This window comes from Scyliorhinus canicula, chromosome 28, assembly GCF_902713615.1.
Source record: "Scyliorhinus canicula chromosome 28, sScyCan1.1, whole genome shotgun sequence".
NCBI lineage: Eukaryota > Metazoa > Chordata > Chondrichthyes > Carcharhiniformes > Scyliorhinidae > Scyliorhinus > Scyliorhinus canicula.
Window position 1 is genome coordinate 19,185,339 of NC_052173.1, and position 285,206 is coordinate 19,470,544.

Here is a 285,206-nt window from a genome sequence, read left to right on the forward strand (position 1 = left end):
TCCTGATTCCCTTTAAACTACCTGCTTAAACCCTGCTCCATCCCCTCCTCTTGTTCCACTGGCATTTAGCGAGAAAGATAGAACTTGAGGTTTTTTTTAATGTGGTTAGGATATCCCAAAATATTTCTCAGCCAGTTAAGCAATTTGTGCTCCGCAAAGTCCCACAAACACCAGGGATAAATAATGTCATTTTAATTCCGAAATGGCAAAATAAATATATTTACAAAAAACATTTTTGTTTGATGGGAATCCAATACCAAATTATGCAATCACAGTGATGATTTTACGCTCAAACTCTGACAAATGTGGGCCTGAAAATTTATAATGGTAAAAAAGTTGACACAAAATGCTCACTACGGGCGGCACGGTGGAGCAGTGGTTAGCACTGCTACCTCACGGCGCCGAGGTTCCGGGTTCGATCCCGGCTCTGGGTCACTGTTCGTGTGACACACATTCTCCCCGTGTCTGCGTGGGTCTCAGCCCCACAGCCCAAAGATGTTGGGTGATTGGCCACACTAAATTGCCCCTTAATTGGAAAAATGATTGAGTACTCTAAATTTATTTAGAAAAAAATGCACACTACAAATATGACAACAGGAAGCTAGGCAGATGAGAGATGTGTTCAGATATTTAATATATTATGGATATTATAAACTGTATTCCAGTGTTAATTTCTTGACTACGAAATGTTTACCGGGTTGGTTAAAAGAATTTTGACACATGCTGATGGTTTGCCCGCTCTTTTGATAGCTTTTGTTGCTAGCTCTGTGTTGTAGTAAAATCCTGATGAGTCGAATCCAAGGGGATCTGCCCACATATTTGTGCTAGGCAGAACTTTGTGATGGCTGAGGAGGCCCCATTCCCACATTAGCGCGTCTCTATGTAACCTGATGTGCTTAGAAACATGGCCTATGTCAAAAAAAAAATTCAAATGCCAATGGAAAACACAGTAAAGCAGTAAATGTGTGAAGCAGCCTTTATTCAATTTATTCATACTTTACAATGACCTGACCTAGTAAAAGGCTGGATTTCTGCATTGAAAATGTTAGGAGCTAGCTTTGAAAAAAATCTCTGTAATCCTTTTCTGCTTAGCATGATCTCTTCAGACGTGTGTGTGATATAGTTCACCATGTCGTCCATGCAGTCAAACAAACATGTTTCCGGTGATTTTGTGCTGTAGTGTAAAATCCCAGAGTATCTACGGTCTTTTTGGCATTGGCTGGGGAAACAGCTGGGTAAGCAGACGGGCATCCATTGGACTCTTCAGGAAAATATCATTGGCCTCCTGGGTTGTAGATGTACTGCACCTACAATAGCATCATCTATCAGTTCTGTTGTGCAGCACACGGCATTGTCCACCTCAGTGCAAGTTTCCATGGTTGTCGCTGATGGAATTTCCTTGCCAGCCTCCTGCAGGAGCCTCGTTATTGGGCTGGTTGGCCTCACTACTCCTAGATTTCAACGTTTTGTGCAGTCATAACCTGCTGGAACCCAGCTTGGTGGAAGCAATTTACAATTATGGTTTCTGTCACCATGTTCCATGCCTCCTCCATCATGAATATGGCATCTTGAACAATTGGATTGTACTCCTTCTTGCTGATGACTTGATTACCTGAGCGATAAGATATTTCTCCCCAGCGGGCAGCACGGTAGCACAAGTGATTAGCACTGTGGCTCCCAGCGCCAGGGTCCCAGGTTTGATTGCCCGCTGGGTCACTGTCTGTGCGGAGTCTGCACGTTCTTCCCGTGTCTGCGTGGGTTTCCTCCGGGTTCTCCGGTTTCCTCCCACAGTCCAAAGATGTGCAGGTTAGGTGGATTGGCCATGCTAAATTGCCCTTCGTGACCAAAAAAGGTTAGGAGGGGTTATTGGGTTACGGGGCTAGGGTGGAAGTGTGGGCTTAAGTGGGTCGGTGTACATTCGATGGGCCGAATGGCCTCCTTCTGCACTGTATGTTCTAAGTTAGATCACTGCCATCAGTTGTGGGTTTTCAGATTCCTGTCCACCATTGGCTGGAGCTTGGCCGTGAAGTTGCAAGGTAAGAACATCTTAAGACCAGCGATTATTGGAGTATGTGGGGCAGTAATCTGTAATTTCCTGCCTACTTTCCTGATCCACACCTCAAAAATGCTGCAGGTTCGCTGCTCAGGCTGCCTTGAACCATGTTAGCAGGGCTTCTTCAATGTTGGAATAGACAGCTGTTCTCATGCTCTTCCTTGCTGGAGAGAATGCCTGCTTGTCGAATGGTTACAAGAAGTTTTCCATGTATTTTATAATGGTGGACAAACCTGATGGTGGAATCTCCCACTTCTTTGCAAGTTCACTTTTTCCACTTCACGCCACGGGTTTCCACTTGCTGCATCAGCTTCACCGTCTCTCCAATTGAGAACACTTAACTTTTTTGCAGGTTTACCCATACTCTCAAGGCTTTGCACATCCTTTCACAGGGAGATCTCAATGTCAAATGATGGCTTCCCCAACGCTGCATGATTTTGAGCTCTTGTGTGGTCTAACACTGCTCGATTTGGTCAGCACGGTCATGTGACGAGCTTAGATAAAATTGGCTATGCAGAATTTTGGCTCATCAGTGACATTGTTCTATGGGATCTGTTCTGCCAGTGCAATTGGTCAACGGCATTCATCCGATTTTGACTCATTGCAATTTCATTGTAATTTCAAGGTCTTTTTTCATTGGATGTATGCACAGCTGCTTTCAATTGATGCATTACTTCCATGTTCTGTTGTGATTTCCTGTTGTATGAATATGAAATATGGGCTGAGCAAGTGTAGCAGAAATTTGCATGTTGTGATGTTCCAAATCTGCATAAACTCTAAATATATTTAGGGTATCTGAGGGGTAGTCTGAGGTCTGTAGCAGTCTTACATTTTAGCTGCTAAAGTGGCTGTTTTAAGGCTGCTGTTTAGGCTATATCAGAAAAAATATGCCTAAAACCCTGGCATCATTTGGAAATTAATTTTCTGTTCTGTTTCCATCGCTGCTTCAGCTTTTCAGCTGCTGAAATCCTCAACCATGTTTTCATTAGCTCTGGACTAACCTTCACAGAACTCTCACTGTACCATTCACTTATTAGCCCATGGCTCGTCAGCCCCGCTACTTTTAAAACGCTCAACCTTGTTTCATAATCCCTCCCATGGCCTCTCTTTCATTCTCTCTGCAACACCCTCCAGCCGTACAACCCTCAGATCTCTGCAGTCCTCTGGTTCTGACCTCCTGCATCCCTAAATTAAACCACTCCGTCAAAAGAGAGTGGGTAAGGCAAGTTGAGATTGAAATCACGGCCGTGAGGAGTTATTCAGTACAGAAGGCAAGGAAGTAGGATACTCTATCGAGATGGAACTTTGGGGAGGTGGTAGAAAATAAGGATTTTACAGGTAAGGCAGCAGTGTGGAACTCCCCATTGTCTCTCCCTCATTCTCTCTGCCCAGCCCCTTCCATTTCTTCCTCTCCCACTTTTGTTGCGAGAATGTGGCAGTTTCAAACTGCAGTTTGGCTTCAAAAATATATATCTTGAGAAAATTTTAAAATTGCTTTTCTTGGTAGCTGTGCAGTAATTGGGAATGCTGATATCATAGACCATTAAAGATGGTTGTGCTAACCTTTTTCCTATCAGGAGAAATGCAGTGACTAGAAATGTAAAACGTTATTCACTATTTTCTATCCCTCTGCTCCCGATTGTGCAACAGTTCCCTCCCATCAGCTTGCCCAGGTAGCCATTCTGTAACGCGAGAATCTGAATAGTGAGTTGATTGGATATCCAACTGTCATGCATTGTAACTGAGCCCTGTCCTACCATTTCTAAACAATCGTGTACACCTTTTGGCTACGATCAAGCGTAAGATTGGGTGTAATGCCTGTTCTTGTCTGATTGGATCTAGTATGTCTCTTATTGTGGGGACCATGAATTGGATTTGGTTTGAATTGTTTTTTGGAGCAAGCAAGGAGATTAATTAATCTTTCCCTGCCCACTCTGTGCATTGGCTTTGTAACTCTTGAGAAAGGAATAACAAACATTTTAAATCATACACACTGTACCAGGAATCACTGGTTATCAGGTCTGGGCTCCCTTACTGATGCATGTAGTGTCCCATATCTGGCTGTAAACTGGTTCAAAGGGCATTTTTGTAGTAAACCATGCCGTTAGAGTGACCTGGTCAAACTTTGGGTTGATGCGCCCAGGAAGCCTAAAAAGTTCATTATTTGACAGCTGAGGAAAGTGGTTATGCTGCGGCAAAATTTACTTTGTGGTTGGTGTCTTAGAAGGATATATTATACATATTTTGTTCCAAGGTATGTTCTTAGGTGTTGCATCACTGCTTTTGCTCTTAATTATGATATCTAGATGAACTATAAATAAAATAATAAAGTCACCATAGTCCCAGATGACCATAGGCTGCTTTTCCCTGTGAGGAGGAGAGCTGACTGGTGGTGGTTTAACCTGAGGGTCACCACACCTCAGGTGAGGGGCAAGGTTGAGAAGGCAGGGCCTTCATGAATTACCTCAGCCAGTATGGGAATTGAACCCACGCTGCTGGCCTCGCTCTGCATCACAAACCAGCTGCCCAGTCAACTGAGCTAAACTGGCCCTCGTACGCAAAAGTACTATACTAAGGTCATTGTCTTTTTAAATATAAATTTAGAGTACCCAATTATTGTTTTTCCAATTAAGGGGCAATTTAGCATGGCCAATCCACCTACCCTGCACATCTTTGGGTTGTGGGGGCGAAACCCATGCAGACACGGGGAGAATGTGCAAACTCCACACGGACAGTGACCCAGGGCTGGGATTCGAACCTGCGTCCTCAGTGCCATAGTCCCAATGCTAACCACTGCGCCACCGTGCTTGCCCTCTGGGTCATTGTTTTTTAAAATAAATTCAGAGTACCTAATTCATTTTTCCAATTAAGGGGCAATTTAGCATGGCCAATCCACCTACCTGCACATCTTTGGGTTGTGGGGGCGAAACCCACGCAAACACGGGGAGAATGTGCAAACTCCACATGGACAGGGGGTTGGGATCGAACCTGGGACCTCGGCGCCGTGAGGCAGCAGTGCTAATCACTACACCACCGTGCTGCCTACTAAGGTAATTGTTAAAGATGAAATCAAATGAAGCTGCCGTAGTTCTCTCTCCCCATGTGTTGCGTTGAAAATCAATGTTTACTTGTACAAAACTGTCCTTTTATTCCTCCCTTTCAGTCTGTGTTCTGACCACTTGGGATCTAATACTGAAATGCTGCCATGAATATCATATTGCAGTTTCCCCCAGCATCTTCTCAAAATATCTTTGTTCATTTCCAGCCTATGGTTGGAAACAAATGCCAGTTGTTCTTTTTTGCCCCATTACTAATTTCTACCCATATCACATTGGCTGTTACTGCCATTCTTTTCATGGCTGTTATTTCTTATCAATATTGCAGATACATTGTTTATGTTGATTGTATTCCATTGGAAAGTTTAATTTTAAGCTGGGATTCTTTGTGGGATACCCTGAATGAGTGTAAGTGTTTCCAATTCAAATAAAATAATTGCAGATGTTACAGTGTTCAGCAGATCTAAACTAGGAAAGATCTGACCACAGTGAGGATTTTTATGCTGGCAGTTGAAGGAATTTCCCAACGAAAACCCACAGTACTGAGGAAAAGGAAGCAGCTGGGCAGTAAACTGTGAACAGCATTAAGACTGCAGTAAAAAAAGGTTCCAGGTTAGCAGTATTTTGAAACCCCATTCGTATTCATGAGATTTTATAATAAAAATGTGATAAAATGCAAATTTATGTGACAGTTTAGGGGATCCTTTCTCTTTATTTCATTACCCCCTCCCCATGAAGCTTTCACTCCACAATGTTCATTCTAGTTAGCAAAGGAATGGTGATGAGCTATGTTACATTTCCTGCAGTACAATAGTGACTTCAGTTCAAAATACTTCATTGGTTAGAAGGCACTTTGACACATCTGATGGCTGAGGAAAGCGCTGTATAACTGCAAGTCGTTATTTTGTTTTTGCTGCATTATTATTGTGTCCCTGATCATAGAGCTGTCCCAGATTAATTTTATACGTCGACATTGGGAAAGTACAAATAAGGGCAGCACGGGGGAGCAGTGGTTAGCATTGCAGTCTCACGTCGCCGAGGTCCCAGCTTTGGGTCACTGTCCGTGTGGAGCTTGCACATTCTCCCCGTGTTTGCGTGGGTTTTGCCCCCACAACACAAAGATGTGCAGGGGACGTGGATTGGACACACTAAATTGCCCCTTAATTGGAAAAAATTAATTGGGTACTCCTAATTTATAAAAAATAGAAGAAGGGAAAGTACGAATAAATCATGTGACTGGAAACTCAATGTATAACAAACTATACAGAGCCTTTAACTTTGCTTCATGGGAATTTAAAACTACAAAATTTGAACTGGGACCGAAAAAGGAAATGTTAGTACAGGCGACCAACAGTAGGTTTTAAGGAGGATCTTGAGCAAGGCAGCAAGAGAGCGAGAGGGTGTGGTGGAGAGGCTGAAGTTTACGGAGGTAAGTTCAGAACTTGGGGCTTAGTTGGCCAAAAGCACAGCCCCCAATAGTGGGATGGAGGCAGGCAGTGGGTGCACAGACTTCTCAGAACATTGCAAGGCTGAATGTGGTTACAGAAATGAGACCATGGAGATCTCTGAACGTGAGGTTGAGAATTTTAAAATCATGACCTTCATATACCGGGCCAAGCCCAGAGTGATGTGTGAATAGTACTTGGCGCAACGTAGGATATGAGTAGCACGGTTTTGTGTAATCTTCAGTTTGGTGGGCGGGGGGGTGGAATGATGAGGGGTCAGCCAAGAGAGCATTGGAATAATTGAGTCGGAAGTTAACAAAAGCAGAGGTGCTGAGTCAGAAGCAGCGTTGAATGATCAGGTTGGGTGCGAAAATCGGCTTAGTCAGGATGCAGAGGTTGCAAATTACTTGTCAAAATGTATTGGAATTTCACCAGAAATTATTTGAAGTTATTTGTGATGAGATATGATACGAACGCGACTTACATTTAATTGATATGGACACTGCTTGTATGAGACTATAGTACCTAAAAGCAGGAAGTAGAGTGGCTGAGCAGCATTGAAAACCAGCAAGAGAAAGTGGGAGTTCAGAGAAACTGCATGGGATTAAAAACTGGCGAGAGAGAGTTCAGAGGGGCTGAGCGGGACTATATTTATTACATGGTCTGTGGGCTCAGAATTCAAGTTGGAATCTAAAGTTGAGGTGTAATATCACAGGAAAGGCTGGTGAACTTTGCTGTTTAGGGGCTGAGTGAATAACTGTCAGTTTAAAAATTAATAAGTAGCGAATAGCTGGTGAGTCATCTTTTACATTTGCGTAAGGTTTATTAGAACTAGTAAGGTGTGTTAAGCATCAGTAGAATTTGTAAGTATTAGTAAGCTTTATTACTGGTTGTAAGGTTCATTACTACTGGTAAGGTTCATTATTAGTAACCAGGTAGTAACCAACTAATAAGAGAAATAGCAGGCCTGCTCCAAGCTCCATAATGCGTATCCTGTGCTATGTGGGAACTCCAGAACATTTTTCAGTGCCTGGATCACCATTTGTGCAGCAAGTGTCATCAGCTGCTGCAGCTCATGTTAGTAGCAGTTGGTGTCACTGCGGTTCATCTGTGAGGTTACGAACTTTGTGGATCCACGTTTGTAGATGTGGTCACCCCACAGCTTAAGAGTATTCAAGGGGAGAGGGAATGGGTGAGAAACAGGTAATCAAAAAGGAACAGACAAGTACTGCAGGAGTCCCATGAGCACATCCCATTCTCCAACCAGTATTCGGTTCTGAATACTGATGAGAGCAATTGTTCGTCTGGGAAGTGTAGCCAGAATCAAGTCCATGATATCACGGGTGAGTCTCAGCTGTCTGTGGGATACAGTGAGACAGGAAAGGAAATAATAGTTGATTTGATGGGAATAATTAAGTGTTTCTGTAGCTGCAGACCTGAATCCAGGATGGTGTGTCACCTCTCTGGTGCCAGAGTCAAGATGCCACTAAATGGCTGCAAAGCATCCTGAGGGGAAAGATGAACAGCCCGCAGTCATGGTCTACATTGGTACCATGACATAGGTAGAAAGGGACATGTCTTGCAGTCAGAATTTAGGGAGCTAGGTAGGAAATAAGGAAGCAGGACATCAAAAGCAGTAACTGCTGAAATACACCCAGTACCATGTGCAAGTGAAATGGGAGGATAAAGTAGATGAATGCGTGGCGGAAGGGAGGGATTTAGATTCTTGGGGCATTGGGACTGGCTTCGGGGTGATGGTACCTGTACAGGCCAGACAGGTTGCACCTATATAGAACTGGGACTGAGTTCATTGTGGGGTGTTTTGCTTATACTTTTGGGGAATGGTGTAAACTAGCTTGGCAGGAGTGTGAACCAGGAGATAATATCTAGAGAGGAATAATAAGGTACACAGAATACTGGGTGAGATAGAAAGCCACAGATAGCACGAGAGTAAGGAATAATAAGATGGGCGGAGTCAAAGTAAGGGAGAAATTACAGGATTACTGTGCATGCATGTGATTGCATGGGGTGTTGTGAATAAGATTGGTAAGTTGTAGGCAGAGATGGTCACGTGGAAATATGTTGTGGCTATAACAGACCTGGCTCAAAGAGGACAGGACTGGGTGTTACATATTCCAAGATACAAGGTGTTCAGGAGAGGAATAAAAGGGGGTACGCGGACTGCCATATTCATTAACAAGAATATTGCAGTTCTGGAGAGAGAGGATGTCCCAGAGAGGTCAAAAACAGAATCTATTTAGCTGGAGCTAAGGAACAAAAAATTGCTAGTTGTAGTCTACACACCACCAACTAGTGGGAAGGATGTAGAGGAATAAATTTGCAACAAAATTATAGAGAAGTGCATGAATTGTACAGTAGTTATAATTATCCGAACATAGACTGGGATAGGAGTAGTGTATAGGGCAGAGAGGGATGAGTTCATAGAATTTACTGTGCAGAACGAAGCCATTTGGCCCATCAAGTCTGCACCGGCCCTTGGAAAGAGCACCCTAAATTTTGAGTACCCAATTATTTTTTCCAATTAAGGGGCAATTTAGCATGGCCAATACACCTACCGTGCACATCTTTGGGTTGTGGGGGTGAAACCTGGGCAAACACGAGGAGAATGTGCAAACTCCACATAGACAGCGACCCGGAGCTGGGATCGAACCCGGGTCCTCAGCCATGAGACAGCAGTGCTAATCACTGCATCACCGTGCCGCCCTAAGAACACCCTCCGTAAGTCCACACCTCCTCCCTAGCCCCGTAACCCAGTAGCCTAGCCAGCAAAGCCCACATCCCATGAATGGAGGTAGAAATTAAGATAAAGAATATGTGTGTTTATGACATGTCAGATAGAAAATACAATTGAGAACCAGGCTGAATATACAAGGTTCAGAGGGCAAATTAAAAAAAAAAAAACGAGAATGAAATGAGACTGGCAGCCAACATAAAATGGAATCCTGAAGACTTTTATAGGCATAGAAATAGTTACGGGCGGTAAAAGGAGGAATGGTGCCAATGAGGGATGAATGGGGCCAATTAGGGATGAAAAAGATGATTTATTCATGAAGGCGAGGGCATTAAATTAATACTTTGCATCTGCCTTTACCAAGGAAGAAGATGCCATGCTGAAAGAGGAGGCAATTCAGCAGAGAAGGGTTTAAAATTGATGAGCGGAGGTATTGGATAGGTTGTCTGTATTTAAAATTGTTAAGGCTTGGGATGGGAGGCATCCAAGGATACTGAGGGAAGTGAGAGTGGGAATTGCATAGGGACTGGCCATAATTTTCCATTCTTCCTTAAACTCAAAGGTGGTGCCAGAGGACTGCAATACAATTGAGACCCAGGCTGAATATATAAGGTTCAGAGGGGAATTTAAAAATTAAATAAGAGAAGCAAAAAAGGAAGATGAGAATTGCAAATGTTACACCCTGTTCAAAAAAGGGTATAAAGATAGCCCTGCAATTACTGGCTAATCAATTCAACTTTGGTGGTGGGGAAACATCTAGAAACAATAATTTGGGACCGAATTATTATTCACATGGACAAATATGGGTTAATTTAAGGACAGCCAGCATGGATTTCTTAAGGGAAAATCTTGTTTAACTAACTTGCTGGAGCTTTTTGAAGAGGTGACAGAGGGTTGATGAGGATAATACTGCTGATGTTGTGTACATGGACTTCAAAAAGGCATATGATACAGTGTTGCATAACAGACTTTGGGAAAACTTAGAGCCCATGAAATAAACAGGAAACAGAAAGTAGTCATTAATGTTTTTTTGGGCTGGAGAAAGGTTTTTAGTGGCGTTCCCCTATGGGTTAGAGTTGGGACCCTTGCTTTTGCGAATATATATATTAATGATTTAGACCTTGGTGTACAGATCACAATTTCAAAATTGTGGATGATACGAAACTTAGAAGCTTCGGAATTGTGAGGACAATAGTGTAAAACTTCAGAAAGACACAGATGGGCAGATGAATTTCAACGTGGAGAAATATGAAGTTATTTATTTTGGTAGGAAGAACATGGAGAGACAATATAAAATAAAAGGGAACAATTCTTTGATTTGATTTATTATTGTCACATGTATTGATATACAGTGAAAAGTATTGTTTCTTGCATGCTATACAGACAACGCATACCGTACATAGGGAAGGAAGAGAGACTGTAGAATATAATGTTACAGTCATAGCTAGGGTGTACAGAAAAGATCAACTTAATACGAGGTAGGTCCATTCAAATGTCTGATGGCAGTCGGAAAGAAGCTGCTCTTGAGTCGGTTGGTATGTGACCTCAAACTTTTGTATCTTTTTCCTGACGGAAGAAGGTGGAAGAGAGTGTGTCCGGGGTGCGTGGGGTTGTTAATTATGCTAGCTGCCATTCCGAGGCAGCGGGAATTGTAGACTGAGTCAATGGATGGGAGGCTGCTTTGCGTGATGGATTGGGCTACATTCACGTCCGTTTGTAGTTTCCTGCGGTCTTAGGCAGAGCAGGATCCATACCAAGCTGAATTCTAAAGAGGGTGCAGGAGCAGAGGAACCTGGGTGTATGCATGCGTAAGTTATTGAAGGTGGCAGGGAAGGTTGAGAGAGCAGTTAGCAAAGCCAACCGTGTCTGTGTGGAGTTTGCACATTCTCCCCGTGTTTGCCCACAACCCAAAGATGTGCAGGTTAGGTGGATTGACCACACTAAATTGCCCCTAAAATTGGAGAAAAAAATTGGGTGTACACAAATTTTAAAAAAAAAAGGAAAGCAAACAGTATCCTAGGTTTTATTAATAGGAGCATGGAGTAAAAGAGCAAGGAGGTTATGTTGAACTTGTATAAGATACTAGTTTGGCCTCAGCTGGAGTATCGTGTCCAGTTCTGCATGCCATGCTATAGGAGAGATATGAAGCAGGCATTGGAAAGAGTGCAGAAGATTCATGACAATGGTTCCAAGGATTAGGAACCTCAGTTCAGAAGATAGATTGGTGAAGTTGGGATTTATTACCTTGGCGAAAAATAGGCTGAGAGGAGATTTGATAGAGGTATTCAAAATCATGAGGGGGCTGGACAGAGTAGATGGGGAGAGACTGTTCCCACTCATGATAGGATCGACAATGAGAGGGCACAGATTTAAAATAGTTAGCAAAAGCAGTGTGAGAAAAAACTTAGTCATGCAGCCTGCTTGGGAGTATGATGCAGCCAGGTTCAACTAAAGCATTCAAAAGGACAAATGTGCTGGGTTATGGGGAGAAGACAGGAGAAATCACTGAGTGAATTGCTGGAGCTGGTGCAGACATGATGGCTGAATAGCCTCATGCGCTCTGACAATTCTGTGATTTGCAGCGCAGGTAGGAGATGGATACGAAAATGTTGTTTATTAAAAATAAATTAAATGGAAGGGAGTTTGTTGACATTAATAACAAGATGATAATTTGGAATGAGCATTTATTGTTGCTTCCATCTGGTGATTTCCATTCGATTTTGGAAATGAATATAAAATTGCTTTTGGAAATGGGAACCGCAGTTGAGTTACAGATTTACCCTTTCCAATCAGTCCTTTTGTTTCGTTGGTACGAGAAGCTTTTGTGTCCCGGGCATTTCAGCCCATCGACATGTGTTCTTTTTTTACTTTCACTTTTCAGTGCATGTATATGTAGGTTTCTGTGTCACTTTTTCTTTTTACATGTTTGGTTAAGCAGCCAGTAGAATAGATCTTCCTCGAAAGTGGAGCTTGATGTGTTTAAATAATTTCAGGATGCGCCTGAGAACCTTCGCAATTCCAGTTCGAAACGGTTGTGCTTTCTTGTAGGAACTCGACGTTTGATTCTATTAATATTTTGGCTGTGTGTATCTGCATGTTTTATTGTAAAACGAAGCGATTAAGCCGGTCAGCGGTTTTTTGTGTGCTTGGAAATAAATATTGAATGTTTTGTTGGAATCGTTGCCTGAGCTGGAAGTGGAACTGGATTTGGGGGTCACTGTTTCTCCCCGGAACGGAAGTGAAGACGTTTCCGTCGCTCCGGTGGATGTTTTTGGTTCTTCTTCACTTTTCGTTTTTTTCGGTTTCTTTTTTTGGGGGGGAAGGGGTCGGTGTTGGCCGGATTGGCCGAGTCTTTTAATTTCCACCTTTGCCGTTGGGGTTTTGTCGGATGTTTGTGAGTACTTTGTAACAGGAAGTAGTGAGGCCGAACCCGGAGATAGTGAGGAGTGGCCGGGGCCCGAGCAAGGAGCCTGCTGCCCGAGGCCAATGTCGGTCATAAAGCTTTCTGGACGAGGAATAGGATCAGCCATGCAGCAGGGAATTTCCGCCGGGATCACTGGAGTGTGGGAGGTGCAGGGCAAGCAATAAGGTATTTCTTTAATCAGCATAAATTGCAACCCACCAAATGGGCAATTAAATGTAAGACAATATAGATCATTTTTCTAAAAAAAAACCTCTATGTTTAGAGAATCTGGCCCGGACCGCGGCCGTCCAGTTAATGCAATCAAATTTTCATGTTGCAAATTGTGAGCATAAAAACTATATGCTTATAAAACTCTTAATTTGAATCAGAAGGTAGGAGAATCATGAGCAGCTCGAGAGTTGTAATTATTTCATGTCGGCCTTCACAAACCCAAATAAGGTCGGGTCAGTTACTTGTGTGACCTTTTGTTTCAGTTACTGCAATTTGGAATGGATTGCGTTTTAGAAATGACCGTGTTTTGCTTCTATTCAAAGATAGTTTCGCATGACGTTTTTTTTGCACGGAAGTGCAGGAGTGTATTGTGAGTGGTCTGCATAGTGGGCATCTTTTTTTTTGTGGCGGCAAACGCCGTGTGGTCTGCGTGAGCGAGGGGTTTTTGTGTGGGGACGGTACAATGTTGCACGCTGTGCAGTGTTCGGTGACGTGAACTGCTGTTTTTTTTTGGGTAAAATTAATTTTGGAAGAAATGGCTTGACTTCAGCTTGCGGTGAGAAATTGGGCAAACAGGGTTTATAGATAGGATTAGAGATGCATAAGTGTGATTTTTAAAAATCTTGCTTGAACAATGCCCAAAGAAGGTTGTGGTGTATATGAAAATAGTTTGGCATTTAAAAGATAATTCTTGGCCTCCTGTTTCTTGAAATAGTAATATAACGTGGCCGTTGCATCTGATTCAAATAGTTATCCTACCCGTGTGCTCAAGATGGTGTTTGGATTTAATTTGAAAAACGTGAGCAGATGTTGTATGACGTTTTCACTTGCATGTAAACAGATTTCAATTGCTTTCTGAAGTTAAATTGCAGTTATAGTTGTATGCATAGCCACAAGGTATTCATGTTTTTGCAATTAAGTAGATTGTTTAACAAATGTAGACTTTTAATATCGACAGAAATAATTTTGAGTGAGCCTGGTGATATTTTGACTGCATTTACTATTGATGTCAGCATCATAGCTTGTGTTAAGATTAGAATGTAAAATTTCATGAAATCCCATTATTTGCAATGAACTGTTATATTTACGTCAAAGGCACTGATTATGTAAAGCAAAATTGTATAGGCACTTTATGTTTGCCTTTTCAGAAAATGGAGCACAGTGTATATATACAGCAATATGCTGTAATTAATGTTTATTACCCAATTCAAATGCCGTACAAGACTACATATTGAGCACACCTGTATGTTAGGTCATGACAAGCAAAACTTTGAGTACTATCAGTGCTCTAAATAGTAGACTAAAGTATTGCAACCTTCTGTCACCTTGCTCTTTTGTGTATGTCTGTACCATTTACCATAACTGGTACTTGCAAAAGATATGAACAGGATTTAAAAAAAAAAAAATTCTAATTAAGGGGCAATTTAGGGGTGTATGTCGGCCGTCACAAACTCAAATAATCCACCTACGCTGAACGTCTATGGGCTTTGAGGGTGAGACCCATACAGGCACTGAGACTGTGCAAAATCCCGTGGATGGTGACAGGGACAGGATCGAACCTGTAAGGCAGCAGTGCTAACCACTGTGCCACCATGCGGCCCTGTGAACAGGAAAAAATTGTTTATTTTGCCTCCTAAAATAAATGTTCTGAAATGGCAGGATTCAGCAGTTGAAATCACCGCATGTTTAGTAATGTCGCCCACGTAATGCGAATCATTTTTTGGTGAACTAATGTAAAATAGGAGATAACCTGGTTGTTTAAAAGTTCTGTAATACAGACTCTGAATGAAGAATTTGGAGGTTTATTTTAAACGATACAGACTCATACAACGTGTAGTCCGAGATATTTTGTACCCTGTTTTAGCCATTGCTTTTCTTTCCATGTATTAGTTTTCTTATTAAAGTTAAGCGGAAATATCAAGCGTTCAATGTCACAGTGATGATACATGGAAGGTTGAAGTTTTTGAAATATAAGTATCCAGCTCCATTAATTGAACTGGGTTCTCAGAAGGGTAGTTGCTGACTAAACATCTGTTTTCTCCCTGCCTTGTTCAGATGAGCAGAATATCTGACTACAAGGATGAAGATATGTGCATTTCCAACAAAGATAGGGTTCAGGGGCAAGAAACCTGCTTAGCCCCTGGATAAAAGCAACTTACTGCAGATGCTGGAATCTGAAACCAAAGGGAAAGCACTGGAAAATCTCAGCAGGTCTGGCAGCATCTGTAGAGAGGGAAAAGAGTTAACGTTTCGAGTCCAGATGACCCTTTGTCATAGCTATAAGACACAGTAAGTGGGGAAACCTGCTTAGTCTCTTTGCTCCTGTAGCTGCTCTTGAAACTCCTCGGCTAGTTTGTTTTCACTTTTTAAGAACGCAACTGAATCCCTCTTGACAGGGTTAGCTTTGAATTGAATCAAATTGGTGTTAGAACAGTCCCCCCTTCCACCTGCGGAGAGAATAGTATGTGGTTACAATTATGATACTAAGAGGTTTTGGGTACTTATGGAGAACTGGGATGCATATTTTAAAAATGGTTAGGAACAAAATAGAATTTACAGAATTCAGCTGGATTTTGTCCGTTTTATGCTCCACATAAGCCTGTTTCCATCTAACCTCTATTACGGGCCAGGGTTTAGAGAACCCCAAAGTGTATCATGGAGTTCACCTGACCCACAACTTTTAATAGATTTTGGTTACGGAGAGCACAAGGGCCCACTCTACGGTGTGACGCAACAGAGATCTAAAGTAATTTAAAAACAAAACAATGTTTATTCTATGAATCCAGTTAACATTTTATAAACATCTCCGCAACTATCATCTCAAATACTCCCCCCAAAGAATACAGTACTCTATAAGTAACCCGTAATCTTTCCTAGCAACATCCATAAGACAAATACCCTCTTTAACAAAGAGCAGATTTAAATTCTCTACTGAGAGCAGTTATAACTTTTAAATTAGCAAGTGATCTGAAGACATTCTTTTCATTCAGAGAGGAATCAAAATTACACCGTGTTTGGCTGGATGCAGCTGCAACTCTGAAAACGAATCTAAACACACACTGTAGCTGCCAGCTCAAAAACAAAAGTAAAAACAGACAGCCCATCTCCACCCACACTGACATCACTGCAGCTATTTGATAAACACCCATTTCTTAAAGGTACTCTCACATGACACCCCAGAGTTATTCCCATAACCTTTTTTTGGTCACATGTACTTGCCTTGATTCATCTTAAGTGTATCTGCTATTTGTCTTGCTACTTGTGGATAGCAAGTTCACATTAGAACAACTTTCTGGGTTAAACAGAAATGTTTCTTGAATTGTTATTGGACTTATCTGAACCCTTTCCAAAGCTTCCACATCCTTCCTATAATGTGGTGACCAGAACTGCACGCAGTACTCCAGGTGCGGCCGCACCAGAGTTTTGTACAGCTGCAGCATGACCTCGTGGCTCCGAAACTCAATCCCCGACTGATAAAGGCTAGCACACCATATGCCTTCTTAACAGCCCTATTAACCTGGCTGGCAACATTCAGGGATTTATGTACCTGGATGATCTCTCTGTTCATCTACACTACCAAGAATCTTGCCATTAGCCCAGTACTCTGCATTCCTGTTACTCCTTCCAAAGTGAACCACCTCACACTTTTCCGCATTAATCTCCATCTGCCACCTCCAGCCCAGCTTTGCAGCTTATCTATGTCCCTCTGTATCCTGTAACATCCTTCAGCATTATCCACAACTCCACCGAGTTAGCAAATTTACTAACCCATCCTTCTACACCCTCTTCCAGGTCATTTATAAAAATGACAAATAGCAGTGGCCCCTAAACAGATCCTTGCGGTACACCACTAGTAACTGAACTCCAGGATGAACATTTGCCATCAACCACCACCCTCTGTCTTCTTTCAGCTAGCCAATTACTGATCCAAACCGCTAAATCACCTTCAATCCCATACTTCCTTATTTTCCGCAATAGCCTACCGTGGGGAACCTTATCAAACCCCTTATCCATATACACCACATCAGCCGCTTTACCCTCATCCACCTGTTTGGTCACCTTCTCAAAAAACTCAATAAGGTTTGTGAGGCATGACCTACCCTTCACCAAACCGTGTTGACTATCGCTAATCAACTTGTTCTTTTCAAGATGATTATAAACCCTATCTCTTATAACCTTTTCCAACATTTTACCCACAACCGAAGTAAGACTCTCGGGTCTATAATTACCAGGGTTGTCTCTACTCCCCTTCTTGAACAAGGGGGACAACATTTGCTATCCTCCAGTCTTCCGGCACTATTCCTGTCGACAAAGACGACATAAAGATCAAGGTCAAAGGCTCTGCAATCTCCTCCCTGGCTTCCCAGAGAATCCTAGGATAAATCCCATCTGGCCCAGGGGACTTATCTATTTTTACAATTTCCAAAATTGCTAACACCTTCTCTTTGTGAACCTCAATCCCATCTAGCCTGGTCGACTGTACCTGAGTATTCTCCTCGACAACATTGTCTTTCTCCAGTGTAAACCCTGACGGAAAATATCCATTTAACGCTCCCACTATCTCCTCTGATTCCACACACAACTTTCCACTACTATCCTTGATTGGCCCATATCTTACTCTAGTCATTCTTTTGTTCCTGATGTACCTATAGAAAGCCTTAGGGTTTTCCTTGATCCTATCCGCCAATGACTTTTCGTGTCCTCGCCTCGCTCTTCTTAAACTCTCCCTTTAGGTCCTTCCTGGCTAACTTGTAACTCTCAAGTGCCCTAACTGAGCCTTCATGTCTCATCCTAACATAAGCCTTCCTCTTGATAAGTGCTTCAACTTCCTTAGTAAACCACGGTTCCCTTGCTCGACAACTTCCTCCCTGCCTGACAGGTACATACTTATCAAGGACACGCAGTAGCTGTTCCTTGAACATGCTCCACATTTCGATTGTACCCATCCCCTGCAGTTTCCTTCCCCATCCTATACATCCTACATTTTGCTGAATAGCATCATAATTGCCTTTCCCCCAGCTATAATTCTTGCTTTGCGGTATATACCTATCTCTGCCCATCGCTAAAGTAAACATAACCGAATTGTGATCACTATCACCAAAGTGCTCACCTACATCTAAATCTAACACCTGGGCGGGTTCATTACCCAGTACCAAATCCAATGTGGCATCGCCCCTTGTTGGCCTGTCTACATACTGTGTCAGAAAACCCTCCTGCACACACTGCACAAAAACTGACCCATCTATAGTACTCGAACTATAGTATTTCCAGTCAATATTTGGAAAGTTAAAGTCCCCCATAACAACTACCCTGTTACACTGTTACACTTGCTCCTGTCGAGAATCATCTTTGCAATCCTTTCCTCTACATCTCTGGAACTATTCGGAGGTCTATAGACAACTCCCAACAGGGTGACCTCTCCTCTCCTGTTCCTAACCTCGGCCCATACTACCTCCAGTAGACGAGTCCTCAAACGTCCTTTCTACCGCCGTAATACTTTCCTTGATTAACAATCCCCCCCCCCCCCCCCCCTTCTTTCTTACAGAAACATCTAAATCCTGGAACCTGCAACAACCATTCCTGTCCCTGCTCTACCCATGTCTCCGAAATCGCCACAACATCGAGATCCCAGGTACCAACCTATGCTGCAAGCTCACCCACCTTATTCCGTATGCTCCTGGCGTTGAAGTAGACACACTTCAAACCAGCGTCTTGCTTGCCGGTGCCCTCTTTCGAACTTTTAACCCTATCCCTGACCTCACTACTCTCAACATCCTGTACACTGGGACTACAATTTAGGTTCCCATCCCCCTGCTGAATTAGTTTAAACCCCCCCCCGAAGAGCACTAGCAAAACCCCCCCCCCCCCCCCCCCCCCCCAGGATATTGGTACCCCTCTGGTTCAGGTGAAGACCATCCTGTTTGTAGAGGTCCCACCTACCCCAGAATGAGCCCCAATTATCCAGGAAAACCAAAACCCTCCCTCCTGCACCATCCCTGTAGCCACGTGTTCAACTCCTCTCTCTCCTTATTTCTCACTTTGCTAGCACGTGGCATGGGTAACCACCCAGAGATGACAACTGTTTGTTCTAGCTCTCAGCTTCCACCCTAGCTCCCTGAATTTCTGTCTCAAATCCCCATCTCTCTTCCTACCTATGTGGACCACGACTTGGGGCTGCTCCCCCTCCCCCTTAAGGATCCCAAAAACACGATCAGAGACATCACGAACCCTGGCACCTGGGAGGCAACATACCAGCCGTGAGTCTCTTTCGTTCCGACAGAACCTCCTGTCTGTTCCTCTAACTATGGAGTCCCCAATGACAAGTGCTCTGTTCCTCTTCTCCCTTCCCTTCTGAGCAACAGGGACAGCCTCTGTGCCAGAGACCTGTGCCCCATTGCTTACCCCTGGTAAGTCGTCCCCCGTAACAGTATCCAAAACGGTATACTTGTTATTGAGGGGAACGACCACAGGGGATCCCTGCTGGTTCCCTCTCGTTCCACTGACGGTAACCCATCTACCTTCTTTTACCTGAGGTGTGACTACCTCCCTATAACTCCTCTCAATAACCCCCTCCGCCTCCCGAATGATCCGAAGTTGCTCCAGCTCCCTAACGCGGTTCTCGAGGAGCTGGAGTTGGGTGCACTTCCCGCAGATGTAGTCCGCAGGGACACTCGAGGTGACCCTTTCCTCCCACATTCTGCAGGAGGAACATTCAACTGCCCTAGCCTCCATTCCCACTGAACTAACTTCCCAACTACTGAAAACTAAAAAAAAACTTGTTACTTTAGCAATCCGACGGACAAAACTTTTTTTTTTGGTTAGAGGAGGAGGATGGGTGGGAGACACTACGTAAGTAGTGTTTCGGGTAAAGCTGTCACTTGAGAACAGCCCCTTCACAAACCACCTTCAACTAACGCTGACCGCACTGCACGTATGCAAATCTCCCCGGAAAAGCCAATCAGAAGCTCTGCTCTGCTGCCCTCCTCTGGATGTTTTTGACAAAGATTAACTTGATTTCTATTTTCCTCACCAATATGTGCCCATCAACATTTTGATCATCAAAAGTCATCTTTTCAGGGTATTTATCACACTTTGCCCTCCTGCCCCAGAGAAAGTAAGTTACGTTGCAACACACTTGGTAGAAGCTGTTTGCTGAGCATTGTGTATCACTTGGCCATTTTCCTACTTGTAAATCTTGACACACGAAGCAGCACACCACATGCACAAGAAGGGCCAACTTATATTGTGCAGAACTGTTTTGAGGTTATGTGTCCAGAAGTTGTAATGATGTCTTGCTGAAATGACTCTGAAGCTGGGGATGGGGGCAAATGTGGAAATCACAGCCCGCGGGAACTGTTTAGAGCAGTTTTTTAGTTTGTGAGAAGTAACAGCAAAATGATGGACCAGCCAATAGGACTGAATGCATTAATAATTTGAGAAGAGTCCTAAGATCGAACCTACTAGATCTTTAATCCCTGCTCTTCAGAATCAAGCAATGTTACGTGAACTGTGAGCCTTTCCTGGTAATGGTTGTGATCTACAAAAGGACAGTTTTAAAATAGACAGTGATTTGACCAGCTGATTGGCTAACTACACCAGCTCCTCACTATGATGCTCTGCATGACAGTATTTTGGTATGCATATGTGAAGTTCAGAAAGATCACAAGTGTAGATGAATGAAGCAGCTTGACACATTTAGCTCACCCTACCGTAAAGATCTCCATCCGTCATAGCATCTAACTAACTTCTGGTTATTGCTTCACTGTCCTACTTGGAAGACTATTCCAGTTATTGATCATTGCTCAATTGTCTTTTATTTGTTTGTATTTATTTCCCCTTTCCCTGCATTTTTAGTTTACTACAACAACAGTCCATTTAGAATTTTATTTACAGCTCATGCTCTGATGTTTGGGATCAACCTCGTGGCTGTCCTCCACCACCACTTGGACTTTAATATTTCCCTTTTGTCTTTGCGATATTAACTAACTGAGGTAATTGATAGATGGCATGGCCAGAGTACTGTGGAGTTTCAACATGGCAGCCGTAGACTTCTGCTGATGTGTCAGCATAGATCAATGTTTTTTTGCTTTATTAGTCGGGTGCTCTGCAGTGACCAAGTGATAAGTCTTATCAACACAAAAACATTTGCGGCCACTCCATTAACTACATCAATATTGTACTTCCTCCCATCTGACATGTTTTTGTCATTTCCTTGCTGCCCCATTAAAATTCTGCTCTCTCTGTCTCTCTTCCCACCCAGCAGTTTGGTGTCATTAATTTGGCCAAATTGATTGTTGATTTCTATAAGCAAATTGTACCTAGTAACTTAATGAGGTGTCCACTTAGATTCAAATTTTGTAGTCGAGCCTTATGTGCCTACAGTTCAGTTTTGTAAAGTTATCCCGCAATGATGACCTAGGTAGCTAGCTTTAGTTTTGAAAGGTGCTTTGATTTGGCTCTCGTTCTCATGACTTTAGTTTCTATCTTCTTTTCCTGTCACAAAGGTGCATTTTGTTTTCAGACTGATTATGGAGTGAACTGGATACCAATCCACTACCCTAAAAAGAAGTTAATAAGGAGAATATATCTCACTTGTTGGCATGAGGTTCGAGTGTAAAGGTGGGGCGAGGAGTCGGTGGGAAAACAGAAAATGCTGGAAAAATCCAGCAGGTCTGGCAGCATCTGTGGAGAGAGAAAATAGAGTTGGCATTTTGCGTCCGTATGACTCTTCAGAGTTGAGAGGGAGAAATATGTTGGGTCATATACTGTATGCGAAAGAGGTGATGTAGCAGCTGGAACAAAGTAGAACATCCGTGATTGGTGGGAGCTCGGAGAGATAGCAAGAAAGATGTTTAAGTCATAAGGCAGAGGAGGTGTGGCAGGAAGGAGGTGAAGGGGAGGAGTTGGTGTCTAGATTAATAAATACACCTTTACAAATCATGATTTCTGAGCTCTTGTAGATTATATTGGTGAATAAAGAGATATCGACTGAACAAATCCTCTAGATTGTGTAATGTTGCTGTCACATAACGTAAAATATTGGTAGAAAGCTAATAAGACACCAATTATTTTCCATTTTCTTTGCTTATGCACCATTTTTGGATATTTACACAAATAGGAAGGTTGGATTACCTCCTTTGTGGCTCATAATGGTCCATTTTCTGTTGAGTACTTTTCCCGTAACAGCCTCTCCGAACAGGCGCCGGAATGTGGCAGCTAGGGGCTTTTCACAGTAACTTCATTTGAAGCCGACTTGTGACAAGCGATTTTCTTTTCATTTCATTTCATTGACAACCTATGGAGTATTGTCAGCCAACTGAATAGTGATCTGCTTGGAAAATGGGCAGATAAGGGAGTGCGCTATTTATATGGACTAGCAGAAGGTATTTGATAAGGTTCCACACAAGAACCTCAAAAATAAAGCGCAAGCATGTGGAATTAGTGGTAACCTACTGCTGAGTAGGCAGCATGGAGGCACAGTGATTAGCACTGCTGCATCAGAGCACAAGGGACTCTGGTTCCGATTCGGCCTTGGGTGGCTGTGTGGAGTTTGCAAGTTCTCCCTGTGCCTGCGTGGGCTTCCTCCGGGTGCTCTGTTTTCCTCCAACACCCCAAAGATGTGCAGGTTAGGTTATGGGGATAGAGCGGGGTAGTCGGCCTAGGTAGGGTGTTCTTTCAGAGGGTCGGTGCAGACTCTATGGGCGAATGACCACTTTCTTCACTAGCGATTCTATGGATGGAATTGGTTACATAGGCCTGGTTATGTATTCACTTGTGTATAGTAGATTAAGGGTGAAATAAAAGCAAAGTGTTGGAAAAGCTCAGCAGGTCGGACAGCATCTGTGGAGAGAGAAATAGAGTTAATATTCCGGGTTTGTGTGACTCTTGAGGTTAAGGGTGATCTAATTTGAGGTGTTAAAGATGACCAAAGGGTATGACTGGATAGAGAGAATTGGGGTGGGGGGGGGGGGGGGAAGAGTGGCTGAGGTTTGGTCAATTGAATATTTAAAAACTGAAGTTGATCTAAGGGTATCAAGTGATCTGGAATGGAGGTGGATGAATGGAGTTAAGATGCAGATTAGCCATGATGTTGTTAAATAGTAGAACAGGTATGGGGGTTGATTTTCCTCCTGTTTAATGTGTGTAATTTGCAAACATTTACCACCTAGTCAGGGGCAAGTTAGTTTCCTGCACAGGCAAGGTGAGAAACAAAACATCTTGCCTACTTCTGTGTAAAATTAATGGGCTTCTGTCTTCATCTCAAGTCTGTTACTGCTCATTTACTTTTAATTTTAGTAGCTGATTTGTTAAATTTGTAACTCCTCTCAATGCCACCGATCAACTCTATAGTAATACAGCCATGTGCTTTGAATTGGAAGTAACTTCCTGAGGCAGGGTTATGGAGCTAAGACATAGATCAACCATGATCTAATTGAATGATGGGCTTGAGGGGCCTAATTGTCGAGTTCCGGTGTACTGCACTGAAGCTAATGTTTTTTCAAGCAATAACTCGATTACTTTTTTAAAAAGTTATTGGATCACGATAGTTGGCTAGTTCCAGATTTGTTTGTTTTTTAAATACTGCTTGATGTTGAGTACATTTGGTTGGTAAAGGTTGTTCTGGAAATTATTTATCAAGGATATGAAGCCGTATTTTGAAAGATGGAATCAACTTCTTCATTTCCCCCAGCCTTCAAAAAAGAAAAATGCTATCTGGTATCTTTATGCTCTCAAAAAATGCCATATGCCCACTCAACAAGATACACAATGAGCCCAGTGATAGCGGCCACGCTGAGAACGTGGAGCCAGCTGAGACAACACTTCCGGATAACTAAAATGTCCTCCATGGCCCCCATCTTTGGCAATCACAGATTCCTCCCAGCCATGCTAGATACCACCTTCAAAAGATGGAGGGGGGACGGGGGCACACTGACGGTTGGGGACTTCTACATAGGGCACAGACTGGCGACACTGGACATACTGATGAGGAAGTGGAAACTAGCAAAAGGACAGGAAATGAGACACCTCCAAATAAAACACTTCCTCCGCAAAGAGACAGTAGGGTACCCGGGGACCCCAGAAACCACACTACTAGAGGACCTGATGGGCATAAGCAACGAGAAGGGGGGGGGCTATGTGGGAAAATATACGGACAGCTACTGTACAGAGCCTGGACTCCACTGGATGAGACCAGACAAAATTGGGAGGACGAACTGGGGACAGAGGTAGAGTGGGCACTCTGGAGTGAAGCACCGAGCAGGGCGAACTCCACCTCCTGCGCAAGGCTAAGCCTAATGCAGCTCAAAGTGGTGCACAGAGCGCACCTGACCAGAACCCGAATGAGCAGGTTCTTCCTGGAGGTGGAGGATAAATGTGAACGGTGCCAGAGGGGCCCGACCCAACCACACCCACACGTTCTGGGCTTGTCCCAAACTTGCTGGGTTCTGGACGGCCTTCTCCGACTCCGAGGCAATGTCCAAGGTTGTGAGGGTGAAGCCATGCCCGATTGTGGCAATCTTCCGGGTATCGGAGCAGCCAGAGCTACACATGGGGAAGGGGGCCAAGGCCCTTGCTTTCGCTTCCCTAATCAGACGCCGGACAATCCTGCTCAGCTGGTGATCAGTCGCACCACCCAGAGCTGCAGACTGGCTCGCGAACCTTTTCGGAATGTCTCCAGCTGGAGAAGGTTAAGTACGCCATCCGAAGGTCGGAGGAAGGCTTCCTGGATACTTGGGGGCAGTTTGTCGGCCAGTTCCTAAACCTGTTTGAGGCCAGCAACGAGGAGTAAGTTAAGGGGGAGTGGAACTATAGACCGATCCAGAGGGTGGTGGAATGTATATAGGATCAATTAAATGAAAGACAAAATAAACCTCTTGTGTACAATAAAGTAAATTAACACGGGCAAGAAAAATGTGATGTGTACATATGCAATTGTTTATAAATATGAGAAATGCCAATAAAATGATTTTTTTTAAAAATGCCATATGTTTTGATGCAAAACTGTCCAATTTATTTTTCAGGTATTTCCGTAAGGGGTGTGGGTTCTAGAAAAAGAGTGCAGTATGGATGGAATGGAATCGAATAATGAGGATAATTGCTCAAGTGCCACAGGTATGGCTCATTGTTGATGTAATGTGTTTGCATGTGCGCATTCTGTACTAAATCTGTGTGTACTTCAGGCTTGTCAATGAAAACCTGACCACTTGGGAGCAGCATCAGTATTAAAATACCGTATTGCAATTTATCTCATCAGCTTTCATATCTACGCTGTCAACATTCTACCTATTCATCATTATCTCTAACTCACAGCCACCTCTGTCATCAGATCGTCTGACCGTCTAATGTTCAGTTGCGTGTTGCATCTTTGGGTATTTACATGGATCTTTTCTTATTCGGAGATACAGAACCCCATCCCAACACCAGGAAATCTTGTTAACTCTGTGATTTTATTTGTCCAACTTACAGTAATTGTAGACTCTTTCAACCCCTTCTGAATAACCAAAGGCAGTCCTATTGTACTAATGTGCAGCAAGAAACTTGACCTATGAAATGCGGTTCACTACATCTTGCATTGCAGTTCAGTGGTAAATAGCGTCTCCAGCCTGCCTAATTGCGGTTGGCATCAGAATGACTCTTGACTGCGAGAAAGTCTGGGTCTCACAGACCCATGCAATTCAGTATCCTTTTAAAGATGCACTGAAACAATAGCCATGAAAAATTATCTTTGTGGTCAATCATTTCTATGATTCATAATGGTGTTCGTTGACCCGCATACAGCTGCCACTTCCAGTCAGCTTCAAAGACACTTCTCAGCCAGTCCATACTCAATTGAAGGGTCAAACTCAATAAATAAATAGATCTAGATACAGGAAATGCTTCTTGGCAATATTTTGAAATGATCTTTTGCATGGAGGGTGATAATGTTTGTCCTCTGCAGCTTGCAAATGTCAGATTTGTCTTCAGTTGGACATTGGGAAGACTGGGGCCCTTGTTTTGAGCTCCTGCAGCTCACTCTCCTGTCTTGCAATTAACTTTGTCCTTACCCCATACCAGTTTGGTCAGCTTGATTCCGTCCTTGCAAAACGTGGCAGCCTGTTCAAACCCCATATCTTGCCTCTTTCCAGGACCATTTAATTTCACCTCTGCAACACACTACTCCTTCAACCACAACTAAACCCTTATTCACACTCCTGTCTCCCCTGTTCCCTAGAAACATTGAACATTACAAGCATATATCCATTTTCCTTTTGACACTCTGGCTCATGTCCCCTCTACACACTGCATACAATATCTCAATGCTCATCTTCCAATTTGTCCACTGCCTTGTCTTGCCTACTTCCACATCTGTTCCAATCTTTCATCTGCTTTTATAGCCTATGATCCTCATTTTCTGGCCTTCTGTGCATTCTCTACTTCATTCTCCACTGTCCTCGCCCCTTTCCATTTTGGTCACTACTGGTGGCAGGGGCCTCCGACACCTTGTACCGACTCCGTGATCCCCTCCACTTTCATTTCTCTATATTTACAGATGATCTTCAAAAACAGTTGTTTCAACCAAATCTTTGATCACCTCTCGCTGTGCAGCAACCATTACTTTTTTTTAAAGTGCCTTCTCTTCCTCACCCCATGTTTTCTACATGGAATTGTACAATGTTGTTGAACAAGACAATGCTTAGCCCTCATTTTGTGTCCATCTGCCAAGCTTTGAGCAAGGAGGACCAACTCACCTGTAATCTACTCGCTGCAGGGCCGTTCTACATTTAAAAAAAAATATTTAGAGTACCCAAATCATTTTTTCCAATTAAGGGGCAATTTAGCGTAGCCAATCCACCTATCCTGCACATCTTTTGGGTTGTGGGGGCGAAACCTACGCAGCCACTGGGAGAATGTGCAAACTCCACACAGACAGTGACCCAGAGCCAGGATCGAACCTGGGACATCGGCGCCGTGAGGCAGCAATGCTAACCACTGCGCCACCATGCTGCCCTGGGACCTTTCTACATGAGCATGGAAAATGATGTGCTGCCAACATGGTTCGTGTGGTGTTACTAATGGACCAGGTAGTCAAATTTGAGTTTAACAACTAAATGTGCAAGCTGGGTATCATTAACAAAGTCATAAGAAATAGGACTAAGTGTAGGTCGTTCAACCCTCGAGCCTGCTGGGACCATGGCTGATCCGACATTCCTCACATTCACTTTCCTGCCCTTCCACGTACCCCTTGATTCCCTTTCTGATCACCTATCTATCTCAGCCTTAAATACACACACTAGGACTCTGCCCCCACAGCTCTCTGTGGCAAGGAGTTCCAAAGACATTCAACCCTCTGAGAGAAGAAATTCCTCTGCACCTCAAGTCTTGAATTGCCACCCATTTATTCTGAGACTATGCTCTCCGGTCCTAGACTTTCCCAACCCATTTAACCTTTGCTCATAAGACAATCCCTCCGTGCCAGGGATCATCCTCGTGAACATTCTCTGAACCGCCTCCAAGCAAATAATACCTTTCCTGAAATAAGGGGACCATACTGCTCACAGTGCTCCAGATATGGTCTCACCAGTACCGTGTACAGTTGCAGCAAGACTTCCCGACTCTTATACTCCAACCCCCTGAAAATAAAGGCCAACATTCCATGAGCCTTCCTGATTGCCTGCTAGACATGTGTGCCAGTTTTCTGGGTTTCGTGCACAGATACCCTCCCAAGTCCCTTTTTTGTGTTTGCAGCTTTCTGCAGTTTTTTTTTAGGGCAGCACGGTAGCATAGTGGTTAGCACAATTGCTTCACAGCTCCAGGGTCCCAGGTTTGATTCCGGCTTGGGTCACTATCTGTGCGGAGTCTGCACATCCTTCCCGTGTGTGCGTGGGTTTCCTCCGGGCGCTCTGGTTTCCTCCCACAGTCCAAAGATGTGCAAGTTAGGTGGATTGGCCATGCTAAATTGCCCTTAGTGCCCAAAATTGCCCTTAGTGTTGGGTGGGGTTACTGGGTTATGGGGGTAGGGTGGAGGTGTTGACCTTGGGTAGGGTGCTCTTTCAAAGAGCCAGTGCAGACTTGATGGGCCGAATGGCCTCCTGCACTGTAAATTCTATGATTTGAATTTTCTCTCCGCTTAAGTAATACTCTGTTCTTTTGTTCTCCCTTCTAAAATGAACAACTTCACATTTTCCCACATTATGCTCCATTTGTTAATTTTCTGCCCACTTAACCTATCAATATCTCTTTGCAAGCTGTTTGTACCCTTCTTGTAACTTGCCTTTGCATCTACTTTCCATTGCAAATTTGGCTACAGTACATTAACTTCCTTCCTCAAAGTCATTAATATAAATTGTAAAAGTGCCGGTTCCAACACTGAACCCTGTGGAACCCCACTGGTCACAAGTTACCAACCTGAAAAAGAACCCCTTATCCCCACTCACTGTTTCCTGCCCATTAGCCAAATCTCTATCCATGCCAAAATTCTACCTCCAACACCGTGGGCTCTTATCTTATGACTTAACCTTTTGTGAGGTACCTTGTTGAACGCCTTCTGGAAGTCCCAATGCAACACATCTACCGTTTTCTCTCTGTCCATTCTGGTTGGAGACTTCCTGAAAAAACTCCAATAAATTAGTCAGACACGATTTCCCTTTCATGGAACCATACTGACTCTGGAAAATCATAATCTAATCAAGCAAATGTGTTGCTATTACTCCTTAATAATTGATTCCAACATTTTTGAACAATAGATGTTACGCTAATCACCCTATAGTAATCTGCTTTTTCCCTCCCTCCCATTTTGAATAGGGGTGTCATTTTGGCAGTTTCCCAATCCTCCGGTACTTCTCCAGAATTCAAGGAGTTTTGGAAAATTATAATCAATATATCCACTATCTCTGGAGCTACTTTTAGGATGGCCTGATATTATCAAAATAATTTGTCCCTGAAAAACATACTGATATAATTAACATTTTTGTGTAAGTTATAATGCAACACAATCTATGGTGGAAAATGCAGACCAAGTTATAATTCACAGTAAATAGAATCTGTTTTCTTTTGAATCCCTGAAGTCTTTTGTAAGCTTTTCTTTGATGTAAATCTGTATGTGCAAAGTGGTTGCTTACATGATAACCTTAACTTATTTGTGTAATTTTATAATTGGCAATGTATATGAACTCTATCCTGTATGTATTGTCAACTTTAGTCAGTGGAGAGAAACCTGAAGGACTTGTGTTTCTTTGGGTTTTTAATTCACACTAAGTATTTTTTGACTTCCACGGTTCTTGCTGCATTTGTAGGCGACCCCCTTTAACCCAGAGGATGTTTTCACTTGCCAGGATATCTGGGGAAATTCATATCGGAGACAAAATCTTTTTCAATTTACTTCTGTTACTAGTTGTATAATGCTTGCACGTGATCTTTCTCTTCTGGAAAGTGTGAAAATAGATAAGTACTCTGGGTTGGATGGGATTTATCCTAGGATTCTCTGGAAAGCTAGGGAGGAGATTTCTGAGCCTTTGGCTTTGATCTTTATGTCGTCATTGTCTACAGGAATAGTGCCAGAAGACTGGAGGATAGCAAATGTTGTCCCCTTGTTCAAGAAGGGGAGTAGAGACAACGCTGGTAACTATAGACCAGTGAGCCTTACTTCTGTTGTGGGCAAAGTCTTGGAAAGGTTTATAAGAGATAGGATTTATAATCATCGAGAAAGGAATAATTTGATTTGGGATAGGCAACACTGTTTTGTGAAGGGTAGGTCGTGCCTCACAAACCTTATTGAGTTCTTTGAGAAGGTGACCAAACAGGTGTACGAGGATAAAGCAGTTGATGTGGTGTATATGGATTTCAGTAAAGCGTTTGATAAGGTTCCTCACGGTAGGCTGTTGCAGAAAATACGGAGGCATGGGATTCAGGATGATTTAGCAGTTTGGATCAGAAATTGGCTCGCTGGAAGAAGACAAAAGGGTGGTGGTTGATGGGAAATGTTCAGACTGGTATCCAGTTACTAGTGGTGTACCACAAGGATCTGTTTTGGGGCCACTGCTGTTTGTCATTTTTATAAATGACCTGGAGGAGGGCGTAGAAGGATGGGTGAGTAAATTTGCAGATGACACTAAAGTCGGTGGAGTTGTGGACAGTGCGGAAGGATGTTGCAGGTTACGGAGAGATAGGGTTGTTAAGAAGCTGTATGGTGTGTTAGCTTTTATTGGTAGAGGGATTGAGTTTCGGAGCCATGAGGTCATGTTGCAGCTGTACAAAACTCTGGTGCGGCCGCATTTGGAGTATTGCGTGCATTTCTGGTCGCCACATTATAGGAAGGATGTAGAAGCATTGGAAAGGGTACAGAGGAGATTTACAAGAATGTTGCCTGGTATGGAGGGAAGATCATATGAGGAAAGGCTGAAGGACTTGAGGCTGTTTTCGTTAGAGAGAAGGTTAAGAGGGGACTTAATTGAGGCATGCAAGATGATCAGAGGATTAGATAGGGTGGACATCGAGAGCCTTTTTCCTCGGATGGTGATGTCCAGCACGAGGGGACATAGCTTTAAATTGAGCGGAGATAGATATAGGACAGATGTCAGAGGTAGGTTCTTTACTCGGAGAGTAGTAAGGGCGTGGAATGCCCTGCCTGCAACAGTAGTGGACTCGCCAACACTAAACGCATTCAAATGGTCATTGGATAGGCATATGGACGATAAGGGAATAGTGTAGATGGGCTTTAGGATGGTTTCACAGGTCGCCGTAACATCGAGGGCCGAAGGGCCTGTACTGCAATAATGACGAGACAGAGTACAGGAATGAGATAGAGAATCTGGTGAACTGGTGCGACGACAATAATCTCTCCCTCAATGTCAACAAAACAAAGGAGATTGTCATCGACTTCAGGAAGCGTAGTGGAGAACATGCCCCTGTCTACATCAATGGGAACGAAGTAGAAAGGGTAGAGAGCTTCAAGTTTTTAGGTGTACAGATCACCAACACCCCATGCCGACACTATAGTTAAGAAAGCCCACCAACGACTCTACTTTCTCAGAAGACTAAGGAAATTTGGCATGTCAGCTACGACCCTCCCCAACTTCCACAGATGCACCATAGAAAGCATCCTTTCTGGTTGTATCACAGCTTGGTATGGAGCCTGCTCTGCCCAAGACCACAGGAAACTACAAAAGGTTGTGAATGTAGCCCAGTCCATCACGCAAACCAGCCTCCCATCCATCGACTAATTATTCCCGCTGCCTCAGAAAGGCAGCCAGCATAATTAAGGACCCAACGCACCCCTGACATACACTCTTCCACCTTCTTCCGTCAGGAAAAAGATACCAAAGTTTTAGGACACGTACCAACCGATTCAAGAACAGCTTCTTCCCTGCTGCCATCAGACTTTTGAATGGATCTACCTCGTATTAAGTTGACCTTTTCTCTACACCTTGCTATAACTAACATATTCTGCAGTCTGTCCTCCCCTATGTACGGTATGCATTGTTTGTACAGCATGCAAGAAACAATACTTTTCACTGTATACTAATACATGTGACAATAATAAATCAAATCAGCAATTTCATTTTCTGTTACAGCTATGAACGTTGACTCTGCTGAAACTAGTTGTTTAGCAGAAGATGAAGAAGCTGATCCGTCTGCATCTCGTATCTCGTATTGCTCAAAGGAAGAAGAACCATCAAAGCCTGTTTTGAAAGAGCATTACAAGGAGCAGTGCAGGTAAGAGGAGGGAAAAGTACACGAGGTGTCTGGGGATCTGAGGGCATTCCTCCAGTTTCTGAGCGAGGAAAATCCACCATTCTCATTCATTTAATCCAGCAGAGTCATAGAATTCCTGCAGTGCAGGGGGAGGCCGTTTGGCCCATAGAGTCTGCATCGACCCTCTGAAACAGCACCCGACATAGGCCCATTCCCCTGCCCTATCCCCGTAACCCCATAACCCACGTAACATACACATGCTTTGACAAAGGGTCATCTGGACTCGAAACGTTAGCTCTTTTCTCTCCCTACAGATGCTGCCAGACCTGCTGAGATTTTCCAGCATTTTCTCTTGGGTAACATACACGTCCATGGACACTTGGGGGCAATTTAGCATGGCCAATCCACCTATCCTGCACATCTTTGGATTTTGCAAGGAAACCGGAGCACCCGGAGGAAACTCTCGCAGAAGTGGGAGAATGTGCAAGCGCAAACTCTTTATTAAAAACAAATTTGAAATAGTTTCAATTAAGGGACAATTTAGCATGGCCAATGCACCTAACCTGCACATCTTTGGGTTGTGGGGGTGAGACCCACACAGACACGGGGAGAATGTGCCAGCCCTCCCACCTCATTCCTAACCTGCGCTATCTCTCGTGTAGCTGCATGTCGTCTCAACTGATGAGCTAATAGACAGCTAACCTCCTCCTCGTATTCATAGAATACACCCGTGAGCGATGCAGTTGGCTCACCGCCTTCCCAATCGATACCAGTTCAAACTCCACCTGCAACGTCTTTCTCTCTGTTTTGTCGGGGCTGCTGAATACCACCGATCCACTTCCAGGATAGCAACTGTTGCTGTTCTACCCTCACAACCTTATCCGTGTGGTACAAATGAATATTGCCTTCCCTCTGACCACCGCCTTCAGCGCTTCCCAGAACACGGAGGGCGGAATCTCCCTATTCTGATTCAACTCCACATAGTTCTCCATGGTCAATGCTACCTTCTCGCAAAACTCCTTGTCTGCCGGGAGTGTCGAATCTAACCTCCACGGTTGTCGCTGGGCTCGAGCTGTCTAACCTCGCATCCACATAATATGGACTATATCACTATTGCTGTATATTACTCCCCCACAATCCCTGGGAGCTTGATGCGAATCAAGGTCCGGGATGGCTGCCAGCACCTGCTTACTCATCTCCGTGTGTTCCCAATTGGGTGCATAAATGCTAACGAAGACTACCGAGGCCCCCACCAGCGCTATTCTCACCATCGCAAACTGCCCCCCCCCGCGTGCAGGACTATGCTGACCACCGTGAAAACCACCCTCTTATTGAACAGGAATCGCAACCCCTCTTGACTTTGAATCAAAACCTGAGTAGAACGCCTGCTCCACCCATCCCTCAGCCTCGTCTGATCCTTCACCCTTAAATTTTTCTCCTGCAGGAAGATAACGTCTGCCTTCAAGCTCTTCAGATGAGCAAACACCTGGGATTGTTTTAACTGCTGGGCCATTCAACCCCCTCGCATTCCATGTCACCATCCTCACCGGGGAGTCTCTGAACCCGCTCATCTGCCAAGGTCCGCCATGCCAACCTAATACAGCGATCTCGCTAGGTCTAAGCTCCCCTCGAGTTCAGGCCCACGCAAGATGGCCGCCTCTTCCGTCCCCACTTATACGTAACCACAAAGTCACCTGTGTCACCAGTTTGGCCCCCCCCCCTCCTCCCTTTGAACGCTCCACCCAACCAGCCACCTCTCACCACTTGACGTTTGACCAGGTCGGCCCCAATGTCCTGATATATACATATTGGGTGACCCTCCCTGCTACCATCTCGTGTGAATTTCGCCCACGTCAAAATCCGCTCCTTCGACTGGTACTTAAGCAACTGATGATCACTGCCCACAGTGGTTCTGCAGCTCTGTGCCTCTGACACAGCAACCGATGGGCCCGATTCCCCTTTGGGGTTTTCTCGAATGCTCCCTCTCAACCAGCTTCACGAACATCTTTGCCATGTATTTGTGGCACTCGTGCCCTCGACCCCCGCTAGCAGCCTAACTATTCTTCAGATTTGACGCCTGGAATAATTTTCCTGGTTATCCACTCTGACCTTCAACGCTTTGTGGGCCTCTGCCAGCCTTGTCATCTCTGCATCCAGAGACACGATCGCTGTGGCCCGAGATCCCCTTTCCACTTCCTGATTCATCGCGTCCTGCAACTCCATTCGCTTCTCCACCCTCTCCAAAGCCCCGCGAAGAGGAGCTCTGCTGCTTCGAACACCCTGGACAGGTCCTCCTCCTGCATCTCCTGCCGGTGCTTCTTAAATTCTCCCAAGATAATCTCCATTAACTGCTCCATGGGCAGTAGGGAGGGCGATGACGACACAGCCAGTGCCGCCATACTTCCCTTCGCTGCCCTGTGAGGGTTATCCAACCCCTGAACGGGGGCTTTATTCGATTTCTGCCTGGTATTGTAACCCGCTGACATTCGACATCGGAGGCGAAACCTACAAATTTCAATTTCTTTGTCCTGTCTCTCACCAAAACACGTTAACCAGGTGGAAAGGGCCAAAAGCTAACCCTCCAAGCGGGAGCCACTTTGTGTGCAACCGATCAGCCCATGGCTGCCACCGGAAGTCGTTTTTAATTCATTTATGATCACAGTTCTTCAGGCAGCTTTTCTTCTCTGCTTTTTCTGTGTTCTTTATCTCATCCTTTGCTACATTTCTGGTGTTCCTGTACTTGTGTGTCTCTGTGCTGCTTTTGAACCAACTGTTAAGCTCTTGGCTCTGCTCGTGCTTCTCCCTTGCTAGCACAGATGAAACCTGGAACTTAGCATGAATTTGAGTTCCACTTGTGTGTCACAATAAGTTGAAACTCCAATGTCTGTCTGAACTGCGACCCACGTGGAAAAGTACTTTTCTGCGGTTTGCCTTCATAAAAGGAAAAAGATTGAGTTTCATGATGGTGAATAGGCGAACTGGAAAAAGAAGGAACCAGCATCTAAGTACGGTAGAGATGAAAAGGAAATTGATAGTAGCAACAAACACGTGACAACAATAATATGAGGAATGTGTTATGGTTTAATAATTTCAATGTGTTAAGTCCTGCATAATGGGAGGACGGGGCTGATCTGAATTCCATTAGGGTAGTGCTTTATGATGAGTTTTTAACACTGCACCAAAAGTTCACCTGAATCAAGCTGTTTCTAAGTAAATACTTCTGGTTCAGAATTATAGCCATCATTACTTTTCATGATGTGGAGATGCCGGCGTTGGACTGGGGTGAGCACAGTAAGAAGTCTTACAACACCAGGTTAAAGTCCAACAGGTTTGATTCAAACACGAGCTTTCGGAGCACTGCTCCTTCCTCAGGTTCCTCAGAACATACCTCGCCATTCACTTGAGGAAGGAGCCGTGCTCCGAAAGCTCGTGTTTGAATCAAACCTGTTGGACTTTAACCTGGTGTTGTAAGACTTCTTACTATTACTTTTCATGATGCAGATTTTGCTGCATGCTGGTGGTTTAGTTTGTGTGAACAATAACTTATGCTGTTTTCAATTTACATAATTATAGGGAAACAGTTTTCTTTAAAATAAATTTAGAGTGCCCAATTAATTTTTTCCAATTAAGGAGCAATTTAGTGTGGCCAATCCATGGGTTGTGGGGGCCAACCCCATACAAACACGGTGAGAATGTGAAAACCACATGGACAGTGACCTGGGGCCAGGATCGAACCTGGGACCTAGGCGCTGTGAGGCAGCAATGCTAACCACTGTTCCGCCGTGCTGCCCTTGAGAAACAGTTGAAAAGGAATCAAAATATTTTTCTGAACCTGTGGTTAGTAATGAGGCATCAGTCTCTGGACAGCTGTATTTTCAAGATTAGTATAAATGGACTCATTAAGCAGAAGAAAGATAGTGGCTATGTGATTTAACAGATCAATTATGAAGAGAGCTAATGTTTGAATCATCTTTTTTTGTCCAGCTTGGAGCAGAAGTTGTGTGTGTTTTGTAACTGTGGAGAGCAGAGTTTACATGGACAAAGAGAGCTGAAGCAATTTGATCCATCGGCTGTATTGGATGAATTTGGAAATGAAGGGACGACCAGAACGGCGAGGGAAGCCAGTCCGGCGTCGAGGCACACAAGTGCCTCAGGGGTGGAGGGGCTCTCAGATGAGCTCGCGCGAGTTGGCTTTGAGCAAAGCGCAACAACAATGGCTCTCTTTGAGTCAACAGGTGAAAAAACTGTTTACTTTATTGTTTCGAGTCCAACATTCCCCCAAACTGTTCTCAGGTGGATTTCAGGAGTATCATTTCTGTATTAAATTTGTTGTATAAGATTTTTATAAATGTTTTTAACACGCCTTCCCCACAATAAATTTATGTTGAAAAGATTACAGTTTGTATTCATTAAGATTTTAGTTTTATTAATCCTGTTAAACTTGAATGATGAAATCTTGTGAGTGGTCCAGCATGTTTCCGCAGCAGCGGCAATACTTGTCTGTCCTTTTACTGTGGACTTGGAAGCTCCAGTCTGGAGAATTGTATATGCAGATGGAGACCAGCTCCAGTCTGGAGAATTGTATATGCAGATGGAGACCAGCTCCAGTCTGGAGAAATGAACCCAGCTCCAGTCTGGAGAAATGAACCCATCTCCAGTCTGGAGAATTGTATATGCAGATGGAGCCCATCTCCAGTTAGGAGAATTGTATATGCAGATGGAGCCCAGCTCCAGCCTGGAGAATTGTATATGCAGATGGAACCCATCTCCAGTCTGGAGAATTGTATATGCAGATGGAGCCCATCTCCAGTCTGGAGAATTGTATATGCAGATGGAGCCCATCTCCAGTCTGGAGAATTGAACCCATCTCCAGTCTGGAGAATTGTATATGTAGATGGAGACCTGCTCCAGTCTGGAGAATTGTATATGCAGATGGAGCCCATCTCCAGTCTGGAGAATTGTATATGCAGATGGAGACCAGCTCCAGTCTGGAGAATTGTATATGCAGATGGAGACCAGCTCCAGTCTGGAGAATTGTATATGCAGATGGAGCCCAGCTCCAGTCTGGAGAATTGTATATGCAGATGGAGCCCAGCTCCAGTCTGGAGAATTGTATATGCAGATGGAGACCAGCTCCAGAGTGGAGAACTGTATATGCAGATGGAACCCAGCTCCAGTCTGGAGAATTGTATATGCAGATGGAGCCCAGCTCCAGTCTGGAGAATTGTATATGCAGATGGAATCCATCTCCAGTCTGGAGAATTGTATATGCAGATGGAACCCATCTCCAGTCTGCAGAATTGTATATGCAGATGGAGACCAGCTCCAGAGTGGAGAACTGTATATGCAGATGGAGCCCAGCTCCAGTCTGGAGAACTGTATATGCAGATGGAGCCCAGCTCCAGTCTGGAGAATTGTATATGCAGATGGAGCCCAGCTCCAGTCTGGAGAATTGTGTATGCAGATGGAGCCCAGCTCCAGTCTGGAGAATTGTGTATGCAGATGGAGCCCAGCTCCAGTCTGGAGAATTGTATATGCAGATGGAGCCCAGCTCCAGTCTGGAGAATTGTGTATGCAGATGGAGCCCAGCTCCAGTCTGGAGAATTGTGTATGCAGATGGAGCCCAGCTCCAGTCTGGAGAATTGTATATGCAGATGGAGCCCAGCTCCAGTCTGGAGAATTGTATATGCAGATGGAGCCCAGCTCCAGCCTGGAGAATTGAACCCATCTCCAGTCTGGAGAATTGTATATGCAGATGGAGACCTGCTCCAGTCTGGAGAATTGTATATGCAGATGGAGACCAGCTCCAGAGTGGAGAATTGTATATGCAGATGGAGACCAGCTCCAGAGTGGAGAACTGTTTATGCAGATGGAGACCAGCTCCAGTCTGGAGAAGTGCACTTGCAGATGGAGACCAGCTCCAGTCTGGAGAATTGTATATGCAGATGGAGCTCATTACAGATGTTTGTCAGTATGTGCTTATGCAGATTTAGCTATTTTTAAAAATAAAAAAACCTTCATGCTGGCATAATACCAACCAAATATGATCTTGGGTTAACTGGGCAAAGAGCAAAAGAATAATGACTGGAAAATAGGGGATTGTTTGTCGAGCCTCAAACAAATTGCTTTATAGTTCCCACATTATTGTCCTTCTGTCTCTGATTGTCTTGAGTCACACTAAACTGCACAGTTGAAGTAACACTTCCGAGTTAAATTTTTGTGAAGTATTTTGCGACGCGCTCTGAATTGTCTTGGCAGCTGAACCTGGCCCTGTCATCACCTTGCACCCACAGGTGCACTTTCCATATGGGTTATTTGATGATCACAAGCGGAATTCCTGGGTGATTCTATTTTCCTCTCTCCTACCCTCTTTCTCTCTCCCTCCTCCAACAAAAATTCAAGTCAAATATCTAGTTTCTCCTCCCTCTTACCTTTCCATTGCTCCTGACTGATTACACTGGTTGCATTTGGATAACTTCTTATAGACTAGATGTCAGATGTGAGATTTCTTCATCTCTGGCTCTGTACCATACCATTATGGTGCATTTATCCACTTGGGCATCATAACTTCTGGTGTGATTCAACAGCACACCTCTTTACAGTATGTGACAATTTGTCAGTTTGGCTCGGTTGGTAATTCATTCTTTCCTGAGTCAAAAGATTTTTTGGTTTAGAGCTCATCTCCGAATTTGAGCTCATAATCTGGAATGATGCTATAGCACACTTGGAGTGCTGCATTGTCTTTTAAATGGGACACAGATCAAGGCCTTGTCTGCCTGTTCCAATGGTTCAGGTTACTTTAAAGATCATCTCCCACTCTTTGAAGAGCAATTGATTCTTCCTGATGTTTGGCCAACATTCTTCCCTCAAACAGCACCACCAAAAAATTATTAACTGGCCAGTCATCTCCTTGCTATTTCCAGGATCTTGCTGTGCGCAAACTGGCTGTCGCATTTGCCTACATAATTTGCTGCACTTTACAGTCATTGAAACGCTTTGCGATGAGATCAGGCGCTAAATGCAAGTTTTTCTTCCCCCTTTTATGTGGAGGGAAACTGCTGTGCAGCTGCCAAAAATAGTAATGAGATTGCAAACATTTCAACCTTGTTTATTATTGTATACAAATGTCCTACTCGGTACCCTTGTTTAATGCTGGGAATTCTGTTGGTTCAGGTTGACTTTTTGAAGTGTGCTAATGTAATCATGTCGAATGTGTTGGGACAAAACCATGGTAAAAGCACAATCTGTGAATTGTGATCACTCATAAATGTATCCCTAGAGACAGTGTAATGGTTTTGTATGCGTCTTTTACCCCCATAACTTGGGTTTCAAGGTAGCCCAAAGAAGAAAGAAGTCTTCTCCTACTCTCGGGCCCTCGTTGAATGAGTTTTAACTGGCTCAAACCCTAGTACACATGGAGTTCTCAGGCTAAAAATATCCATAATTCTGAACCAAAATGGCAAAAATGAAATGTCATGCTTGTGGATGAAGAATGCTTTGTGAGATTTGGCTTAAGGTACATATTTGTGCCAGGACAGTTGTCCTACATCCAACTTATTAATGATCTAATCAAACATGTGGTCTGATGCTGACATACAAAAATTGGAAAAGCGTTAATTTGCATTGATGCCCGTGGTTCCAGCATATTTTTCTCTCATTCCATATTATTTTTTTTAAAAAAATCATTGCTTCCAAAATGAGTAGCTCTTAGGTTTTTAATGAAACTTCTGTTTTAGTTTTTTGAGATTAATTTGCTGCACTGAACAGAACTAATATTTTATCTAGTACTTGTCCAGTTGCAACCATCTAGCATAATACATTGGAGATCCGGGTTACCTTACATTTCATTATTTCTCTAAGCAGTATACGATATAGTCAGACCTTCCATTGGAGTTTTTATAGAACATTACAGCGCAGTACAGGCCCTTCGGCCCACGATGTTGCACCGTCCTGTGAAACCCTTTAAAGTCCCTCTACACTATTCCCTTATCGTCCATATGCCTATCCAATGACCATTTGAATGCGTTTAGTGTTGGCGAGTCCACTACTGTTGCAGGCAGGGCATTCCACGCCCTTACTACTCTCCGAGTAAAGAACCTACCTCTGACATCTGTCCTATATCTATCTCCCCTCAATTTAAAGCTATGTCCCCTCGTGCTGGACATCACCATCCGGGGAAAAAGGCTCTCGATGTCCACCCTATCTAATCCTCTGATCATCTTGCATGCCTCAATTAAGTCCCCTCTTAACCTTCTCTCTAACGGAAACAGCCTCAAGTCCTTCAGCCTTTCCTCATATGATCTTCCCTCCATACCAGGCAACATTCTTGTAAATCTCCTCTGTACCCTTTCCAATGCTTCTACATCCTTCCTATAATGTGGCGACCAGAACTGCACACAATACTCCAAATGCGGCCGCACCAGAGTTTTGTACAACTGCAACATGACCTCATGGCTTCGAAACTCAATTCCTCTACCAATAAAAGCTAACACACCGTACGCCTTCTTAACAACCCTCTCGACCTGGGTGGCAACTTTCAGGGATCTATGGACATGGACACCGAGATCTCTCTGCTCGTCCACACTACCAAGAATCTTACCATTAGCCCAGTACTCAGCCTTTCTGTTATTCCTTCCAAAATGAATCACCTCACACTTTTCTGCATTAAACACCATTTGCCACCTGTCAGCCCAGCTCTGCAGCTTATCTATGTCCCTCTGTAACTTGTAACATCCTTCTGCACTGTCCACAACTCCACCGACTTTAGTGTCATCTGCAAATTTACTCACCCATCCTTCTACGCCCTCCTCCAGGTCATTTATAAAAATGACAAACAGCAACGGCCCCAAAACAGATCCTTGTGGCACACCACTAGTAACTGGACACCAGTCAGAGCATTTCCCATCAACCACCACTCTTTGTCTTCTATAAGCTAGCCAATTTCTGATCCAAACTGCTAAATCTCCCTGAATCCCATGCCTCTGTATTTTCTGCAATAGCCTACCGTGGGGAACCTTATCAAACGCTTTACTGAAATCCATATACATCACATCCACTGTTTTACTCTCATCCACCTGTTTGGGCACCTTCTCAAAGAACTCAATGAGGTTTGTGAGGCACGACCTACCCTATCTAATCAAATTATTCCTTTCCAGATGATTATACATCCTATCTCTTATAAACCTTTCCAAGACTTTACCACAACAGAAGTAAGGCTCGCTGGTCTATAGTTACCGGGGTTTTCTCTGCTCCCCTTCTTGTACAAGGGGACAACATTTGCTATCCTCCAGTCCTCTGGCACTATTCCTGTAGACAAAGATGACTTAAAGATCAAAGCCAAAGGCTCAGCAATCTCCTCCCTAGCTTCCCAGAGAATCCTAGGATAAATCCCATCCGGCCCAGGGGACTTATCTATTTTCACACTTTCCAGAATTGCTAACACCTCCTCCTTATGAACCTCAAGCCCTTCTAGTCTGGTAGCCTGTATCTCAGTATTCTCCTCGACAACTTTGTCTTTTTCCTGTGTGAATACTGACGAAAAATACTCATTTAGCACCTCTCCTATCTCCTCGGACTCTGTGCACAACTTCCCACTACTGTCCTTGACTGGCCCTACTCTTACCTTAGTCATTCTTTTATTCCTGACGTACCTATAGAAAGCTTTAGGGTTATCCTTGATCCTACCTGCCAAAGACTTCTCATGTCCTCGCTTGGCTCTTCTTAGCTCTCTCTTTAGAGCCTTCCTAGCTAACTTGTAACTCTCAAGCGACCCAACTGAACCATCACATCTCATCTTCACATAAGCCTCCTTCTTCCTCTTGACAAGTGATTCAACTGTTTTAGTAACCCATGGTTCCCTCACTCGACCGCTTCCTCCCTGCCTAACAGGTACATACTTATCAAGGACACGCAGTAGCTCTTCCTTGAACATGCTCCACATTTCCATTGTGTCCATCCCCTGCAGTTTTCCTCTCCAGGCGATGCATCCTAAGTCTTGCCTCATCGCATCATAATTGCCTTTCCCCCAGCAATAACTCTTGCCCTGCGGTTTATACCTATCCCTTTCCATCGCTAAAGTAAACGTAATCGAATTGTGGTCACTATCACCAAAATGCTCACCTACCTCCAAATCTAGCACCTGACCTGGTTCATTACCCAGTACCAAATCCAGTGTGGCCTCGCCTCTTGTTGGCCTATCTACATACTGTCAGGAAACCCTCCTGCATACATTGGACAAAAACAGACCCATCTAAAGTACTCTATCTATAGCGTTTCCAGTCAATGTTTGGAAAGTTAAAGTCCCCCATAACAACTACCCTGTTGCTTTCGCTCCTATCCAGAATCATCTTTGCAATCCTTTCCTCTACATCTCTCGAACTTTTCGGAGGCCTATGGAAAAGCCCTAACAGGGTGACCTCTCCTTTCCTGTTTCTTAACTCAGCCCATACTACCTCAGTATTCGAGTCCTCATCAAATGGCCTCTCAGCCACCGTAATACTGTCCTTGACTAACAATGCCACCCCTCCCCCTCTCTTACCACCTTCCCTGAACTTACTCAAATATCTAATTTATTCTCCCAAAATATTACTAAAATGTTCATTTAACAAGTCAAAAAGCTGTCCACAAAGATTGAGTGATCTCGAAGGTGAATTTCACCTTTCCCGTCATTAATTTGATTCTGGCACTAACTATAGGGAATCTGCAAAGTCCAGCAGCAGTGATGTCGTCAAGCAGGCCAAGTAGCCAAATAAAGTGAAGAATCCTCACAACAAACCAGGATTTAAATGCACTGTTTATCCTTCACTTTTTAATAATTTTGTAGAGAATGGAGTAGACTGTGAAATACACATGGTAATAAGGTAGAAACTCAAAGGTTGTAAATAAAAAATTGCACCGCCTTTAAAAAAAGGTATAAATGAGAGAGTTTTAAAAAATAAATTTAGAGTATCCAATTATTTTTTTTTCCAATTAAGGGGCAATTTAATGTGGCCAATCCACCTACCCTGTACATCTTTGGGTTGTGGGGGCGCGACCCACGCAAACACGGGGAGAATGTGCAAACTCCACACAGACAGTGACCCAGGATCGAACCTGGGACCCCGGCACGGTGAGGCAGCAGTGCTAACCACTGCACCACCATGCTGCCTCATAAAAGAGAAAGTTGACGTTTCCCAAATATAAAATTAGTTTTTCAGGCCCAGGGATTTTTATCAGCAATAATTATGAACTTGGTACGCTGTTTGAAAACCCAGTTACATCTCATTCAATAATGGCGTTATTCTTTTCAAAGGTTTTATGAGACTGTGTGCATTACTGAAAGTTCACATCAATTCCTTTGATTGTCATCTGTGGAACCTCAACAACGCACTGTGTAGAGGAGCGGGGAATCGCTGGCAGTAACGTTTAAATACTCGCGTTTAACTGCACATGTGCAGACACCAGAAGTTGTTGGGGGTTTCACAGCTGTAATGTTAGCGACTGCTGACTGTTTCACTGTCTTCACAATTGCAAAATAGAGAAGCAAACCTAAAAGAAAGCATCAGATTTATACTGCTCCACGAACACATTTTGTTTCTGATCTTTAATATTTTTATCCACAGGACATTTCTGGGCTCATCATTGGTGTGCAGCCTGGTCAAATGGTGTTGAACAGGGTGAGGAGCAAAAACTGGTCAATGTGGACAAAGCTGTAATCTCAGGTATTTCACAGGTAAGAGATAACATTTTGTAACTTTGAGTAGTACATAGTTTATCCTGTTAAACTCTTGGAGAGGGCGGGTTAACAAAACATTAATTTCCCTACAAGATTATTGCTGAATTTTTAAGACTGCAATCCAACCTGATAACTTGCTCAAGATAGGCCTCAAGAATGCGACATGTTGCAACATAGAGTATTGGGACACAAATCTGCCTCTGCTATTTACCAGTTTTAAATGTGTTACTATTTACCATTGGAGCCATGGTAATTTTTGAGAGGCGAAACTGTAGTGCTAGCTGCCTATTTTTAATATTTTAACTTGCTTTGTGGAAACTGGGATGACCCTAATTGTAAAAGTGTAGGGTTGCCTCTTTTTCCTGGAGCATGACACCGAGGGCAGCACGGTGGCCTAGTGGTTAGCACAACCGCCTCACGGCGCTGAGGTCCCAGGTTCGATCCCGGCTCTGGGTCACTGTCCGTGTGGCGTTTGCATGTTCTCCCCGTGTCTGCGTGGGTTTCGCCCCCACAACACAAAAAAAAATGTGCAGAGTAGGTGGATTGGCCACACTAAAATTGCCCCTTAATTGGAAAAAATTATTGGCTAATCTAAATTTATAAAAAAAAAAGAAAGAAAGAAAGAGACACCGACATTAAATTCCAGTTTGGTAAACAGCACCCGACTTCCCAGATCGCCAAAGGAGGCCCAACGGTAATTGGAATAGATTTGATTATTTCTTGTTCCATAAGGTGCAATACTCGGGCTGCAAAATGTTTTGCTTTTCTTCATACTTTTCATCGTGAGAGCAGTTTTGTGAATTGGTGAACAGTTGAAGCTGGCACTTTTTCACTGTAATTGCTGCCAAAGGTGGGAGGCAGACTCAATATTTAACATCTTGTTCCCAAAATGTGAGTTGTATAGCAGTCAGACAACGTTGATATCTGAAATGAAATAGTTATTGCTCAAGGGTAACAGGAGGAATTGCAGTGGACAATTGACATGTAACAGTGTCCATTGCTTGACTGTGCACTACAGCAAACCTTTTTTAAAGAAATATTTTTATTGTCCTTTTTCACATTTTCTTCATATTTACAACAAATACAATGACAATCCCCTAGCCAACAATCCCCTCACCCCACCCACCCTCAAACAGCTCCCAACATTTTGAATGCAAAACACCAATGAAAAAGAATCATCATTAATTTATACACTCCAAACCACCTCCCAAATGTTCGATGTCATCCAATTCATGAAAATGCATGATGAACAAAGCCCATGAGTTGCAGAACCCTTCCATCCTTCCCCTCAACTTGAACTTTACTTTCTCGAGTGTTAGGAACTCCAGCAGGTCCTCCCGCCACGCCGAGGCACAGGGCGGAGAAGCTTACCGCCACTCCAACAGAATCCGCCTTCGGGCATTCAGCGAGATGAAGGCCGCACCCTTTCCAACCCCGGCCGATCCAACAGCCCGAAATGGCTTCCAGGGGGAACCTGATTCGAGTCTCACGTGCTCCACCGTTGAGATCACCCTGAAGACTTCCCTCCAATACCCCTCCAGTTTTGGGTAGGACCAAATCATATGAACGTGATTTGTGGGGTCCCCCGCGTTACAGCAAACTTGAATGATGACACATTAAAAGTGTAGTAATTTGACTTGCCTGTCAAACTGCTACGGCAGCATTTTTCTCTTGAAATCTGCAGTTGTGTAAATGTGCCCATCTTAATACTCAAATCTGAATATTCATTGTTCTGCATATCTGCCTGATGTTTTTCCTAAGCGCTAAGTTGAAGATAATTTATAGAAATGTATAACATTTTAAGAGTAATATTTATATTTTATTTCACAGAAATGTGAGTATTGTAAACGGTTGGGCGCTACAATCCAGTGCCAGATGGAGGGATGTTTAAGATCGTACCACTTTCCCTGCGCAGCAGCAACTGGATCCTTTCAGTCAATGAAATCCTTGACCCTTCTGTGTCCAGAACATATTGATAAAGCAGTGGAGATAGGTACTAACACATGCTTTAAACAATCTTCAGTGTTAAAGGTGTCATTCTTGCTGGACGTCTTGATAGGCAGTGCAAAATACATGTATCAGCTTTTTCTTGCACCAGATTTATGTCAATGTGCCTTTTTTTTTGCATCTAAAGTGGGAGTCTGGCTCATAAATATTTGTAAATGTCATATCTCTTGCTGAACTAAACTGTACAAAAGGTCCTGGGTTTGATCTCTGGCGCTAATTAGCCTGATCTTGGAGGAAACGGTGACAGGGACCCGTGACTGGTCTCAGCAATTCTGGGTGAAGGAAGGTGAAAGTCAACCAAGATTCACTGGTTGCTAATCATTTGACCACTATTAGCAAGTGCATGCATGCAGATGTTGGATGACAGGGCTGAGTTATCTTCCTTCCCACTGAAGCTTTCCAGATGTGATTGCTTAAGCAAATCTGGAAGGTGGACAGTAGATATAGAACGTTATCTCAGCTGCATTTTTTAAGATGGAAGGGTAGGGGAGGCGATTTGTTTAAAGAACAAAGCAACTTGACGGTATCATTTATTCTGTTACCAGTTTGAGATATGAGCATCCAAATGTATTTAATACTCATCTGTCACATGGCTTTTGTGTCCTGGTAGTCGAGTTCAATTTGAATTTTTCACGTCAAGCAGGTTTGGAGGGTGTGTGTGGGGGGGTTAAGGGGGGGTGGAAACGACGACAGGATGCAAGGTTGGTGACAGGAAGGCGTTGATCAGAAGGTCAAGAGTGAGGTTGAAAGCAAGGGAAATGGGGAGATGAGGTGGGAGAAAATAATGGGAAAGGAAATGCGTAGGTCAACTAAGATATGCGAGATGGGGTCGACGGGTAAAACAAGTCGGCGAAGATTAGATGGCAGCCACAAGCCTTTTGAGGTGGGGTATGTGAATGGGTGCTTATTGGGGTAGGATTGGGAGGTGCGTTGGCAGACTGAGTGATGCAGGGTGAGTTTAAATTTGATATCAGTGGACACAGTTGTTATACTGTTGCCCAACTGAAATTTCACTGAACTGTGTGTAATGTACACAACAGTTGCAGCCCATTCGGCCCAACCAGTCATTTGTGCTCTACTTGAACCTCCTCCCATCTAGCTGTTAACATACCTCTCATGTTTATTTAGCTTCCCCTGAGTGAATGTATGTGATGTGCTTACATGGGTATGAGAGTGCTTCATAAGCTTGCTAAAAGAAAGCATTGAGGTTTATGAAAAATTGTGGTCTGTCCTTGCATCTTGATTCAAACTTAGGCGGGGGGGGCGATAGTGGAGTGAGCCCGACTGCAACTTTGTGAGTATGGATGTTTTCACCATCTGGACTCCGAAACGTAAAACGCTTTGGTGAAATATTTCTTTTATCCTATTGGTGAACTTCAGCTTTATCGAAAAGAATATGTAGATAGCAATGGAGAATACAATTCGGCTCAAATTTTAAGGTTGAGAAATAGCTCTAATCCAGCATGGGATAATTTCAACTTCAATACATTTAGATATAAATCCATTCTGTTTACTTGGTTATTGTAACAGACATTAATTACATTTTTCATTTATGTGGTGAGGTGAGCCGATGATAAAAGCCAACAGTGAGCCAATCCAAATTGAACACGTTTACAATAGAATCAAAATGCCCTCTGGTGAAATAAGTACATAAAATCAATGAGAGTTTTTGGTGTTTAGATATAACAGTTTTCTGACTAGACGACTTTTGTCAATGGTCCTAACTTCCAAATAGGTAATATTGTTTTCAGCTGATGAAACTAATTTTAAAATCAAGCTGATGATTGTGATTGCTGCATACAAATATATATAAAACTTAAATGTCTAACAACTGGAGTAGAATGGGCAGCATGGTGGCGCAGTGGTTAGCACTGCTGCCTCACTGCACTGAGGACCCAGGTTCGATCCTGGCCCTGGTTCACTGTCCGTGTGGAGTTTGCACATTCTCCCCATGTCTGCGTGGGTCTCACCCCCACAACCCAAAGATGTGCAGGATAGGTGGATTGGTCACACTAAATCGCCACTTAATTGGGGGGAAAAAAAAGTAATTGGATACTCAAATTTTAAAAAAAATAACTGGAGTAGTGACTCCAGCTCTGTACTGTTTAGGGCCTGTGATTGACTTGTTTAGGATATTTTCATCCATAGCAACCAGCAAGTCCTCCCTGCAGAGTAACACAACCTGTTAAAAAAAATAACTAAATGAAATTTGTTAAAAAGTGATCCAACTGTGCAGGTTTCCAATCTCTCTGATTTGAAATTGGTCAGTAAATTGTTATAACAGAAGTCTTAACATATTACCCTTTTTTAAAATTCCATTTTAGCAAAGGATGAGGCAAATTGTGGTGTGTGTGACGCTCCAGGGGATCTCTTGGACCTTCTTTTCTGCACCAGCTGTGGACTGCATTATCATGGTGCATGCCTGGAAATTGTCGTGACGCCAGTTAAACGTGCTGGTTGGCAGTGCCCCGAGTGCAAAGTATGCCAGACGTGCAGGTTTGTAACTGTTTCAGATAGACACAATCTGCAATTATTGTCAAAGAGAGAGTGACCGAATATGAAATCTATGTAAGATGTTTTGGTCTTAGAATATTAATAATTGCAGAGAAAATTGCAAATACGATGGTAAGTCGTCCATGTACAAAAGGTTTTATTGTGCTACCTTGTGCTCTAACTTGTATAGTTTTACTGTATCCATTGAAGGTTGGTGTGCTCTTTTATTTGTGTAAATCTCTATTAACATACATTCATAAAATGTCGAGCACAGCAATGACAGCTTCGATTTAAGGTAATTGGCAAAAGTACCAGAGGCGATATGAAGGAAAACTTTTTATGCAAAGAGTTATTTGGATTTTACATGTACTGCCTGACAGGGTGGTGGATGCGGATTAGTAGCAGCCTTCAAAGGGAAATTGGATAAATATTTGAAGGAGGTAAGAATTGCAGGGATATTGGGAAAGAACAGGGGAGTGGGATTAACTGGATTGTTCTTGATGTGGAGATGCCGGCGTTGGACTGGGGTGAGCACAGTAAGAAGTCTTACAACACCAGGTTAAAGTCCAACAGGTTTGTTTCAAACACTAGCTTTCGGAGCACTGCTCCTTCCTCAAGTGAATGGACCATTCACCTGAGGAAGGAGCAGCGCTCCGAAAGCTCGTGTTTGAAACAAACCTGTTGGACTTTAACCTGGTGTTGTAAGACTTCTTACTGGAGTGTTCTTAGATAGAGAGCCGACGCAGACTCTGACTGAGCGGCCTCATTCTGTATTGTATTATTCAATGATTGATGTACACTAGGTTGTAATGTCTCCTATTGAATCCCATGCAGGCAGCCTGGTGCAGACACAATGATGCTTGTGTGTGATGCATGTGACAAGGGCTATCACACATTTTGTTTGAAACCAGCAATGGAATCACTGCCTACTGATAGCTGGAAATGCAAGGTGGGTGCTTGTATGTGTGTTCAATTAATGTCACTCAGCATCAGATATAGATCACATTACAGTGGTTTACATGATGTCATCAGTCTGTTATGTTTGGCACACGAGTGAATGAATAATACTCAAAGCCAAGCGTGTAAATGTTTTCTGTGTGCAACAAATTCCACCAGGGTGGACGAGAGTTTGCAAATTTTTCGATAGTAGGCTTGCTTGCTTTGACTATCGTGAAGTTTGGGATGTGCTTCATTACTTTCTCTCTGGTTAAAATTATGCTGGTTGCACCAATTCTTTTCACATGCTTATTTTCAAGAAGTTATTGCTGTTCCCCCAAAGAGATTTATTGTCCATCATTTGCTGGGGTGGGGAGAAGGAGTAAGGCCAACAATTTGATATCATAATGAGGCCATGTGTCAATCTCTTTCTCTTCCCCCACCCCACCCCCTCAATCTTGCTTTTGTAAACCATTTGCTGTCATGACCGCTCACGGTAACAATTGCTTTGATGCTTATGATCCCCAAGACGACCAGTTTTGTAAAATAATTTTTATTCAAATTTTCACAAAATATCAATAACAGAAAATACTAAGAACAGAAAGAACAACCCCCCCCCCCCCCCCCCCCCCCCCCATGTACACAAAAAAAGAAGAAATAAATTAATGCCCGTCCTTAGCAAAGAACAAATATACACGTCCCTTCAGCCCAAAACAAAGAGACGTTCTGCCAGGAAATCTAGGAATGGTTGCCACCTCCTGAAAAGCCCCTGCACTGACCCCCTTAGGGCAGATTTCACCCTCTCCAATTTAATAAACCCTGCCGTATCGTTGACCCAGGCCTCCACGCTTGGGGGCCTCACATCCTTCCACTGAAGAAGAATCCTCCGCCGGGCTACTAGGGACGCAAAGGCCAGAACACCGGCCTCTCTCGCCTCCTGCACTCCCGGCTCCTCTGCAACCCCAAATATTGCGAGCCCCCAGCCCGGATTGACCCTGGATCCTACCACCCTCGACACCGTCCTTGCTACATCCTTCCAAAATTCCCCCAGCGCTGGGCATGCCCAGGACATATGGACATGGTTTGCTGGGCTCCCTGAGCACCTAATACACCTGTCCTCGCTCCCAAAGAACCGGCTCATCCTTGTCCGGTCATGTGAGCCCTATGCAGTACCTTAAACTGTATTAGGCTAAGCCTCACACAAGAAGAGGAGGAGTTCACCCTTCCTAGGGCATCTGCCCACGTACCCTCCTCAATCTCCTCACCCAGCTCCCCCTCCCATTTATCCTTCAGCTCCTTCTCCGAGGCCTCGTCTACCTCCTGCATCACTTGGTACGTTGCCGAGATCCTCCCCTCTCCAACCCATACCCCTGAGAGCACCCTGTCCTGGACCCCACGCGGCGGCATGAGAAGGAACTCCAGCGCCTGACAAACGCCCTTACCTGCATGTACCTAAAGGTGTTCCCGGGGGGAGCCTGAACTTCCCTTCCAGCTCACCCAGGCTCGCAAACTTCCCGTCTACAAACAAGTCCCTCAACCTCCTGACACCTGCCCTGTACCAACTCAGGAACCCACCATCAATTCTCCGCCCATCGAGCCCCCGTTATCCCGTGCGCCCACACAAACCCCGTAATGCTCCTGTTAACCCGCCTGAAAAAGGCCTTCGGGATAAGGATGGGGAGGCACTGGAACAGGAACAGAAATCTCGGGAGCACTGTCATCTTGACTGACTGCACCCTACCCGCCAGAGACAGCGGCAACATGTCCCATCTCTTGAACTCCTCCTCCATTTGCTCCACCAGCCTTGTGAGGTTAAGCTTATGCAAGGCCCCCCAGCTCCTGGCCACCTGGACCCCCAAGTACCTGAAGCTCCTCTCCACCCTTTTTAGTGGGAGCCTACCATTCCCCCTCTCCTGGTACCCCAGGTGTACAACGAACAGCTCGCTCTTCCCCAAGTTGAGCTTGTACCCTGAGAAATCCCCAAATAAGTCATCCGCATAGAGCGACACTCGGTGTTCCTCCCCACACCGCACCAGCCCCCTCCAGTTCCTCGACTCCCTCAGCGCCATGGCCAGGGGTTCAATTGCCAACGCAAAAAGCAGGGGGGACAAGGGACACCCCTGGCTTGTCCCTCGGTATAACCGAAAATACTCCGACCTCCTCCTATTCGTGGCCCACGCTCGCCATCGGGGCCTCATATAACAGCCTCACCCACCTGACAAACCCCTCCCCAAACCCGAACCTTTCCAGCACCTCCCACAAGTACCCCCACTCAACCCTATCAAAGGCCTTCTCCGTGTCCAACGCCACCACTATCTCTGCCTCCCCTTCTACCGCCGGCATCATTATAACATTCAAGAGCCTCTGTATGTTAGTGTTCAGCTGCCTCCCCTTCACGAACCCCATTTGATCCTCGTGGATAACCTGCGGCACACAGCCCTCTATCCTCATGGCTAAAATCTTCGCCATCAGCTTGGCATCTACATTTAAGAGTGAGATCGCCCTGTATGACCCACACTGCAGGGGATCCATGTCCCGCTTAAGGATCAAGGAAATCAGCGCCCGAGACATCGTCGGAGGCAGAGCGCCCCCTTCCCTTGCCTCGTTGAAGGTCCAAACCAACAGGAGACCCAACAGGTCTGCATACATCTTATAGAATTCGACCGGGAACCGATCCGGCCCCGGCGCCTTCCCCGACTGCATGCTCCCTATCCCTTTGACCAGCTCCTCCAGCTCAACCGGCGCCCCCAATCTCCCTGAGCTGGTGCGCCAACATCCTGCTCGCCTTCTCCCCATATTCATACACCGCTCCCTGTGCCTTCCTCCACTGAGCTTCCGCCTTTCTGGTGGTCAACAAGTCGAACTCAGCCTGGAGACTACGCCGCTCCCTCAGCAATCCCTCCTCCGGAGCCTCCGAGTATCTCCTGTCCACCCTCACCATCTCCCCCACCAGTCTCTCCCTCTCTCTGCTCCCTCCTCTCCCTGTGGGCTCGAACGGAGATCATCTCCCCCCCCCCTAACCACCGCCTTCAGCGCCTCCCAGACCGTCCCCACTCGGACCTCCCCATTGTCATTGGCCTCCAGGTATCTCACGATACATCCTCGAACCCGCCCGCCCACCTCCTCATCTGCCAGCTGCCCCACCTCCAAGCGCCAAAGCGGGCGCTGGTCTCTCTCCTCCCCCAGCTCGAGGTCAGAAATGGCTATCGCCGAATACTCAACATCCTCCACCCTCGCAATCAGCGCCCTACTCATAATGAAAAAAATCAATCCGGGAATAGGCCTTATGCACATGGGAGAAGTATGAAAATTCCCTGGCCCTCGGCCTCGTGAGCCTCCATGGATCCACCCCACCCATCTGCTCCCACCCCAATGACCCTCCACAGTGCAACACAACCCCCCCCCCCCCCCCCCCCCCTTTGCTCCTCCAGCGCGCGGGAGAGTAGCCCGCGCTTCCATCCCGAGCCCCGACCCAACACGCGGGAATATACGGACATATGACCCAACAGGACCGCGGACCATTCCCAAACTCTCAACCAGTGGAAAAAAAACAGACATGGCAAAACGCCCAAGTAAACAGATACAGTCCCAAAAAGCGAAAAAGCAGAACAGCAAAAAGACATCATCAAATAGAACCGATAAAAGTGAAAGGATACCACGGAGGACAAAGCCTCAGGGCTGTCTACAACGTTCCCCGGTCCTCAGTTCAAGTCCAGCTTCTCTGCCTGGACGAAAGCCCAGGCCTCCACCGGAGAGTCAAAGTAGAGCTGGCGGTCTTTATAAGTGACCCACAGGCGTGCCGGTTGTAACAGGCCAAACTTGACCCCCTTCTTGTGGAGCACTGCCATCGTCCAATTAAAACCAGCCCTTCCCTTTGCCACCTCCGCACTCCAGTCCTGGTAGATCCTGATCTCCACGTTCTCCCACTTACTACTCCTCTCCTTCGCCCATCTCAGCACACACTCACGGTCGACGAAGCGGTGAAAACGGACCAGTAACGCCTGAGGCGGCTCGTTTGGCTTGGGTTTCCTCAGCAGCACCCGATGGGCACCCTCCAGCTCCAAGGGTCCCTGGAACGACCCCGCGCCCATTAGCGAGTTCAGCATCACAGACACATAGGCCACCAAATCCAAACCTTCCAGCCCCTCTGGGAGGCCTAGAATCCGCAGGTTCGTCCGACGGGCACGGTTCTCCATCTCCTCCATCCTCACTGACCACTTCTTGTGGAGCGCCTCGTGCGACTCCACCTTCACTGCCAGGCCCAGGAGGTTGTCCTCGCTCTCCGAGGCCTTTTGCCGAAGCTCTCGGATCTCCGCACCCTGAGCCGTCTGGGTCGCCATGAGCTTGTCCAGGGAGGCCTTAAGCGGTTCCAGGATCTCTGCCTTCAGCTCCCTGAAGGAGCGCTGAAGCAGCTCCTGCTGCTCCCGTGCCCACTGCTGCCACGCTGCTGATTCCCCGCCAGCCGCCATCTTGCCTTTCCTGCCTCGCACCTTTCTCTGCTCCAAAGCTGATTTTTCTGACCGCTCCGCTCCTGGTCCAGGCCATCCACCAGCGGAGAATCTTAGAGGATGTGTTCCCACACGGGGAAAACTCCAACCAGCACCGCTACGGGCCCTTAAAAGAGCCCAAAAGACCGAAAAAAGCGGGAGCTACCGAACGTGCGGCTTAGCTCCGCATCACCGCAACCGGAAGTCCAATTTGTCAGTGTTGTCGTAGAATATTTACATTGATTTATGTATTACTGTTGGACAATTCATTTACATGCAAGGATTGAATAGAATCCCTACAGTGCAGAAGGAGGCCATTTGGCCGATCGAGTCTACACCGACCCTTCGAATGTGCACTCTGCCAATTTACAGGTGTCCACCCCGCCCTATCCCCGTAATCCTCTAACCTAACCTGCACATCCCTGGACACTAAGGGACAATTTTTCAACATGGCCAACCCACCTAACCTGCACATCTTTGTGCAAATAAAGTTAGATTACCGGTTGTGGGTTTTGTTTTCCTTCTCTTTTTGGCTGCAGCTCAACATTGTTATAAAAATCGCCTTCCTTCTTACCTGCCCTGCTAGTCCTTTCGTTCTTTGATCTGACCGTGTGCAGACTAATTTATTTCTATGTGCATCATCTCTGTCTTTTTATTAAACCCGAGAAAGTCGACCAACGGCTGCCACCTCCGGGTGAACCCAACATTGACCCTCTTAAGGCGAACTTTATCTTCTCGAGACTGAGAAACCCAGCCATGTCACTAACCCAGGTCTCTACACTGGGGGGCTTCGAGTCCCTCCACAATAACGAGATCCGTCTCTGGGCTACCAGGGGGGCAAAGGCCAAGACGTCAGCCTCTTTCGCCCCCTGAACTCCCGGATCTTCCGACACTCCAAAGATCGCTACCTCCGCACTCGGCACCACCCGTGTTTTTAGCACCGTGGACATTGCCTTAGCAAAATCCCGCCAAAACCCTCTAAGCTTCGGGAATGCCCAAAACATGTGGACATGATTTGCTGGGCTTCCTGCGCACCTCGCGCACCTATCCTCAATCCCGAAGAACTTGCCCATCCTAGCCACTGTCATGTGTGCCCGGTGGACTACCTTAAATTGTATCAGGCTAAGCCTGGCACATAATGAGGCGGTATTAACCCTATTTAGGGCATCTGCCCATAGACCTGCCTCTGTCTCTCTTCCTAGCTCATCCTCCCACTTGCCCTTGAGCTCCTCCACTGGAGTTTCCTCCGCCTCCGAAAGCTCCTGGTAAATATCCGACACCCTCCCCTCTCCCACCCAAGTACTGGAAACTACTCTATCCTGTATCCCCTGTGGCGGCAGCAGCGGAAAGGGCGGAATCTGCTTTCTCAGGAAGTCTCGCACCTGCAAATACCTGAACCCATTCTCTGTTGGCAATTCAAATTTATCCTCCAAGGCTTTCAAGCTGGGGAAGCTCCTGTCTAAATAGATCCCCCATCCTTCTAATTCCTGCCCTTTGCCATCTCCGGAACCCACCATCCAGCCTACCCGGTACAAACCTATGGTTATTATAAATCGGGGTCCAAACCAATGCTCCCTCTACTCTCTTATCTCCTCCATTGCCCCCAGATTCTCAGTTGCGCCACCACCACTGGACTTGTGGAATATCAGGCCAGCGAGAACGGAAGAGGTGCCATTATCAGTGCTCCCAAACTGGTGTCTTTGTATGACGCCGCCTCCATCCGCTCCCACACCGACCCCTCCCCCACTACCCACTTGTGCAGTGCCTCCCATTCCCAGGCCACCTGGATTCCCAGATACCGAAAGGTCTTTCCTACCATACCCAGTCTCTTCTCCTGTCCTCTTGCCTGGATCGCGAACATCTTGCTTTTCCCGATGTTCAATTAATACCCCGAAAAATTGCCAAATTCCCCCATCCTCTCCAATGGAAATACACAAGAGCAGCCCCCCCCCACACACACACACACACACACACACACACACACACACAACCCTTTCCAGTTCCTAGAGGCCAATGGTTCTATGGCCAGAGCAAACAGTAATGGGTCGAGGGGGCACACTTGCCTCGTCCCTCGGTGTAGTTTAAAATACCCCGACCTCAGCTGGTTCGTACGCACACTCGCTACTGGTGCCTGGTAGAGCAACTGCACCCAGTCAATAAAGCCCTCGCCAAACCCAAACCTTCCCAGTGCCTCCCACAGGTAATTTCACTCCACCTGATCAAAAGCCATCTCCGCATCCATCGCTACCACTACCTCCACCTCCTCTCCTTCTGAGGGCATCATAATAACATTGAGAAGCCTTCGAACATTGGCCTTGAGTTGCCTGCCCTTTATAAATCCCCTCTGGTCTTCCCCTATCACCTCCGGGACACAGTCTTCTATCCTGTGGCCAGTATCTTAGCCATCAGTTTGGTGTCCACACTCAGTAAATGTCCTCACCAGCAGTGGGCTCAGTGTCTCTGAAAACTTCTTATAGAATTCCACCTGATAGCTGTCAGGCCCCAGGGCCTTGCCTGACACCAGCCCTTCCACCAGATCCTCATCTACCGTCGGAAACCTCAACTGATCCAAAAACTGCCTCATCCCTTCCACCCCAGCCGGGGGTTCCGACTCATATAATTTACTATAAAAGTCCTTAAACACTTCATTCACCCCCACTGAGTCCAGGACAGTATTCCAGCCTCTACTCTTTACTTTCCCCATCTCCCTGGCCGCCTCCCTTTTCCTGAGCTGGTGCGCTAACATTCTGTTTGCCTTTTCCCCGTACTCATAAATCGCCCATCTTGCCTTTCTCAACTGTTCCACCACTTTCCCTGTGGTCAACAGCCCAAACTCCGCCTGTAACCTCTGCCACTCCCTCAGTAGCCCCGTGTCCGGGGCCTCCGAGTATCTCCTGTCCACCTGGAGTATCTCCTCCACTAACCTATCCCTCTCAGCCCGTTCCACCTTTTCGCTGTGGGCCCGTATGGAGATTAATTCCCCTCTGACCGTTGCCTTCAAAGCTTCCCAGACTGTCGCTGCAGAGACCTCCCCTGTATCATTTGTTTCCAGGTAGTTCTGGATGGACTTGTTAAATCGCCCACAGATCGCTTTGTCTGCTAGCAACCCCACATCCAGTCTCCACGCTAACCCGTAGATCCACCCTGACACTGCGATTGCCGAGCACTCAGTATCCACCACCCCCGGTATTAGCGCCCTGCTCACAACAAAAAAGTCGATGCGAGAGTATACCTTGTGGACATGTGAGAAATTTTTTTTAAACTCCTTCGCCCTTGACCGTGCAAACCTGCATCATCGAAGTCTTGTTGCCACCTCCTGTCAAAATAACTGACTAATCATGAGGATTATGACATTTTCCTTGTTTGTTAATAACTTGGTGAAATGTTCCAGGTGAGCAGAGGAAAAAAGCCCTGGGTAATAGCCCATTTAGTTGTGGGGTTTTTGGTTAAGGAATGGTGCATAGTGTGGGGACACTTAAGAGGGAAAGGGCAGAAAGGGAAAATAATTATTTTAAAACTTTTTAAAAATCCACTCCCTTGCTTTCTAAGATAATAATGTATGCACAGTAACTTGCTGCCATATTGTACATGGTAGGGGTTAAGGAAGAGGGGATAGACTCTCATTGATAGGATTTGTGGTTTCCGGTTCAGTCTGAAGCTTGAGGCACAGCCATGCAACATCTGAGAGTCCTATGCTGGGTTAGTTTTCAGTGCAACTTTGTGAAAATGTTCCATTGTTGATTTTCTAATATTTATGAAACTGCACTGATAGCTGTTAAGTGGATAGAGGACTTAATTTGATGCCTCCAAGGTGCTTTGCAAGGCAGTTTACTTTTACTTTCCTTCTGCAGAACTGTCGCGTGTGCAGTGATTGTGGTTCAAGGTCTGCAGGGAAGCATTCAAATGCACAGTGGCATCAGAACTATTCAGTGTGTGAGAAATGTTACTGGCAAAGGAACAGGGACAGTGCCTCGTGCACGATATGTGGTAAAACAAATGGACAAACAGATGACACATTAAACTGCCATATCTGCCAAAGGTAAGTAACTAATGCCATCAGTGATTATTTATCAGGTGTGGAAAAGGTATTCTGTTTAGCTCAGTTGGCTCGACAGCTGGTTTCATGATGCAGAGCAATGCCAGCAGCGTGGGTTCAATTCCCGTACCGGCTGAGGTTACTCATGAAGATCCCGCCTTCTCCACCTTGCCTGAGGTGTGATGATCCTCAGGTTAAATCACCACCAGCCAGCTCTCTTCCCTCAAAGGGGAAAGGAGCCTAAGGTCATCTTGGAACGTTTGCTATGCTAACTACAGTTATGTTGTCTGTGCCGCCCCCCCCTCGGGGGCCCCCTTTCTCTCTCTGTCTCTCTCCACAAGTAGGCAGTCAGTTCCTCCAGCGAGCTCCAGATGGAGTGTGCAAATCAGTCTTGGGTGACACTTTGTCTGTTTCTCTCTCCACTCCCTTTAGGGCAGAACCTGATGTTTTCCTTCTTGTTATGCTACCAGTGTTTGGAGTGAGTTTTAATATTTTCAGTATTTCTTGTACTCCATCTCATCAATTTTAAGTTTGATATTGGAAAGTCACTTTTAAAATGTTTTTTTCCCAAGTAAGGGGCAATCCACCTAGCCTGCACATCTTTGGGTTGTGAGGGTGAGACCCACACAGACACTGAATGTGCAAACTCCACACACGCCGGGACCGAACCCAGGTCCTTGGTGGCGTGAGGTCCACTGCGCCATCGCGCTGCCCTGTAGTCACTTTTCATTGACTTGTATTCTTTATTCTCAGGTGGATCCATGCAGACTGTGGTCCTTCACCTCTCCATTTATCAGGGCAACCATACACATGTACAACGTGTAAAAACTCATTGCAAAATGCAGGCCTTTCAGCTCCTGAGCACGTTGATGAAATGCGATTGAAACTTCGGTCAGTGGAATCAGGTATGGATTAATAGATATATTTGGTTGTTTCTGAAAAGTGTTTGGCACTGACACGGCAGCGGTAAAAATGTTCTTGCAAGTTAAATCATAAAGTATTCTATGCACGCTTAATTTGGGCATTCAAATCTTGTTACACTGCAGGCTTCTGAGCTCGTTGTAATAAAATGATTTTTAGCTTTGGCTAATGGTGCCCTAATCTGGATGAGCTTGGGCGTTGGAACATTTTAATGCAGTACCATGTTCTCCTGAATGTGCATTCAACTTTTCAAAATATATATTTGTATTAGATTTTTCAGTTTTTTTTTTTTACAAATCACACAACAGAAGAAAAGGTAAACCAAGAAGCAGTAAAAAATGCGAAACTGTTGCAGTATAGAACAGGAATTATTGCAAATATAGGAACTAGTGCCTCCAGGTTAAATAATGGATTACAAATTGAGGGGAAATGAGTATACGGTCATATTGATCTGAAAGTATAACAGCTCATGGTGCACACTTTCATGTATTGTGAGGTCAAGACATACAATGTCATATGCCATACAATATGGCTCATGAAAAGCCCAACAGGAGCAAGTCAGATAAGCTGGAACATATAAATCTAAGATAGGGGTCCCACACTTTACGTAATGCATCAGACTTTGAACGGAGCACAGACGTCAGGAATTCCATAGAATTACACTCCATGACTATTTTATGCCAGTTTTGAATTGAAGGATATTTGTCACTACTCTGGGAACATAGGATATTTTTACGAGCTGCAAAAGTCAGAATGTTGTACAACTTTTTTTCATTAATATTAATAATTGTCTCGTCTGGAACACTCAGAATTAGAAACAAAGGATTAAATTCCAAGGCTCTGTCAAAATCTTCAGCTCTCTGACTACACCAGACCAATAGGATTGAAGATTAACACAGGCCCATACACAATGTATATAATTGCTCTCGACTGCCAGGCACTTGCAGTGCATCGGGGATATATCAGGATCAAACCTGTGTCTAATATGCAAATGGTGCAGTATCTTGAATTGAGCCTCTCTCATTTTATTGCAAACATAGATTTTGTTGACTTATTCCCATAGACTACCCCATGTCTCATCAATGCTAATGTTCAAGTCTTTTTTTCAAGTCTTTTTCCCAAGAATTCGGGGTACTCCATGTACTAACACAGGGTGTTGTAGAACTTAACTGTTTAGGCGCCACAGAATTTGGGATTTTTTCCTCTGGCGAATTGGATAAGTCAATACTTAAAAGTCGTCTTATTAAGGATAAAGCTGTAAATAATAAAAAAAAAGGAATGTCTTGGGATGTCGGGTGGCACGGTAGTACAGTGGTTAACACTCTTGCTTCACAGCGCCAGGGTCCCAGGTTCGATTCCTGGCTTGGGTCACTGTCTGTGCGGACTCTGCACGTTCTCCCCGTGTCTGAGTGGGTTTCCTCCAGGTGCTCCAGTTTCCTCCCACAGTCCAAAGATGTGCAGGTTATGTGGATTGGCCGTGCTAAGTTGCCCTTAGTGTACAAATCGGTTAGGTTGGGTTACTGGGTTGCAGTGTGCAGGTGTGGGCTTGGGTGGGGTGCTCTTTCCGGGGGCTGGTGCAGACTCTATGTGCCACGTGGCCGCCTCCTGCACTGTAAATTGTATGTCATATTGGCATTGCTGATCAAAGGATGACCAGAAAGCATCTCTGAACATGTTTCCCAGCTTACAAATGTCTGTATCCCTCCATGTGTCAAATCCATGGTCCATAAGACCCGGTGAGATGTCTGGGCTACCCTGGATGGGAGAGAGCAAGAAAGGCAGTTGAGGTCTCCCTTCTAATTAGCGGACCAATTTCCATGCAAAGAGTATTAACAATAATAGAATTATCACATTTTGAGTTGCCAGTCTTAATGTCTCATAAAATAACATGACCTTCAGATGGTAAGCTGACTGGTCAGCCTCAATGTCGAGCCACATGGAGCAGGGCCCTTCCTAACCCAGCCCTTTATGAACTTGAGGTGAGAAGCCAGTTGATAACAGCCTAAAGTTCGGGGCACCCAGTCCCTCTCTTAGCCCCTGGGAGCTGGAGCTTAGTAAACTTAAGGCGTGGCTTCTCCTTATTCCAGATAAACAAACTAATCATTCCATTAATCTCCTTAAATCTGTAGCTGACAGCATTAGCAGCATGTGCAGAGGATATTGGCTGTGTAAGAAATAACCATTCCCCCAGCATAGACCTTGTCTCCCATAATGTGGAGGGAATGACATCAGAAATGGAACACACTGCATAGACAAACTCAAACTCTACTAAGTAGGGAAGCATCAAGCCGCCATGACCTAGACCACCGGAACTTCCAGGAAGACAAGGGCATGGTTAAAAATTACAGTGCTATGGTGGCGGAGTGGTTAGCACTGCTGCCTCATGGCCCCGAGGACCCGGGTTCAATCCCAGCCCTAGGTCACTGTCCATGTGCATTTTGCACATTCTCCGCGTGTCTGCGTGGGTCTCACCCCCGCAACTGAAGATAATAGTAATAATCGCTTATTGTCACAAGTAGGCTTCAGTGAAGTTACTGTGAAAAGTCGCCACATTCCAGCGCCTGGTCAGGGAGGCCGGTACGGGAATTGAACCCGCGCTGCTGGCCTTGTTCTGCATTACAAGCCAGCTGTTTAGCCCACTATGCTAAACCAGCCCCTAATGTGCAGGGTAGGTTAATTGGCCACGCTAAATTGCCCCTTAATCGGAAAAGAAGAATTGGGTACTCTAAATTTATTTTTAAAAAGGAAATTATAGTGCTACCTATGGAACAGGCGGAGACGATAATTAATTCTTGTGTGACACTGATGGGGGACTAAGGGAAAAGTAAAACCTTTATCTCTAGGATGTGAAGTCTTCCGCACATCCAAACAACCCACCTTTTCACACACCGATGCCAGTGCTCTGACCTATTAGGATTCCACCACCCCTACTACTCATTGAAAAAGAAACGAAGATCAGCCCCGCCCACTCTCACCTCAATTTGAAGTGCTCCCTCGGGCAGCACGGTGGCGCAGTGGTTAGCACTGCTTCCTCACGGCACTGAGGTCCCAGGTTCGATCCCGGCTCTGGGTCACTGTCCGTGTGGAGTTTGCACGTTCTCCCCTTGTCTGTCTGGGTTTTGCCCCCACAACCCAAAAATGTGCAGAGTAGGTGGATTGGCCATGCTAAATTGTCCCTTAATTGGAAAAAATAATTGGATAATCTAAATTTATTTTTTAAAAAGGGTAGCACGGTGGGACAGTGGTTAGCATTGCTGCTTACGGCGCTGAGGACCAGGATTCGAATCCCGGCCCTGGGTCACTGTCCTTGTGGAGTTTGCACATTCTCCCCGTGTCATCCCCACAACCCAAAGATGTGCAGACTAGGTGGATTGGCCACACTAAATGACCCCTTAATTGGAAAAAATAATTGGGTACTCTAAATTTTTTTTAAATTTAAAAGTGCTCCGTATCGTCTGAGTGAGTCTTCTGTAATAGGGCTATGCCCACTTTCTCCTCACGAAAAGAAAGGATCTTTTTCCTTTTGATAGGATGATGAAATTCCCCTTGCATTCCATGAGCAAAGTTGTTTGAAATTAGTCACAGCTATTGCATAGACCTCCAGAAAACGGGGAAGGTTGGATTTGTGCGCCACATTCAGGCCTGCGCCATGACACCCCTCCCCCATTTAGTTTGCACCAAAATTTCTCCAACATGTTCCTTTCATGGATATAACACCTGTCTGAACCTAAGCAGGATTTAGCCAACATCATAAAAGACCCCATTATAAGAGTAATACAAAAACATTGCAACCCCAAAAGCTCTGAAGTGACGTTCCTCCGTCCTGCAAAAAGAAAATCCTCGCTCCTTTGTGGAGCCAGGTCCCACTGTGCCTCGCCATCTTTAGGTCCTTCTGGCAATCTTTAAAATTGTGGAAGCGAATAGTTATAGACCTGGAACGTTGATTGTCCCTTGGCTTCAAGGATAGGATGCGGTACACCCTTTCCAGTTGGAAACACCCAGCCTTCATATGCAGTTTAGGAAAACATGGCAGCCAATTGCGATGAATCTAAGAAATTGTCATATTTTATATTTTTGGCAGTAATGTTATTAAAATCTGGGTTAAAATGTATACAGACAGTATGACTGCTGAATCTGTGATAAAGGTGTCATAAAAGGGAGGTAATCATTCATTTGCAGCTGAAGTGTTCTGCTAATAGATCTTGAGAGCCATTTACTTGTTTACAGATAGCTAACTAATGGAATATTGTGTACGTGTGAAGTACCCCTGGGGTGTCAGTAATTTATATGGTGTGTTGTGTTTGGTCCTGGCTAAACAAGTCAAGGGATATCTTGTAAGAAGAGGCAAAATAGCGCCTTATGCTTTGGATACAGATAATATAGTTAATGGGAGGAGCCAGGTCTGCCTCAAAAGGCAGTTGGTCCAAGAACACTCATCTGAACAGAGGTGTTTCAGTTTGATCTAGAAAAGTCCTCTCTCCAAAGGTTCTGCACAGAGAAATGCCAGTAGTAACCTGGTTGTTAACTTTATTAATGAGTGATATTTGCAATATATTGGTTTGGTTTATTGAAATATAGTGACTGATTTAGGGAGTAAGTTATGGTTTTCTCTTTTGGTTGAGAACTGTTGTAACTGTAAAGTTATTTCTTTGTTGCTAATGTGGTTAATTCTGTGTTAAACGTTTGTCTTAACATAACACTGACCCATTGGTACCCTTTATCACTCCTGTGGTGCAGAACATTTCCTCTCAGTTTTACAAATTGCAAGTGGGTGGGTTCTTGTCTGGGATCCTAACAGTTCCCTGAACTAAATTTCCTTGCCCTCCATTCCCTCAGGCAGGCTGATGACTTGGATATTCTTTCTCCGACTCTTCTCCAAATCTTCCAGGATTTGGGGGCAGCACGGTAGCATTGTGGATAGCACAATTGCTTCACAGCTCCAGGGTCCCAGGTTCGATTCCGGCTTGGGTCACTCTGTGCGGAGTCTGCACGTTCTCCCCGTGTGTACGTGGGTTTCCTCCGGGTGCTCCGGTTTCCTCCCACAGTCCAAAGATGTGCAGGTTAGGTGGATTGGCCATGATAAATTGCCCTTAGTGTCCAAAATTGCCTTTAGTGTTGGGTGGGGTTACTGGGTTATGGGGATAGGGTGGAGGTGTTGACCGTGGGTAGGATGCTCTTTCCAAGAGCCGGCGCAGACTCGATGGGCCGAATGGCCTCCTGCACTGTAAATTCTATTTGAAAGAGTGGCACAGTGGTTAGCATTGCTGCCTCACAGTACCTGGATTCGATTCTGGCCTTGGGTAACTGTGGAGTTTGTACATTCTCCCCGTGTCTGCGTGGGTTTCCTCCCACAGTCTAAAGATGTGCAGGTTAGGTGGATTGGCTGTGCTAAATTTCCCCTTGGTGTCCAGGGATGTGCAGGTTAGGTTATGGGGTTACGGGTGTAGGGAAGGGTGGTTGGGTGAGTGGATAGGGTTTGGTGCAGACTCGATGGGCTGAATGGTCATCTTCTGCACTGTAGGGATTCTATGAATCTACTATTTCTGACATGCCAGTCAGCTGGTTTTCCAAAGAATGAATACGAGTTTCAGCTGGAGAAGCAACATTTTTGACGTTCAAGATTCTTTCCTCTGTTACCGAGCCTTTATTGGTATTCTGCAACTTGGTCTCTAACGTTCCACGTGACTAATCTGATCGGGCTCCCACTCTCCCTTCACTAACTCTCGCTCCCTCTCTCCCTCCACCAGTAAAATATTTGACATTAAAAGTCTAATGATGACCATGAAACCATTGTCAATTGTCATCATAGCCCATCTGCTTCAATAAAGGAAATCTGCCATGCTTACCTGCATGTGACTCCCAGACCCACAACAATGTGGGTGACTCCATTGTATTCAACCGCTACGAAAACGCAAAAAAGGAATGAAACCGGACGGGCCACTCGGCATCGACCCAGGCACCAGAAACAATGGCAAATCCAGCCCTGTTGACTCTGCAAAGTCCTCCTTACTAACATCTGGTGGCATGTGCCAAAGTTGGTAGAGTTGTCTCACAGGCTCGCCAAGCAACAGCCTGACAGTCATACTCACAGAATCACGCTTTACAGATAACATCCCAGACACCACTATGGACTTCCATGTCCATCACCAAGAGTGGCTCGGTACTACCACCACAGACCGAGCTGGCCAGGTCCTAAATGACATAGTTGCTAGACTGAGACTGCAGCAGGTGGTGAGGGAGCCAACAAGAGGGAAAAACATACTTGACCTCATCGTCACCAACCTGCCTGCTGCAGATGCATCTGTACATGACAGTATTGGTAGAAGTGATCAACATACAGTTCTGTCCACATTGAGGATACCCTCCGTAGTGTTGTGTGGCACTGCCACAGTGCTAAATGGGATAGATCTCGAACAGATCTAGCAATTCCAGACTGGCATCCTTGAGGCGCTGTAGAGCAGCAGCAGAATTATACTCCACCACAATCTGCAACCTCATGGCCCGGCTATTCCCGTAGTCTACCATTACCACCAAGCCGGGGGATCAACCCTTGTTTGGTGAAGAGTGTAGGAGAGCATGCCAGGAGCAACATCAGGCATACTGAAAAATGAGGTGTTAACCTGGTGAAGCTACAACGCTGGACTAATTTGTGTTCCAAACAGCATAAGCAGCAAGTAAAAGACAGAGCTACGTGATTCCACAACAAATGCATCAGATCTAAGCTCTGCAGTCCTGCCACATCCAGCCGTGATTGGTGGTGGACAATTAAATAACCCAGTTAGAGTCATACCTGGAACAAAGGATGGTGGTTATGGTGGTTGGCATCACATCAGGAGTTCCTCAGGGTAGTGCCCTAGGCCCACCATCTTCAGCTGTTTCATCATGACTGTCCTTCCATCATAAGGTCAGAAATGGGGATGTTCGCAGATGACTGCACAATGTTCAGCACCATTCGCAACTCCCCAGATAATGAAGCAGTCCATGTCCTGATGTAGCAAGACCTGGACAATGCCCAGTCTTGGGCTGACAAGTGGCAAGTTACATTCGCACCAGGCAATGACAAAGAGCAGCAGATACCTGGGAGCCTCACCACCTGGAGGTTCCTCTCCAAGCCACTTGCCATCCTCACTTGGAAATATATCACCATTCCTTTACTGTCACTGGGTTAAAATCATGGAACTCTGTCCCTAACTGCACTGTGGGTGTACCTCCGCGTCTGGGACTGCAGCAGTTCAAGAAGGCAGCTCACCTCAACCTTCTGAACGGCAGCTAGGGATGGGCAATAAATGCTGGCCGAACCAGCGACGCCCACATCCCGAAAATGAATTTTTAAAAAGTCTGCTTTGAGATTGCAAAGAGAAGGCATACTGCAGAGGCCATAAGGTGAATTCAGATGGCTTCTCCAGTGGTGTTGCTGAGATCGGGAAATTAGTAATGTGAGGATCGAACTTGTGTCTGAATATTTATGGCAGTGCAAATTCATGCTTCAAATCTAAGGACGGTTTTTAAAAAGTAAATTTAGAGTACCGAATTCATTTTTTCCAATTAAGGGGCAATTTAGCGTGGCCAATCCACCTACCCTGCACATCTTTGGGTTGTGGGGGTGAGACCCACGCAGACATGGGGAGAATGTGCAAACTCCACACGGTCAGTGACCCAGAGCTGGGTTCAAACCTGGGAACCCGGAGCTGTGAGGCAGCAATGCTAACCACTGCACCACCATACTGCCAAATCTAAGTACAGTTGACAGCTGCTGAATTTTCTGAGGAAATTTTAAAATTAAATAATTTAAATAAAAAATGTTACTTCCTGTTGTGCAGAGCAAGTAAAAGAAACTGAATGGCAGAGAAAGGACATGGAACCAGAAGAACAATTGATGAGTGAACGTGTTTCTGGAGACTCCTTTCACAAACAGGAGGGTGAGAAGTGCTTTTAAATTGGGGCTTTTATCAGTTTTAAGATGTGCCTTGGATTTGCAACAATCTATTAATTTTTGGTATCCTTTAATTTTCTAATGGCTCCAAAATCATCTGTATAAGTGAATTCTTTCAATTAGAAAATATAAATAGTTATAACGTTTTGCTGGTCAAAATATCAGTTTTACCGTTTCTTTTGTAAACTGTTGCAATCCTTGTTGTGATTGCACTTTCATAGCATTGGGTAAGAAATTCTAGAATACTGATCCAATGGCAATGGAATTAGCAAAATATAAAAGTGTAGATAGTTCATGAAATGTATCTGAAAGTAGTGGCTGAATATGATTTTTCTGCCCAAAGAAGAGGGGAATGCTTCCGAAAGCAATGCTTCCCCGATGACTGACTAAAATTGCAATGAAAACAAAACCGATAAAGAACAAAGAAAGGTACAGCACAGGAACAGGCCCTTCGGCCCTCCAAGCCTGCAACGACCTTGCTGCCCGTCTGACCTCAAACCTTCTATAATTCCGGGGCCCGTATCCCTCTATTCCCATCCAATCATGTATTTGTCAAGACACCCCTTAAAAGGGCGGCACGAATGGGCAGTGGTTAGCATTGCTGCCTCACGGCTCCAAGGTTCCAGGTTCGATCCCCGGCTCTGGGTCACTGTCCGTGTGGGGTTTGTACATTCTCCCCGTGTCTGCGTGGGTCTCCCCCACAGCCTAAAGATGTGCAGGGTAGGTGGTTTGACCATGCTAAATTGCCCATTAATTGGGGGGGGGGGGGGGGGGGGGGGGGAATGCCACTTAAATGTCGCTATTGTGCCTGCTTCCACCACCACCTCTGGCAGGAATTTCCATGCTCCCATTACCCTCACACATCTCTAAACTTTACCCCTCGCACCGTAAACCTATGTCCCCTAGTAATTGACTCTTCCACCCTGGGGAAAAAGCTTCTGACTTTCCACTCTGTCCATGCCCCTCATAATTTTGTAGACTTCTATCAGGTCGCCCCTCAACCTCTGTCATTCCAGTGAGAACAAACAAAGTTTATTCAACCTCACCTCTTAGCTAATGGCCTCTATATCAGGCACCATCCTGGTAAATCTCTTCTGTACCCTCTCCAAAGCCTCTACATCCTTCTGGGAGTGTGACGACCAGCATTGAACACTATACTCCAAGTGTGGCCTATCTAAGGTTCTATACAGCTGCAGCATGTCTTGCCAATTTTTATACTCAATGCCCAGGCCAATGAAGGCAAGCATGCCGTATGCCTTCTTGACTACCCTTTTCCACCTGGGTTGCCGCTTTCAGTGACCTGTGGACCTGTACACCTAGATCTCTCTGACTGTCAATACTCTTGAGGGTTCTACCGTTCACTGTATATTCTCTATCTGTATTAGACCTTCCAAAATGCATTACCTCACATTTGTCCGGATTAAACTCCATGTGCCATCGCTCCGCCCAAATCGTCAACTGATCTATATCCTGCTGTAACCAAAAGAGAAAATGTTGGAAAATCTCAGCAGGTCTGGCAGCATCTGTGAGGAGAGCAAAGAGCTAACGTTTCGAGTCCAGATGACCCTATGTCAATGACAAAGGGTCATCTGGACTCGACGTTGGCTCTTTTCTCTCCTTACAGATGCTGCCTGACCTGCTGAGATTTTCCAGCATTTTCTGGACAACCTGCAACAGAGTACAGCGGAAGAACCAAATGCATACTTTGGCAGCATCTTCTTTTGTCCAGATAGATGCAATGTCACAGCAAAGGAGGAAGAAATAGATAAAAGTAGGAGGTACTTGGAGGTAGCCATCAGTTAAAACACTCCGTTACCAGGTGGTGCTCTGATTTAGGCCACAGTTCCATCTCTGCCATTGTAAATATATTTTACAGTTTTAACCTCAACAGCCTGGTGATCTGGGCTACCACTGCTTCCTCTCTTGAGAATCTGGTGTTTTAGCATGGCCCCGCTGGCCACTCTAACCAATACTTTCCACTAGTTTCCTCTCGGAGGAGTCAAAAACCAATCATCTGTCACAGACTCTGACCCGATGGACTCTGCCAGTCGGCCATGCAGTTGGTAATCCTCTATTTGTAGAATAGGGCAGCAATGCTGCACTTTCAATGCTTTGCAGAGGAACAAGAGGAATGGCCCATGTTTCTTAATGGCCCATGTTTATTGGTGGCATTGATTTGAGGGGGAAAATGTTGACCAGGACAGCAAGAAAATGCCCTGCTGCTCTCTTATTAGTGTCATGAGATTTTTAACATTCACTTGACGGACTGAAACAGCTTCAATTTAATCCAGTATCTGACAGCGTAGCATTCCTGTTACACTGCATTGGAGTGTCATCTTAGACGATGAAGTCAAAGCAAGTTTGATTCCACAATTCGCTGCTGTGGGTGACATGGGCAGAATTTGTTTTTATTAAACCATGAGCGCAAACCAAGAATTATTTAAAATTTGCAGCTGTGCTTCACTGAAGTGGCTGGAGGAAGCATTGCAAGTGAAGCCTTCAAATATTGTGAAATGTGCTTTACGCGTGGCCACCTTGCACACTTGCAACGTGACCGTTGAAGACTGTTATGTAACTATGTTGCAATATGTTCTGACACTCCAATAATTTGAGTAACTTTTGTCTCCTTCATTCCCCAATCTTAAATTGTGTTTTTGTCTTTGAGACATTTGCCATTGCTAATTTTTCCAATTTACTTTGAATCCAATAGAGGATTAGAAAAAATTGGTTGTGCAGGTAGGCAATAGAAGGTCAATGGCGGAGCGGTAATTTTTATTTTGTTTTGATAGATTCCATTAATAGTAGCAGTAGCATGGAAACAGAAATTCAAAAACAACCAACATCAGAAGTTGGCACCAAGGAGCAGGTAGAATCTCGATCTCATGATTCTTCTGAGGAAGATGGAGTTGAAGACTTGTCTGCAGTGAAAGAATTTGAACATGAGAAACCCGATGAGGGATTCCATTCTCCTCAAAATGCAGAGATTCATCCGACCTCAGAAACCGAAGAGGGTGCTTCTCATTCTGACAGCATTAAAGGTTCAGTGGCGTCTTTCTCTGCAGAAAAAGAATTACCAGAACATTTTAGTTCGGATACAACAGACCAACTGGAGGATATACAGGAGAAGGATGTGAAAATGGAGAGCTCAGTTTCTGTGTTAGACCAGGTAGAGACTAGTGTTCCTGCAGAGATGGGTGCTAGTCCCACTAGTTCCATCTCGGGAGAGTCAAAAACCCGTCATCCTGTCACAGACTCTGACCTGATGGACTCTGCCAGTAATTCTGCTGAAGCACAGTTAGACTGTGCCTCCTCGGTTTTGATCAAGCAGGAGACTGACAAAATCCAAACAGACAAAACTGAACTCTCTGACATTCCTGCTGACTCTACTTGTGGCTTCACAGAGAAAGGTGGAATTTCTGATATTGTTTCAGATGGGATGGAGACCAGGGATAATCCTGTTGAGATGGAAATTAATGATAATGTGACCCCTATGGAGGTTGTACCTGCAGTAAATAAGCTAAAGACTGAGCATGATGCTCAAATGGAGGTGCAGGATATTGTGAGCACAGACTCTGTCTGTAGCATGTTCATTAAATCTGAGATTGTGGAGGAAATGTCAAATCAAAGTCAGACTGACTCGAACAGCACCTGCTTGGAACCCGATTATTCAGTTACTTTGGATCGTGATGCAGGCCTGGCTTCCATGGATGTTGTATGACAGCAGCAGACGATACTTCTCCAAGGGTGGAAGAAGAGGCTGAGAAGTCCAGCTCGGACCTGCGGTTAACAGAAACTGAGGATTCCCTGCCAGCTGACCCTGGTATGATGAAGGGTGAATCTGGCAAGCCTGCTATAATGAAGCGTCGATTCTCACCAGGTCGGCCTCGTGTTAAACAGGTAAGGGAGGAAGAAAAGTTGTTTTTGTTTTTAGCTGGTAGTTGAAATGGAAGGATGGGATTCCACTTTGTAAAAGAATTGTGAATTAATGTGATTAATGTTGTGCGAGCAACATGTCAGCCAACTTCCCTTTCTGGTGTCTCTTTCCCCTCCCCACCACCAATGCTGTGAATAGTATTGCAGGAGGTGGCCATTAACTGGTTTCACTAATTGAAACTGGTGGGGGTGAGTTAGGAGGTGTAATGTTTCTCTCTGAATAAACATAACACTGAATGAAGATTGACTCCAGTGCCATCTTTCACCAACTGGCTTTCTGGGATATAATACATGCTAGTTAATTATAAATGTTTCTTTTACTGTGGGCACTTTATGGCTCCATTTCAAAGTAACTATGAGTACCCCTCATCAAAAAACCCACCCTCAGCCCTTAAAAACTACTACTGCATCTCTAACTTCCCTTTCCCCTACTTCAACGTATTGTATCCAAAAATCTGTGCCACAGATTTGTGTTTGAATCTCCATTCAGCTTTCCATATCTACCACATCTAAATGGTCCAAATCAAAGTCGGAAATGACATCCACCGTGACTGGTGCTTTATAGAAGGAAAGACTTGAATTGATATAGTCCCCTTTATGACCTTGGGAATTCTCAAAGCAAGTGTTGCAACCAATTTAAGAACTATTTGAAGTCTCTGTTGTAATGTAAGAACTGCAGCAGCCAATTAGTGCACAGCAAGATTCCACAAACAGTAATTTTGTGTCATGGATGAGGGATAAATATTAGCCAGTGCACTGGATAAAAAACTTGCCTCTTCAAAAAGTGCTGTGTAACCGTTCACCTAAACCGTTCATCCAAAAGGCACCGCGAGACAGTGTACTGTAGTACCCAAGTACAGTACTGATGTGCCAGTCTAGAATTTGTACTCCAGTCCCTGGAGTGGGTCTTGCACCCATAATATTGTTACTCCAATGAGATGGCTATTCACTCAACCATGGCAGACATCTATCAGACCTATTACTTTTTTATTGACCCGTTAGTAATGTGCACCACTGATCACATACTCTTCCATGGCAACATCTCCATTGTTCAGTTCAATGGGACTGTCTAGATTGGAAATGTTTTGCTTACAATCAAATATGTTTAATGGAACCACTTATGGTTCCTTTTCATGCCATTGCACCATTACCTCTGGAACCCCCTGCTCTTGTCTGGATGTGAAGGTCAGAACAGCAGCGCAGGGGAAAGATCATGTGATTTAAAGCTATTTTGAGAAAGAAGGGACTGCTTGTAATTCCCTTTTATTCCTCCCCTCCGAGTTTAATGACACTATCCAATATATTTGGAATACTGCAGCCAAAGATATGTAACCTGACTTTAAAAATAGCTAGTTTCCCAGTGAAATTTCAACCTTTCTGGAAATTGTGAAATACTTTGCTTCAACAGGGCCGTTGCAACAGTTTTCCAGGTAAAAAGCGACCTCGTGGTGGTGGACATGTTGGGCGAGGACGAGGGAGATCACGTTTGAAGTCTGTATCTGGAATCTTGGAGTCTTTAGGGGTAAGAATTAAATGGTTTGGGTAAGAGAGTAGATGGGTTATTTTGAGTAACAGTTGCAGCCTAATTAATCACTTATAATTTTTTTTGTAATTGTTCCGAATCAGGAAGGGTTAGTATGTATACTTGTGCCACAAAAGTGAATGATGTAAATTTGTGTCCACGTTTTCCCTGTGTTGTGATTTATTTACTAATCTTACTTGAGCCATGAGAAGAATATGCTTATTGAAATTGAGGTCCTTCTCCATAGGCATACTGGGAAAAGCTGAGACCCAGGCAATCTTCACTTTTATGCATTTAATGCGCAGCAGTTATGGCAGATGGGCATGGGTGGAATTGAGAAACCCACCGTTCAGATTAGTAGATGTTAGATGACGTGAAAGGGAGTGTAAATGCTACAAGTTGGATAATAACTTGGCCAAATGTGCTCACTGGATATCAATAATCTCTTTATGTTCATACTTGAGGAACATTAAAGCCAATTTGTGTTGTCTATTTCAAAAATGTTGTTTTTTTTTCTCCAGTTTTATCTTGTATATTAACTGTAGACTGTGTGTTCATGTGTATGTTGTGATGACGTGTACATGGGAAGTGACATGTTGGTTACATGGGAGTGCCCCCCCCCCCCCCAGCATGGCCAAACGCTCTGCATGTTAGAGCTGCCAAAGAATGCTAGGTACACCATTTTAAGTTGTTAGTCCTTGGTGATTTCCACACAACCCAGCAACTTTACATGGTGGAAAGGAGCTGGCTGAGGTGGATCAAGGATGTCGCCGCATCGACCCATTCAGCTTTGACGAAAACATCGCCGACAACTAGAAGTTTGAAAAAGGATGGCGCGTCTACTGTTACGCCGGTGTCTGATAAATCGAAGAAGGTACACACTGAAGATCATACACACTGCAAATCAGCGGGCTCGAAGGCGGTCAGAATATCTGAATCCTTTGTCTTCCAAGGGAAGGAAGACCAAGAGGAAAAAATTCAAACAGATACACACACACACCCACCAAGGTATTATATGCCTTGAATTTGAAAATTCTGGCGCAAACATGTATTCGGTACGCTCACTGATGAACTCATAAGAGACTGCACTGTGTGCGGAATGCGCAAGAAGTTGCTCCGAGGAAAAAAAAGCCTCATGTTAGAATCCGCCGTTAGTATTTGCGTGCTAAATGAGCAGTCAGAGAAAAGTACCAAGGAATTAAGGAGAGAAACCAAGGTTTTCTTGATACAGAACACCCTGCCCAAACTGCAACAGCCAGAATCCACAAAAAAGAAGCGCGTGTTTGGATTTAATAAACGTTGCAACAACTGAGGCGAATGGAATTACTTTGCCGAGTGTTGCAGGTCCAAACCACAGCAACTTGTCACTACCACTAGCCATGTTGCAGCTGGCTACCTCTCCAAAGTTTGGAACACAAACAGAGTGAACGAGCTGGCAGTAAAATCAAAACAACCAGAGCACTGAGCCTCTCAAAACATTCTACTGCAACAGTGTTGACTTTATCACTGGGGAAGGTGAAATATTTACAACGTTAAATATTGCTAACTGCAATGTAAAATTTAATGTCAAAATCAACATCGGAGCAAAATGCCATGTTCAGTTGAAGCTGCTGCTTTGGGAAATTGATCCTGGTGCTGCCCTAGATTCCACCACCAAGGTAAATCTCATTGCATATGACGGATATATACATGTATTCCATGCATAAACATGGAAGGCGTAGCCATCCTGCACCCCATGCAGGCAAATTTCAATTTCACCTAGTCGACCAAGATTTTAAACTGTTGTTGGGTCTCCAGGACAACATTCTACTGGGGCTAATCCACCTTTGGGCCGGATATGTGTACACTGCAGCACCCAAGCCCCAGAAATGTAGAATACAAGGATCTGTCTGACTGATATTATTGGGAAGCTGCCCATCGTATATCACGAGAGATTGGATGACTCGGTGACACCTGCTGTCTGTGCTTCACGAAGAGTACCCCTTGCTGGGAAGCCGAAGGTAGTCGACAAATTGGACCAAATGACTAGATTGGGTGTTAAGCCCCCACAGATTGGGTTCTTGCAATGGTAGCTGCAGGAAAGAAAGATGGCACAGCCAGGATCTGCATCAACCCAGTTCACCTGAATAAAGCACTTCTGAGCCCCCATTACTGTATGAAAACAGTTGAAGAGGTCAGAGGTGACATGCCCAGCGCTAATGTTTTCAGCATCCATCCTGGATGCAAAGTGCAGATTTTGGCAAATCTTGCTGGATGAAGTATGTTCAAAGCTCACTACATTCATTTTGCCTCCGGTAGGCAGATACTGGCTGGTTCCCCCACCTGCCCAATGGGTTCTCCACTGGTAGTGAGGTAGAACAGTACAGCACAGAACAGGCCCTTCGGCCCTCAATGTTGTGCCGAGCCATGATCACCCTACTCAAACCCACATATCCACCCTATACCCGTAACCCAACAACCCCACCCCCCCCCTTAACCTTACTTTTATTAGGACACTACGGGCAATTTAGCATGGCCAATCCACCTAACCCGCACATCTTTGGACTGTGGGAGGAAACCGGAGCACCCGGAGGAAACCCACGCACACAGGGGGAGGACGTGCAGACTCCACACAGACAGTGACCCAGCCGGGAATCGAACCTGGGACCCTGGAGCTGTGAAGCATTTATGCTAACCACCATGCTACCCTGCTGCCCCAAGGTCTTCCAAAGGTTTATGGAACAGCTGTTTTGCAGGGCAACCTTGTGAAATAATCGTTGATGACATCCTGTCGTGGGTCATACAACACAAGAATATGATGCACATTTGCGTTTGATCCTAGACAGAATCAGGACCCTACAGTTGAAGCTCAACCCTGCTAAATGCAGATTCCGGGTCAACCAGGTGCATTATGTGGGCCATCTGCTTACCGGCAATGATGTGAAGCCAGATCCGGACAAGACAATGGCCAGACGGCAAATGTCCACTCCTGAAGACTAGCATGCTCTGCAGCATTTCCTTGGTATGACACATTATTTATCCAAGTTCATTCCTTGTTACAGTGAAGTGATTGGATGCCTCCGGTAGCTTCTCCACCAGGATGTAGAATGGTGCTGGTAGGACCACACAGCATTCAACAAACTCAAACATCTACTTTCAGTCCTTCTGGTGTTACAGTACTTTACAGCTCAAGCACCTGTGTCCAGAATGGCAGACACTGAAACTGGCTATGCCCAGATCGAGAAGGAGCCTTAGTCTTCACATGTCAGACATTTCATGGCTTTGTCTATGGCTGCCTTGCCAACGTTGAAATTGATCACCAGCCGCTCATCACACTGCATCACCATGCTTGTGGATAATGCCCAGGCTACAATCTGTGTCATTTAGAACATAGAACAGTACAGCACAGAACAGGCCCTTCAGCCCTCGATGTTGTGCCGAGCAATGATCACCCTACTCAAACCCACGTATCCACCCTATACCCATAACCCAACAACCCTGGCCTGCTTGGTCTGCTTTCAAAGCCAGCGATTTAGCTGAGTGAGCTAAACCAGCCCCTTCAAGTGCAGGAGGGAACTATACCTCACTGGTACCCTCTTCCGGGCTTACCTACCCACCACTGCGCAAGCAGACCTTGAGGAGGGAATTGATATCATGTTGAATCCAAGTATTGTTGTTCCGCAAAATTGAGGAACTTAAAGCTGCCCTATAGGCAGCTCCATGATGTTATGTCAGGATGGCCCGTGAGGTCAAAACGTTTCCCCATGTGCTGTGCACTTTCTACACCTTGAGAGAGGAGTTCACACTCCGGAAGGTTCGTCATTCCCACTTTTCTGCAAAGATACTACACCCAGCAACTCCTCCAAGGACACTTGGCTGGAAACACCAACGTGGAGGGGTAATGAAACCATGTACTGTCCCTCAATGTACGCGAACATAAGGGGAAGTGTCTAGATGTGCACCATGCAACGCACTCCAGCCTCATCAAACCAAAGAATCACTGCATCTGCATGAGGTCCCAGGCCTTCCATGGTCGCTCGAGGCAGCAGATATATTCGAATGGAATGAGAAACCGCATCTGATCCTTATTGACTCAGGATGGTATGAAGTCGACTATCTGCCCTATACTACAGTGATTGGAAAGCTGAAGAGACATTTCGCTACACATGGCATTCCCCAGAGGATGATGACCGACAACACTGGGAGTTTGTCTCCAGGGAGCTCAAGGACTTTGCGCACATATGGGACTTTGAACACATTACCAGTAGCCCCCTGTACTCACAATCGAATGGTTGGCAGAGCAGGCAGTATGTTCAGCAAAGCACCTCTTCAAAAAATGCTTCCGTGACAACTATTTCTATGCCACACGACTCAATCTGTAAAATTTGCTAAGACGGGGCTTTCCCTCTTTAGCACAGCGAATGTTCTCCAGACATACTAGAAACATGATCATGGTTGCCAAGGCCCTTCTGCAGCCCAGAGTGGAAACAAATATGGGTGAAGCCCTCCTGAAACTGGCAGAGGGAAACTATATAATAACACTAACGCCCGCAGGCTCTGTATTTTAGAACCAGGCCAGACCATCAGAATGCAGACCACACGCGGCCATGACAAACTGGCAGCGTCCACCGCCATGTCCCACCCCAACCAAACAGCTGTGCGGTTGACTCTGATGGTGCTTTCTAAATCAGAACCAGCGTCATTTGTTGCAGGTACCTTCACCAGCAACTGTCACAGAGCTCGGCACATCGAGTCCACAACCTGCGCCCCTGCACCGGTGGAGATGGACACCAACGCAGCAAGCCCTGCAGCTACCGTGCACATCCCAGGCAGGCCCAATGCCATCCACCCTGTGGGCAACAACCTGGATGTATCCTCAGCGCAGCCAACTGGTAAAATTACATGCTTGGGTGCCTGAGCAGACCAAACCCCAAGCTCAAGGACAATGTCCTGACTTAGCGTTTGTATAGGTGGCTCAAGTTTGTGCTCTGTACATTGTAAACAGTTAATGTCTGTTACCGCCATCCAACATTGTCATATGCATGTCGGTACATGGTGTCCAGCTAAACTTTGGAAGATGTAGACTGTGTGTTCATGTGTATATTGTCATGACCTGTACACAGAAAGTGTCAACAGCGCAGTACTCCCCAATATTGGCACATGCACAGCATATATAAGGGCTGCTAAAGAACCCAAAATAAACAGTTCAGTTGTTAGTCCTTGGTCATTGTTTCCACATAACCCGGCAACTTTTACATTTAAGAAGCAAGAGAAAAGCAATGTAGATAAAAACTGTGTAAAGCTTTTTTTTTAACATTGCTAAAACTTAAAACGAGCAAAGGATTTTTTTTTTTTAAAAAAGGTTCAGTAAAGCTGAATGATCCACAATTACTAATATAGTTCACAGGCACCAGTTTTGAGACCCACCAGTAAACTCTCACTTAGACCTGATCGGGCATATTTTTATTGTAGCTTCAGCCACTGACCTGCCACAGTGATGGTAGAGCAATAAACATTGTTGGCGATATAAGAAAATGGTGTTGATTGATGATAGGGGCCTCACGGTAGCATGGTGGTTAGCATCAATGCTTCACAGCTCCAGGGTCCCAGTTCGATTCCCGGCTGGGTCACTGTCTGTGTGGAGTCTGCACGTCCTCCCCGTGTGTGCGTGGGTTTCCTCCGGGTGCTCCGGTTTCCTCCCACAGTCCAAAGATGTGCGGGTTAGGTGGATTGGCCATGCTAAATTGTCCGTAGTGTAAGGTTAATGGGGGGGATTGTTGGGTTACGGGTATTCAGATTACGTAGGTTTAAGTAGGGTGATCATTGCTCGGCACAACATCGAGGGCCGAAGGGCCTGTTCTGTGCTGTACTGTTCTATGTTCTATGAAGTCAGCCTTCAGTTTGTTAATTTGCTTTTATCTGCTTTGCCTTCTCCATATCAAATTAGGAATGGAAAACTGAGCTTTGCTGTGATATAATGAGTTATGCCCTCACCGCATTAGCTAAAGCTGATCCAGGTTCTTTTTTTTAATAATCCAGATTCCACTTAATTTCTTTTGCTACTTGGCACTCTCTGAAAATTACCAACAGCATTATTAGTTACTGTCGGTAAGATAAGGGTGCCCACATTAAAAGGTACACTAAAAGCTTATTGCCCACTTTTGTATTGCATGTGGCCAATAAAACCCGTGTGCCAATAATTTTTTGTTTTGCAATATCCTCTAAGAAAGCATCATTACTTGGTGTTGCATGAAAGCAGCAGCAATAGTTTCTGTATTGTGATTTCATGGTTGGTTACAGGTAGTGAATGGTCAAGAATTGAAAGTATGGCATCTAAGTAGGGGAATGAACCTTCAGAGATCTAATCTTTGAAGTCTGGGCATTGTCTTAGTGGAATTACAGTGAGATACAACTGCGGGGGCAGGGAACACTTCACATTGCAGTGTTAGGCTGAGCCAAACCATTCCCATGTTTTGAAGCTATCTCCTGTCCAGTTTTCTTTCCAACTGCTCTCTTAATCAAAAAACAATCTTCATTTCCTAAATGCCTCAAAGGATATGCTTAAAATTAAAATTTGAAATAAAGCACAATGGTGTGGATACTGGAAATCTGAAATAAAAAGTTAGCTACATTGGAGAAAAAAAAAAAAATTTCTTTTGCTACTGAAAACTGAGCCACAATGCACATGCATGACATTAGCGTGGCACTTGCAGCATGCATCGTACATGCTGGCGTCACAGATGTGGTGGCACACACCGCTGGACTTGGATCTTTTGTGATTAAACAATGGGACATTTTTGTCGTCTCATATTCAAAGAGAAATCGTATTTTTTCTTGAACCATTTCATCGGCTGAGGAAAATTCAGGCACTTAACAGGAAATCATTAAAAGTGAACTGATTTGAATGTCTATTCACACTGATTTTCTAGTGCTAAACTGTCTGTTTTCTGTCTCAGTCTACAGGAGTGGATACATCTCCAAGTAAAGATGATGACGACGACGATGATACAATGCACAACACAGTGGTTCTCTTCTCCACTGAAGACAAATTTATTCTCCTGCAGGTAGGATTTTTCATTCTCAGAATGATTATGAAATGGTTATAAGTTGATCTAGTGTGTATAATTGCCTTGCTATGTTCAAGGGTATAAGATATTGATTCAAAGAAGCAAGTGCCTGGAACTCGCTGCTGGAGGAGGTGGTGGAAGCAGGGACGATAGTGACGTTTAAGGGGCATCTTGACAAATACATGAATAGGATGGGAATAGAGGGATACGGACCCAGGAAGTGTAGAAGATTTTAGTTCAGACGGGCAGCATGGTCAGAGCAGCCGTGGAGGGCCGAAAGGCCTGTTCCTGTGCTGTACTTTTCTTTGTTCCTTGACCTGTCCTAATTGTTGATTCAGATACTTGAGCAGTTTGGTGTATACCAGTAGTAACTTGCACATAGTTCTTGGGGACTGTGCTGAGAAGGGGCAAGGAATGAAGTATTTTCCCATCCTTTTCCAGTGACAGCATAAATCCAATACAGGTTAAGCATGTGGTAATTGTTCCTTCATAGTTTAGAACTGTTGGACATGCAGGGACCCAGGTGCAAGGACCAAGGATTCTCTCCAAGGTTTGGTTAAATAATTGGTGCCATGGGCACCTGGTAAATGGCATTTGACCTGACCATTTAGAAAACTGAAGTGGTCGGCACATACCAAATTGTCCACAGTAACTTTGTCTCTTCTAAAAAGAAAGCAAGCAATCCTGATTTATTAAGTTAACCTGGTGCATTAGTATTGTCATTTTCGAATGCAAATTGTTCCACTTTTCCAAATAACCGCAGAAGCCAGTGTCCTAGCGCTGGACAGCAGGCTCCTTGGCTGATGATTTTCCATGTATGTCAGTTTTTTGCGGGGGAAAAGCGAAGTCGCTGTAGGGAACATACAGGCTATGTTCTTATTCATATGACGTAGTTCGTTGTAATGTGTTTTGGAATCTTGGGCTGGCTGCAAGATTTTCATTACTTTTGATTCCAAATTTGCATTCTTCATTGAATCTCAACATGCCACAAGATGTGATACACTGTGAATACATATTATGTTAACATACAGTTCTGCTATCGCTGTTCATAACTTTAATCCAACTTAAATACTGTTGGAGCATTACACTTTATTTGATGTGAAATATTTGCGTTAAATAGCAGAGAGGGCATCTGAGCTCTTGAAATGTATTTACAGAATTAAAACTAGTCTACATGTTAACAAGAAATATTCATGAATGACTTGTAAAGCTGTGTTTTTGTCTTTGTCTTTCAGGATATGTGTGTGGTGTGTGGGAGCTTTGGACGTGGGGTAGAGGGACAGCTGTTGGCTTGTTCACAGTGTGGACAGTGCTATCACCCCTATTGTGTCAATAGCAAGGTATGGAGGAGATTGACTCTTAGGTTAGGGAAGGGAGGTAAAAGTCCAATATGGAAAGATTCAATTATTAAATGCTTATGATGGATGAATCCGATAAACTGCCCAATAGAACAATGGTTGACCACTGATGTCAGATACTTCCCCAAAGGAACGAAAGAAGAATCAACAGGCAAGTCATAGGTTGCAGCTACACACTTCCTATTGACTTGTGACAACCAATAGAAAAACAATGGCAAAGGTCTGTGAGAGCCCCAGCCCTGTCTTCTTGGTCAGAGAATTTTGTATAGTTGATGAAATCCTAAAACAAATGGACAAACATGCAAACAGCAGCTAAGGAGTATATTGAGAATCATTGATAATGAGCTAAACAAATGACTGGAACAGAGAACTGCCCTTGTTGCTCGTGAAATCAGGCACTTCAAACATGATGCCCTGCAAGAGATCCAAAGAGCAGGCGAAGGGCAGCTGAGGAAAGATGGCAGTGGTTATATCTTCTGGAGTGGAATGCGTGAGGGTCAGCCCAGGATGCATGGTATTGGTTTCGCCATCAAGAACAAACTAATCAACCAACTCTCTGAGCTCCCTGTCTGCATCAGTGAGCGCCTCGTGACCTTCCGTCGACAACTTGCCAAGAACCAGCAGGCAACGGTCGTGAGTGCCTATTCCCCAACCCTTGATGCCAATGATGAGTCCAAAGAAGGCTTCTACTCCACCCTGGACACCATAGTCTCCAAAATTCAACATCAGAGTTGGAAAGGACTCCCAAATCTGGAGAGGAACCATTGGAAAGGAAGGAGTTGGGAATTGCAACTCCAACGGAGTTCTTCTCGCCAAATGCGCAGAACACCAGCATGTCTTCGCTAACATACTATTCTTCCAAAAATAAAAGTGCAAGACTTCCCAGAGCTATCCATGATCAAAGCACGGTAGCATTGTGGATAGCACAATCGCTTAACAGCTCCAGGGTCCCAGGTTCGATTCCGGCTTGGGTCACTGTCTGTGCGGAGTCTGCACATCCTCCCCGTGTGTGCGTGGGTTTCCTCCGGGTGCTCCGGTTTCCTCCCACAGTCCAAAGATGTGCAGGTTAGGTGGATTGCCCATGATAAATTGCCCTTAGTGTTTGACTGGGCTATGGGGATAGGGTGGAGGTGTTAACCTTGGGTAGGGTGCTCTTTCCAGGAGCCGGTGCAGACTCGATGGGCCGAATGGCCTCCTTCTGCACTGTAAATACTATGAAATAAAAAAAAGCACTGGTTCATGATTGATTTTGTCATCGTCCGATCCCGAGACCAAAAGGATACCTTCATCACCAAAGCGATGACCAGTGCAAATTACTGCTGGACAGGTCACCGGCTCATCTGCTCCTCTGTCTCCATCAAACTCCACCTGAAGCAGTGGAAGATGGAAGAAACCGCTCAGAAAAAAGATCAACACTGAGCGGTTTCAAGAGCCAAGCATGCTAGTGAACTTCCAACAATGTCTTCTCCAAAATGTCTATTTTAATGGGGTGGAAGAAAACTGGAAAGAACTGTGAAGAAGCCATCGGCTACAAGACCAGGAAACACCAAGACTGGTTCGAGAAGTACCACACAATCCAAGAGCTCATGAACAAGAAGAGGCAAGCTCTTTGCGCCTGGCAAAATGACATAACAAGCGAAGAGGAGAGTTCATCAGTTAGCCACGGCGGAGATATAAAGAACCAGGGAAATGGAGAACCAATAGTGGACTGAGAAAGCTAAGGAGCTGCAACTCCTCACTGATGAGCATTACACCCGGGGTTTCACTGGCAACAAGGCCAGGACCCAATAGTCTAGGCCTCAAACCGGTGCGGAGTAAGGTCGAAACCCTCTTGAGAGACTAAGAAAACATTGGCCTTCGATGGAGAGAACACTCTTAAACCGTGAGACAACTATAGATGAGGCTGCGTTTGAGGAAGTCCCCCAACTCCCCATCAAAGTTGATCCACCAAATGTAGATGAAGTTGAAGCTGCCATTAAACACATGAAGAACGGAAAAGCCGCAGGAGTGGAGGGGATCTCACGGAGATTTTCAAACATTGAGGAAAATCTGGGGCCGAGATGAAATTCCTGTTGACCTCCGGGATGCCGTCATCATCACCATCTTAAAGAAAGGAGATGAAACGGACTGTAGGAACTCACGAGGAATTCCCCACTACTCTCCATCGCCGGGAATATCATCGCCTGAATCCTTGCTAGCTGCCTTCTCCCAATCTCTGAAGAATCCTTCCGGAAAGCCAGTGTGGCTTCCGACAAATCGTGGGCATTATTTTAATGAGGCCCCTCTCCTCTAAGGCTGACATTGAGGCCAAGATCCCGGCAGCACTGTGGCACAGTGGTTAGCACTGGTGCCTCACGGCGCTGAGTACCCAGGTTCGATCCTGGCCCTGGGTCACTGTCCGTGTGGAGTTTGCACATTCTCTTTGTGTCTGTGTGGGTCTCACCCCCACAACCCAAAAAGATGTGCAGGGTAAGAGAATTGGCCATGCTATATTGCCCCTTAATTGGAAAAATAGAATTGGGTGCTCTAAATTTATTGGGTGGGGGGGTGGAAACTGATGCGGAGATTCAACAGCATAGCCAATCTGCGAGTGTCTCTGTCGGACGCCTAAGAGCAAAGGTCTCTGACGATAACGACATCCGTGTTGACACCAAGATCCTCGTCTACAAGGTGGTCATCCTCCCAACTCTTCCATACATCTCAGAAACGTGGGCTACGTACAGACAGCACCTCAAGGCCCTGGAGAGGTACCATCACCACTGTCTGAGACTGATTCTCTGCATCAGCTGGGAGGACAGGCTTACTAACATCAATGTCCTTGAAGGAACAAAGAGTACCTGCATCGAGGCCAAGATCATCCCAAACTAAGTCTGCTTGGTCGGCCATGTGCTTCGGATGACAGCCCCGACTTCCAAAGCAAATCTTTTTTGCCCAGCTCAAGGAAGGCTTCCTAACGAGGAGGACAAAGGAAGTGCTTCAAAGACACCCTCAAAGGCTTATCTCAAGAAATGCAACATAGACATCAGTGCTTGGGAGGCCCTTGCTCAGAACAGATCTATTTGGAGGAACCTTTTGATTGAAGGGACACCATTCTTAGAGGACATCCAGCGGCGTGAGGAGGCCCAGTAAAGGAGCATGAGAAAGGATTACCAGCGATCTACAGTCCAAGGACAGATCCCACCTCCCGGAAACACCTTTTCAGTGTGCAGTAGGGCAGCACGGTGGCCTAGTGGTTAGCACAACCGCCTCACGGCGCTGAGGTCCCAGGTTCGATCCCGGCTCTGGGTCACTGTCCGTGTGGAGTTTGCACATTCTCCCCGTGTCTGCGTGGGTTTCGCCCCCACAACCCAAAAATGTGCAGAGTAGGTGGATTGGCCACGCTAAATTGCCCCTTAATTGGAAAAAATAATTGGGTAATCTAAATTTATAAAAAAAAAAAAAAAAAAAAATTCAGTGTGCAGTCGAAGATGCGTGTCTCTGATGGGGCTCATCAACTATGAAAGAACTCACAGAACCCATGACCAGTAACACGTAGTTTCTTAGGTGGACAACCATACTCATTAGCAAGTGATTGCCGAAGAGGATTGAGAAACAAGCGATATAATTCTTTATTATTGAAGCACAAGTACAATAGAGAATTTCTTTGTAATTTTTGAAAACTGCATGAATTTGTGCATCTGATGTGAGGGAATGAAGGGCCAACATCCAACACTTTTTAATATAGTTTAACGCAAACACTGAATTCACTGTGTATGTTTGCTAACAAAGAAAGAGTAATTCCTTATCAAGTGCTTATATAGGTTTTTTTTTAACCTGCGTCTATGAATTTCAAGTCATCATTCTGGTCTCTTTGAGTCTGCCAGTTTTAATCTAAATCTGAGGTTTTATTGGAATATTGTCTTAATTTAAAGGTTTTTTGATTATGCTCTCTAACTTGCAGATCACAAAAGTTATGTTGAGCAAAGGTTGGCGTTGCTTGGAATGCATTGTATGTGAAGCATGTGGCAAAGCTTCCGATCCTGCTCGTTTATTATTATGTGATGATTGTGATATAAGTTACCACACATATTGCCTGGATCCACCATTGCAGACTGTGCCAAAGGGTGGGTGGAAATGCAAGTGGTGAGTGCAAAATTTAATTGTATGACCTGACATCAGGAAAGGGAAATTATTTTATTTGAAAATACTTTTTTTTAATACAAATTTTCTCTTTGCACATCTCCCAGATCCGTAGGTTCCTTTGTATGGTAAGGTTTTAATGATGCCAAGTTAACTTCCAGTTATTCACCCAAGTGGTCATTGTTTGCATATGAAGCCTCAATATTGAGCCGTGGTGAGCTGTTTAACTGTGTACTGTCAATCCAGTTCCCCTTCTAATTTGACGTTTGAACATGAACCCTTCCAATAAGTGGTTAGCTGTGCAGTATTTGGGGACGGCATGGTGGTGCAGTGATTAGCACAGCTGCCTCACGGTGCCGAGGCCCTGGGCCCGCGTGGAGTTTGCACATTCTCCCCGTGTCTGCTGCGTGGGTCTCACTCCCAGAACCCCCCAGAAAATGTGCATGGTAGGTGGATTGGCCACGCTAAGTTGCCCCTTGATTGGAATTTTGTTTTACAAAGCTGTGCAGTATTTATGACCAGAAACCCTGGTTGTCCCCCAACACCAAAGTTCAGGGGCATTACCAACCTTGCTGCTGTGTTGGCTAACTCAGAACATTGACTGTGGATGCAACCTGGAATCTTCCTGGTCTGTGAAATTGGTTTGTTTCCTTGGTAAATATTTTGAATCATTGGAGAAGCACAAAATTTTAAGCATTCCCTTTTCACTTTTCTACTGTTCTGTATTTCATACTTTTACAAATTTGAATTGTACTCTTTCTAATTAATTATTCTCTTATTTTAAAGCTTTATCTTTTCAATTCTTCCACCTGGCTTCTATCGAACATTGTCAAGGTGTAGTAACTTTTGCCCAATTGTTAAAATGGTTAGCCTGGCGTCAAAAAAAGGCTCTAAAGGTCATTTTTAAAAAAAAACTTGATGAACATGCACATTGTTGCAAGCTTTTAGAAACTGAAACCAAAAGACTGTGTTTGAGGTTGGTTTTTTAAAAATGCAGTTTTTCTGGTTGCTTCCCACTTTGCCAAGAAGAATGAGGAAAGCAAATACATACTAAATGGTACAACTTAAAGATGTGCAAGAAGAGGGTGACATAGAGATGCTTGTGCATTAATCTTTCTTGGTTGGAGGACAGGTTAACAAAGCAGTTATTAGAGCATAAGGGATTCTGGGCTTTATAATTAGAAGCAAGTATAATAGCTAAGAAGTTATGCTGAATGTGTATGAAACACTAATGTGCTCCAGTTAGAGTATTTTGTCCAGCTTTTTGACACCATGCTTTAGGAAGGATGTTAAGGTTTCACAGAAACATAGAATTTACAGTGCAGTAGGCGGCCATTCGGCCCATCGAGTCTGCACCGGTCCTTGAAAAGAGAACTGTACTCAAGCCCACCTCACAGTAACCCCACCCAGCCTTTTGGGCACTAAGGGCAATTTAGCATGGCCAATCCGCCTAACCTGCACATCTTTGGATTGTGGGAGGAAACCGGAGCACCCGGAGGAATCCCACGCAGACCCGAGGAGAATTTGCAGACTCCGCACAGACAGTGACCCAAGTTGGGAATCGAACCTGGGACCCTGGAGCTGTGAAGCAACTGTGCTAACCACTGTGCTACCATGCCACCCCCAAAACAGTGGGTATAATTGGATTGTTCTTACCTGGCACAGAATTGATTTAATTAATGTCTTCCCGTGCTGTATCTTTCTATGATTCTATGACTTTGGAAGCAGATTAGTGGTTATCTTGTTTGTTTTAAATGAATTCTGAGATGTCTAGAAACAGCTAGGTTTCTGACATGTATGGCAAAATGTCAGCCCTATTGACCCAAGCTTGACCAGTCTTAAAATGCTCATGGCTTCAGAGGATTTGCAGAGAAGCACTTGAGGGAGAGGGATAAAACCAAGCAGTTTTGATTGAAAGAACCGTACTAGAGTCATCCAGACTTCAAAAGTTCACTCCCTTCCCTCACCACAAATGCTGTCAGACCTGCTGAAATTGTCCAGCATTTTCTGTTTTTGTTTGAGGTTTTTTTCGTTTCTTTTCTCTGATACATCAAATATAACTTTCTTTATGCTGAGTTAATATGCAGCTGACTTTCATACTTGTCTTGCAGGTGTGTTTGCTGTACACAGTGTGGTGCCACAACACCTGGTTTTCACTGTGAGTGGCAGAATAACTACACTCACTGTGCACCTTGTGGCAGCCTTGTCACTTGTCCAAGCTGCAATGAAGACTATGAAGAAGAGGACCTTCTTATACAGTGTCACCATTGTGATCGGTAGGCCAGAAGAACGTCTTATCAATGGTTTTACAGACTATTTTTTATGTTGTTCTGAAGTAAAACGCCAAGATTTCATCATGTAGAATGCATAACTTGTTTTATATTGTATCGTACAAGATGCATGAGTCGTAACATTTTTATCCATGTTTTCTTTTCCATGAAATCTAATATTTGTAATTTCCCTTAGGTTGCACCTACATTACTAATATAGTTGCAAACTCTACTCAGCGAGCTGAAGTTTTCTGCAATGTATTATTCCTGTAATAACTGCATTGTTTTCAAGATGAAGGCAATTAAGCTTGTAATGAAGATTCCTATGCAGTGCAATGTCAGAAATGAAATTATTTTTACAGGCCCTAATCTTAAATCAGAACAAATAATCTGTTTTAAGTAATTAATTTGTACATCTGTAGCCTTTGGCGTTTTCATGAGCAAACTTGCACTTGTTGCTGCTTGCAGGTGGGTCCATGCCATTTGTGAAAATCTCTTCACAGAAGATGAAGTGGAACAAGCAGCAGATGAGGGCTTTGATTGTACTGCGTGTGAGCCCTTTGTTGTTCGTCCGATTGGTGAGTGATGGAGTTAGTCCACGATTGATATTTTGAGGCATGCAGTAACAATCTTCTATTTCATTTAGACATAAAAGATTGCGGTTTGAAAATAATGCATCTTCATTTTATTTATGCTTGCAACCGTTACTCTCTTGAACCTTATGGTAAAGTGGACAGGCTTCTTATTTTGTAGATGCCAAAATCTTGCATCAGGGTGTGATATGTACACTGGATATTACAATGTATGAAGCATTTGCTGTGGCAGCATGGTGGCGCAGTGGTTAGCACTGCTGCCTCAAAGCGCCGAGGTCCCAGGTTCGGCACCAGGTCACTGTCCGTGTGGACAGTTTGCACTTTCCTCCTGTGTTTTCGTGGGTTTTGCCCCCACAACCCAAAGATGTGCTGGCTAGGTGGATTGGCTACAGTAAAATTGCCCCTTAATTGGAAAAAAATGAATTGGGTACTCTAAATTTATAAAAGAAAAAATAATAAAGCATTTGCTGAATTTATTGTGTGTGCAGATGAGTTTAGTTTTAATGGAAAGGCCATTATCGTGTTCTCAAGTGCGGTTTCTTACCTCAGAAGCCATTTCAGCATAGTGACAAAGTACCTCATTAATGGCCAAATCTCCAAATTAATCAAATATTTTGTGTGTGTTGAGACTACTTATGTAAACATATTTTAACCTTTAGTAGTTTCTGGCATTTGACATAAAAGTTCTGAATTTTATTTGTAGTTCGAAGTGAATCGCCGGTGATTGCACCTATCATCAAAGTGAAAGATCCAGGTGAGTTATTTAATAGAAAACTGGTTTGAAGGGATTATATTTGCCCCCTTTTTGTTCATGCAGTGTGCTAAATTTATTTTAGATTTGATTTATTCACATGTAGAGCCACGGTTTTATAACCAGGACGGCGTATGGCTGACCGAGTCGGGAATGTCACAGTTCCGAAGTCTTATACTTTCTCCGCCACACAAAAAAGGACCAAAGCCCAAACTAAAGAACAAACCTCCAACTCCATGCAGTGAGCCAATGATGGTTAATATAGATGGTTCATCTATAGAAATAAAGAAAGAAGAAGGTGAAGGGGAGGAGGAAAAAGGTGAGGAACAGAGGTTGTAAAACCAGAGCGAAAAGCAGACTGCTTTAAAAAAAAATGTATTTTATTACAAACGTGTATCAAAACAGGTTACAGCAAATAATGGCCTCCTTCGGCACTGTAAATTATATGATGAAACACTGTCACAAACATCCCCACCTTTTCTCAAACCCCTTGCAGAGCCCCATAACTCATATTTTATCTTCTCCAGGTCACCCAACCATGCTGCTACCCCCGGTGGCTATGCCGACCGCCACTCCAGCAAAATTTGTCGCCGTGCAATCAGAGAGGCAAAGGCCACGACATCGGCCTTCCTTCTCTCCATGAGCTCCGGCTTCTCTGAAACTCCACTCCCTCCTCCACTATCCTGGCTAAGACCGCGGACACTCCCGCCCAGAATCTTCCCAATTTTTCACAACCCCAAAACATGTGCGCATGATTCGCTGGCCCCCGCCCACACCTCTCACACTCACATGCTACCCCCTGAAAGAACCCACTCATTCTCGCCTGAAAAGCATACTGGTTTAACATCTTATTTAAACCTAATTTTGTTCTCATTTTACGTTCATATAACAGTTGTACTATTGCATAATTTCATTCTCCAAAAAGAAACTAGGTGATTAAATTGTAGTGCACACTAGCACTGTGCAGTTCATCTTTCCAAGAAGCTCCTTTTAAAAAAATTTAAATAACATTACAAGAAAGAAGACTCTTTCTTTTACGGAACACATTGCAAAGGCTACTGCTGATGTGCAGTTAAGGCATTTTTCTCTCTGACACACTTTACTGTAAAATCTCAATTTTTGAAATTTGCCCTCTTCAAATAGTTTTGAAATTTATTGAGCAGCAATTGTTTGTAGCTAATTGAAATTTGCTGCATGGTATAGCTGAACAATACTAATGGGCCCAGAAAAATTAGATACATTGCGCATCGTCAGGCTGCAAAAGTTAAATTCAACTCTCGGCATCATGTTTCTGGGTAAGAATATCAACTCCGAGTCCAGGCTTTTAGGAGGGACTGAGACCTTCAAGTAATAAGTGTTGCCATGAAGAGAACACTATAAACACAGTGAACAAATGTAATCACGTTATTGTGAAATATGTAATTTAAAAAATTTGTTTTGGTTAGCCAGTTATTTTTGAACATCAGAAAACTGAATTATTGAGTTGAAAATGGCAAACTCAGTGGCCAATTTTGCAATGGTGTACAAATGTGTTTGCCATAACAAATTGAGCATCGGATTTTATAATGGGAAGGTTGAAAAACTCAATGTGACGACATAAAGTGCACACACATATGCAATTTTGAATGTCATAACCATTGATTGGAACTTTGCCTTGATGTGAAATCTGAAAATTGAATGTGTTTTTGGTGGAAATGTGGGGCATGGATGAAAATTAAAAGCTGAGACATATCACCGTGCTACTTTTTGTTGTAACTTCTGATAGTTTTTGGATTGGACTGAATCTAATTTTCTGGAATTGGGTTGTACTTCTTTTAAAGTTGCCATGGAACCTGGGGAATGTGACGTAAAGTTTGATGCGCCTGTCAGTCAGGAGCGTGAAGTTTGCCCAACGAACGATCCTGTAAAAACGAGCGAGGAATCTGAGGAAGGGAAAAAAAGGAAGAGGAAGCCATACAGACCTGGTAGGAAATTTAATAGGTTGCAGAAAGTTTTTTGTTGAAGGCAGCAAAGTTTTTGTACTAGATTTAAAAGCTGATCGAAATGTGTTTTTGTCAAATTAATGGCAGTAAGTTTGCACTTGGGTATTGTAAGCCTGCAGCACAGTGCATTGGTATAGCTGCTTGACTAGAGTATGAGACATCTCTTTTTACCCAAGATTCTTATGTGTTTTAACTTTTGGCTAGATGGCACTTCAATACTGGTTGGTGCTGTATATCTTTCACCAGCTGAAATATGTTGAACCTAGGAATTTCTATTGAGTTAGCACTAACATAGAAAATAGGAACAGGAGACGGCCCCTCGAGCCTGCTCCGCCATTCAATTCAATCATGGCCGACCCTCTATCTTGACACCGTATTCCTGCACTCCCCATACCCCTGACACCTTGGAGTCTAAAACTTTTATCTATTTCCTTCATAAATATATATTCAGTGACTTGGCCTCCACAGCCTTCTGGGGTAGAGAATTCCACAGGTTCACCATCCTCTGAGTGAAGTTTTCCCTCATCTCAAATGGCCTAATCCATTTCCTGAGAATGTTGACCCATTGTTTTATAATCCCCCCCCCCCCCCCTCCCCCCCAAAAACCGCATACCTGAAACTAGTCTGTCCACCCCTATCAGAATTTTATTGTTTCAATTCGATCCCCTCTCATTCTTCTACATTACACTGCATGCAGGCCCAGTCAACCCGTAGATCGATCCTGCCATCCCTGGAATCAGCCCGGTAGCCCTTTGTTACGCTCCCTCTATGGCAAATGTAGAATTTCTTCGAAAAAGAGACTGAAACTGAATGCAACACTCCAGGTGTGGTCTCACCAAGGTCCTGTACAGCTGCATTAAGACATACTTGCTCCTGTACTTAAATCCTCGTGCACTGAAGGTCAACATCCCTAACTGTTTTACCCGCCTGCTTGCCTTCAGTGACTGGTGTACTGGGACACCCAGGTCCCTTTGTACGTCAAGATTTCCCAAGCAATCACCATTTAAATAATACTCTGCCACTCTGTTTCTCCGTTTGAAGCGGATAACCACATTTATTTACATTATACTGCATCTAAATATATTTGCCCACTCGCTCAACTTGTCTGAATCACCTTGAAGCCTCTTAACATCCTCCTCACCAGTCACATTCCCACCAAGGTTTGTGTCGTCAGCAAACTTGGAAATATTACATTTGGCTCCCTGCATCCAAATCATTGATGTAAATTGTGAATAGCTGGGGCCCAAGCACTGATCCTTACGGTACACCATTAGTCACCGCCTGTCACTTTGAAAAGGGCCCATTCACTCTGTTTCTTATCTGGTAACCAATTCTCAATCCATGCCAATATATTGCCCCCAATCCCAAACACTTTAGTTTTGCACACTAACCTCTTACGTGGGACTTTATCAAAGGCTTTCTGAAAATCCAAATACACCACATCCCCTGGTCACCCATATCTATTCTACTAATTACATCCTCAAACTCAAGTAGGTTCCTCCAGCATGATTTCCCTTTCATAAACCCACATTGACTTTTGTCTAATCCCATTGATATGTTCTAAGTGTCCTGTTATCGCATCCTCTATGATAGCCTATAGCAGATTTCCCTACTACTGACATGAAAAATGAAAATCGCTTATTGTCACGAGTAGGCTTCAATGAAGTTACTGTGAAAAGTCCCTAGTCGCCACATTCCGGCGCCTGTCCGGGGAGGCTGGTACGGGAATGCCTATATTCTCTCTCCTTTTTTAAATAGCAGGGTTACATTTGCCACCCTCCAATCTACACTAACAGTGCCTTTCCCTTGCTCAACCAGGTTATTGAGAAAACAATGAAGCATATATATTTGTGGAAGTGATATACATGTGCACAAAACTGTAGTTTGTGTAACTGAAAAATAGTTAATTTTGCAAAGTTAACATGGAGGCATGTTGCCTCATGGTATCAGATCTGAGGATCGTTGATAGGTTCCAGTCCCAGATTTAACCGGTTGATTTGAGAATTCTGTAACCTCTCTTGAATCAGACTCTACACTATGGATGTTTACTAGCTGGAGGATTACATGATGTCCGATCAAAGGGAAACTGATGTAAACTCATGCCACAAATGCACCGTAAAGTAATTGTGCACAGTCTTTGGTGGCTGCCTGTTTGAAAGTCTTTAGCCTGTACCATTCTCCCGTTTTGATTAACAGAGATTCAATAGTTAGGGGAACAGAGAGATGCTTTTTTCCAGGGTGGTACTTTGACTCCTTGATGCCAGGGTCAAGGATGTGGATCGCTACAGAGCACCCTGAGGTTGGGGGGGGGGGGGGGGGGGGGGGAAATGATGAACAGTCAGTAGTCATGGTAGAAAGAGGGATATTGTCTTGCAAACAGAATTTGGGGAGCTGGGTAGGAAATTAGCAAGCAGGATCTCAAAGGCAGTAATCTCCAGATTACTCCCAATACCAAGTGCAAGTGAGTGTAGAAATCGGAGAATAAAGCAGATGAATACGTCGCTGAAAATCTAGTACAGGAGGAAGAGCTTTAGATTCATGGGGCATTAGGACCAGCTCTGAAGAGATGGGTCCTGTACAGGCCAAACAGGTTGTCTCTAAACTGAGCTGGGACAAATTTCTTTGTTCGCAATTTGCTAATGTTACTGGGGACGGTTGAAACTAACTTGGCAGAGGTGTTGGAACCACGTGGTCATGTTTTAGCGGAATACCAAGATGTGCAGAATACTGGAAGAGCCATAGCACGAAAGCAGCTATTAGGTGGGTTCATAGTGAGTGGGGGGAAGTAATAAGTCTAAATTAGGGTTGCTGTACATGTCTGTGAATGTGCGGTGTGTTAAGTAAGATTGGTGAGTTGCAGGTGTAGATAGCCATGTGGAAATAATGATGATGTAGCTATAAAGTGACTTGGTTCAAAGAAGGCCAGTACTGGACATTAGATATTCCTGGATATTCTTGGATCAGGAAAAATGGGAAATGAAAGAACGGAAGGGGAAGTGGCAGGATTGATTAATGAGAACATTATAATGGTGAAGAAAGATTTGCCGAATCTATTTGGCTTGTGCTGAGGAGACAAAAGGTGAGTTTACGTTGCTCGTTGTAGTCAATGGGCCACCAATGAGTGGGAAGGAACTTGCCATGAAATTGCAGAGAGGTGCATGCATTATAGAGTAGTTATAATGGAAGATGTCATTCGAATATAGAGTGAGATAGCAGTGTAAAAGGCAGAGTGTGGCAAGAGTTCCTGCAGTGTGTTTAGGAGAATTTTCTATAGTATGATTCCAGTTCGATGAAAAGGGAGGCACTGCTAGACCTGATTCTTGGCAATGAGGTGGGTCAAGGGGATCAAGTGTCAGAAGGAAAACATTTGGGCGACAGTGATCATTGTATCATAAGGTTTAGGCTGACTATGGAAAATGACAAAGAACAATCCAGTGTGTGAATAATTAAGTGGGGGAAAGCAAACTTTAATGGAGTAAAAATGGATCTGACCCAGATAAATTAGAGTCATGGATTGGCAGGAACACTATAGCTGAATAATGGGCTGCTTTCAAGAGAGAGCACTGACGCAGTCAAGGAGAATGCCTTGAAGGGCAAGGTAAGGCAAACACATCCAGAGCTCCCTGGATGATAAAAGATATAGAAATTAAGATAAAGGAGAAAAAGTATGCTTTTGACAGATGTCAGATAGAAAATACAATAGAGAACCAGGCTGAATATGCAAGGTTCAAAGTAGGAGACGCAAAGAGAGAGTATGAAAAGAGACTGGCAGCCAACATAAAATGGAATCCCAAAGGCTTCTATCAGCATAGAAATAGTTAAAAGGTGGTAAGAGAAGGAAGGACCAATTAGGGACCAAAAAGATGATTTGTGTGTGGAGGCAGAGAACATAGTTGAGGTATTACCTGAATACTTTGCATCTGCCTTTACCAATGAAGAAGATGCTAGCTATGCAATGGTGAAAGAGGGGAAAATTTAGCATAGAAGGGTTTAAAATTGATGAGCAGGTGGTATTGGATAGGTTGCCTGTATTTAAAGTTGATAAGGACCAGGACCGGATGTGAAGCATCCAAGGATACTGAGAGAATTGAGAGTGGAAATTGCGGAGGCACTGGCCATAATTTTCCATTCTTCCTTAAACTCAGGGGGTTCCAGAGGTGTGGAGAATTGCAAACTCCCCCCCCCCCCCCCCCCCTTGTTCAAAAAAGTGTGTAAAGATAAGCCCAGTAACTAGGCCAGTCAGTTTAATCTCTGGTGGGGAAATCTCTGTGGTGGGGAAACCTCTAGAGACAATAATTTTGGACCAAATTAATAGTCGCTTGGGAAAATGTGGGTTAATTAAGGAAAGCCAGCATGGATTCGTTGAGAACAAATTGTCTTTAACTTGCTGGAGTTTTTTGAAGAGGTAACGGGGTTAATGAGGTTAATGCTGATGATGCTAATTGGCAAAAGAAGCAATGGTGACATGAGGGAAAACTTGTTCACACAGTGACTGGTTAGGATCCAGAATGCAATGCCTGAGAAGAGCAGGTTTAATTGAGGCATTCAAGAGGGCATTGGATTATAATCTGAAATGGAAGAATGGGCAGGGCTATGGGAAAAGGCAAGAGATCGACACTCGGTGAACTGTTCCTCCAGAGGCCAACAGACACAGGACAGGCCTAAATGACCACCACCTGTGCTGTAACCATTCTGTGATGAATACAGGTGGAAAGTAATGCTTATAAATAATAAAGAACAAATGCACTTTTAACGTTTTTCAGGAATTGGTGGATTTATGGTCCGGCAGAGACAATCGCGGACAAAAAATATAAATAAAGCTTCTTTAGCACAGCCTGGAATGTCCACTGAATGTCCAAATACTGAGAGCAACAAAGAAGACGGTGAGTTTACATTTATTTGGGCATGAAGCCCTAGCACGTTTGTAAAATTCTGAACAACCAAGAATGTAGAGCATTTCTTCAAATGACCAGTCTGAGGCCAAAACTGCTTTGCTCCCTTTGAAACATAAAAGTTGTCATTAAATTATTCTGATCTCAAAACGTAGTTGTTCCTGTTCTGTCAATGTGCAGATTTCAGGACTGTAGCTTAACCTATAATGTCAGATGTACGCTGGTTTGTTTTATCTTTTAAGGGTAGAAGCTTTTCTGAACTGATAGACTGACATTAGTTTTCCCTGATCTGCCTGACTCTCCACTTCTACCTCTTCCCTGCTCCAAATTGACCCTCTTTATTCTTCCTGATCTTTACTCCCACACAGCCCTTATTTGCTCTTCGCCATATTTCCTATCGTTGTCGGAGCCCCCATCCCCATTGAGATTTCTTCCTCTAGTTCATATTCCAATTCAAAGGTGACCTTAAGGGGAAAACAAAACTTTAAAATATCGCAATTCAGTGCTATTAAATTAAACCCTTTAATCTATTAACAGCTGCACACTCCCATTCCCCATAACCTATAATAATTATTTAATTTCTAATAACCGTTGCATTTTTGAAATTTTATTTTCTTGACATATAAATGCTCCCATCAAAAATTTCTGAAATGTGTTCAGAACAATTTTCTTGATCGATATGTTTACAGCCCAAAGAGTAAGAAGGCATTGCTGGATTTGGTTCTGGAAAATGAGGTGGGTCGAGTGGATATAGTATCAGTCGGGGAACATTTAGGGAACAGTGATCACATTGTTGTAAGATTTGGGTTTGCTATGGAAAAGGACGAGGAGCAATCCACAATACAGGTACTTAACTTTGATGAGCACCAATTTCAGTGGGGTGAGAGTGGCAATGTTGCAAAGATGGAAAAAAGCAATCTTCATGATGGAGAGAATGTTTGTTTAAAACTTTATTCTGGGTTGTATTTGTGCCGAAGTTGTGCAGGGTCTCTATAATGAGAAATGTCCCCTATCTCAGAACCTAGATTCATAGATGTTTACAGCACAGAAGGAGACCATTCGGCCCACCGTGTTCACAGCCCATCATGTTCATGCCAGTCAACAAAGACCTAACCACGTGAATCCCATTTTCCAGTGTTTGACCCATAGAGCGCAAGTGAATATCTAAATGCTTCTTAAATGCTACGAGAGTTTCTCACTCAACCACCCTTTCAGGCAGTGAGTTCCAGGTTCCCACCACCCTCGGCACGGTGGCACAGTGGTTAGCACTGCTGCATCACAGCGCCAGTGACCCTGGTTGAATTCCATTCTTGGGTAACTGTGTGGAGTTGCACTTCCTCCCGTGTCTGCGTGGGTTTCCTCCGAGTGCTCCAGTTTTCTCCCACAGTCCAAAGATGCAGATTAGGTGGATTGGCCATGATAAATTGCCCTTAGTGTCCAAAATGTTAGGTAGGTTTAGTGGGTTGCCGAAGTAGGGTGGGGGAGCAGGCCTAGGTAGGGTGCTCTTTCCAAGGGTGGGTCCTGACTTGATGGACCAAATGGCCTCCTTCTGCACTGCAGGGATTCTATGGTTCTAGGTGGAAACGTTTCTCCTCAACTCCCCTCTTGGCTTTCTACCTCTTGCCTTAAATCTATGTCCCCATATTATTGACCCTCCTACTAATGGCAAAAGTGCCTTCCTATCTGCCCTATCTATGCCCCTCATAATCTTATACACCTCTATCGGGCTCCCCCTTAACCTTTGCTGCTCCAACAGGAAAACAGCCCCAACCTATTCAACCTTTCCTTGTAGCTCAGACCCTCCAGCCCAGGTAGCATCCTGGTAAATCTCCTCTGCACCCTCTCCAGTACAATCGCATCCTTCCGAAAATGTGGCGGCCAGAACTGTGTACAGTACTCCAGTTGTGGCCTAACCGTGCCCAAGTTTCTGGAAGTCATGCTTTGATCTATTTGATGTGTTTTGCAGGCGATAACTATCCACAAAAATAAGTACTTTTTGACTCTTTGCCTCAAGACTGTATATCCATGCTCCCCAGTACTGCACTGACTCATCAGCTCAGATTAAGTACCCAAATCCTTGAACCTATATCTTGACTGATTTGGAAGTGTTGTCAAATGAATAAGCTGCCACTGCAATTGATATGGTCATGGGTACACCTCCAATGTTCTCCATATTCTGATTGAGGCATGACAAGGCAGCGTAAATATTGGTTAAAATATTTTTTTTAATTTAGCAATTTGTGAGGTTTTTCTTTTGTTTAAACCTAGAGTACTGATATTACAACTGCCTTCAGTTGAAATCAAAACTGCGGGGGAGCTGAGCTATTATCACCAAGGACTGTCATTAATCTAGAATTCTTTAGTGATAAACTTTTGCTCTTGATGCATTGCCTTTGCACAGGCAGGTGATCAATGCCTAATCCTAATCTTATGGTATACATTGTTGAAAATGATTCCATGAACAATCCCAACTTCCTTGATACTTGTAGGTACTCAGATTGAGCTTCCAGCCGAGGGTTCCAGTGAAATACCTGTGATAGGAGCAGATGGAGGCGAGAAGGCAAAGAAACGGCAACGTCGAAAGAAAAGCAAGTTGGAGGATTCCTTTCCAGCATACCTGCAGGTACTGGCATTCTGCTATGCACACAGGTGATAGTACAAATCTGATAACATTTATCAGAGGAAAATGTCTTGATGAAGGTCTGGAATGCCATGTTTGTAGTTAAATGATTTATTCCTGCAAAAATGAACATGTTTGGTCCCTTGAGTGCCACGTTTCTAGATCAAAAGGAAACCAGGTTAACTAAACTACCTGAGCAGAAAATACAGTTGCATGTTTTTTGTTATCTATATCATAATTGAATGTTTGTAGGTAGTTGGTTGAAAGCATTCAGGATGCAAAACAAGGGCTGTGAAGGGGTTAAGTGCTCAGTGTTTACAATATTATTTGCTTCTATTGCTATTGATCTTTCCCCACAAACTGTTGATTTGGTTTTTCAAAGCTCCGGAGCAGTTGGTATATTTCGAGCATACTATTTCATGCAGGCAGCTAAACTATAATCCTAGCCAGACCATCAGGTTGAGGTGTACAGGCACATGACAAGACTTTCCCATAATTCTTAATTTCTGTGAAGATGAGCTTGACCGTTGACCTACGCTTCCTCACAATGCTGTAGTTGCAACCAAGAACTTGCTGCTTGCATGATCTGTCCTCCCATTTTGTGGCACTGCACTGCAGTTTTTAAAAAATGGTGTTGATAAAGCTTGCAGCTAGTTATCTTAAATTAGATTATGAGAATTGGATTTCAAATATTTGAGTGGTAGCGTATGTTTCCTACTGCTGCAGATTATCTAAATGTGCTTTGGACCCCTGGTATTCTGCGGGAACAGAATTTATTAAGTGGTATATTTGACGTTCACTTTCATGGATCAGAAAACGTTACAGAAGCGGCTGCATAAAAAATGATCTCGATGTCTTTATAACGTAATTAAAATGTGCGAATAATTAGAAAGCTAACTGATAATTATGTTGTTTAGAGCTTGAGATTAGTTAAAGTAATTTCTATAATGCATATGATTTTACTTTTACATGAGAGCTTTAACCCATGTTGGGTAATATTAGGCTGGAAGCACGTGTCTATGCCTTGTGTGTCCATTATGCAAGATGATCACCTGAGAAGATGACTACTTTCAGATTATTGAGAAGTAGCCTGCAGTTCTTTTTCGTGTTCATTTCCAGATCTTTTACTGAAGCTATAACATTACTGTGATTGGTATTGTAAATGCCCAGATACTGAAGTCAAAATGTTAACTTCCAATTTCAGATTTTGCCCAAGTGCTTTTTGAGGGCCTTTTTCACCTCCACTTTAAATCCGTGCATGTAATAACGATAATGAGCATATCTGTCGTTTTGTGACTTTCGACCGATTTTCTTTGTTACACTTGTTACCCCCCGTTCTTATTGGAAACGAATGAAAGAAGAAAATAACCAATCTTATTTCACAAAACCTTTCTCTTTCCAAAAATTCTGACCTGTCATATTGCAGCAACAGATCTAACCAGTTTAATTGTCGCAAAAGGGGCAGCAGAATGGACATTTGCCAGTCATGTTTCAACAGAGGGTACCTGGCAGGGTCGCGTTGCAGCAGAAGGTACCTGGCAGGGTTGCATCGCGGAAAGAGGGTACCTGGCAGGGTCGCATTACAGCAAGAGGGTACCTGGCAGGGTCGCATTGTAGAAAGAGGTTGCCTGGCAGGCCCGCGTTGCAGAAGATGGGGGCCTGGCAGGGTTGCATTGCAGCAAAAGGTACCTGGCAGTGTTGCAATACAGCAAGAAGGGTACCTGGCAGAATTGCATCGTGGAAAGAGTGTACCTGGCAGGGTCGCATTGCAGCAAGCGGGTACCTGGCAGGGTCGCATTGCAGAAAGCGGGTACCTGACAGGGCCGCGTTGCAGCAAGAGGGTACCTGGCAGGGTCGCATTGCAGCAAGAGGGTACCTGGCAGGGTCGCATTGCAGCAAGAGGGTACCTGGCAGGGTCTCATTGCAGAAAGCGGGTACCTGGCAGGGCCGCGTTGCAGCAAGAGGGTACCTGGCAGGGCCGCATTGCAGAAAGCGGGTACCTAGCAGGGCCGCGTTGCAGCAAGAGGGTACCTGGCAGGGTCGCATTGCAGACAGCGGGTACCTGGCAGGGTCGCATTGCAGCAAGAGGGTACCTGGCAGGGTCGCATTGCAGACAGCGGGTACCTGGCAGGGTCGCATTGCAGCAAGAGGGTACCTGGCAGGGTCGCATTGCAGCAAGCGGGTACCTGGCAGGGTCGCATTGCAGCAACCGGGTACCTGGCAGGGTCGCATTGCAGCAAGCGGGTACCTGGCAGGGTCGCATTGCAGCAAGCGGGTACCTGGCAGAGTCGCATTGCAGCAAGCGGGTACCTGGCAGGGTCGCATTGCAGCAAGAGGGTACCTGGCAGGGTTGCATTGCAGACAGCGGGTGCCTGGCAGGGTCGCATTGCAGCAAGCGGGTACCTGGCAGGGTCGCATTGCAGCAAGCGGGTACCTGGCAGGGTCGCATTGCAGCAAGAGGGTACCTGGCAGGGTCGCATTGCAGCAAGAGGGTACCTGGCAGGGTTGCATTGCAGACAGCGGGTGCCTGGCAGGGTCGCATTGCAGCAAGAGGGTACCTGGCAGGGTTGCGTTGCAGACAGCGGGTACCTGGCAGGGTCGCATTGCAGACAGCGGGTACCTGGCAGGGTCGCATTGCAGACAGCGGGTACCTGGCAGGGTCGCATTGCAGACAGCGGGTACCTGGCAGGGTCGCATTGCAGCAACCGGGTACCTGGCAGGGTCGCGTTGCAGACAGCGGGTACCTGGCAGGGTCGCATTGCAGCCGAAGCACCTTGGCCAGTCGCATTGCAGCCGAAGCACCTTGGCCAGTCGCATTGCAGCAAGGTGCGTCTGGCCGGTCGCGTTGCATCAGAAGGGGCTTTGGCCAGTCGCATTGCCGCAAAGCGTGGTTTAACGAGCTGCGTGCAGAAATAAAGAAGCATTGCAAAAATTAGGCCAGCCATATCACAGCAAAGAAAATTGAGTTGCCATGGCACTCAGACTCTTAACACTTTTTAAAAATCTGAATGTTATTTTAATTGTTGCAAACTCTGAAATGAGTGTGGGATTGCTTTATGCTCTTGGAATGAAATGGCAAATTACTCTAAACCTTTTGAAGATGGCGCAAATTTTATACTGCACTTCGGGTTCAGTGTCAAGGTGGCTGTTTTACATCCATGTGGAAGCGTGAAAGATGTCTTCTTGCTGTAGCCCCACAGATTCCATGGAATGTACTGAGCTTTATTTAAAAAAAAGGACAGCACTATAATTCTGCCAGGCCCACAGCACAGCTCCATCTAGTCTATTAACCACTGATATGAGAAATGCAGTTGCTTGCCGTTTGTCCCAACGTTTGCATGACTTTTTGCTCATTATTGCCTAATGTCATAACTGACAGTACCCTGTGTAATTTTCAAAGCTTCCTCTTTCTCTTCTGAGGCTACCCATACTCAGTATCAACATGGTTTTCACCTTATCATGTTTGTCAAATATCTCCAAGCACTTCACATATAATGAATAACTGAAATATCGTTACTATTGTGATGCCAACTGCAATTGCTCTTTTCTGTGCAGCAAGATCCCACAAACAGCATTTAAATAATTTGTTGTGTGTTACTCGACAAATGAAAGATATTTTTGTATTAATGAGCATTTGGGTTATAATCAGTGCATCGTTTTGGAGCTGTTTGCAGACATATCCGCTGACTGTTGCAACTTCTGTATCGTGTTGCTTGTTAAAGCATCTTAACAACTTTAACACAAATTTGTATCAACATTTTACTCTTCTGGAAAATGTTAATTGTTAATATACAGGATTATACCGAGTGGTGAATAGAAAGATTATCAAATGTTGTTTATATCACCCAACATTAGTGAGTTTGAACATAGGATTGTGCAAGACATTGTTTCAAAAAAAAATTTAAGCTGAACAAATCGCACAAAAAACACAAGCTTGTTCCAGCAGCCATAACTTTAAGCATCAGATTACAGCAGGAGTATATTAATTTAACCAGGTTATAATACGTTTGGATTTCACCACCCTTTGGTTAGACAATGAGTTAGATGACCTGTAATTGGGTGGCGCAGTGGTTAGCACTGCTGCCTCACGGAGCCGAGGTCCCAGGTGCGATCCCGGCCCCGGGTCACTGTCCGTGTGGAGTTTGCACATTCTCCCCGTGTTTGCGTGGGTTTCACTCCCACAACCCAAAGATGTGCAGGGTAGGTGGATTGACCACGCTAAATTGCCCTTTAATTGGAAAAAATGAATCTAAATTTATTTTTTTTAAAGAAAATGAGCTGTAATTCAAACGGGGATTTTTTCTTCCTCCTCCTTCAACTAAAATATGAAAATATCTCCTTAAATTTCTACCTATAGTGATTCTGGACCTGGTTGGATTCCAAAACGTAATGGGCAGGGGAGTTAGCAGTTCTGCTAATCAGCTGGGTTTAGCACACTATTTTGCCTTTTGGTTTTTAAAATGGCTGTAGAGGTTCTTGAAGAAACTCACCAGGCATCTTGTTTGGAGTAATTCAAATGGAAGTGTTCATGTGAATGAAGAAGAAGCAACAAAGAGTGGATGAGGTTGGGACCAGTAAATAGGGTTGGTTAAAGAATGGTGCTTTCTTCACCTCTGGATCCTCCATCTCAAACTCGAATGATGAAATTCTTTACTCTGGTGTAAAAGACTATGTTTTTCACTTGGTCAGTTGCTGGATAACTATTTGAGATGAAAAATCAGGAAAGTCCTTTAAACTGGAAGCAGTGTAACTGTTTTCTCTTGGGTTTTGTGCATTGATGACACTGAAGCTAATTTAATGTTGGTTCTCTTGTAGGAAAAACAGGGTACATAATTTTTCTTTTAATTATTTCAACTTCGATATACAGGTTTTTCACCACCGAAACCAGAAAACCACTGGGTCGGAATACTTCTGAATATTGGTTTTGTAACTGGAAAAACATTATCTAGATTATATTTTTAGTAAAGCTTTTTAGTAAAGTAGTCTTTGCATGAACTTATTTTTGAGAAGGTTCGATGCAATTGTATTGCATGGTGCCTATGGAGGAATATTTTGGGGTCATGACATGTTAATTTTATGACTTTTATTGCAACTTTTTCTTTTTAAGTGAGACTTTTACTTTTTGTGAAATACAAGTTTTGCAAAGCCATTTTCTGGAACGTCATTTTCTATAATCTTTGTCATGTTTTTGTCAGTCAGGGTCTATATCACTGAATTGATATCTGACTCATCCTTGAATTTGTCCTGTTTTTCTCTCTCTTGCTCTCTCTTTACACATTGTGCCTTTGATCCTTCCCTGTCTGCTCAACAGCAAGCTTAATTATGAGAGTACATTTCACTGGAAGGAAATTCTTTCAGGTCCATGTGGCTTTCCATAAAACATGGCAGAAAGAGAGCTTGAGTTCCAGCTTGTCTCAGCATAGCTCCAGGTGAATAATCAAACATGCCAAATTGTTCAGCATAAATGCAATTGAGATCTGTTCCGTATCGTCATGTAAAGCTGGACCTGTGTGCTGTGTATCCACCCAGCGTACAGTCTTGGTCTGAAGCTACAGTTTTTCTCAATGTTGAAATTTTATGGCGATGCAATTTGGCCTAGATTTTTGACGGCACAGATCCTGGATGGCAGTCATCATGTTAAAATAAACTGGGCCCACCTCTTCTTCATGATAAGTTTCAAGATTTGATTAACTCCTGTTAACTGCATTATCTGAATGTAATGCTATTTTAATATAAAAGATCTTCAGGGGTATGGGGAAAGATTGCATCCCCGTGATAGATTAAATGGTCATGAAGTCAAATAGGTGATGCCAGATTCTTCTGTTCAGGATGACATTGATCAGCTGGGTCACCAAATAATTCCTGGTGGTGTATATTTTGAGTTGATCAGCCCAGAGTCATCCTTCGGAATGTTTTAGTATCTGGTGATTGGGTGGTGAACACGACCCTAACACAACAGCTGAGCAGAGTAGCAGACTGGTTAGTTGGTCAGTGTTGCAGGTAGTAGATCGGTATTTACAGTGCATTGTCAGTGAACGCGGTGCAGGCAATTGCTGTTAAAGGCTGACAGATTTCAACTGTAGTAATCCACCAAAGACCACTTTCATTGCCACATTGCAATGTTGATCCCACAGCAGTACAAAATTGTGCAACTTTCATCTTCAGGTTTATCAGTTTTGTCCGACTGTGAGTGCTGTTGAAGGCTTCACATGACTGATGCAGCAAGAGTAATGCTTCATTTTACTGCTGTGGTAATATTGCAGTAATGGATGTAGATACCAAGGCAAAATAATTAGTCTTGTTTCTGACTTGCAGATAAACAGTTGCCCATTAGACCAAATGGGGTTTCATTACAAATTTGACTTTTTCTTTGGATGTTTGCAGGTCTCTGAAGCATGTTCATTTTAATTAAAAATGGCCACAGTTAAAGGTTCTGTTGAAATGAATTAGAACCAGTTATGATTGGCACCAGAATTTTGTGTATACTTTTCAATTCTAAGCCACAAAACATCCTTGACAAACATCTGGTTTAGTATTAAACACAATGGTCACTTGATTTCCAACACAAAAATACTCGGCACTGTCACTACATGGCAATACGTGACCCACTCGTGTCAGCTGCAGCAAAGCCTGGTGCTTGACAAAGCAGTGACATTTTTGCAATCAACAGAGGATGTGCAAAATGGTCTGTTGAATCTTGTACTAATTGTGGTAATAGTCTTACGGAGAAATCAATGGTAGAGTTCCCTGACATGAAGCCAAACTGTTCGTGCATTTGAGACTAGAGGTATTGTACGCTTCTGCTAATCAATACTAATGCAAATCCTTTGCCTGGAGCCTATGACAAGTCTCATCATGCATAGAACACATGAAGTGACATCCTTCTTGGAAATACATAAATATTGTTTGTAGGCAGTCAAGAAATTTGCTCTTTCTGCCATGATATGTTGAATCCAACATTTGCTGAGCACATATTAGTCATACTCTGGGTGAGATAGCAACAGTGTGGGCTCTTCACATTTTTAGCTGGCACATTGCTTGCATAACTTTGGTCTGAATGTGAATTTATTTAGATTTTCAGTTACACTTGGTATAAATTTTAAAGAAAATCTGAGGTTAACGATGAAAGCTGGTTGAATTGAAAGCTGGTTTAACACTAGGAAGCGGAAATTGGCGAATAAATGGAAGAAGTTGGGGGCATAGGGTATTGATCAGTATTCCAGCAAAAAATTTTTTTACCCTGTTAGGAAAAGCGTCTTTAAGCCCAAGGAATTTTTCAGAATGCAAACTATTTACAACGACCAAGGGTTAAGATGATTCTGCAAGCAATGTTGCAGCTACTTTAACTCCTCCTGTCTGCTTGTTACATCATTGACAATTGTTAAGCATACAGTAAAACTGTTGCAGCTATCTCCCATTAATGCCCTCCAGAAGAATATGGATTGCCACTCTAGTAGGTTGCTGTCCAAGTAAATGTAGACATTCTCCTCTTGGGAAATTGGTAACTGGTAGTAACTAAGTACCAGCATGTTTCACGGTAATGCTTGTGGCTCTAGTTTAGCCTACGTTCTACATTCCAGACTTTGAAGGGTTTCTTTTCGTGGCCGAAGCCCCCCTGCTCCCCCCTACCTGCTACGATTAGTGATGTTCGTGTTGTGGTGGCAAATCAAACTTCTTATTTTCCCCCGCAACTAGAGAAGTCATAGGACGAAGTCTGAAATTTGAACCTAAAAATAGCATGTTTCTCAGGATCTGCAATGAATATTAGGAGCTACTCTGGAATGTTGCAGCTCATTCCATTTGGGTTTTTTGCTTGTGCGGGCCTGCAGTGGGTTTCTTTTGAAACTTCCAATTTTCTCTTGCTTTGAAAAGAAGTATTGCTTAATTTCTGATCACAGCTGCAACACTATGTAAAGAGATCCAAATACCACGACCATTCCACCCCACTTTATTCCATAACAAAACATTAAACCAATTAAAGCAGCAAAATAAAAACAGAAAAGGCTGGAAATATTCAGCAGACAGGCAATTTGTGGAGAGAGAAAGTGTGTTGGCATTTCAGGTCTGACCTTTCATTGGAACTGGGAAAAGTTAAAAGTGTAATAGATTTTGAGCAAGTGAACAGTGGGCGGGAGGATCAAAGAACAAAAAGGAATAAACAGAAAAGCCAAAACTGTTCAGGTGTTAAGCAGGAGAAATTATTTGACAAAAGATTTCATGGTGTAAGATGAAAGGGAGTGGTAATGGAACACGTAAAGAAACAAGGTGTGAATGGCAGAATTCTAAATAACTGCCATAAGAAAAGGAATTAGAGGAACGAGAGAGGAAACAAAAGCAACACATTAATGCAATATCAAGCAAACAGGGTCATCCAGAATGTGGTGTTGACTCACTGGAATAATGTGAACTCATTCTCCTAGTGATGTGACAACATGAACCATGAATTGTTAATCAGAGAGCTTAAGGTGATAGTGCTCTGGCACTGCTGTGTTCAAAGCCAGTATCGATGTTCAACCTTCGAGAATGTCATCTCTTGTTTGCAATTCAACTTTTACACATTTGTCTGTGGAGTTTGAACAATGAGGAAGAATGTTACATTACCTTCCCTTTGGTTTGGTGTTCCTCATCCTATTGTACTTCAGCCTCCATATACAAAGCTTCCTCCATCTAACAGGGTGCAAACTTGGAGCTTCATTTTAAGTCTTGTATTTAACCTTCTGATTATCAACTCTCTAAATCTGCTGCAACCTTCTTTCAAGCGAACTGAGATATGCAGTGGAGTGGGAAAGGTCACGTGACACTCATGGCCTTGTATGGTGCCAAACTTGTAAAAGGTACACAGTCCTGGTATTTTTACCACCTCATTTCAACGAGGACTTATTTGTATGTGGATTTTGAACTACCTTCAAAAAAATGAGGATGATGGTACCTAAGGTAGGTAATTTACATTTGTTGTGCTATGTCCCACTCTGCTTGTAAAAATGAAGATTCTGTTGTTCGACATAATGAAAAGTAATTTTATAAGTGTGCATAATTCAAAATTGTACTTTCCGGTATTATTTGTAGGTTAGCAGAGATTTTTTTCTTAACCTTCCATATCTGACAGGAAGCGTTCTTTGGAAAATCGCTGCTGGACAGCAGTCGGAAAGTTTGCCTCAGCTCAGAGGGTTTCTCTGACAATGAAAGCACTGAGTTTCCACAAGCCACACCTCAAGCGGACTCGACATCTCAGCAGAAGGACGTATCTGATGAAAAGCGTGATGGAGCCCAGGAAAGGGGTGAGAGACTTAATATTGATACTGTTGTTTATATTACCTTCTGGGCCTTATTTTAAAAGCTCAAATCTGACAAAATCCTATAAATCTGCGCTGATACTGCTGCTATACGTTCCAGTATTTGTTCTGTGCCTATTTTTGCAATTAATTATTTTGAATAACTAATTCTGTAGTCATGTGTAAAGCACTTTGAATAGTCCAGGATGAAACCGTATAGTGTCTTGATCCTTGAATGTTGATGGAGAAAATGCTTTCTCACCAACTTCTACAAATGCACCAGAGAAAGCATTCTTTCTGGTTGTATCACAGCTTGGTATGGTTCCTGCTCTGTCCAAGACCGCAGGAAACTACAAAAGGTTGTGAATGTAGCCCAGTCCATCATGCAAACCAGCCTCCCATCCATTGACTCTATCTATAATTCTCGCTACCTCACAAAGGCAGCCAGCATAATTAAGGATCCCACGCACCCCGGACATGCTCTCTTCCATCAGGAAAAATATACCAAAGTTTGAGGTCACGTACCAACCGACTCGAGAACGGCTTCTTCCCTACTCCCATCAGACTTTTGAATGGTCCTACCTCGTATTAAGTTGATCTTTTCTCTGCACCTTGCTATAACTGTAACATTATATTCTGCAGTCTCTCCTTCCTTCCCTATGCAAGATATGCATTGTTTGTACAGCATGCAAGAAACAATACTTTTCACTGTATACTAATACATGTGACAATAATAAATCAAATCAAATTCTCTCCTGGAGATGAATGCAGGGGAAGGAATACTATCTGCGTATCCATTAAAGCCAGCATAAAAAGAGAGAGAAAAAAAGTAGACCAGTACCTGGAGTCACATCTGACATACAGGAATATTGTGGTTGTTAAAGGACAATCGTCGCGGTCCCTGGGGCACTTTCTGCTGCCGCTCCTTGGGGCACTTTCTGCTGCCGCTCCTTGGGGAAGTGTCTTTGGTCCAGTCAGATTCAATGTATTGGCTCCATGCTGCACTGCAGCAACTCGCCTCACTCTCCTGTGACCTCTGCCACTGAGAAGGTTTAGAGCAGCAATGCTGTAAGAACATAATCGTTTTCAGATTCCTCTCCCAAATTGCATACTCTCTTGGCTTTGACAAACATCCTCGCATCCTATCTAATACCACTATGGGAGCACCATAACCACAAGGACTGTAGCAGTCTCAGGCCCACCACCAACAGCTCGTGGCAGATAAAGATAGGCAATAAATACTGCCCAGTCAGTATCGTCCACATGAGTAACCCCCAACCAGCAATCACCCTTGACTCCTTTGTCAAAACTCTATCTCCGCCTTGAATAAATTCAATGACTCAACCTCCATTGCTTTCTGAGGAAGATAATTCCTCACACTAAAGACCAACTGGGAGAAAGAAATTATCCTCATCTCTGTCTTAAAAGGGAAACCTTTTACATGAACTGTGTCGCTTGCTTCTAATCTCCCGCACAAAAGGAAACATCCTCCCAGTGTCTACCCTATCACGTCTTCTCAGAATCTTTGTTTCAATGAGATCATCTTTCCTTCGTCTCAATCCAATGGGGAGCTTAAAAACTAAACTTCAACCTGTTCAACTTTTCTTCAGAAGTAAGTCTTTCATCCCAGTCCATTAATGTTACTAATCTACACAGGTCACCTGAATTCAGAAAAACAATGCTAGTTGGTCAGATTTGCAGACTTTCTGAAAGATACCAGTGAAATGAGATCAATGAATTAACATAAAACTAGCCGATGAGTTCATTTAGAATCTGTTGAACTGATTTTATTTTAACTATTGAGTACTACCGAGGATTAACTTTCTGTATTGACTATTTCCAATTAATTCTGACAGCTTCTGATGCAAAGACAATCCAAGGCCCCTCGGAACATAATAAAGATTCAATTTCAGATGAACCACCTAAAACTGAAGAAACGCAACCAGATGGAATGGGTAAGTAGGGAGGGGCAGAAAACGTGTGATTGTCATAAAATCTTTCTTTGTAGATACCTAAACCTGGTGCACTATTTTACAATGCGTTCCCCCCACCCCATTTTGGTTTCGGTAGCATCCTGAATTAATTCCAGAAGCTGGTCGTGATCGAATTGGAATTCCGGATGCGTAGAGGATAAGTGCACTATGCAATTCCAAATGAAATCTATCCCCGGTAAACAGTTTTGATTACAAATTGCAGTGTGCTATTGCATTTTTGTTCTCTAGGTAACCAGACAGAATGTGGAGTGCTTGCAGATATGGGAAGAAAAATTGTAGCACAACTGCTGTGAAGTATATTTCTACAGGGCTTATTCCTTATATTTCTCATGGTTGGGCAATGAGTAACTGGCAAAGAACAGGGCAGCTGTCTTGTATTTAGGCATAACATGTAGCACAGAAAAATCTAAAAGGGCAAGTATCTTTTTAAATGTAATTAAAGTAACATTTGTGCCATACAAGTGCCATGCTGAGAGAATCTAATCATCACCCCATGACATCAAGTGGCATTACCATTGCTGAATACCCCAACATCCTGGGGGTTACCATTGACCAGAAACTGAACTGGACTAGCCATATAAATACTGTGGCTACAAGAGCAAGTCAGAGGCTGGGAATCCTGCGGAGAGTAACTCGCCTGCTGTCTTCCTTTGTCCACCATCTGCAAGGCACTTGCCTAGATGAGTGCAACTCCAATAACACTCTAGAAGCGCGACACCATTCAGGACACAGCAGCCCTCTTAATTGGCTCCCCATCCATAAACATTCACTCTCTCCACAACTGACTAACAGTGGCAGCCGTGTGTACCATTTACGTGATGCACTGCAGCAACTCACCAAGGCTCCATAGACAGCACCTTCCAAACTCGCAACTGCTCTATCATCTAGAAGGACAAGGGTGGCAGACACATAGGAACCCCACCACCTGGAGGTTCTCCTACAAGCCACTCACCATCCTGACTTGGAAATATATCGGCCGTTCCTTCACTGTCGCTGGGTCAGAATCCTGGAACTCCCTCCCTAACAGCACTGTGGGTGTACGATGGACTGCAGCGGATCAAGAAGGCATCTCACCACCACCTTCTTCTTGTGAACAATGAAGGATGGGCAGTAAATTCTGGCCAAACCAGCGATGCCCACATCCCATGAATGAATAAAAATAATTTAAAGCAGAATGCCTCATTTCCTTTTGGTCACTCCACCAGACTACAAGCTACTGTGTCCTTTTTTCTGAAAGCAAGTACAAATAAACAAAAGCAGTTTTTAACGTGCAGAGGTTTCTCCGGCAATTGAAAATAGCTTAATTCACAGGAGCCTAACTGACTTTGCCAATCGTGTAACCTGCAGCCTGAAGAGCAATTAAACTTTTAAGTCAGCCAGTGCTTAGTTAATCAGATTTTGTAGCCTTGAAGGAACACAACTTCAAATAATTTGTGAAGTATGTGGCATTACGCTGCTTTTACTAAGGATTGTAAGGTCCAACTGAATAAGCACGGAAACATAAGTGAGCTGTGCTATTTAATTTAGTTATACTCTTGCAATATCCCTGTGTACACTTGGGCGTCAAGAAATCTTGGCTCTGCCAACCTGTGCCTAAACTTTCTGAACTTGGATAAGTGAGATGTATCCCTGCAGGAAATGTGTACAATTACGTGAGAAATATGAGAATGACTAGAGTGAGAGTAGGTCCGATTAAGGACAGTAGCGGGAGATTGTGTATTGAGTCTGAAGAGATAGGAGAGGTCTTGAACAAGTATTTTTCTTCAGTATTTACAAATGAGAGGGGCCATATTGTTGGAGAGGACAGCGTGAAGCAGACTGATAAGCTTGAGGAGATACTTGTCAGGAAGGAAGATGTGTTGCGCGTTTTGAAAAACTTGAGGATAGACAAGTCCCCCGGGCCTGACGGGATATATCCAAGGATTCTATGGGAAGCAAGAAATGAAATTGCAGAGCCGTTGGCAATGATCTTTTCGTCCTCGTTGTCAACAGGGGTGGTACCAGAGGATTGGAGAGTGGCGAATGTCGTGCCCCTGTTCAAAAAAGGGAATAGGGATAACCCTGGGAATTACAGGCCAGTTAGTCTTACTTCGGTGGTAGGCAAAGTAATGGAAAGGGTACTGAGGGATAGGATTTCTGAGCATCTGGAAAGGCATTGCTTGATTAGGGATAGTCAGCACGGATTTGTGAGGGGTAGGTCTTGCCTTACAAGTCTTATTGAATTCTTTGAGGAGGTGACCAAGCATGTGGATGAAGGTAAAGCAGTGGATGTAGTGTACATGGATTTTAGTAAGGCATTTGATAAGGTTCCCCATGGTAGGCTTATGCAGAAAGTAAGGAGGCATGGGATAGTGGGAAATTTGGCCAGTTGGATAACAAACTGGCTAACCGATAGAAGACAGAGAGTTGTGGTGGATGGCAAATATTCAGCCTGGAGCCCAGTTATCAGTGGCGTACCGCAGGGATCAGTTCTGGGTCCTCTGCTGTTTGTGATTTTCATTAACGACTTGGATGAGGGAGTTGAAGGGTGGGTCAGCAAATTTGCAGATGATACGAAGATTGGTGGAGTTGTGGATAGTGAGGAGGGCTGTTGTCGGCTTCAAAGAGACATAGATAGAATGCAGAGCTGGGCTGAGAAGTGGCAGATGGAGTTTAACCCTGACAAGTGTGAGGTTGTCCATTTTGGAAGGACAAATCTGAATGCGGAATACAGGGTTAATGGTAGGGTTCTTGGCAATGTGGAGGAGCAGAGAGATCTTGGGGTCTATGTTCATTGTTCTTTGAAAGTTGCCACTCAAGTGGATAGAGCTGTGAAGAAGGCCTATGGTGTGCTAGCGTTCATTAGCAGAGGGATTGAATTTAAGAGCCGTGAGGTGATGATGCAGCTGTACAAAACCTTGGTCAGGCCACATTTGGAGTACTGTGTGCAGTTCTGGTCACCTCATTTTAGGAAGGATGTGGAAGCTTTGGAAAAGGTGCAAAGGAGATTTACCAGGATGTTGCCTGGAATGGAGAGTAGGTCATACGAGGAAAGATTGAGGGTGCTAGGCCTTTTCTCATTAGAACGGAGAAGGATGAGGGGCGACTTGATAGAGGTTTATAAGATGATCAGGGGAATAGATAGAGTAGACAGTCAGAGACTTTTTCCCCGGGTGGAACACACCATTACAAGGGGACATAAATTTAAGATAAATGGTGGAAGATATAGAGGGGATGTCAGAGGTAGGTTCTTTACCCAGAGAGTAGTGGGGGCATGGAATGCACTGCCTGTGGTAGTAGTTGAGTCGGAAAATTTATGGACCTTCAAGCGGCTATTGGATAGGTACTTGGATTAGGGTAGAATAAGGGAGTGTAGGTTAACTTCTTAAGGGCAGCACGGTAGCATTGTGGATAGCACAATTGCTTCACAGCTGCTGGGTCCCAAGTTCGATTTCGACTTGGGTCACTGTCTGTGTGGAGTCTGCACATCCTCCCCGTGACTGCGTGGGTTTCCTCCGGGTACTCCGGTTTCCTCCCACAGTCCAAAGATGTGCAGGTTGGGTGGATTGGCCATGACAAATTGTCCAAAATTCTATGATTAACCTAGGACAAAAGTTCGGCGCAACATCGTGGGCCGAAGGGCCTGTTCTGTGCTGTATTTCTCTATCTATCTATCTATCTAATTCACATTGCACAAACAGAAACCCCACAGGTGGGTATAGAGTTTCAGAGGCATGATTTGATTGAGGTTTCTGTGGATCTTAGATACCCGATGACCAAAATGTTTCTGTAGTCTTAATGGTAGGCCTAGTTCACAAGGAGTCAGAAATAATCATGAAAGACCCGATGTAGAAGATTCCCTGCCTTTGATCTTCGGCACAGCAAAATTCATGGACGATCCTAAACTGCATTCACATAAAGCACAGCAGTTGCAGATACTTGATGCACACATGGAAATTTAAAAGCTCCCAAGTGTGCGACTGGTCAGCCAGGCAGAACGTGCAACTTATAGTGACTGCCTGAATCACAAATACATGGATGGCATCGCAGCAATCCTCATCTACTCATCTACTGTCTGGCTTAACCACCTGAATGTAAAATTATAGTTGTTGCTGGACATGCGCATCAGCCCAAATTTAGCGCTTATTGGCAGTGTCAATCAGACAGACTGATGGATGGTTGGTGTGTGTGTTGGGGGTGGGGAAGAAGATACAGAGTGCCTAAGTGGTGCAATCTTGTAAAGTTAGGGCTGAGGCACAATATTGGAGTAGTGTGAAGGGAGCTTTGTTCTGTCTCTGCTATACTTTTCATACAAGTGCATGATGCTGACAGTGGTGTCTGAGATAGAAATTGTTCTGTTCCGCATCACTGCCATTGCTTGCCTTGAACACAAAATCGCCAATGTAAATGCTTTTCTGTTGAATCTATATTTTCCACTTTTTCCATTTGGCTTGCTTGTCACATTGTGATTACACTTAATTTTACTTGTCTCTCATTGCGTCTTTGCTTTTGGGTTTCACATTAGATTGTGTTTTTGTATACTTGGCTCTGAAGCCTTTCAAATCAGTTTTCCCAATTGCCAGAACTTTATTCGTTGTTTTCCCCCTCCCCTCGTGCTCCAGCCCATGACTGGAGTGGCAGCTGTGCTGAGAGAGGGACACCCAGGGGGTGAGGGAAAGAAAGAGAGGGGGCGTGGGAAACTGGCACATAAACAGGTGAGAGAGTGAGAATGGATGATACCACAGGTTGGTGGAGGGGGTTGAGAGTGGGTGAGGGACTGAGGAAGGCAAAAGAGAGAAGGGGACTTGAAGAACGTAGCATGCTTATGAGGAACTCCAACATCCCTATTCAAACAATCTTCCACGGAAACACTGTGCTCTAACGTGCTGCTTCCTGCCCCACCCACTAAAGATTGCCTTCTCTAAGCATGCACGATCGAACTCACCCACTGTCAGGCCCCTTTATGAAGATTACCTTTCTCCAATGCACTCTTTCTTCATTGTTTACTCTGCCCACGCTGCCGTCTTCGCTCAGGTATGTGGTCAGATGCACACCAAAGATTAAGACAACCTTCCCTCCATGTACACTTGAACAGTTTCAGAAATATAAATATTACATCTGCCCAAGAGATATTCCAATTAAGGGCAGCACATGGCGTAATGATTAGCACTGGGACTATGGCGCTGAGGACCCGTGTTTGAATCCCGGCCCTGGGTCACTGTCCGTGTGGAGTTTGCATATTCTCCCCGTGTCTGTGTGGGTTTCACCCCCACAACCCAAAGATGTGCAGGGTAAGTGAATTGGCCATGCAAAATTGCCCCTTAATTGGAAAAAATAATTAGATACTCTAAATTTATTTTTAAAAAGAGGTATTCCATTTATGTATCATATTTTCACAGGAATTGTGTTTTTAAAAAATATGTATATATATGCTTAAAAAAAAAGCTTGAAATATGCATTCATTCTTTCATTCTATTCATGCTGTATAGGGCCTTCACTGCTAGTGTCTGCACAAACGTGTGACGGTCAGGGTTTTTTCCATTGAGTAGGGGTACGAGACAGGGGTGTCCATTATCTCTGCTTCTGTTTGCTTTGGCATTTGAACCACTGGCCATTGCGTTAGGATCCTCCAGTAAGTGGAAGGTGATAAGTTGGGGAGGGAGGGAGCATAGGGTGTCCTTGTATGCAGATAATTTGCTTCTTTATATTACTGATCCAGTTTCCACTATGGATGAGATAATGAAGCTACTTAAGAATTTTGGCTCCTTCTCTGGGTATAAGTGGAATTTGGACAAGAGCGAATACTATCCGGTTAATTCGGGGAGGGAAGCCAATCTGGGGGATGTTGCCTTTTTGCTTGCCAGGTCTAGCTTTTTGTTATTTGGGAATCAGAGAGGCCCATGATTGGGCCCCGCTCCATAAATTGCATTTTGCTAGTCTGGTGAATGGGGTCAAGTCTGGCGTGTCGAAGTGAGACAACCTTCCTCTGTCCTTGGTGGGCAGGGTCCAGACTATTAAAATGAATGTCCTCACGAGGTTTTTGTTTCTTTTTCAGTGTCTCCCGTTTATCTCCCTCAATCTTTTTTTGCTAAAATTAACAAGTTAGTGTCCTCTTTTATTTGGGCTGGCAAGATCCCAAGAACCAATCAGGTGCTTCTCTGGAGGGCTAGACAGTCAGGTGGGTGGGCTTTGCCCAATTTGTTATTTTATTATTGGGCTACTAACATTGACAAGGTGCTGGGGGGGGGGGGCTTAGGGATCTGAATTCCATTTGGGGACAGATGGAGATGAATTCTTGTAGGGGCTCCATTTGGGTGCTTTGGTGACTGCTTTACTTACGTTCTCCTGTGAGATTTTCTTCGAGTCCAGTGGTACCCTGGGGGTCTGGAGGTAGTTCAGACAGCATTTTAACTTGAGCTCCATGTCGTTGTTAGCCCCTATCTATAGTAATCGTCTCTTTGTGCCGGCGAGGTTAGACTCGACATTCAAGATGTGGGAGAGAAGGGTCTGGAGTGGTTGGGGGGGGGAAGGTTTTAAGGAGCTGTTGGCAAAATTTCAATCCCCTGCAATCGGTTGGTTCAGATTCTTCCAGATCCATGATTTTTTGCGGAAGGCTATTCCCTCTTTTTCCCTGTAAGAAGTCTTACAACACCAGGTTAAAGTCCAACAGGTTTGTTTTAAACACTAGCTTTCGGAGCACTGCTCCTTCCTCGGGTGGCACCACCATCCTCCCCGTTGAAGAGGATGTTATCTTTGTCCAGATCTGATGGGGGCAGTGTCACTGGTATTTATGGTCAGATCGCGCCAGCGGAGTCTGCTCCAGTAGGTGAGGTGATGATAAAGTGGGAGGGTAAACTGGGTCTTATTCTGGATGAGGCTCATTGTATGGTCAACATCACGTCCTCCTGCGTTCGGCTTAGTTTAATCCAGTTCAAGGTGGTGCACGGTGGGGGCCTAATCATATGCATATGTTCCGGTTATGTCCCAGATTGTTAGGCTTTTGGGGCTCCTTTAGCACCATGTCAGCGAGTCTGAATGTCGAGCTGGAACCATGTGCGCTGGTGGCCATTTTGGAGGTCTGTGACTCTCGCTGCAGATGGCAGTGAAGGCACGTGTCCGCACCTTTGCCTCATTAGTTGCTCAGAGGCAAGTTCTCGGCCTGGTTGGGTGATATTGAATTTTTACATTTGGAGAAGGTCAAGTGCACCATTAAGGGGTCAGTGATGGTTCTACCTAAATGGCAGCCATTAATTTCCTTTTTCAAGGAGTTCGTCATCGTCAGTTGTTGAATGTTTTTGTTTCAGTTTACACGGCGGTGGAGGGGGCCATTGGATGTGTTGGTTGCTGATTGTATTCTTTCAGTATCGTAACTGGTCGTATCTGTTGTGTATTATTATGTTGTTTTATTGAAAAAGCTCTTAATACAAATACATTTTTTCAAAACAGTACTTTACATTAGAAACACAATTTGATATGTGTGCAGTCAATGTCAATCATTGATTCTCATACTATATTGAGCCTTACTTGAAATAAAACAACATAGCATCAGACTCAATGTGAGCAACCTAACAGGAGATCTGTGTGCGCATACTAGCCAATTTCCTGTGGAGTTGGGTACTCCTGATGAGACACCATTGTATGACACTGCCAACTTTTCCAGGAAATAAAAACAGGACTGGCAAATGATTGAATCATAGACTCCCTACAGTGCAGAGGGAGGCCATTCTGCCCATCGAGTCTGCACCAACCCTTCGAAAAACCACCCTAGCTCGGCTCAATCACCCATCATATTCCTGCGACCCTTCCCTAAAGAGTAATTCTGCATGGCCAATCCACCTCGCTAGCACTGTTGTGTCACGGCGCCAGGGACCTGGGTTCGATTCCCCGCTGGGTCACTGTCTGTGCAGAGTCTTCACGTTCACCCTGTGTCTGCGTGGGTTTCCTCTGGGTGCTCCGGTTTCCTCCCACAGTCCAAAGATGTGCAGATTAGGTGGATTGGACATGCTAAATTGCCCTTAGTGTCCAAAACATTTAGGTGGGGTTACTTGGTTATGGGGATAGGGTGGAGGTGAGGGCTTAAGTAGGGTGCTCTTTCCAAGGGCTGGTGCAAACTCGATGGGCTGAATGGCCTCCTGCACTGTAAATTCTATGATTCTTAAGTTCCTGAAATGTGTTGACTTGCTGATGCATGCTACCGATGTTGTTGTCAGAACTAACGACTGATCAGATGACTGCAAAGTAGAATTGGGAATGTAAGAACATTGAAAAATAGAGGCAGAAAAATTATACGAATTTCGGATAAATGCAGATGAGGTTCATTCAACTCATTTTAGTTTATCTATTGAGAAGAAATAAAAACTTTCATCATGTCATCCAAATACCTATTGATCTTTATGCCTCTAATAATCCGATCTGCATGGGGGAGAGATGCCGATATCTATTTTTTCCAACATTACTTACAATTTTGCATGGAGCTCAAATGTGTCGTTGTAGATCCCACCAGTTCTCTAACTGGCTGTTACTGTTGGAACACCTACAGATAAATTGATAGTTGCAAGCCTGTTTATTTTCCCAACCAGTTGTGTAGATGCATATTTGACCCATTGGGAGAGCAAGTTCATGGACCATGTCTTCTCCCTTTCTAATGACATTTGTTTGAAAAGGTGCACACATTCTTGGGAGGGTACATTCTTGTTCCCTCCATAATGGAACATTCTAATGGCTGGCTTAGATGAGCATGAACAAACCAGTTGCATTTCTGAGTAAGTGAGATAGCATATGTTACACCTTGTCAGTGGGTTGGGACAGTAACGTTGTCACTTCCTTATACTATGTACTAATTACATTTATATTCTGCAGTCTTCTATTCTTGCTTTGAACTTCAGTTATTTAGAAACTGTATTGTCAATATTTACTTCAGTTTATGCTATTTCTATTTCACTTTCTATTGCACGTGCAGTTTACTATTTTTTCATATCTTTTTCCTGGGTGAACTTTTCTAGAATTGTTTTTCAGCACAGTTATCAATCTACCTTGCTGTCAATTTGACTGTAAAGGCAAGACTGCCTTCCATGTATTTTCTTCATGCAAAACGTTGGGCAACCATTCAGGACCTTTGTGAATGCATTCTTAACTGATGATTTCACTGTAAACACCATGCTAGGATCCATTAGCACAGAGCATTTATTGTTTCAATTACAGGTACATCTATAGTTTTAGACTATTTGTGATTTGGCCACACTGACCATCAAGCTAATTCTAGAATTCAGGCTTTCTGACTAACCTGATATCAGTAGAGACCCCTGAAATATTGCAGATCTTTTTGACCGTTGTTAAGGATCTTGTTTGCGTTGGGCCATACACAGTGACTGGGCTGTGTTATTATGCTGTAGGGTTGGTTGTGGACTTTTTAGGTTGGAACGGATTAAATGGCTTTTGCTTGCCACTGTTCATTTTTTTCCCTTTTGTTTTTATTGTACTTTTGGGTTTTTAGGTTTCGATCTCAGTCCTTTCCACGCAGACAGCTCCCTCTCTCCCTTTGGTAAGCAGTCAGACCCTCTCGCCACTCTTTGCGTGTTCACGTGTTAACATCAGTAGTTTGTACCTGGGTGCTTGTATGTCTGCTTGCGTTTTCATAGAAGATATTCACATGACATCACTAGTCTATTCAGCAGGTCACTGGTCAAGTGCTAAAAATTTTTTATTTTTTTTTTAGCATTTGTGAACATAAAAACCAATAAAGATTTTTTTTTTGCTTTACTGCTTTTTAATTTTCTGAAATTTATCTGTAAAATGCATGTGAAAATCAGTTTGCGTTCACAAAATATCTCCAAAGTAACAATTGTGATCTTAGATTGTCCTGCGTCATATTTTATGCCTAATCAAATATTTGTATTGTTGTAAAGGTATAGTAACTAGAATAAAAATATGTTGAGGCATGGGAGTTTGTCCAGTGACTATTGGTAGTCTAAGCATGTACAAGTCATGTCACTGATTCTTGATCCAAATTCCATACATGGTGATTAGTGCCAAAATTTGCAAAAGATGATTTTTGTTTGCTTCTTGATATCTATTTGTAAACTGATTTAGCAAAGTTTCCAGTCTGCTATGTAAAAAGTATTATAGTGGTTCCTGATGCCCTGAGCCTTGGAGTAGAGGGTCTTAAATTTGATGCCTGGCCTGTGATGACTAAGCTGACCTCCGGTGAGTTGCAGTGTGGTGCCACATTGTTCTCACTCCTGATCACCACAAATAGTGGCGCGCGCGTGCGCGGCCCCCCCCCGGTGAAAAGTGTGAGGTCAGCATTGGGCTTGGCTGTAATAAGCCCTGATGTTGAATAGCCTACACAACCTTAGTGTGGACAACGGCTGCCTGGAATAAGTTACTGTAGGGTTGTCAGCACTCGAGTACTGTCTCCCAGCAAATGTCAAGTCCCATCAACAGAGGAGGGTAAAGAGATTTTTAAAGGGCATATTAACATGATCATTATCACTGGTACAGAACAAAGTATATTAATGGGTCTGGGGCGTTGATGCTTTTGTATTGCAGGGCAGCACGGTAGCCCACGTGACTAGCACTGTGGCTTCACGGCGCCAGGGTCCCTGGTTCAATTCCCTACTGGGCCACTGTCTGTGCGGAGTTTGCGCGTTCTCCCCGTGTCTGCGTGGGTTTCCTCCGGGTGCTCCGGTTTCCTCCCACAGTCCAAAGACGTGCAGGGTAGGTGGATTGGCCATGATAAAGTGCCCTGAGTGTCCAAAAAGGTTAGGGGGGGTTATTGGGTTATGAAGATAGAGTGGAAGTGAGGGCTCAAGTGGGTCGGTGCAGTCTCGATCGGCCGAATGGCCTCCTTCTGCACTGTCTGTTCTATGTATGTATCTGTGTATGTATCCCAGCCGAACAAGGCGCAAGGAACTGAATTGGCTACTGTTAATTGAAATTCCCAGTAGTTAGCAAACAATTTATTTTGTTGCGTGCCCTTCAGTGCTGGGCAATGAGATGGCTTCATGGTTGGAAAAATAAAGATGAAACTATGCTAATAGTGATTATTGCAGAGCTTCAATTAAATTTGTGTTGACTGTCGCCCTGTGCATGGTTTCTGTAGATTATGGTGGCATGGTGCATATTGTCTTTCAAATCTTTATCATAGTTCCAGTACAAGCAGACTTTTTGCTGGATTTGTTTTTCATTTTCATCGAAGCATCCTGCAAAACTGTTAACAGTTTATGCAAATGTTCCCAACCTATGTGAAAATAGCATGCTCAACTGGGGTGGTAGTTAGAATGGCTAAACTATTGGGAACTGACAGTTTGGTTGGAGCAGAACTAAAGAACCAAGGAGGAGTACATGCTAAGAAGGAGGCACGTGCACAAAGATTGGACTCAACGATCTATTAATAATTTTGATCCTGGGAGTTTTTGTTTCAGTAAGCAAAGGCAAATTTTTAAAAATGTTTGAGGATATAGTGAGTGTAATCTATTGGTTTCGCAACCTAGCAGGCTTGAGTTTACCAGGACAGCCATATGTCTTAGGTCTAAGTTCAGTTGGAGTTGACTCCGCAAAGTGCTTCACAGAATACAACTCCAGCCAACTAACCAATGTGGAAATGGCTAGCTACAATCCTGAGCCAACTGTGTTCCTAACTCGAAGAGGATGTGCGGCGCTCTGAAGGGTTAAATAGGGAAGAAAGTTTGGGGGTGGGGGCGGTGTCTTAAGTTGAGCTGTTTACGTTTTATGCTTGTTTTTGTGTCTTGGCTTCTTAATGTGTGCCCTAAAAATTTGATTGCTTTCACTCATATACACCTTTCACCTGTGTGAGCGGGTTGTTTCCAGTTGTGGACTTTTCCAGAGCCACTGGCTCTTTTCCACCACAAGATAAATTACATGTGTCGAGACTAATCATGCCGCAGTCAGAGCTACTACTTTGTTCTCTAACCAAAAGGCAAGTCTATCACAAAATTGACCCCAATTTGTGACTTCCTCAGAAAATTGATGAGAATTGTGCTGAGCAAAGTTAGAGATGTTGCACAATTTCATTCCTGTTTCAAAAAGTAATAGTTAGTCCTATATTTAAACTTTTGCGTACAAAACACAAGTTCTAAGTAATGCCACAAGTTTCAGACAAGCGGAACAGTATTGAAACTTTGCTGGTACTCTGCAAATATTTTAGATTAATTCTGAACGTTGACATGTCAGTGTGGTAAAGCCCGTCTTCCTGACATGCACCATTCATGGCCTTTGGTGAATGCACAGTCACTGGTTTGGTTCGAGTACTGGCAATTCATTGCTCTCTGGTGTTCTGTTCTTATCAACTGTCCCCGGATACATTCCCCCTTTTACTTCACTGGCCTATACAAAGTAATCATCGTGACGGGTGGAGGTTGGACTCTGAAAGCTAATTTTATTACCAAGTGTTCCTGAAATTTAATTCCTACTTGTTGGGGGTATTGAAAATATTTAGCTCTTATTTATCACCGACTAGAAAATAGACACATATTCATTTAAACAAGGTGCCTTGAGATCAAAATCGCAAATTATTTTTCTGCTGGTTTTGATTGGTCGCTAAAATTAATAGTCATTTTCAATAGCACCCTCAGCTAATTTTAACGTTTTGCCACTTTTCTCCTGTCCTGAAGAGAGTGGCAGACGGAGACCAGGTTCTCTCCAGTTTCTAATTCAAGTGACCGTCACTCATTTCTGATCATGGCCTCGTCAATATTAGCACCAAATTCTGTTGGCATATCGTGTCTGCAGTCACTAACACTCCCAACTATCAGACCAGGAATGATTTATCGGATCTCTGGTCTGCATAGCTGTTAAACACCACCTTTACCAACTGACCCATTGAGAGAGCTTTAGCTCACTGCTTAGAATGACCTTCATAATTACAGTTAACTATAATTTGTGAATTGTGTGACCTTGTGGGCTGAAAAAGATATTCAAAAGCAACTAAACCCATCAGTCGTGTGTCTAACCGGAAGCAGTGTTTGTTGCTACATGATGTGGGCATAGTCCGTGTTTCTCCAACCCCAAGCAAAGGATGTCGCATTGTGTTGTCAACCTTGCAGTTGAATAGGAAAAAAACCTCTGATCCCTGTGATTGAATTTGATGAGTGGGTTGAATACAGAGAAACCTGTCATCGCTTGATTGTGAATGTTAACATTACTTGGTTGTTAGGTCTGTATTTGTTATTTGACCAATTTCCTGCAATACTGTATGTTTTTTCTTGTTCCTTCGAGAAAGAAAAGGAAGTTGGTCATATAGACCTAGATGTTTGAGCTGCCAACCTGAAAATTTTGTGTGTGTCCCCCCCCCCCCCCCCACCACCCCGCTATGTGTTATTGAAAACAACACTTTTTGCAACATCGCAGCTGCTGAAAAATTTGTTCGGTAACTTATCACAGTGCTCCTTTCTTTAAGCTGGGATTGACATCTCATCCGTTACGGATGAGCTTTCAGCCAATCATCCTAATGAGAGCTCAAAGCGAAATCAACCTTTCAGTGATGTTCCAGTGGAAGGTGCCCTCAGCTCAGACCTTGACAAGATTGTAACAGAAGGTAGGTCGAAAAGCATTGTGTATAAGAGATCGTGAAGAGAAAATAGCGAGGATTGCTTTTGGGTTTTACTAAAGCTTTGATTCATAAGTTAAGGGTGTTATAAGCTTACAGGGCAGTGCCTCGTCTATGGCTTGATCTTTGGTGTACATCCAGATAATGTTGGAGTATAGATATGTGGTGTTCACTGAAGGCACTTTTTAGCTATTCCATGATAAAAAAATCTTCGCTCAAGTCACCTACAGTTGCACTTTAAAGCTGGCGATTTGCTCAATCATTCACTTTCTTCCCAATAGCACCTTTATCCCTCCATGTTAACCATCCCCTAGAATGTGACCAACTTTGTTCCTTTGTGACCAAGACGTACTTAAGCATATATATTTTTAAAATTATTCTTTTGTGGGATGTGAGGGTCGTGGGCATTTGTTGCCCATTCCTAATTGCTATTGAACTGAATGGCTTGCTCGGCCATTTCAGAGGGCAGGTAAGAGTCATCAACATTGTTGTGGATTGGACTCGCATGGAGGCCAGACCAGATAAGGATGATTGATTTCCTTCCCTAAAGGATATTATTGAACCAGGTTTAGCTCATTTGACGAGACAACTTGTTCGTGATGCAGAGTAAGGCCAGCAGCATGGGTTCAATTCCCATATCTGCTGAGGTTATTCATGAAGGCCCTGCCTTCTCAACTTTGCCCCTCACCTGAAGCGTGGTAATCCTCAGGTTAAATCGCCATTAGCCAGCTCTCCCCCAATGTTCATCTGGGTCTATGGCAACTGTACCGTTACCTGTTGAACCAGATGGGTTGTACAACAGTTAATGATGGTTTCATGGTCATTGAGACTAGCTTTCAATTCCTGAATTTTAATTGAATTCAAATTCAACCCGTGTCCCCAGAGCATTAGCCTGGGCCTCTGGATAACTGGTTTAGTTATGTTAGCCAATGTCACCGTCTCCCTGGGTCTGGCTGGACCATATTAAACCGAATCAGGGGCTCATTCTCCTCACTGAAACCACTCGTACTTGCGGATCATACTGGAGAGCAAAAATAGCCCCCATCTTATTTTCTCTACTGCCAGTTGCCTTCTAAAACTGTTCCCCTTTCATTCCTTCAAGTGCAAGGTATTTTGTGGATTTCCTATCGTTTAAGATTTGAGTCCATCCATTCAACTGCCTCCCTCCTTCCCTTTGCCGATTCAACCGACCCACCATAAGCTTCATACTCTTGTTACCGATTCCATCCCCCTCCTCAGCCACTGTCTTTTCCTTAACCAGACTGCATTTGTAGCCTCTGTTTTAGATTCAACCCAAGGTAACCTACGAACCCCATTCTCTCCATCACAAAAAGACTACCTACTTCCATCTGCATTACATCTGTCAGTGCACCTGCTGCTGAATCCCTCATCTGTATCTTTGAGAGTTCTAGATTCAAATATTCCAATGTTGACCTGCATTTTCCCTCCTTTAGCTCATGCAAACCTCTTCCCAAATCGTACCCTTATCAAGTACTGACACTCGCCCATCACGCCGTTCCTTGCTGGCCTGTGGTGGTTCCTGGTCTGTCAATGCCTCTATTCTCTCATCCTTTTGTTTAAATCTTTTCATGACCATCTGTAACTTTGTTCAACCATACGGCCCATGCTCCCTGGCTGTACCTTCAGCCACCTCGTGCTCTACAATTCCCTCTATAAACACATCTGACTTCCCACCTCCCTTTTTAAGGCCTTGCTTGAAACCACCTCTTTGATTTGATATTTCCTCCTTGACGTGGTGTCCATGTTTGTCTGATGACAGCTCTGTGAAGTGCCTTGGGTGTTTTTCTATTGTCATTAAACTTGCATTGTAATTTTTAAGGATTTATTTTGGCCAGCTGTCTCCTCATCTCCCTCCAAGCTGCTGACTTGCTGCAGTATTCAAAAGTGGAATTTTCCACCATTTGAGAGGGTATTGCAATGTTGGTTTTCTTTGCTCACCAACTAAATGCAGGTTGTGAATGCCCATGTCATACTTTCTTGAACAGTCAGGTAGTATTGGAATCTATGCAGAGTTGATGGCTGAAAGAATGCATTCATTTAGATCATTTAAGAAAATTGTCTGTTTTTTTACTTGAGGATAGACAAAATGCTTTCCAAATTGTGAAATGCTAGAAACAGTGGGTGTCCAAAGAAACTTGGTCTAAGGATGTAAATCATTAAAATGCCACTGTGAGATACAGAAAATAATCAAAAAGGCTAATTGAGTGTTTCCTTTATCTAGAGGGCTAGAATACAAGTGGGTAGAAGTTGCAATAGCTATAGAAATCCTGGTTAGACCGTGCCTGGAGTACTGTGAGCAGTTCTGGCCACCATCGCTTGTTCTATTCCAGAAAGTCAATTGGTGAAGAACAGAACCAGAACCAATCTTTGCATACTACTGTACTGAATTATAGAGTTACACATTGCAAGCATATAGCTCCTTACTCAACAAGCGTAGATTTAATCTGCATCCATTTTATATATCTAGTTAATGCCCACTAACTGTGTACAATTAAACACCATTAGTATTAACACACCTCAGGAATGATATGCTGACCTTGGGTGGCATGTAGTATAGATTTACCAGAATGGTACCTGGGCTCCAAAGGTTAAATTACGAGGAGATAGTGCACGAGCCGTGGTTGTATTCCCTGGAATTAGGAAGGTTATCGGGTGATTTGATCCAGTTTTCAAAATATTAAGGGGAAACTATTTCTCATGGTGAGGAGTCTAGGACTAGGAGGCATAGTCTAATATGTAGAGCTAAACCAACCTTTCATGAGTGAAATTAGGAAGCTTTGCAACTCAAGCAAAGGACACGATGCTGGTCAATTGTAAACTTTCACATTGAGTGTTAAACATATTTATCATCTAATGGTATTAAGGGACATGAAGCAAGGTGGGTTTATGGAGTTAGTTCTCCAATCAGCCATGGTCTCATTGAATGGGTTGACACTTGTGGGTTGACAGTTAAGATTTTATTTAATTGATGAGTAATGTTTTCTTCATTCAGAACTAGCACAAATGGAGAGTAAAGACGTGCAACAACTCTTCACTGATGTTCTGGGATCACAGGGAAATCCTCCGCTTTCAGAACCAACATTGGGTGGTATGAGAACTGCCTCAGAAAGCCACCTTCTCACTTCCCATGGGTTGGGAGAACTTATCAGACCTTCAATATGCCAGCGATCTCTCCTTCCTGGTAAGTGAATACATACTTTTTATATTTTTTTGTAATTAACAATCTTGTGTCTTAACAGGTTGCATCAGGCCATTCAAAAAGTATGTGACTGCAGCTTGAATTATTAGCGTTGCCCTTTTTGTTGTCCTATTATAGGGCTTGACTTCTTCTAGCTATTTGCCATTCATGTTAATTGTGGCAAGCCCCCACCCATTCCCTTGGGATGTTCTGCGAACCTTAGTCTGACCCTGCCGTTTCCTGCCCAGAGTGCTTGCGATCCACCTCTCCTTAAATTGTATTCACAATTAAAGTTGGCAGCTGCAGTGAAAGAGCACCAAACACAGTATGAACCGAGTAGAATAGTGCAGATATGGGAAGGACTTGGGTTGGGGTGATGTGGGTTTGGTGCGGTTGGATGCCTATGGGTGTGCCAAATGGCATTTGGGCAGGCTGAGTCATGTCGCAGAGTTCTACTGTATGGTTCTTTGCCTGCCTTGATAGTTCTTCTTTAATCCAAAACTTGGATTGAGTCTTGTTCCCCTATCACCCCTGTGCTTGCTGACTTGCATTGGATCTTGGCTGAGCAACGCCTTGATTTTAGAATTTTATCCTTGGAATTATACCTCTGCGGGCCTCGCTCCTCCACATCTCTCTCCTCTAGTCCACAACTTTCAGATATCTGCGCTCATCTAATCTGGCCTTTTGAACATCCCTGATTTTAATCGCTCTACCATTGGTGGCTGTGATTTCAGTTGCCTAGGCCCAAAGCTCTGGAATTCCCTCTCTACACCTCCTCCTTGAGACACTCCCGGAAACCTACCTCTGTGACCAAACCTTTGGCCATCTGATCTAATATCTCCAATGTGGCTTGGCATCAAATTTTGTTTTATGATACTCCTACGAAGTGCCTTGGAGCGTCTTATTATGTTAAATGTGCTCTTTAAATATAAGTTGTTGTTGGACCGACCGCCAGTGCCTCCTGTTTGGTCTACGTGAAAGCTTTCTTATCTGCCAGGATGTGGAAGAGGAGAGTGGAGAACTGTTGGAATGAGAGAAGGAAAACCTGAAGTTAGAGGAAAGAACTTCACAGAAGTGAAGTATTAGGGAAAAAAGGATTGTTTGGGGCTTCAGTGCCAGTCACTTCAGCTAGTATGGTACTCTCTCTTTTGGGCTGATTCCCACAAGTATGAAGTTCAGAATTTAGTAGGTTTTGGTTATTGTCAAGGGTGGACAAGCAAACTGGAAATTTGAAATATAAAACAAAAATAGTTTCCTCCTCCTCTCACCCTTCTGAGAAATGTGTTGGCAACACCGTACTGGTGCTTGCTCTTATCTGGTGCATTCGTCGGTCCCCCATTGAAAATGTTTTCTGCAGCAAGTGAGAAGCAGCGCCATTGGGTAATCCTGCCTCCTCTGCAATGTCTTTTGGCCGCTGTTGCTTTCCTTACACGTACAATGCTACCTCTTGGGCTATGATCCTGGAGTTGGGCTATGATGTTGCCATGATTGGGGCCACCTAACCCCCTCCCTGATGCGCAGAACGAGCAGTTGTCTCCAGGTTCCTTCCCTTCCCTTTCCCAACTATTCCAAGGCACAGCGACTTCAACCTCTTTATTCCTGCACTACTGTCCTTCCTGTTGCATAACCGTGAGGCTTGCAGAACCCTATGACATTAAGTTAGGTGGTATTGTCACCAGTAACCCGTGAAGGAACAAATAAAACGTTACAAAATTATGTAGATGAAGCCTATGCGCAGAACACTGGCAGATGCAATTTTATAAAGTGTCAGGTGGTATGGTCGTGATACCCGAATGGTGCATGGGAATAAGATCTAAATGGGGAAGAGAAGTAAATGAGCATACGTTGTTTTTTGGCGATTATGGTACACACAAAGTAGCTTATATATTCTCTTGCTTATATATTCTCATGAGAGTTGAGAATATATAAGCAAGGAAGTATTGGTGCAGTTACATAGAGCTCTAATTAGACCTACTCAGAATAATATCTGTATTTGCATAGATACATACATAGAACATACAATGGATGGATGCGCTAGCTTTGGAAAAGTGGTAATTCACCCGGATATTAGCTAGGGTAAAGGGACTGAGTAATAATGGGACCGGGGAAACGTGGGTTAAATGATTTGGAGATGCAGAGTTTAAGGGAATACCTGATTGAGGTGTTAAAAATAATGGCAAATTGACTGTAAATAACGGAAACAATTCTTCCTGTTGGTGCTAGAATTCTGGAACAAGTTGATAATTGAATTCAAACAAAACTGGTTAAAAGTGAATCTGCTTCACACAAAGGATATGAGAATGTGGAATGCGAACTGAAGGGAAATAATCATAGCTGGTTGTAGCTGCTGCTTCAGTGTTTGTTTATGATAGGTTAGTTCATGAATAAATGTGAACAGTGGGTCATCCAATCTGCATTTTAATAGACATTTGGCACACTTATAAGAACATAAGAACTAGGAGCAGGAGTAGGCCATCTGGCCCCTCGAGCCTGCTCCGCCATTCAATGAGATCATGGCTGATCTTTTGTGGACTCAGCTCCACTTTCCGGCCCCAACACCATAACCCTTAATCCCTTTATTCTTGTGCACCTTAATACTGAAGTGTTTTTTTTCTCCTTTCCTTCGGTTCTGTAGGAGGGACGATGGCAGTTGCTATTAGTGGTCCTCTGGCACAGACGTCTGGTGCAGCAGGCGAGTCATTTCCCAATGTTTGTCAGTCACCATTTCTGGAAAGCAGGTAAACTTTGTAATATTTTTTGGATTCAAATGCAAGTGCATTGGCTGTAGTTGAAAGATTTAAAGGTGTTAATTGGTCCGATTTGTCAGTTCCATTTATCTCTCTCTCTCCCCCCCCCCCCCCCCCCCCCCCCCCCCCCTCCCCCCGCAACCACCATCTTAGTCCCAATATGTGCTGGCAGAAAGGCCTCTTGAAAACTCTTGTTGAATTAATGGAAACAATAAACTTGTAATCTGATTTACAAAGCCATCTTGATGTTGTTACTGGAATGTTTTTTCAGCCTGCTGGGTATGTCATATAAATGTAAAAATGTATTGCTATTTTTGAATCTCTTAAACCAGGCTATTGCGAAATCACACAGGTTGAGTTTGTTTGCCCAGTTCAGAGTAGATGCTCCCTCCCCTGAGAACCAGACCTCCTAAATCGATCCCAAGCTAGTTTGATCGCTTTATTTACAGAATGCAGTATTGCATATGCCTGCTTCCTACCTACTACCTGTGTCTCAGCAGTGTCTCATTGAGTAACCAGCAAAGTAAAATGGACTAATTAATCAAATTAAGTTACATTAAAGTGATAGCCTCTTAAATGGACACTTATGATAAAGTGCTGTAGGTACTGTGACAACTGGAAGACTTTAAGAATGTTGGATTCTAAGTCTTGGACAAATTAAGGGTTAAAAGCCTGGCGATTAGAACGTTTGACTGCAATAGTCATGTTTTTTAAGAAATGTTTTGCAGAGCCTGGATGCTTTTGGCAGCCAGAAGGTGAAATTGACATGGAATGTGTTTTTCAGTCTGGGCTAATGGACTGTGGTTTGACTGGGACAGTTCCTGGGGGGTTGATGTGCTTTGCAGCCTGCAGAGATTATTTGTTTTACAGCTTGTGGAGATGAGGTCATTGCTGGGTGGAGCTAAGGAATGACAGGGAGACATTTTGAAAAACTATAGCGAGGCAGTATTTTGTGGAGAAACTTTGGAGGGGGGAGTTGTCTGATCTGCCTGACGCTGAGTCCACAATTCTCCCACAGTAAAATAGATTGAGAGCTGTATGATTCTTTTCTTGTTGTTTAATGGGAAATTGAGGAGTATTGTTTAAAGGGCAATTGTAAGCTGTTCTTTTTGGGTGTGAAGTTTAAAAGTTTCATATTGTATCCATAATAAAGTTTTGTTTTAAAAATAACCAAGCCCTATTTCTTCATGCAATCACTCCTGGGGCGAATTATTCTTTTCGCGCTGTCTTACAAATCAACTAAAATATGAGAATTTTGGTCTAGTATCCTGTTGGGGTCTGGTCTGGGATTGTTTAATTAAGTACTATTACAATGTCCTTCACCGGTGTATCTTAACAATATGGTTAGCATGCCATTAACAAGGACCCCACTTGCATACAAGTTTGAAGAACTTAGTACACATTTGCAAGAGCTGTGGCATCACCACCACAAAGTGTGTGCAGAAGTACTGTTGGAAATGCACCAACTAAAAGATAACCTGCTAGCCCAGCATACTGATCATTTGTGCTGTTTGTTTCCATAATGGCACGTTACCTTCTGTAGCACTGGCTTTAAAGGTTGCTTTGAGCTGAATGGGGAAAAATCCAAATAATTGGTCTACCCCTCCATGTTCTAAAAATGAGAGCGGTTGCCCAGTTAGTCAGCGAGACTGTCCTGCATTGTAATCTGTTACTAAGCATGAGGCTGGTGTGTTATCTTGGACCACATTTCCCCACGCAGACTGTTCGCTATCCTCCAGGTGGATAGTGATTAATCAGTCAGTGTATTGTAGATGTTTAGCCTTTGCTGGGTGCATCACAGTACCAGGAGCTCCTCATAAATGGCATGATGAGAAACACACTGCTGTAGTATTCTTGACTACAGCTGAACATGTACCATAATCCCGTCTAACATTCATTCCACCAACTGGCAATGCGGAGCTATAACAGTGACTGTTTACAAATCATTGATAAGTACTGAATCCTGGATATGAGAAGTGTGCTCCTAATCCAGCCTTCCTGTAGCTGTCATTCCAACTTCAAAGTTATACAACTTTTGGCGTGGTACAGGCATATCTAGGACAGCTTGTCAAGTATCAAGCACTGAAATTATGTTAGATACAAAAGGTTTTTTGTTTGGTTTACAGGGACAGGAGTATACCTTTCAGCCCAGACAGTGGAGAGCAGCAGAGCCCATGGACAACTCCAGCCACCCCAGCTACCCCTACCACTCCAACTACCCCCACCACACCTACAGAGGGAGAAGGAGATGGACTCTCCTACAACCAGCGGAGCATACTGAGATGGGAAAAAGATGAGGCTTTGGGGGAATTATCAACCATATCACCTGTTCTCTACGCAAATATCAACTTCCCGAACCTGAAACATGATTACCCAGGTATGATATCTGGAATAAGTTCCAGAGTCCAGGATGAGTCCATGAATGAGAAGCATGGACTCAATGTGCTATGGCTTTAAGCATCTTACAAATTATGGAAAGTTTTTAGTTGTAGTTGCTAATTGTAATTTTAATTGCTGACAATCTTGAATGGCTGTGTAGATATTTCCTTGATTTTAAAAATATTTTCCCCTAGACTGGGCAAGTCGTTGTAAACAGATCACGAAGATTTGGAGGAAAGTCCCAGCAACTGATAAAGCACCATTTCTGGTAAGTGCTTCTTTCCCTTTGGCACATTGTCTTGCGATCTCACCAGATCTCCCAGTCCTGAGGAGCATCCCACTCCCTTATATAAGGAGGGCGATTGCATAGAAACATACATAGAAAATAGAAGCAGGAGTAGGCCATTTGACTCTTCGAGTCTGCTGCACCATTCATTATTATCATTCTGATCATGAAATTCAAAACTCCGATTCCGCCTCTCCTCTCTTTCCCCCCCCCCCCCCCCAAACTATGTCTCTAGTTCTGAACTCCCCCACTATCGGAAACATACTTTCTGAATCTACCCTGTTAGAATTTTATAAGTTCCTATTAGATCCCCTCTCACTCTTCTAGACTCCAATGAATATAATCCTAACCAACTTAATCTCTCCACATATGACAGTCCTGTCATCCCAGGGATCCACCTAGAGTGCAACAGGAAAGCTTCTGGAGAAGGTTTACATCAACCCAAGCCTGCCACTACACAAGGACCTTACTAATGCACATGCTGCTCACCTCCCATCATGCCAGCCTGTATGGCTAAGACCGCCGTGCCAAGGAATAACAGCAGAAGCCCTATGGCTGCAGGAATAGAACCAACACGACAGCAGGAATAGACCAACACAACACCATTAATAACCACTTCCTCAACACAGATTCCAAAGCCTGCCCACCTGGCTTCAACCTGCCACGCCAAAATTGGCATTACTCTAGCATTTCCACACTGGCCAAGACCTTTATGCAGCACATCTGCACAAGTGGGGGCTTTGCATGGAACCCAGACTGTAGTGCACCCAATGATTGAAGATTGTCCCAATGACAAAATTCAGCAGAGGGCTTGGAGAGCTCCATTTAGCTACTGCGGAAAGTGTGCTGGTAACTGCAGAAAGAGTAGCTCTTTTCATCCTAAAGCAGATGCCATTCTTACCAGTGCATTGATGTGCTTTTGCCCAGAAGGCACTGCACAGACACACAAACCGCTCTATTAAAGCAAGTTAAAAATTTATGTTCTACAAAATTCAGGTCCCTTGCAGGAGATCTACGTTAAAAAGGGCACAACAGAGGAGATCTCAGATGGGCTAGAAATGGTGCATGCAGTCTTTGACCTTGGTGGGCTTTGAAGTTGAGTTTGAGATCTGTTTAGTCTTTGAGATTAATAGACATTGACCTGTTCACTTCACAGATCAGGTAAGAGGATTCCATGGCTGAAATCAACTGCAGATCATCTGTTCCACACAGACCTCTTTAGATGAAAAATATTGTTTTAATCTTCAACATGTTATTTTGCATCTAATTCAAAACCTTTCTCTCTTTTCAGCAAAAGGCCAAAGACAACAGGGCAGCTCAGCGCATCAACAAGGCACAGAAGGTAAATTAGCTTGACCTGACATTGGAAATCTAACATGAGCCTTTACCTGAACATGCTTAAATTAATTGACTGATTATAATTGGAGGGAAGCTGAAGTTAAGTGAAGCATCTTGTAATTTGCGAGTGTTATTTTAGGCGACTTTTTACTTGCAACTTCAGGTTGTCCCTCATTAATATATGTATGTTGAAACCGATTGGAAGCACGTCATATACTGAATTACTTTGAAGTGTCTCAACAGCCCTTTGTACTCAAGAGGTGACCTTTGTTGGAAAGTGAATCTGTCCCATGTTTTACAGATCCAAACATTCACCAGGGGTTTAAAAGACTCTGCTATTTACGTTTCTGGTTTTGCCATTTGAGGGGAATGATGCGTCAATTCTTGGACCTACTGACAATGACATGGAGCTGTGCTTCGCTGCTAGATTTTCCCAACCATGAATTGATTATATATCTTGACGTTGTGTTTTTTAAAATAAATTTAGAGTACCCAATTCTTTTTTTTCCGACTAAGGGGCAATTTAATATGTTTTAATAAAAAGATATGGCCAATCCACCTACCCTGCATATCTTTGGGTTGTGGGGGTGAGACCCACGCAGACACTGGGAGAATGTGCAAATTCCACATGGACAGTAACCCGGGGCCGGGATCAAACCCGGGTCCTCAAGGCCGTGGTGCAGCAGTGCTAACCACTGCGCCGCCATGCTGCCCCTTTGAGGTTGTGTTTAAATCTCTCTCCGTACCCACTGAAGTATCCTTGTTTGCATTCAAGAACAAAGTTGACTTTTACTGATGAATGCTGTCTGATATCTCCCTTCCCAAGAAAATATTAATAAAATACAAGGCATTCTGTTTTTTTTTTTCTTTTGTTTTCACAGCAAGTTGATATGCAAGGTAACAGACAGCCCAAAATTGAGAGACAAGATGCAAAACCGGATCGTAAACCACCCCGTCATCATCAAGCCCTGACTCAGAATATTCCAGTGACCAGTCTCACTCCAGCAACATTAGTTGGGGGAAATTCGGGTTCCCCAGCAGAACTGAGGATTGAAGGTTTAGGCCAGAATGCTTCATTACACGGCAACAAATCATTTACTACCTCGACTAATGAATTTGTCAAACTGCAGTCAGCAAGCCCAACATCTACAGACTCCAGCAGTGACTTGTTCCCAAAACTGCACATGCAGTCTCCAACTGGAATTGTAGCCCAGGATCCTTTTGGGCATCCACTTACACCATACCCTCAGGAACCCAGCATTCAGTCTTCCAGTAATCCGAGTCAAGCACCAGCATGGAACAGCTCTCACCACCAGTCAGGTGTACCTCGTCCTGTTGTTCCAGGTCGACCACAACTCCTTAGCTCTTCAGAACTGCATTCTGTGACACCAGGGATGTCCCACCATCAGCATCCTCTAGCTCCAGACTCTTTCCTACGATCTAGAGTGCTTAGTGAGTCACATGATAGCCACACAGTTGATCAGCCTTTAGGAAGTCCAGGGTTTCGATCATCACAGTCGACAGACTGTTACGCAAAACCACCTGAACAGTTAACATTGCCATCATCAACTGGAGAACAGTTAAGGCGACTCTCTGATCCAGAGGTTGGAGCGCAGCACCCCAGAAATGAACAGTATGCAGGAGTTATGAGGCAAGATTTGAGTGCAAATTCCTTGGCCTCTCTTTACAGAGCTGCAATGTTGGATCCAAGTATGAATGTACGGTCACTCCCTGATGGGAGGGACAGAGATATCTTCAAAGCACCTTTAAATCCCAGATCATCGTATGGGGACCAAACAGCTATAGTACCTGCTCAACGTTCTCAGGAACTACATCCTCAATCTCAGGGTGTCTCACCACAAACCCAGACTGATTTGTACCGGCAATCTCCATCGCAATTTTCTGATCCATATCATCAACCTCCCTTGACACCACGACCATCTTCTAGTGAAAGCTGCTCTCCGCTACCTCCTAAATCCCTCCCTTCTGATTCCCTCTCCAGGGTACCCATGAGTCCACAGTCTCAGTGCAGTTCACCATTGACACCCAGGCCACATTCCAATGAGACATTTCCGCAGTCTCCCATTGCTTCTAGATTCCAGTCACCAGACCCTTATTCTCGACCACCTTCAAGAGATCCTTACGCTCAGCTTCACAAACCACAGAGACCCCAAATGGTTGACGGCAGTTTCAAATCCTCACCAGTATCTCATGGGCAACCAACTGGTACCATTCAGCATTCGGCAATGTTTTCTCAGCACAGTGACCCACATTCAAAAACAGCTTATGTAATGCAGCCTCAATCTCCAAGGCCTCACTCTTTTGACCCATGCGCTAAGACATTTGCCAGTGGTCAGCCACAAAGTCCATTTCCATTCACTTCATCACCAGGCGATATGGTTAAAGAAACTCATTCTCAGCAGTCCGTATCCCAGATGCCGCGAGCAAATAATTTTCCGCAAAGTCACCTGATGGGAAGCCAACTCAATACAAGTGATGCTCATTGCTCTCAACTCAATGCCAATAATCAGTCAGGACCTCCAGATACAGCAAGAGATGACACTTTCACCAACATGCCTTTACGGCCACCTTTGATCAAGCAGGATGCACTACCTTTGCAGCAAGATTGCTCATACCAAACTTCTACTAGCAGCCGCTCAGTGAGTGATTCATCCCCATCAGAGAGAAGCAGCGAGAGTTCCACACCGGTGCATCCTCCAGCATCTCCCAGCAGAGACTTGCACGAGCTTCCATTTAACAGGGGAGCACAAGCTGGAAATCTCAGTCAGACAGAGCTAGAGAAGCAGAGACAGGTTAGAATCTGTAGTATTAAATTAAGCTTGTGATTACATATGCTTGCCAACCAAGGTATTTCAAGTTGGAATAATCATGCTTGATTATGGTTGACTGTTTTATTCGCAGTAGACCATTGGAAGCATACCAGTATACGAATTAGAAGCAGGAAGAGCCTGCTGTGCCATGCTATTGGTTCATGGCTGATTTGATTGCCACCTCAACTCCACATTTCTGTCTACCCCATGCTAACCTTTCACCTCCTTGTTAATCTATCCAGCTCTGGCTTTAATAATATTAAAGATTCTGCTTCCACCGCCTTCTGAGGAAGAGAGTTTCAGAGACTCCCTTCCCTCCAAGAAGAAACATTTCTCCTCATCTCTGTCTTAAATGAGTGACTTCTTATTTTTAAACAGTGACCCCCTATTTCTAGATTCTCCCACAAGAAGAAACATCCTCTCCATATCCACCCTGTCACTACCCCTCAGGATCTTAAAGGTCGCCTCTAACTCTTCTAAACTCGTGTGGATGCAACCCTAACCTCTCCAATCTTTGCTCAAAAGACAAATTCCTGGAATTAGTCTGGTAAACCTCTGAACTGCTTCGGGTGCACTTGCATCTTTCCTTAAATAAAAAGACAAATACTGTACAAAATACTTCGGATGTGGTCTCACCAATGCGCTGTACATATGATGATCGAGGCTGCTCTGCCATTCTATCATGACTGATCTCATCCTGGCCTTAACCCCATCGTCCTGCCCGTTCTCCATAACCCTTCAACCCATTACCAGTTAGAAATCTGTCTAACTCCTTAAATTTACTCACTGTCCCAGCATCCACCTCATTTTGGGGTAACGAATTCCACAGATTCACAACCCTTTGGGAGAAATTTCTCCTCAACTCCGTTTTAAATTTGCTACCTCTTGTACACCAGCCTTTTGTGATACATGCACTTGGATACAGATCCCTCTGCACCACCGAAGCTCTGCGATCTCTCACCATTGAGATAATAAGCTTTTTTCTTCTTCCTGCCAAAATGGGCAATTTCACACGTGTCCACATTATTCTCCATTTGCCAGATTTTTGCTCATTCATTTGGCCTATCTATATCCTTTTGTAGCTTCCTTACGTCCTCTTCCCAATTTACTTGCCCACCTACCTTTGTATCATCAACTAATTAGCAGCCGTACCTTCAATCCCTTCATCCAAGTCATTTATATAAATTGTACAAAGTTGAGGCCCCAGTGCTCATCACTGTGGCACACTACTCGTCATAGCTGACAACAAGAAAAAGACCCATATATGCCAACTCTCTTTCCTATTATCTAGCCAATCTTCAATCCATGCCAATGTTACCCCCCTACACCATGAGCTTTTATTTTACACAACCTTTGATGTCACACCTTATCAAACGCCTTCTGGAAATCTAACTTCAGTGCATCCACTGGTTCCCCTTTATCCACAGCACATGTGACTCCTTCAAAGAACTCTTTAATAATTAAAGAAGGTCTTTAATAATGGCTTCTAACATTTTCCCTATGACGGATGTTAGGCTAACTGGCCTGGGTAGTTTCCTGCTTTCTGCCTTTCTCCCATTTTGAATGGAGGAGTTACATGCGCTATTTTCCATTCTAATGGAACCTTTCCCAAATTTAGCAAGTTTTGGAAAATTAAAACCAATGCCGCAACTATCTCATTGGCCACTTCTTTCAAGAACTTAGGGTGAAGTCCATCCTTACCAGAGGATTTGTCAGCCCAAAGACTGAACTATTTGCTCAATGTCATTTCCCTGATGATTGTACGTTTCCCGAGTTCTGATTTACAGCTATTTCTGGAATATTACTTGGGTCGTCTATAGTGGACAGATGCAAAATTCCTGTTAAATTCACCTGCCATTGCCCTGCTTTCCATTACTAACTCCCCAGACGCGCTGTCTATATGGCTAACATTCACTTTAACTTATTTGATTAGCTATAGATTACCTATTTGATTACCTCTTACTGTCCATCTTTATATTAAAGATTTTTTTTAAAATTCCAATTAAGGGGCAATTTAGCGTGGCCAATCCACCTAACCTGCACATCTTTGGGTTGTGGGGGCGAAACCCACACAGACACGGGGAGCATGTGCAAACTCCACCTGGACAGTGACCTAGAGCTGGGATCGAACCCGTGTCCTCGGCACCGTGATGCAGCAGTGCCAACCACTGCCTCACCGTGCCGCCCAAAATAATCGTCAATGACATCCTGGTGAAAATGAAATGAGAATCGCTTATTGTCACGAGTAGGCTTCAATGAAGTTACTGTGAAATGCCCCTAGTCGCCACATTCCGGCGCCTGTTCAGGGAGGCTGGTACGGGAATTGAACCGTGCTGCTGGTCTGCTTTAAAAGCCAGCGATTTAGCCCAGTGTGCTAAACCAGCCCCTCTTGGGTCTTGGGCCATACATTACTATCTAGCTTTATCCCATACTCTAGTTTTCCTTCCTTATCCATCATTTTGTCATTCTTTGATATTCTTTACATTCTTTCCAATCTTCTGATCTGCCACCCACCTTTGCAAAAATACATGTTTTTAAAAAATAAATTTAGTGTGCCCAATTCATTTTTTCCAATTAAGGGGCAATTTAGTGTGGCCAATCCACCTACCCTGTACATCTATTGGGTTGTGGGGACGAAACCCACAGACACAGGGAGAATGTGCAAACTCCACACGGACAGTGACCCAGAGCCGGGATCGAACCTGGGACCTTGGCGCCGTGAGGCAGCAATGCTAACCACTGCACCACCGTGCTGCCCAAATACATGCTTTTTGTTCAAAAAATTATGTCTTTAACACAGACAGGGGCCCTCCCCGTGAAAGTTTTCTTTTACATTGAAATGTGCCTATTCTGTGTATTCTTAAATATCCCTTTAAATATCTGCCACTGGAACATCTGTTGATCTATCCCATAAAAATATTTGCCAGTTCACTTTTGCATAATACCTGGTCCAGGATTGCCTGCCCTCTGGCTCTACAATGTGCAATTCTAAGAAACTATTCTGAAATCATTTTATGAACTCATCTGTGCTACTTTTCACTATCTGATTTTTCCAATCTATACGTAGATTAAAACCCCCATGATTATTGCAGTATTTTCTGACGAGCTCCCATTATCTCTTCATTTATACTCTGTACTACCATGCAGTTACCATTCGGGGGACACTAGTGACTTTTTGCCTTTTATAATTTCTCATCTCAACCCAAACTGCTTCTCCACCCTCGTGTCCTGAATTGAAGTCATCCCTCTATGTGCTTATACCATCATTAATTAACAGCCACCTCTCCACCTACTCTTAACTTCCTCAGTGTCACATACCCTTCAATATTTAAGTCTGTAGCCATGTCTCTGAGAGATTGTAATTATTAATTTCTATTTGCACTATCGATTCATCGGTTTTGTTTTGAATGCTGCATGTATTCAGATACCGAACCTTAAGTTTTGGTCTTTTTTTTTGTAGCATCTCGCCTGATCTGGTTTACTCTTCGATTTGTACTATTTGTCCCTTCCTGTCACGCTGTATTCTCTTTTTTAAAAAAATACATAAACATTTTTGATTTAAATGCAAGAAACAAAACAATCAAACACAGCAGCATCAACCCCTCCCCCTTAACAGCTGACGGTGACTAGCTCTCCCCTAGGTTTAACTAGCTCTTCCCTAGGTTTAACTTATACCGGGCCCCCCATCCCCCGCATATTCCACGTCAGCAACTGAATCGGGGATCTCTTACACTCTTTCTCTTCTCCCCATCACCCATTTCCCCCAACATTCCTGGACCAGCAGTCACCACCCAAGATGGTACCAGGCCCCACCCATCGGATGGCGCAAAAAAACAACCCCCAGTCACGTCAGCGAAGTATTTCCCCACCTTCCCATAAATCTCACTACCACTTCCTCGCAATACCACTCTCATCTCCCCCATCCCCCAACCATTCACACCACCTAGGCAGTCCAAAACCTGCGTAAACCGGATCAGCAAACCGCAGCCCCCCCCCCCGCTCCTGTTTACTAGTAACTGCAGTTTGCTAGCAGGGTAGTCCCCACCCCCACCAGAGTCCCCTCACCCAAAAATCAACAATAAAACAATTGATCCTCCACGCACTTTTCATACTTCCAAACGCCATTGTCCCCCTCCCCCTTTCCATACCCGCCCCTAAAAGCCACAAAAGAAAAAAGGGAGAGAAGCAACCTAATCCATCGAACGGTCTCCCAAAACAATCTTCAATTAACAATACCAAAATACAAGGACCCAGAAACCACAAAAGTCACAGCCAAACAACACCTTCCTCATCCCCCCCCCTTTCACAACAGAGTCCCCCTTCCACTATTCTCAGCTCAGTCCAAAGCCCTCTGCTTTTACGAACGCCTCCCCCTCCTTCATTGTCTTGAAGAAGTGATCCCTCAACTTTGTGCATGGCCCTCAACTTTGCTGGACAGACTACTCCAAACCTTTTGTACGGTGCTGCCTTCATCTTGTTGAAGGCTGCTCGCCTTCTCGCCAACTCCTGGTATATCTCAATACCACTGCCTTCCCACCTCACAGTTCTGCTTAGCCCATCGCAGCACTTCACCTGGTAGCTGTGGAACCAAACTATAACGGTGCTTGGTAGCTCGTTAGCCCGATGGGCCCTATCCAGTTTTAAGGGGGAGGGTTCTTCCTCCTACCCCTACAGCTTCACAAGTGTTGCCGAAAAGCATTTTGTCGGCTTCGAGCCCTCCGTATCCTCAGGCAGTCCCACGATCCACACGTTCAGCCGCCGGGGCCTGTTTTCCAGATCCTCGACCGTTGCTCTCAGACGCTTATTACTGTCCTCCACCTTCAGCTCGGCTTCCAAAGAAGCGAGCTGATCGCTGTACCTCGATGGCGCAGACTCCAGCCCCTTCAACGCCTCGCCATGCTCCCGCGCAGTCTCCTCCGATGTCTTCCCCATCACCTCCCTCATCGGGGCCAACGAGTCTTCATAGAATCATAGAGAAATACAGCACAGAACAGGCCCTTCGGCCCACGATGTTGTGCCGAACTTTTGTCCTAGGTTAATCGTAGATCATAGAATTTTGGACACTAAGGGCAATTTATCATGGCCAATCCACCCAACCTGCACATCTTTGGACTTTGTCTTCCACCGACTGCTTAAGATTCTCCAGCATTTTTCTCCCATGCAGCTCAATGCTTGCTGAACTGCCTCTCAAACTCAGCCGGCATCACCTCCACCAGTGCTTCCATCGTTACCAGACCGCCCCCACCCGGAGAGATCACCTCCGCCATCTTTCCTCTCACCGCACTCCTCACTGAACTTGGCAAACTAGCACTCGCACCCTTTAAAGTATTCTTTCTTTGGCTTTTAGAAATCCTTTCATAACCAAAGTTCAATTGGGAAAAGTTTCAACTCAAACACTCCCCAAAAAGTGGGTGAAAAAGGCCAAACATGACATGTCTTGCCATACTTTGAGCTTTAATTAATTAGTTAACTATTCACATTTTTTTCTTCTCGATATTTATCTTATCACAAACTCTAGTACTATTTTGAACCTTTGGAAAATAGACCGTGACCACTTAATGGACATTCACCAGATACTCGCCAACAGCTCACTTCCTCCCCAATTGCTACACTGTGAAAAAGCCTCTGCCTCTTCACTGAACTTCCTCTGTTCACCAAACTTCTACACTCGCTTTCAAGTCACACTCGCATGATGAGAAAAATTGAACTTGAGCTGTGGCTAAATGGGTAGCATTCTATCTTCCTCCAAGTCAGAGCTGTGGGTTCAAGTTGCACCTCCGACAATTGTTGCACTGTCTGAGGGGCTGCATTTTGGCTGAGACCTAAATCAGGGCCCTGTTTCCCCCCTCTGTTGACGTAAAAAAAACCATGGCACTATTTAGAAGAAGACTGGACAAGTTCTCCCTGGTGTTCTGGTCAATAGTTACCCGTCCAATCAACATCACTAAAACAGATTATCTGTCATTAACACATTTCTGTTAGTGCGACCTTGCTCTGTAAAAAAATTAGTTGCAATGTTCCATGCATTGCAGCAGCGACTAGCCTTCAAATGATTGGTTCTTAAAAAACACTTCCATTTATATAGCAGTTTGTGCCCTCAATGTCGCAAGACATAGAACATGTATGTATGTTCTATGTCTTGCAACACTGAGGGCACAAACTGCTATATAAATGGAAGTGTTTTTTCCCCAGTTGGGTAGCTTTACACTGTTAACTGATTGACATTGGTTCCTTGTTTGCAGAGTTCTAAATATATGTTTGTGCAGTCTGATTTGGGTTAAGATGATCTAAGCCATTTGATTTTGAGCATTGACCAAACTTATCAGTTGCTTTGGCAGGCAGCATTGTGAGGCAGACTTAGAATTTGACTTCCATGATCTCTGAATTGTAAACAGTTGCTATTATTGCTACAGTTTAGATCTTTATGTAATGGAACTGTTAGCTACAAAGGTATGACAGAAGAAATTGTGTTGAAATAAGTTTCTTTATGTATTGTCGTTTCAGCGGCAGAGGTTGCGTCAGCTTTTGATACGCCAGCAAATACAACGGAATAACTTGCGACAGGAGAAGGAACAGGCAGCTGCATGCGGGGGTGGCACTACAACAAGCAGTTGGTCACAAGAAAGTTCAAGTCAGCCCCATGATCTACAGACGAGAGCACCACCTCCATACCCCATCTCCCAGGTACATTTGATGTTGGATATCTGGCATTTTAAACAACTTGCCAAATTTTCCCCTGTAGACCTTTTCATCAGCTTTGTTTTTGCTACCTGAATTCATTGATGAGCTGCGGATTTTACCTATTTGAATAGTTAACATACCTTTTCATGTGTTAGAGCTTCAAAAAAGTTGTATTTCCTTTATCACCATGGGGCGCAATTCTCCGACCCCCACGCCGGGTGTGAGAATTGCGGGAGTGCCGGGCGATTCCCGCCACGGAGCCCTGGCACCCGCACACGATCGATCCCCCCCCCCCCCCCCCCCCCCCCCCCCCCCCCCAAACGGGGTGCTGCGTTTCACGGCAGGCTGCTCAGAGAATGGACACTCACCGTTTCTAACAGGCGAGCGGCGATTCTCCGCCGACCGGTTCACGCTGGCGCCAACCACACCTGGTCGCTGCCGGCGTGAACAGCGCGCGACCGCTGCGTGTGCGGCCTGTGTGGGGGGGGGGGGGAGGAGATCGAGCACCAGGGGGGTGCTCAGTAGGGGTCTGGCCCTCGATCGGTGCCCACCGATCGGCGGGCCGGCGTCTTTAAAGGACGCACTCTTTTTCCTCCGCCGCCCTGCAAGATCAATCCTCCATGTCTTGCGGGGAGGACGGCAACCGCGCATGCACGGGTGACGTCATTTAAGCGCCGTCGGCCGTGTCATTTACGTGGCGCCGCTTTGACGCGGCGCCAAGGCCCGACGTGCGAAGTTTACGCGGCGCCGCTCCCTGGGGGTGGGAGAATAGGGGGCAAGGAGCGGCCTCTGACGCCTGAGTGAAACACTCCGGTTTTCATTCCGGCATCGGCACTTAGTCTCCCGTTGGGAGAATCGCGCCCACTGTATGCCATTCCCCTCCAATATACACTCTGCAGCCTCATTTGAAAGGGTAGAATCTTGCACTTGTGCAAATCCTTTTTGCAGATGCTTCTGCTGCCACGTTCTGCCCCAAACTCTGACGACCTGGCTGAGGTTGGTAGTGAAGTTGGTAGATTTGCTCCTTGCAATAAAAATAACCAGGTTTCCAGTGTTTTTATGCTTTTTGAGTTTGAAGCTCCATGTAATGCTGCAGTTATCATGAAGCTCAACCTTCCACACAGCTTGGTGAGAAAGACAAACTTGGATTTATTTCCATATTAAAGTAAAAAACGCCACTGGATTTCCTGTAGCTCATTTCATGTGAAGTGCTTTAGAACAATTGCGGCAACCATTATGTGCAGCTCGTGATCCCGCAAATAGCCTATTGCCAGTTAACCTATTTTTCATGGTGCTAATTGAGGGAATGTTACTCATGCTCTAATCTAATACTTTCAGCTAGTTAAAAATAGCGGTTTGTTTTTTTGAAAGCATTGATTTTGCAATTGAAACTGTGTTAATTTGCACCATTTTGGCACACAGATTGAGATTTGTTTTTGGTAAATCTTGCTTTTGTTTATTGCAGGACCGGTCTGGCCTGAGGGGGCTAATCCCAGGCTCTGGAAATGGAAGATTAATAAATCCAGTGGGAATAGATAAACAGCGATTGTTTCCTCAGGATGAGAGTCTGTGTCGGCCTCCACAGTCAGGCAATACCCCTACTGGTGAAGTAAACGCTCCCAGGTAAGTGCAATTTAACCAACATCTATTGCATCAAAATGGCATTGCATTGCATAGTGGTTGATTCAGTAATATAGTCCTTTAAAGCTGGTGTCTAGCTGGCAGAGTGTTGAAAACTTTCTTGATTAGTATGTTCTCAGCCCAACTAGAAAAGAGGCATTGTTGGATCTGGTGCTGGGAAATGAGGTGGAACAAGTGGGCCAACTGTCTGTTGGGGTTCACTTGGGCAAGAGTGATCATTGTATCATAAGGTTTGGATTGGTAATGGCGAAGAGTAATGAACAATATTGTAACAATTTCAATATGATAAGAGATCTGGCTACGGTAAATCTGTAACAGAGCAATGGATGATGTTTGAGGAAGAGGTTTAACATCAGTGCTACATAAGGTTTTAGAATCCTTTTTTTTAATAAACAATTTTATTGAGATATTTTTGGCATATAAAACAATGACATTGTATAGTACCATGCAAAAGGAAAAGCAAATAACACACGGTGCAAACCATGACTCCATTCATGCAAGGACCTGCCTAAACCACCCTCTACTCCACACTACCCGAGGCCCGCCGCCATTAATTCTCCGTGAAGAAGTCAATGAATGGCTGCCACCTCCGGGCGAACCCCGATAGTGAACCTCTCAAGGCGAACTTAACCTTTTCTAGACCAAGAAAGCTCGCCATATCCGTTAGCCATGCTTCGGTCTTCGGGGGCTTTGAGTCCCTCCATGCCAACAGTATTCGTTGCTGGCCTACCATGGAAGTAAAGGCCAAGACATTGGCCTCCTTCTCTTCCTGGACTCCCGGGTCCTCCAACACTCCAAAGATTGCCACCTCAGGACTCATTACCACCCCAGTTTTCAAAACCCGGAACATGATGACCGCGAATCCCTGCCCGTACCCCCTGAGTCTAGGGCACGACCAGAACATGTGCACGTGATTAGCCGGCACATCTGGCACTCTTCCCACTTGAGCTTTAGGCCATCAGTCTGTGTATCCTCTGCTCCCATTAGTTCTTTGTAAATATCTGAGACTCTACCCTCACCTACCTCTCCCCTAGAAACTACCCTGTCCTGACTCCCCTTTGGCGGGAGGCGTGGGAAGGACGGCACCAGTCTGCGCACGAAATCCCGCACCTGTAAGTATCTAAAGTAATTCGCTCCCGCCAGCCCGAACATCTCCTCCAACGTCCTCATGCTCGGGAAGCTCCCTTCCAGGAACAGATCACCCACCCTCACAATCCCCGCCCTCCGCCACAGTCGATACCCACCGTCCATGTTCCCAAATTGGTGATTGCCGCAGATTGGGGTCCACACCGATGCTCTCACTTCCCCTATATGCCTCCTGCACTGGCCCCAAATCTGCAGAGCCGCCACCACTATAGGGCTGGTGGAGTACCACGCTGGCGGGAGTGGCAGAGGCGCCATAACCAGGGCCGCCAAACTGGTGCCCCTACACAAAGCAGCCTCCATCCGCTCCCAGACCGACCCCATGCCCACCATCCATTTCCTTGTCATCGCTATGTTGGCCGCCCAGTAGTAGTCGCTAAAGTCCGGCAACGCCAGCCCTCTCTCCCCTCTGCTCCTTTTCGAGTATCACCTTCCTCACCCGCGGGGACTTCCCCGCCCAGACAAATCCCAGGATTATTTTATTCAGCCTCTTAAAGAAGGACCTCGGGATGAAAATGTGGAGACACTGAAATATGAACAAGAATCTCGGGAGAATCATCATCTTAACAGTCTAGTCTGCACCCTCCCCGCTAGTGACAGCGGGAGCGCATCCCAACTCCAAACCTCCTCCCTCACCCGTTCCACCAGTCGAGACAGGTTGAGCTTCTGCAACCTACCCCAGTCCTGTGCCACCTGAATCCCCAAATTTCAGAAACTCTTCCCCCACTAGCCTGAACGGCAACCCCTTCAGCCTACTCTCCTGCCCCCTCGCCTGAATTACAAACAATTCGCTCTTAGCCATGTTCAATTTATATCCTGAAAACTGGCCAAATTCCCTCAGGATTTCCATGATGCTGTCCATCCCCGCCATTGGGTCCGCTACATATAACAACAGGCCGTCCGCATATAACGTAGACTTTATGTTCCACCCCTCCTCTTCTTTCTCTCTCTCTCTCTCTCTCTCTTTCCCCCCCCCCACACCCCGGGACCTGCCCTTTCCAGTCCTTTGAAGCTCTCGGAGCAATTGCCAGCGGCTCTATGGCCAGCACGAACAGCAGTGGGGAGAGAGGGCAGCCCTGTTTTGTCCCACAGAGGTTTTAGAATCCTGATTCTGGAAATAATCAACAGTCACTTGGAAAGATTTGAGTTAATTAAGAAGCACCAGCATGGATTTGTAAACGGCAGAACATGCTTTACTAAACTATTTGAATTTTTTGATGAAGTAACAAAGGGGTTTGATGAAAAGAATGCAGCGATGTTACCCGAGAGTTTTAAGGAAGTGTTCAACAAGGTACCATTTGAAAGAACAAAGAACAATACAGCACCGAAACAGGCCCTTCGGCCCTCTAAGCCTGTACAGGTCATGATACCACGCTTGGCCAAAGCCCTCCACTTGTACCGTATCCCTCTATACCCATCCTATCCATGTATTTGTCGAGATGCCTTCTGAACGCCGTTAATGTATCTGCTTCCACAACCTCCCCTGGCAGCACATTCCAGAGATACTCTCTGCGTATAAAACCTGCCTTGCGCATCTCCTCTAAACGTTGCCCCACGGACCTTAAACCTATGCCCCCTGGTGACTGACCCCTCCGCCCTGGGAAAGAGTGCCTGCCCATCCACTCTATCCATGCCCCTCATAATCTTGTAGACCTCTATCAGGTCATCCCTCAACCTCCGTCTTCCTGATGAAAATAGTCCAAGTCTATTCTGCTTCTCCGCATAGCTAACACCCTCCACACCAGGCAACATCCTGGGAAACCTCCTCTGCACCCTCTCCAAAGCCTCTGCATCCTTCTGGTAGTGTGGCGACCAGAATTGTGTGCAATATTCCAAGTGCCGTCTTCCCACTGGTTAATAAAATGATGCTTGTGGAATAGGAGGGCCAGTGTGCAGTTGGGTGGAGAATTGGCTTCAGGATGCAGTGAGCCGTGGTAGATAGATATCTTTGGGCTGCAGGGTAGTGGACAGTGGCGTTTCTCTAGTGTCAGTGTTAAGACCATTCCATTTTTTGTGATATGTAAGTGACTTTGAGTTTGGAATACTGTGTAAAATTTCAAAATTTGCCAATGATACAAAACTTGGAAGAGTGGCAAACAGCAAGGGAGATGCAAATTGCCTGCAGCAGGACAGATAGGCTAACAGAATGGGCAGAAAAGTGGGTTAAACAGGCTGAGAGTGGGACTTCTATCTTTCAGTGAGAGGAAGTCTTATCTTCGGGAGCTGCCAGTCAGTCTTGTTCAAGGGCAATTGCGGGTAGGCATAAAATAATGGACTAGACAGCAATGCCTGCACACCATGAACACATTCAGTGAGGTGGATTGCCCCATGGTTGTCCAGAACGTTAGGTGGGGTTACTGGGTAATGGGGTGGGCCGGTGGGCCTCGGTAGGATGCTCTTTTGGAGGGTCGGTGCAGACTCGATGGGCCGAATAGCCTCTTTCTGCACTGTAGGGAGTCTATGAAAAAAAGCTCCAGCAGAACTCCGCAGTAGGTGCTTTTGGGAATGCAAGCAAGCCCTTGCACAACTGCGATGGACCCTGGAACCAGGAAGTCCTTTTTAGATCATGGAGGGATTGGATAGCCTGGGGAGGGGCGTGGGGGTGGGCTTTGCTCAGCTGGCAGGGTGTAGAAATGCGAGGAAACTTTTTTATCCCATGTGGTAATGACCTGGAGCTCGTTGCACAAGAGGGTAGTGGATATGGAAAAATTCAATGATTTCAAAAGGAAATTAGATGGACACTTGAAGGAAATAAACTTGCAGAGCAACAGGGATCAGAGCAGTGGGACTCACTGGATTGCTCCATGGAGAGCTGGCATGGAATCAATGGGCGTAATGGCCCCTTCTGTGCCGTAAATGACTAAATTATGAAAAAAGCAATGTTGTTCAGGATAGTGGAGGAAATTGTTGGACTAATACTTGCTCACAACTGTGGGAGTGTTCTTCAAAATGCCAATCTTTCGTGCTTTTAAATTGCAAATCAACTTGTCTAAAGTGTTTATGTATACATGCATATGCACGGGTGTACAAAACAGAGTGAGGATTTATGGTGTCTCGCAATGAGCCTGAGGGTGCTTTGCCTGGCAACAAGGAAAGTATTTTTGCAATGTTGGAGAATGTCAACACCACAGATTTAGTTACTGATAAAGGTCAAATTCTATTAAATGATATTCTTAGAGTTTTAATGAGGCTTTGTGGATCAAAGATCCAAGAAGTATTATTTTGTGAAAATCATAAATGAAGGGCCTCTATTTTAAGATTTATTTACTTATGTATTTAACTTAAATCCCTCACTATTTTTAAAGCAGGGAATAGGCAACATGACACACCAGGAGACTTGTTGGTAATCTAGGAATTCCTCTCTCCCCTTTCTTTTCTCTCTCTCTCTCTCTCTCTCTCTCTCTCTCCGCAACCCACCCCTTTGTTTTATAACCCTTTTTCAGGAATAAGCTTACCAGTACTGAATGCTAACAGACTGCATAGTTTAAGCTGCTTAAATTCTAGCAGTACATGCATGCACACTCGTGGGGAGTGTGTTCCCAGGTCTTGGCTGTTGACAACTTAGACCTACTCTATGCATTTTAATTAAATGTGTGTCCCTACAGGGTGAGATTGCACAGATATTGAGCAAATAGAAATTGCTTGTGTAGGATTCTCAGCATTAGCTTTGTTTGTGATTGATTTCTACAGATTAACACCTGAGGGGAAAGAATGGGGGAGTGGAATTAGCTAAATTGCTCTGAATTGGCATTGGTTCAATGGGCTGAACGATGTACTGTAACCGCCCGATGATTCTAAGTCAGACACCCAGCTGACCAAAAAAGATTTGATAGACTAACGGCATCGCGTTTAAGAACTTTTGACAGAGTAGACAATATATCCATGTGGTTCTTTGGTTATAGAATTTAGGATTCATATGCCAGCTATGTCCCCACTGCACTGGACAAAAGATGTGGAGATGTGGGGTGAGCACAATAAGAAGTCTTACAACACCGGGTTAGGTTCCAGAAATATATAGACAAAGGCAAAGATGCAAGACGATACTTTGAATGCGTGGTACATTGGCAAGACCATGCAGACACTGCAACAACGAATGAATGGACATCGCGCAACAATCGCCAGGCAGGAATGCTCCCTTCCAGTCGGGGAACACTTCAGCAGTCAAGGGCATTCAGCCTCTGATCTTCGGGTAAGCGTTCTCCAAGGCAGCCTTCAGGACACGTGACAATGCAGAATCGCCGAGCAGAACCTTATAGCCAAGTTCTGTACACAAGTGTGGCCTCAACCGGGACCTTGGATTCATGTCGCATTACATTCAGCCCCCACCATCTGGCCTGGGCTTGCTAAATCCTACCAACTGTCCTGGCTTGAGACAATTCACACCTCTTTAACATGCTTCATCTGGACCTGTAAATACTTAATTACCTACAAAGAGTCTCATTCAAAGTATCATCTTGCATCTTTGCCTTTGTCTATATATATGTTTCTGGAACCCACCTCTTCATTCACCTGAGGAAGGAGCTGCGCTCCGAAAGCTAGTGTTTGAAACAAACCTGTTGGACTTTAACCTGGTGTTGTAAGACTTCTTACTGGACAAAAGAGTTATGTCATTGATGTCATAGAATTTACAGTACAGAAGGAGGCCATTCGGACCATCGAGTCTGCACCTGCCCTTGGAAAGAGCACCCTACTTAAGCCCAAGCCCCTATCCCATCCCCGCAACCCAACCTAACCTTTTGAACACTGAGGGACAATTGATCATGGGCAATCCATCTAACATGAAAATCTTCGGACTGTGGGAGGAAACCGGAGCGCCCGGAGGACTCCCACGCAGACAGAGGGAGAATGTGCAGTCTCCGCACAGTCACCAAGGCTGGAATTGAATCCGGGACCTTGGAGCTGTGAGGCAGCAGTGCTAACCACTGTACCACCGTGCTGCCCATATGCAGCCATATGTTACTAAGCTGACTACTAATCTATCCCCTTCCCCAATTTACATATACATTTATTATTTTATTAGTGTATCTGTAGTCGAAGAGATATTGCTCCTCTCTGCTCGCTGCATACTTGGAAAACACTTCGCTGTCCAAGCACATCTCCTCTTTCCAAATGCCTTCAGCCAAAATGTGCACTTTTTTTCTTTACCCTGACTGGGCAGCACGGTAGTATTGTGGATAGCACAAATGCTTCACAGCTCCAGGGTCCCAGGTTCGATTCCCGGCTTGGGTCACTGTCTGTGCGGAGTCTGCACATCTTCCCCGTGTCTGCATGGGTTTCCTCTGGGTGCTCCGGTTTCCTCCCACAGTCCAAAGATGTGCAGGTTAGGTGGATTGGCCATGCTAAATTGCCCTTAGTGTCCAAAATTGCCCTTAGTGTTGGGTGGGGTTACTGGGTTATGGGGATAGGGTGGAGGTGTTGACCTTGGGTAGGGTGCTGTTTCCAAGAGCCGGTGCAGACTCGATGGGCTGAATGGCCTCCTTCTGCACTGTAAATTCTATGATAACAGCAGCGTTACCTCTGACTCGGAGTAGCTCCGCAGAAGATCTGCCAGAGCATATAAGGCAAAGTGTTTTGGCTGTTCGATTTCCCAAGTCTGAACTCTCTTTGTGGTACCCATTATGAAATGGTTTAGTTGCAGCATATGTTAAGGTTAAGATTCCTGTGCGGCTTGCCATTCAAAACATTATTGTGGATGATTTCACTCAAATAATGTGTGGCATATGCTGTCGCCACCAAGCAGTGACAACTTGTTTTTGATATGAAATGTGGAACAGGTTTTTGGCACTGCTGATTTGATTGTTGAGCATCAGCAAGTAAATGGCTGTGCGTGTGAAATTAGCAGACAAAATATTTTTGTGAAAGCAAAATACTGCAGGTGCTGGAAATCTGAAATAAAAACAGAAATAGTTGCAAATACTCAAGTCAAGAAGCTTACATTAACACTGCAATGAAGTTACTGTGACAATCCCCTAGTCGCCACATTCCGGCGCCTGTTCGGGTCACTGAGGGAGAATTCAGAATGTTCAAGTCACCTCACAGCACGTCTTTCGGGACTTGTGGGAGGAAACCGGAGCATCCGGAGGAAACCGGCCACCCGGAGGAAACTCTCAGACACTGAGAGAATGTGCAGTCTCCGCACAGACAGTGACCCAAGCCGAGAATTGAACCCAGGACCCTGGCGCTGTGAAGCAACTGTGCTAACCGCTGTGCTGCCGTACCGTCCGTTAACAATTCATGTGGGTCATCAAAAAGGACAACGTTTTATTGTCTTGTTCTGACCATTATCGTTATCATTGCATTTTCTTTTTATTGCTGATCGCATTGAAGATTAGATCACAGAGAATTACATCTGTGATATTAGATCGTAGGGAAGGTCATGTCATTAGAGGTTAAAGCCCGTTATGGGAATGAGCTTCCTTTATTGCTGTGGTCACTTGCATTTTGTAATGGTCTTGGTGCAGCACGAGTGCCTTTTTTTCCACTTTCAATGCCTGAAATTATTTGACACCATTTATTTTTTTTGCCAAGTTTGTGGGATGATGGAATCAGTTTTGTCTTAAAATTACTCCAGTTGGAAAGGGAACTCTGGCTCAATATTCCTGCTTCATTATTTCTATTCACAATTGCATATTTCTTTTCTAGACAATCGGGAGTTGGTAGCCCACAAGGATTTCATCCAAGAAGCTTACCAGCTGCTCAACAGCAACAATGGCAGCAGCAGTTGGTACAGAGACTTCCTGGCCAGACTCGTTTCCAGCAACCTGAAGCTCTGCATGTAAACAGACCTGCAATGACCATGCAGATGAACAGCACAGCTGGACTTAATCCTAGAATTGCCACTCAGATCACTTTTCAGAATGCACAGCAACAAATTGTGGCTTCACCAATTCCTGTGAGCCCTCAGTATATAGAACTGAGACACAATTCCCAACGTTTACCCATTGTTGCCCAATTGGCACAGCGTACTCCCCAACCAAGGCCGCGCCTTCCAATACCAAATCAAGAAATCAGTCCATTTGTCCACCAAATGCAGGGATGCAAGGTGATGTCAAGAGGTCCAGGTACAGCTTTGCCGCAGTCACCAGTTGGGATTACGCTCTTGCCCCAGCAGAATATTTCTGCTCCATTGCCATCGTCACCTCATTCAGTGGAAGTATCAAGTGCCCATCAGCATATTCAGACAAAAGAGCCATTAGATTCCACCGTACAAGTTGAATCCCAGCAGACATTTCAAACTACTTCATCGACAACATCATCCACTTCTAGTTGCTGCTCAGACAGTTTGAAGGACAGCTCGGTATCCTTTCCACTTAACTCTGTCCCATCGCTCTCCAATGTGGCAACGGAGCGTGCAGAGTTGGATCCTCGCAAGGTTCCTTGTCATGACTCAGTAGAAAAAGCCTTGGATGAAGAACTTGATTCACCTAAAGAGCTAGATGAAGAAGACGACCTTGCCAATCTGAGTCTTGACCCAGACAGTAAGACGGACGATGAGCTTGGTAACCTTGATAACCTAGAAACCAATGACCCCCACTTGGATGATCTTCTGAAGTGTGAAGAGTTTGATCTTTTGGCTTATACTGACCCTGAGCTAGACACGGGTGATAAAAAGGACATATTTACAGAGCAGCTGCGTTTAGTGGAATCTGCAAATGAGAAAGCAGAAGGAGGTCAGGATATACTGACTGATCAGGGTGCTGTCAACCCATCGATTAAATGTGCAAGTGATAAAGTCAATAAATCTGACATGGAAAAGATGGAAAAGGGAGAGGAGCATCAAAAAGCCATGGCTAAATCTGATGGCATTGCAGATACTCTGTCCACTTCTGACGGGGTTATGTGTGAGACGACGAATAATGTTAATTCCGAGACTAACATTGGTACTCAGTGCAGTGATCCAGTCAGCAGGGTCCCATCTGCCGACAAATCTCCTAAACCAACTCTTGATCTCGTACTGAAGGTTGAAGAGAACCTTTCCCAAAATTCACCTTGCCAATTTGTAACAAATACGTCCAATGCACAAACAGTTTTGATAAAATCAGAAAGTCCATCAAAGGGGGATGATGACAGAGGAGCAGTGTCAATGCTTCTTGGTGTTGGAACTGGGCTTAATGTTAACACAAGTGTAGCATTGTGTCAGACAACTACATGTACGACCAGTGGAACACAAATTACTACTCCAAGTAGTACAATTGCTTCAAGTGGCCATCGGACTGCACGTATTCCCAGCAATGGGCATTCTACCTTGGATTTAGAAAGTATACCCTGCACATCTTCAGCTCAGATAGTGTCCAAGATGCCACTGGCTGTCCAGTCTCGGCAATCATTGGGTAAACTTGGACTAGATGAAATGTGCCAACATATGCCCAGTATGGAGCCTAAACGTCGATCTGTGGATGACCTCGTCAAAGTAGAAAGTTCTTTGGAAGCAAGTGAGCTTCCACTACTTCTCCATGATTTACTTGAGCAAGAGAAAATGGAACTGCAGCAGCAGCAGCAGTTGGGAGGATCACAGTGTGTACCTGCACAACAGCAGCAGCATTCAGGACCAAAGGCTCTTCCAGTTCTACAACAGCAGCAACAGCTTGAGGTTTCACATCAACAGGGTCATCCTGGACTTTCTCAACACCTTCCAACAGCACAGCAATCTCAGCACCTTGAGGGGCCACCACAGAATTTAAACCTGCCACAGCAACATATCTTGGGAGTGATACAGCATCATCACTTGGGGATCTCACGATCTCTTCCATCTTCGCAGCAGCAACAGTTGACAGCATCGCAGCAGCGGCTTGGAGCCTCACCACATGTAGTCATGTCCCAACAGCAGCAGCACGTGGCAACAGGGCAACACCCACCACAGCAGATAGTGGCTTCACAGCAGAGTCAACATATGACCTCACCTCAATTGCTGTCAACTCAGCAGTTGGCTGTATCGCAATTGGGCATCATGCAGCAGACACAGCAAGTTGTGATGCAGCAGCAGCAGCAACAGTTAGCCAATGCTTTCTTCCCAGATACAGGTACAGTAGGTAATGAGCAAACTTAGATAATATTGGGTTCTTCCTGGTTAGCCAGTATTGGCAGCTGCACTAAATTAGCATAGAATTGTCAGGAAACTGTCTTTCTGTTCCTGTGGTTCAGGTGGGCAATAAAGATCCTACAGCACTGTGAAAGTGAAGTAAGCTTTCCATGTATCTTGGCCATCATGCTTCCTGCAACCAGCACCAAAAAAAAACAGAATATAACTAGTCATAGATCTCACGGCTGTTTATGGAATCTTGGTGTGCGCAAAATGTCTGTCGCATTTACTATCACTGTGCTTCAAAGTGATTTATTGTACATGAAGTGCTTTGAGACATTTGAGCGATGTGATAATGCGCTATATGAATGCAAGTCAGTTCATGTTTACTTTATTAATTTCAATTGCAGCCATGCAGAATATATGCACAGTGGATTAGGATGGGATTTTGTGTTCATTTTTAAAGCCAATTTTATGTTTCCACTATTGCGGTTTTGTTAACACATCAGTTTCCTGTATTTAATTTATTCAAACTGCACATGTGCTTTGCACTGCTGTTTAATCAAGTTCCATGTCTGTTTTGGGGATGAAAATGATGGAATTCAATAACCATTTGAAGAATGTTGCCATTAACAAATGGGCAATCACATTAACTATTCCGAAATAGAAAACTGCAAATGCTGGAAAATACACAAGGGGTCAGTTAGCATCAAAAAACCAAAACTCTGCCCTTCTGGAGTAATTAGTACTAACAGCTGATGGCCAATTGGTCTGATGTTTGTTTGCGTTTTATTCTGTACCCACTGCAGATCAGGCATAATAATTAATGTTGTTTGGTCAACATAACTTTTTTCATTCCTCATCCTCCATACACTTTAGGAGTATTGCTTATCTTGATATATTCCAGGTAAACAGCATTTGAAAAATGTCGTCATGGTTTTGCAGACAGGTGATGCTGAATGTGATCTCCTCTTTTAAAAATGTCTCAGTACCACATGTTTCCCAGCTAAAGGTTCTTCGTTCTTCAAATCACGTTCTGTCAACAAAACATTTTGAGGAACCCTTTCTTCTAATGTAGGTTTGATGCGATTGCGTTTTGTATTCTGTTAATCTCTTTTGTCCAGGTTTTTGTATTATCCTTTTCAGGACGCTAAAGGTGTCAGTAGCGACAGATAAGACGTTACACATATGCTACTCTTTCTAGGTATAGCATAGGTTGTTTGTGTAGTAGGACTTTTTTTTTAACGTCCAACCAGCTGTAATGTGAGTGCTCCCTCTACGGCTGACACCATTTTTATACCAGTTGATGGAGTGGTTATTCCTATACAATGGAAGGGTTTTCTGGTCTCCTACAATCCAAAAGATGAGTGATGGGATGCCTACATCCACCAGACAAGAGCATCCTGCTGGATCTAGTCCCAGAATTTAGAGACTGGAATTCTCGGCTTGGCTGTGAACCAAGTATCTTCTAATAGTGAGGCAGGGATGCTATAGCGAAGCGCTGCCTGTTCTTCAGGTTATATGGTACATGATTATCCTTTGTCATTGGCTGGCAATGAAGGGTATGCACCAAAACAAAGTCAGAATTGTTCTTGGATGTTACAATACCTACAACAGGCGTTGAAATTTCCGCAAAATGCCATTCACGTTTTTCAGACCTTTCTGATACATTATGCTTAAACATGACGCAGCTTGGAGTGCATGGGTAATGTAAGTGTGAGACCGCTTTAGATGTTTTTGTCTGCCCAGGTGTGCGTGGTCAGGGATCTACTTGAGTGCTGTGTGAGTACTCAGCCAAGAGGAAACATGAAACAACTGGCATTATGATAAATAGGATGCTGTTTGGGTTGAATTGCTTCTTAAGGTGGCGAACTGGAAAATGGAAATGACAAGCTGAGTCTCTTTGACAGACTCCACAATTCAGTACCTGAGACACCGTTCTTTATAGTATGCCAGGTTATTCCTGGTGGTTAACCAGCCAGTTTGGTTTGTAATGGGAATTGGAGGGCTGACCTGTCACTGGAGGATGCACTCCGCTCTGAATATCTCTGCAAACTACCCTAATGGTTAGGGTGATTCTACCGGCACATGCAGCAGGGAGATTACCAGTGCTGCATGATTTTAACTGGTTGAAGTCCAGCAGTACTCCTACTTACACTTGGAAATTCCAAAGCTTTGCCAACTTGGCACCAGCTCTCTGGACTCGTAAATGGGACATGTTCCTGCGGGGAGCGTGTAAGACCATATTAGTAGAAACACTACCGTTGCTGCTGTCTGGGTTTCTCTGACTTGCTTTGGAGACTCTAGAAGTACAGTGTTGCGTTTCCACGCATCAGATATTTGGCTGGCAAAATACAGTGGTGTGTTAAATCTGACTGGTACACAAAACAAACGTATAAGGAACAGCTGCACAGTATTTGCCACATTAGTCAGAACAGCACATTAGGGCAGCACGGTGGCGCAGTGGGTTAGCCCTGCTGCCTCATGGCGCCGAGGTCCCAGGTTCGATCCCGGCTCTGGGTCACTGTCCGTGTGGAGTTTGCACATCCTCCCCGTGTCTGCGTGGGTTTCACCCCCACAACCCAAAGATGTGCAGGTTAGGTGAATTGGTGACGCTAAATTGCCCCTTAATTGGAAAAAATGAATTTGGTACTCTAAATTTATATTAAAAAAAAGAACAGCACATTAAAATTGGGAAACCTAGTCAAGAATGTGCTGGCACCCACAAGAATCTTTCATTTCTCAGTGCAGAGATCATTGGCACCAAGAGTTTGTTCGCACTGGTGAACAAGACATTATTTGCACAAAACTACAACAAATAATATGGAAGCTTACCTCGTGTACTATGTTCTCTGACACCATTTTCACTGCTTATCCCTTTGAGACACCTTTTGAGGAAACGGGGATCTGACCCCTTCCCTGGACTTTATACTGGAGATGATGTGGAGATGCCGGTATTCTTACTTTTTATATTAGAGAACAGAGCATGCAGCGTAACCGATTTAACTCTTTGAATAAGACAGTAAGTTGGCAGGAACCGGAAGAGCCATGATCCTGCCATGAAACTGCGCAGACAATCCTTCCATAGCCTGTGGCTGACGTACCCATTGGCCTACAAATAACTAGGTTCTGACTCTTGCAGAAAATAGATGGCAGATGATAAATTGTTCAGACATGTTTGGCCAGCTACAAATACACAAAAGTATTTAACACAGGTTGCCCAATGTCTGAGTGCATTGGTTCCAGGATGCCTGACACTAGCTGGAGCCTTTCCTCTGGGTCTCATGGAGTCCTATCATGCATTTTTACAGAGTACAATCATAAAGGTCTTGGTTAATGTCAGTAAATGTACCAACATGGATCTAATTGGCTTAGGAGGGCATACCACTATGCCCATTGGACAAAGTTTATTCAAGCATGCTGAAAAACAAATGCCAGCATTTTATGTCCACTTCACCTTATTGAGGACCAAATGCCGGCTGCTGCATAACAGGAAGAGGCTGAAATCTGCTGTGGTCTCAGGATCAAAATCTGACTTTGCTTTATTACTCCACAAGCTGGCGTAATAGTCGCTTTGTAGTACAGAACTTTATTGCTGAAAAGAGAGACCTGTTGCTAAGACCTTTCTTCTTGCATTCATCAACAAAGACAAGAATGTCAAATTTCAAGCTGCCACAATGTATACTTTCAAAACAGTACTCAATTATTTTATTCCCAATTAAGGGGAAATTTAGCGTGGCCAGCCCACCTACCCTGCACATTTTTTGGGGTTCTGGGGTGAGACCCACACAGGCACGGGGAGAATGTGCAAACTCCCCACGGACAGTGACCCGGGGCTGGGATCGAACCCGGGTCCTCCGCGGTGTGAGGCAGCAGTGCTAACCGCTGTGCCACAGTGCTGCCCCAAGCCACAATTTATACTACGAGAGAAAAGGATCTGATTGGATGGCCACGACATTCCATGGATAAAGCAGCGGGAAACTATAGGGCTTCTCAATCTCCCGGGCAGTTCAAAAAAAGGAACAAGGCTTCAACATATTCCTTTTGTGTACAGAAAATGGGTCTCTGTGTATGAATGTCTCTCTCTTCTAGCAAGTGTAAATGAGCCAGCTGAATGCAAGATGAAAAGCTTTGTCACTGTCTCTCTTCTCAGCAGTAGATTGGCATAACTGTATTTGGTGTCATTCCATTTGGTATAGAAATGTCAAATATATCTTCCTGTGGACATTTTTGAGATGCAGGTGGATGATATACTGGAATCGGATTAACAGCAAAAGTTGACAGAACACGGGTGATTAGGAAAAGATGGGCTCTTTTTTTTTTTTAGAGCTCCTCAACTGACGGGGAATGCCCATTGTAACTGCAACATTTTCATGGTGCCCAGGAATATTCATCAATTTGAGAACAATATCTACTCCTGGGCATCTGGCAGTGGGTATGGACTGCATTCCCATTGGAGCCATTTCCGGCTTTATGAAGAGACATGGTTCCGAGACCATCAAGGAGAGTTACTCACTTAATTTCAGAAGTACAGCTCCAATGCCAGGCAAGAAGAGACAAATGGCTACCATTGTGGGTTATGGCAAGAGTTTACCCCAGTTAGAAGGGAGCAGCCGCCTTCTGCAGATATTTTGTTTAAAACGAAACACCCTGAACTCGATCTCAAATTTCAGATTTGATTTTGAATGCAGGAGCAACTTCAAGTTGCAAACTTAGCAGTACAGCATACTTCCCTTTAGCGTGAGTGTGCTTGCAGTGCATCTGCATGAACTTGTACAATTAGCTTTTTGAGCACCGAAACCTGAGGTTTGACAGCGCAGCACTGTGGCAGATGCCAAATGCAGTCTGAGACTGGATTCTGTCAACCATGAGCTGTCCCAGCTACAACCTAAGCCTGCGCTAATGCTTTCAGAGAATTGTATGCAATTAAACAGGTTTAAGGTATTTGTGGTTCTGGTAATCCTCTTTTCAACGAGTCATGACTGCATGTAAAATATTGTTTTAAAAATTTGAAGACTATTGGCAACAATCAGCATTATAATTCCTAAAGCATGACTTTAGTTGCACTCCTGGGAATTCACGTGATCCACACGGCCACAGCAACACAACGCAATCCCTTTTTGCTGCCTTCGCCACAGACGTTTTAAAAATAAATTTAGAGTGCCCAATTCTTTTTTTTCCCAATTAAGGGGCAATTTAGTGTGGCCAATCCACCTGCCCTGCACATCTTTGGGTTGTGGAGGTGAGACCCACGCAGACACGGGGAGAATGTGAAAACTCCACATAGACAGTGACCCAGAGCCGGGATCGAACCCGGGTCCTCAGCGCCATGATTCTCCACAGACATCAACAAACATTGCACATAGCACCCAATTAAATGGGAACTGGCGCTTCTGGCAAGTGGTCAATAGAGCAGTGCATTTGGCTCATCGGTTGCTCAAAATCTAGGGCAAAAGACGAGTTATGGAGGAACAAAGTTGACAGTATCTTCGTGATTGAGTTGAATCCAGGAAGACACACCTGGTGATAATTCAGAAGCAAGTCAATCCTTCATCGAAGACTTGGCAATTCACTGTTTAGGCAGGCAGACTATTGCACTCAATGGCAGTTGATGAATGAACATCCACTTTAACTCATTGGGCTGGTCTAGTTTAGGTTTCTGGTCGATGGTAACCCCTAGAATGTTGATGATGGGTTATTTAACCGCGGTAATGCTGCTGAATATCATGGAGCAATGGTTGAATTCTCTCCTGTTGGAGATTTTTAAAATACTTGTGATTGTCACAAGTAGGTTTACATTAACACAGCAATGAAGTTATTGTGAAAATGATCATTATCTGGCACTTGTGTGACACCAATGTTACTGGCCAAGTACCAGACCAAGCTTGAATGTTGTCCATGTCTTGCTGCTTGCCAGCAAAACCGAAGACAATGTTAACTAAGTTACAGAATGGGCGTGCGAATGGCAAATGAGTTCCAATGTGGATGCGTGAGGTGTTGCTTTTTGGTGCAAAGAATGAGACTATCTACTCATGGGGAAAATAATGTCACCGTGCAAAGGGATCTAGGGATGCAGGATCGTAAATCATTAAAAACATCACAGGTTAGCAGTAATAATAATATAATCGCTTATTGTCACAAGTAGGCTTCAATGAAGTTACTGTGAAAAGCCCCCAGTTGCCACATTCTGGCACCTGTTTGGGGAGGCCGGTACGGGAATTGAAACCGCACTGCTGATATCGTTCTGCATTACAAGCCAGCTGTTAAGCCCACTGTGCTAAACCAGCCCCTGGTTTAGCAAGGCCAAACAAAGTGCAAACATTTCTACAAAGGGGGAGTTTTTAGAATAATCTTTATTGTCACAAGTAGGCTTACATTAACACTGCAATGAAGTTACTGTGAAAAGCCCCTAGTCGCCACATTCCGGCACCTGTTCGGGTCACAGAAGGAGAATTCAGAATGTCCAATTCACCTAACGGCACATCTTTCGGGAAGTGTGGGAGGAAACCGGAGCACCCGGAGGAAACCCACGCAGACACGGAGAATGTGCAGACTCCACACAAGACAGTGACCCAAGCCGGGAATCGAACCTGGGACCCTGGTGCTGTGAGGCAGCAGTGCTAACCACTGTGTAGAGAAGTTGTTACATCCTAGTCCAACTAAACTACTGTACACAGACCTAGTTGTCGTCTTCCAATAAGGATATAGACACTGGAGAAAGTAAATGGAAGATTTGCAAGAGTGATACCAGAACTGAGGGTGCAACTATCAGGAAAGACTGAGTGGCTGGGGTTCTCTTCTCTGGAAAGGGAAGTCTTAAGACATTATTTTGTGGAGGTCTTTAAAATTATGTATGAGGTAGATGAGGGGGCGGGAGGGGAATGTTTGTGCTTTTTAGGAGTCCAAAACTGTGGGCCAGGAAGATCGAGATAATCGCTAATAAATCCAATAAGAAATTCAAGAGTGGTTAAAATCTGGAACTTGCTACCATAATAGAGTAATTGAAATAAATAGCATTGTTACACGTGGGGGGAAGCTAGCTAAGTACTTGAGGGCTAAAGGAATAATAGGATTTGCATATGGGGTGAGAGAGGCTCTTGTGGAGCATGAATGCTGCCATATTGTTAAACTAGAAAGAGTGCAGAAGAAATTTGTGAGGATGCTCCCAGGACTTGATGGGCTGAGTTATAAGGAGAGGCTGGATAGGCTGGGACTTTTTTCCCTGGAGCGAAGGAGGCTTAGGGGTGATCTTATAGAGGTCAATAAAATAATGAGGAGCATCGATAAGGTAGATAGTCGACATTTTTTCCCAAAGGTAGAGGAGTCTAGAACTAGAATATGTTTAAGGAGAGAGATACAAAAGAGACCAGAGGGGAAATTTCTTCACACAGAGGGTGGCGAGTGTCTGGAACGGGCTGCCAGAGGCAGTGGTAGAGACGGTTACAATTTTGTCCTTTAAAAAGCAGTTGGACAGTTACATGAGCAGGATGGGTATAGAGGGATATGGGCCAAATGTGGGCAAGTGGGACTAGCTTAGTGATAGAAACTGGGCGGCATGGACAAGCTGGGCCGATGGGCCTGTTTCCATGCTGTAAACATCTAATAAGTAGAAAGGAAAAAATGCAGAACCAAAGGATTTCTCTTTTTTTCAAACGCCACGTTGCTACTCCAATTTTACTTCTGGGTAATGGAATAGAGCAAGTAGATGGTTTGAAAGTAAGGACATTTTTTTAAAAAGCAATCTCAATATTGGGTTCAGTACAAGAAGCATCGAGGTGAAAGGTTCTCTATTAGGAACTAGCAAATAATGCAGTGATAAAAATAAATTTTGTTGCGGTCAAGTGGAAGGAAAAGTAGGCAAATAAAACTAGATCGACATTAGGAATTTTGTGAAATGGCTGATTGAAAAAGAGCACATTAAATATATATCAGAGCAAAATGCTGGTGATCTGAAATGAAAGCAAAATGCCGGAAATACTTTGGTCAGGGAGCATTTGCGGAGAGAGAAACCAGTCATGCTGCAGTGTGATAGAATTCACTTTTTCTCCCCTTACTATCAGTAGTTACCCTTCAGTGAAAGTCCTGGTGGTATCAAATTAGAATCATAACCGATTTTAATGAGAATGGGGCGGTGCAGTGGTTAGCACTGCCGCCTCACGGCGCTGAGGTCCCAGGTTCGATCCTGGCCCCGGGTCACTGTCCGTGTGGAGTTTGCACATTCTCCCCGTGTTTGTGTGAGTTTCGCCCCCACAACCCAAAGATGTGCAGGGTAGATGGATTGCCCCCTTAATTGGAAGAAATGAATTGGGTACTCTAATTTGTTTTAAAAAGATTATAATGAGAATTATGACAACTGCTGGGCGGTGTGACTGGAATTTGACCCCATTCGTTTGACGAACGTTTCTCAATGCAAACAAAAATTGGCCATGACCTTTTTTTTTACATAGAATGTTAAACACAACCAGCAATTCGCTCCAACTGGCCCAAGCTGGTGTTTAAGCCCCACAAGTGCTATTCAATTGAAACCTTTCTCTCATGCATTTATTGAACTTTCCGTTAAAGGCTTATTTACTATTTAGAAAAACTTGTATTTTATGTTCCATATGTGGGTATGATTATCGTCAAAAATTAAGGTTCATTTTTCTTTTTACGTGCAGCCCCTCATGTCAGGGTGTGCCTAACAGAATTTTAAAGGTTCGCTACAGAAAATGGTCAAGCTGGATGGACTGGTCATCGTGTACGTCACACATGTCCTGCTTAATAAGAATAATCTTCATTAGTGTCACAAGTAGGCTTATATTAACACTGCAATGAAGGACAGCACTGTGGTGCAGTGGTTAGCATGGCTGCCTCACGGCGCCGAGGTCCCAGGTTCGATCCCGGCTCTGGGTCACTGTCCGTGTTGAGTTTGCACATTCTCCCCATGTCTGCGTGGGTTTCGCCCCCTCAACCCAAAGATGTGCAGGGTAGGTGGATTGGCCAAGCTAAATTGCCCCTTAATTGGAAAATAAATGAATTGGGTACTCTAAATTTATTTTTTAAAACACTGCAATGAAGTTACTGTGAAAAGCCCTTAGTCGCCACATTCCGGCTCCTGTTCGGGTCACAGAGGGAGAATTCAGAATGTCCAAATGACCTAACAGCACGTCTTTCAGGACTTGCGGGAGGAAACCGGAGCACCCGGAGGAAACCCACGCAGACACGGGGAGAACGTGCAGACTCCGCACAGACAGTGACCCAAGCCGGGAAGCAAACCTGGGACCCTGGCGCTGTGAAGCAACAGTACTAACCACTGTGCTACTAACTGGTAGAGACGTGAGCTTTTCCTAACCCTTCGACGGTAACAATTTAATAGAGACGCATTTCGGTGCTGGGATAGTCCTGGCTCCATATTTGTTTGTTTCCCACAAAGTGTAGAGCGAAATAGAAAAACATAGAGGCAGAGAGCAAAATGAAAGATAACTGAGTCAGAAGATAAGAGCGCTAAGATAGGAAGATTCAGTCACATCGCTGTCGTAGCAACCTACATTACAAGCCCAGCTTGTTGATTTATGCTGATGCCTTGTATGACTGCACTGCAAGCTCTCCACCTATCCAATGTTGACACGTTTGAGGATCGCTGATTAGATGTCGGGCAGATGGTAGCTAATGCAGGAAAACATTAGCATGGACAGAACACTGGTGCTGATGAGTCCTTGTGTTACTTAAGTAGGAATAATAGCATAAATTAATTGGTGAGATGGCATTCGAGGTTAAGCATCTGCTCACAGGTAGATCATCATTCTTGCTGGCAAATTAAGTGTACAGGTCTTCCTATCCATGCACATTTTTCATGTGCCTACCTCAAACCACTTCCCTTCTGTGTAGTGGAGCACAAAAGAGGCAGTTTGTCCATCGTCTGTGTCTGCTCTTTGATAGAGGTATCCAATTAGTCATGCGCAATGGTCAGTTGACAGACGCAGGAGTACATGAAAGTTTCTTGAAGTTTTAACGATACGGCAAGCAATGTTCCACAGGAGGCTTCTCTATACAGAAATAATCTGTACTTGGCAATCAAGGGAGCAATACTGAAATTTGCTGATGACATCAAATTAGAATCATGAGAGATTATAGTGATAATTTGTGCCAAACTGCAGGAAGGCATGGCGGGAGCATGACAATCTCTCAGCAATCCGCGAAGATTGCTTCTCCACACAAAGGAAGAGTTTTAACTTTAACAGTGTCTTTAAACATTTAGGTGGCTGTCAATCCTAGCGAGACGCAATTTACACACAAAGGTGACATATGAAAGACAGCCCAGTTGATGGTCTAGTTACAGCAGACTGTCACTATTTCTTCTCTGTTTCTTCTCCTCTTTGATAATCCTATCTTGTTCAAAGTGGATGCTCCATGCATGTGTATACATTGCCACAGTTTGCGGTCTTTTTTGCTCCCATGCATTGGTGTTAATGTTGCATTTCTTCAGGTTTGGATTTCGAACCATCTTTTAATCTTTTCGAACTACCGGCACTTCATTTGCTGGAGCTCAATTCTGAATGAAGTAGTTGTTTTGGAGTCATTGTTCAATATGCATGGTCAGAGCAGCAAAGTTGCCAGGGTATCAGATATAGGTTGATAAAGAATTTTAGGTTTGGAAGCATTTTTTTTTTTTGACCAACAATTGCATTTATTTATATATAAAAAATGTATTTCATCACTGGCATGGAGAGAGAGAGATAGGGGATTAACCTTCTCAACACAAAAGGAAGGGCCCCTCCCCCACAGTTTTAACTGGTCTGATAATCCCTCATGTAGCTGAGGGCTTTACTGTAAAATACATTACAAACAACGTTCAGAGTGAAGGTATCTCTCAGCCCAGGCAGTCACACTCTCTCACATGGCCATTCATTCATACACAGCCCGGCAATCACTCAAACACTCATTTGTGGTCTGGGCATTCACTCATTCTTGACTCGGGCACTGGGCAAGAGGGAGGTGTGCCTATAACCTGGGAAAGTCCAGTACCTGCTCCCAGAGTCAATGGTTGGTTGGGGGGGGGGGGGGGGGGGGAATTACAGGTTGGAGGCATCAGCACCATTAGTATTAGGCTTCAAATGACTGTTTGGGATTGTTTGAAAATTGCTGGCAGAGAAGTCTGCAATTATGTAAGAGAAAATAGCAAAGAACATAAAGAAATCAGTATTAGTTAAGAAGTATTGGCTTAAATAATGGGAATAATAGTTGGTGTCCCTTGAACCAAGTCGCCTGCATCCCAGGTTTTCAAAGAGGTAGCTGCAGGATGCATTGGTTTTGATATTCCAGAATTCTGAGACAGTCCTTATAGATTGGAAAATAGGAAATGTTACCCTGCTAATCGAGAAGGGAGGGAGGGAGCATGAAAATTGGGAACTACAAGCCAGTTAGCTTTCCATGAGTAGCAGGGAAAATACTAGAACCTCTTGGGAATGTAGTAACATATAAAATTAAGTGACTTGACAGATGCTTTTGGGGGGTGGGAGTTCTCTAGTTGGAACTTCTACAACATTTGGGGTCACAGACTCAGCATAAGGGGCTGCCTATTTTTTTTTAAATTCACTCGAGCATTGTGAATCTATGGAATTCTCTACCCGGGGAGGGGCGGGGGTGGATGTTCAGTTATTACGTGTATTTAAGGAGACTGAAAGCTATTTAGATACAAGGGAATCAATTGAGACATGGACAATGCAGAAAGTTGAAATTGAGGTCTTCTCAAAATTGAACCCACGAAGGCAGCACGGTGGCACAGTGGTTAGCATTGCTGCCTATGGCGCTGAGGACCCGGGTTTGAATCCCGGCCCTGGGTCACTGTCCATGAGGAGTTTGCACATTCTCCCCGTGTCTGCGTGGGTTTCACCCCCACAACCCAAAAGATGTGCAGGATAGGTGGATTGGCCATGTTAAATTGCCCCTTAATTGGAAAAAATAATTGGGTACTCTAAATTTATTTAAAAAAAAAAAAAATTGAACCCACGGGAAGCACTGTGTCCTGACGGAGTCCCTGGTCATGCACTCGGGCTCTGTGCGGACCAATTGGTGGGTGTGTTTGCAGACATCTTTACCTCTCACTACTCCATTCTGACGTTCCCATTTCCTTTAAGAAGACCACTATCATACCGGTGCCACAGAAGAACAAGGCAACGTGCCTCAATGCCTACCGATCGGTGGCCCTGACATTTATCATTATGAAGTGCATTGAGAGGTTGGTCATGAAACACATCAACTCCAACCTTCCAGATTGTCGTGATCCACTGCAATTTGCCAACTGCCACAACAGGTCTACAGCAGATGCTTTCTTCATGGCCCTACACATCCCTGGAGCATTTAAACAACAAAGACACCTATGCCAGACTCCTGTTCATAGACTACAGCTCCATCTTCAACACCATAATCCCAGCCAAGCTCATATCCAAACTCCAAAACCTAGGACCCAGCTCCTCCCTCTGCCACTGGATCCTCGACTTCCTGACCCACAGACCACAATCTGTAAGGATAAACAACGGCACCTCCATGATAGTCCTCCATATGGGACTGTGCAAGGCTGTGTACTTAACGCCCTACTATACTCCCTATACACACTGACTGTGGCAAAATTCGGCTCCAACTCCCATCTACAAGTTTGCTGATGACATGAGCAAAGATGAGTAATTGTACTGGAGGGAGATGGAGAACCTAGTGGCATGGTGCAATGAAAACAGTCTCTCCCTCAATGTCTGCAAAACTAAGGAGCTGGTCATAAATTTCAGGAAGCAAAGTGTCGTCCACGCCCCTGTCTGCATCAATGATGGTAAGGCGGAAATGGCGGACAACTTTGAATTCCTAGGTATACACATCACCAACAATCTGTCCCGGTCCATCCACATCGACGTTACGACCAGGAAAGCACAAAAGCACCTATACTTCCTCAGGAAACTAAGGAAATTCGGCATGTCCACAGCAACTCTTAACAATTTCTGTAGATGTACCATAGAAGGAAGCTCCTCTGGCTGCATCACAGCTTGGTATGGTAATTACCCGGCCCAAGACCATAAGAAACCACAGAGAGTCGTGAACACAGCCCAGTCCATCATCCATTGACTCTCTCTATATCTCCCGCTGTCTTGGGAAAGTGGGCAGCATAATCAAGGACCCCTCCCACCCGGGTTATTCTCTATTCCATCGGGCAGAAGGTACAACAAAAACCGCTTCTGCCCCACTGTTACCAGACTCCTGAATGGCTCTCTTATAGAATGAACTGATCTTTATGCATCTTCTCTACAGTTGTAGCACTACATACCGTATACTTCACCTGCTGTCTATCTATTTACATTATGTATCCTCATGTATTTATTTTATGTTCTATGTTTTCATGTATGGAACGATCTGTGACTGTACGCAGAACAGTACTTTTCACTGTACCTTGGTACACGTGACAATAGATCGAAGATCAGCCATGACCTTGTTGAATGGCGAGCAGGGCTGAATGGCCTACTCTTGGGTTCTTGTCAGTTTACTGAACATCGACGATAATGATGGCAAGAACTTTCATCTTGGTCTATAAGCGCCTTAGATTCAAAAGCTTGTGTGCTGGAAGGAAAATAGCAAAAAGGATGGTTCATAGATCATAGAATTTACAGTGCAGAAGGAGGCCATTCGGCCCATCGAGTCTGCACCGGCTCTTAGAAAGAGCACCCTACCCAAGGTCAACACTTTCACCCTATCCCCATAACCCAGTAACCCCACCCAACACTAAGGGCAATTTATCATGGCCAATCCACCTAACCCGCACATCTTTGGACTGTGGGAGGAAACCGGAGCACCCGGAGGAAACCCACGCGCACATGGGGAGGATGTGCAGACTCCGCACAGACAGTGACCCAAGCCGGAATCGAACCTGGGACCCTGGAGCTGTGAAGCCATTGTGCTATCCACAATGCTACCGTGGTTGCAATGACTGCCAATTTCGATGAGGAAGGAGTCAGATTGAGAATCGCTGTCAGATACCCTTTTTATGTCGCCATTAAAATTGTCTGCCAATTGAGACAAGCCTTTGGGGCAGCCGAGCTTAACTTGGAACCTCACACATCTTTGCAGGATCAATAAATGGCAGGTGTAAATCTCAGTGATACTCTTGGCACTTTTCTTGTAATTGACACATGGGAGATATCATCATTTGTACCCTTACCAGACCTGAAATCAGGGTTTCAGGAAAGATCCTTTGAGTGGACTTTAGCGATCAAGCAGAATTCTAGCTCTAGTTGTCCCTGTTAATGAAAGCAGCACACTACCATAATTGCAACTCCATTACTCACCTTTTTTCAGCCTTAAGAGTCTTTGTAGAACGTGGAGAATGTTGGGAACCACCTTGCTCCCTCTCTTTCACTTGGAATGCCCTCAGGTCCAGCAGCTTTCCTATTTATTACATATCTGCTTGACCACTCTTTGGACTTCTCCAAAGGGTACTGATCCATTAGACCATGGTCTAGTCGATAGCTTTAATGGCACTGAAAAATTCACTTGTCACGTGACATTCAGCATGTCTTAGATTTCTTGGGCTTTCTTTATCCACCAATTATTCTTCAAACAAAGCTAATGCTGCTCGTAGTGCACAAAAATCTCTAGTTGGCAGGAATGGGAGGTGCCAGTTAATCAAGTTGTCTGTGAGGTGATTTCCGCGATGTCATCCAGTGAGAGCGCTCCAGGATGATCACACTGATGTTGAGGTCTCAGATGCAGGATTGTGGAAATTGTGTGAGCGGCACTGAGGGGGAGATGCTGCTGCAGAGCAGTGGGAGGCTGAGACCAGAGCGAGGACAGGGCTCCAAAACTACCGGCGAGTTTAACATCTCAATCAAACCCAGTCGCAACTCCAGAATTCCTGGATAATAGAAATGTTACTGTATTCTAACTTTGTCCATAGGTTAGGATGGGTCTGATAGTTAACTAATGTGTAGTCTGGTTTATGTTGATCTTTAATGTGCTCATCATTTTCAGAAAACTAATCTCTGCTCTTTGCTGAAAATACAGTTTGTTTTCGAGCTCTCATTAATGTGAGGCTCTTTGCTAAGCATTCCTGGAACTCATTTCTTACATCCTCAGCTTCTAGAAGTTTTGCATTTAGCTTTCTCCCTGGTTTAATGATGTATGTGAGGCTTGTTTAAAGAAACTGGGTAGTTTTGTCCTGAAAAGCTTAGTCAAAGTCCAACAGCCATCTTCACTACATGTGACCCTACTGATAGGGCCGAGGTTAGGAACAGGAGAGGAGAGGTCACCCTGTTGGGAGTTGTCTATAGACCTCCGAATAGTTCCAGAGATGTAGAGGAAAGGATTGCAAAGATGATTCTCGACAGGAGCAAGAGTAACAGGGCAGTTGTTATGGGGGACTTTAACTTTCCAAATATTGACTGGAAATACTATAGTTTGAGTACTATAGATGGGTCAGTTTTTGTGCAGTGTGTGCAGGAGGGTTTTCTGACACAGTATGTAGATAGGCCAACAAGGGGCGATGCCACATTGGATTTGGTACTGAGTAATGAACCCGCCCAGGTGTTAGATTTAGATGTAGGTGAGCACTTTGGTGATAGTGATCACAACTCGGTTATGTTTACTTTAGCAATGGGCAGGGATAGGTATATACCGCAAGGCAAGAATTATAGCTGGGGGAAAGGTAATTATGATGCTATTAGGCAAGATTTAGGATGCATAGGATGGGGAAGGAAACTGCAAGGGATGGGTACAATCGAACTGTGGAGCTTTTTCAAGGAACAGCTACTGCGTGTCCTTGATAAGTATGTACCTGTCAGGCAGGGAGGAAGTTGTCGAGCAAGGGAACCGTGGTTTACTAAGGAAGTTGAAGCACTTGTCAAGAGGAAGAAGAAGGCTCATGTTAGGATGAGACATGAAGGCTCAGTTAGGGCACTTGAGAGTTACAAGTTAGCCAGGAAGGACCTAACGGGAGAGTTAAGAAGAGCGAGGAGAGGACACGAAAAGTCGTTGGCGGATAGGATCAAGGAAAACCCTAAGGCTTTCTATAGGTATATCAGGAACAAAAGAATGACTAGAGTAAGATTAGGGCCAATCAAGGATAGTAGTGGAAAGTTGTGTGTGGAATCAGAGGAGATAGGGGAAGCGTTAAATGGATATTTTTCGTCAGTGTTTACACTGGAGAAAGACAATGTTGTGGAGGAGAACACTCGGGTACAGTCGACCAGGCTAGATGGGATTGAGGTTCACAAGGAGAAGGTGTTAGCAATTTTGGAAAGTGTTAAAATAGATAAGTCCCCTGGGCCAGATGGGATTTATCCTAGGATTCTCTGGGAAGCCAGGGAGGAGATTGCTGAGCCTTTGTCCTTGATCTTTATGTCGTCTTTGTCAACAGGAATAGTGCCGGAAGACTGGAGGATAGCAAATGTTGTATCCTTGTTCAAGAAGGGGAGTAGAGACAACCCTGGTAATTATAGACCTGTGAGCCTTACTTCGGTTGTGGGTAAAATGTTGGAAAAGGTTATAAGAGATAGGGTTTATAATCATCTTGAAAAGAACAAGTTGATTAGCGATAGTCAACACTGTTTTGTGAAGGGTAGGTCATGCCTCACAAACCTTATTGAGTTTTTTGAGAAGGTGACCAAACAGGTGGATGAGGGTAAAGCGGTTGATGTGGTGTATATGGATTTCAGTAAGGCGTTTGATAAGGTTCCCCATGTTAGGCTATTGCAGAAAATAAGGAAGTATGGGATTGAAGGTGATTTAGCGGTTTGGATCAGTAATTGGCTAGCTGAAAGAAGACAGAGGGTGGTGGTTGATGGCAAATGTTCATCCTGAAGTTCAGTTACTGGTGGTGTACCGCAAGGATCTGTTTTGGGGCCACTGCTGTTTGTCATTTTTATAAATGACCTGGAAGAGGGTGTAGAAGGATGGGTTAGTAAATTTGCAGATGACACGAAGGTCGGTGGAGTTGTGGATAGTGCTGAAGGATGTTATAGGATACAGAGGGACATAGATAAGTTGCAGAGCTGGGCTGAGAGGTGGCAGATGGAGTTTAATGCGGAAAAGTGTGAGGTGGTTCACTTTGGAAGGAGTAACAGGAATGCAGAGTACTGGGCTAATGGCAAGATTCTTGGTAGTGTAGATGAACAGAGAGATCTCGGCATCCAGGTACATAAATCCCTAAAAGTTGCCAGCCAGGTTAATAGGGCTGTTAAGAAGGCATATGGTGTGCTAGCCTTGATCAGCAGGGGGATTGAGTTTCGGAGCCACGAGGTCATGCTGCAGCTGTACATAACTCTGGTGCGGCCGCTCCTGGAGTACTGCGTGCAGTTCTGGTCACCACATTATAGGAAGGATGTGGAAGCTTTGGAAAGGGTTCAGAGGAGATTTACTAGGATGTTGCCTGGTATGGCGGGAAGGTCTTATGAGGAAAGGCTCAGGGACTTGAGGTTGTTTTCGTTAGAGAGGAGAAGGCTGAGAGGTGACTTAATAGAGACATATAAGATAGTAAGAGGGTTAGATAGGGTGGACAGTGAGAGTCTTTTTCCTCGGATGATGATGACCAACACGAGGGGACATAGCTGTAAATTGAGGGGTGGTAGATATAGGACAGATGTCAGAGGCAGTTTCTTTACTCGGAGAGTAGTAGGGGTGTGGAACGCCCTGCCTGCAACAGTAGTAGACTCGCCAAATTTAAGGGCATTTAAGTGGTCACTGGATAGACATATGGATGAAAATGGAATAGTGTAGGTTGGATAGGCTTCAGATGGTTTCACAGGTCGGCGCAACATCGAGGGCCGAAGGGCCCGTACTGCGCTGTAATGTTCTATGTTCTATGATAGAACACTTGAGCAGATGAGTCCATTGGTGTTCCCGTGTTCAAGGTTTCAACAGTCAGGAGTTTGTACTTATTTTTGTTGCAACTGCTAGTATGGGTGATCTTGCTGCCTGTGGTTACCCGCCAGGTTGACCAAAACAAGCTAATTTTCAGGAACATCTCTGAGCACACTCCCGGTATGTGACAAGTCGATCCGAAACCAGTTTGCTCAGTATATGAGCTGATGGCAGGTTGCGCTGCTGCCTTGAAATTCCAGCACAAAATAGCCAGTGACTTGTACCATCCTGTGATTTGGCTTGTGACTGAAGACTCCCAACAATCACCTATTACCCCATCACCACAGGACATTGGGAAAAAGGAAAAGAGAAGATGGTGCACAAAGAAAATGAAATACTGAGAAGCAACAGTACATGCTATTTTTGCAGCGGAGAAGCAGATGCACCAAGGATGAATCAGAGCCTCAGTGCCCTGACTCAAGGATAACTCACAGATCCCACACTGAGCTGATCCCTTTCATGTTATGGAGCACAGAGGTGGTGATTCGGCCCATCCAGTCTATGCCAGTCCTTTGAGCCCATTTTAGCCCTATTCCTCTGTTCTTTCCCCATAGTTCTGCAAATGTTTCCTTTTCCAAGTATCTTTCTAATTTCCCTTTAAAAGTTGTTATTGACTTTACTCCCACCATCTTTTCAAGTCGTACACTGCAAATCATAAATTGCTAAATGAACAGGGTTGCGTCAAAGCCTTCGGGACTCGTTCTCTGCTACACGCCTGAATTTGTTTGTATCAGAAACGTAGCTGGCTTTGCAGATGCTGCTTAAAGTAGGAAAATACAAATTCGTGTATTATGGAATTATGAATGAGGAACAAAAATACCCCATTAATGAATTTTAAATGGTGTAAAGGTGAAGAAGGATTTTTGTATGCAGATAAATAGCCTATAAAGGTGTAGAGGAACACAATCGGGCAGTTTTATGTTTTAAAAAAAGGACTTGTGGTAATTATGTTGTATCTCAGAATAATGGATACAAAGGAATGGAGGTAATGTTGAACATGAGCACGCCCTAAGTAAATTGCACACATGTAATAATCTTTATTAGTGTCACAAGTAGGATTAGATTAACACCGCAATGAAGTTACTGTGAAAAGCCCCTAGTTGCCACATTCCGGCGCCTGTTCAGGTCACAGAGGGAGAATTCAGAATGTCCAATCCACCTAACACGTCATTCGGGACTTGCGGGAGGAAACCGGAGCACCCGGAGGGAACCCACGCAGACACGGGGAGAATGTGCAGACTCCACACAGACAGTGACCCAAACCGGGAATCAAACCCGTGACCCTGGCACTGTGAAGCAACTGTGCTGACCACTGTGCTACTGAGTACAGCGAGACCAAGTGCTTAAATCTGGGAATTTGTAAGTGAGGGCATTTTCAAGGTTGATCTCTTCCTAAAATCTTGTTAAGTTTGCATTTAGCATTTAACTTAACTGTCAGTGACTTTCTATCTGCTTGAGAGGCAGAGACTCTATAATATAACCACAAATAATCAGTGAGTGATAGTCTAAATTTGAAACCGAATTGGTTAAATAAAAACAAAACCAAGGCAGGCGATATATTGCAGCTGTAGGATGTGGGTTCTGGCCGATACCTGTGTGACCCACAGCAACCACATCTGCAAAAAATGTCTGCAGTTCAAGAAGCTTTGGCTTAGAGTTGATGAGCTGGAAACCGAGCTTCCTACATTGCAATTCATTGGGGAGAACAAATGTTACCTAGACAGTTAATCCAGGAGGCACTCTCACTCCTTTACACTTGGGAATTCTGATTTGGTGTGTAGTCAGGGACTGGATGGTGTGACTACAAGTAAGACAGGTATGGGGATCCAGAAGGTCGCAATGGAGAAGCCTCAGCTCTTGCAATTGTTCAGTGGGTTTTGAGATTCTTGCAGTTGGTGTGGATGAGAGCGGGGACCACATGGGCCACAGGCAGTTGTTAGCACTGCTGCCTCCCGACGCCGAGGTCCCAGGTTCGATCCCGGCCTTGGGTCACTGTCTGTGTGGAGTTTGCACATTCTCCCTGTGTCTGTGTGGGTTTCGCCCCCACAACCCAAAAGATGTGCAGGGTAGGTGGATTGGCCACGCTAAAATGCCCCTGAATTGGAAAAAAAATGAATTGGGTACTCTAAATTTATTTTGAAAAAAAAAGAGAACAGGGACCGCAGGGAGGATAAGCAACCTGACCACACACTGTGGTGCAAGGCACCATTCAAAAGGGAGGAGCAAAAAGGAATGTTGTACAGTACAGTTGGGGGGTAGACACTGTTCTCGGAGCAGAGAGCGTGAGTCCCACAGGCTGCAATGCTTGACTGGTGCCAAATTTAAGGACATCTCCTCGAGGCTGATGAGGAACATGGAGTAAAGGTCCAATTGTCGTGGTCCATGTGGGTACCAAGGACTTGGGTGGGACTAAGAAAGTGGTTCTGCTGAGGAAATATGAACAGTTGGGAACAAAATTAAAAAGCAGAACCACAAAAATGATAATCTCTGGATTGCTACCTGTGCCATGAGCGAATTATAACATGGGAAAATGTGAGGTTGCCCACTTTGGCAGGAAAAATGAAAAGCAGAATTCTGCAGTATAAAGGGATCTGGGAGTCATTGTACATAAAAGTTGGTGTGCAGGTAGAGGTTAGGAATGGAAAATGGAACGTAGTACTTCATTATAAAGGGGTGTGGAGCATAAAAGTAGGGAAGTCTTCCTACAACAGGACGTTGGTGAGACCGCCCCTGGAGCACTGCGTATGGTTTTGGTGGTCTCACTTAAGGAGGGATGCATGTATTGGAAACAGTTCACAGAAGGTTCGCTGGGCTGATTTCTGGGATGAAGAGATTGTCTTGTTGAAGAAATGATGTGGAGATGCCGGCATTGAACGGGGGTGAGCACAGTAAGAACCCTTACAACACCAGGTTAAAGTCCAACAGGTTTGTTTTGAATCACTAGCTTTCGGAGCACGGCTCCTTCCTCAGGATTCACCTGTTTAAAAATAATGGCTCTCACATTTAAGACTGAGATGAGAAATTTGAGGGTTATCAGTCTTTGGAACACTTCCACAGTGAACAATGGAAGTTGGATCATTGAGTATATTCAAGGCTGAGTTAGACAGATCTTTGACAAGGGAGTCGAGTTATGGAGCACAGGCAGGAAAGTGGAGTTACAGTCACCGTCACATCAACCATGATCTTATTGAATGGCAGAGCAGACTCGATGGGCCAAATGGCCTATTCCTCTTATTTCCTGTTATCTAAGATAACAAATTGAGTATTGTGTGCAGTTTTAGCCAACCCATTATCAAAAGGATATAGAAGCTATAGGTAAAAAGCGCATATAATTTACTAGAATGTTACCTGGACTTATACTTGTGAGGAAAGATTTGTTAGGCCTTAACTGTGACCTGGATTTAGCTCTATCCACTATCTGCACTGCTTTGGGTGTTTGAGTTTAAGTTTCTTGCTTGTAAAACAGCACTGTTGTTGATTGTTTCAATTTAGTTGGTGAATTTCGAGACTGTTTTGGATCAACTGTATGTGATTTAACATTCTAACGGAGAGTGCCTCGGTACTCTGGCATTTTATCTGTGATCACTTCCCGGTCTTGTCTCGTTGTTTCATCTGATGCCATAGGAGTCAGAACAAGAATGTTTTTTCCAGTCACACATCTGCTTACAAACCTGAGTGATATGTAGCAATTTAGACAGTCCAGACGGTTACTTATGGATCACGAATGAAAAGCAAATAGGTGGTTGAGTGCATCCTACACAGATACTGTCCATAAAGGGTCTGTCTGGTGGTTGAGGTGGGTGTTTAAAGATCCTGTGAAGAGCAAGGAGTCCTCTGGTGCCTTGCCAACATTCCTGCCTTAACACCATCAAAAACAGAATAATTCTTCATTTATCTATGTTGTTTGTGTGCAAAGTGACTTCTGGGTTTTCATATATAGGTACTTCACAGCAATTTTATGTGTTTCTGAATGACAAAGGGTCACCCAGACTGGAAACGTTCGCTCCCTTCTCTCTCCACAGATGCTGTCAGACATGCTGAGATTGTCCAGCATTGTCTGTTTTTGTATTATATAAATAAAAGTTATTTTAATCTTACAAAGTGGCAAGTTAATTGTAATTTTATCTATTCCAGAACTGCTTCCTGGATATTTCTCAATTGGGTTCAAATTATGACATGCAAGACTACCACTTGTAGTACTTCAAACATTTTCTAAACCTGGCTGGCAAAGTGCCAAAGGCAGGTAGATGAAGTTTGGCCACAGATCAGCCAGGGTCTCATTGAATGGCGGGACAGGCTCGAGGAGCGGAATGGCCTGCTCCTGTTCCTAAAGTTTACCTGCCCAAGAATGGCAACTGATGCCAACAGCTAGTGTTCTGGTTCTTCTCTCATCCCAAATCATTTTCATTTGGGTACGTTTCTGTGGTGTGTGGAGGAATGCAATGAAGAAGATGCTTGTTTATCTGGTAGAGGCATCAACATTCTTTGCATGTCCTCCAGTCACTTGAATTCTGTCCTTCCATCCAAGTAAGAATAAATTTGATGGGGCGGGGTGGACATTCGGTTTAATTAGTTTTATTTTGGCTTCAGAATTAAATGAATTATGCAAGCCCCTGTATTTTATACAATGTGGAATGAAGAGGTAACCTGCAGCACCACCTGTCTGCAGCATTTTATGACAGCATTTTCATGTGATTGTCCAGCGTGTCGTTTCCTCAGAATATATCAAGGTAGGCTATACTATTGTATGTGAAGGATGAACACCATTCGAACAATGAAGATAATCCTGCCAGGTAGGCAATCTATCTTTATGTTGGCCGCCCCCTCCTTCCTCTCCACTTGGGTCAATTTTCCTTTCATTGGGCACATTTTGAATGTAAGCCCATCAGCAATACTTTATCTGTTGTAGGGCAATTACATGTTTTTTCTTATCGGTAGGAAATTAATGACCTCCCTCTACCATATGACATGGATGTATTGAAGCTTGTTTAAACTTGGTGTGTTGTACAGATTGAAAAATACTAACTGGCAGTGAGTATTTAAATTTGGTGGGAAACACCAGGATTTGTACCTGGAGTGGGAAACCTGCTGATCTCTACATTCATTCAAAGGATACATCATCTGAGCAGCCTTTCTGGTTGAAAGGTCTGAACATACCAAAGCTGCTTTTCACCTACATAGGGTCAATAGAATTCCTGTTTACTTCCCGTCCTTCCGCAATCCGATAATAGCATTCCCTTTTCAAATTTTGCAAATTGTGCAAAACACCATATTTCACAACCGAGCATCTGCAATTTAGTAATATGTGTTTAAAACCAAGTGATAGAATTAAACTTGTTAATTGCGTTTCATTTTGAGGGCTCAATTTTCTACGGAATGTTCCACAGTGCTGCATTTTGAACAGTTTTACCAGATTTTTTCTCTTTGTAGATTTGGATAAATTTGCAGCCGATGACATCATGGATCCCATTGCCAAGGCAAAAATGGTGGCATTGAAGGGAATTAAAAAGGTCATGGCACAGGGAAACATCACTGTGGCACCAGGGATGAATAGGTAGGTTTTGCTGTCATTGTTTTAACTTCCTTTGTGCAAAATAATAGAAAAACAGAGATATAGGTCAAGGTAATCCAGACAAATGAAAATATAATACATAATCAAGAGTATGAATTGGTGAAAATCAGATTTAAACTGAAATGACTTGAGCTTTTAATTTTATAATTAACAAACTAGCAGGAAAGAGTCAATTGTCAGATGTTCATGATAAATAACTGTTCATTTTTTTTTTGAATGGATGTTTAGACAGCAGGTTTCATTGTTGGCACAAAGATTGGCTGGGACTCCAGGACCAAATGAGGCACAGGCTAAATTGCCACCTGGAAACAGTCAGGTACTTCAGACTTTTAAAACACTGGCTCAGGGTTATGTATTGAGTGTTTATAAAGAGTAAATATTGTGGAATGTTATTTGTGGAGCAGCACGGACAGAGTTCTGCAGAAGGACTTTATGGCCATTATACTGGTGCTTTTGGTAATTGTGTTTGAAGTTCTGCTGAACTTGTCCACTCCCTTCAATAGCCTTCTCCATCCCACCGAGTGTTTGGCAGTTCAGCCTGCCCCAATCCACCTATAAACATTCCTCTGCACCATCTCCAAATTACATGGAATTCTTTCCCATCCACAGTTTTCTAAGCTGTTTCATTTCTGCTGTAATTGTATGTCACATACAGTTGAAGAGCCAAAACTAACAGCTTATCAGAAAAACACCACTGACCCCTCCTGTTGGTGTTTGCATAAATGCTGTGAATTTGGGTATTTTTAGTTGAATAAGGGCACGAGGCAGGGATGTGCATTGTCTCTGCACCTATTTGCCCTGGCAATAGAGGCACTTGCCATAACACTTGGATCTTCCAGTAAGTGGAGGAGGAATAAATGGGATGGGGTGGAGCTTAAGGTGTCCTTGTCCGCGGACCGGACACTAAATTGCCCTTAGTGTTGGGTGGGGTTACTGAGTTATGGGGATAGGGTGGAGGTGTGGGCTTGGGTAGGTGCTCTTCGGTGCAGACTCGATGGGCCGAATGGCCTCCTTCTGCACTGTAAAATTCTATGAAATCCTATCTCTGTTCCCTGCCCGTTCACATATCTGTCCAGATGCATCTTAAATGATGCTATCGTGCCCACCTCTACCATCTCCGCTGGCAAAGCGTTCCAGGCACCCACCGCCCTCTGGTAAAAAAAAAAAAAAAAACTTTCCACGCACATCTCTGTTAAACCTGGGGCTTTAACAAATATCTTTGCAGCATCCTTGACCACGGGTGAGGTCCCGGAGGACTGGAGAATTGTTAATGTTGTCCCTTTGTTTAAGAACGGTAGCAGGGATAATCCAGGGAATTATAGACCCGTGAGCTTGACGTCAGTGGTCGGCAAACTGTTGGAGAAGATACTGAGGGATAGGATCTATTCACATCTGGAAGAAAATAGACTTATCAGTGATAGGCAGCATGGTTTTGTGCAGGGAAGGTCATGTCTTACAAACCTAATAGAATTCTTTGAGGAAATGACAAAGTTAATTGATGAGGGAAGGGCTGTAGATGTCATATACATGGACTTTAGTAAGGCGTTTGATAAGGTTTCCCATGGCAGGTTGATGGAAAAAGTGAAGTCGTATGGGGTTCAGGGTGTACTAGCTAGATGGATAAAGAACTGGCTGGGCAACAGGAGACAGAGAGTAGTGGTGGAAGGGAGTGTCACAAAATGGAGACGGGTGACTAGTGGTGTTCCACAGGGATCCGTGCTCAGTCCACTGTTGTTTGTGATCTACATAAATGACCTGGAGGAAGGTATAGGTGCTCTGATTACCAAGTTTGCAGATGATACTAAGATTGGTGGAGTTGCAGATAGCGAGGAGGACTGTCAGAGACTACAACAAAATATAGATAGATTGGAGAGTTGGGCAGAGAAATGGCAGATGGAATTCAATCCAGACAAATGCGAGGTGATGCATTTTGGAAGATCAAATTCAAAAGCGGACTATACGGTCAATGGAAGAGTCCTGGGGAAAATTGATGTACAGAGAGATCTGGGAGTTCAGGTCCATTGTACCCTGAAGGTGGCAACGCAGGTGGATAGAGTGGTCAAGAAGGCATGCAGCATGCTTGCCTTCATCGGAAGGGGTATTGAGTACAAGAGTTGGCAGGTCATGTTAGTTACAGTTGTATAGGACTTTAGTTCGGCCAAATTTGGAATACTGCGTGGAGTTCTGGTCGCCACATTACCAGAAGGGTGTGGATGCTTTGGAGAGGGTGCAGAGGGGGTTCACCGGGATCTTGCCTGGTATGGAGGGTGCTATGTTGGGGAAGTTAAAATCTCCCATCACAACCATCCTATTGCTCCTACATTTCTCTACATATTTGTACCTCTATTTCACACTCGCTTTTGGTCGCTTTTAAAGTCCCAACAATGTTCCTGCACCCTTCCTATTTCTTAGCTCTATCCATATTGCCTCAGTGCTCGAATCCTCCATCGTGCCCTCCTTAATCACAGCTGTGATATCATCTCTGACCAGTAATGCAACTCCTCCACCCCTTTTACCTCCCTCTCTATCCCTCCTGAAGCATCTATACCCTGGGATATTTAGTTGCCCTTCCCTCAACCAAGTCTCAGTAATACCAATAACATCAGATTCCCAGGTACTAATCCAAGCCCTAAGTTCATCTGCCTTACCTGCTACACTTCTCGCATTAAAACAAATGCACCTCAGACCACCTGTCCCTTTGCATTCATCATCTCTTCCCTGTCTACTCTTCCCCTTAGTCACAATGAGTTTATTATCTAGTACCTTACTGGCTTTAGTTGCTGCCTCTTTACTGACCTCTAATTTCTTAATCTGGTTCCCATCCTCCTGCCACATTAGTTTAAAACCTCCCCAACAGTGTTAGCAAAAGCACTCCCTAGGACATTGGTTCCAGTCCTGCCCAGGTGTCGACCATCCGATTTGTAATGATCCCACCGCCCCCCAACCGGTTCCAATGTCCCAAAAATCTGAACCCCTCCCTCTTACACCATCTCTCAAACCACGTATTAATTCTGACTATTCTTGAATTTCTACTCTGACTGTCTCGTGGTACTTGTAGCAATCCTGAGATTACTACCTTTGAGGTCCTACTTTTTAACTTATCTCCTAACTCCCTAAATTCTGATTGTAGGATCTCATCCTGTTTTTTACCTATATCGTTGGTGCCTGTATGCACCACGACAACTGGCTGTTCACCCTCCCCCTTTAGTAAGTCCTGCAGCCGATTTGAGACATCCCTGACCCGTGCTCCTGGGAGGCAACATACCATTCGGGGGTCTCATTTTCGACCACACAAACTCCTGTCTACTCCCCTTACGATTGAATCCCCTATGACTATCAACCTGCCAGTCTTTTTCCCGCCCTTCTGTGCAGCAAAGCCAGCCACAGTGCCATGAACCTGGCTACTACTGCCTTCCCCTGGTGAGTCATCTCCCTCAACAGTATCCAAAACGGTATACCTGTTTTGGAGGGAGATGACTGCAGGGGACACCTGCACTGTCTTCCTGCTCTTTCTGTGCCTTTTGGTCACCCATTCCCTATCTCCGTCACCAATCCTAATCTGCGGTGTGACCAACTCACTGAACCTGCTATCCACAACCTCCTCAGCATCGCGGATGCTCCAATGTGAGTCAATCCGCAGCTCCAGAGCCGTCACGCGGTCTAACAGGAGCTGCAGCTGGACACACTTCCCGCACGTGAAGGAGTCAGGGGCATCAGCCGCGTCCCTGAACTCCCACATTGAGCACGAGGAGCATAACACGGGTCTGGGATCTCCTGCCATTTTTACACTTTACCTTAACTGATTACAAATATAATATCAAATAATGAATAAGTGAAAGGAATAAAGATTTTACTTACCAATCTCAATACTTACCAACACACAAAGAGTTAAACTTCTCCCAGCTACTGCTAATTGGAGCACTTTCCTTACCAGCCAATCAGGTCACTGCTTTGCTGTGATGTCACTCTTCAAATTTAGCTCCAAAGACCCTGTGGCCGCTGTTTAATCCGGAAGCAGCTCCGCCCACTCCCAACAGCTGAATTCCCACTGAAAAGACTCGAATCCGCGAAGCAGCTAGTTTAAATACTCACCTCTCCGCCCATTCCCAACAGCTGAATTCCCACTGAAAAGACTCTAATCCGCAAAGCAGCTAGTTTAAATACTCACCGCTCGACTCTGTACCTCCGCCCACTCCAACAGCTGAATTCCCACTGAAAAGACTCGAATCCGCGAAGCAGCTAGTTTAAATACTCACCTCTCCGCCCATTCCCAACAGCTGAATTCCCACTGAAAAGACTCTAATCCGCAAAGCAGCTAGTTTAAATACTCACCGCTCGACTCTGTACCTCCGCCCACTCCCAACAGCTGAATTCCCACTGAAAAGACTCGAATCCGCGAAGCAGCTAGTTTAAATACTCACCTCTCCGCCCATTCCCAACAGCTGAATTCCCACTGAAAAGACTCTAATCCGCAAAGCAGCTAGTTTAAATACTCACCGCTCGACTCTGTACCTCCGCCCACTCCAACAGCTGAATTCCCGCTGAAAAGACTCGAATCCGCGAAAGCAGCTAGTTTAAATACTCACCTCTCCGCCCACTCCAACAGCTGAATTCCCGCTGAAAAGACTCGAATCCGCAAAGCAGCTAGTTTAAATACTCACCGCTCGACTCTGTACCTCCGCCCACTGCAACAGCTGAATTCCCGCTGAAAAGACTCGAATCCGCGAAGCAGCTAGTTTAAATACTCACCGCTCGACTCTGTACCTCCGCCCACTCCAACAGCTGAATTCTCGCTGAAAAGACTCGAATCCGCAAAGGAGCTAGTTTAAATACTCACCGCTCGACTCTGTAGCACCGCCCACTCCAACAGCTGAATTCCCGCTGAAAAGACTTGAATTCGTGAAGCAGCTCCGCCCATTCCCAACAGCTGAATTCCCACTGAAAAGACTCTAATCCGCAAAGCAGCTAGTTTAAATACTCACCGCTCGACTCTGTACCTCCGCCCACTCCAACAGCTGAATTCCCGCTGAAAAGACTCGAATCCGCGAAAGCAGCTAGTTTAAATACTCACCTCTCCGCCCACTCCAACAGCTGAATTCCCGCTGAAAAGACTCGAATCCGCAAAGCAGCTAGTTTAAATACTCATCTCTCCGCCCACTCCAACAGCTGAATTCCTGCTGAAAAGACTCGAATCCGCAAAGCAGCTAGTTTAAATACTCACCGCTCGACTCTGTAGCACCGCCCACTCCAACAGCTGAATTCCCGCTGAAAAGACTCTAATCCGCAAAGCAGCTAGTTTAAATACTCACCGCTCCGCCCACTCCAACAGCTGAATTCCCGCTGAAAAGACTCGAATCCGCAAAGCAGCTAGTTTAAATACTCACCGCTCGACTCTAGCACCGCCCACTCCAACAGCTGAATTCCCGCTGAAAAGACTCTAATCCGCAAAGCAGCTAGTTTAAATACTCACCGCTCGACTCTGTGACTCCGCCCACTGCAACAGCTGAATTCCCACTGAAAAGACTCGAATCCGCGAAGCAACTCCGCCCACTGCAACAGCTGAATTCTCGCTGAAAAGACTCGAATCTGCAAAGCAGCTAGTTTAAATACTCACCGCTCGACTCTGTACCTCCGCCCACTCCAACAGCTGAATTCCCACTGAAAAGACTCGAATCCGCGAAAGCAGCTAGTTTAAATACTCACCTCTCCGCCCACTCCAACAGCTGAATTCACGCTGAAAAGACTCGAATCCGCGAAAGCAGCTAGTTTAAATACTCACCACTCGACTCTGTACCTCCGCCCACTCCAACAGCTGAATTCCCACTGAAAAGACACAAATCCGCGAAAGCAGCTAGTTTAAATACTCACCGCTCCGCCCACTCCAACAGCTGAATTCCCGCTGAAAAGACTCAAATCCAGGAAAGCAGCTAGTTTAAATACTCACCGCTCGTCTCTGTAGCACCGCCCACTCCAACAGCTGAATTCCCGCTGAAAAGACTCGAATCCGCGAAGCAGCTAGTTTAAATACTCACTGCTCGACTCTGTAGCACCGCCCACTCCAACAGCTGAATTCCCGCTGAAAAGACTCTAATCCGCGAAAGCAGCTCCGCCCACTCCAACAGCTGAATTCCCGCTGAAAAGACTCGAATCCGCGAAGCAGCTAGTTTAAATACTCACCGCTCGACTCTGTACCTCCGCCCACTGCAACAGCTGAATTCCCGCCGAAAAGACTCAAATCCGCAAAGCAGCTAGTTTAAATACTCACCTCTCGACTCTGTAGCTCCGCCCACTCCAACAGCTGAATTCCCGCTGAAAAGACTCGAATCCGTGAAGCAGCTAGTTTAAATACTCACCGCTCGACTCTGTACCTCCGCCCACTCGAGAGGAAGTGTTTTGTTTCTGAGGTGGAAGACAGGTGTGAGCATTGTTTGGGCGGAGGCGGATGTCCTCGCCTTTGCCTCATTAATGGACTGGAGACGAGTTCTGCTCGGGTGGAGGTCTTCCACTTCGCCCAGTGTCTCAGCTTGGTTAGGTGACTGCATGTCGTTCTTGCATTAGGAGTTGGTCAGATATGCCATTAGGGAGTCGGTAGGAGGGTTTTACCTAAGATGGCGGCCAATCATTTCCTTTTTTTAAAGAACTAGTCATCGTCAATTGGTATGGGGTTTAGTTTAATGTTATTTTGGGGGGGGGGGTTAAAGTTAATTTGTGCTTTTGTTTGTCGTGTTTTTGTCATTGTAACTTGAATTAAACAAAAAATTAAAACGGTGGCACAGTGGCTAGCACTGCTGCCTCACAGCACAGAGGACTCTGGTTCGATTCACAGACTCCAGTGCTATTAACCCTTCATTCCTTGTTATTCTTGAGCCTAACTTGTCCCAAGTGCTGTTAGGCCACAGCCCACCTCCCTTTCACAATTCATGCCTGTCCACCTCCCACCCAATCCAAGTTACACCTAGCCTGCCCTCTGCCTCACCTTCTCTCTCAACAACCCATCATGTAGCCCCTTTCCAACAGTTTTACCCCATCCCCACCCCAATCCTGAAATGTTGCTTCCCGTAATTCTGAATTCCCCTGAATGTTTTAAAACATTTTTAAAAATAGTGTGAAAAGATAGATATTCGATGCATCAGTCGAAAGCTATGTGGGACATCCAGATAGAGTAAGACCGAACCAGTCTGGAAACGGTTGTACAGTAAAAGATTTTGTTGCAGCTGTAGAGAAAAGGATGAGAGGAGTGCATAAAAGGGCTACGCCATAATGTGCTACCGTAACATGTTACAGATACTAATTCTGAATGTGTTTGCGTGTGAATTGATTTCACATCAGTCCTGAATCCTTTAATGATTGTAACATTTTCTGTCTTCCAGCAAGAGGCTAATAGTGACCAGATGCAGACTCGGCCAACTCCGCCAACCTTTGTCCAAGGGTTTATCAGTAAGTCGTCAGCTCACTTTATTTGTGAGCTGGCTGTGTGGCAGTTGGGGGCTTTGTTGTTTAGACCTTTCTTAAATCTAAATTTTATGTTTTAAAAAAATATATTTTTATTCAAACAAAATTTTCGTTATAAGAAAAAAAAAAATACAACAAAGCTCAACCGTGTACTATAACAAAAGTACACCGACCCAGTTCCCCTCCCCACTCACCCCCATATAGAAAACAACCTTATTCTTCCACCGACCCCCTCATGGTGTTCTTGATCGTCTCAAGGTGCAGAAATTCCGTCAGATCCCCCAACCAAGCAGAGGCCTTGGGTGGCACCGAGGATCTCCACCCAAGCAGAACCTGTTTCTGGACTATTAGTGAGGCGAAGGCTGGGACATCTGCCTCGTCCCAGTCCGTAGCATCGGCGAGTCCGATACTCCAAAAATGGCCACCCAATGCGCCTGGCTCCAGCTGAACACCCAAAATCCCTGATATTGTATCAGAAATGGAGACCTAGAAACTAACAAGTTTGGGGCAAGACCAAAACATGAGCGTGTGATTCGCCGGCCACCAAGAGCACCATTCACACCTATCCTCCACCCCCGAGAAGAACCCATTCATAATGCACCCTCGTCGGGTACGGCACTGCACCACCTTGAACTGGACCAAGCTTAACCTAGCACATGCGGAAATTAAGTTGACGTGTGAAGAGCCTCACTCCATCCACCCCCCCCCCCTTCAAAAACCAAACCCAAATCACCCTCCCACTTCCTCCAACGATGCCTGCTCCATCACCAACATCTGCCCTTAGATATCTGAAATCTTACCCTCTCATAACTCGTCAAAGGACAGGACCCTGTCCATAAGTGAACGCGACAGTACCAGGAGAAATGAAAGAAGCTCCTTGCATAAACAATCACGAACCTGTAAGTACATGAATACATTGCCTCTCGGGCGCTGGAATCTCTTTAGCTTCTCCTCTCGGCCGGTGAACCTACCCTCCAGAAACATGTCCCTAAACCTCTCCACCAGAAAATATTCACTCTTGCCCATTTTCAGCTTGTACCCCAAAAAGAAGCAAAGCTTCCTGAGCAGCTCCATTATCTCCCCCACATTGGAGAGTGGGTCTGTGATATATAGTAACAAATCATCAGCTGAGGACATCCTCTGCTCCCTCCCCCTACGCTCTATTTCCCCCTCCCATCTGTTGGATGACCTCAACACAATGGCCAGTGGCTTGATTGCTATGGCAAACCATAGTTTGTACCTCTGTTCAGCTGGAATAACGTGAGCTCAGGGCATTAGTGTGCACACTTAGTGTGGTCCCTGTACAAAAGTCTAATCCATGAAATCAATTTTGGCCTGAAGCCAAACCACCCCAGTATCTCTAAGGTGCCCCAACTCAACCCTATTGAAAACCTTCTCCACGTCCATTGAAATAATCACCTCTGACCCAGTGCCTAAGGAGGGCGACAACACTACATTTAACAATCTCCTAATAATCTAGTCTGCTCCTCCAAAATCACCCCTGGTAGGCAAGGCTCCAACCGCATTGCCAACACCTTAACGTCAGCATTAAACAACGAAATAGGCCAATGCAACCCACATTCCATAGAATCCTTCTCTTTCTCCAGGATCAAGGAAATCGACACCTGCACCAGCATGGCTGGCAACACCCCCAGGACACGGAATCATTAAACATATCCAGCAGAAATGGGACCAACTGACCAGCAAACTCTTTTGTAAAATCCAATGGGGAACGCATCTGGACCCCTCAGTGCTTTGTCTGTCTGCATTAACCAAATACAGCTCAGGATCTCCTCCAACCCTATCGGCGTCTCCAACTCCTGCCTTCTCTCCTGCTCCACCTCCGGGAAGGTCAACCCATCCAAAAACTGCTTCATTGATGAACCTTCCTCCAGGGGCTCTGACTCGTACACACCTAATTAACCGTCTCTGGGGCAGAAACTATCCGGCCACCCGAGCCCCTGATCTGCACAGCTGCCGATTCAGCTAGTGAGCCAACAGACAGCTGGCCTTCTCCCCTCGAGCGTCGCAGCTGGCTCACCGCCTTACCTGTTGACAACTCAAAATACATTCGCAATTTCTTTGCGCCAATAACTCCGGTGTTGGGGCGATTGAGTACTGGCGGTCCACCTTGCGAATTGAGTCCACCAGCCTCTGCCTCTCGACCTTCGCAGATTTATCCCTATGTGCTTTATAAGAGATATCTCTTCTTCCCCCTCCCCCCAACCACCGGCGTGGCCACCAATGACCCACTAATGATGATGGTACCTCCCACCTGCCAATATATTAACTGCAGAAAAAAGCCACCCTCTTAATCAATGCAGCTTCTCCCCATGCCTGACAATCAAAACCCGAGTGATATACCTGCTCCACCCATTCCTTTCGTAACCGTGTTTAATCCTTGACTCGCAAATGGGTTTCCTGTAGAAAAAACACATCTGCCTTCAAGCGTCAGCTGCGCAAACCCCCATTGCCTTTTTACTATTCCCCCTTGTGGGGCAATCCAGCAGTGCCCAACCTGCACCAGCTCTGGGCCCTGCACGATGGCCGCCAGTTCCCCCATAAAGCCAGTCCTAAAACAAAGGAACCGTCTGCAGTCTACCCACTCCCCCAGCCTTTCTCTCCCTTCTCAGCCCTGTCCCCATAACCGAACAGAAGCAAAAACCCTATGCTCATTACTCCAGAATAAATCGTCGTAATGATAACAAGCGGCAGACATCTCTCCTTCTCCGCCCCTGTTAACTAGCTGTACTGCTAGCAATGTCAACTAAACAGTCTATCAATGATCAGTCCCCCCACCCCTCCTCCCACCAACTTTCTGAAAATCTTGGACATATAGTCCGTGGAGTCCGAGACCTCCATGGCCCTCTGGCAGCCCAACGATTAAGTTTTGGCAACTGGAGTGGTTCTCCAGATCTTCAATCTACACCAATTCCCTCCAAAATAATCTCCCATATACTGGGCAAAAAGAGCCAAAAACAAATATCCTAGCAAGAGACATCGCGTGTGCGACTGCTGACCACAGCCACCACCGGGGGGTCCTCAGGATTGAATGTTAATGCAATGCTCTGTGGCTATGTATGTTCATTTGAAAAATGATCGCATTCGTTCCAGGCAGAAGAATATGAGGATCTAATTCACCATATCTTTGTACATACTTGCAAGTTTTCTACTTTGTTTTACTACCTTCAGCCTTTTGACACTATTACACTGTTTACATTTTTAGAATGAATTTCCTGTTGTTAAAGTTTCACTTGTCAAGTTTCAAAAAGACGCCATTTCCTAAGTGACATAATGCTTTTCACCTGCACAATGATTCTTGTAATTGTTACAATTGTAGAAGCTGAACCAACCTGATTTAATTATTTAGGGTTCCTCTGTATCCTGCTGGCTGTTGGGAGGTCTATAGTACAACGCCAACATTATGATTGCACCCTTCCTGTTCATGAGCTCTTCCCATAATGCCTCACTGCAGAATCCCTCCAAGATATCCTCCCTCATCACAATTGTGATATGTTCCCTAACCAGTAATGCAACTCTCCTGCCCTTTCTGTTACCCCCTCTGTCTCATCTAAAACGTTGATATCCCAGAACATTAAGCTGCCAGTCCTGTCCCTCCTTTAACCATGGCTCCGTAATAGCAACAATATTATAATTCCCCACATTAATCCAAGCTCTAAGTTCCTCCGACTTACCTGTTATACCTCTTGCGTTGAAGCAAACGCACTCCAGACCTCTAGACCAACCGAGATCAGCGACTTCCCTCTGCCTGCTCTCCGTCTTGGCTATATTTGTCTTTTTCTTTTTTCCACTCAAACTGATTCGACGCCTTGATCTTCCAATCCAAGATCCTGTCATACTAATCTACTGATCCCAACAGTGTGACACCACCACTTTTTCTTTTTTGCCTTTCTCTCCTAGCCTTTGAACTTTCAGTTTCCAGCCTTGGTCACCCGACAGCTGCATCTCCATAATTAACTGTCTTTTACGTAAAAAGTAGCAATGCTAACGTTCTCATTCCTAGGCATGTTCAGTGATAGCCTTAAGCTGGGAAATTCTGCAGATTGCCAATCAACCAGTTAAATTAATCAGCAATTCACTGGCAAATGTTTGCCGTTGATTTCTGGTCCTTGTCCAAAGCTTGCTGATTAATTCAACTTGGGCTATGAACTAGATTTTACAGTGTACTTACTGTGCAAATCCTACAAATTGACTGGCAAAGCTGTAATTTCTGCTCTTCAGAATTAACCACGACTTGTCACCATAGCTGTCATTTGTTCAGTGAATCATTCTGTTCTGGAATAAATGCATTCAGTTTGTTGGGCTGTTGTATTGGTGATATGGTTCTGTTTTCTTTTGTGGTAATAACTCTTGGGACTACAGAAGTTAAGCCAATGGAAATGGCTGGGAAATGTCCTCATACAATGTGTTCAATTTTATTTGGAGCAAAATTCCAGTTGTAAAATTTAGTAAATCTTCAGTCTCCCGGATTCCAGGTGACACAGTGGAATGGCCCTGCCCTTTTTGGGTTCACATCCGGTCTCAATGATGGGATACTAATATCTCTCCTGTCTTCCACCTTTGAGTCTGATGTGGGTAGTGTCAACCCAGCTCAATGTCAGTCCACAAATCCCCCTGAATCGGGTCAAGGGGAACTGGTATGGGAAATGGAAAGTGATGAATTGATGCAGCTAGTGCTGCTCAAGACTGATACTGGAGAGATGTGGGGCTGGATTCTTCGGTTCTGCTGGGGCTATGTCCCAACACCGGTGTGGGAACGGTCGCGTTTTACGCCAGAAAAAATGGCATAAAACGGCCACCAATTCCCCGTTTTGCTGGGGGCTAGCATGCCGGCATGTAGAGCACCTGCCTCTAGCTGCCGATAAGGCCCGGAGAATTGCCAGGTCTGTGGCCCCGCATGTGCACGCCGGTGGCCTGCAGCGGCCGCGCCATGCTATGTGGCAGCAGCCGCTTGCGGACCCGATCTGCAAAATGGTGCCCCCTCTTTGGCTGACTTGCGCGTCCCGGACCACCCCCCCTCAATGCCCCCAGCCCCTAATAAAATCCCACCCTGCCCGTGGATCGGCCCTCCCTTGACTGTGGTGGTGTTTGACTGAGTCCGCAGCCACCATGCCGAGTTCCCGACTGATGAGACCACTCGCGACCGATGCCATCTGGAACTCGGTACATCGGGGGTGGGCCTCAGGCAATGTCCTGAGGCCGTCAGTACGTGGCACGGTGGCTTTGGAGGGGGCGGAGCATCATGAAAGCGGCACCGCCCCCGATTTGGTTGGAAACTGTGATTCTTCGGCGTCGGTGACCGGAGAATCCAGCCCGTGAACTTTACTGAGTTCATGGGGACAGCGTGGAGGTGATTGCAATCATGTGGGAGTTCCTGCCTCTATAAATGACTTTTCATTATGTATATTTTACAAACAGGGCAATTATTAATGATTAACCATAGCTAATCTTTTAGAAAGCTATTCGCATGTTAATTTAAAGGAGCTAAACCTGTGTCTTGTATAGCTGCTTTCAAACGACCATTTTAAAATTGCACACTAGAAGATCTTAATATTTTGGATATGTCAGTTTATTATTTTCCCAATTATGTTTGGCTCTTGTGTTCTAGATGAGGCAGAGCACCGTAAATATGAAGAATGGCTGCTCCACACACAACAGCTACTTCAGATGCAGCTGAAATTTTTAGAAGAACAGATTGGTGTCCATAGGAAGTCTAGAAAAGCACTATGTGCCAAGCAACGGACAGCCAAGAAGGCGGGACGCGAGTTCCCTGAAGCAGATGCAGAAAAACTTAAGCGAGTTACAGAGCAACAAAGTAAAATCCAGAAACAACTTGATCAGGTAAGAATTGGAACATAAATCTTAACACTTTCAGGATCCAACCTTGGTGTTGCCTAATAAAACTACTTGCAGTACCTCAATGGGAGTAGTGCCGCTCCCATAGTCATATACTATAGATAGGAGAAACCCATACATCCATCGAGATGGACCAATTAGCTTGATCATCCAATTGAAATGAAATGAAAATCGCTTATTGTCACGAGTAGGCTTCAATGAAGTTACTGTGAAAAGCCCCGAGTCGCCACATTCCGGCGCCTGTCCAGGGAGGCTGGTACGGGAATCGAACCGTGCTGCTGGCCTGCTTGGTCTGCTTTAAAAGCCAGCGATTTAGCTCAGTGAGCTAAACCAGCCCCAATTTATCCCATTCTTCCTGATCCGATAGCTCCATATATTGTTTGGATGCCAGGAGCTTTTCTTTTTTTTCCAAAATCCCTCCCTTTCCAATTTATGGAATAAATTCCAATCTAGGTGATTGATTACCCTTTTATGAAAGAAATTTTGACTTGAGTTTCCTTTTTACTGTTTTCCCTTCCTTGTGAACCTCTCGCTGCGGCCCTATGGACATCAAAAACTTAATTTTTCAGCTTATTGAACTGCTTAAACTGTTGTCTTCAGTGAAGAAAAGTACTTCTTGTTAAAACTGCTCCCTAATGAGAACATTTGACCAAATGTTATGTAAAATGAGCCATGAAATCAAACATATTCTTGCATGATCTAGAAGTTTACATAGGATTACGTTGGATATACAGCACAAATGTAGCCCAACTAATCCGTGTCGGTGTTTCTGCTTAACTCGAGCCTCTTCCCAACCTTTCTCATCTAAATCTATCATCATAATCCTCTTTTGCCTTCTCCCTCATATTCTTGGGTAGCTCACCTCCATACTATTCGCTTCAGCCAATTCCGATGGAAATGAGTTCCACATTCTCAGTACTCTTAGCATTGTCTGTATCTATCAAAAATACCTATCTGTCAAAACCTTTCATAATTTCAAACACCTATGAAGTCACCCTTCCACCTTTATTCAAGAGACCCAGTCTGTTAACCCTTTCCTGATGTGTCAACCAACACATTTCTCACATCGTCCTCTGCACCTTCTCCAGGGCCTCTATATCCTTATTATAATCTGGCAACCAGAATTAGACACAGTTAAGATTGTAAAATTGGTTGCAAATCTAACCAACTGTGTTTAACTAATCCCACTGAAAGTAGTGTTAATTTACAGTGTGTGCCAGTTAGGTGGTTTATTATAAAATTGTACAGACTATCTAATCTCCATTATATTTCCGTTCTAAGTTTTTAAATAATTGTGTTTTAGGTCCGTAAACAGCAAAAGGAGCATACAAACCTTATGACAGAATATCGGAATAAGCAGCAACAAAAGTGTTCTTTATCTCCCTCCGGAATGATGGCGACAACCTCATCCCAGAATCCCAGAGTAATGCCCAAACTTTCAACACCCATGTTATCAGCAGCATTAGCCCAGCAAGGAGGGGCAATCCTTGGATCTCAAGCAATAGCTCAGCAACCAAATGCCCTAATAGGACACACAGGAAATATAAGAATGCCACAGATTGGGGCTCCAGTGCCACTGCAACAGGGATCAACATTCTTGGCCTCAGCTGTGTCCCAGCAACAGGAATATCCCTCTGCCTCAGGAACTGTATCTTCTGCTCCCTCAACTAGTTTTTTTCCTGGCAATTCTGCCGCCCAAACACTTACAAATGAAAGCAGACTCTTGCAAGAGAGACAGCTTCAACTGCAGCAAAGAATGCAACTTATTCAACAGCAAGGACTTGTAGGGCCATCTCCACAGCAAAGCATCATGGGAAAGTTGCAGCAACAAGGTATCATTGGACAGCTTCAGCCAACAACTCAGCAAAATATTGTGGGTAACAAACCAACGCCGCAGGGTGTGATGGGTCAACAACAGCAAGGCTTCATTGGACAACAGCAAGGGATTGTTGTCCAGTCACAGCATCAACCTGCTCAACAGCAGCAGCAAGTTCTTGCAGGGCAGCAGCTACCCCAGCAGCACAGCAACATGGGTCAGACACAGCAGCAGCCAGCAACACAACATCAGCAGAGTCTGGCACCTCAGCAGCAACACTTAAGGCTGATGAGTCAACAGCAAGGCCTCCTTGGGCAACCCCACCAACAGGGTCTTGCAGGTCATCCAAAACCTCCGCGACCCCAGCAAGGCCTTATGACGCAGCAGTTGGCGCATCAGCAAGGTCTGGCAGTTCAACAGCAAGTGCTCACTTCTCAACAGCAGCAGCAAAATCTGGTTTTACAGCAGCAGGCATCCAGTGCTCCTTTGCAGCAGCAGGGGCTCATAGGACATCAGCAGGGGATTGTTTCCCAGAGTCAGCAGTTGGGAACAATGACACCACTGCAACAGCATCACCTTCAAACTGTATCAGGACAACTCCACCCACAAAGTGTTATCAGACAGAACAATATTCTGAGACTTTCCACACCCTTCCAAGGCCAACAGCAAAGCACAATAGGGCATCAAAATCAAATGCAGGGGATAATGAGGCAGCAATCTCAGGATGTTTTGGGCCAACACCTAGGAACACAAAGCATCATGGGACAGCCAACTACACTGCAAGTCATCAGGCACCAACTGCCAGGCATAATTGGCCAGGGACAGCCTCAAGGCATGATGGGGCAGGGCATGAGGCAGCAGCATCCACCCCAGGTCTCACTGGAGCAAGGGCAGCAATCCCAGCCCCAGGGGGCAATGGATCAGGGACAGCAGCATCAGCCCCAGAGCACAATTGGACAGGGACAAGAACATCAGCCCCACGCTACGATGGGAGTCGGACAGCCGCCCCAGGGATCGATGGGGCAGCAGCAACAACAACCTCCTCAGGCCAAGGGCATGATGGGACAGCAGTCACAGCCACCATCTCTTTCCCAGAGTGCAATGGTGCAGCAAACACCATCCCAGACCCAGAACACAGTGGAGCAAACAATTGGACAGCAGATAACCCAGGGCTCAATGGGACAGCAGCACTCTCAGGCTCCATTGGGGCAGGGAATGGGACAACAGCAGCAGTCATCTCAAGGCACAGGAGGTATGGGACAGCCAGCCCAGCCGAAAGGCACAGTGGGAATGGGACAACAGCAGCAGTCACCCCAGAGTACAATGGGAATGGGACAACAGCAGCAGTCACCCCAGGGTGCAGTGGGAATGGGACAACAGCAGTCACCCCAGAGTACAGTGGGAATGGGACAACAGCAGTCACCCCAGGGTGCAGTGGGAATGGGACAACAGCAGCAGTCACCCCAGAGTGCAGTGGGAATGGGACAACAGCAGTCACCCCAGAGTACAGTGGGAATGCGACAGCAACAGCAATCGCCCCAGAGTGCAGTGGGGGTGGGACAACAGCAGTCACCCCAGAGTACAGTGGGAATGCGACAGCAGTCACCCCAGAATACAGTGGGAATGCGACAGCAGTCACCCCAGAGTACAGTGGGAATGCGACAGCAGTCACCCCAGAGTACAGTGGGAATGCGACAGCAACAGCCCCAGCCTCCAGGCACAGTGGGGATTGGACAGCCCCAGCCTCTGGGCACAGTGGGAATGGGGCAACCACTGGGCGCAGTGGGGATGGGGCAGCCTCTGGGCGCAGTAGGGATGGGACAGCAACCCCAACCTCAGGGCATGGTCGGAGTTGGACAACAGCAGCCCCAGCCTCGGGGCATGATTGGAGTAGGACAGCCCCAGCCTCAGGGTACAGTGGGTATGGGACAGCAACCCCAACCTCCAGGTCCGATGGAGCTGGTAAAGCAACAGCAGCAACCTCAAGGTTTGATTGGGATGAGGCAAGGGCAGCAGCAACTGCTACAGGGCCTGATGGGGCAGTGGCAGCTGCAGACCCAGAATATGGTGAGGCAGGGGCAACCACAAAGCCTAATGGGGCAAGGACAGCTGGCACAGAACTTGATGGGTCAAGAGCAGGGACAGCAGCAGCCACATTCACAAGGCATGTTGGGGCAGCAACAATTGCAGAACCTAATGGGTCAGAGACCGTCTCCAGGTACAATGGGGCAAGGGCAGCGGATGCAGAGCTTAGGTACAGTTGGTGGGCAGCAATCCCTGCAAGCTTCAGGTATAGTGGGGCCGGACAAGGAGCAGGAACAGCCACAGGAACAACCACCTACAGGTACAGTGAGGCAGGAGCAGCAACAAGGCCAAATTGTAATGGAACAGGAGTCTTTGCTGCCTCCCCAGTGCATAATGGGACAGGACCGTAACCAGCCACCACCTCCAAATATGATGAGACAGCAGCAGCTGTCCAAGAATGCAGCAGGACTGGGACAACCTCAGGGTCTGATGTATCAGAATTTACAAACACGAACAGTGACATCAGTACAACAACCAATGCAGCAAGTTGTTGCAGGACAGCAGAGGCTTATGAATCAGCAGGGTCAGTTAATGAGACGTGTACAACAACAAGCTGCAACAGGTCTACAGCCGAATAATGGTCTCAGTTTGCAAGGGGTGGTACGAGTAGCAACGTCTCAGCATGGAACTGTGGGAGATCCAAGACAGGGAGTACAAAACATCATGACTTCACAGTCATTTCAGCAACAGCACACAGGGCTGCGTTCAGTTCATATAACTGGTCAGCAGCTTGGTTTGGGCCACCTTCGCCCAGGAATGGTATATGTTCAGCAGATTAAAGCCGAACATGGCGGGAAGCCACAAGAGGTGGCCCATCTAATTCAAAACAAACGAGCAAGGCAGAATGTGGGGCCAGGAAGTGAATTGGTGTCTGGCCAAGCTCATTGCAATCGTTCACAAATGTCACATCCAGAATTAAATAAAACAAACTTGGGAGATGTGGCACTACAAGGTGAAACTTTGGAAACCATAATGCAGGTACCACCAGAATTGCTTAAAGACCATGAATCCAAAGAAAGTAGTGCTTGCATGACAGACTCTCTAGCAATTATACCTCAAAAGATACCCGATTCAAAGTCTGATACATTGGTAATGAAACCACATGGGACTGTTGGAAAAGGAAGTTTGGTTACTGAGTCACAAGCCAGAATGAATGTTGAGATCCATGAACAAAGTGACTTGAAGAAACCTTGTACATTTGACTTCCCAATATCTCCCCCAAGCCATGCAACAAAGGAGGAATCCACTGGGCTGAGATCAGAATCCTCACTGTTGAATCAGACCAATGGACCAGAGGAATGTGTACAGAAAGTCATGGGAAGGCAGGACAGCTGTTCTGCATTACAGGAGGGTGCTACTAAAGACATCAGCACAGCAGGTACAGGTCACTTAGTGAAACAGGAGTGCATATTTTCAGAAGGAACTGTAAAACACGAGTCCAATACAGACTCTATCAATGCCTTGAATGCAGGGGATCATTCTTTTCTTGCTCCAAGGTCTGAGGCTGGACAGCTGCTTCTCCAGAAACTTTTACGCACTAAGAACCTGCAGCTTGTGGCACAGCGCTCTGGAGATGGAACGCACTTAACTGTAAAAGGTCACATTGAAAGCAAAGCTGTGATGATAGATCGAAAACTACAAGGTGCAACTGGAAATTCAGAGGTCAGTTAAAATTCGTAGTTTACAGTGACATCACAATCTTTGCATAGTGCCCTTACCATGTCAATGTTTCACATTTAAAGATCAGACTTCACATGAATTATGTAAGTATGCTCATAGGCAAACACTCGCAGCAAATTTAATCTCTGAATGGAGTTACGCTAATCCAATGCTTCTCCGCTTCTAATTTAAATTGAGCCTTGAGTTTTTACTGATTTAAAACAATTCTATTTGGACACTAGGAAAAATATTTATTGCAAATTAATTTGATCTTTTCCTACTATACATTAAATTCCCTGCAGTTATATCCAAAATATTGTGTTTGTAGAAAGGTTTTTCTGCAAGCAAAAAAGAAGAGAAAATGGTGAGAACAGCAAAGCTGGATAGTCCGCATCAGCGGTAATATCGGCAGTTTAGCATTTTCAGCCAGAAATTCAAAGTCTTTTTGTGGTAGAGGAGGATTTTTGTAACGTTGTGAATCTATCTTACTCTTGGTAAAATTGTGCATGCCTATACATAGTCAATAGAGTGGGTCTGAAGTGACCACGTGACCATTCATGGCCTTTTTAGCATGCTGGCCTGCTATTCTGATGGTTGGGATGTGGGGGAGCCAGGCGGGAAGGTGTGTTTTAAAAGAAAATGCTTACCTAGTTGTGTCTTAATTCAGCCTGAGAGGAGTGGATTCTATGGGAATGTGTCGCGAGCAGTAAATTTGATGTTATTTTTAATTGGCCCATCCACATTTTGCAAATGCTGTTTCATCTCCCAACTTCCCTTCAATTTAACTATCTGGTATCTGAGATTTTTCTCCCAGGGCTCCTGTGATTTTGAAGGAATATTGGACCAGTAGAATGTCTGTCTAATTTTTAGCTGTTTGTGATCCGTCAGGAAAAAAGAAACGCTCTTATTGTGACCACATCATCTGGCAATCACTGTTCCTTCGAAGCTTCACAGCAACCCAAAAGCCCCCGTTCACAAGTCAGCCACTGTAGAGTTACCATGTGCACAGCACTCCAAAAAAATAATAAAGGGGTCACACTTAAATCGCCTGCACACAGAACAAAAAAAAGTCCCTCTTAACTGAATCCTTTGGTTCTTTTTGTTTTTGCAAGATAAAGGAATTTCAGGAAATTAGCAAGAAAAACTTGGGCCCGAAATCGAAAAGGACACAAAAGGCAACTGACAGAGGCACCAACTCTCGAAAGAAGAGTAAAAAGGATGAAGGCATAAAAAGTACAGATGCCCTTATGAAGCAGTTGCAACAGGTACCAGTATGAGTTTTTTTTTAAAACATTGATATGATTTAGAAACCCTGGATTGAGACTGTACTGTAGAATCACCTTCTGGAAATTTACTTCTATGACAAATTCTGATATTCGTTTATTAAAACTCGGCTCCACTTTCTTTGCTTCAAACAGGATAGATTCTGAGAGGATGTTTCGTCTCTTGGGGTAATCTAGAACTGAGGGGCAAGTTTAAAAATAAGAGGTCTGTCATTTAAGGCTCTTGTCACAAGGTCAGAAGTTCACTGATGATTGCACAATGGTCAGCACCATTTGTCACTCCTGAGATACTGATTGAATCTTGGTACAGGTCCATGCACAGTGTATATAATCACCATCCACTACCAAGCACTTTAGGCACTTCGGGGATAAAGCAGGATCAGACCTGTGTTTCAAACCCGGCATGATATGCAAGCGGTGCAGTATCTTGATCTGAGACTCCTTCATTCTATTGGATACCAAACGTCTATTGGCACAATCCCATATACTACCCCACGTCTCCTCATAAATGTTTGTTGCCAAGTCTCTTTCCCAAGACTGCAAGGATACCAAATGTACCAGCACAGGATCTGGAGCACAAGGTATCAAAGCAGAATCAGGATTTGTTTCACGGGAAATAGAAGAGTCCAGGCGCAAAGTTGTCTTACTGAGGATAAAGTCTCTGAGTTTCAGATACTTAAAAAAGGAGTGTCTCGGAAAGTCAAATTGTTGGCACAGCTGCTCAAAGGATGACAAGGAAGCAGCACTGAACATATCTCTTGACTACAAATGCCTCCACCTCTCCCAAGTATTGAATCCATGGTCCGTGAAACCTGGTAGGAGGTCCGAGCTGCCCTGGATGGGATCGAGAAAGGAAGTCAGTTTAGATCTCCCTTCTAATTGACCGACCATCCTCCACATTCTAAGAGTATTAATAATTATAAGATTTTTGCATCTTTGCGAACCTGACCTAAAGTCCTTGTAACATAACAAGACCTGTAAAGGACACACCAACAGGCCTGCTGCAATATCGAGCCAAATGGAAGTGGGATCCTTTCTAACCCAGTCCCTTATATAAACCCAAGATGAGAGGCTAATTGCTACAATCTAATATTTGGGACCCCCAAATCTCCGATTGGGAGGTGCAACTTAATGAACTTCAAACGAGGCTTTTAATTCTTAATAAACAAGCTAATCATCCATTGATCCATTGACCTCCTGTAAGACTCTAGCAGACAGTAAGATTGGCAACATCTGTAAGGAATCTAGGCAACACATTCATGGGGCTGGCTAAGCACAGTGGGCTAAACAGCTGGCTTGTAATGCAGAACAATGCCAGCAACGCGGGTTCAATTCTTGTACTGGCCTCCCCGAATAGGCGCTGGAATGTGGTGACTAGGGGCTTTTCACAGTAACTTCATTGAAGCCTACTTGTCACAATATGCAATTATTATATAATTATTATTATCTTAAATGAAGCAATCCTACCCAGCCACGATACTGACAGGGAGGACGGTTTTCTCTGCATCAAGGGAAATCGCAAACCCATCCAACACCCACTTTTGGAAAAAACTTGAATCACATTCAGTAACCTTGTTACATTATTGCTGGAAAACCGACCTTTTATGAGCCCAGTCGGGTCCCCCCCCCCCCCCCGAATGATCAACTGGAGAATTCCCTCCAAACACTGTGCCAATACTTTAAACAACAATTTTGAATCAACATTCAGAAACAAAATTGGCCGACAGGAAGGACATTCCTCCAGCGTCTCGCCTGCCTTCAAAATCGGGGAAATATTTGTTCCAAGAGCATTGGTGGTAACAGACCTGCCTCAGATGAATGACAGTACGTGCCTATTAATAGGTCCTTAAATTACCTGTAAAAGTAACACCCAAAACCATTTGGCCCAGGGGCCTTGTCTGATCAGCACTCCCCAATGGCCATAGCCACCTCTCTTAGAGATAGGAGCGTTAAGGACCAATCCTCCAAAGCCTTACAAAGCTCGCAGGAAGAGAAGAAGCACTCCATGCATGTCGATACATCTCCAGATTGGCCCAACTTATACAGTTCAGCATAAAGATCACTAAATGCCTTAATTGGTTTTAATTAGTGGAATCACATATGGAGGGAATAGTCATAGAATCAGCCATCGTCTTCGTCAAAGAGCCCAAGTATGTACTCGGCTTGTTCCCGAACTCCTACAATTTTTGCTTCACAAACCTTTTTTAAAAAATAAATTTAGAGTAGCCAATTATTTTTATTTTTCCAATTAAGGGGCAATTTAATGTGGCCAATCCACCTATCCTGCACATCTTTGGGTTGTGGGGGTGAGACCCACGCAGACAGGGGGAGAATGTGCAAACTCCACACGGACAGTGACCCAGGACCGGGATTCGAACCCAGGTCCTCAGCGCCGCAGTCCCAGTGCTATCCACTGCCCAACATGCCGCCTTTGCTTCACAAACCGAAGACTCCTCTCGGCCTGCTGGGTCAGCAAGGAATCAAGCCACCCAAGTCACGTTAATCTCCTTCAACAATTGCCAATTAGGATTCCTCCTGTCATCCTCCACTTGGCCAATGCAGCCTCCAACCAGCGCTGGCTTCCCAGCAATCTACACCTTTTGATGCCTGTATAAGAAATAAACCCCCCTCCCCCTCCCGCCACCGAGCATAAGCCTTGCAGGTTTCCCCACAAAAGTCACATCACAAAGACCTAGTTTAAAAAAAAAAGTTTGATCTCTTTCTTTAAAATATGTAGTAAAGGATTTATCCCTAGGCATAGACGCGTCAAAACACAATGACTAGATCGAGGGGGCAAGCCCTCGAGTTAAAACCTAAGGCGGGAGCATGGTCAGAGAACACGATGCTACCTATAGAACAGGGAGATACCAAATGTAGAATTGCCCTCGGCACAAAGACATAGTCAAATCTAATATAACGTTGATGAACTGAGACAAATATAACTTTATCTCTAGGATGCAAAGTTGTCCGCAAGTCTAAGTATCACACCTCCTCACATACTGACGCCAACGCTCTTGCCTGTAGGCTGGGGGTGTAATGCAGACTGGGGGGATTTCTGATTACTGGGAGTTTATCCATCAAGTGATACAAATGGAATTGAAGTCCCCGCCCACAAGAATTGGTCGAAGCCAGCTCTGCAAAGTCCATGAAGACTTTAGTAACAAACTTTGAGTAGTGATTTGGAGGGCCATACATATTCATTACTGAAACAGATTCTCCATGTACAAGCCCCTCCCCCGCTTATCCATCACATGGAAGTATGTGTTGATTATAGGCAGCTGCGTTGTGTCCATCCTAATTATTAACAGGGTTATAGGAAGAAGGCAGGAGAATGGGGATGAGAAACATAACAGCCATGATTGAATGGTGGTGCAGACTTGATGGGCCAAATGGCCTAAGTCTGCTCCTGTTGGTAGCATAGTGGTTAGCACAGTTACTTCACAGCTCCAGCGTCCCATGTTCGATTCCCGGCTTGGGTCACTCTCTGTGCGGAGTCTGCATGTTCTCCCCGTGTCTGCGTGGGTTTCCTCCGGGTGCTCCGGTTTCCTCCCACAGGCCAAAGATGTGTGGGTTAGGTGGATTTGCCATGCTAAATTGCCCCATAGTGTCCAAAAAAGGTTGGGTGAGGTTACGGGGATAGTGTGATGGTGTGGACTTGGGTAGGGTGCTCTTTCCAAGAGCGGGTGCAGACTCAATGGGCCAAATGGCCTCCTTCTGCACTGTTGATTCTATGTCTTATGGGTTGAGACTGCCCATAGTCATTTATTAGGATCATTAAAGCTGACAGATAATGGAGACTTTCATCCTATGATTCAATAAAGTTTCTTCAATAACTCTTATAATGCATCTTGGGACGTTTTTAACCACGTTAAAAGCACTGTGAATGGATAGTATTGTTGTACATTGGTATGATTTGGGTTTAAACCGTGTCCCTTAGTCCTCAAATGATGAAAGGTCATCTATCCTGGGACTGTAATCTGGAAAATCACCTTTATATTTCTCTGTGTTAAGTGGCCATTATTTTCTTGTCTTTTTCCCTTTAGCAACTCTCCCTCCTTCCTTTGGTGGAACCTACCATTGAGGTGAACTTTGGTCTCTTTCCTCCATTTGGGAGTGGTCCATTCAACAGCAAAAACCAGCTGAAAGGGTCTTTTGGGAATGCAGTGCTTGATAGTGCTCCCGATTACTACTCACAACTTCTCTTTAAGGTAAATGTGACTAACATGAAGCATTTATTTAAGTCAAGGTTCAACACAGTTTTGCCTTCAAGTTACATAAGAGGTTAAAGACCAGGTTTGCGCACGCTAAATCATCTTTCGTTTATTCTGATTAAAATGTTACAGATCTCAACTGTTTGTCTCAACCAAGTATCCAAAGGAAAGGCAAAGCCAATCAATTGAAATGTGGGATTTGTTCAAATATTTGGTTGGCAGTGTTTTTTTTTAAAGAAATGTATTATTATTTAAATTTGATCTCCTCTATATCGGAGAGACCAAACGCAGACTGGGTGATCGCTTTGCTGAGCACCTTCGGTCTGTGCGCATTCAGGACCCTGACCTTCCCGTTGCTTGCCATTTTTTTAATATAAATGTTTTTATTGGGTTTTTGAACAAGGTATAATTACCGTTATATACACAGAATAAGAAACATATATCTATATATATTCACATATTTAGAAGAGAAGGGCACACCCCAACATAGAATACAATAAAATATGAAATAGACTAACTGGTGGGGTACTGTGCACCAGATCGACAGCGGCAGCTCTGTGCATCTGGCTGAATTATTTACACCACGTACGTTCGCGACTGTTTGCGGGGGGGGGAGGGGGGGCAAATATACATTTTGGTGCCGGGGAGATAACCACAGTGTGCAACACCTGGCCGGGTCGCGTGCCGCTGTCGCCCGCCTCTCCCGGACGGTTCTCTCCGCCGTCCCCGCTGCTCCTCCCGTCCTCCATCCCCAACCTCCTCGTTCCCCGCTCCTGGAGATGTCATGCACGTTTTGGCATCACGTGCCTTCCTTCCGGCTCCCGTTTCCCTGCCCCCGCCCCATCACACTGGTTCTCCTCTCCTATCCCTCCACGGTTCGCCCCTCCCTCCTCAAGTTCAGCTGCCTCCCCCCCCCATTGTGGTTCGCCTTTCTTTCTTCAGGTTTAGCTGCCCCCTCCCTCCCAGTCTATCTCTCCCTTTCATGCCTTAGCTCCCCTCCCCTGATTCTTGACTAAGTTCCCCTGATTCTTGGCCACCCGACTATTCTTCCTCTTGTTCGTTGGCCACAAACAGGTCCCGGAAAAGTTGCGTGAATGGCTCCCACGTTCTGTAGAAGCCGTCGTCCGACCCTCGGATGGGGAATTTGATTTTCTCCATTTGGAGAGATTCCGAGAGGTCAGACAGCCAGTCTGCAGTTCTGGGTTGTGCTGCTGACCGCCAGCCAAACAGGATTCTACGCCGGGCGATCAGGGAGGCAAAGGCAAGGGAGTCCGCCCTCCTCCCCAGGGATAGATCTGGCTGGTCCGAGACCCCAAAGACCGCCACTATCAGGCATAGCTCCACCCTCACCCCCACCACTTTGGACATTGCCTCGAAGAAGGCTGTCCAGTACTCCACCAGTCTGGAGCAAGACCACAACATGTGAGCGTGGTTGGCTGGGCCTACTTGGCACCGTTCACATCTATCCTCCACCTCCGGGAAGAACCTACTCATACGGTTTCTTGTTAGGTGGGCTCTATGTACCACTTTTAGCTGCGTCAGGCTGAGCCTTGCGCACGTGGAGGTGGAGTTGACCCTATGCAGTGCTCCGCTCCAGAGTCCCCATCCTATCTCAATCCCCAGGTGGTCCTCCCATTTCTTTCTTCTTGTGTCCAGTACGGTGTCGGCCCTTTCTGTCAGTCGGTCGTACATGTCACTACAGTTCCCCTTATCTAAGATACTTGCGTCCAGTAGGTCTTCCAGTAGTGTCTGTCGTGGCGGTTGTGGGTACGTCCTTGTCTCCTTTCGTAAGAAGTTTTTGAGCTGCAGATACCGTAGCTCGTTCCCCCTGGCTAGATGAAATTTCTCTGTCAGTTCGTCCAGTGTTGCGATCCTGCCGTCCGTATATAGGTCCCTGACTGTCAGTGTCCCTCCGTCCTGCCTCCACCTTTTGAAGGTGGCGTCAGTCAGTGCTGGTGTGAACCTATGGTTGTTGCAGATGGGAGCCTTGTCCGACATTTTGGTCAGGCCAAATTGCTGCCGCAGTTGGTTCCAGGATTGGAGGGTGGCTATCACCACCGGGCTGCTGGGGAATGGGAATGCTGCCGTGGCGAGGGCCCGGAGGGAGGTCCCCACGCAGGAGGCCTCCTCCGCACGCACCCACTCGGCCTCTGGCTCCTGTATCCATCCCCTTACTCGCTCGGCTGTTGCCGCCCAGTGGTAGAATTGTAGGTTTGGGAGGGCTAGCCCCCCCCCCTGGATTTTGATTTTTGTAGGACCTTCTTTGGGATCCTAGCATTTTTAGCCCCCCATACGAACGCCATGATTAGTTTGTCCAGCAAGGCCTTGGGGATGTAGATCGGGATGGATCTAAACAGGAAGAGGAACCTGGGCAGTACGTTCATTTTGATCGTCTGGACTCTCCCCGTGAGGGAGATTGGGAGTGTGTTCCATCTTTGCAGGTCCTTTTTTACTTCCTCCGTCAGGCTGGTGAGGTTCCATTTGTGGATCCCTTTCCAGTCATGGGCTATTTGGATCCCCAGGTAGCAGAATTTGTGTCGGGCTTGTTTAAACGGCAGTCCTGTTAGTGCTGCTCTCATTTTTGCTCATGTTGAGTTTGTAGCCCGAGAAGGCTCCAAACTCTTTCATGAGCGCGATGATCCTGCCCAAGCTGCTCTGTGGGTCCAAAATGTAGAGGAGCAGGTCATCTGCATAGAGTGAGACTCTGTGCTCTCTGCCTCCCCTTCGGATCCCCCTCCACCTTTTTGCTGCCCTGAGCACGATTGCTAGCGGTCCGATCGCTAGGGCGAACAGCAGCGGGGACAGTGGGCATCCTTGTCTGGTGCCCCTGTGCAGCTGGAAGTATTGGGAGTTGGTATTGTTGGTCCGTACGCTCGCCATGGGAGTGTTGTATAGGAGCTTTACCCAGGAGGTGAATCCTGTTCCAAGCCCGAACCGCTCCAGTACCTCGATGAGGTATTTCCATTCGACTCTGTCGAAGGCCTTTTCTGCGTCCAGGGAGACGATCACCTCTTGTGTTCTCTCCCCGGAGGGGGTCATTATCACGTTCAGCAGGCGCCTGATGTTCGAGGTAAGCTGTCTACCTTTGACGAAGCCCGTCTGGTCCTCTGTGACCACCTCAGGTACACAGTCTTCTAGCCTTTTGGCTAGGATTTTGGCCAGTATTTAGGCGTCTGCGTTCAGCAGAGATATGGGTCTGTATGACCCACATTCCGTTGGGTCTTTGTCTTTCTTAGGTATCAGCGAGATTGAGGCCTGTGCTAACGTGGGTGGCAGTGTGCCCCTAGCTAACGAGTCTGTGAACATCTCCCGCAGGTGCGGGGCCAGCGCTGTCGCAAGTTTTTTGTAGAAGTCCGCCGGGAATCCGTTCGGTCCCGGCGCCTTCCCCGTCTGCATGGAGCTAATGCTGTCCATGATCTCTCCCAGTGCTAGTGGTGCTTCCAGGCCCTGTTTTCTGCCCTCCCCCACGACTGGAATGTCCAGTCCATCAAGGAACAGTTTGCTTGCCATTTTAACACAAGACCCTACTCCCATGCCCACATGTCTGTCCTTGGCCTGCTGCAGTGTTCCAGTGAAGTTCAACGCAAACTGGAGGAACAACATCTCGTCTTCCGGTTAGGCACGCTACAGCCTTCTGGCCTGAACATCGAATTCAACAACTTCAGATGATTCGCTCTACCCCACCTAGACCTATTTGTTTTCATCCCATTTCATTTTGACTGTCTCTTGCCATTTCTTCCTCTCGTGTCTGCGGATATCCACGATGGGGGTTTTAAATTTATTTTAAAATCTATGCATGCGCTTCCCATTGTGAGTCTACGGGGGGCGGCTCACACAGCCTTGCCTTTGAAACTGACATGCAGCGCAGGGTGCAAGCGCGTGCGGCAGAAGAGGTGCAGACAGCAAGACCTTGTAAGTTCCTGGTAAGTTTCTGTGGGTTGTTTTAATTAGATCCACGATGGGGGTTTTAAATTTATTTAAAAATCTATGCATGCGCTTCCCATTGTGAGTCTATGGGGGGCGGGGGGAGAGGTCAGACCCCCTTAGACTCACAATGGGAAGCGCATGCATAGATTTTTAAATAAATTTAAAACCCCCATCGTGGATCTAATTAAAACAACCCACAGAAACTTGCCAGGAACTTACAAGGTCTTGCTGTCTGCACCCCATCTGCCGCACGCGCTTGTCAGTTTCAAAGGCAAGGCTGTGTGAGCTGCTACTCTCTCACTGAATCTCAGTGAGAGAGGAGCAGCCGGCAGTGTCAATTTCAGCGGCCGGCTCACTTTGATCCGGAGAGGGAAGCTGACAGTTGGGGTCCATAAGCCCCCTCGCCGTATATCGCGAACCGCGGTATTGCGGAGCACGGTATAACGGGGGACTATATATATATTAACCTCCCCCCACCTGATCCACCTTTCCTTGCCCTTTCTCCCCTTTGCTTCTCCTCCCCCCCCCCCCCCCACCACCACACACACACATCTACATCTGTCACAGTTTACCCTCTGATGTTGGTTTCTCTGCTGTTTGGCCTCTCACACCTTTTTGTTCTCTCTGGGGACTGCCATTAGTACTCTGTTCCCATGGTTTCTGTGGCTATTAGCACCCCGTTTCCCTGGGTTTCTGTGGCTATGACTCATCTTTCATTCTCACTCAACAGTATGTCTTATGGTCTTACACCGTCTCCAGTGCCTCGGTATCCTTTTTATAATATGACAACTAGAACTGCACGCAGTAATCTGTAAATTGTTTAGTTGAACAATTCTAGCCAAGTGTTATTTTTGACTTTCATAGGAAGATAAAAAAGAAACCTATGTAAAATCTGTTATGCCTGATAGCTGCTGTTCACGTATTCTTTTACTGCTTCATGAATTTGGCAATTATAACCTAATTTACTGTCTAGTATGGTGTATTCTGCACTCTTCCAAAATCGAGAAGCATCACATATGGGGGTATGTGATAAAACCAGCAAGTCAAAAATTATGATGTCCAGTCCCTGTGCATGCTCCTAATTTTGTAAGTATCTGGACAAGTGAAATATTGAATGGAACATATTGCGGTGACGGCCCACACACACAAGCCATCCAAGATGCTGAACCCAAAAATAAAGCAAAACGGGTAAATCCATGTAAAGGGCCTTTGTTGTAAAAAGTATTTCACTACTACATCTTGCTGGTATTTGCTGCTTTATATCTCAAAAACCTTAAATAAGGTTGCCTCTTAATAGTCAAGAATTTAGTTAATTAATTTTCTATCATTCTTTAGCAGAACAATCTGAGCAATCCACCAACTCCACCTTCCTCGTTACCTCCCACCCCTCCTCCCTCTGTCCAGCAGAAACTGGTGAACGGATTGGCCACTTCTGAGGAGCTGACAGAAGGGCAGAATGAACTCGAAGGGCAAAAGGGTATGAGAATTTGGTAGAGTTGAATTATTTGGCACAATATATGTGACATGATCTAACCAAAGTTTTAGGTTTAAGCCAAAGCCTTCCCTGAATGAGTCTCATAGTTGTGTATCCTGACTGCAGAGAATTATTGGGGGGGAACCACATACTTGATTGTTCCATTATTATGCTTGGCAAAGTAGTGCAGTGATTTGCTGTTGACTTCTGCAGTATACTTTCCTATATTGGAAAGTTTTACAGGCTGACAATCAACCTGTTTGGTCACATTATGGACACACCTTCCATGTCCACCAAGTCCTGAAGTAGGACTCGAGACCAGAGCTTCTGGCCCAGAGGTAGGGACACTTCCACTCACGTCTCGTGTTATCACCTGTTTATAAAACAAATCTTGCTAATTAGAATTATAAATCCCATATAACTATTTTCTCAATTACATGCCCTTTTACAAAGGGGAGGCAGTTAGGTTACAGTTCAATAAAATTCTAGTTATCCTATGTGTTATTTTTTAAACAAAAGATAAAACTTGCACGTTAATTTGTTTAAAATATTGTTGCTATAATTTTGGATAAGAACTTCAGGCACTTCTCTATCTTACTATGCACAAGTGCAAAATTTAAAATTTGCACGATAGCAGTCAGACTTTAATGAAGAAAGGGTAGTTTGAATGTTCCGCCACAAAATATCACGGGTGCACATTCGAACATTTGCATTGTGATGCAAAGCACACAATAAGCCCGAATGAAGTTGCAACTTTCACACCGTACTGGCTAAAACCTGAAACAACAGTTGATGTTTCCTGCGACTATCTAAGTTTGTCAAATTGAATCTTGTTTGCTTTCTTATTGATGCCACAGCAAGTGACCAGCTCGCAAAACCAGATAACAAAGCAAATAAGATAGTTACTGCTGTGCACACCTGTGAGGCAATGCTACTGAAAGCCTGACCGATAGCAGCTCTGAAACCCTCATGCCATTTCTGTAGGAATCACTAGACTGGAAATTCTAGTTCAAAAAGATTGATCTTAAAGTAGGAATGTAATATATATGAACTATTATTGTTTTCTTTTTTAAAAGTTGCCATGTAAGTGAAATCTCTTTGAACACGATTGTGCTTGATCACAGTTGATTTTCAGTGGAATGTAGCTGGTATGCTATATGGATCACTGATTTAGTTTGAAAACAATTGAATGTCATATAATCGTTTCTATATAGCACATTGTGGTGTAATGCTGTGTTTGTTCGACTTCATCACAGATCTGCTAACAACGGAATTGAAGAATATGGACATGTTGGCTTCCTTGCCTACTCCACCGCACAATCAAAATGAGGAGCTAAGGTTTTTATTCACAACTCCTCATTTCTTCTTCCCATTTTCGTGAAAACTCTTTGCCTATTTATGGTCTTCTGCTCCATGAATGTAAAGCTTTACTGTCTAGTGTACTAAAATCACAGTATGTTTTATTGTATTTAAATAGCAGAAGACATAACTAATTATCTGCGATTTTGGCAATTTGTGCAAAAACATTACGCTGGCAATTTGCAAAAACATTACGCTTTCTCCCCTCTAATCGGTCCGCAACTTAATTTTTGCTTAGTAAATAAGATTTTCCTAAAAACACGGAGACCAACAATAAGGGGGCAGTTATGTCAAGAAGTGCTGTTTTCCTATGCATTCAGTTCCCACTATTTTACCTGAGCAGAGATTGCATGTTTAAAAATGGAAACAACCTTTCGAAGTTGTATTTTTAAAAAATCTCAATTCATAAAAGTTGCTGGCATTTTAAACTTGAAACTTAATTGTAAGACAACAAGAGTAGTGTTTTAATGAATGTGAAGCTTAATGGGCGGCATGGTAACATCGTGGTACGCACTGTTGCTTCACAGCGCCAGGGTCCCGGGTTCGATTCCCAGCTTGGGTTACTGTCATAACATCGAACATAGTCTGTGTGGAGTCTGCACGTTCTCCCTGTCTGTGCAGGTTTCCTCCGGATGCTCTGGTTTCCTCCCACAAGTCCCGAAAGATGTGCTTGTTAGGTGAATTGGACATTCTGAATTCTCCCTCTGTGACCCGAACAGGCGCCGGAATGTGGCGACTAGGGGGTTTTTACAATTACTTCATTGCAGTGTTAATGTAAGCCTACTTGTGACAATAATAAAGATTATCATTATTAAGATGGTGGAGTTGTTCTCTGGACTATTAATCCAGAGGCCCAGGCTAATATTCTGGGGGCATGGATTCAAATCCCACGATAATAACTGGCGGAATTTAAATTAATTTAATATTAATAAAATCTGGAATGTAACGCTAGTCTCGATAACGATGACCGAGTGTTGTAAAAATCCGCCAGTTTCACTGATGCCCATTAGGGAAGGAAATCTGACATCCTTACCTGGTCTGGCCTACACGTGACTACAGATCCACAGCAACGTGCTTGACTTTGAATTGCCCTCCAAAACGACCTAGCAAGCCTGGTTCGAGGGCAATTAGAGTTGGCGACAAATGCTGGCAGCGACTTCCACATGTCATGAAATTATTTTTTAAAGAGATAGTGTGATTGAAGCATAAGTTCAGAGGCAAGGTCTCAACTGCAATGTATGTCCCTGCTTGCAGCTCAGGATGTTGCAGTATTTTTAAATCCTCCTAAAGAAGTTGAGTTTAAATTTTTTTCCTCAACAGTAGAGCAGAGATGGAAGAAGATCTACACACTCCAGACAGCATCGTGCCAGCATCCTCACCAGAAAGTGTGTTCGGACAGGAAACTTCCAGGTTTCCCTTGCTGACTGAAATTAAGGAAGAGTCAGTGGACCGTGCCCTCTCTCCTGTGATTCCCATAATTCCAGGAGCTTGCATCCCAGGTTGGTGTGAGAAATTAATAATCAGCATTCAAGTAATGTTCATTCTTTTAAAGCAGGCTGACTCAGCCTGAGCCAGATTGGCGAAGGGGAAGGATTGTGGTCAAAGGGAGGCAGAGAAGGGATAGGTCAAACTTTTTTTTTAATAATAATTTTATTGATATTTTTACAAAATATAAACATCTCAACTCTATTAACAAAACAACCGCGGTAACACCCCAAGAACAATACCCACCAACTTCAAAAGCAACTACAAACAAAAGAAAAAAAAACAAAAGAACACCCAAACAACAAGAGGGTAAGAGATAACACCCGCCACATCCCACAAACCCCTGCCAACAAAAGTAGAAGAAGTCCTCCTTCACCCCTTCTGCCAAATTAGCTCATTTCAATTTTGTTTCTGAGTCCAGCTGTGCACCACCCTTATTCCCAGGTATTGAAAACTCGACTTGACCAGCCGTAATGGCAACTTCTCCAAACCCCTGCCCTGCATCCAAGCATTAATCCTCTTACTAAGTAACACCGCAGACCCCCTTGCCTGCATATCTGACCCTGAATGAAACGCTTGCCCCACCCAACCTTTCCTCAACCTCACATGGCCTTTCATCCTCGGGTGCGTGTCCTGCAGAAAAATCACGCCTGCCTTCAAGCTCTTCTCTCCTCCTCTCCTCCCCCCCCCCCCCCCCCCCCGATCAGCTATATCCAGGTTTCAATGGACTTCCCTGGGCCCCGTCTCGCTCACTACTCTGGTCTCCTCGAGGTGGCTGCTGCCACCCGCTCTCTAACCACCTCCTCCAAAACCTTCAACGTCACACCCCCGCCCCCCCCCCCCCCCACATCCCAACCCAAGCCCAAAGAAAGCAGAGACCACTCCCCATAACCCACCGCAGCACCTCTTCCCTCCCCCCCCCCCCCCCCCCCCCCGACTTCTTCCATTAACCAGCATACCTGCTAGCATGTGACCTCCCCCCCCCACTCGAGGCAAACGACACACTTCCATTATAACAAAGTCCCTTTATCCCCCCCCCCCCCCTTGTCCCACCTTGACACAGCCTCGCACCAAGCACCCTTGTGTGCCGTCCCATCGTGTGTGTGTGTCACCAGACCCCATACATTTTAATATTACCAACACCCCCAACGCAGGGAAGAAAATGTTTCTAAATTCAACATAATTAACGATAGAATAGCTAATGCTAACAAAAACATACATAACAGCCACACATGAACGCATACCATCCCTCACTCCCCACTGAATAAAATTTCCCCAGTCCAGGTCACAGGTGTACCCATCCAAAGTCTTCAAACTTCCCCCAGTCCATGGTCCCTTAAAAGGTTACTCACCTCCCTTGGTGTATCAAAGTAGTACGCCTTTCCCCATGCGTGATCCCCAGGCGAACAGGGTACATCATCCCGAGCCGCACTTTGTTCCTGAATAGGGCCACCTTGGCCCTAGTATTCAGTGGTTTGATGAGTGAGTTGGCAAAGATGGGCACGGATTTGTGAGATGACAACACATCTGTTCCAGCCTACAGTATTTAGCTCCTGCCTATTGACTATATCAGGAAATTGCTAGTTTCTCAACTTTACTTCACTACTGTCTCACTCCTGGTGAGATGGTTGAAAGAGTAAGGAGAGGGGACCAAGGTGAAATTTGATAATGGTCACAAGAACTCGAGAGGTAAGAGCAGGAGTGGACTGCATGGCCCATAACCCTTGATTCCCTGAGAGAGAGAAAATCTTGTTTATCTTGGTCTTAAATATATTCAACGATGTAACATCCACAACCCTCTGGGGCAGAGAGTGCCAAAGATTCACAGCCCTTTGAGTGAAGTAATTTCTCCTCAGTCCTAACTGATCGGCCCCTTATACTCATAATAGGACACCCCCCCACATCCCAGGGACCAATCAGTGAACATTTTTTGTACTGCCTCCAAAGCAAGTATATCTTTTCAATTTGGAGACCAAAACTGCAGACGGTACTCCAGTTGTGAACTACGTACAGCTCTAGGAAGACCTCTTTATTCCTGTACTCCAAAACCCCTTGCGATATAGGCCAATTTGCCTTCCCAATTGGTCACACCACCATCACAACTGTTTGGGTGGAACGGATAGTGAGACATAAAGCCACACAGAAAGCTTCAGGAACATAGTGAATGGTAAGGGCCTTAAAAGAGTAGAGATGTTAATCTGCAGAAGTCCAAAGGAGGTGAGGAATAGTATCAGTGATTGGCAATGGACAGTGTATCAGCAGAGGGATGAATGGAATTGGTCGCATTGAGAAGCTAATGAAAGTAACAAAGCCAAGAACTATGGAGTCCCATGGAACAGGATAAGAGCAGAACGCTAACTGGCATAGTGATAAATTCCTGGTAGAGTGGTAGAAAGCTGAAGATGGAGGAGCGCACCATGCGCTAGAAGCGTGGTGGTCCAGCAGATAACAGGAGTGTGTATGACTATATGCCAAATACAATCTACTTATTTTCAGCCTGTGGTCTTCATAAAGATATTTCACAGTGACTTCTGAATCCATGTTTTGACATTGGTTTTCAGTTTATAGTGGGGGGGGACTCTGGTGCAAAATCAATTTCCGCAGCATTTTTTCTTCTCTAAGCGTTGGACTTCTGTGTATGCATAGGAGTTTACAGCATTTCTGTATATGCATAGGAGTTGAAAATCTAATCCTACCTGTTTAATGGCCAGCTCACTTCTTTGGATCTAAATTTGGTACGATAAGTTATTTATCCCCTATGCCCTTCAGTTGGGAATTAGTGTATGAACTGCTGTTCTTATAGCCCGAGTTACAACCTAAAGAGTTGTTGAGTAACTATAGCTGAATTAATAACTAGGCTGTTCTCGGGCTGTATTCTAACTTTCTACTGAAGGTGACATGCGAATGACCGAACCTGTTCCCTATTCTCCGAAGTTAATTGGAATTTAAATTCTACTGTGGTGATGATATAATCAAGGCCGCCTGGGTTACCTTTTGTGGGTTTTTCTTTGAATTCAGGCTTCCTTCCTGTAAGGAGTTACCAAGGTAGACCCTCTCTTTGGAAGACACAATAATTAATATTGTACTTTATTTTTGTTCCTCATCTGGGATAAGAACTTTGGTGTTTCCCCAGGGAAAATCCCTCTGCGCTGTCGGAAAGGGCATATAGGTCACATCTAAACATTACATTGCCAGAAACATGTCTCAATTTGGTCTTACTGTTGCAATCTGTGGAGGATACTTCTGTTCAAATAATTAAATAAAATCCTGCAAATGAGGTAATCTTTTATCATTAAAAAAGGCCGAAAAAAGTACTTGTAGTGTTTGACATTTGTTGGTTGGTAAGTACACCTTTAAGTTCATTTGAATGACTAATTTTCTCTTTTTAATACTTCCGTCCTCTTTAGTATTTCCTGATACAAAGCCGTTTGTAAATACAGAGCCATTTGTGGAAAATGCTGAGAAGGGTGCATCTTTCTCTGGCCCATGGAGGGGCGGTAAAGGAAACCAGGTTTCAGTCACACTAGATGTCTCCGGAGCAGCTGCCAAGGTAGATATATAACTTCAAAGTATTTTCTTGTCTCTGTTTTGAGTTTGGATCATGGAAATGAGTGTCCATTTTAACTGTTTTAAACGGATGCTGGAAATTTAAAATAAAAACAAAGTGCTGGAAACATTTGCATCTGTTGAGAAAGATGAGGAGTTAACAATTTGAGTCAAATACAAAGACATATTTGACTCGAAGCATTGGCCGGGATCAAACATTCCCACCAATGTGAGCGGAGAATTCAATGGCTCACCAGCCCCGCCATGGGGAAGCCCACAGCGGGGTTGCTGGAAAATTCCGGCTATTAACTCTGTTTCTGTCTCTACAGATGCTGTGAGACCTACTGAGTTCTTCCAGCAGTGTTTTTCTTCCATCCTAAATCTACTTGATTCAAAATTGTTTAGTGTAAATAAAGACATTTTCTCCTATTTCCCAGCGTGTTCTGGTACCAAATGTAATCGAAATTTTGTACATATTTGGCAGTTAAAAATATATCTTTGGGATGTTAAAGATGAGATGGGTAAGCAGGAAAAACTTTTTGTCGGTATATTTTCAATAACTTGTACATTTCTACTGTACTTGCAGGATATAAACAGAATGATGACAACCTTTGCTCAGTTGCTTCAGATGAAGATCCCGGGTTCTTATGAGGTGACATCTGTTCCTGACAGTCCACGTTCTTTTATACCCGAAGGGAAAAAAAGCACATTGGACGTTCCTGATCAAGGTTTGTGTAATATACCTTTCCAGAAGAAAGTCATTAAGACCTGCCACTGGGAATCAATTTGCAAGCGGTTGGTTGATGTGCCCTTTTCAGAAAGGTGTTCCTTGCTCACTAACAAATAGAACTTTTGACTGCAACACTCAGCCTTTCAAGGTGAGATAGAAACTGAAAATGCTAGAAGTACTCAGCGGTGAGGCACCATCTGTGGAGAGAGACACAGTTGACGTTTCAGGTCGATGGTCTTTTGTCAGCATTTTCTGTTTTTATTTTGGATTTCGAGCATCCCCAGTATTTGGCTTTTGCTTCAGAATGAAATATTGCCCCTGGGCAACGTGAGATCTAATCTGTCCATAAATGAAAAATAATGGTCCAAGGACATCTTCAGTGTTATAAGAATTTATTTTCAAATAAGCTGATTTTAAAATAGTGAGAAACAGCTATTTGATTCACTAGGTTTGCTCCTTCCACAGGCAGCATATACATCCTTCCAATTGTGTTTGACCCCACTTAATTAATCCCTCCAAAGGAATTCTGCAGAATATCTCTCCAAACTTCTTCCATCCCATAAATTAATTAAATAAATATCTATTTTGCCATACACCATACAAATAATTGTATAGAAATCACAACACTGAAACAGGTCATTCAGCCCAACCAGTCTTCGTCCTCCACATGAGCAGTAGCCTGAAACCAATATGCTTGCTCAATCCCTGTATCACTTTATTATCTAAAGAAACCTATTTTAACCTGATGTTGTAAGACATCTTACTGTGCCCACCCCAGACCAACGGCAGCATCTCCACATCATCGCTTTAATATGGAGTAGAATCTTTGCAGTGCACGAGGAGGTCATTCAGCCCACCAAGTCTGCACTGACCCTCTGAAAGAACACGCTGCCTCGGTCCACTCCCCTACCCTATGCCCGTAACTCGGTAACCCCACCAAACCTTTTAAGGGACAATTTTATCATGGCCAATCCACCTAACCTGCACATCTTTGGACTGTGGGAGGAAACCGGAGCACCCGGAGGAAACTCATGCACACACGGGGAGAACGTGCAAACTGCACACAGATAGTCATTCAAGGTCGGAATTGGACCCAGGTCCCTGGCACTGCTGCTGTGGCAGCAGTGCCAACTACTGTGCTACCTTGCCACCCAGGCTGCCTACCAGGAAACGGGAGACTCGGGTGGCCGTTTGGTTTCTGTCCCAGAGAAGGTTAATGAGGTGTTTGAGGCCTTCTACCGTAGGTTGTATGAGTTAGAACCCCCGGAGGAGGGTTCATCGATGAAGTCATTTTTGGATGGGTTTACCTTCCCAGAGGTAAAGCAGGGGAGTAGGCAGGAGTTTATTTCCTTTTTGTTCAAACGCCCAAGTTGTGTCTTAGTGAAAGTAAAATTCTCATTCTATTTGTGCAGTGATCAGCCTGCCAATGTGCAGCCGGTTACTCTCACTGATATTTGTACAAATACTTATTTTTACAAAACATCATTGTCTGATCTGCTAACCCAAGAAAGCAAGTGCCCGAAATTATGGAGGAGCATACCTCTGTTTTCAGAGAATCCGTACAGTGCAGAAGGAGGCTGTTCCACCAATCGAGTCTGCACCAACCTTGTGAAAGAGCACCCCCACCTAGGCCTATGCCTCCACTGTATCCCAGTAACCTTTTGGACACGAAGGGGCAATTCTAGCATGGCCAATCCACCTAAGTTGCACATCTTTGAACTGTTAGAGGAAAATGGAGCACCCGGAGGAAATTTCTTTTTGGATGTGAACATAAGATGAATGAGGGAGAATATGTTTGCCCAGAACTATGATTGTAATTTTAATCTTTAAACCAAATTTTGCCATTTCACATGAGCTCCCTTCCTGCAGGTACCCTTTGGTGTATATATGGATCTTCCTTTCAGTCTTTCAGTTGCATGTCTAACAATACTTTATCTCAAGCTGGTCTTTGTGTCCCTACCTGCCTATTAAAGGAACTGAAGTGCACTTTTGAAATATAGCTTTTATATATATATATATATATATATTAAATGAGATATGGAGCAAGATCACATGACTTGTCAGCAACTTTCCTTCTAAGTTTCAGAACATGCAGTGCAACAGGTCGTGCACAATCAATATTCCCCTAAAGATGCATGTATGCCTGGTGATACAGCAATCTTTAAGGTGCTATATAGCATGTACACCAAAGAAAACTTAGATCCTCCTCTGTCCCTTTAATATGTACTGTAACTTCCCAGTGACTTTTCCCTAAATAGTTGTTTATTTATTCGTGTTTGTGGGGTCAAACTTAAAATTTTAGAAAATAAGAATGACGACTATACAGTTAAATTGCCAACTATTTTAACACTTTTTTCAAACCAGTTCAGGGTGTTAGTTGGTTATTATTAATGGCTCTAACTTCTTTCTGGGTTTCTTAGTGGGCTCCAAAGAAGAACCAATGGACCTGGAGAAACTGGTGCTGGAAAAACATAATTGGTTCAAACAGTATGATGTTACATTACCAGGCTCTACTCTTAAGGCACCAGGAAAGGAGCTGGCAACTGCCACCCCGGTATGTGCATGATTTCAGTCCGAGAGCTTCCTGTGGCTACTGGGGCACTTTGAAAAAGGGGAATTAAAGTCTGGTGATGTATCATGGGTATCCATGGTCTCCTTGAGTTGAAGAATTTCCCTGTTTACTTGAAATTAATCACTGTTCCTCTTAGTTTGCTTCGCCAAAAGTTGACATTACTGCTGATTAAGGAGGCTGGTACATAAATTACCCTGATCGAATGACCATTGATAGCCCTTTGGTCTTACTCACCCTTAATTCTTTATGTTAGCATGTTTGATAGATTGTCAACAGCTTAAATTGTGAATTTAAAGTAACAAATTTCCCCAAAGTTCTCCATTGAAGTTGAAAGAGGCTGAACAGCAAATCACCAGCGACAGGATGGGAGTCACGAGCAAACAATGAGTTTTAAAGACTGTAGGAGAGAGAATAGCAGCAAAGTCAGAAAGGTTTCAAGAGAGCACACAAGCCTTGGCTAAGATGACTTGGAGCTGTGCTGCAAAAGGTGGAGCAGGGGGAATCAGGCATGCAAAGAAGGGCAGGTTTGAAAGAATAGAGAGCTCCTGCTGAAAATGAGGGTGAAGGAGATTGTACAGATGGGGAAAGCAGTGTCGTGGAGGATGTTGTGGACGAGGCCAAGAAGTTTGAAAGCAGTGCTTTGAGGAATGGAGTTTGGCATGAACGAGGATGATTGGCAGTGAAACTTAGCCTGCAGTAGGCTGTGAGTGATGACGTTTTGGATGATGTGATTTGTAAAGGCTTTTGGCAGAGGAATCGATTGTTATTTTGACAAAGAATTATTGATGACTAATGGTTTTTTAAAACTCATTATAATGGCTGTTTTTACTTTTTCTTTTCAGGAAACTTCCTCAGACTGTCCATTGAAGGAAAGAATTGTAGTACATCATTATAGTAATAATATGTCTATCCTCGATGTTCACCAGCTTCCCATAATACAACCCGAGAGCTCTCCTCCCTCATCTCCAAGCGTATCATCACCTGGGACTCCAGCAGAGTCGAGTAAGCCTGAACCACCAGTTGAGTCACCAAAGATCAAGCATTCTCTCCCACTGGACGAAAAGCAGTTTGAGGAAGCACAGCCACAAATGAAGAGGTGGAGGGGAATCCGTTGGAAACGTTTGGAATTTAAAGTTATATTTCACAAGGGGAAGTTTAAGCATGTATCTCAGCATGAAATTGAAGAGCTGATTCAGAAACTGGGGACTTCATTAAAACCCGACCCTATGCCCAAGGACACTAGAAGGTGCTGTTTCTGTCACGAAGAAGGTGATGGAGTAACAGATGGACCTGCAAGACTCTTGAACCTTGACTTGGATTTGTGGGTCCACCTAAACTGTGCATTGTGGTCCTCTGAAGTGTACGAGACTCAGGCAGGGGCGCTGATAAATGTGGAAGTGGCTTTCCACCGAGGACTTACCACAAAGTGTGCTTTTTGTCAGAAGACTGGAGCCACTACTGGTTGCCATCGGGTCCGATGCCCAAACACCTATCATTTTGCTTGTGCTATCCGTGCCCGTTGTATGTTTTTTAAGGACAAGACTATGCTTTGCAGTCAACACAAACTGAAAGGAGCGAATGAACAGGAAATTAGGTGTTTTGCTGTTTACCGCCGTGTCTACATTCAGAGAGATGAGGTGAAGCAGATTGCTAGCATTGTACAGCGTGGCAAGCGCAGTCACATGTTCAGGGTTGGCGGATTGATCTTCCACACCATTGGTCAGTTACTTCCCCATCAGATGCAGGAATTCCACAGTGTGACAGCTCTTTATCCGATTGGATATGAAGCAACACGTATTTATTGGAGCATGCGATACACTAACAAGCGTTGCTGCTATCACTGCACCATCAATGATACTAATGGGAAACCTGAGTTTGGCATCCAGGTTATTGAGCAAGGGCATGAGGATCTGATTGTTACTGATTGGACCCCACAAGGTAAGAACTGTCCACAATGGTCAGGATATTTATTTTTAAACTGAACAATACAATTATAGATTTTCCAACAACTGAGAAGGTGATGACATTAATCTTTGATTTCCTCAACTACCTTTTCTTCATGGCTAAAATTGCCTTCATAAAGTTCCACCTCACTAGTTTCTGTGTGTATCTTGCCACGGCACTTTGAATGCAATATTTTGACTGCCACTCGTTAGTTTTTAGTGTGTCACCCTGTGTAGCTTTGGAGTCAGTTAATGCTGTTGTTGATTATTTCTAAATGGATGACTAATTTGTAATTATCTATCCCTATATTTTTATATATGTGTGTGGTGTGTATATACATATATATATATATATATATCCTTCATTGTATAGAATAAATGAGTTGCTTTTTAAAAGGATTAGTGCAGAATGAATAGTCCAAATGGCTGCCTCCTTTGCTATGATGTTTTATAAGCCAATGTGCTGAGCTAATTATTGTCGTGTTAGGAAAAAGGTGTTCTTCCTGTTTAGTTCAATCTCCTTTCCATTTTATTTTGGACTACACCGCTAGTTCTGTTCCTCATGTTGGCAGTGTATACAGCCAGGAAAGTTAGTCAGAATTTATCAGCTGTACTTTTGTTTGTCTGAAATTCAAACCTTGTTTGCTGGCTAATTACTATTTCAGCAAAATGTTTATGTATCATTCGCTCCTGTCAAATTACCGAAGCCTTCTTGAGATTTGACTTCTTATAGCCTTATTAGTCAAATGTACCTTTGAGTACTTATCCCATTATTCAAATGATTTTGGGCAAATTCATCCCACAGCTAAAGCAGCAGACAGCAGTCCTGCACAATGTACTTTCACCGTCCTGAACAGGTTTGGGGAAATATTAGGCTTCTTGCCTTCATTTTTCCTTCAGCAAAACATGCTGCTTCTTTGGCAGTCCCTCCGGGTCGAGGATTACTGGTTTCTACTCTGGGGTGATGGATTTGGTGGTGGCTCAATCGACCAATCCTGGACCTGCAGACTCTGCCACAGGTGGGGCAGGTGGTGATCGATGAGGTGGATGGGTGGGACACTCTGGATTCTGCGTGCTCTTTCCGCTGTTTATGCTTGGCCTCCACGTGCCCCACTCAGTGATGCTCAAGGTGGTTGGTGTCTTTGCAGATGCTTCTTCTCCAGTTTGTGCGTTCTAGAGCAAGCGATTCCCATGTGTCGGTGGGGATGTTACATTTATTTAGGGAGGCCCTTTCCTCTGCCCTCCATCGCTTGCCATTGCGAAGCTTGGAGTCGAGCATTTATTTTTGAAGTCTTGTGTTGGATATGTGTACGATGTGCCCTGCCCATCACAGCTGGTCAAATGTGACAATTGCCTTGATACTGAGGATATGGGCCTGGGAGAGGACGCTCACATTGGCATGCTAATCCTGCCAGCGGGTTTTTAGCATTTTTGTGGAGGCAACAGTGGTGATTTCTCTCCAGGGACTTGAGGTGTCTGCTGGACATGTTTCTGATGCATAAGGAGGGCGGGGACCATGGCTGCTCTGTAGACCATGAGTTTGTTGCTGGATTTGAGGTCTCAGACTTCGAATACTCTGTTCCTCAGGCCTCCAAAAGCTGTGCTAGCGCATTGGAGTCGATATTTCATCATCAATGTCTGCTTGCTCCGAGAGGAGGCTGCCAAGGTATGGGAAAGGATCCACGTAGTCTAGGGCACACGCAGGGGTCATCTGCATACTGCAGCTTGCTGGCAGAGGAAGGGATGGTCTTGGTTCTGGTTCTGAGGCGTTGGAGGTTGAACAGTTTCCCGCTTGTCCTGTAGGTTAGCTCCACTTCGGCGGGGAGTTCATGGTGATAGGGTAGAGTATTGCTGCGAGGAAGATGGAGAAGAACATTGGTGCAATGACTTTGCCCTGCTTGACCCCAGTTTGCACTTGTATTGGGTCTGGTGGATCCATTGGTGAGGATCACAGCTTGCATGTCATCATGGAGCAAGTGGAGAACGGTGACGAAGTTCTGCAGGCAGCCTAATTTGAGGAGGATGTTCCACAACCCTCATGGCTGACCGAGTCAAAGGCCTTTGTGAAATTGAAGATGGCTGTTTAAAATGGTTGGTGCTGCTCCCTGCACTTTTCCTGGATTTGTCGCACGCTGAAGATCACGTCCATTGTACCTCTTGTCAGACAGAGGCTGCACTGAGACTTGGAGGCGCTCTTCAGCCACTGGGAGGAGGCAGTTGAGGAGGATTCTCGCGATGACCTTTCCTGTGGCAGACAGTAGGGAAATCGCTCTAATTTCCCCTGTTGGACCTGTCTTCCTCCTTGAAGATGGTTACAATTACGACGTCGGAGATCTCCTGGCATGCTCCCTTCCGGACAAGAGTGATGAGTTTGCGTATTCGCGTCAAGAGTGCCTCTCCGGTGTATTTTGATACTTCGGCGGGAATTCCATCTGCACGGGAGGCCTAGTCTTTCAGCTGTCCGATGGCTTTTTCAACTTTACGGGCTGGGGCTATGCTGAGATGGTGGCGGATAGTGTGTTGCTGGATGACATTCAGGGTACATGCATCAAAGACTACATCTTGGTTGAGGAGGTCCTCGAAGCGTTCTCCAGCGGGCGCCAGCTGCCTCTCTGTCTTTGGCTATTATTGGGGTAGTTCCCTGGGTACTTGGACAGTAGATGTCTTTAGTTGAGGTGAAGAAGCCGTGCACATCATGGTTGTCGGCAAGTTGCTGAGTCTCCTGCGCTGTTTCCACCCACAGTCTGTTTTTTAGGTCACAGGTTTTTGTTGTACCTCGGCCTTTAGTTGCCTGTAAGCTTGTTTCCTCTCGCGCAAGTTTTGGTGGGGCTGCCAGTTCAGGAATGCCTTGCGTTTGCACTCTAGAAGATTCTGGATCTCCTCATTCTCGTTGGATCAATCTTGGTGCGTCTCCTCTCAGGTGCTGACTATTGTGGCGTTTAGGGTGGACCAGGCACTGTGAGCACTCTGCGGCTCTGGCTTGTTAGTTGTTGCCAAGTTGGCAATGAGGCGCCAGCTGAGTAGATCTTCTCTGGGGGTCTTTTGAACCAGCAACATTGGGACTCCTGCGTCAGAGTTTTTTTCTGCCTCTGCTGATTTGGGACCAGGTTGATGGAGTTGGTAGGGCGGATTAGTCGGAGGTTAGTCCAGCAGTCCGCTCCTGTCGTGGTGTGGGTGATGCGGACATCTTTGCGGTCCCTCGCTCGGACCTGGGGTCGATCTTGGCCCCGGGTCACTGTCTGTGTGGAGTTTGCACATTCTCCCCGTGTCTGCATGGGTTTCATCCCCACAACCCAAAGATGTGCAGGGTAGGTAGATTGGTCACGCTAAATTGGAAATAAAGAATTGGGTACTCTAAATTAATTTTTAGGACTTCCGGTTGCGGTGATGCGGAGCTAAGCCGCACGTTCGGTAGCTCCCGCTTTTTTCGGTCTTTTGGGCTCTTTTAAGGGCCCGTAGCGGTGCTGGTTGGAGTTTTCCCCGTGTGGGAACACATCCTCTAAGATTCTCCACCGGTGGATGGCCTGGACCAGGAGCGGAGCGGTCAGAAAAATCAGCTTTGGAGCAGAGAAAGGTGCGAGGCAGGAAAGGCAAGATGGCGGCGGGCGGGGAATCAGCAACGTGGCAGCAGTGGGCGCGAGAGCAGCAGGAGCTGCTTCAGCGCTCCTTCAGGGAGCTGAAGGCAGAGATCCTGGAACCGCTTAAGGCCTCCCTGGACAAGCTCATGGCGACCCAGACGGCTCAGGGTGCGGAGATCCAAGAGCTTCGGCAAAAGGCCTCGGAGAGCAAGGACGAACTTCTGGGCCTGGCAGTGAAGGTGGAGTCGCACGAGGCGCTCCACAAGAAGTGGTCAGCGAGGATGGAGGAGATGGAGAACCGGGCCCGTTGGAAGAACCTGCGGATTCTAGGCCTCCCAGAGGGGCTGGAAGGTTCGGATTTGGGGGCCTATGTGACTATGATGCTCAACTCGCTAATGGGCGCGGGATCGTTCCAGGGACCCTTGGAGCTGGAGGGTGCCCATCGGGTGCTGCTGAGGAAACCCAAGCCAAACGAGCCGCCTCAGGCTTTACTGGTCCGTTTTCACCGCTTCGTCGACCGTGAGTGTGTTCTGAGATGGGCGAAGGAGAGTAGTAAGTGGGAGAACGTGGAGATCAGGATCTACCAGGACTGGAGTGCGGAGGTGGCAAAGAGAAGGGCTGGTTTTAATCGGACGAAGGCAGTGCTCCACAAGAAGGGGGTCAAGTTTGGCCTGTTACAGCCGGCACGCCTCTGGGTCACTTATAAGGACCACCAGCTTTACATTGACTCTCCGGACAAGGCCTGGGCTTTCGTCCAGGCAGAGAAGCTGGACTTGAACTGGGGGCTGGGGAACGGTGTACACAGCCTGGAGGCTTTGTCTTCCTTGGTATCCTTTCGCTTTTATCGGTTTTATTTGATGATGTCTTTTTGCTGTTCTGCTTTTTGGGACTGTTATCTGTTCATTTGGGGCTGGATGCAAAAAATCGGGGGGGTGGCGATCCTGGTGGGGAAGAGGGTGTCGTTTGAGGCGTCGAATGTGGTGGCAGACAGCGGGGGGAGGTATGTGATGGTAAGCGGCAAGCTGCAGGGGGAGCGGGTGGTGCTGGTCAATGTATATGCCCCGAATTGGGATGATGCAGGTTTCATGCGGCGCATGTTGGGCCGCATTCCAGATTTGGAGGCGGGGGGCCTGATAATGGGGGGGGGGGGGGGGATTTCAACACGGTGCTGGATCCGCCACTGGATCGATCCAGATCCAGGACGGGTAGACGACTAAGGTGTTGAGGGGGTTTATGGACCAGATGGGAGGGGTGGATCCTTGGAGGTTTGCGAGGCCGAGGGCCAGGGAATTTTCATACTTCTCCCATCTGCATAAGGCCTATTCCCGGATTGATTTTTTCATTGAGTAGTGCGCTGATTGTGAGGGTGGAGGATGCTGAGTATTCGGCGATTGCCATTTCTGACCATGCCCTGCATTGGGTGGACCTCGAGCTGGGGGAGGAGAGAGACCAGTGCCCACTCTGGCGCTTGGAGGTGGGGCTGCTGGCAGATGAGGAGGTGGGCGGGTGGGTTCGAGGATGTATCGTGAGATACCTGGAGGCCAATGACAATGGGGAGGTTCGAGTGGGGACGGTCTGGGAGGCATTGAAGGCGGTGATTACGGGGGAGTTGATCTCCATTCGAGCCCACAGGGAGAGGGGAGAGCAAAGAGAGAGGGAGAGACTGGTGGGGGAGATGGTGAGGGTGGACAGGAGATACGCGGAGGCTTCGGAGGAGGGATTGCTGAGGGAGCGGCATAGTCTCCAGGCTGAGTTCGACTTGTTGACCACCAGAAAGGCGGAAGCTCAGTGGAGGAAGGCACAGGGAGCGGTGTATGAATATGGGGAGAAGGCGAGTAGGATGCTGGCACACCAGCTCCGTAAGCGGGACGCGGCCAGGGAGATTGATGGAGTTAAGGATCGGGGAGGAAATGTGGTGCGAAGGCGGGTAGACATCAATGGGGTCTTCAGGGACTTTTATGAGGAACTGTATCGGTCCGAACCCCCCAGCGGAGGAGGGGGGATGGGGCGCTTTTTGGACCGGCTGAGATTCCCAAGGGTGGAGGAGGGACAGGTGGAGGGACTGGGGGCGCCGGTTGAGCTGGAGGAGCTGGTCAAAGGGATAGGGAGCATGCAGTCGGGGAAGGTGCCGGGGCCGGATAGGTTCCCGGTCGAATTCTATAAGATGTATGCAGACCTGTTGGGCCCCCTGTTGGTTAGGACCTTCAACGAGGCAAGGGAAGGGGGGGCTCTGCCTCCGACGATGTCTCGGGTGCTGATTTCCTTGATCCTTAAGCGGGACAAGGATCCCCTGCAGTGTGGGTCATACAGGCCGATCTCACACTTAAATGTAGACGCCAAGCTGTTGCCGAAGATTTTAGCCATGAGGATAGAGGACTGTGTGCCACAGGTTATCCACGAGGATCAAACGGGGTTCGTGAAGGGGAGGCAGCTGAACACTAACATACAGAGGCTCTTGAATGTTATAATGATGCCGGCGGTAGAAGGGGAGGCGGAGATAGTGGTGGCGTTGGACACGGAGAAGGCCTTTGATAGGGTTGAGTGGGGGTATCTGTGGGAGGTGCTGGAAAGGTTTGGGGAGGGGTTTGTCAGGTGGGCGAGGCTGTTATATGAGGCCCCGATGGCGAGTGTGGCCACGAATAGGAGGAGGTCGGAGTATTTTTGGTTATACCGAGGGTCAAGCCAGGGGTGTCCCTTGTCCCTCCCCTGCTTTTTGTGCTGGCAATTGAACCCCTGGCCATGGCGCTGAGGGAGTCGAGGAACTGGAGGGGGCTGGTGCGGTGTGGGGAGGAACACCGAGTGTCGCTCTATGCGGATGCTTATTTGGGGATTTCTCAGGGTACAAGCTCAACTTGGGGAAGAGCGAGCTGTTCGTTGTACACCTGGGGTACCAGGAGGGGGGGATTGGGAGGCTCCCACTAAAAAGGGTGGAGAGGAGCTTCAGGTACTTGGGGGTCCAGGTGGCCAGGAGCTGGGGGGCCTTGCATAAGCTTAACCTCACAAGGCTGGTGGAGCAAATGGAGGAGGAGTTCAAGAGATGGGACATGTTGCCGCTGTCTCTGGCGGGTAGGGTGCAGTCAGTCAAGATGACGGTGCTCCCGAGATTTCTGTTCCTGTTCCAGTGCCTCCCCATCCTTATCCCGAAGGCCTTTTTCAGGGGGGTTAACAGGAGCATTACGGGGTTTGTGTGGGCGCACGGGACCCCAAGGGTGAGAAGGGTGTTCTTGGAGCGGGGCATGGATGGGGTGGTTGGCGCTGCCCAACCTCTGTGGGTATTATTGGGCTGCCAACGCAGCGATGGTGCGTAAGTGGGTAATGGACGGGGAGGGGGCGGCATGGAAGAGGATGGAGATGGCATCCTGTGTGGGCACGAGCCTGGAAGCGCTGGTAACGGCGCCGCTGCCGCTCCCTCCAACGAGGTATACCACGAGCCCAGTGGTGGCAGCTACCCTCAAAATTTGGGGGCAATGGTGACGGCACAGGGGGGAAGGTGGGGGCCTCGATGGGGTCCCCGATACGGGGGAACCACCGGTTTGTCCTGGGGAGAATTGATGGCGGGTTCCTGAGTTGGCACAGGGCAGGTGTCAGGAGGTTGAGGGACCTGTTTGTAGACGGGAAGTTTGCGAGCCTGGGTGTGCTGGAAGGGAAGTTCAGGCTCCCCCCGGGGAACACCTTTAGGTACATGCAAGTAAGGGTGTTTGTCAGGCGGCAGGTGGCGGAGTTCCCTCTGTTGCCGCCGCGTGGGGTTCAGAACAGGGTGCTCTCGGGGGTGTGGGTTGGAGAGGGGAGGATCTCGGCAACGTACCAAGTGATGCAGGAGGTAGACGAGGCCTCGGTGGAGGAGCTGAAGGGTAAATGGGAGGAGGAGCTGGGTGAGGAGATTGAGGAGGGGATGCGGGCGGATGCCCTAGGAAGGGTGAACTCCTCCTCCTCTTGTGCGAGGCTTAGCCTCATACAGTTTAAGGTGCTGCATAGGGCTCATATGACCGGACAAGGATGAGTCGGTTCTTCGGGAGTGAGGACAGGTGTATTAGGTGCTCGGGGAGCCCAGCAAACCATGTCCACATGTTCTGGGCATGCCCAGCGCTGGGGGAATTTTGGAAGGGTGTAGCAAGGACGGTATCGAGGGTGGTAGGATCCAGGGTCAAACTGGGCTGGGGGCTCGCAATATTTGGGGTTGCAGAGGAGCCGGGAGTGCAGGAGGCGAAAGAGGCCGGTGTTCTGGCCTTTGCGTCCTTGGTAGCCCGGCGGAGGATTCTTCTTCAGTGGAAGGATGCGAGGCCCCCAAGCGTGGAGGCCTGGGTCAACGATACGGCGGGGTTTATTAAATTGGAGAGGGTGAAATTTGCCCTAAGGGGGTCAGTGCAGAGGTTTTTCAGGAGATGGCAACCATTCCTAGATTTCCTGGCAGAACGGTAGAAAAAGGCCGGGGTGGGGGGGTCGTCTCTTTGTTTTGGGCTGAAGGAACGTGTATATTTGTTCTTTGCTAAGGACGGGCGTTAATTTATTTCTTCTTTTTTGTATATACGGGGGGGTTGTTCTTTCTGTTCTTAGTATTTTCTGTTATTGATATTTTGTGAAAATTTGAATAAAATTTATTTTTAAAAATACAAATAAATTTAATTTTAAAAATATATTTTAAAAATATGATTCCAGGGTGAGGAACTTCAGTTATGAGGATAGATTGAAGAGTTTGGGACTGTTTTTCTTGGAGAAGTGATGGTTGAGAGGAGATTTGATAGAGATGTTCAACATCATGAGGGGGCTGGACAGAGTAGATAGGAGCGGGGAAGGTCCCCACAAGAACGCGAGGGCCCAGATTTGAAGCAATTGGCGAAATAAGCGAATGTGATAGAGGGGAAATTTGGTCACACAGCGAGTGATGAAGATCTGGAATGCACTGCCTGAGAGAGAGGTGGAGGTAGGTTCGATCGAAGCATTCAAAGGGGAATTAGACTGTGGGCTGAAAAGGGAGAATGTGCAGGGTAGGTGGATTGGCCATGCTAAATTGCCCTTTAATTAGATTTTTTTTTAAATGAAATAACGCCCCAGCGTTCTCTCTGCTCCCTTGGTTCTCCCTCTCCTCTCCCTGCTCCCTCTGGACCTTTTATCGGCCCTGCGGCGCCTGACCTTACGCAGGTCGGGTTCTTTGTCGGCCCCGCGGTGCCTGGCCTTGTGCAGGTCGGGTTCTTTGTAGGCCCTGCGGCGCCTGACCTTACGCAGGTCGGGTTCTTTGTAGGCCCCGCGGTGCCTGGCCTTACGCAGGTCGGGTTCTTTGTAGCCCCCGCAGTGCCTGGCGTTGTGCAGGTCGGGTTCTTTGTAGGCCCCGCGGTGCCTGGCCTTACGCAGGTCGGGTTCTTTGTAGGCCCCGCGGTGCCTGGCCTTGTGCAGGTCGGGTTCTTTGTAGGCCCCGCGGTGCCTGGCCTTGTGCAGGTCGGGTTCTTTGTAGGCCCCGCGGTGCCTGGCCTTACGCAGGTTGGGTTCTTTGTAGGCCCCGCGGTGCCTGGCCTTACGCAGATCGGGTTCTTTGTAGGCCCCGCGGTGCCTGGCCTTACGCAGGTCGGGTTCTTTGTAGGCCCCGCGGTGCCTGGCCTTACGCAGGTCGGGTTCTTTGTAGGCCCCGCGGTGCCTGGCCTTACGCAGGTCGGGTTCTTTGTAGGCCCCGCGGTGCCTGGCCTTACGCAGGTCGGGTTCTTTGTCGGCCCCGCGGTGCCTGGCCTTACGCAGGTCGGGTTCTTTGTAGGCCCCGCGGTGCCTGGCCTTACGCAGGTCGGGTTCTTTGTAGGCCCCGCGGTGCCTGGCCTTACGCAGGTCGGGTTCTTTGTAGGCCCCGCGGTGCCTGGCCTTGTGCAGGTCGGGTTCTTTGCAGGCCCCGCGGTGCCTGGCCTTGTGCAGGTCGGGTTCTTTGTAGGCCCCGCGGTGCCTGGCCTTACGCAGGTCGGGTTCTTTGTAGGCCCCGCGGTGCCTGGCCTTGTGCAGGTCGGGTTCTTTGTAGGCCCCGCGGTGCCTGGCCTTACGCAGATCGGGTTCTTTGTAGGCCCCGCGGTGCCTGGCCTTACGCAGGTCGGATTCTTTGTAGGCCCCGCGGTGCCTGGCCTTGTGCAGGTTGGGTTCTTTGTAGGCCCCGCGGTGCCTGACCTTTCGCAGGTCGGGTTCTTTGTCGGCCCCGGGGTGCCTGGCCTTGTGCAGGTCGGGTTCTTTGTCGGCCCCGCAGTGCCTGACCTTTCGCAGGTCGGGTTCTTTGTAGGCCCCGCGGTGCCTGGCCTTACGCAGGTCGGGTTCTTTGTCGGCCCCGGGGTGCCTGGCCTTGTGCAGGTCGGGTTCTTTGTAGGCCCCGCGGTGCCTGGCCTTGTGCAGGTCGGGTTCTTTGTAGGCCCCGCGGTGCCTGACCTTACGCAGGTCGGGTTCTTTGTAGGCCCCGCGGTGCCTGGCCTTACGCAGGTCGGGTTCTTTGTAGGCCCCGCGGTGCCTGGCCTTACGCAGGTCGGGTTCTTTGTAGGCCCCGCGGTGCCTGGCCTTACGCAGATCGGGTTCTTTGTAGGCCCCGCGGTGCCTGGCCTTACGCAGGTCGGGTTCTTTGTAGGCCCCGCGGTGCCTGGCCTTACGCAGGTCGGGTTCTTTGTAGGCCCCGCGGTGCCTGACCTTACGCAGGTCGGGTTCTTTGTAGGCCCCGCGGTGCCTGGCCTTACGCAGGTTGGGTTCTTTGTAGGCCCCGCGGTGCCTGGCCTTACGCAGATCGGGTTCTTTGTAGGCCCCGCGGTGCCTGGCCTTACGCAGGTCGGATTCTTTGTCGGCCCCGGGTGCCTGGCCTTGCGCAGGTCGGGTTCTTTGTCGGCCCCGGGTGCCTGGCCTTACGCAGGTCGGGTTCTTTGTAGGCCCCGCGGTGCCTGGCCTTACGCAGGTCGGGTTCTTTGTAGCCCCCGCGGTGCCTGGCCTTACGCAGATCGGGTTCTTTGTAGGCCCCGCGGTGCCTGGCCTTGCGCAGTTCGGGTTCCCGGTGCTCTCACTGCTCCCTCTCCTCTCCCTGTTCCCTCTGGGCCTTTTGTAGGGTCCGGTGCTGTCTGGCCTTGCGCAGATCAAGTACTCAGCACTCTGACTCCTCTCGTTTCTTTTGTAGGCCCTGTGCTGTTTGGCCTAGCCCAGGTCGGGTCCTCGGTGCCCTCGCTGCTCTCTCAGCACTCCAGCACTCCCCACACATGGAGCAGCTGAGTGGTCTCTTGCACAATCTCATTTTAAATGGAACAGAATGCTTGACCAATGGAAGATGATGTGTTCCTTCATGGTTTCAAGCTCCTAATGGCAGTGTGTTTCAGAGTGGTCCCCTGGGATGTAGACAGCCTAAATGTAGTTAAACATTATTCAAAACATGATCATATCAAGGGCTTAACCATTCTTTGTATTTCCTCCCCAATTAGCCATTGGGAACCTTCAACAGCCTGGCAGAAAATCAGAAAGAAACTCATTCAGTCAAGACAAATAGATTTTGTGACCCTGGAACTCTTACTTGTGACTTTGTAGACAACTTGGTGATGCATTATGTGGATGATGTATTCTGTGACATTGTTAGCATAACAGAACCCGTCATTTCTCAATACGTTGTGATACTGATGTCTCAAGTCACCTAGGTGATCCCAAATACAGACACGTGCTTCTCTGCAAGTCGCTATGTTCTGTTCATACACCTCCAAGTGACTCGATTAAGAGCAACCTTAGCAGTGGCTTAGGAAGTCGATAGTTGCTTATTCTCCAGATCAGTGGCAGTGGGAGAAAATAACTTTGTTTTGTAAGGGAAAGGATGGAGAGATGCATAATCTTTGTGTTTGATATTTAGCAATTTCAAGACTTCAGCTGTGGAGGCCCAAGTTATGTTTTCCATTTATTCTCCTCTCTCAGGTGTTTGGAATAGAATTCTTGAACCAATTGTGCGACTGCGGAAAGAAGCAGACATGTTACGACTTTTTCCCGACTATATTAAAGGAGAGGACATGTTTGGACTGACTATCCATGCTGTCCTAAGGATCGCAGAGTCGGTAAGTAAAACAGGATATAGGCTCTGAATACCAAAATACCTGCAAAACTAAATTGACCGATTCCCAGTTTTAAAATTCGACATGTTTAACCTGTAACTATATGCAAGACTATTTAAATTCGGAAATGTTTTGATGATGGGCTGTACAGTTAACCTCCCTCCACTTGGAAGACTACTAAACATAACAGGAAAGGATCAGGAGTGAGGAGAATAGACTATATAAACCTGCAAGCAAAGGTGGTCAATAAACAGCAGGATATATCGATTATATGATTAAAAGAGTGATTCATCTCAACATACTACCAGCAATAACTTGCACAGTATTGATGTAGCATCTTTTAAAGTGATAAGATGTTCCAAGTCGCTTCATGGGAGCATTGTAAAAACAAGATATAGCACTGAGCTCGCGCAAGGCGATATTAGGTCAGATGGCCAAAAGCTTGATCAAAGAGGTAGGTTTTAAATAGTGTCTTAAGGGAGGAAAGTGAAAGACATTTCAGTACTTGGGACTAAGGTAACGGAAAGCACGGCTTCCAAAAGTGGAATGATTAAAACCAGGGATGTTCAGAAGTTCAGGATTATCATAGAATTTACAGTGCAGAAGGAGGCCATTCGGCCCATTGAGTCTGCACCGGCTCTTGGAAAGAGCACCCCACCCAAGGTTAACACCTCCACCCTATCCCCATAACCCAGTAACCCCACCCAACACTAAGGGCAATTTTGGACACCAAGGGAAATTTAGCATGGCCAATCCACCTCACCTGCACATCTTTGGACTGTGGGAGGAAACCGGTGCACCCGGACGAAACCCACACACACACGGGGAGGATGTGCAGACTCCGCACAGACAGTGACCCAAGCTGGAATCGAACCTGGGACCCTGGAGCTGTGAAGCAATTGTGCTATCCACAATGCTACCGTGCACGATTAGATGCACGCAGATATCTTACAGGGTTGTGGGACTGGAGGAGAATACAGACATAGTTTACAGAGAGTAGAATGTGGGCAATCAGATGACAATTGTGGTATCAAGAATTATAGTGGATCAATAGAGCTGGATTTTGAAATGTGCTACCTGCAAAAAGTAAGTCATTTAATTATGAAAAAAATTGGGCATTCTTCCAATCTTTTTTGGGATATTTTACCCCTTTTTTTTGTTGAAATAGTTTCCTTAAAAATGATTCTGTGAATTAATCTTGTTTTCTCTCCAGTTGCCAGGTGTGGAGAGTTGTCAGAACTACATATTCAGGTATGGTCGCCATCCGCTTATGGAGCTCCCTCTAGCTGTTAATCCAACAGGCTGTGCCCGTTCTGAACCGAAAATAATGACTCACTACAAACGGTAGGTCCAGGAAAAATACAACTGACTTGCTAATGATGAGGATAATTTAATAAAATTCCTTTTTTTTTAAAGAACAGTTATAATGCAGTGATCCCTGTTTAAAAAAAATTAAACTATGAATTTATATTCAAATATGAAGGCAGTAATGTCATGCAGTTTGTGGAATAAATGCATGCGATATTTTGATCCCCACTGAAGAGCACTGACTTCATTAGAGAACGCTGAAGTTTAAAATAGTTTTTTTCAATAAAAGTGAATGTTATATTTCTTCCTCTCATCCTGTTGCAATCCTCAGTGCCTTTAGCTGCTAGGCTACTTCCTTGACTTGGGAGGACGGAGCGGTTTGGGCCACGCCTGCTATTCATGTTTGCCTAACAGGAGTATGCAATATGGCTCAACACTAGCCTTGACACTTATTTTTGCCTCATTGTACACATTAGCGTCCCAGAGCGTGGGACAATACTACATCTTATTTTGCACGTGTGGAGAAATGTTCAGCGCTAGTTGGCAAGTTCAAAAAGCCAAGGCTAAATGTTGAACATTCTAGTAGTGAATCCAATGTTCTGCTGCTCCAAAAAGTTACTGGGTGGGTCACAAAAGCCTAATGTAAAAACTGAGTAATGCGATACAACTTTATTTTTCTTTTTTTTATATTTTTCTTTTTTTAATATAAATTTAGAGTACGCAATTCTTTTTTTCCCCAATTAAGGGGCAGTTTAGCGTGGCCAATCCACCTACCCTGGGTTGTGAGGGGTGAGAACTTTATTTTGCAATTTATTATCTTGTAATACTTCGCACAGGCCAGTATGTAAAAAGCACTAATATCTCAAATATGTTTTTTGTCTTTCGAGTGGACAATCCCTTTTGGGACCTGAAGACTTTGGTTCAGGAGAGCCTTACCTTTTTGAAAGGAAAAGAGCAAATATAATGTGAAGTATTATAGATTTCAAATTGGCCAAGTATAAATGTTATTTTTTTCCCTACATACTTTAACAGGCCACACACCTTGAACAGTACCAGCACATCAAAGGCATTTCAGAGTACAGTAACTGGAGAAATTAACACTCCCTACAGCAAGCAATTTGTCCACTCCAAATCCTCTCAGTACCGCCGACTGAAAACTGAGTGGAAAAATAATGTTTACCTGGCTCGGTCACGAATACAGGTGAGTCAGTCTCGGCAAGATGGGAAATACCACCAATTAAACAGATTGTGTACTCTGAAATCAAATAATGTTCTCATTTGTTTAGTATGTATATTCCTCCATGGTGGATGGAGGGGAAAAAATTAACTGAAAATCCAATTTCCTAGGGATACCATCTCAAGATACTCGAACCTTTGCATAACCACCGTTTAGTAATATAATAATCACTTACTATATTTATATGCAGGTTTTATTTATGATCACATTCTTGGATGGTTTCTCTGCTGCTATTGATACCAATCTTCATTGCGAAGATTGCAATATGCGAAGGGAAAACTTGTCTGTAAGATATGTGTTTCACAGTACACACTGCCTTTTAGTAGTACGGAGATAGATTTCGCACAGAATCACAGAATAATAAAGCACAGAAGAGGCCCTTCGGCCCATCGAGTTTGCACCAATGCGTGCTAAACACCTGACCTACCTACCTATCCCATTTGCCAGCACATGGCACACAGCCTTTAATGTTATGAAGTGCCAAGTGCTCATCCAGGTACTTTTTAAAGGATGTGAGGCAACCCGCCTCTACCCCCCTCCCAGGCAGCGCGTTCCAGACCGTCCCCCGCCTCTACCACCCTCCCAGGCAGGGCATTCCAGACCGTCCCCCGCCCCTACCACCCTCCCAGGCAGCGCGTTCCAGACCGTCCCCCGCCTCTACCACCCTCCCAGGCAGTGCATTCCAGACCGATTTCAACAACCTTTTAGCATTGGACATTGCCAGTGTTTTTTTTTACAAATTTAGAGTACCCAATTCATTTTTTCCAATTAAGGGGCAATTTAGCATGGCCAATCCACCTACCCTGCACATCTTTGGGTTGTGGGGGTGAGACCCACGCAAACACGGGGAGAATGTGCAAACTCCCCACGGACAGTGACCCAGAGCTGGGACCTTGGTGCCGTGAGAATACAAGGCTAACACACTGCGCCAGGCATTACCAGTGTTGCTATTTCAATCAGTAATGTGCCTCAATATTTTTGGTGCCTTAATCCTGGCTCATCTAGGCCCATCTTTGGTGTATTAATTCCAACTGAGGTGGCCTCCTGGAATCAAGAGGAATATAGTTATGAATTCTTCTGCACAGCCAATAACCATAACTCCTGTTTGCATTTTCTTTTAATATCCTCTTACCTCCAGAGGTTTAAAACCTGCTCCAAATTCAGCAAATGGGCCCTTTGTCTGCTTTACTGAGAGACTGACGAGTATGTCTAATCTCAGTTCTTTTAAGTGATTTTCCCACCGTTAAAGCTCAAAACATCTAAAGCAATTGGGGTAAATGGAGAATGCTTTCAAGAGTGATCCCAATGTAAAGGAGCTCCTGGAGCCAGCATTCCTTGCTGGTTGATTTGGCTAGACCGAAGGTGAATTTGCTGCCCTGTGACCTGCCTACTTACCTCCTCCAGCACTAATTTTATAATTTGGAATTTGCCTTCTCTGTGGTGCCTATGGACACCAGAGTATCAGTTTAAAATTGAATGTAGTTGTCTTAAGTAAACTGCAAGGATAGCAATCCTTTGCCTCTGGAGTAGTTCTGTTACATAAAAATGGACTTAAAAACAAGACCAAACAATTACCTTAAATTGACTAGAACCAGTTTAATGTGGAATGTTTAAGCTCAAGTTGTTTTCAGAGAGGCATCTTTTAAAAAAAAATAAATTTAGAGTACCCAATTATTTTTTTCCAATTAAGGGGCAATTTAGCGTGGCCAATCCACCTAACCTGCACATCTTTGGGTTGTGGGGGTGAAACCCACGCAGACATGGGGAGAATGTGCAAACTCCACATGGACAGTGACCCAGAGCCGGGATCGAACCTGGGACCTCAGCGCTGTGAGGTAGCAGGGCTAACCCACTGCATCACCATGCTGCCCTTCAGGGAGGCATCTTGATGATTACTATTGATGGATGTATCTGTAACTATAGTCTACATTGTTGGCTGCTTCTGTCAACAACAAAAAATTAATTGTGGGCCACTTAATGTGCTGGGATTTTATGCGATATAAGAAACATATGACTTTATAACTGGCATGAACCATGAGTTTGGACCCATCCATTTAGCTTGTTCAGATGACAACGCAATGCAAAAGCACACTGAGCTTCAATTACACCTAAATGAAGGATGGACTGTACTGGATGTATAAATATTGTTGAGATCTGCCAGCATCATATCCTTTTGCCTGGGAATCGAGAGCATCTTACTGCAAAATTGCAGTATATCTGCTAGTTAAACCTTGTGGCACTTGATCATAGATAATGGAACCTGGACAGGAGTCGGTGAGCTCTCGATGAAGGTTGTGATGGAATTCATTCCAATATTCGTTTTACCTTTGGCTATTTTCGCTCCACAGGGGCTGGGTCTCTATGCAGCCAAAGATCTTGAGAAGCACACGATGGTGATTGAATATATAGGGACAATCATTCGCAATGAGGTTGCAAACCGCAGGGAGAAATTGTACGAGACTCAGGTATGGATTAACCACATCGCCGTGCACAGTGTTGCATACTGCTTTAAACACAATTGCTGAGACAAACTTCAATGAATAGGGCTATTGAATAACTGTTATTTTCAAATCATTGAAATCTGTAGGTGCTAAAATTATTTCCCATATTTAAAATAGAAAGAAACATCATTTTGTATTGAAATTTCAATACCAACAGTTCACATTGCCCCACCAAATTTGAATGGCTACCCAGTTTGCACCTTTCATTGGTAAATCATGGCCTTATGACTAATCTTGCAATCTCAGCCATGCTGCTATGGCTAGTTGCCATGTAGAATTCGGGTGCTTCCCTTCGGGGAGAAATGTCATCTGCTTTGGGTTCATTTTTGCACACCATTCAGCACCCAGTTTCAGAGCAACATTGGGGGCCCTGGAACAGGTTGGCCGTCCTTAGTTGGGACGTTGTATTTGCCACAGGAAAATCCAAGCAAGATGTTGATATATGGTAAAATTATGTTCTGTTTATGTCCATTTCAAAAGGGAAATGGATAAATATTTGAAAATGAAACATGTAAAAAGCTATAGGCAGGGCAGCACGATAGCGCAGTGGTTAGCATTGCTGCCTCACGGCGCTGAGGTCCCAGGTTCGATCCCGGCTCTGGGTCACTGTCCGTGTGGAGTTTGCACATTCTCCCCGTGTTTGCGTGGGTTTCGTCCCCACAACCCAAAGATGTGCAGGGTAGGTGGATTGGCCACACTAAATTGCCCCTTAATTGGAAAAAATGAATTGTGTACTCTAAATTTTAAAAAAAAAACTATGGGCAGGAAAATGGGACTAAGTGAAATCACCTCTTCAGAGAAATGATACAGGCAGATATGAACTCCCCACTGAGCCCATGTGGTTGGATTCTATGATTGTATGAGAAATACAGTTGTTAACTTGAATTAATCCTAATAAATGTCCGATCTTAATATCGGTGCGACTATCTGGCTTGTGTCTGAATGATGCAATATCATCTTTTAAATGCAATGGTGAATGCTATACTCGTGTCTAAAATGTACACACCATGTATATGAGGTTATGTTATAAATATTAAGTTAAGTACATACAAAATATCATGCTGTCATATGTAAATATATCACAAGTTTAAATCATCTTCACAACCTATATTGGAGAATGCACGTTGGATTGTATGCTAATAGCTTGAGCTATTCAAGTTTCTGCAGCTCTTGTGTTGCCCGTATCCCAAAGAATGGCTGCACGATTGCCAGGATGCCTTCCTTGGGGTCATTCTGGTCTGTATTTTGTTAACCTACTGCTAATTTTCCCACCAGTACTGTGTTTCCTGGTGTTGAAGCTGATTCAGATAACGCTCTCAGAACCAAGAAAATGAAGTGATAGAGATACTATAGTGAATCAGCAATGCTGAGAATGAGCAAGTCAGTCAGCTTCTCTAAAGAGGAAAGACAGGTTAATGTTTTGAGTGCAAGGCATTTCTCCAGGACTCTGGTCTTGCACTGGGATGTTGACCTTTATACAAAGGGGCTGACTGACTCGTGTTTTTCTGACACTTTCTCTTTGTTCGCAATATTTTTAAGCTGCTACAGTTGTGTTACAAAGAATAGAGAAAACCAAAAAGGATGAGGAATGTGGTAAAAGAAAAACTGGGGCATGGAACATGACACATTTTTATAGGAAAGATAGGAGAAAAATGGAACATTCAATCACCCTTTAATTCCTTACTTAATGGGTATTATGCAGCATCTCAATTTCCTTGTTGTGGCGACCAGAATATGCCATTAGCTCAATCAAGATTTGGTGATGTTCCATGGTCTCATGCTCCAGGAATATTGAAAAACAAATTGGTTGTTAGTTGAGTTTGGGATATGATATTGACTTCAGTCTTTCTGCCACAGTACTGATAAGAGCTGAAAACAAAACTGTCAAAAAGAAAGTCCCAGCTTGCTGCTTTTTGGGGTGGTTTGGCACCCAAGGGAATTACAAGCATCTTGTGTATTTTGTTTGTCTATAGGTTTGATTGGAAATTCTTTGAGCACAAGGCACATATTAAAGTTTCTGTTGCCTTAGTTGTCTTATCTTTTTGAAGTACTTTACTTTCAAAAGAAAAATGTTTCTTGAAAGCTGTCGGATATAGGCTAGAGAGATTCTGTCAGAAACAAACCAACATAATAAGACCATAAGATATAGGAGCAGAATTAGGCCATTCGGCCCATCAAGTCTGCTCTGCCATTCAATCATGGCTGATATTTTTCCCATCCCCATTCTCCTGCCGTCTCCCCATTACCCCGATTTATAATCAGTCTAAATACTAGCGAGTACAGACCCAGAGTCCTCAGTCGTTCCTCATATGACGAGCTCATCATTCCACGTTAATAGTTTTTTAAAAATAAATTTAGAGTACCCAACTTTTTTTTCCAATTAAGGAGCAATTTAGTGTGCCCAATCCACCTACCCTGCACATCTTTGGGTTGTGGGGGTGAGACCCACGCAGACACAGGGAATGTGCAAACTCCACATGGACAGTGACCCAGAGCCAGGATTCGAACCCGGGTCCTCAGCGCCGTAGTCCCAATGCTAACCACTGCGCCACATGCTGCCCTCAGGTTAATAGTGGTTAATGTTCGTCAGGGACTTTGACACAATCTAGTTTAACTTGTAGTTCAGCAAGGCAGAAGAGACTGTTACTTTTTTTATTAGGTCTGAGTGTGTCCTGTAAATCTACAGTATGTTCATTTGTTATGACCATGGATGATGTCTGATAGGATCTCGTTTGGGAACAGTTAACTACTTGTTTTAAAGTAGATAATTTTTGATATTCAGTTCACTTGCTTAGAGAATAAAGCCACAAGATACCTTGGGTTCTGAGCAAATAAAATATAAATTTTACACGGTCAGAAAGATAAAACTATTTACAATATCCACCTCATATTTAACATTCAAAATTAATATGAGATACGTATGAATTAACAGACAAACAATGGTCAAACACACGACACTGCACAGTAAATACCAGTGATGTGGAGATGCCCGTGTTGGACTGGAGTGAGCACAGTAAGAAGCCTTACAACACCAGGTTAAAGTCCAACAGGTTTGTTTCAAACACTAGCTTTCGGAGCACTGCTCCTTCCTCAGGTGAAGGAGCTCTTCATTCACCTGAGGAAGTAGCAGCGCTCTGAAAGCTAGTGTTTGAAACAAACCTATTGGACTTTAACCTGGGATTGTAAGACTTCTTACGACAGTATGGTAAGTTTGGATCACGTTAACACATTGCATCTATTCATTTCATTTACTGTTTGGTACTTTATGACCTCATTCTTAGTTTGAGATCTTAGGATGGTACAAGTGCAATAGCTTTGTTAATTTGCAAGGTGCACACCTAGATCTCAAAGCAAGGATATGGGACTTGCCCATAAGAGTGATCCACGGTGTACATGATGGCTAAAATAATCAAAAGGAAGATGATTGTAAAAGATCCCAAAATTATTACTGGGAATGAGGATCACCTATAGAGTGGTCTGAGACATCGAACCCAAGAAACACTTTCAGACTACCAATCCTTAAATTGGAACATTCCTCGTCCAAAAATGTCCAAATGTCATAGTAAATCATTCCTGCCAACTGCCACTGCAAACGGTACATTAGTGATGTCGTGCAGAGGGTGCCCCTCTGACCCGATCTCTATCCTCCCTCTGGCTGCACATGTTGAGCTTTGTCATTGAAAGTAGAGCCCCATAGCTCACAGAAATGCACAAGTTTTAATTGAAATATGGAGTTTCATCAATACTGAAAATTTTGGGTACTCTATAGCTTTATGAAAGAGGGATGAACAAGACTAGTCGAAGATCAGAAGCTAAATTTGTTTTATTTTTTCCCAGAATCGAGGTGTTTATATGTTTCGGATTAATAATGAACATGTGATTGATGCTACTTTAACCGGAGGCCCGGCCAGGTAAGTGACAGTTTCTGTTGAGATGGCATCGGCAAGAATGATTTTCTAATTGAATTGGAATCATTTTATATGGTAATTCTTGATGTTTCTAGTAATTGACAAGTTAGGGTTTTGAATTTTTTGTGCCTTCTCGTCAGGATATGGAACTCTTATCCCCTTAGTCTCTATTCCCTTTCCTTGCTGCCCCAATCTACACAACCTTTGCGTCCCAGAGAATAGCAGGAAAACCTACTTCTAGGCCATCAGCAGTCTCGCCAGAAGGGTGACCTTGAATGGCAATGACACGACTTTGGGATTTATTTCATGCTCCTCATTTTGCAGTTGGTTGTATTATGAAAATGTCCCTACTTGACAACATTTTTTTTCCCTCTTATTGCATTTGGTGCTGTTAACTTGCCCCCTTTCTTTTTAAAAAAAAATATACTTTCACCTTTTTCTCCTGTGCAGATATATCAATCATTCCTGTGCCCCCAACTGTGTGGCAGAGGTTGTGACGTTTGACAAGGAAGACAAAATAATCATTATCTCAAGCAGACGAATCCCAAAAGGAGAGGAGGTGAGTGCTAAACGTTATTGCAAACTTGGCTGAGAATTAAGAAGAGAAATGCACAGTGTTACAGAAAATCCTAGTGTTTGCTTGAATCTTTTGTCTCCTGCTGGTAGCTTAACCCAGGTTTTCGACAATGGAAAAATCAGATAGATATTGTCACTTTTAGAAAATGTATGCAGTACTTTCATTGTGTTAGATTCCTTTTTCCAACAATGTGCATAACCCTGCATAAGAGCTGTTGCACAGCATGTAGAACCACCAAGTTCTAATTACATACTACTGGAATATCTTGCCTCTAACCTGAGCTTCTGGGCCATTTCTGACCAGCTAGCCCCCTCCACAAAGTATCCACATACTACTTGAAAATAGTAGTTCAATGGTGTTAATGTGTGCTTGCATGGTACAAAATACCCCATCTGATTGAAATGGAGAACAGCATAAGTGTGATGTACATTTCAGCTAATCAGCTTCAGTATGAAATAATGTAGGTGTGGATAACTCTAGTGAAACGGTCTATTGTTGAATATTGCACTGCTTAAAATCTTCGATGCAAAGTTACAGATCATTTATTTTGCTCATCTGGGAAGCTTTATAGTAGTTCCAACAACAACAGAATCAAAAATGTATCAGTTGATGCCTGAATGTTGACTGTTCATTTTCCATCTTCTGCCTTTTAATAATGTTCTTTTTCTTTCCAGCTGACTTATGACTATAAGTTTGATTTTGAAGACGATCAGCACAAGATTCCATGTCATTGTGGAGCTCTCAATTGCAGAAAGTGGATGAACTAAAACATTTAGAGCAATTTTAGCTGGTTCAGAATTCACAATTACAGATAGTTCAGAATTGTGGACTTAGTATCTGGTATACGCCGAGAAATCATTTTGACAGATATTGCTACATGGAGTCTCGCAGCAAAATTATGGAGATGGGAAAAGTCTCACTAGTTTACAAAGAAGTATTTACCAAATTTCATGTTGAACAATATCTGTAGTTGGGAGATAGTGTAGTGATCTTGTTAATCTCTTATGTGCAGAACCTTTTAACAACATTTAGTGCACAATGAGATACGAAAACTAATGGACTGAGCAGGTGTACAGAGATATTAAGATACACAGCCAACGACTGTGTTTCCTGCCAGGCCTGTGGGTTGCTTCTGAATGTAATCTATGGTTTTTTTTGTCTATGGTGCCCGCAAGAGAAAGAGAGAGAGACTATGAGAATCTCTCATTGTGCAGACCTTTTCTGATGGGACAACCTTAAGGGCAGATTGTGTTTCTGTTCTAATGAAGTCCAGTCAAAGGAGGGAAGATTGAGACCACAAAATCCACCAGCTTTCCTATCTCTGCTGGAGGGTAGGGGGGTCTCTGACTTTAGACATGTGTACTACATCTCAAGGTGAAAGGGAATGAGGTTTTCATCTGACCAGTTTTTTTTTAAATACAAGTATGTTTGAACATTGCGGGTATAAGTAAAATTGACACAAGTTGTGTTTTTTATATGGGAGGCGGGTGACTTGAAACCAAGGCAGCGATTTAAGCAGCACTCCTTAAAAACAGCAGAGTTTTAAAGAGATGGTGTCCATTGGGTGTGATAAATTTGAATGCATTAATAGATTTGGATTTTCCACACTGTTTGCCCGAATTGTATGCTGGAGAATTAGTGTGGGATTTCTTGCTTGCAAGATTTTTGGTTACTTTGCCAGAATCAGCAATGTTGACTTTTTAAGCAACAGTCCCTTTTTTGTGTGTTTATTACTATCACCAGATTGAAGTTTATTTGAAAGGAATTTCACTCCATAATTGACCAAAACCTAAAAAGTGGAAAGACATAATGAAGTAAACTTGGTAGAAACTGAGAAATTTGAAGCGTCCATCCATGTTGGCCACCACATGTAAAATCTGGGTGACTATCTCGGAAATGTTGATCTTCTATACATTGTTACTGAAAAGTAAATGTGCAAAAGATACCTTTTGAAAGACAATCCATATTAGTAAGAACTCACTAGGACCAGTTGAATGGTTCTCTGTTGGGGATTTACTGGAAACAACTTAATATATTGAGTCTCTGGGGCTGGCACAGACCATTCTACTACTGTTAGCAATGAGATCTGGTTTTAACTGTCCAGTTGGAAACTAGGGTTCAAATTGATAAATTGACCAGCTCCCAACTCTGAATCTGAACGATCCCTAAGGATCCTGACAATACGTTTCCATGATTGGTGACGTTTTTCTCCAACATTTATATTGTTTCCAAAGTAGAAGCAACAACGCACCAGTCATACACGGCTATCTTAATTTAGACGATCAGGACCTATAACCCCAATTATAAGTCCTCAGTTGCTGATCAATAATGTAAAACATAAGTGAAAATGAGGGTGGCACTTGACTTGGTCTTGAGCCACCTCAATCCTGATCAGTCATAATCGACAGGCGAGTGAGTGGCTAGGGCATTTGATTCAACGCACAAACGGACTCTCTCTGAAATCTCTTGCAGAGGAGACTTGCACTGAAGGATTTCTCACCTACTTGATTCCACAAGTCATTTTACTGTAGTTTTGTTCCTGTAATATATATATAAAAGTGTGAATTTTATTCGGAACAGTAGGATAGGTCTGGATGGGGGAGATTTTTTTTATTGGCGCGATTCATTGAAAGCTGCTGCCCCCACTACATCTTCTCCACACTGCAATTGTAAAAATGTAAATAGAAAACTTGTAGAAATCTCCAAAGCAGAAACCACTGGATCAGATTCTCATTCGTACAAATGAACGGTTGGTATTGGTGATATAAAATAGCTGCTGGTTGGATTGAAGCAGGGAAGATATTAGCATGCAATGAGAAGATTCTAGGTAATATAGATCATGTTAGATAAATTTAAGCTTACAGTGTTTTACTGTTTTTATAATAAACACTGATTTCACCCCTCCAACTGACAGGAGCAGGGGCGTCTTTTAATGGAAGATTCTAATTTAAAAATGGGGCATTTATTCATTTGAACTGAAAATGTCCACAGAGCCCTAATGCATTGTGGGATCCCACTTCCCTGCCCACCATAGTTGGGGAGGTTCCAGTCACGTAATGTATTGTTGGAACGTGCTCAGTTAACAAATGAAGATGTCCTATTTGCAGTAAAGCCTTGTTCATACTGTTTACACTCTGAGCTAGGTATTTTGTGGTGCATTTTATCCTTGCAATTGGGGCAAAAACAAAAACAGAGATTTCTGAGTATTTTTTAATGAAAAAGTAAAGTTCCAGATTATGAAAGTTTTTTTTTGTTTGTGTTGTGTGCATTCTGTACAGCAAATGTTGTCACTGGTAATGAATTAAAATTATCCTTTTTTTATTGTATGTGGCATGTTTTTTTTTGTACTGAACATAAGTTGAATTGTATATAATTTATGTCGAAGAGCCGAGGTGTTTCTTGACTATGTATTAAATTTCCTGCAGGAATAAGCTTATTCTGTACATCCCTGGTACATGTAGAGACCGTTTCTGATCATGTTGGCTAGATTGTACAAACCTTTTTTAAATACAAATGTAGCATCTTTGCATTACTGTATGATAAATAGGAACATCTGTTCCTACAGAGGTGAATTTACTGCATTAAAACTGTTTGAAATAAAATCATTCTTGGCCTACATTTATTTGTCTTGTGTTAGAGTAGAAGAGAACTTAGTCTGCCATGGTAAAAAGACATACTGAAGAGCATCTCTTTGCATGGTGAATGGACTTTGATACTTATAATTTGGACAATTTCCTTGGCACAAATCTAATTAATGTGGGTTGATGGTCGATAGATATTTGTGGATCTGAAATTTAACATGGAAAAATACAAGTGGGGTGATCAAACTTTGAAAGCAGCAGAGACACTTGGGGCTTTAGATACACCTTCACAAGTGAGATACGGTAAATAATTAAAAGGTACATGCAGGATTCTAGGCTTCATAAATAAGTGCTTTGAATACAAGATGAAAGAGGTAGTGCGAAGCCTATATATTAAAAACATAATTGATTAGGCGACAATTACTGTGTCTTGTTTTGGATAATTTACTTCAATATACAAAAAGGGTGGAGCATCTCCTCTGCACACCGTTCCTTTAAGAAAGTATCGAAGTGCATCCTCTTCAAAAGGACGAGGAAAACACTCTTGTATGGTCGAATTGTAAACCTTGAATATATTTGTCCAATAGAAAATAAAACCAATGCTGGAAATACTCAGGAAGCCAGGCAGCATCTGGAGAGAGAGACAGAGTTAGTGCATCAGGTCAGTGACCCTTCAACAAAATGGTGGATCTTGGGATCTTGTATATTGAAGTAAGATATCCAAAACAAATTTTTAAAAAATGTAAAATATTTTTATTCGCCATATCTTCATTTTCACCATACAAAAACAACCTCAACAGTATGTAAAAAGAGACAATCCCATCCCCCAACCCAAAAAAACCTCTACCTTCAATCTCTTCCCTCCCTCCCGCCCTCAACAGTCAACCGTAACCAACTCCTGGAAGTGCATAATAAACAAACCTCATGAATTGTAGAACCCCTCCTTCACACCCTCAGCTCAAACTTCAACTTCTCCAGGGTCAAAAACTGGAGCGGGTCCCCCACCACGCCGAGGGACAGGATGAAGAGACTGACCTTTACCCCAACAGGACCCACCTGTGAGTGATCAGTGAGGCGAAGGCTAAAACGTCTGTCCCACATCCACCTCGGGCCAGTCCAACACCCTCAATATGGCTTCTGGGGAGTGTGAATAAATTTTGCCTAGCAGTTTTGAATTTGGATCAAGCAAAAAGTTTATTTCACGGGATTTAGGTGTCGCTGGCTCAGCCAGCATTTATTGCCCATCCCTAATTTCCCTTGAGAAGGTGGTGGTGCGCTGCCACCTTCAACCACTGGAGTCACTGAGGTGCAGGTGCACCCACTGTGGATTAGTGAGCATAAGGGGTGATAGGGGAACGGGACTTGGCACGAGTTAAGACATGGGCAGAAAACCACTTCCGAATATTACACAAAATAAACATAATGGAAACCTTTAAATCATTACCTTTACAAGAGGCGTGAAAATAAAATAACAACAAAGAAATGGAAACCACAGTGGCGAATATCGAGTTTACAAAAATATGAAGGTAAGTGTAGGTATCTCCTGTTGTGGAATCAAAATAAAACTTATGTGCACCAATACACCTGTTACTGAAATCTTTTATACACCTGCAATGTTCACTGAACTCCAGAAGTGTTTTTTTTTAATTTAGAGTACCCAATTCTTTTTTTTCCCAATTAAGGGGTAATTTAGCGTGGCCAATCCACCTACCCTGCACATCTTCGGGCTGTGAGGGTGAGACCCACGCAGACACGGGGAGAATGTGCAAACTCCACACGGACAGTGACCCAGAGCCGGGATCGAACCTGGGACCTCGGCCACTGCACCGAGGGCCCCCCCCCCCCCCCCCCCCCCCCCCCGAGGCATTTTTAATGAATTCAATGTGATTTTTATAGATTTCAGTTGATTTCCAAATTACATGCCTGCGATGAAGCTGCTTTTTTTTTAAATACATTTACGTAAACACACTTCTGTGGCAAAATTAAGTAAACAAATAGTTAAAATCTGCAAAATTGTACGGATGCTGGAATCTGATCTTTTTAAAAAGCAATGCGAGAAAAACACAACAGGTCTGGCAGCAGCTGTAGGGACAGAAAACTGTTAACACTTTGAGTCCGTTTGAATCCTCTTCAGAAGTACAGACGGAAAATTTGTTGGATATTATACTGTAGTTGAGAGATTAAAACAAAAATGTAGCGAACTTGAGAATAAGGAACAGATGGCCCAGTATTTTGGCAGGGGGGAGGGATTGCATTGAGACAGAAAAAATGTATGGGATATTTTAAAAAGTGGTTAAGATGGAGGAGAACGTTCTGTCTAAAGTTGTTGAATTTAATGTTGAATCCTGAGGGCTGCAATGTGCCTCTTCCAGTTTGCGTTGGGCTTGACTGGAGCATTGCAGCAGGCCAAGGACAGACATATGGACATGGGAACAAGATGCAGAGTTAAAATAGCCGCAACAGGACTGAGACGGTGTTCTGCAAAGTCACCCAGTCTGCACTTAGTCTCCCCATTGTGGAGGGACCAGCGAACATAGGCTAAACAAATAGTTATTTGTAATACAAAGAACAATACAGCACAGGAAAAGGCACTTCAGCCCTCCAAGCCTGTACCAGTCATGATACCACCATTGGCCAAAACCCTCAGCTTCCTTGTGCCGTATCCCTCTATACCCATCCTATCCATGTGTTTGTCAAGATGCCTTTTGAGAGGGCAGCACGGTGGCCTAGTGGTTAGCACAACTGCCTCACGGCGCTGAGGTCCCAGGTTCGATCCCGGCTCTGGGTCACTGTCCGTGTGGAGTTTGCACATTCTCCCCGTGTCTGCATGGGTTTCGCCCCCTCAACCCAAAGATGTGCAGAGTAGGTGGATTGGCCACGCTAAATTGCCCCTTAATTGGAAAAAATAATTGGGTAATCTAAATTTATTTTTTAAAAAAATTTTTTAAGATGCCTTTTGAACGCCGTTAATGTATCTGCTTCCACAACCTCCCCTCTGGCAACGCATTTCAGGCACTCCCCACCCACTGCATAAAAAACCTGCCTCGCACATCTCCTCTAAGCTTTGCCCCACGGACCTTAAACCTATGCCCCCTGGTGAACGTACAGGTAAAAACTTCAGGAGCAAAATAATGTGAGCATGATGTTTATAGGCTCTTAAATCATCCTTCCCACAAAGGCAAGATTCTGTATCCAGCCTGATTATAGTTGACCTTCAAATTAATTATCAAGTTATCATTGGGATTATACCTTAAAAGAGTCACACATTTACACTTCAGCAGTGGAACAATATCGTGGCAATCCTTTAATGCTGCACTTAAATATTATCCTATATTTTTGTGTTCCAAGTCTCGAGTGAACCTCTGATCTTCTGACTTGGGTGGGATGTGTTACTGAGTCAAGCTGTCACATAGTTTTGCCAAAGTTTAGGATTTCCACCCCAGCCCCACACTGTCCTCCCCACTGCTCGATCCCCACCTCTAGCCTTGTGGCCTGTTTTGTAGTCAGTGACTTCCCATTTTATTCGTCAAACTACTTTACAAAAAAATGACATGCGATGCAATAAATAGTTTTGACTGTTTACGTTACCGTGAATCAGCAGCCTTCGTAACACTCGCGGAATATGTACTTTCCACTTCAATGTAATTATCCACAGGATCAACAGTGTCATTAACCTCTGACTCAACTCACCAACCTCACTAAAACAAAAGGCTTGGTCGTGACTTGCAGCCTGGAAAACAATTAACCCCTCATCTCATCCAGTATTTCGCTAACAGCAATTCGATTTTGTGTCCTTAAAGGCTTCACCTTGGCTTTTCTTCAGTCTTAGGATGAGTGGTTAATGGAAAGGCCAGCATTTATTGCTCATGAGTGGGTGATGGTGAGGTACCTTCTTGTTACAGGCCATGGGTGAACCGTTAACTAAATATCTGCTGAACATAAAAAGGCTGATCTCTTTGGAGAGATTTACTTCTCAATAATTCAGCATGTTCCTTTTTCTGTCTGTTGGCTTTCTCACTGTGTCTGCAACGGTGTTCTGATCGCCTTCTCCCTCCAGCTCCTCTGCTTGTAGCTCTCCTTTGTAGCTGCCAGACACACGCCTTCTTTCTTAACTTCCTGCCTGTTGGCACTGTTTCCAGGTCAAGGGTCACCAGGACCCATGGACGGTTATTTCTTATTATCCAAGAAAATTGCAATTGATCCCTTTACAGCGAATGCAAACTTTTAACTGCATTTCAATTTTTATTAAAACAATTACAGATTTCAAAGACCTTTTAAAGAAATTACAAATTTTCCTTCCTGTACTGTTTCTGGGTCAAAGATTGGCAAGTCTTTGTTGCAGGTATCCCACAATGCTGCTTTTGGGCCAGGTTCAGAGATTTTGACTCCATTCTGTGTTACATAATAATTACATGGGCAAGAAGTGCAAGTTAGACATTCTGTCACATCCAAATTTCTTGCAGCTGAAAGTCTCTAATTTACCCATTTATAAATCAGTTGCCAGGAGCTTGGATATCTGTGACATGACAGATGTCATAATTATGAAGGAACAACATCAAATCATGTACGGAAATATTGAACTTTGAATAAAACTAGGTTTTTTAAAAATGGACATAGAAGCCAAAGATGACAGATGATGTAAAGTCAGTCAATGGCTGAATTGCAGTGGGTTGGGGGGGGGGGGGGGAAAGAGAGGTGTGGTGCTAGAGGTGAAATTGCTATCTCCGGTGGAGACAATGGCCACGATCTAACGGCTATTCATGCCAGCGAGATATTCCGGTCCCACACCACCACACTGGTTTCCCAGCGACGAGGAGTGCAGTCACCAGGAAATCCCATTGCCAACGGCAGGGGTTCGATAAATCCCACTGGCAGGTTGCCTCTGCCGTAGAAAAACACGTTGGTTGGTAAATCCTGCCCAATGTGGGATGAGTATCGTCTCATTAAGAGATACGCATTTGTGGATTTCACCTTTCAGAAATATACCGACTGTTAAAAGCCAGCTGAAAAGTAAGTATGTGTGTCTGTGGGGAGTTGCTCTGTGTGTATATGTGGGGGGAGGGGGTGTGTGTGGGGGAGGGGGGGGGGATTTTTGTGTGTGAGAGAACCAGTGCCAGGGTGTTGGCTCTCTCACACTCACTCTCTCCCTCCCATTGATCTACCCCTCATGAGTCAAGGACTGTTATGGATACCTCGGTTAACTTGGCTCCTTTTTAAACATAAATATGGGGACTGGGAAATGGTCTTTGTGAAGTGAGGGACCAGCAGAGGGGGTTCAATAAAGAAAGGGAACCGGTTCATCTCTCCTCACCCAGGTATAACAATTGGGGGGTAGCTCAGTGGACAGTAACAAATTTCAGGAATCTCACCCGGAGACGAGTCACAAGACGGGCTTTAAGAGTGAGTTTATATTTATAAATGATTCTAAAACTGCAGCCTCAGTAATGGTAACACTGGGAACATTGCTGATATTACGAAACAGCACATCTAACACTCAATTACTTCCGTCTGACAAGCCTCACACACATCTGCCTACACACACCTTTCATATCCCCAAAACTGCAGCTAATTGTAACAGAACAGCAAGGAAATACACCACTCAGCAAATGGGGAGAGTAGGAATAGTAAAACTCACCGATAGGTAATACAAAGATAAATCATTAGAAATAGGTACCAATAAAATTACGACAACACTAATTCTAGTTGCCGAATTTCTCAAGTCAGCTTAAAGTTGCAAAACTAAGCAGGCCGTTGGGCCAAAGGTGGTTGCGTTCTGCAGAACTGACTTGTTTACTGCTCTACAACGTGAGTCATGTGCTTAGATGTGGGGGCAAGGTGACTGAACAAGAGACAGTAAAGTCACGACATTAACTCACTTGTCAAATTGCATAATTACCTGTATGTTATAAATACAACCTTGCCAGGCAAGTTCCAAACAAACACGAGGAAGCATTCCGTAAAACCAACAGACTGAAAAGAGACAAACGGGATACAAACTGAAGCCTGGGGAATTAGGGCCTTTATTTTTAATAGATTTAGATTTATTGGCATGTGTACCGAGGTACAGTGAAAAGTATTGTTCTGCGTACAGTCCAGACAGATCACTCCATACTTGAAAACATAGAACATAAAAGAAATATATGAGGATACATACTGAAAATACATAAACATAATTCTATGTTCTATGTTCTATAGACAACGGGTGAAGTAGAGGGTATGTAGTGCTACAACTGGAGAGAACATGCATTGAAAGGTCAGTTCAGTCTATAAGATCAGTTCAGACCCGAAGAGGGTCATTTAGGAGTCTGGTGACAGTGGGGAAGAAGCTGTTTTTGAATCTGTTTGTGCGTGTTCTCAGACTTTTGTATCTTCTGCCCGATGGAAGAAGTTGGAAGAGTGAGTAAGCCGGATGGGATGCCCTATGGAAGAAGTTGGAAGAGTGAATAACCGGGGTGGGAGGGGTATTTGATTGTGCTGACCGCTTTCCCTAGGCAGCGGGAGGTGTAGACAGAGTTGATGGATGGGAGGCAGGTTTGTGTGATGGACTGGGCTGTGTTTACGACTCTCTGAAGTTTCTTACGGTCTTGGGCAGAGCAGTTGTCATACCAGGCTGTGATGCAGCCAGATACATCTATAGATTTTACATCTATAGAAATTGGTAAGAGTCAATGTGGACATGCCAAATTTCCTTAGTTCCCTGAGGAAGTATAGGCACTGTTGTGCTTTCTAGATAGCAACAGCTTGTCTTGGTGACAATGATAAAAGGGCATTTATTATGTTAAAATAGGCCACTCAATATGCTTTCCTTATGAAATAGCACATCGTCCAATTTACAACACCACAGGACATCTGATAACTGTATCTGCGAAAGTTAGAACCTTATTTTGCTGATGGTGTTGGTCCCATCACACTTTGATGTATGCTGTGTGTCACACTTGAGCTTTTCATGTTTGTTCATGTCACTCTCACCTCAGTGAGAACCTTGTGGGTTCAAAATCAAGGACTGACACTCTAGTGCAGTAGTGGGCACTGCATTGTTGGAGGTGCTGTCTTTCGGGTGGGACTTTCCAATGACAGCCTCTCGAATTGATGTAATCGGGTCCGGTGGTATCCTGAGGTATCCAGTATCATTCGTACAATACTCGGAAAGACTTGGCAGCTGCTCATTATCATGTTGCTTTGTGTGGAATCTTGCTGTGCACCCATTGGCCTCCGCATTTCTTACACTTACAACAATGATGACACCTCGAAGACCCTCACTAGCTGGAAGGCACTTTGGGATGTCCTGTGGCTGTGTTGGGCACTCCAGAAATGCAAACCTTTCTTTTCATACATAACAATCGGCTTACTCACTCTTCCAACTTCTTCCATTGGGCAGGAGATATGAAAGTCTGAGAACACGCACGGACAGACTCAAAAACAGCTTCTTCCCCACTGTCACCAGACTCCTAAACGACCCTCTTATGGACTGACCTCATTAACACTACACCCTGTATGCTTCATCCGATGCCAATGCTTATGTAGAATTGTGTACCTTGTGTTGCCCTATTATGTATTTTCTTATTAAGTATTATGTATTTTTTAAGGAAGCCGATATTCAGGACGCCAAAGCACGTAGTGATGCAGTGGGGAAGGTAACACTGACAAAGGAGAGTACTTGCAGGCAAGGAGATGGGTTGAAGTGTGTATACTTCAATGCAAGAAGCATCAGGAATAAGGTGGGTGAACATAAGGCATGGATCAGTACTTGGGACTACGATGTGGTGGCCATCACGGAAACTTGGATAGAAGAGGGGCAGAAATGGTTGTTGGAGGTCCCTGGTTATAGATGTTTCAACAAGATTAGGGAGGATGGTAAAAGAGGTGGGGAGGGGTGGCATTGTTAATTAGAGATAGTATAACAGCTGCAGAAAGGCAGTTCGAGGGGGATCTGCCTACTGAGGTAATATGGGTTGAAGTCAGAAATAGGAAAGGAGCAGTCACCTTGTTGGGAGTTTTCTATAGGCCCCCCAATAGCAGCAGAGATGTGGAGGAACAGATTGGGAAACAGATTTTGGAAAGGTGCAGAAGTCACAGGGAAGTAGTCATGGGCGACTTCAACTTCCCAAACATTGAGTGGAAACTCTTTCGATCAAATAGTTTGGATGGGGTAGTGTTTGTGCAGTGTGTCCAGGAAGCTTTTCTAACACAGTATGTAGATTGTCCGACCAGAGGGGAGGCCATATTGGATTTAGTACTTGGTAATGAACCAGGGCAGGTGATAGATTTGTTAGTGGGGGAGCATTTTGGAGGTAGTGACCACAATTCTGTGAAGTGCATAAATTGGGAACATAGGCTGTCAGGGAAAGACACAAGTGAAATGTGGAACTTGTTCAAGGAACAGGTACTGCGTGTTTTTGATATGTATGTCCCTGTCAGGCAGGGAAGAGATGGTCGAGTGAGGGAACCATGGTTGACAAGAGAGGTTGAATGTCTTGTTAAGAGAAAGAAGGAGACTTATGTAAGGCTGAGGAAACAAGGTTCAGACAGGGCGCTGGAGGGGTACAAGATAGCCAGGAGGGAACTGAAGAAAGGGATTAGGAGAGCTAAGAGAGGGCATGAAAAATCTTTGACGGGTAGGATCAAGGAAAACCCCAAGGCCTTTTACTCATATGTGAGAAATATGAGAATGACTAGAGCGAGGGTAGGTCCGATCAAGGACAGTAGCGGGAGATTGTGTATTGAGTCTGAAGAGATAGGAGAGGTCTTGAACAAGTATCTTTCTTCAGTATTTACAAACGAGAAGGGCCATATTGTTGGAGAGGACAGTGTGAAACAGACTGATAAGCTCGAGGAGATACTTGTCAGGAAGGAAGATGTGTTGCGCGTTTTGAAAAACTTGAGGATAGACAAGTCCCCCGGGCCTGACGGGATATATCCAAGGATTCTATGGGAAGCAAGAAATGAAATTGCAGAGCCGTTGGCAATGATCTTTTCGTCCTCGCTGTCAACAGGGGTGGTACCAGAGGATTGGAGAGTGGCGAATGTCGTGCCCCTGTTCAAAAAAGGGAATCGGGATAACCCTGAGAATTACAGGCCAGTTAGTCTTACTTTGGCGGTAGGCAAAGTAATGGAAAGGGTACTGAGGGATAGGATTTCTGAGCATCTGGAAAGGCACTGCTTGATTAGGGATAGTCAGCACGGATTTGTGAGGGGTAGGTCTTGCCTTACAAGTCTTATTGACTTATTTGAGGAGGTGACCAAGCATGTGGATGAAGGTAAAGCAGTGGATGTAGTGTACATGGATTTTAGTAAGGCATTTGATAAGGTTCCCCATGGTAGGCTTATGCAGAAAGTAAGGAGGCATGGGATAGTGGGAAATTTGGCCAGTTGGATAACAAACTGGCTAACCGATAGAAGTCAGAGAGTGGTGGTGGATGGCAAATATTCAGCCTGGAGCCCAGTTACCTGTGGCGTACCGCAGGGATCAGTTCTGGGTCCTCTGCTGTTTGTGATTTTCATTAATGACTTGGATGAGGGAGTTGAAGGGTGGGTCAGTAAATTTGCAGATGATACGAAGATTGGTGGAGTTGTGGATAGTGAGGAGGGCTGTTGTCGGCTTCAAAGAGACATAGATAAGATGCAGAGCTGGGCTGAGAAGTGGCAGATGGAGTTTAACCCTGACAAGTGTGAGGTTGTCCATTTTGGAAGGACAAATATGAATGCGGAATACAGGGTTAACGGTAGGGTTCTTGGCAATGTAGAGGAGCAGAGAGATCTTGGGGTCTATGTTCATAGATCTTTGAAAGTTGACACTCAAGTGGATAGAGCTGTGAAGAAGGCCTATGGTGTGTTGCGTTCATTAGCAGAGGGATTGAATTTAAGAGCCGTGAGGTGATGATGCAGCTGTACAAAACCTTGGTCAGGCCACATTTGGAGTACTGTGTGCAGTTCTGGTCACCTCATTTTAGGAAGGATGTGGAAGCTTTGGAAAAGGTGCAAAGGAGATTTACCAGGATGTTGCCTGGAATGGAGAGTAGGTCTTACGAGGAAAGGTTGAGGGTGCTAGGCCTTTTCTCATTAGAACGGAGAAGGATGAGGGGCGACTTGATAGAGGTTTATAAGATGATCAGGTGAATAGATAGAGTAGACAGTCAGAGACTTTTTCCCCTTGTGGAGGGGCTGTTGTCAAGTGACAGTTAAACCCGAAACACTTCGTCAGTATTTCCCACCCTACCTCCTCCTCTAACCAAAAAAAAACCCACGGTTGTTGGGAAGCGGGAGCAGGGGCCTGTCGTGAATGTGAGTGAGTGCCTTTAAATTTGCTTACCTTTCAGCGGGAGCAGGGTTTGAGGGAATGTAAGGTAAGCTCTTCCTTTCTTTTTCTTTTATTTTTCTTGTTTTTTTTTAAATCTAGAGGTGATGTCAGGGAAGGCAGTACAATGCTCCTCCTGCAGAATGTTTGAGGTGAGGGATGCCGTCAGTGTCCCTGCTGATTTCATCTGTGGGAAGTGCACCCAACTCCAGCTCCTCAAAAACCGTGTTAGGGACCTGGAGCTTGAGCTGGATGAACTTCGGATCATTCGGGAGGCAGAGGGGGTCATAGATAGGAGCTTCAGGGAAGTAGTTACACCAAAGACTGGAGATAGATGGGTAACTGTAAGAGGGACTGGGAAGAAGCAGTCAGTGCAGGGACCCCCTGCGGTCGTTCCCCTGAGTAACAAGTATACCGTTTTGGATACTTGTGGGGGGAGGGGACTTACCAGGGGTAAGCCATGGGGTACGGGCCTCTGGCACGGAGTCTGTCCCTGTTGCTCAGAAGGGAAGGGGGGAAAGGAGTAGAACATTAGTAATTGGGGACTCAATAGTCAGGGGCACAGATAGGAGATTTTGTGGGAGCGAGAGAGACTCACGTTTGGTATGTTGCCTCCCAGGTGCAAGGGTACGTGATGTCTCGGATCGTGTTTTCCGGGTCCTTAAGGGGGAGGGGGAGCAGCCTCAAGTCGTAGTCCACATTGGCACTAACGACATAGGTAGGAAAGGGGACAAGGATGTCAGGCAGGCCTTTAGGGAGCTAGGATGGAAGCTCAGAGCGAGAATAAACAGAGTTGTTATCTCTGGGTTGTTGCCCGTGCCATGTGATAGTGAGACGAGGAATAGGGAGAGAGAGCAATTAAACACGTGGCTACAGGGATGGTGCAGGCGGGAGGGATTCAGATTTCTGGATAACTGGGGCTCTTTCTGAGGAAGGTGGGACCTCTATAGACAGGATGGTCTACATCTGAACCTGAGGGGCACCAATATCCTGGGGGGGAGATTTGTTAGTGCTCTTTGGGGGGGTTTAAACTAATTCAGCAGGGGCATGGGAACCTGGATTGTAGTTTTGGGGTACGGGAGATTGAGAGTATAGAGGTCAGGAGCACAGATTTGACTTCGCAGGAGGGTGCCAGTGTTCAGGTTGGTGGTTTGAAGTGTGTCTACTTCAATGCCAGGAGTATACGAAATAAGGTAGGGGAACTGGCAGCATGGGTTGGTACCTGGGACTTCGATGTTGTGGCCATTTCAGAGACATGGCTAGAGCAGGGACAGGAATGGTTGTTGCAGGTTCCGGGGTTTAGGTGTTTTAGTAAGCTCAGAGAAGGGGGCAAAAGAGGGGGAGGTGTGGCGCTGCTAGTCAAGGACAGTATTACGGTGGCGGAAAGGATGCTAGATGGGGACTCTTCTTCCGAGGTAGTATGGGCTGAGGTTAGAAACAGGAAAGGAGAGGTCACCCTGTTGGGAGTTTTCTATAGGCCACCTAATAGTTCTAGAGATGTAGAGGAAAGGATGGCGAAGATGATTCTGGAAAAGAGCGAAAGTAACAGGGTAGTTGTTATGGGAGACTTTAACTTTCCAAATATTGACTGGAAAAGATATAGTTCGAGTACATTAGATGGGTCGTTCTTTGTACAATGTGTGCAGGAGGGTTTCCTGACACAATATGTTGACAGGCCAACAAGAGGCGAGGCCACATTGGATTTGGTTTTGGGTAATGAACCAGGCCAGGTGTTAGATCTGGAGGTAGGTGAGCACTTTGGAAACAGTGACCACAATTCGGTGACCTTTACGTTAGTGATGGAAAGGGATAAGTATACCCCGCAGGGCAAGAGTTATAGCTGGGGGAAGGGCAATTATGATGCCATTAGACATGACTTAGGATGTGTTGGTTGGAGAAGTAGGCTGCAAGGGTTGGGCACACTGGATATGTGGAGCTTGTTCAAGGAACAGCTATTGCATGTTCTTGATAAGTACGTACCAGTCAGGCAGGGAGGAAGGGGTAGAGCGAGGGAACCGTGGTTTACCAAAGAAGTGGAATCTCTTGTTAAGAGGAAGAAGGAGGCCTATGTGAAGATGAGGCGTGAAGTTTCAGTTGGGGCACTTGATAGTTACAAGGAAGTGAGGAAGGATCTAAAGAGAGAGCTAAGACGAGCAAGGAGGGGACATGAAAAGTCTTTGGCAGGTAGGATCAAGGAAAACCCAAAAGCTTTCTATAGGTATGTCAGGAATAAAAGAATGACTAGGGTAAGAGTAGGGCCAGTCAAGGACAGTGGTGGGAAGTTGTGTGTGGAGGCTGAGGAGATAAGCGAGATACTAAATGAATACTTTTCGTCAGTATTCACTCAGGAAAAAGATAATATTGTGGAGGAGAATGCTGAGACCCAGGCTATTAGAATAGATGGCATTGAGGTGCGTAGGGAAGAGGTGTTGGCAATTCTGGACAAGGTGAAAATAGATAAGTCCCCGGGGCCTGATGGGATTTATCCTAGGATTCTCTGGGAAGCCAGGGAAGAGATTGCTGAGCCTTTGGCTTTGATTTTTATGTCATCATTGGCTACAGGAATAGTGCCAGAGGACTGGAGGGTAGCAAATGTGGTCCCTTTGTTCAAGAAGGGGAGTAGAGATAACCCCGGTAACTATAGGCCGGTGAGCCTCACGTCTGTTGTGGGTAAAGTCTTGGAGAGGATTATAAGAGATACGATTTATAATCATCTAGATAGGAATAATATAATTAGGGATAGTCAGCATGGTTTTGTGAAGGGTAGGTCATGCCTCACAAACCTTATTGAGTTCTTTGAGAAGGTGACTGAACAGGTAGACGAGGGTAGAGCAGTTGATGTGGTGTATATGGATTTCAGTAAAGCGTTTGATAAGGTTCCCCACGGTCGGCTATTGCAGAAAATATGGAGGCTGGGGATTGAGGGTGATTTAGAGATGTGGATCAGAAATTGGCTAGTTGAAAGAAGACAGAGGGTGGTGGTTGATGGCAAATGTTCAGAATGGAGTTCAGTTACGAGTGGCATACCACAAGGATCTGTTCTGGGGCCGTTGCTTTTTGTCATTTTTATAAATGACCTAGAGGAGGGCGCAGAAGGTTGGGTGAGTAAATTTGCAGACGACACTGAAGTCGGTGGAGTTGTAGACAGTGCGGAAGGATGTTGCAGGTTACAGAGGGACATAGATAAGCTGCAGAGCTGGGCTGAGAGGTGGCAAATGGAGTTTAATGTAGAGAAGTGTGAGGTGATTCACTTTGGAAAGAATAACAGGAATGCGGAATATTTGGCTAATGGTAAAATTCTTGGCAGTGTGGATGAGCAGAGGGATCTCGGTGTCCATGTACATAGATCCCTGAAAGTTGCCACCCAGGTTGATAGGGTTGTGAAGAAGGCCTATGGTGTGTTGGCCTTTATTGGTAGAGGGATTGAGTTCCGGAGCCATGAGGTCATGTTGCAGTTGTACAAAACTCTGGTACGGCCGCATTTGGAGTATTGCGTACAGTTCTGGTCGCCTCATTATAGGAAGGACGTGGAAGCTTTGGAACGGGTGCAGAGGAGATTTACCAGGATATTGCCTGGTATGGAGGGAAAATCTTATGAGGAAAGGCTGATGGACTTGAGGTTGTTTTCGTTAGACAGAAGAAGGTTAAGAGGTGACTTAATAGAGGCATACAAAATGATCAGAGGGTTAGATAGGGTGGACAGCGAGAGCCTTCTCCCGCGGATGGAGGTGGCTAGCACGAGGGGACATAGCCTTAAATTGAGGGGTAATAGATATAGGACAGACATCAGAGGTGGGTTTTTTACGCAGAGAGTGGTGAGGCCGTGGAATGCCCTACCTGCAACAGTAGTGAGCTCGCCAACATTGAGGGCATTTAAAAGTTTATTGGATAAGCATATGGATGATAAGGGCATAGTGTAGGTTAGATGGCCTTTAGTTTTTTTTCCATGTCGGTGCAACATCGAGGGCCGAATGGCCTGTACTGCGCTGTATCGTTCTATGTTCTATGTTCTATGTGCAGGGTAGGTGGATTGGCCATGCTAAATTGCCCCTTAATTGGAAAAAATTAATTGGGTACTCTAAATTTATATAAAAAAAACAAAAGTTGCCAATAAAAACAAATGTATCCCTTCAAAATCGCTTTTCTGCGCCACCTTAAGCTCTTGCAAGCAGGGCGACACGGTGGCACAGTGGTTAGCACTGCTACCTGATGGCACCGAGGACCCGGGATCAATTCCGGCCCTGGGTCACTGCCCGTGTGGAGTTTGCACATTCTCCCCGTGTCTGTGTGGGTCTCACTCCCACAACCCAAAGATGTGCAGGGTAGGTGGATTGGCCATGCTAAATTGCCCCTTAATTGGAAACATGTAAAAAACATTTTGAAAAAAGCGCGTGCAAGCTGAGTTTCTTAATCTTGGAAGATAAGGTTTGCAACCTAATATGCAAATTGCAGCATTTACGAGACCATTACTGGACTTCCCTGTTTGAAACGTTTGCAAGCTGAAGCACGGCACCCACTGAGGAGCTTGGAACTTGACTTCTAACTACGTTCTCTGCCAGCTGAAAGAAGTTGTAACAGGACCACCATACTACAGTGACCGATGTAAGTGGAGAAAATACTGAGCCTGTACCAAGATGGTCTCCAAAGACAGGCCATTTGGCCCATCCATTCCATTCAATTCTGGGCCAAAAGACAACAGCTACAACCCCGAGCAAGAGGCAATTGTTTGAACTGTTTGAGGCTGCTTAATTGTTCAAGAATGTATTTTCTCTTCTCCACAAAATAGCATTACAAAATGTAGAGCATGATGTCTTAAATATCTTCAACTAGTAATTTATCCCACTGTTTTTTTGATGGAACTTGCTTTGTGCAAATTGGCTGCTGCATTTGCCAACAGGACAGTACTTCATCAATAATTGGTTGACCTGTTGGCATGGTGGTGCAGTGGTTAGCACTGCTGCCCCACGACGCTGAGGTCCCAGGTTCGATCCCTGCCCCGGGTCACTATCCGTGTGGAGTTTGCACATTCTCCCCGTGTTTGCGTGGGTCTCACCCCCATAACCCAAAGATGCTGGGTTTTATTGGTCAGAACATTGAATACAGGAGTTGGGACGTCTTATTGAAGTTGTACAAGACATTAGTAAGACCACACATGGAATACTATGTTCAGTTCTGGTTGCCCTATTATAGGAAGCATATTGTTAAACTAGAAAGAGTACAGAAGAGATTTGTGAGGATGCTACGAGGATGTCTGAGTTATAAGGAGAGGCTGGATAGACTGGGACTTTTTTCCCTGGAGCGTAGGAGGCTTAGGGGTGATCGTATAGAGGTCTATGGGCAGCATGTTAGAACAGTGGTTAGCACTGTTGCTTCACAGCACCAGGGACCTGGGTTTGATTCCCGGCTCAGGTCACTGTCTGTGTGGAGTCTGCACGTTCTCCCCGCGTCTGTGTGGGTTTCCTCCGGGTGCTCCGGTTTCCTCCCACAAGCCCTGAAAGACGTGCTGTTGGGTGAATTGGACATTCTGAATTCTCCCTCTGTGACCCGAACAGGCTCCGGAATGTGGCGACTAGGGGCTTTTCACAGTAACTTCATTGCAGTGTTAATGTAAGACTACGTGTAACATGAGTACAGATTATTATTATTAAATACCCAGAAGCGTGGGCAGCCTATTGCTTTCTCCATGGCAATGCCTCGACCAATCAGAGTTGACTTACGAACCAATCAACACCCTTTTCTTTGGTCGTGTAAATTGTTGTGATCATTTGAAATTTGGTATTCTTGTGTTGGTCCTGATCAGTGTGAGACAACAAGCTTTGGCAACCTGTCTACTTTTTCAAGACACAAAAGCGTAAAATGTTGGAAACACCCAGCAGGCTGTAGCATCTGCGGCTGGAGAAACGGTTAATATTTCAGATTGAACAGCTTTTGTCAGATTCGTTGGAGAGGCAATGGTTTTTAAACAAGATCGTGGTTGATCTGATTGTAACCTCTAACCCACATTCCTGCCGACCCCCCGATAACCTTTCACCCCCCGCTTTATCAAGAGTCTATCGAGCTCTGCCTTAAAGTTATCCAAAGATTCTGCTCCCACTGCCTTTTGAGGAAGAGAGTTCCAGAGACTCACCCCCCCCCCCCCCCCTCTCGAGAAATGAGCGACTCCTTATTTTTAAACAGTGACCCCTCGTTCTAGATTCTCCCACAAGGAGAAAAAACATCCTCTCCACATCCACCCTGTCAATACCCCCCAGCATCTTAAAGGCTTGGATCAAGTCGCCTCTTACTCTTCGATTCCCGGCTGGGTCACTGTCTGTGCGGAGTCTGCACGTTCTCCCCGTGTCTGCGTGGGTTTCCTCCGGGTGCTCCAGTTTCCTCACACAGTTCAAAGATGTGCAGGTTCGGTGGATTGGCCATGCTAAATTGTCCCTTAGTGTCCAAAAAGGTTGAGGTGGGGATAGGGGATAGGATGGAGTTGTGGGCTTCGGTTTGGTGCTCTTTCCAAGGGCCGGTGCAGACTCAATGGGCCAAGTGGCCTCCTTCTGATTGATTGATATTTATTGTCACATGTACCGAAGTACAGTGAAAAGTATTTTTCTGTGGCCAAGGGAACGTACACAGTACATACATAGCAGACAAAAGAATAATCAACAGTGTACATTGACAGTGGCCCATCAACAAACAGTGATTGGTTACAGTGCGGAACACGGGGCCAAACCAGAGCAGTATAGGGCGTCATGAATAGTGTTCTTACAGGGAACAGATCAGTCCGAGGGGGAGTCGTTGATGAGTCTGGTAGCTGTGGGGAAGAAGCTGTTCCGATGTCTGGATGTGCGGGTCTTCAAACTTCTGTACCTTCTGCCTGATGGGAGGGTCTGGAAGAAGGCAATGCCTGGGTGGGAGGGGTCTCTGATAATGCTGTCTGCCTTCCTGAGGCAGCGGGAGGTGTAGACAGAATCAATGTGAGGGTGGCAAGCTTGTGTGATGCGTTGGGCTGAGTTCACCACAGTCTGCAGTTTCTGCACTGTAAATTCTATGATTCTAAACTCCAGAGGATACAAGCCTGTCCAACCTTTCCTCATAAGACAACCTGCCCATTCCAGGTATTAATCTTGGAAACCTTCACTGAATTGATTCCAACACAGATAAATCTTGCCTTAGATAAGGTGACCGATATTGCACACAGAACGTGAGATGTGGTCTCACTAGTACCCTGTACAACTGAAGTACAATCTCCCTCCTTGTATATTCAATGCTCCTCCCAATAAATGACAATATTCTATCAGCTTGCCTCTTTACTTGCTGTACCTGTGTCCTAGTCTTTTGATTCACGCACTACGACACCCAGGTCCCTCTGTATCTCACAGCTCTGCACTCTCTCGCCATTTAGATAATATATTTCCTTTTTATTCTTCCTGCCAAAGTGGACAATTCCACATTTTCCCACATTATACTCCATTTGCCATTTCCGTAACCAATCTGTGGGCAGGATTTTACAATCCAGCTGATGGCAATCCCCCACAGTGGGTTCCCCGGCGCTGGGATGGGCAAACCAAGCAAAACACCGTAGATATTGGTGGATCCAGACGATTCTGCCAGCAGCCAATGACAAACCGCCTCCGCTGCCTGAAAAGACGCCACGAGGGGGAGGAGTGGGGGGGGGGGGGGGGGGGGGGGGGGGGGGGGGGGGACTGGAAAATCACTGCCCTATATCTTTTTGCAGCTTCCTTGTGTCGTCTCTACTATTTACTTTCCTACCTATCTTCGTGTCATCAGCAAATTTGGCAGCATTCCTTTGATACCTTCGGCCAAGTCATTGATATAAATTGTAAACAGTTGAGGTCCCAGCACTGATCCCTGTGCCACTCCACTCGTTACATCTTGCCAACCTGAAAAAGACCAATTTATGCCTACTCTCTGCTTCTTGCTAGCTGGCCAATCTTCAATCCATGCCAAAATAGTTAATGTCTAAACCATGATCTTTGATGTCACACTATATCGAATGCCTTCTGGAAATCTAAGTACAGTACATCTACCAGTTTCCCTTTATCCACAGCACATGTTACCTCCTCAAATAACTCCAGTAAGTTGCTGCAACATGATTTCCCTTTCACAAAACCATGGTGCCTCTGCCTGATTAACTCCAAGTGCCTTGCTATCGCTTTCTTAATAATAGCTTCTAACAATTTCCCCACAAGAGATGTTACGCTAACACAGTTTCCCGTTTTTTGTCTCCCCTCCTTTTTGAACAATGGAGTTGCATTCATGGCTAACCCGAGCTGGGATGGGATTTGAACCCACGCTTTTGGTGTTGCTCTGCATCACAAACCAGCTGTCCAGTCAATTGAGCTAACCAACTAGCTTTAACACTCTAGTTAAACATAGCTATCAAATCATACTTATTTGTTTTTTGTGCGTTATCAGTTTATCTGTTTTGTTTCAAATGCTGCATGCATTCAGACACAGAGCTTTTAGTTTTATCCTTTTATTATTTTATAATCTTTTGTCTCATCCGCTGATTTACAGTTAGATTTGTACTCTCTATCCCTTCCTGTCACTGTTTGTTTTTCATTTCCCATAATAATACTTTTGTGAGGGCCACGAAGAATCCAGCACGAGTTGAAGGATAGAAAGAAATAACATTTATTTACAATAACATATATATACAACAGCAGCTCCCTTGCTGCTCACTCCTCTCGAGCTGGTTCCAAACTGGCCAGCTCTATTTATGCAGGGAATCTGCTAATGATTTCTCCGGCCCCCTCATTGGGGAAGCTCATACTCCCAAAGGATTGTGGGATTGTCATTAGTCCCCAGCCAATGGGAAGCAGGCAGGTTATAACAAATACCTTTCCCTTTTGCCTTGTCTCTACTCTTTGATTTAACATATCTTCCCAAATTTGATCCCTTTCCCCCACTACTTTGTTTAAAGTCTTTGCTGCATCCCTAGTTATGCAGCTGGCAAGTCCCAGCACAGTTCAGGTGTAGGCCGGCTCACCGGGACAGATCCCACTTTCCCCAGTATTAGTGCCAGTACCCCACAAACCAAAACCCATTTCCCCCACACCAGTCTTTGAGCCACACATTCAGCTCCTGAATCTGATGTGTCCTCTGCCAATTATCCTATGCTCAGGTATTATGGGCCAGGGTTTAGAGAACCCCAAAGTGTATCATGGAGTTCACCTGACCCACAACTTTTAATAGATTTTGGTTACGGAGAGCACAAGGGCCCACTCTACAGGTGTGATGCAACAGAGGTCAAAAGTGCTTTTAAAACAAAACAATGCTTATTATATGAATCCAGTTAACATTTTATAAACACACAGTAAACATCTCAGCAACTATCATCTCAAATACTCCCCACAAAGAATACAGTACTCTATAAGTAACCCTTAATCTTTCCTAGCAACACCCCTAAGACAATACCCTCTTTAACAAAGAGCGGATTTAAATTCTCTACTGAGAGCAGTTATCACTTTTAAATTAGCAAGTGATCTGAAGACATTCTTTTCAGAGAGAGATCAAAATTACACCGTGTTTGGCTGGATGCAGCTGCAACTCTGAAAACGAATCTAAACACACACTGTAGCTGCCAGCTCAAAAACCAGGTGCTCTGGTTTCCTCCAACAAGTCCCGAAAGACGTGCTTGTTAGGGAGAATTCAGAATTTCCAATTCACCTATGTGTACCCAAACAGGCTCCGGAATGTGGCGACTAGGGCCTTTTCACAGTAACTTCATTGCAGTGTTAATGTGAGCCTACTTGTCAGGGCTTTAATTTTATGGGCAGCACGGTAGCATAGTGGTTAGCACAATTGCTTCACAGCTCCAGGGTCCCAGGTTCGATTCCCGGCTTGGGTCACTGTCTGTACGGAGTCTGCACGTTCTCCCCGTGTGTGCGTGGGTTTCCTCCGGGTGCTCCGGTTTCCTCCCACAGTCCAAAGATGTGCAGGTTAGGTGGATTGGCCATGCTAAATTGCCCTCAGTGTCCAAAATTGCCCTTAGTGTTGGGTGGGATTACTGGGTTATGGGGATAGGGTGGGGGTGTGGGCTTGGGTAGGGTGCTCTTTCCAAGAGCCGGTGCAGACTCGATGGGTCGAATGGCCTCCTTCTGCACTGTAAATTCTATGATTGTGACAATAATATATAATAAACAGACAGACAGCCCAGCTGCACCCACACTCTGACATCACTGCAACTATTTGATAAACACCCATTTCTTAAAGGTACATCCACTGCAGCTATTTGATAAACACCCATTTCTTAAAGGTACTCTCAGATGACACAGGTAATCAGTCGGAAGGCTGTAGAGTGGCTGATCAAAAGCTGTTCCTAAAGCCTACCTCGAATATCTTGGAAGAGTTAATATGGATGCTGAGGGGAACATACTCAGAGCGCGAGCAAGGTAGAGAATGAAAATGGCAGGCAGAAACTTGGGAGCGAGGGATCACACTTATGGACTGAAAGGAGGCATCCTTTAAAGCTATTGGTCAATCTGTATTTGGTTTGCTCAATGTATCAGAGACCTAGCGAGAGGGTAGAACGGTGTGTAACACTGCTGCCTCACAGCGCCAGGGACACGGGTTTGATTCTGGCCTTGGGTGACTGTGTGGACTTTGCATGTTCTCCCTGTGTCTGCGGGTGTTCCAGTTTCCTCCCACAGTCAAAAAAAAAGATGTGCAGGTGAGGTGGCTTGGCCATGCGAAATTGACCCTGGAACGACCCAGTTAAGGGTCCAAAGATGTACAGGTTATGTGGAGTTATGGTGATGGGGGGGGGGGAGGTGGGCAGTGTTAATGTAAGCCGACTTGTGACACTAATAAATAATATTATGGTGTAGACTCGATGGGCAGAATGGCCTCCTTCTGAACTTTAGGGATTCTATAGGTCTACATCCAACAATCCCCCCCCCCCCCACCCCAAGCTTTCCCGCCTGTGCAGTGACTGGGAGCAGAGCTGGCTGGAGCCGGCAGGGGGCGCTGGCGGCGGCGTGCGCTGGGAGCAGAGCTGGCTGGAGCCGGGCGCTGGGAGCAGAGCTGGCTGGAGCCGGCAGGGGGCGCTGGCGGCGGCGTGCGCTGGGAGCAGAGCTAGCTGGAGCCGGCAGGGGGCGCTGGCGGCGGCGGGCGCTGGGAGCAGAGCTGGCTGGAGCTGGGCGCTGGGAGCAGAGCTGGCTGGAGCCGGCAGGGGGCGCTGGCGGCGGAGGGCGCTGGGAGCAGAGCTGGCTGGAGCTGGGCGCTGGGAGCAGAGCTAGCTGGAGCCGGCAGGGGGTGCTGGCGGCGGAGGGCGCTGGGAGCAGAGCTGGCTGGAGCTGGGAGCAGAGCTGGCTGGTGCCGGCAGGGGGCGCTGGCGGCGGCGGGGGCTGGGAGCAGAGCTGGCTGGAGCTGGGCGCTGGGAGCAGAGCTGGCTGGTGCCGGCAGGGGGCGCTGGCGGCGGCGTGCGCTGGGAGCAGAGCTAGCTGGAGCCGGGCGCTGGGAGCAGAGCTGGCTGGAGCTGGACGCTGGGAGCAGAGCTGGCTGGTGCCGGCAGGGGGCGCTGGCGGCGGCGTGCGCTGGGAGCAGAGCTAGCTGGAGCCGGGCGCTGGGAGCAGAGCTGGCTGGAGCTGGACGCTGGGAGCAGAGCTGGCTGGAGCCGGCAGGGGGCGCTGGCGGCGGAGGGCGCTGGGAGCAGAGCTGGCTGGAGCTGGGCGCTGGGAGCAGAGCTAGCTGGAGCCGGCAGGGGGTGCTGGCGGCGGAGGGCGCTGGGAGCAGAGCTGGCTGGAGCTGGGAGCAGAGCTGGCTGGTGCCGGCAGGGGGCGCTGGCGGCGGCGGGGGCTGGGAGCAGAGCTGGCTGGAGCTGGGCGCTGGGAGCAGAGCTGGCTGGTGCCGGCAGGGGGGGCTGGCGGCGGCGTGCGCTGGGAGCAGAGCTAGCTGGAGCCGGGCGCTGGGAGCAGAGCTGGCTGGAGCTGGACGCTGGGAGCAGAGCTGGCTGGAGCCGGCAGGGGGCGCTGGCGGCGGCGGGCGCTGGGAGCAGAGCTGGCTGGAGCTGGGCGCAGAGCTGGCTGGTGCCAGCAGGGGGCGCTGGCGGCGGCGGGCGCTGGGAGCAGAGCTGGCTGGAGCCGGCAGGGGGCGCTGGCGGCGGCGGGCGCTGGGAGCAGAGCTGGCTGGTGCCGGCAGGGGGCGCTGGCGGCGGCGTGCGCTGGGAGCAGAGCTAGCTGGAGCCGGCAGGGGGCACTGGCGGCGGCGGGCGCTGGGAGCAGAGCTGGCTGGAGCTGGGCGCAGAGCTGGCTGGTGCCAGCAGGGGGTGCTGGCGGCGGCGGGCGCTGGGAGCAGAGCTGGCTGGAGCTGGGAGCTGGGAGCAGAGCTGGCTGGTGCCGGCAGGGGGCGCTGGCGGCGGCGTGCGCTGGGAGCAGAGCTAGCTGGAGCCGGGCGCTGGGAGCAGAGCTGGCTGGAGCTGGACGCTGGGAGCAGAGCTGGCTGGAGCCGGCAGGGGGCGCTGGCGGCGGCGGGCGCTGGGAGCAGAGCTGGCTGGTGCCAGCAGGGGGTGCTGGCGGCGGCGGGCGCTGGGAGCAGAGCTGGCTGGAGCTGGGCGCAGAGCTGGCTGGTGCCAGCAGGGGGTGCTGGCGGCGGCGGGCGCTGGGAGCAGAGCTGGCTGGAGCTGGGAGCTGAGAGCTGTGGCCCACCTTGCTGCTGTGCTCAGCTTGTTGGTTGGCGGGCGGGGTGGGAGAGACCGGGGACGGAAGCTGTGTATGTGGATGGCGGAGAGGAGGCGAAAGTGCGGAAAAGAGTGAATGAGAATCGGGGACAGGTTGTTGGGGAGTGCGAGGCGGTGAGTGCGAGCCATGGAGTCGGTAAGTGAGAGGAGAAGCCGAGCGGCTGTCCCTGGCGCCACCTTGTCCTCCAGCCTCCTCAATGCTCCACTCCCCAGATGGGGTCACACATCCTGTTCTAACCCTAATTGCAGTGTGAAATCTGAGAGATCATTGGCCGGTCTGCATCATTTAACCCTGCCTGTAACAACCTTTGGGACTAATTGTTGCTTTGAGGTTTCAATAAGGAGCAGGACTAATGTCTTGAGGAAGGGAGGGAGGTTTGTTGTAGATCTCCAGAGATGGACTAACTAACAGGGGACCATCATGCCAAAGAAGACCAGGATGAATAATCCAGGATTTGAACTTGGAAGGGGGGCGGAGAGTTAAGAGGTGAAACTTGGCAGAAATCTCCCACAGCCTTTATGAGTCAATCTGGATTTGAGCAATAAATAAATAATCTTTATTAGTGTCACAAGTAGGTTTAGATTAACACTGCAATGAAGTTACTGTGAAAATCCCCTCGTCGCCACACTCCTGTTCGGGTCAGAGGGAGAATTCAGAATGTCCAATTCACCTAACAGCACGTCTTTCGGGACTTGTGGGAGGAAACTGGAGCACCCGGAGGGAACCCACGCAGACACGGGGAGAACGTGCAGACTCCGCACAGACAGTGACCCAAGCCGGGAATCGAACCTGGGACCCTGGAGCTGTGAAGCAACAGGGCTAACCACTGTGCTACCGTGCCGTTCAATAGTCATTCCTTGCTCCACAATCCCAACAAAACTATAAGCCCCCCCCCCCCCCCCCCCCCCCTCCATTCAAGGTAACACCATTGCATAGTGGATAATGCATGACCCCCCCTTTAGCTCTGGAAAGGACCTCAAAGCAAATTTTTTTTGGTTCCTGGAATGAGCATTCTCCTTTGTTTACTGCAGATACATTTATCTAACGTGCTTATTGATGTGTGTGGTGCGTATACGAACCAAGTGTTTGCTTTTATGATCTGTTCAGTCTCCAATGAATGCAACTAATGTAATTATTTTGAATATCTAATAGAACAATTCCACTTTGGAAATGTGGCATTGTGTGGTGCCTCATTTGCCACAGTGTAACAAGCTGTTAAACAATGTCTTGGAACCTTGTAACAAAAGAGAAAAACCTGCTGAACAATTTATTCTTTAGCAGAAGTAACTTTGGAGACTTTAATTCAGTAAATCTCCGTCAGAACCAGGAATATAAGCAGCAATTATTAACATAATAACCAGTGGTAGTACGTGTCTCTGTCAAACATTGCAGGCAGGGAGTTTGATTCGGTATGCATCCTCTCAAACTGCGGGACTTGAAGTCAAACCGAAACGGAAAACACCCTTTGACATTAAACACAGAAATAAGTTGCATGGTTTTCTTGATGTTTTATGCCTTGATACAGCACACCTTATTTCATTACCTTTTTCTCTTTTGGGTTGCAATTGCTGATTTGCATGGCTTTTAATGAGTAGTTCTCATCAGGTTATCATTGCTGTTTGCTGCTGGTATTGAGATAATAAGTTCCTAATTTCCCTTGAGATGGAATTTGAGACAAGAATGCAATGTAATACTAGGAATGCATTTCGCCGTACTGTATATCTGTGTCTTTCATTTGGTTCTAGATTGCACTCCTCATATCTGTACTGAAATGTGATCTTGGAATGCTGCGTTCTTATCTACCTGAAACTTTACAAATACCTTCCAATTTGTGCAGTTTCCTCAAGCAAATAGGCTATAATAGTGGCCCTCTTTGCTTAACAGTTGGGTTTTTGTGGCCTGTTACTTTCTCCCTTCTGTTTCTCTAGCTTGCCCTTAGCATGGACCATTCACTGGGGCCTTTTCTTGGGGTGGCACATTCCACTATCTGTTTGCTCTTTGGGTAAAGAATTTTCTGCTGAATCCCCTATTGAATTTCTTAGTGACCATCTTTATCTCCAGTTTTGGACTCTTCCGGAATCATGTTTGATTGTTGCCCTGCCTTACAGGTACCAACCATTCTATTTTTCGAAGAAAAAGTGACAGTTCTTTCTTGCTCGGTTTTTGCAGGCAATAAGCCAGAAACTTTGTAGCACCCAAACCTGTCTTGGGGCTAGCTGGTATAACTAGCAGGGGTTACTGACTTGTATTCCAGGAGCAGAACTAATCTTTGAGAGGACAAAGGTAGCTAAGCATCTGTGTTGCAGACTACTTTATGGGTGGCATGGTGTCACAGTGGTTAGCACTGCTGCCTCAGCACCAAGGATCTGCGTTTGATTCAGTCCATACTGTCTGTGTGGAGTTTGCATGTTCTTCCTGTGTTGCTTTTTGAAATGCCAAAAGACCGACACTACCACAATTCTGAGGAGATTGAGAGCATTCAACTTGGACTGATTTAAAAAAAAATTTTTTTAAGAGTACCCAAGTTATTTTTTTTTTCCAATTAAGGGGCAATTTAGCATGCCCAATCCACCTACCCTACACATCTTTGTGGGGGTGAGACCCACGCAGACACGGGGAGAATGTACAAACTCCGCACGGACAGTGACCCGGGGCCGGGATCGAACCCGGGTCCTCAGCTCTGTGAGGCAGCAGTGCTAACCACTGTGCCACCGTGCCGCCCCCTCAACGTGGACCAGAAATGGCGCAGCTCTTGCCGTGGAATCAACAGATAAACGTGCTTGTTAGCTAAATTGGACATTCTGAATTCTCCCTCTGTGACCCGAACAGGCGCCGGAATGTGGCGACTAGGGACTTTTCACAGTAACTTCATTGCAGTGTTAATGTAAGCCTACTTGTGACAATAATAAAGATTATTATTATTAATAAAATTGAGTGTAAGGAATAAAACTCAAAATTGTAAATATTGACTTGCATCAATTTGATATGAATCCTTCCATGTTTTATTCTGTTTTGCAGAATTTAACAACAGCCTGAAAGATGTTGTCTCACCTCTTCCCATGTGAAACATGAGGCTCACTGAGTCGGTCTGAATAATTTAGCCACCTCCTGATTAAAATTAATTTGCACTGACGATGCTTTTTTTTTCCAAACAAGATTAAGTTCCTGTAAACGCAGCAGCACAAAAACCTGGCTACCTTGAATTTATTTGGTTAACAGGTTGCACCAGTTCCAAAGGAATCTCTCTCCCCCCAACCCCCTCCACCCCGTTTATTTGTTACTCGTGAGAAGTTAGCATTGACCCGGACATCTCCTTGCAGTGGTTGATGTTTGTGGAGCAGTGGTTGATGTTTGTGGAGCATGTGGTGACATTGAATTCAACTGGTCTTCACTGTTACGACTTTTTGAAATTTTGATTGAGCCAGCGCTAGCTATGAATATTTCTGGTGGGGGGTGGGGGGTGGGGGGTGGGAGGGGCACAATTCTATGGATTAGTTGGAGTGAGTGATGTGTTTTAACTGTGATGGGAGCCATCCCCTAATGAAACCACATGGTTAATGTATGAAACCAGGAAGAGCATGATTTTGTGTGCTTGTGCTAATTTTGTACAGTGAATTGGAATGTTAGGATATAATCCACTATAATAAGCACTGGCTGATTTTGAGAGAGGATGTGTGGTTACAACTTGGAAGAATTATGTGATTGCATTTGTGTCCTTGTCTAAAGTTGTCATTAATCCCTGTAGTCATAATTTAAGATTGTATATGTGTGTGGTGCGCGTGTGTGTGGCGCGTGTGTGTGTATGTGTGTGGTGTGTGTTTTGGGCAACTAACAAGGACGTACAGAGAGACCTTGTGCTCCATGTGCATTGATCGCTAAAGGCACAAGGACAGGTAGATATGGTGGTTAAGAAGGCATATGGAATACTTGCCTTTATCAGCTGAGGCATGGAATATAAGAGCAGGGAGGTTATGATGGAGCTGCATAAAGCACTGGTTTGGCACAGTTAGAGTACTGTGCGCAGTTCTGGTCGCCACATTCTAGGAAAGATGTGATTGAACTAAAGACAGTGCAGAGGAGATTCACCAGGATGCTGCCTGGGCTGGAGCGTCTCAGCTATGAAGAGAGGCTGGTTAGGCTGGGGTTCTCCTTGGAGCAGAGAAGGCTGAGGGGGGACCTGATTGAGGTGTATAAAATTATGAGGGACATAGATAGGGTGGATAGGAAGGAATCTTTCCCCTGCGAGAGGTTAATAACCAGGGGTATAGATTTATGGTAAGGGGCAGAATGTTTTGAGAAAATACATTTTCATCCAGAGGGTGGTAGGAGTCTGGAGCTCTCTGACTGAAAGGGTGGTAGAGGCAGGAACCCTCACAACATTTAAGAAGCATTTAGATGAGCAATTGAAACACCACAGCACACAAGGCTATGACAAAGTGCTGGGAAATGGGATTAGAATAGATAGGTGCTGGATGGCCGTGCAGACTTAAAAAATTTTTTTTAGAGCATCCAATTATTTTTTTCCAATTAAGGGGCAATTTAGCATGGCCAATCCACCTACCCTGCACATCTTTGGGTTGTGGGGGCGAAACCCACACAAACAGCGGGAGAATGTGCAAACTCCACACGGACAGTGACCCAGGGCCGGGATCGAGCCTGGGACCTCAGCGCCGTGAGGCAACAGGGCTAACCACTGTGCCACCGTGCCGCCTGCTGACGCAGACCTGATGGGCCGAAGGGCCTCTTTCTGTGCTGTAAAACTCTATGACTATGTTTAATGAATCCCACACCATCCATTTGTGTTGTCCACAACTTGATTATTCATCTCCCAAGAACGATTAAATATGGGTGTAACTTGCCAAAGGAGAGGTGGAATTTCTCTCTCCACGACTTCTACTTCATCCATAAAAGTGTTATAAAGGAAAATCTTTTGAATGGTATGCCAAGTGAACATTTCAGCTTTGTGAAGGGGGGAAGCTGCAGGTACGAGTACAAAACTCTAGTACGGCCGCATTTGGAGTATTGCGTACAGTTCTGGTCGCCTCATTATAGGAAGGACGTGGAAGCTTTGGAACGGGTGCAGAGGAGATTTACCAGGATGTTGCCTGGTATGGAGGGAAAATCTTATGAGGAAAGGCTGATGGACTTGAGGTTGTTTTCGTTAGAGAGAAGAAGGTTAAGAGGTGACTTAATAGGGGCATACAAAATGATCAGAGGGTTAGATAGGGTGGACAGCGAGAGACTTCTCCCGCGGATGGAGGTGGCTAGCACGAGGGGACATAGCCTTAAATTGAGGGGTAATAGATATAGGACAGAGGTCAGAAGTGTGTTTTTACGCAAAGAGTGGTGAGGCCGTGGAATGCCCTACCTGCAACAGTAGTGAACTCGCCAACATTGGGGGCATTTAAAAGTTTATTGGATAAGCATATGGATGATAATGGCATAGTGTAGGTTAGATGGCCTTTAGATTTTTTCCATGTTGGTGCAACATCGAGGGCCGAAGGGCCTGTACTGCGCTGTATCGTTCTATGTTCTATGTACGTTTCATTCTTGGTTACTGTTGAGCAGGGGAACTCTCTCTGACTCTGCTGTCCAAAGTTTCACTTGTTAAGAGCGGGCAGGAACCTTCATTAGAAATTGGTGGTGTCAAGATGCAATTCGTGGGCAGTATGGTGGTGCAGTGGGTTAGCCCTGCTGCCTCACGATGCCGAGGACCCAGGTTCTATCCTGGCTCTGGGTCACTGTCCGTGTGGAGTTTGCACATTCTCCCCGTGTTTGCGTGGGTTTCACCCCCACAACCCAAAGATGTGCAGGGTAGGTGGATTGGCCACGCTAAATTGCCCCTTAATTGGAAAAAATGAATTGGGTGCTCAAAATTTATTTTACATTTAAAAAAAAAAGATGCAATGTGAGCAGTTATACAGCAGCCAGTGTGCAGAGATCAAGTTGCACCATCGCCTCTTTCCACGTGGCTTCCCTGACAGCTTTGCTTTATGTTTGTGCTAATATTGGTCCTCCAATATTAAACGTGCGGTGTGAGGGCGATTCGCCCTATCCAATACATCAGTGTCTTTATGCAGTTTAGTGACACAAGACAAAGTGTGCTGCAAATGACTTTGTAGCATTCTTAAAATTTCATTTCCAATTTGTGGCATTTTGGTTTGTTTTGTTCAATTACTGATTCTGACTCCCAGCATTTTACGAATATTCAGATGCCTTTTTGATCCATCCCCAATACTTTCTCAGCAATATGCCGAAAGTTTCACACTGTCAGTGCCTTGGAAAGGTCAATAATCACATGCAAATCTTTTTCCATGTTTAGAAATGGGCGACCATTTGTCATATTTTTGGTTCTGGTTTGCATTATTTTCTATTCGTACTAAAACCCACCTTCAGTGGTATCAGTCTCCCTTACCCTGCCAACTTGCCAACATAGACCATAGAACAGTACAGCACAGAACATGCCCTTCGGCCCTCGATGTTGTGCTGAGCATTGTCTGAAACCAAGATCAAGCTATGCCACTCCCTGTCATTCTGGTGGGCTCCATGTGCCTATCCAATAACCGCTTGAAAGTTCCTAAAGTGTCCGACTCCACTATCACAGCAGGCAGTCCCTTCCACACCCTAACCACTCTCTGAGTAAAGAAAAGAACAATACAGCATAGAAACAGGCCCTTTGACCCTCCAAGCCTGTACCGGTCATGATACCACCCGTGGCCAAAACCTTCAGCTCTTCCTTGTGCCATCTCCCTCTATACCCATCCTATCCAAGCTTGCAGTCTTTTCCAGATTTTGTAATGCATACAATCCAAGAACCCTCTCTAGTATTGTTTCAAAATGCTCTAAATGGCAGGTCACCCAGATCGGATCTGTGTGAACTCCGCCAATCTCTGGTTTCTCCCCTGCTGTCAATTGGTAGCAGACCTACCTTTGAATGGCACAGTTCTGGGTTCAAGTCGAACTGCAGGACCTGAGCACAACAATGAAGGCTGACACTCCAGTGCAGTATCGAGGGAGTGCTGTGCTGTCTTTCAGGGGTGACGGTGACGCAGTGTTATTATCACTGCTCTAGTAATCCAGAGACCCAGCTCTGGAGACCTGGAAGTGAATCGCACCATGGAAGATGGTGGAAATAAAATCCAATAAAATCTGGAATTAAAAGTCTAATTGGGGCCATGAAATGATTGTCGATTGTTGTAAAAACCCATCTGGGAAGGAAATCTGCCGCCCTTACCCAGTCTGGCCTACATGTGACTCCAGACCCACATCAACATGTCTGCCCTCTGACATGGCCTAGCAAACCACTCAGTTCAAGGGCAATTAGGGATGGGCAACAAATGCTGACCCAACTAGTGACACCCACATCCCCTGAACGAATAGGAAACAAAGTTAAACTGAAGCCTTTCATTGGCCCTCGAGGGTAAAAGATTGCATGGAGCTACTTTGAAGACGAGCAGGGGAAGTTCGCCCCGGTGTCCTGACCAATATTTATCCCTCGATCAACATGATAAAAAGCAACCTATTATCTGGCTCATTATCACATTGCTGTTTGTGGAAGCTTGCTGTGCGCAAATTGGTTGTTGCGTCTCCTACATTACAACAGTGACTGCACTTCAGAAAATACTTCATCAGCTGTAAGCACACTTTGAGATGCCTGATGGTTGTGAGAAGTGCTCAATAAATGCAGTCTTTCTGCTTTTTCCCTCGTCACCACACTCTGAGCTCTGCCACTTTTCAGTGCAGCTCGCTATTTGCTATTAATTTTCCCAGCTTTAGGGCAGCACGGTGGCGCAGTGGATTAGCCCTATTGCCTCACTGCGCCGAGGTCCCAGATTCGATCCCGGCTCTGGGTCACTGTCCGTGTGGAGTTTGCACATTCTCCCTGTGTTTGCGTGGGTTTCGCCCCCACAACCCAAAGATGTGCAGGGTAGGTGGATTGGCCACGCTAAATTGCCCCTTAATTGGGAAAAATGAATTGGGTATTCGAAATTTATATATATATATTTAGAAAAAATTCCCAGCTTTCATCCATTTTATATGAACGTCCTGGTTATTTGGTATGAGCATTGCTTGTAGCATCATACTGCCTAATCTTCCAGTGCCATCACCGTCCTGCAGGTAGCAGGACAGTCAGTGAGGCCCCGTTCATCGGACCCCCTCTCTCCGTTCTTCGACAGTGTTAGCTGCCATTGCTGTAGAAAATGTTTTCGACACCATACAGTGACCCACCAGGAGTAAGCCAACCAATCCATGAAATATATAAATACTGTACAAAATTCCTGCTGCCCCTAATTGTGAACAGCAATGCTTTCCATAATAATTAAATATTATTCCATACATTGGCCTCTAATATGCTGCTACATATTCCCCCTCATGTGAATATTAGGCTAATTGCTTTGTCAGTCCTGGTGCCTTTTTAAAATGGAGTTCTGCATTCGATACCTTCCAACCCTAGCCTGCAGTCCCCATTAACAGTGGCTTTGTGCTGTGTCAGTCGAAATGAGCTTTCATCCTTGAAGTAGGAAAACTTGCCACAGGAAAATGGTTAATTGGTGCTGGAGGAAGTATATATTTATTTTGTTCTTAATACAAATCAGCTTCCTTGTGTGTCCTCAGCAAGCCATTGCTCTGCTGTTTTGATTCTGTAGTGTTAAGTTATATTGGTAAGTCGACGGTATTCTGTTCTAAGAATGAACTGTTCAAAGCAAAATTACTTTATTGTACGTCTAGAACAAACAGAGTTGTTATCTCTGGGTTGTTACCCGTGCCACGTGCTAGCAAAGTGAGAAATAAGGAGAGAGAGGAGTTGAACACGTGGCTACAGGGATGGTGCAGGAGGGAGGGTTTTGGTTTCCTGGATAATTGGGGCTCATTCTGGGGTAGGTGGGACCTCTACAAACAGGATGGTCTTCACCTGAACCAGAGGGGTACCAATATCCTGGGGGGGAGATTTGTTAGTGCTCTTCGGGGGGGTTTAAACTAATTCAGCAGGGGGATGGGAACCTAAATTGTAGTCCCAGTGTACAGGATGTTGAGAGTAGTGAGGTCAGGGATAGGGTTAAAAGTTCGAAAGAGGGCACCGGTAAGCAGGACGCTGGTTTGAAGTGTGTCTACTTCAACGCCAGGAGCATCCGGATTAAGGTGGGTGAGCTTGCAGCATGGGTTGGTACCTGGGATCTCGATGTTGTGGCGATTTCGGAGACATGGGTAGAGCAGGGACAGGAATGGTTGTTGCAGGTTCCAGGATTTAGATGTTTCTGTAAGAACAGAGAAGATGGTAAAAGAGGGGGGGGTGTGGCATTGTTAATCAAGGAAAGTATTACGGCGGTAGAAAGGACGCTTGAGGACTCGTCTACTGAGGCAGTATGGGCCGAGGTTAGGAACAGTAGAGGAGAGGTCACCCTGTTGGGAGTTGTCTATAGACCTCCGAATAGTTCCAGAGATGTAGAGGAAAGGATTGCAAAGATGATTCTTGACAGGAGCGAGAGTAACAGGGTAGTTGTTATGGGGGACTTTAACTTTCCAAATATTGACTGGAAATACTATAGTTCGAGTACTATAGATGGGTCAGTTTTTGTGCAGTGTGTGCAGGAGGGTTTTCTGACACAGTATGTAGACAGGCCAACAAGGGGCGAGGCCACATTGGATTTGGTACTGGGTAATGAACCCGACCAGGTGTTAGATTTAGATGTAGGTGAGCACTTTGGTGATAGTGATCACAACTCGGTTATGTTTACTTTAGCAATGGGCAGGGATAGGTATATACCGCAAGGCAAGAATTATAGCTGGGGAAAAGGCAATTATGATGCTATTCGGCAAGATTTAGGATGTATAGGATGGGGAAGGAAACTGCAGGGGATGGGTACAAACGAAATGTGGAGCTTTTTCAAGGAACAGCTACTGCGTGTCCTTGATAAGTATGTACATGTCAGGCAGGGAGGAAGTTGTCGAGCAAGGGAACCGTGGTTTACTAAGGAAGTTGAAGCACTTGTCAAGAGGAAGAAGAAGGCTTATGTTAGGATGAGACATGAAGGCTCAGTTAGGGCACTTGAGAGTTACAAGTTAGCCAGGAAGGACCTAAAGGGAGAGTTAAGAAGAGCGAGGAGAGGACACGAAAAGTCGTTGGCGGATAGGATCAAGGAAAACCCTAAGGCTTTCTATAGGTATATCAGGAATAAAAGAATGACTAGAGTAAGATTAGGGCCAATCAAGGATAGTAGTGGAAAGTTGTGTGTGGAATCAGAGGAGATAGGGGAAGCATTAAATGGATATTTTTCGTCAGTGTTTACACTGGAGAAAGACAATGTTGTCGAGGAGAACACTCAGGTTCAGTCGACCAGGCTAGATTGAATTGAGGTTCAAAAGGAGGAGGTGCTAGCAATTTTAGAAAATGTCAAAATAGATAAGTCCCCTGGGCCAGATGGGATTTATCCTAGGATTCTCTGGGAAGCCAGGGAGGAGATTGCAGAGCCTTTGTCCTTGATCTTTATGTCGTCTTTGTCGACAGGAATAGTGCCGGAAGACTGGAGGATAGCAAATGTTGTCCCCTTGTTCAAGAAGGGGAGTAGAGACAACCCTGGTAATTATAGACCTGTGAGCCTTACTTCGGTTGTGGGTAAAATGTTGGAAAAGGTTATAAGAGATAGGGTTTATAATCATCTTGAAAAGAACAAGTTGATTAGCGATACTCAACACGGTTTTGTGAAGGGTAGGTCATGCCTCACAAACCTTATTGAGTTTTTTGAGAAGGTGACCAAACAGGTGGATGAGGGTAAAACTGTTGATGTGGTGTATATGGATTTCAGTAAGGCGTTTGATAAGGTTCCCCACGGTAGGCTATTGCAGAAAATAAGGAAGTATGGAATTGAAGGTGATTTAGCGGTTTGGATCAGTAATTGGCTAGCTGAAAGAAGACAGAGGGTGGTGGTTGATGGCAAATGTTCATCCTGGAGTTCAGTTACTAGTGGTGTACCGCAAGGATCTGTTTTGGGGCCACTGCTGTTTGGCATTTTTATAAATGACCTGGAGGAGGGTGTAGAAGGATGGGTTAGTAAATTTGCAGATGTCACGAAGGTCGGTGGAGTTGTGGATAGTGCTGAAGGATGTTATAGGATACAGAGGGACATAGTTAAGCTGCAGAGCTGGGCTGAGAGGTGGCAGATGGAGTTTAATGCGGAAAAGTGTGAGGTGGTTCACTTTGGAAGGAGTAACAGGAATGCAGAGTACTGGGCTAATGGCAAGATTCTTGGTAGTGTAGATGAACAGAGAGATCTTGGGATCCAGGTACATAAATCCCTGAAAGTTGCCACCCAGGTTAATAGGGCTGTTAAGAAGGCATATGGTGTGCTAGCCTTTATAAGCAGGGGGATTGAGTTTCGGAACCACAAGGTCATGCTGCAGCTGTACATAACTCTGGTGCGGCCACACCTGGAGTACTGCGTGCAGTTCTGGTCACCACATTATAGGAAGGATGTGGAAGCTTTGGAAAGGGTTCAGAGGAGATTTACTAGGATGTTGCCTGGTATGGAGGGAAGGTCTTACGAGGAAAGGCTCAGGGACTTGAGGTTGTTTTCGTTAGAGAGGAGAAGGCTGAGAGGTGACTTAATAGAGACATATAAGATAGTCAGAGGGTTAGATAGGGTGGACAGTGAGAGTCTTTTTCCTCGGATGGTGATGACCAACACGAGGGGACATAGCTTTAAATTGAGGGGGTGATAGATATAGGACAGATGTCAGAGGCAGTTTCTTTACTCAGAGTAGTAGGGGTGTGGAACGCCCTGCCTGCAACAGTAGTAGACTCGCCAACTTTAAGGGCATTTAAGTGGTCACTGGATAGACATATGGATGAAAATGGAATAGTGTAGGTCAGATAGGCTTCAGATGGTTTCACAGGTCGGCGCAACATGGAGGGCCGAAGGGCCCGTACTGCGCTGTAGTGTTCTATGTTCTATGTCTTGTGTTAAAATTGATATCAGATTTCTGAGTGCTGCTAAACTGCGATTGTACCATTGGCAGCGACTTCAATTCCATTTCATTATTCATGGTGTGTGGGGGGAGGGGGTGGGGGGGGGGGTGGGGTGGGGGGGGGTGTGGGTTGGGGGGGGTGTGGGTTGGGGGGGGTGGGGTGGGGGGGGTGTGGGTTGGGGGGGGTGGGGGGTTGGGGGTGTGGGGGGGGGTGGTTGTGGGGGTGTGTGGGGGGGGGTGGAGAAAGCTTTTTCCTGTATATTGTTCAGCCCAAGAACAGTTATTGTGTGGCTCAGGCAACTGCAGGTTGCACCACGCTCAAGTATGTCTGTTTATTATTGCAAGCTATGATCTTGTGTGGCCTGGCTGGCAGTGGTACTAAGTTCCTCCTCAAAGCTGCATTTTTACTGGGTCAGCACTGCCAGATGTTGATGCCTGGGTTTTGGGCAGCTGGCTGCCACTGGAAGAGACACCAGGGAGGATGTCTTGCCTTGTTAACTTGGCCTTCCTGGCAGACCAGATTGAGTGAAACTGTCAGATGAATGTGCAGGTTACAGCCAGCTGTACTCGGCCTGTGTAGCGGGAGGCAGTGGTGCCACTTCTAGTCTTGCAGCATGTCAAGCACCTTCAGTATTGGGCAGCATGGTGGCACAGTGGTTAGCACAGTTGCCTCACGGCGCCAAGGTCCCTGGTTCGATCCTGGCTCTGGGTCACTGTCCGTGTGAAGTTTGCACATTCTCCCCGTGTTTGTGCTTGTCTCAGTTTGTGCCTGCACTGTGTGGCCCTGCTGTCATTGTGGAGCTTGAAACTGTGCTCAGGATTGACCTTTTCTGGTCCAGAGCACGGATGAAATTCTTAGAGGCCTGGAAAGAGTAAAGGCGAGAAGGATGTTCCCCCCTGGCTGGAAAATCTAGAACATGAGGCGCAATCTCAGGATATGGTGTCGGCCATTTTGGACAGAGATGAGGCAAAATCTCTTCACACAAAAGGGTTGTGAATCTTTGGAATTCTCTAGTGCAGAGGTTTGCTGTGGATGTTCAAGCTAGCTCTTGATAGATTCTTGGGCATGAAAGAATAGAGGGAGGTGAAGTTGATGTACAAGACCAGCCATTGCATTGGCACAACAGCGGAAGGGGCTAAATGGCCTGTTCCTCCTATTCCTGTATTTCGAGGAGGATCCCTCTCGATCATCTCATTTCGAGGATGATGATACCGAAGACTTTCTCAGCGTTCCTCCGGTCACCTTGACTGACTGTTCTGATGGAAGTTCCCAGACCTGAAACATGGGACGGAATTCTCCCATTTTGTGGCTGAGTGCGGGAGCGGGTGGCTCCGGTGCTGCCTGTCCTGCCGACAGGAATAGTGGGATCCCACCTCGGATTCTGCATTTGGAACCTCATTAATTATGCACAAGCGGGTTCTCCTCCGACTCCCCTGGCACTCCAGCTGATTCATCCGTCTATCCTCAGCTGATGGGTTTGAAGATCCTGGTGCCACATGTAAATGCCAGTCCAGCACACTCCTCACTCCAGTCCACCTGTCTTTGCCAGACCGCATAGGACGTCAACATCCCAGACAGAAAAGGATAGTGGCCTCAAGAAGTCTGTTCCTCAACTCAACCACCCTCTCTCAAGCCCAGCACCTGCAAAGTGCCCCACTTTGACCTCTGCCCATTGCCTCTTGGAGTCTCCACCCATTCCATTCCAGTAAATAATGTAGTGTGCCTTTGATCGCCTTGTGTGTGAGCTATTCACGCAGCCTTGTCAGGGTCCAGCTTCCCTCCCCTCAGTCTTCTCTCTGCTTTCCATTGTTCACCTTCATCTGCCTTATCCCTCTTCCCGCTCTCGTAACCCTCCCTCCAGCACAGCCCTTCTTCCGCACTGCGCCTCTTGTCTATCTTAGGCCACACCTCTAGCCTCATCTCACACTCCACCCAGTTCAAACTGTGGGCCTTTGTTGTGATGGCTGCACGGGTCCCACAGCACAGTCCTATCCAGATAGACACTGCTGTGGTAGTGGGGCAATGAGACCCCTGTATACCCCAACCACAGGCACAGTACTGAACTGAGATAGTGACACAGGAGGGTCCATGGGTCCCACAGCACTGTCCTGTCCAGATAGACACTGCTGTGTGACAGCACGGGGAAGGAGATCCCACAGGGACAGTACTGAACTGAGATAGTGACACAGGAGGGTCCATGGGTCCCACAGCACAGTGCTGCCCAGATAGACACTGCTGTGTGACAGCACGGGGAAGGAGATCCCACAGACACAGTACTGAACTGAGATAGTGACACAGGAGGGTCCATGGGTCCCACAGCACAGTGCTGCCCAGATAGACACTGCTGTGTGGCAGCACGGGGAAGGAGATCCCGCAGGGACAGTACTGAACTGAGATAGTGACACAGGAGTGTCCATGGGTCCTACAGCACAGTCCTGTCCAGATAGACACTGCTGTGTGACAGCACGGGGACGGAGATCCCTGACCACAGGCACAGTACTGAACTGAGATAGTGACACAGGAGGGTCCATGGGTCCCACAGCACAGTGCTGTCCAGATAGACACTGCTGTGTGACAGCACGGGGAAGGAGATCCCTGACCACAGACACAGTACTGAACTGAGATAGTGACACAGGAGGGTCCACGGGTCCCACAGCACAGTCCTGTCCAGATAGACACTGCTGTGTGACAGCACGGGGAAGGAGATCCCGCAGGGACAGTACTGAACTGAGATAGTGACACAGGAGGGTCCATGGGTCCCACAGCACAGTGCTGCCCAGATAGACACTGCTGTGTAGCAGCACGGGGAAGGAGATCCCTGACCACAGGCACAGTACTGAACTGAGATAGTGACACAGGAGGGTCCATGGGTCCCACAGCACAGTCCTGCCCAGATAGACACTGCTGTGTGGCAGCACGGGGAAGGAGATCCCGCAGACACAGTACTGAACTGAGATAGTGACACAGGAGGGTCCATGGGTCCCACAGCACAGTGCTGCCCAGATAGACACTGCTGTGTGACAGCACGGGGAAGGAGATCCCTGACCACAGGCACAGTACTGAACTGAGATAGTGACACAGGAGGGTCCATGGGTCCCACAGCACAGTCCTGTCCAGATAGACACTGCTGTGTGACAGCACGGGGAAGGAGATCCCGCAGGGACAGTACTGAACTGAGATAGTGACACAGGAGGGTCCATGGGCCCCACAGCACAGTGCTGTCCAGATAGACACTGCTGTGTGGCAGCACGGGGAAGGAGATCCCACAGGGACAGTACTGAACTGAGATAGTGACACAGGAGGGTCCATGGGTCCCACAGCACAGTCCTGCCCAGATAGACACTGCTGTGTGACAGCACGGGGAAGGAGATCCCTGACCACAGACACAGTACTGAACTGAGATAGTGACACAGGAGGGTCCATGGGTCCCACAGCACAGTCCTGTCCAGATAGACACTGCTGTGTGGCAGCACGGGGAAGGAGATCCCACAGACACAGTACTGAACTGAGATAGTGACACAGGAGGGTCCATGGGTCCCACAGCACAGTGCTGCCCAGATAGACACTGCTGTGTGGCAGCACGGGGAAGGAGATCCCACAGACACAGTACTGAACTGAGATAGTGACACAGGAGGGTCCATGGGTCCCACAGCACAGTCCTGCCCAGATAGACACTGCTGTGTGGCAGCACGGGGAAGGAGATCCCGCAGACACAGTACTGAACTGAGATAGTGACACAGGAGGGTCCATGGGTCCCACAGCACAGTCCTGCCCAGATAGACACTGCTGTGTGGCAGCACGGGGAAGGAGATCCCACAGGCACAGTACTGAACTGAGATAGTGACACAGGAGGGTCCATGGGTCCCACAGCACAGTCCTGCCCAGATAGACACTGCTGTGTGGCAGCACAGGGAAGGAGATCCCACAGACACAGTACTGAACTGAGATAGTGACACAGGAGGGTCCATGGGTCCCACAGCACAGTCCTGTCCAGATAGACACTGCTGTGTGGCAGCACGGGGAAGGAGATCCCGCAGACACAGTACTGAACTGAGATAGTGACACAGGAGGGTCCATGGGCCCCACAGCACAGTGCTGCCCAGATAGACACTGCTGTGTGGCAGCACGGGGAAGGAGATCCCTGACCACAGGCACAGTACTGAACTGAGATAGTGACACAGGAGGGTCCATGGGTCCTACAGCACAGTCCTGTCCAGATAGGCACTGCTGTGTGACAGCACGGGGACGGAGATCCCTGACCACAGGCACAGTACTGAACTGAGATAGTGACACAGGAGGGTCCATGGGTCCCACAGCACAGTGCTGTCCAGATAGACACTGCTGTGTGGCAGCACGGGGAAGGAGATCCCACAGGGACAGTACTGAACTGAGATAGTGACACAGGAGGGTCCATGGGTCCCACAGCACAGTGCTGCCCAGATAGACACTGCTGTGTGGCAGCACGGGGAAGGAGATCCCGCAGGGACAGTACTGAACTGAGATAGTGACACAGGAGGGTCCCTGGGTCCCACAGCACAGTCCTGCCCAGATAGACACTGCTGTGTGACAGCACGGGGAAGGAGATCCCACAGACACAGTACTGAACTGAGATAGTGACACAGGAGGGTCCATGGGCCCCACAGCACAGTGCTGCCCAGATAGACACTGCTGTGTGGCAGCACGGGGAAGGAGATCCCTGACCACAGGCACAGTACTGAACTGAGATAGTGACACAGGAGGGTCCATGGGTCCCACAGCACAGTGCTGCCCAGATAGACACTGCTGTGTGGCAGCACGGGGAAGGAGATCCCTGACCACAGGCACAGTACTGAACTGAGATAGTGACACAGGAGGGTCCATGGGTCCCACAGCACAGTCCTGCCCAGATAGACACTGCTGTGTGGCAGCACGGGGAAGGAGATCCCACAGGGACAGTACTGAACTGAGATAGTGACACAGGAGGGTCCATGGGTCCCACAGCACAGTCCTGCCCAGATAGACACTGCTGTGTGGCAGCACGGGGAAGGAGATCCCACAGACACAGTACTGAACTGAGATAGTGATACAGGAGGGTCCATGGGTCCCACAGCACAGTCCTGCCCAGATAGACACTGCTGTGTGGCAGCACGGGGAAGGAGATCCCACAGACACAGTACTGAACTGAGATAGTGACACAGGAGGGTCCATGGGTCCCACAGCACAGTCCTGCCCAGATAGACACTGCTGTGTGGCAGCACGGGGAAGGAGATCCCACAGACACAGTACTGAACTGAGATAGTGACACAGGAGGGTCCATGGGTCCCACAGCACAGTGCTGTCCAGATAGACACTGCTGTGTGGCAGCACGGGGAAGGAGATCCCTGACCACAGACACAGTACTGAACTGAGATAGTGACACAGGAGGGTCCATGGGTCCCACAGCACAGTGCTGCCCAGATAGACACTGCTGTGTGGCAGCACGGGGAAGGAGATCCCGCAGACACAGTACTGAACTGAGATAGTGACACAGGAGGGTCCATGGGTCCCACAGCACAGTGCTGCCCAGATAGACACTGCTGTGTGGCAGCACGGGGAAGGAGATCCCTGACCACAGGGACAGTACTGAACTGAGATAGTGACACAGGAGGGTCCATGGGTCCCACAGCACAGTCCTGTCCAGATAGACACTGCTGTGTGACAGCACGGGGAAGGAGATCTCGCAGGGACAGTACTGAACTGAGATAGTGACACAGGAGGGTCCATGGGTCCCACAGCACAGTCCTGCCCAGATAGACACTGCTGTGTGGCAGCACGGGGAAGGAGATCCCGCAGACACAGTACTGAACTGAGATAGTGACACAGGAGGGTCCATGGGTCCCACAGCACAGTGCTGCCCAGATAGACACTGCTGTGTGGCAGCACGGGGAAGGAGATCCCGCAGGGACAGTACTGAACTGAGATCGTGACACAGGAGGGTCCATGGGTCCCACAGCACAGTCCTGTCCAGATAGACACTGCTGTGTGGCAGCACGGGGAAGGAGATCCCACAGACACAGTACTGAACTGAGATAGTGACACAGGAGGGTCCATGGGTCCCACAGCACAGTCCTGCCCAGATAGACACTGCTGTGTGACAGCACGGGGAAGGAGATCCCTGACCACAGACACAGTACTGAACTGAGATAGTGACACAGGAGGGTCCATGGGTCCCACAGCACAGTGCTGCCCAGATAGACACTGCTGTGTGGCAGCACGGGGAAGGAGATCCCACAGGGACAGTACTGAACTGAGATAGTGACACAGGAGGGTCCATGGGTCCCACAGTACAGTCCTGTCCAGATAGACACTGCTGTGTGACAGCACGGGGAAGGAGATCCCTGACCACAGACACAGTACTGAACTGAGATAGTGACACAGGAGGGTCCATGGGTCCCACAGCACAGTGCTGTCCAGATAGACACTGCTGTGTGGCAGCACGGGGAAGGAGATCCCACAGGCACAGTACTGAACTGAGATAGTGACACAGGAGGGTCCATGGGTCCCACAGCACAGTCCTGTCCAGATAGACACTGCTGTGTGGCAGCACGGGGAAGGAGATCCCACAGACACAGTACTGAACTGAGATAGTGACACAGGAGGGTCCATGGGTTCAGCATGGAGATGGACGGCAGCAACTAGTCTGCGCCTGAGGAGTAGCGCAGCACCGCGACAGAAAGTTGTTGCACTGACCTCGAAGTCTCTGAGGGGACCGCCTTGTGCACACCACTCTTTAGCAATCAGGTTTTAGGCCAACGTAAATTCCTGCTGACATGATACGAGATTGAAAGGTCTGACAGGATGCTGGTGGGTCGCTGTCTTAATGAACATTCATGAGATGCAAATGGTGTTCACGCCACCAGCCAATGGGAAGAATGACCCAACATTGGGAGAATTGCGATGTGAATTTACACCAGCAGGTTTCCAGAAACCTGCCATGGTGTGTATCCCTCACACTCTCTCTCATTCACTCTTGTTTCCAGCATTTTGTAGAGCCATGCTGAGCGTATATTGGCTGGAATGTTTGCGCGCATAACAATGACTGCATTTCAAAACTGACCCGCTAATTTTGGGATGTCCCAAAGATGTAAACGGCCCAACAAAAATGCTATTGCTGTGGACAGATAGAATTGTCATTCTTTCACTTCTGATTCGGACAAGCTGCTGCCTGGTATGGGCTCTCCATTTGATCAGTAATCCCACTAGCTGGAGGCAGTGGAGCTGTGGTTAAACTCCTTTTTCACATGTCTATCTACTCTCCAAGGGATTCCAGCACAGCCGGGCAACTGTTTAAATTCCTCAGAGTGGATTCAGCACACCAGTGAATTGCCCAATGGATGAAGACGACGAGAACTGAAAGAAAAAGG

The 285,206-nt window shown here is 45.3% G+C and overlaps 2 protein-coding genes and 1 non-coding gene across 5 annotated transcripts in view; all 3 read left to right on the forward strand.

Moving 5' to 3' along the window:
• Positions 1 to 18,553: 18,553 nt before the first annotated feature.
• On the forward strand, positions 18,554 to 242,900 carry LOC119958251 (histone-lysine N-methyltransferase 2D-like). The gene is given in 58 exon segments (XM_038786664.1): positions 18,554 to 18,572; positions 24,961 to 25,051; positions 31,489 to 31,630; positions 35,594 to 35,844; positions 43,210 to 43,319; positions 45,153 to 45,315; positions 47,654 to 47,825; positions 48,657 to 48,771; positions 57,097 to 57,284; positions 58,035 to 58,186; positions 66,023 to 66,121; positions 68,925 to 69,842; positions 69,845 to 70,032; positions 71,477 to 71,590; positions 78,526 to 78,633; positions 79,872 to 79,976; positions 83,935 to 84,116; positions 86,225 to 86,389; positions 86,852 to 86,961; positions 87,680 to 87,730; positions 87,813 to 88,046; positions 89,548 to 89,691; positions 94,473 to 94,592; positions 97,091 to 97,224; positions 106,328 to 106,499; positions 108,350 to 108,448; positions 117,960 to 118,007; positions 121,884 to 122,021; positions 125,047 to 125,235; positions 127,868 to 127,970; positions 130,106 to 130,356; positions 130,553 to 130,626; positions 131,936 to 131,986; positions 132,864 to 134,795; positions 141,318 to 141,497; positions 142,960 to 143,117; positions 150,921 to 153,298; positions 176,602 to 176,725; positions 176,972 to 177,059; positions 184,114 to 184,180; positions 189,825 to 190,057; positions 191,376 to 195,635; positions 196,745 to 196,897; positions 200,959 to 201,123; positions 206,389 to 206,530; positions 207,784 to 207,865; positions 209,207 to 209,385; positions 212,779 to 212,921; positions 213,504 to 213,645; positions 216,068 to 216,201; positions 217,062 to 218,157; positions 229,634 to 229,770; positions 230,981 to 231,111; positions 232,108 to 232,276; positions 234,661 to 234,777; positions 238,651 to 238,724; positions 239,172 to 239,280; positions 239,973 to 242,900. Coding segments are annotated over 57 exon segments (17,625 nt in total). The 5' UTR covers positions 18,554 to 18,572; positions 24,961 to 25,002; the 3' UTR covers positions 240,066 to 242,900.
• On the forward strand, positions 77,638 to 77,771 carry LOC119958264. Its single transcript, XR_005458993.1, has one exon. It is a non-coding gene; the product is annotated as a small nucleolar RNA ACA64 (small nucleolar RNA).
• A 22,951-nt stretch (positions 242,901 to 265,851) lies between the features above and the next one.
• Positions 265,852 to 285,206, forward strand: part of LOC119958124 (5'-AMP-activated protein kinase subunit gamma-1) — a 74,257-nt gene continuing 54,902 nt past the window's right edge. Inside the window, exon 1 of one of the 3 annotated variants that reach the window (XM_038786383.1) lies at positions 265,852 to 265,994. Coding sequence is in view for 1 of the 3 variants with exons in the window: in XM_038786381.1 (XP_038642309.1) it covers positions 265,986 to 265,994 (9 nt within the window). In the remaining 2 variants the exon portion in view is untranslated. The remainder of the gene's footprint in view (positions 265,995 to 285,206) is intronic. The other 2 variants (XM_038786382.1, XM_038786381.1) reach the window with 2 other exon arrangements.